The sequence below is a fragment of the Mustela erminea genome, chromosome 17 (assembly GCF_009829155.1).
Source record: "Mustela erminea isolate mMusErm1 chromosome 17, mMusErm1.Pri, whole genome shotgun sequence".
Lineage (NCBI taxonomy): Eukaryota > Metazoa > Chordata > Mammalia > Carnivora > Mustelidae > Mustela > Mustela erminea.
The window spans coordinates 31,580,764-31,833,897 of record NC_045630.1 but is presented as its reverse complement, the minus strand read 5'-3'; the positions used below and the strand labels follow the sequence as shown (position 1 = coordinate 31,833,897).

The 253,134-nt window shown below is 46.0% G+C and overlaps 3 protein-coding genes and 4 pseudogenes across 15 annotated transcripts; 3 read left to right on the top strand and 4 right to left on the bottom strand.

Moving 5' to 3' along the window:
• The first annotated feature begins 28,163 nt into the window (after positions 1 to 28,163).
• Positions 28,164 to 32,650, top strand: LOC116575913 (annotated as a pseudogene).
• Positions 32,651 to 33,349: 699 nt separating this feature from the next.
• Positions 33,350 to 51,172, bottom strand: LOC116575912 (annotated as a pseudogene).
• Positions 51,173 to 51,707: 535 nt separating this feature from the next.
• LOC116575911 (protein O-glucosyltransferase 3-like) lies at positions 51,708 to 55,080 on the bottom strand. Its single transcript, XM_032317545.1, is given in 5 exon segments — positions 51,708 to 51,899; positions 51,902 to 52,205; positions 52,620 to 52,868; positions 52,871 to 53,233; positions 55,063 to 55,080. Coding segments are annotated over 5 exon segments (1,053 nt in total). The 3' UTR covers positions 51,708 to 51,780.
• Positions 55,081 to 56,226: 1,146 nt separating this feature from the next.
• Positions 56,227 to 57,843, bottom strand: LOC116576523 (receptor-interacting serine/threonine-protein kinase 2-like). Its single transcript, XM_032318864.1, has one exon. It carries the CDS (start codon positions 57,841 to 57,843, stop codon positions 56,227 to 56,229), a length of 1,617 nt encoding a protein of 538 aa, XP_032174755.1.
• Positions 57,844 to 71,057: 13,214 nt separating this feature from the next.
• On the top strand, positions 71,058 to 241,581 carry DISP1 (dispatched RND transporter family member 1). 13 transcript variants are annotated; one of them, XM_032318850.1, is made up of 13 exons: positions 71,058 to 71,195; positions 86,746 to 86,892; positions 94,347 to 94,472; positions 94,632 to 94,757; positions 143,415 to 143,477; positions 189,137 to 189,315; positions 198,646 to 199,174; positions 222,156 to 222,185; positions 227,500 to 227,623; positions 228,382 to 228,509; positions 229,238 to 229,335; positions 231,295 to 231,392; positions 238,010 to 241,581. In XM_032318850.1, the coding sequence occupies exons 7-13, from the start codon at positions 198,663 to 198,665 to the stop codon at positions 241,556 to 241,558; spliced, it is 4,539 nt and encodes a 1,512-aa protein (XP_032174741.1). In that variant the 5' UTR covers positions 71,058 to 71,195; positions 86,746 to 86,892; positions 94,347 to 94,472; positions 94,632 to 94,757; positions 143,415 to 143,477; positions 189,137 to 189,315; positions 198,646 to 198,662; the 3' UTR covers positions 241,559 to 241,581. The 13 variants fall into 13 exon arrangements, with proteins under 13 accessions (XP_032174741.1, XP_032174740.1, XP_032174736.1 ...); XM_032318849.1 differs by lacking the exon at positions 86,746 to 86,892; XM_032318845.1 differs by lacking the exons at positions 86,746 to 86,892; positions 94,347 to 94,472; positions 94,632 to 94,757 and adding an exon at positions 172,045 to 172,106.
• On the top strand, positions 114,130 to 117,702 carry LOC116576524 (annotated as a pseudogene).
• LOC116576818 lies at positions 133,302 to 133,398 on the bottom strand (annotated as a pseudogene).
• Positions 241,582 to 253,134: the final 11,553 nt, after the last annotated feature.

Below are 253,134 nucleotides of genomic sequence, written 5' to 3'. Positions count from 1 at the left end.
TTGTAGCCAGCCCTCAGGAGTTGGAAGTCCAGTAAACAGGTGACCCTGGCCTCCTGCCCACACCCTGTGTCCGCAGGGGAGGTGGTCTCTCCAATCCTCTCTGCCAGGACGTCTGCCGGCACCTTCCTGGCACCACTCGCCGGCTTACCTGGTGGCTGCATGCTACGTTTGGCCGGCGGCTTGAACCTCTGTCCCCACTCCCACGTGGTCCTCTCTGTGTCAGCCTTTCTCATCCGTCCTGTGTGGACATGGACCCTCATGTGAGGATGGAGGTGTTCTCAGAGGAAATCCTCCATGTGAGGGATGGGGAGGTCCTGGCCCTTGGAAGCTCTGCTTCTGACACTGGGGCCCCTGGTGTCCTAGCGCAGGTGTGACCTTTACAGCCCAGCAGTGACGGTTCTATCTGCTGCCCCAAAAATAACAGTTCCAAAAATAACATCTGTTAGACTCTCACGGACTCTGTCTCTAACTTCTGTCCCCACAGCTCCTTCACGCTCACATTGACAGCATCTCCGTTCCCCAGGGTGGTTGGAAAAATGAGTCAGAGTCCACCACGTCTCCTTCTCAGGGCTGGTAAGTGCTGCAAAGCAGACATCCTGTTTTCCTTTTTGTTGTTGAAGAATGTGTGCCAAATTTCCACAACAGGGGATTCTTGTTATTAGTGAGGAGCTTTTATTAGGAGGGCTTTTTCCTCACTAGCAGAGTGGGAACCAGTAAGAGTGTTTCTGGGGTTGGGCGAAGGCTGGTCAGACGGAGGTCAGGAGGTCTAGTGGACACTTGTCGTTGGAGGTTGTTGCTGGCCGAGCAGCACGAGGGGTTTGCCTTCAGAGCCATGCTGAGGGGCACAGGCATCTTGGAGCCAAGAACACTGAGCCTCGGACCCGTGGCCGGCTTGGTCACCCTCCCTACACCGCGTCCTCTGCTTCGGGACGTCCAGGTGGGAGGGTGACATCTTCTGGCCTGTCGTAGATCCTTCCTCACACGCTTCCCGCCAGCCCTTCCCAGCCTCCGGCTAACAGCCCCAGCCAGGTGGCCCTTTCCTGAACCCCCCGAGGGCATCTTTCCCCCGGGAGGCCCCGTAGAGCAGCACTGGTGGATGTTTTTAGGGGTCATGTTCTTACGTCACGCCCGAGTTAAATCTGTGCTGATTCAGTTAGAACTCCCAAGCTGAGGGACTTCTTCACGTTCCATGACTGGGTCCTGGGTGAGCGGCTTCTCTCTGGACACAGGTGTCCTCACTGCCGGGCTGCGAGCGAACGGCCGGGCCCTCCCTGCTCAGCCTGTGTGCCGAGCGGTCTTGCGGCAGGATGGCAGAACTGGAAGCCCATGGCCCTGCACACACGGGAAACTGAGGGCCGTGTGGCGGGGGTGGCTCACTGCTCAGAGCCACACAGATAGGCTTCTGTCTGGGGTGTCGGGGGGGCGGGGATCAGCCCAAGGCCCGAGGGGCTTTAGAAGCTGCACCTGAGAAGCTGGCCGGGGCTTGGGCCAGATGGGGTCCCGGCCTCCAGAAGATGCCACGTCCTGCTGCTTCCAAGCTGGGAATGTGTGACGTCCCCTTGCAGGAGGGGCTTCGCCGATGTGACTGATTCAAGGTTCTCACTGGGGGTGGGGTGATCCTGGATGGTTGGGCCACACACCAGCTCCGTGCGAGGAGCCTCCTACGTGGGGGCAGGTGGGTCTGCATCAGATGAGGTGAGACAAGGGAAGCAGAGACATGTGTGTGCACTCGTGTATTTGTTGCTGTGTGTGGGCTTGTGCGTGGAAGAGACAGACCGGGAGCGAGGGAAGCAGGTGGAGGATCTCCGCTGCTGCTGGAGGTGGGGGAGGGCCCTGGGGGCAAGGGCACAGTTGTGTCTGGAATCCTGGGAGACAAGGGAACACACTTGCCTGGGGAGCACGGCCCCGAATTTAGACCTCGTGACTCCAGAGCTGCAAGAGAGAGTGTGGTGACTTTTCCCGGTGGCCGCGGGAAACCCGTTAGAGGCATGACAGCCTGCCTCTAGTTCAAGAGGGAGACGGGCTGTGAGCAGTGCGTCTCGGTGCTGACCGTGACCTCAGGTTGACGGGGATGGCAGTGGCCTGGAAGCCACCATCCACCCTGAGTGTTCAGAAATACCTTTCCACCGTGCGGTCCCAGTTTCAGTCTCCTGGAATGAAGAACAGACAACAGACTTAAATTGATGCCTGCCTTCCTTCGCTGGCGGACCATCACGGGCTGGCCTCACGGGGTTCTCCACCGCGTAGACAGTTTCCATGAGCCCGGGGGAATGGTACTTGGGGGTTGCCCACTCCTGGACCTCCTTAGAGCCCTTCTGGCCTGGTCACCCACTGGCCTCCAGCGCTGGAGGCTCGCCCCAGCCCGTACATGTCCTGCACTCCAGGGTGCCTGGTGGAGGTGGGGGTGCATCAGCTGTGCTCAGGGAGGGGTTGCTCCATGGTTTGACCAGGGGATGTGACTGGCCACCAAGGACCTACTTCCCTGAGAAAGAAGGGTCCTCCATTGGGGCAAAGACTGTCGGTGATCTTCTCTGCTCATCCAGGTGCTGAGGTCCTGCATCTCAGAGAGCAGCATGGAAGGATCTAGGGCGGGTGGCGCACCCACCGCGTGAGCTCCTGCGGGGGCCTAATGGCACGTGTTTCTGCAATTCAGGACTCGGGACGGTGCACCTGCTACAGGCCATGCCTGGGGCTTGACAAAGCCACCGGCCTCAGGGAACTCCTTGTTTTGAGAAAAAAGCTGATCTTTGCACGCTTGGGGCTGCACGCCCAGCTCAGACGGGTGTGGAGGATCCCAGGCAAGGGAGCGTCGCCATGGATGCGGGAAGGGAGCATCGCCTTGGATGCGGTGGTCTCTCAGAGGTGCTGTGTCTCCCACTCGTACAGGAGAACCAGGGAGGGGCTGGACACTGACATCCAGTGGCTTTGGGGCCATGAGCTGGGGCGCTCCTTTGGGCCTTTCTTGCTGTGTGGACTGAGAATCCCTGGGGACGAGAACTCTGTCTTTTGCTCTTTCTTGCCCCTTGGTCCTGAGGGGATGACCAGCAGGCCGGCAGGACCAGCACCAAGAACGTAGTCTTCCTCTCCGTCCTGCTTCCCCAGGGCTGGGCCCAGGTCCTCATGTCCAGGGAAGGAGCTTGCCCTGGCCTGGGGCTCCCCGGTCGGTCCTGGGGATGGCGTGCATGGTGCTAGGGGAGAGGCCTGGCAGCATCTGATTCCTTCCTCCCTCCCTCCGTGCTCGAGGGCTGCATCCCGACCACAAGCCTGGGAAGCTGTTCAGATGGTTTGGATGTGGAGACCGAGGCTTCCTTGGAAGGAAGGGCCGCATGCTCGACCCAGTGAGGCCATGTTCTCTCTGACCTCTGCACCATCTCGCCCGGACCTGAGCATGGTCCCAGGATCCAGGAGGTGTCCATGGCCCCGTCACTCTATCTGTTCCTTGATGAGCTCCTGCTTTGAGGGCTGCAGAAGGATCCGGCCAAGAAGAGGACATCCCCGTCAGAAGGACTGCTGCCCCCGGTCTCCCGCCTCCTGGGCCTTCCTGGTTGTCTGTCCTTTCTGCTGCCGGAGGAGCTCAGAGCCAGCAAGTCATCAGCTGCTGGGGCGCTGGCTCAGGTCCCAAGAAGGTGGTGTCTCTATGAAGCGCGGGACTGTCCTGGCCCCTGTCGCATGCAGGGCAAATTCTAGGTCCCTTGTCCTGGCGCTGAAGATGCCTTTCTTCCAGGGCTGGGCTCTTCTGGATATCCCTCATCCCTGCGTCCTGGGTGCCGCATGGAGGGCTGGTCAGGCGCTCTAGTGCTGTGCAGTTTGGAACCAACCTCGTGTGCGCTGCTTGGAACAGCCTACCTGTTCTCAGCCAGAGCCAACCCCTTCTCCTCCAGGTAGGGCCAGCCCGTCTCAGCACCGTGTCGCACAGCGCTTTGCTCGACCCAAGTAGGAACACGTCGCGTTCCAGTGGTTTGCCTTGCAGCCCATTCCTCACTGGTCAGACCCTTCTCTGAGGATGGGGAGCGTGTCACGTCAGATTCTCGCATGCTCCGTCCTGGCACAGGAACGCTCACGGTATCCCTGGGAAGAATGGCTAGCACTCGGCGCATGTTGGAGGGTTTGAGAGCACGTCTGTGAGGACCTGCCCTGTCCCAGATAAGCTCAGGACCAGAAGGGGGGCCAGAGGTGCGGGGGATGGGGAGCCTCGGACATTGCTGGCGGTGGCCTGGTGAGGAGCTCCCGACTTAGCAGAGTCACAAGGACTTGTGAGTCCCTGGCTCTGGTCCACACCAGACCTTGAGACCACCCCACCCAAGAGGAAAGCTTTTCTCAGTTGGTCAAGTCCCTGCTGACAGAGTCCACAGCGTGGAGAGGATCAAAGTCTGGTGGAGAAGGTGAGCACCAAGAGTGGTACACGTCATGACAGAGGGGAGTGCAGGCCTCTGTGGGCACAGGCAACGGAGCTGAGGACTGTCATTTGACATAGAGAGGGTGAGAATCTTCAGGGCGACTCCTGAGTAATCAGGGAGGGCTTCCTGGTGGAGGTGACCCTAGCACAGTCTCAAGGACTTCATCATCAGTGGCAGTCGTGCAAAGGGAAGAGTGGGTCGTGCACAGTACTGACAGAGGCCGCTGGCATGAAGTCCCCGTCCCGTGTGGTGCAGCATGGTGTGTGGAGAACTCGCACATTGTGCTGCAGCTGGAGCCCGACATGCTTGCTGGAGGGCGGAACCGAGGGGTTGCTGAAGCACCAGAGGAGCATGTTGAGCAGGGAACATTTAGGGAAACATCCACCTTCAGGAATCTCGGGGCCTGGTGAGAGCTGACGCCCCTCCCGTGCTCCTCACTGAGCAAGCAGGTGGGACCCACCCGGACCCTGAAGGACAGGCCTCATGTGAGGCTCCCTTCTGTCTTCGGGCCGTCCTGAGATCCTGGGGCGCAGAAGGGCAGGTTGGAAAAGGCAGGAAACAGGTCAGGCCAGGGAGGCTAGCCCTGTGACGCCTGGGTCCAGCCAGCAAGGTTGCCTTGGGATGTCTACCCTCCAGACTGCTAGAGAGCAGCGTTTGTGGTCCTGGTCCTTGGGCAGGGTCCTGCTTGGTGCCCCATGTCCACCTGCTGTTCCCTTGGGCTCCCAGTCTCATGGACACCAGCGTGCACCTGCTCCATCCCCCAGCCAGGCAGCCAGAGCCGACTCAGGGTCTGCTCCGCAGCAGGTGTCAGGCCAAGAAGGAGCGTGAGCTCCTGTGCTCCTGCATGGGGATCTGGGCATGGGCGTCTGGGTGGGTCATGAAGGAAATCGTTCTCGGACATGCCCAGTGGGGCGCTGGGAGCCCTGTGCCCACTTCATGCTGTCTTGGACGTCAGCATTCATGGGCAGTGTAACTGTCGCCCTAGGTGGAGCTCCTTTGTGCAGTACACAACCGGAACAACCACACAGGGTGGCCCTGATGAGGTGCTTGGCCTTGGCAAACTGTCTGACCTCTCGAAGCCTCTCTCTCTTTTGTAAGATGGGAGTGGTGAGAACACGCCCTCAGAGTGCTATCGTGACTACTATGGGCTCTGGAATAGGCCACTAGTAAGCAAGCGTGGTATCATCGTGGCCGTCCTTGTCCTGTTCAGAAAGGTGGTCCAGGCTTGCCTGGCCTGAAGTCACACAGCAGCAAAGGGCAGAGTCACATGGGCTCAGACCTCCAGAGTCTGAGGGACTTCATGCTTCTTCCCTCAGTTTCTAGGCAGAGGACAGGTGAGGGGGAAAGGGCCACCCTGGAGCTCCGCAAGGAGGGGCTGGCACCGCCGTGGATTGGACCGCCGTCACAGGAAAGGAAAATGAGGTGACAGTCCCCAAGCGTGGTCTCTCTTCTTCCGATTCAGCTTTGTCTGTCAACAGCCATCATCGTCATCACAGGCCGGGGGGCTTGGATCTTTAGGAACCTCTATCACCACGACAGAAATCTCAGCCCTGGCAGAGACACTCCTCCAAATCACACTGCACACTCCCACCCCCATCTTGGGCGTGTGCCTATTATTTGAAGAGTTGATTGGGAGGCTTTGCAGCCCCGTGAAGAGATGTTTTGTCCCACATCCAATTAAGGTTTCACTCAGCTGGCTGGAACAGCAGGAACAGCCACGGGGCAGCCCGTGACGGGCAGATGGCTCACGTCACATCGCGGCTTCACGAAGCACCTGCAGTCACCGTGCAGCTGGTGCCACTGTCCAGGGCGATCCGGGGCCCTGTCTGTGTACCGCCTGCATGGCCTGCCCACCCCTGGGCCTTTGCTAACCATCTGCCGGCTCCAGTGCTCCACCCAGCACTCCTGCCTGCATCCCAAGCCCGCTGCAAGCGGGAGCCCCAGGTTCTGAAGTCCTGGCCCCTCCACCTAGTAGGCTGTTCTCCACCAGGGCAGCGGTGTCTCCCAACCTGAGCCAGAGTGAGCCAGGGTCGTTCTGCATGACAGGGAGCCAAGCCAGGGCGAATGCAGTAGAAGGACACCACTCAAATCCTACAGAGCCCAGGACAGCCTCTCAGCAGGGAGTGTCAGCAGTGTGGTGGCTGGGAAACACGTGCTGTGTGGCGGGGTGGACACAGAGTGCATGAGGGGCAGACCCCGCAGACCAGAGTGAGTGAGCTGGGGAGACCCTGCCGACTAGAGCTTATGAGCTGGGGAGACCCCATAGACCAGAGTGCAGAGCTGGGGAGACCCTCCCAGACTAGAGCGCAAGAGCTGGGGAGACCCCACAGACGAGAGCGCGTTAGCAGGAGACCCCCACAGACCAGGGTTTGTGAGCAGGGGACCCCACAGTCCAGAGCGCCCAAGCCAGGGAGGTGCCGCAGACCAGGGTGCGTGAGGGCAAGACCCTACAGACCAGAGCGCATGAGCCATGGAAACTCCGCAGACCAGAGTGCAGAGTCGGGGAGACCTTGCGGATCAGAGCTTACGAGCAGGAGACCCCACAGACTAGAGCACGTGAGCGGTGGACCCCCGCAGACCAGGGCACATGAGCAGAGCACTCTGCAGATCAGTACGGGTGAGCCAGGGACCCTACAGACCAGAGACCGGGAGCCCAGGATACCCCGCACACCGGAGTGCATGAGCAGGAGACCTCACAGACAAGAGCACGAGAGCGGGTGACCCTGCAGACCACAGTGCATGAGAAGGGGAATCCCTCAGACCAGAGCGTGTGAGCCCGGAGACCCCGGAGACCAGAGCGCGTGAGCTGGGGACCCCGCAGACGGGCTGTTACAGCAGGTGCCTTCCAAGCACGCGCTGTGTCCCACGTGGGCCCTCCCTGCTGTCCATGGGTCCAATCTTCTACACCCTTAAGTCCACAGCAAACCAGGGGGCAAAGGGTTGTTTTTACCAACTACCCCCCCCCATTTCACGGGGAGGCTGGGACTCCGCCCCTCAGCACCCACGAGACTCTAACAAGCTGCCCGCTGCCCCTTAAGTGTCCCTGGGGCATCTGGAATCAGTGTCCCGGGGGGGCCGGACGTCCATGCGCGAGGCGAGGCCACAGCAGCCACTCAGGCCAGGCTCTGAGGCAGGGTCTGTCTGGCCCTGCACAGCCGCTGTGGCCCCAGTGTCTGTGGTTATGGCTGCGTCCCTCCATCTGTCTCTGTGTCCATGTGTCCTGTCCTCTGTGTGTGTGTCTGGTAGGGACGCTTGTGTCTGGGTTGGGGGATGATCCAGGACCGTCTCATGTTGAGATCCATCCTTTATTTACATCAGGCAAGACCCGTTAAAGGTATCCGCCAGAGGTTGCAGAGTCGCAAACGCAGACGTGCCTCTCTAGCGGCCACTGTTCAGCCCCCTCTGGACCGCGATGTCTGACGCAGTGAGCGCGGTCCTAAGAGTAAAAGCGCCACCACTCACGGCGGGCGAGAGATCTTAGAGGAGGCACTTGTACGTGTGAGAGGGGCTGGGTGACCCATGGGAGACACTGCGGGCTTGGCTGGCCGCGGCCCGTGGGACTGCCCTGCACTCCAGGCACTGGGGGCTATAGGCTGTCTGTGGCTGGAGGCTAAGTGTGCAAGGTTACAGGCCCGGCACGAGGTGTGCTTACCTTCCCACCCCTTCGGCAGGGCGCAGCCTTGGGACTGGCTCAGCGGGCGGGTAGAGGGCACCTGACGTTCAGTTAGGGCCGGGGTGAGTCTGGCAAGAGCACGTTCACATACAGTGCTGGTCACCACAGCACATGGCAGAGAGAGAGGAGGAGGACCTGGCTGCCCGAGGCAGGGTCCTGAAGGCACATGCCCCGCAGAAGGGGCCTACAGGCTGAGGGACATGGAGGCTTTGGGGAGCTATATGTTCAGGGGGAGGGACCGCCTGGGAGGAGGCAGGGTGGTGGCAGGGAAGGGCTCAGAAAGGGGAGGAGGAGGAGCAGGTAGGAGGAAGTGGTACCTGGGGCGCTGGGAGCAGAAAGCATGGCAAGAGTGAGCTGAGCGCATGGCCGGGGCTGGGTACGCAGGTGGGGGCGCGAGGTCTGGTCAGCGGGCAGGTTGGTGGGTTTGCGGATAGTCTCCGGCTGTGCTCGCCATCGGGCGTGGCCCAGGGAAGGGACCTTCATGGATGGAACGTGATTTAGGGGGTGTCTGCTCCCTTGGGGAGTGGCAGGGTCCAGGATACCCTGGGCTCTCCACTCTCCAGTAGGTGCAGGCATGAACATAGAGCAGAGGGAACTGGGCAGCCAGAGGGATGGTGTGCGCAGCGCCCTACGGGAACAGAAAAGAGGAGCCTGACTCGCAAGGGGCAGAGCTGGGCATCGAACCCAGGGAGACCTGAACCCAAAGCGCACGTCTGCACCCCACACTGCGCCGCCTCCTGGTCATGGAAGGCTGCAGGTGGGAGAGTGGGTCGGCGGGGCCGGCCACCTGTGCGGATGCGCAGTTCCACTGGACGTAGGGTGTCGGTGCCCTGACGGGCCTGCACCCTTCAGACCCACAGAAGCATAAATGAGCTCGGCTCGCTTTGACGCTGGTCTCGGCTCCCAAAGACCCGTCAGCTCAGGGGAAACTGAGGCAGCGTGACCCTTTGTCCTGCGTCACAAGGCCGGCTTCCCCAGAACATGCTCAGGCTGGCGGGGCAGGCAGCGGTCCCCACCTCCTTGGTTGAGCGCCAGAGACCCAGGGAGGCCAGGGCAAGTCCAACTTAGAGTCCAAAGATGCTCTGAGGGCCCCAGGCAGGGCGTGCCCTCCCCAGCCCCCATCCTGTTACTTCCCCCCAGGGGGTGTTTCCTGGCCCATTATCACATGAGTGCTTGGCTGGGTCTCCCTTTGTCAGGGCAAACATCAGGCATGTGCTAATGGTCCCCTTAACCATGGCCAGTTGGGTCTTAATGTCTGTTCAATGACACCTGCTATGAAGGCTCCCATAACGGAGCCCTTAATGGCAGACGAGGGGGACGCTTAGCCCACAGCCACTGACAGCTCCCGGAGGGCAGCCTGCCCCTCCAGAGCGCCGAGGGGAGGGGCTCGGGGGAGACGCCTAGAGGCCCCCTTGTTCTGCTGGGCCCCTGAGAGTGGGGGACACAGAAGTGGCTCTGGGGGGATGTGGCCAACACCAGAGCCCATCCCGGTTTCCTGTACAGACCACTGACCCGCGCTCAGAATGAACACTAAGCACTCAGTTTCCCGTGTGGGGTTGGAGGTAAGAAACACCAGGGACGGGGAGCCGGAGACGGGTCCCTCAGTGCCGGGTCCCTCCCAGCAGCAAGCAGGTCCCTCCCTGCCCTCCTGCCCCAGCCTCAACCTCCACACTCGGGTGCGGGGCAGAGAAGGCTTGCGAGGGTGCGTGGGGACGTCACCGGCCGGCACATCCGTTCGCAGACACTCTCTTTGTCCTCACGCCTCCCCGCTTGTGGTACCGAGGCGCGTCCAGGCAGCTTGTGCCTGCTTGCTCCTGGGGCACCTGTCCCCCTCGGGAGGAGGGCTCTCTAGGTGTGGGGATCATTGGTCACACACGAGTAACTGGAAGCCTTCCACGATGAACAGAATGTCCCCTGTGCTTGACAGGTGTGTGGCGGGACCAGAGGCCAAAGCGGTTAGCACAGCCAGCCTGCTGGGCACTCTCAGACGGGAGCACACCCGGGAGTTTGCCAGTGGCCAGGGAGGTAAGACGCTCCATGAGGACGGGACGGTGTGTGGAACAAGGGGTCACAGGAGGGCACCCACATCCCATGGACGACAGGACAGGGAGCTCCTGAACGTCCTCTGAGGGGGCGCTCAGAACTGCGGCTGAACACCCAGCATCTTCCTCGAATACAATTAATTCTTCCCATCATCAGGGAAGTTAAAACATTTTTATATTGAAGTTAAAAAGAATATATCACAGTAAAAAAGCAAACATTGCATGGTTCTTTTTTTTTTTTAGGATTGAATTTTTGAAAGTGAGGTATGTTTTGTGTCTCCCCAGGCCTTGCTGAAATGTCCGTGGCAGTGTCGGCACTCGGGCCCGAAGGACGGGAGCGTCAAGGGGCTACTGATGGTGAGGGGTCACTCCGGGAGGGTCTCATCTGGGAGTGAGCTGGGAGCAGACCCCCACTGGAAATAAGCGAGGCGGACGGTTCGCGCAGGACTGAAGCCAGGGCTCCGGCTTGGATCCTCCTGGAACGGCCAATGTAGAGGCCCCGTGGAGGGCAGGACAGCTGGGAGTAACAGAGGGGTCCGCCTGGAAAGACCTCTGAGGCTCAGAGCCCGTGGCACTGGCTGGGACTGCAGGCCCCGTGAAGCATCTGGCGTCCGCACCCGCTCACCACGCCACCGTGCTGGGTGCTCACGACATCAGTAACCACACAGTGCGGCCCCACGGAGTACTTCCCGCACACCTGGCAGTCTGTGGGCTCACACTGTCCAGAGCACGTTCGCCCGTGAGACAGCTGCTGAACCAAGAGCTGTCTGGAACTAAGTAGAACACGGCTGACAGGTGCCCAGGAGCACGTCCGGAGCCCAAGGCCCCTCCAGCCCATCACTGTCCCCTTGGTCCCACGTGGTCAGAGGTTCCATTCAGGTGTTTCTGGAGAGAAGGCAAATGAGCAGCGTCTCTCGCGAAACTCTGTTCTTTTACTCAGAAAGGAATGCGCTCACCAAAATTTCTATCTGTGCTCACGGACAGGAACCGGGGCGCGTGGCCCACGTGGCCACAGGGAGCCTGGGAAGGTGAGCCGTCATCAGGAAGCATGGCCGCCCCAACAAGCTCAGGGTCCTCTCAGGGAACAAGGGGGTATGGTGGACATGTGTTGGCTGACGTGGCTGTCCCCACCGTCCTGGGATGTGATTACCATTTTCATTTTCATAATTTGACGGAGGAGGAGATTAAGGGACAGGCAAGCCAAGTTATTTCTTTCCTGAAGACTACCTAATAGATGGGGAACCGTATCTCTGTGAGACCATAGGCAACCTGAGAGCAGGACTGTGTGTTTGTCCTTTGCCCTGTGTAGCTGTGACCCCATCACCAGATAGAATGTCACTTGGATCGATGCCTGATCGAATGCCTCGTTGATGGCCCAGTAAAGTCCCGTGCATGTCTCAGGCTTCCCCGTCCTCCCTCTCAGAGGAAAGAGTTCCAGAAGCCTCCCCGTGCCGGCATGCAGTTCCTCTGGGCCCAGGCAGCGTGGGTGTGCCGGGAGGGCCAGTTTCGGCCGACTGCCATCCCAGCCACGTTCAGCTGAGCTCACCAGGACCGAACAAGGCCTGAAGTGTCTCAAGGAGTGTTTTTAACAAGTTGTAAATAATATCTCACCAAGTCCCATCGCTGCCTAGAATTGATGCAGCTGGTGAGAAGTAGTCATGATCCCGTGAATCATTTGTCCATTTACAAGAACATTTCATTCACCTCCTTCCAGAAGGATGCACAGAACACGCTTTAAAAGAAGGCGTAACTGGTACTGACATATGGGAAGGCTGTGTTGCATTCCAGTTCCTCACTGGCTCATGCGGTGTGTGCAGAAGAAGGGATACTCGTAATTACTGGGGATTTTTAAAAAAATAGAGATAATTTGTCTTAAGAAGAAACATGGGCATCTGCAGAATGATGACTTTGTCTCCCCGTGGTCTGCTCTTGGGTCAGAAACGTGGCCGGTACCCTGCCACGTGATTGCTGGCTTCTGGCCCTGCTCTCTCACTCTCGAAGAAAGGGCGTATGTCTCAGCCTCCTGCAGAACCACCCCGCTCTTGCCTCTTATCGCCCCGAAGGCTAAGCATGGATCTCCGTATGTTGGCACGTGAACTAAGGAATAAGCCTCTGGAAGAAAGTTAGAATCTCTCTAATGGGGAAGTCTTTCCTGCTACAGCGACCATCCCTATGACAGTTGGGCTTAAGGAGGAAGCGGGGGGAGCTTGGATGACCAGGGTTGCATCAGCCCACAAACCGAGCAGCCACGCCACGTAACAAAGCATCCGACCTGCAGTGACTTGAGACAAAGGCTATTTCTTCTCATGACCAGGGCTCTGTGGGTTCACCTCGCTACAGCTGATCTGGGCTACCCTCATTCTGGGGCAGGCGAGCGGGGCATGGCTTTAGGCTCCTGAATAGACTTGGGTCTTTTCCTCAGGTTTCTGCAGAGGCCATATCTGAAGTGGCGCCTCTGCCTGGTGCATAACCTTCTCGAGGGATCCCAGGAATGAAAGCTTGCCCAACTCCAGGGCACAAGGACGTGGGAAGCCTCTGGAGGCATTGCATCAAAAATATCTCATTAGCCCAGACAGGTCACATGGTCCACCCATGTGGACCACCATGGTGCACCTCCCTCCCAAGGGCAGGGAGGGAGCAGGGCCTGGCCTTGGGGCTCTGGGGATGGGGGAGGGGCTGTGGTGCCTGGGAAAGGGCTGTGGGGTGGGGTGGAGGGGCTGTGGTGCCTGGGCAAGGGCTGGGGGGAGGGGCTGAGGGACTGGGAAGGGCATGGGGCCTGGGTGGGGCTGTGGTGCCTGGGCAAGGGCTCTGGGGATGGGGGAGGGGCTGTGGTGCCTGGGCAAGGGCTGGGGGGAGGGGCATTGGGGTGGGGGAAGGGGCTGAGGACCTGGGAGGGGCATGGGGCCAGGGGTGGGGCTGTGGTGCCTGGGCAAGGGCTCTGGGGATGGGGGAGGGGCTGTGGTGCCTGGGCAAGGGCTGTGGGGTGGGGGGAGGGGCTGTAAGGCCTGGGAGGGCCATGGGGCCCAGGCTGGTGCTGTGCTGCCTGGGGAAGGGCTGTGGGGCAAGGGGAGGGGCTGTGGGGCCTTGGGAGGGGCATGGGGCTGGGGGAAGGCTGAGAAGTAAGATCTAGAATGAGGCAGTGAATCCTCCAAACTGGAGATTCAGTCTGTCCCAGAGGAAACCATGGGGTAGTTGGGTGGGGTAGGGGGAGCAGAGAAACACAGGAGAAGCAGAGGGGATACACGGAGTGGGCAACAGGTGGAATGTGCATGGGGAGGGAAAGGGCAAATGTCTCCCAGATCCCCCAAGTCCGGGTTTCTGCCCCAGAAAGGTGAGAGCCACAGGTGTAGGTGGGGCGTTCCTGAGGGACACATTCCACATGTTGCCAAGATCCTCCGGGACGGAAAGGTCCCAGCAGCACCTGCCTTCCCCTGCAGAGAAGCTGTGACCCCTAGTTTCCCCACAGTCAGTCGGTCTGTTAGCAAATACCCCGTGGAGGTCTGGATGGCCGGCGGGCGAGCAGACCTGCACCAGCGTGGGTCTCCTTCCCACCACCCTTGGCTGCCACCCGGCCTCTGTTCCCCGGGCCCCGCTTTTCTGACAGTCTCTTGCCCAGTCACCAAATCGACTTCCCTGTTAATGAGAGCCACAAAGCAGAATCCCAGGGAAGGGGAGGTCTCCTGAAGGAGTGGCAACCGGGGTGGCTCGCTAACATTTCCCTCCTGTCCCCCTGAACATTTCTCTTCAGTGTCTCTTTCTGGCGCATTCGAACATTCAAGGAGGGGAATGTCGGCAGCAAAGGCGGAGAGAAGCACTGAGCAGTAAATGGTCCAAAATCTTTTGCCTTGGAAGCGCCGGGAGCCTCCTGCTGTGGGGTTGCCTATGAGGCCTGTGCCCCATGTGAGCAGTGACCCCAGTGACAGCCCCCCCCGCCCCCCCCCGCCTCCTCTCATTAGCAGCATTGGAGGAGTCCTTTGCACTGCCCTTCTGGGCTCCTGGGGGCAGGCCTGCAGCCAAGGGAGCAGGACCACCCAGGGCCTGGTAGGGGGCGGGTTGCTCTCCTGACCACACCGCAGGAGGGGAAGGGGGCTCAGGTTTCACCTACAAATTTCAACACCTGCTTCTTCCACAATCAGGGACCTTCCACCTGCCTTTCCCCATGCTCCCGCACTACCCCCTGCACTCCGCTAAAACTGCCCCCGTGCTAGTCTGAGCTCCTGCCCACCCTCTTCCTGCCTCTCCATCACATGTAAATGCCACCTCCTCCATAAAGCCCTCCCTGATTCCCTGGCAGGAGTCACCCACACTGCCTCTCTTCTGGGGGCATTCATAATACTGTAACGTATCTCCTTCCCCACCTGACTGTGCTTCCTGGCCATGGGGAATTTGCCTCAAACTTTGCTTTCCTCCAGTACCTAACTAATGATTCCAGTGGAGTAGGTCCTCAATAAATAGGTGAGAATTCATCAAATTGGGGTGGGAGTGGCAATCGGGGAAGCGACCTGATATGTACTTAAGAGCTCCCGTCCCCAGCTTGTTGCTTTGGAAAAGAGAGTGAAATCGGTTTTTTATTGAATCTGCTCTTTGCAGAGTGATTTTGTGCTCTTTGTTGGGCCAATTACAGTTATGAAAATGAATTATGACAGGCGGGCACCTGAGTGCCTGCATTACCGTGTGCTGGCTGTGTCATTAGTGGCCGGCATCTAGGAGGGGAGTTTGTTGATGTTTCCATCAGAAAAAAAAAAAAAAGAAAGAAAGAAACATTAGGATCCATAAAAAACAACGAGCAATGATATTTTCCTTTTTATTGGTTATTTTAAAACATTCGCTGATATTTTCCCCCATGCTTAATAGGCACATGCTTGTGTCTTTAGGTAAATCCAAAATTTGCAGAAACGCATTCTTATGATTGTTCAGCTTCCTCCCATCGTGAAGCCCAAATGAACAACTTCCCAAGGCAGCAGGCGTGGGGTTCCTGGAGGGCATTGACCCGGCCATACGGGTCACCCGGGGCAGAAGGACTCACCTGAGAGCGAGCACTGACTGTCCAGCTGTCCTCCAGCCAAGGGGGTTTAAACCTGAGAGCATTTATCCTGTTTTGAATTTGAATTAAACCAGGATGAGCCCATCTAACAGGTTCCAGTCCTTTCTGCAGTTAATTAAGAGCAGGATTGAGGTCCTGGTTCTGGGGACTGAAAGCAGCACAGATGGGAACAAAGTCTGGGCTCTGGAGGGAGGGGCCTCCGCAGCCTTCAGGATGCCCACAAGACCCACCCTCCTGTCTGTATTGTGGAGCTGGACAGACCTCTGAGTAGGTGCCGGTGTGTGTGACTTTGATCATGTGTGTGTGAGCGTGAACATGCACATACCCTTGTGTTTGTGTCTGTGTGTTAGTGCATGGGGACATGTGTGTACATGTGCACGTGTATCTCCAAGTGAGCATGTGGGTCGTGTGTGTACGTATGTGATCATGTGTGTCTGCCTGTGAGTGTGATCGTCTCTGCATGTGAATGAGCGTATATGTGTCCATAGCTCATGCAACCATCCCCAAAACCACTGTAGCCAGAGAGATGGAAGGAGCCACTGGACTGCGCCCAGCTGGGGCCCCACCCCAGAGATGACAATGACCTTAAATAGCCCCACCCCGGGCACCAGGGCTGCTGGGGAGGGAGACGGGCGGGAACAGGGGGCATGACCCTGCCTGGCTCAAGCTCTGCTTTCCACTCCATTTCGACCTCATTCAGGCCTACTGGTCCTGGTGGGAACAGTGAGCACTAGGGGCCCAGACCCATCAGTTTCCCACTAGACCCCCACAAACCACACTGCAACAGCCCTGGTGAGCTTCCAGGTGCAGGAGACACACCTCTACCCCAAGCATTCTTGTAGCCATGTAGACCCCCCTCAGCACTCCCATCTCCCCGCTGAGGGCCCCCCAGGAACCAGGGAGCTCCTCTCATGTTTCGAGGGGAAAGTGAATTCTGGCGTGCAAACATTATCACACATTCATGCACGCGGGTTCTAATTTTAGCTGCAAGAGGCTTCGTTACAAGATGCTCACATAATTAAGCAGCTTTGTTCCTGGGGTCTGGAAGCCTGTCTATCCTTCTGTTTCATTTAGGGGAGCAGCAGCCACTTGATGGAGAAGCTGAGAGCTCCAGGAGGCCTCACTTGCACAACGGACAGCCAGAGCCCTTTCCGTGCCTCCAGGCTCTCCCACAAGAAGAACCAGCCACAGGGCCTTTGCATGTCATTGCTCACCAGATCCCCGGGAGCACCAGCCCCCTGTAGGGCGCCCAACCATGTGAACTGACTCAGCGTGACCTGGGTGTACACTGAACCGATCTTTCTACTCATCTGCAGGTCTGGTTGAGGTCCCCTGTAAGCCACAAGGCTATCACAGCAGCTGGCTCTTCCCCAGGGAAGGAAGGGAGGTCTCTGCGGACCTGCTGCAGGAAATGGACCATCTACCAGGGGGTCCGGCTGATGCTGTCCTGATTCCAGGTTGGGCAGGAGGGTGGGAGGCCCAAGGGTCAGTGGGCCTGGCCCTCCAGCCATTCCAGTGCCCTTCCCAGCCTCCCCAGTGTCTGGGTCTTCTCCCCAAAGTCACACGGGGGGTGGGGGCCGGGAAGAGTGAGGGCCAGTGTTGGGAGCTAGGCTCAGGAGGCAGCCAGGATCTGGCTGTCCATCCCGTCGAGACTCTAGGCTTGCTTCGGGGGGTGCGGGGACCCTTGGGTGCACGGCAGGTACGGCCTCCTGGCAGGCCTCACGTCTTCCTACGACTCCAGAGAAACAGTTTCATCAGGGGCCTTTCCAGACTGATTCTCGGAGCCATGGCCGTGGCAATAAGCGTTGCCAGCGTTAAGCAGAGAGCGGCTGTGGGACGGCCCAGGACAGGCTCAGCACCACGGTGAGTTTGGCGGGGACATGTGTGGAGGCCTCCCTCCGAGGAAGGGCAGCCTGCCGGGCCCTCCACCCCACCTGCTTTCACCACAGTGGCTCTCGGCTTCCCCGGGGCCGGGGGGAGTGCAGGGTCAGGACGTTCCAATGCTGGTTTCCCCAGATCTCTCACCACGTTTTCTTCCCCTGGCACAGTTTGGCTCAGCCTGCAGGAGGGCAGACCAAGGCGCCCTGCCGCCATCACTCCAAGCCTGGAGAAGCTGTCGAGGGGCCCACACACCATCATCCACCTGGCCGGGGTCCAAACCCCCAACACACTGGAGACCTGGTAGCGCGGCCTCATTCTGAACCCGAGGTACCCCTGAAGGGAGCTCTGTCCCTCCAGGCTGAGCAGAAGGTGGCTGAGGACGGTCCCTCTCTGTGTCCCCACCTCTGTCACCTCTGTCCTCACCCACCCACTCCGCCCCCAGCTGCAGAAACTCAGACACACGCGCCCCACAGCCCATCCCCCTGTTCTCCAAGCCCCTGAGCCTTTGCACACAGTTTTCTCTGCCTCAAGGTCCTTCTCTCCTCTCTCCTGGGGTAATTCCTGAGATTCTTAATGTGTCTTAAAATCCACTATTAAAAAATATCCATCCTTTGATCAAACCTCCAAAGCCCCATTTCTAGATTTTTCCTATGAAGGATCTGCACGAAACACTTGGCAGACCCCAGGACACTCCCTGGAGTGTCACTTACTAGAAACTACATGAAGTCCCCACAACCAAAGACTGGCAGGTGCAGCAGGAAGACAAATGAGCTTTGATGATGATTTCAGTGAAGGGTAATTTCTCGTTTCCACGGACACTCCACAAACACAGCTGTCAGAAGCACATGTGTAAATCAGATGCTAATTAAATTAAATCCCCACCAGAATTAAGGCAGCAGAGTATCTTGTTTTCCTGCATGCTGGGCTCTCGATGGTGACAGCTGGAATACCGTCATCTCAGGTACATGGGGCAACAGCTGCAGGGACTCCAGGCAACTGCTTCCACAGTTCAATGGTTGTCAGCAACAGAAAAGTAGATGGCATTTTTGGCAACATTGGTAATATTAAAAATGTGAATAATCTAGCAGAAACAGCTAGACTGGGAGAGAAGAGAACCGAGTTTTGAGGTAAGTTTTGGCAAGAATCACTTTTTACTCTTGCTTTGGTGCCCTGCCTTCCCTCCAACCTCCCCACCGCCGACCTCACCCCTCTTCTTCCTCCTATTCATCTCCTGAGTAGGTACCATGTACCAGCTACTGCCGGCCAATGCCCTGGGGCCCTGGACACTCAAAACTCCTCTCGATCCTGCTGGTCTCCTTGGAGGACCAGGAGGTGGGACTGTCCAATCTCAGCACCTTCCAGAACTTCACCTTCTGATGTCCCAATGTGAACTGTTGTCCAGATCTGTCCATCTGTCTGTCAGTCCTCTGTCTGACCTCCGGCTGAAGGGCACCCAATACATATCCCTGTACCTTCCCTCAGTTTTAAGTCTGGTTAAAAACAAAGGCACTTGGGGTTCTTGGGTGGCTCAGTCAGTTAAGCATCTGCCTTGGGCTCAGGTAATGATCTCAGGGTCATGGGATCAAGTCCCGCATCTGGCTTCCTGTTCAGTGGGCAATCTGCTTCTCCCTCTCCTCTGTGCTCCTCTCCTGCTCTCTCTCTCAAATAAATTAATAAAATCTTTTTTAAAAAAGGAGGGGGAAGAAAGGAATCCAGACTGGAGATAAGGCTGGAACATGGTTCCAGACCTAAGCAAGGGGAACCCAGGGTGTGAGAAACCTATGGATGATGTATTGAGTGTCCTTCATCTGTCACGCGTATGTCATGTATTGGTGTCTTTCACTCAGCAGGTGGAATGGGCATTGCTGTTAGAACCCAGTCAGGATGCTGTGGAGTACTCAAGTCCAATCCCAACCCAAGCTGGATATCCTGTAACTAAACATTAGATTCTAAAGTTTATCTTCCAAAAATTAATATGCAACAAAATTATCCACAACTGAATAGAAAGAATTTTTGAGGAACTAAAAATAATGAAAACAACACAAGGGGAACAAGCGACCACCCCAATTGCATGGAGCACAGAGGGGAAAGTTTGGAGTTATTCACACTTAGGAATTCCTCAGAACATTAACACTAGAATAACTATATGATACAGCAATTCAACTTCTGGGTACACACCAAGAATTGAAAGCAGCATCTCAAAAATACTTGTATTTCTGTGTTCTCAACAGCACTACACACAGTAGCCGAAAGATAGAAGCACCCCAGTGGTTCATGGATGGTGAGCAGATAAACAAAATGTGGCCCATACACACAATGGGATAATTTTCAGCCTTAAAAGGAAAGGGAACTCCGACACCTGTTTCATCATGCATTTATCTTCAGGATATCATGCTAAAGGAAATAAGTTAGTTACAAAAGGACAATTACTGTACAATGCCACTTACGTAAATACCTACAGTGGTCAAAATCATGGATACACAGTGAAATGGTGACAGCCCAGGCCTGGGAGGACAGAGAAATAGGGAGTTGCTGTTCAATGGGAATAAAGCTTCCATTCTGTAAGATGAGAAGAGTTCTGGAATTTGGTTGCACCCACCACGCGAATGCTCTTAACAATTTGGAACTGTACGCTTAAAGTGATTACAGTGGTAAACTCCATATTGTGTGTATTTTACTGTTAATGAAAAAAACTGAAGTTTGGACCAGGCACCCTGAAGAGTTGAAACTCAGAGCCTGGGTGCTGGCATCCTGAGCCCCAGGGTGGCCCTGGGGGCTGGGAGATGGGCTCCCAGTTCCGCTGGAGCTGTCATCTCTGAAGGGGCAGGAACAAGGCTAGGTCTATGTGCACCAGGAACACAGCAGACTGGAATCCAGGGCTGGAACTGGGGCTGAAGGCACCCAGTCTAGGCTTCTAGTTTAGGCAATGTGGACAAGACACAGAGGGGAGGGGGAGATCCCATCTTCCTTCTGGGAGTTTTGGGGGGGGACAGTCCTTTCAGCGTCGTCCTTGCTCCCTCCCTCTCCCAGGTGACTTGTTTCTTCCTCAGTCTTCTCCTGAGTGCCATCAGGAAGGGGCCCCCAAATGCCTGGCAGAGGGAAGAGATGCACGGAGGGAGGCCTGGTGCTTGTATGAAGTGGGATGTCACTCAGCGCTCAGGGAGCTGTCATACCCTCAAGGCAAAGCTGTCCTCCTTTGCCCTGAGCCACAATCTTGGATGCCAGACCCATACTCTAGGCCAGGAGTGTCTTTACATCACCCTAGGGCTGTGAAGCAAGAAGATTCCGTGGGGTCCCCAGTGGGAGAGGAGCAGCGCTTCCAATAGGCAAGGGTGAGTCTCCCCAGTTTGCCCTCCCCGGGCCAGTGTTCTCCCAGGCCCATCCCCAAAACGGAAAACCTACTCTCTTCAAGGGTCTGTCCTTCCAGCCCTACCCACTCCACTGGGCCACGGGAACCTGGAAACGGTGGTGTCTGGCTTCCCATGCCAGCATCCATTCGGCCCCCAACTTTTGCCCACATGACCCACAGAAGAGACTCAGGAGAGCTATGCGGAGAAACTGGAACAGGCTTTAATTAATGAAATGAACACTACCTAAAGGTTCTGAGAGGAACGTGGGGAGAGGGGAGGGGAAATCTGTGGGTAGCGGCAGGAGTCCCAGGAGCTATGGGACTGGAGGCCAAAGGGACACGATCTCCGTGTACTGTCCCAAGGCCGATGGCCCCTGGGATCACAGACGAGGCCTCAGGCCCCCACCTTCCTTAAAAATGGTAGGTCAGGGATTGGGAAGTTTTCCCAATGTTGGATGGCAGGCTGGGAGTCCGGTATTGCTCCAGTACCAGGCATGATTTGTGTCTCCTGTTCCACACTAGTCTTGCACCGGTGTCACATGGAAGTACACCACTAGATACTTCTCCAGGTAGTTATTGGCTCAGCCGAGCCTCTGCCTCTTGGGCCTTTAGGAAGTGGGCTGTGATGGGGGAGAAGATGGTTTCTTGCACAGTGCAGCTCTTTTACGTCCTCTTAGGTGCTGGGCACGGGATGACGGTTTCTTGGTGGCAAGGCTGGTGTGGGCTGTGCTGAGCACAAAGCCGGTGCTGCTAGGAGGAGAGGCCAGGACGCCCCCGTCCCCGCGGGCAGCCTTGCTGGAAGTGCCGCCGTCCGATCTGGACCTCTCCTTGGTCTGGTGCCTGGGGATGTGACTAGAGGGAGGAGCACTCGGGGCTCCCGACATAGGCTGGTTCGTTGTGCTGGATCCCGTGGTCCCTGACAGGGTGCTCTGGCGTGGGCGGCCCCCTGTGTTCAGGCCCAGGCTTGCCCTGGAGCCCTGCGGGCCACGTGGGGCCCTGCTCGTTGCTGCTGTGATGCAGAGTGCCCCAAATCTGGAGCACAGATCGGCAACATCATCTCCTCTCCCCAAAACTGGGGGTGCTGCCGAAAGCCCCATACTGATGGGGCCTGGCATTGTGGTGTCAGTTGGGGGACTGGGGTGCTTGCTGTTGGGCCCTGCATGGGACACAGCGCCAGACAGCTGGGGGGCCGCTGTCAAGGCAGGGGCAGCGGCAGTGGGCTGGGATGTGCAGGAAGATGGCTTGTTGCCCGTTGAAGCTCTTTTGCACCTAATCAGTCTCTGAGCAGGGGATGAAGGGGTCTTGGTGGCAAGGCTGGTGTGGGCCGTGCTGACCACAAAGGCGGTGGTGCTAGGAGGAGAGGCCAGGACGCCCCTGTCCCCGCGGGCAGCCTTGCTGGAAGTGCCGCCGTCCGATCTGGACCTCTGCTTGGTCTGGTGCCAGGGGATGTGACTAGAGGGAGGAGCACTCGGGGCTCCCGACACAGACTGGTTCGTTATGCTCGCTCCCGTGGTCCCGGACAGGGTGCTCTGGCGTGGGCGGCCCCCTGTGTTCGGGCCCAGGCTTGCCCTGGAGCCCTGAGGGCCACTTAGGGCCCTGCTCGTTGCTGCTGTGATGCAGAGTGCCCCAAATCTGGAGCACAGATCGGCAACATCATCTCCTCTCCCCAAAACTGGGGGTGCTGCTGAAAGCCCCATGCTGATGGGGCCCGGCATTGTGGTGCCAGTTGGGGGGCCGGGGTGCTGGCTGTTGGGCCCAGCATGGGACACGGCGCCAAGTACCTGGGCGGCAACTGCCAAGCCAGGGGCAGCTGCAGTGGGCTGTGGTATGGCGGGAGATGCCTTATTACACGTTGCAGCTCTTTTGCACTTAATCAGTCGCAGGGCAGGGGATGAGGGGGTCTTGGTGGCAAGGCTGCTCTGGGCCTTGCTGACCAGGGACGTGGTGCCACTAAGAGGAAAGGCCAGGATGCTCCCGTCCCTGCAAGCGGCCTTGCTGGAAGTGCTGTAGCTGTCTGATCTGGACCTCTTCCGGCTCAGGTTCCTGGGGATGTGACTGAAGGGAGGGAAACTCGGGGCTCCCGACACAGGCTGGTTTGTCGTGCTGGCTCCAGCAGTCCCCGACAAGGTGCTCTGGCGTGGGCGGCCGCCTGTGTTCGGGCCCAGGCTTGCCCTGGAGCCCTGCGAGCCATTTGGGGCCCTGCTTGTTGCTGCTGTGATGCAGAGAGCCCCTAATCTGGAACACAGACCTGCAACAGTATCTCCTCTCCCCAAAACTGTGGGTGCTGCCGAAAGCCCCATGCTGATGGGGGCCGGCATTGTGGTGCCAGTTGGGGGACCGGGGTGCTGGCTGTTGGGCCCAGCATGGGACACAGCGCTGGGCAACTGGGGGGCCCCTGTCAAGCCAGGGGCAGCAGCTGCGCCAGGGGCGAGGACAGCAGAGGAGGTAACCGAGCCTGGCTGGGCACTGGCACGGGTCCCCCGGGAGGCAGATGCGGGTAAGGGAACCACATAACCTACCTGGGTGCCACTGCCCAAGGACAGCTGGACTACTGCCGTGCTCAGGTTCTGGAGTGGGTCTGGAGCCTGAGCTGCCGGCTGTCCATGCGCGGGAGAGATTTGAAGGGTGCTGGCTCCGGGCCACTGCCCACCAACAGCCCCGAGTGGGGCCTGGGCAGTGGATCCCGGGTTGCCCCTACCTCCAGGCAGTGCAGGCAGCCCTGGGGGGACTGTGACTGAGGCTGTGATGTCCCGGGACGGCATCGAGAGGGCCTGGGTAGATGCAACGTTGCTCCCACTGCAGCCAGGGTGAGACCCCAAGGGGAGAGGCTGGGAAGAACTGGAGCAGTCCCTGGAGGTGACCTGGGAGTCAGAGGCTGGCAGGGGAGCAGCCACTGCAGCAGGCAGGGCCAAGGCACTGGATGGGCTAGCTGGGCCACAGCTGCAGGTGGCCTCTGTGTCCCCTCGAAGAGCATCTTGGATGCGCTGGAGAGCAGCTCTTTTTTCCCGGTCCAGGTCCTCCACAGTCACTCGAAACCCCGGCTCAGGGGGTGATGGCAGCCTCAGAGGCTCCCCTCGCCTGTGTGGCAGCAGAGGAAACTTGCGTTTTCGGGGCCTGGAACAGTCAGCTGGGGATGAATAGTTCCTCTGCGCTGCCTTCTGCCCCGTGGTGGTATCGGCAGCCTTTTCCGGGGGGTTCTTTTGGCAAAGTGCAGGCACTCCGGCAGGACACAAGGGGCTCTCTTGGCTGACTTTTTTGGGGGACCTCGGGGGCTGCGAGGCCTGACTTGTGTCCAGACGCCTCTTCTTCTGGACCGGGTGGCAGCCCCTGGTGGAACTGTAAGAACTGGTGATGGCATTTCGAGTGGGGCAGGAGCTCCTATGGGAGCTGGGGGACTTCTTATTGTATGGGTCTTCTGAGCTCTCTTTCCGGGGTACGGCTCTCAGCAGAGGCCCAGGCCTGGGCACAAAGGAAGAGAGGCCTCCGTGGACCCCCAGGCGCCTAAATGCCCCCTGTGGGGCCTCAGTGCCTTTAGGGTCCTTTCTGTGAGTCTCTATCTGGGCTGTCCCTTTGCCTCTCTGTCTGGGATTTCTGCACACCTGCTCCGCTGTGGAGTCACCACGGTCATTTCTGGGTGTTGAGGGCCGCAGCCCAGTGATGATCCGCTTCTGCAGCAGACAGGGGGTGACCGTGTCCACGATGGACTCAGAGCGGCAACGGCAGGGCATCTGTGATCTGGCATCTGACAGTACTGATTTCAGCCGGCAGCCCCACCTACAGGAGGAGGTAAGAAGCCCCAGAAGAAAGTGTGGGGTCACCAGGGTCCCGGAGTACCTTCTCCAAGCTGCTAGGACGGAGCGCGGATGCCAACTTGTGGGGTACTTGGAGGACCGCCTGTGAGTGGACCCCGGGGCGTGGACCGCCGGGCGAGCCCTGGCCTCCAAGAGTTGTCTGCGGCCACAGTGAGCCCGGTGGGGGTGGACCAGCCCTCCTGGCAGGTGCGGACCCCGCAGAGCCCGGGGTTGGGGGGAGGGGCATGGCCTGCTCAAGGAGGTGCCCATAGAGCAGTCCGGTAAGGTCAGATGCTGAGGATAGCGAACTAGGCTCGCAGCGCTCTCCTTCAGCTGCCAAGTCACGGCTGAAGGCCTAGAGCACAATGCGGGGCCTGTTGCCAGGACACAGCTTTAGAACCTGGAACCTGAGGAGTGAGCGCGCGTGCAGGAACCCCTGTGCACGCGCACAGCTTCTGTTGTGTCACCGCCCCGTGCAAGAATCAGGCCTGCAGAGGCGCCATGGGGGGGTCAACTCCCTCGTTCCCAACCCTTGGGGGATTCACAGATCTCTTTTGGGCTTGAAGGCTGAACTGAGGAAGGGGAACGGGAGTGCAGTGGGTGCCAGCCATCTCCCCTGGCTGGGCCTGAAGCACTAAGGGACAAGAGTTGGTCCCATAGCCGCGCCCCTGCAGACCCATCAGCCGGGCATGGCAGGGCTACATGCATTTTCTCTTCCCTGGACAAGTGCCTGCATTGCCTCCTTCTCTGGGTGTCAGGCCCTTTGGTTCTGGGTGACATCTTGGACGGTGGGCTCACATGTTGTGCGACTCTGGCCTCTAGGAGACGCTCTGAAGACCTTTAGGGTTCTTTACCCATTTTGATTAATCCAGCAACAGGGTGAAGGTCCAAGTGGGCATTCCTGGTGCCCTCTGGGCTTTTCTCTCTCGCTGCTGCTGCCACTCAGAACCGAATTCTCACCACTGACTGCGGCAACTGCCGTGCCAAGTTCTTCATGTCTGTCCATTCCTATCCAGTCCTCAGAGGCACTTTAAGAAGGAGGGAGTCTTCTCCCCCCTGTTCCGTAGTTGGGGACGCTGAGACACGCAGATGATTCACCGCCTGTCCCAGGTCACCCAGCTGGCAGGCTGATGCCACCCTGAGTCCATGCTGAGAGCTGGGTCCTACAGGCTTGCAGGCCTGGCTAGAGCTCAGGCCCTGACCTTCCCTCATCCGTATAGGTCTTAGAGCTTGTTGGACACAGGTGGGAAGGGGGAGAAGGTGTGAGCAGCCCCCACACTGGGACTGGGCTTGAGTGGGGCCTGTTCCCTGTAGCCTGGCCCTGACCCCAACAGCTACATTTGCGGTGTGGCCCATAGGCGGGATGGACCCCTGTCCCCCACAGGGCCCTTTGCCACTCTCCCAGGAAGTACAGCTTGGGCTTTAAGGCTGCTGGCCTGAGCATGCAAGAAAGGTGGCCTGGGGGCTGAGAGATGACGCTGACTGCCGTGGACACGGTGGCAGGTAGTTGGGAGAGATGGGGCAGCAAGCAGACAGAGAAGCAGAGAAGGGACAGCACTGCAGAAGGAGGTGGTAGGGGAGAGGAACAGAGGGGACTGACAACACACACACACACAAGCACATGCACACGCACACACAGAGAAACAGGGCAGATAGGAAAGAGGGGAGGAGCAGCGGCCCAGGGATACAGTGAGGCCATCTAGATCCTGCTCTTCCTCCTGGCTGCTCATCAGGTCCCCAGTGGGCAGGTCACCCCCACTGTGTCCTAGTCAGTCTCTTCCTCATCTGCATAGCAGTTTGGTGGGACCCTGTACCTGCTTGCACCGTTCCCTGTGTCCAGGGCTGGCCTAGTACCAGAGCTTTCATCTGCTCATGGCCCAACCCACACCAGGGGCACACAGAGACTTCAAGCAATGAGAGCTCCTGAGGCCACAGACATGCTTCCAGGGGCTCAGGAGGCTGAAAACTTGGCCTGGGAAGAGACTTTCTTTCCCTGGCAGTTAGCAGCTGAAAACAGTTCCCCCCAGGCCAGGAGCCAGCTGTGTTCTTGGATAGTCTGTGACCATGGAGTTGAACATGCTTTCCAATTGTTCAGTAACGGGAGTCCCAACATAACCTGACTCACATATTTTTATATGTGGATATAGATTTTTATCTATCCGTAGAAAAAATGACAAAATTCTTTGTTTTTAGAGGTTATTTCTCATACCTGAATTCATCTCTACACCGTGGGGGCGGGGGGGCGGACTCAAACTCACAACCCTGAGACCAAGCATCACACACTCCACCGAATGAGCCACCCGGGCAGCTCGTCTTTTTAGAAATTATTTCTAAAATTCTGCCTTAAAATTTTTTAAAGATTTTATTTACGTATTTGTCAGAGAGAGATGGAGAGCACAGGGGGAGGGGTTGCAGCAGAGGGGGAAGCAGACTCCCCTTTGAGCAGGGAAACCAATGCAGGCCTCCATTCCAGGACCCCAGCACCATGACCTGAGGAAAGGCAGATGCTTAACACACATAGACAGGGGTCCCAAAAATTCTGCCTTGAATTATCAATTTATTTATTTCTTATTATTTGCATTAATTATTAATTATTAATTTTTATTTTATTTTTCCTTTATTAATTTTATTTTAAAATTAATTTATTTTATTATTTTATTTATTGTTATCATTATTATTTAGTATTTATTTCATTTTATTATTTATTTATTATTTAAGGACACGCTTAGGGAGCCTGTGACACTCACCCAGGCTCCCTGTGAGCCTGCTGTCTGGGACTATAAATAGGAACATTTGCTGATAGAACTGTAGGCCAAGGCAAAAATGGCCCTCTGGACATGTATCTAGGGACCTAAAGAATCAGAAATAAAGATTGGTCACTGACTAACTAAACCTACATTCCCAGAGCTAAAAGCAGATCCCTCTGAAAATAGAGAATTCCAACAATAAAGTGAAAACGAACAGCAAGAAAGTCAAATGACTCAAACATCAATATCAAAAAGCAAAGGCATGTCATGATTGAAACAAAGCAGAAGGCCCTTGAAAGTAGTCACTCTAAGATGGAAAAACTGATGTGACCAAAATAATTCAGAGAGGAAATAGGGTTTAAATACCAAATAAAAATAGGTCTCAATGATTCTAAAGACCCACGTCCATTTTAAAAACTGCAGGGCTCCCTTTCCAGCTGTCCAACCAGAACCTGGGAAGCACACACAGGTGCTGCAGTGATGGGGGAGGCACAGAGTCAGATGGAGGAGGCCCCCTTGCTTGGGTGTCTGGGACCCAGGAAGCCCCATAGATTCTAGAAGGGGACCTTGGCCCTGACATCCCCAGGGCACAGAGCCACAGGGCACCAGGGCCCTTGCTGGTCTGAGCTCACTGTGTTTTCTGTAGCTGAGAGTGTCTACAAATGTCCCCCAGGAGAGACTTCACCTAGGCATTTGGTAGGGCAGACTTCAAGGGACTGGTCCCCTGGGCAGTGATGTGATGTGCAGGAAAGGGGAGACTCTAGGCTTCGGGATGAACAGGCTCAGTCCCACCCCTGAGCCCCGTGAGCAGCAGTGGCCCTGATGACACAGGGTGGGAACGGTCACCCTGCCCCTGCCTCCCTCCCCCGCCACACACGAAGACTCATCATGAGACCAACACAGCCAAAATGCGCAGTTCACGGAGCTTCCCCTTCCTTATGGGAATCCTCTCCTTTCTGATACCTGAGCCAAACCTGAAGGTGCTTAAAATAAAAGGGAGTATGCTATGGTAATGAAAACGTGTCATTTCTCTCTAGTGTATTCCAACATGAAAGCTTGCCAAAACACGAGCTTTTTTTTTTTTTTTTTGAAGGATTTATTTATTTATCTATTTATCTATTTATTTATTTGGAGAGAGAGCCTTTGTGTAAGAGAGGAAGGGCGGGGAAGAGGGAGAGATGCAGACTTCCTGGTGAGCAGAGAGCCCAAACTGGGCTCCATCCCAGGACCTTGAGATCATGACAGGAGGTCAAGGCAGATGCTAGTGGGCCTTGCACGGGAAGAATGGCCACCGTCCATGTTGACAGGAGCCGGGAGGCCTGGCCCCGGTGGGCACCCCACATGCTTCTCCCCCCTTGCTCCCCGGCAGAAGTTTCCCCTGGCCATCCTGTGGGGCTGGGAGTGCTACTGTGCTTACCCCACGCCTCAGTTCAGCCTCTGGGATGCCGTGGATAGTGCGCTATGTGGCCAGGAACCCAAGGCACAGAGGCTGGCTGGATACTGCGAGGTCTACCAGAAGCCCGTGCAGGGTGAGTTCGGCCGCTGGGCATGAGGTGTGAGGGGCCTTCCCTGCCATGTCTGCCGTGTGTGCTCTCTGGGCATTTGGAGAGACCAGTGCGTCTGCAGGCATCCTGGGGTAGAGAGGGGAGGCCACCACTGTCCCTGGAAGCTGGACACGGGACACACCTGACCTTTCCCTGGGTCTTGGGATGGAGGTACTTTGAGGAACAGCAGGAGAGCCATGAAGCAGGGCCCCACCACCCTCCAGCAGAATCTGGAATGTTCTGTGCTGTGCGGGGAGCCAGGGCTCCCTGCCTGGGCTGTGGGAGGCCTCATCTTCCCCGGAGCTCTCTCTGGGCACAAGTCTGGGTGGCCGCCCCTCCCCCCCGGAACTACCTCGGTTTCCCCATCGATGAAGCAGGAGACAGGGGGCGGTGGGTCCGGGTGGGGCGGTCGGTGGTCAGCCTCTGGCCTTTCAGACACTCGCTGTACAGACCGGCGGTTTCTGCCCACCAAGGCCAAGGTGTTTGTGGCTCTGCCGAGCTTCCCGGGCGCCAGGAACACGTGGGCGCGGCACCTCATTGAGCACGTCACCTGCTTCTACACGGGGAGTTACAGCTTCGATGGGACCCTGTACAACAAGGGTGAGTGAGAGCCACAGGGCCTGGAGTCCTGGGGGCCGGGGAACCAGCACTGCAAACACATTCCCAGCCCTGCGGCTGGCCTGGGACTCGGGACATCCATCCTGGCGGCTTACGCTCCCAGGCTATGACCACTTTCCGAATTTCCCTTTGTTGGCAGAACCCGCAGTAATTCTGTGAGACGTCACCGGCTCGTTTTTCTGATTTTCTGGGAGGCCAGAAGGAGCTCCTCAAAGCGCTGTTTTTTTAAGATGGGTGCAAAGGACCCTGGAGTTGTGTGGCCCCTAGTCTCTCCCTGCGGAAGTGAGACGCCTCCCTGTGCTGAGTAGGACCGAGAACCCCAGCCAAGTGAAGGGCTGTCAGTCCACTGTCATGTGTCACCCCCGTTGCATCCAGATTCCTGACCAGACCATGGTTTAGGAAGAGAAGCCCAGGTCCATAGCATCCTGAGCTTGGCGGGGGGCTCTGGTCTGGTGGGAGAAGCCAAGAAAGCTGGTCACTCATCCTTATGCTCTGAGTGTTACCAGCACCCCCAGGGGTGCGACCAGATGACCTGTTCCAGGGTCCTGCCTGCTGTGGCCTGGCGCCCGTGGAGTCCCATGGCACGGGCTGCTGGCCACCGGCTCGTCTAGAGGACCGTAGCCATCTGCACAGCTGGTGGTCTTGCTCTGCAAGTGGCTGGCGTGGCCACGTGTGATGGCCCTGGGGGTTCCCCCTGTGAGGCTTATGGGACTGGTGCGGGGTGGCCGCTGGCCTCTGCACTGACCCCCCAGTGACATGCATGGGCACCCGGTCTGTCCTGGGTGATTGTGGCCCATGGGACACACAGAGCAGCTGCTGTGGGGACAGGCCGCCGCACACAGAAAACACTGCAGGTCTTGGGGTGCTGGGGACCCGATCCCAATCCTGATCCCGTATTTACAGCCCGTGGTCTGGCTCCTCTTTCCCTCCTCCCCGGGGCTGGGCAGTAGGAGCCCCGGCGAAGGCTGACAGTTGTTAGGCCTGGGGCAGAGATCTGTTTGAACTAGGTTGGGTTCCAGGAGGCAAACCGGACTCAGAGGCCTTGTTTCCCAGCATCAAAGAACCTGGCCCTGCCTGCTGCACCTTTGCATGCCCCCCTCCCCCACTCACGAAGCAGATGGTGTTGGGGCTCGTTGCTGTCCCCAAGAGCCCAGGAGACATGCATGTTCGTTTATGGAGCATGGGTCCCCGGCTGGCGGACCCTGGGTCTGTCAGGATATGGCTGGAGTCTAGGTTCTAGTGCACCCCTCTGGGGGTCCTTCTGTGACATCTGGCTGCACCCCCTGATCAGTCCCCTACTCCTAGTTCCTGGGAGGTGCCCCTCCATCCCCAGCATAAAGGCCACTGCTGAACGAGCCCACAGCGTCTTGCTGACCCACGTGTGACTCTGTTACGGGTGGGGAGGGCTGGGACCCCACCACAGGACCCCAGGGCCCACTGCTTGGGCGGGGGCTGGAAGCCTGGCCTCACAGGGACAGCTGCACCAAGGGCCCAGAACCCCGTGCTGCCCTGCGATCCTGGCAGGTGTCCTGCCCACTCTGGCCATGCCTGAGGCCATGACTGCCTCTCAGGTTGTTGGCGATGCTTGCAGGAAATCGCCTTGCAGACGCCCAGAGGCATGCGCCTGCAGGGTCTAGACTTGTGGGGTCTCCTGGAGGTACGCTCAGCTCTGCCTGCTGCCACGGCAGGGTCCATCACCATCCTCAGCGGCCTCATGTCTCCCCCGCAGGGTTAAAAGGCAAGAAGGACCACTGGCAGCCGGCGCACCATCTGCGAGAAGACCCACGAGAGTGGCCATAGGGAGATTGAGATGTTCAACTCGGCCATCCTGCTGATCCAGAATCCATACAGCTCCCTGGTGGCCGAGTTCAACCACAAGTGTACCAGGCACCTGGGCTACGCGGCCGACCGAAACTGGAAGAGCAAAGGTGGGCAGAAGGGAGATCGGGGAGGCCAGGCAGTTCTTCTCCTGTGCAAAGACAGCCGTTCCCGGCCCTGCCCGGGCTTGGCCGCTGCCCCCCTGCAGTGTGGCTGGAACACGGGTCCGGGTGGCAAGTGTTGGGACACTGAGCAGTCAGAGGGCAGCAGGTGTGGGGCCGTCAGGTGGGCAGGACCGTTGCCACAGACCCTGTCCGGGCAGATGCCCCTATCACCTCCAGCCCACCTTGCCCCTTGCTGGCACCCCAGGCGCAGGAGGCTGAGCTCTGGTCCCTCCTCGGCTCCCAGGGGCCTCAGTTTACCCAATCGAGACACCAAGGCTGTCCCTGTCTGAGCGTGGTCGTGAAGACCAGGGAAAGCGAAGGGTCCCCACACCATCTGAGGTGGCAGGATGGTCACAGCTGTATTTGTTGATATTGACACCGTCCCAGCAAGACAAAAGCCCCAGCACATCTATATTTGCTGGGATAAGCTCTCATGGATAGATCCTCCCTAAACGTTGCGGGCTGCCCATCAGCGTCATGGGGTGGACTGGCCACCCCCACGGGACATGGTGGTCATCAGGCAGGGACCTCACTTACTTAGCTTCACAGGAAGACCCCGGCAGGTGCTCAGGCCCGCACCCTTTCTCCCGGTGCCCCTGCTTGTCCCCATCACCCAGGGCAAGGTGAGCGTGGATCAGGATCACCCCATCTCCCACTCGAGAAGAACACCGCTGTGCCGTGTGGGCCACGTGGCTCTCCCTGCCCTGGCGTGGGCCCCGCAGGCAGTGCGCTCACCATCCATGAGAGAGGGGACCAGTTCTCTCTACACATGCTACATCTGTCCTTGTGTGGGGCTGCACGGCCACCGAGGCAGACATGGCCCAGTGACCCAGGCTGGCCCCGAGGTGCTGCTCTTACTGCCCGCCGGTCGTCAGGAGGGCCTGGTCCCAGAGGCCACCTGCCCTGGTAGCCCGCCTCCCCGGCTCCCCGCCTGAGCGCCCAGGAGGCGGGGCTGACCTGTGCGTCTCTCCCCGCAGAGTGGCCAGACTTCGTGTGCATCTACCACATGCTGGACTGGCTGCGGGTCAGCAAGCAGCTGCTGGTGGTGCACTAGGAGGAGCTGCTCACGCTGCGGGAGATGGTGGCCTTCCTCAACGTGTCCCCGTGTGAGGAGTGTCTGTGGTGTGTGGAGAACAACAAAGAGGGCAGCTTCTGACGGTCTGGCCGGCGTCCGCACAACCGTGAGCTCTTCACCCCTGAGATAAGGGCTCTAATCCACGGCTACATCTGGACGGTAGACAAGGTGCTGCATGACCACAGCGGGGCCAGGCCGCCCGCGCCGCCCGGACACTACTCCAGGGGGCTGGCTGCCAGAGCCGCCACAGGAACCCTGCGCTCACAGACCCACTGCACGCACCACTGCTCGTTTGTGGGGACCCGCTTGGACTTGGCGATGCCGGCCCAGGCATGTGCGCTGGGCTCTCCTGCTTCCCACTGCAGGCTTGCTGGCTGGGGTCCTTGCCCCCTGGTGTGGGGCTGGGCAGACGTCAGTGCTGTGGACAGCGAGTACCGCAGCGTGGATGTGAGCTCATGGAGGCTGCTGAACCCTGTGACCCTAAACGGCACATATGACGCCCTGTGAACATCTGTGGTATAGCCACCAGGCTCCCAGGCCCACAGCCCTGCATCTCCCTTCTCCATAGACCGGATGGCAGTGCAGAGTGGAGCCTCACCCAACCCCATGCACACTGACCTCAGGACCTGCCACAGCTCTGTGCACCCCCCCGACAACTATCCCATCCAACGTCAGCACCTGTGGAGGGGCCACCTGCCTGGCTTTTTCCTATGTCCTAGAGGCAGGGTGTGGGGCAAGGGGGCATGGGGCAGGGAAGGGCTGGCCTCCAGGTGGAAGCTTGGGGTGCACATGGGGAGACCCAGGAGGGATGGGTCTTGGAGTCACTTGGACCGGTGGCAAACCCTCTGAGTTCTCATACACCCACCCCCCCAACACCCACCCCCTGCTGCAGGATCCCTGGGCCTCGTCACCACACCCTGTGTCTCTGTGGGAGCCTGCTGTCTTTCCCACTCATTCACCGCGGAGGAAGGGTCCTCACGAGCGCAGCGGGCTGCTCTGTGCTAGCTGGCTGGTGGCTGAGGGGAGAGGTAAAAAGCCGCCCACCCCAGCACACAGTCACAGGGGGCAGAGGAGGGGTAGTCACAGAGGTGAAGAAACCCAGTAGCAGAGGACTGTACTTGCCATGCAGGCTCAGGGTCACCATATAGGCTGGTCTGGAATTAGCCCAGCAGAGAGGAGAGAAGGACCTTGAGGCAGAGAAAACTGTGTGCAAAGGCTCAGGGGCTTGGAGAACAGGGGGATGGGCTGTGGGGCACGTGTGTCTGAGTTTCTGCAGCTGGGGGCGGAGTGGGTGGGTGAGGACAGAGGTGGGGACACAGAGAGGGACCGTCCTCAGCCACCTTCTGCTCAGCCTGGAGGGACAGAGCTCCCTTCAGGGGTACCTCGGGTTCAGAATGAGGCCGCGCTACCAGGTCTCCAGTGTGTTGGGGGTTTGGACCCCGGCCAGGTGGATGATGGTGTGTGGGCCCCTCGACAGCTTCTCCAGGCTTGGAGTGATGGCGGCAGGGCGCCTTGGTCTGCCCTCCTGCAGGCTGAGCCAAACTGTGCCAGGGGAAGAAAACGTGGTGAGAGATCTGGGGAAACCAGCATTGGAACGTCCTGACCCTGCACTCCCCCCGGCCCCGGGGAAGCCGAGAGCCACTGTGGTGAAAGCAGGTGGGGTGGAGGGCCCGGCAGGCTGCCCTTCCTCGGAGGGAGGCCTCCACACATGTCCCCGCCAAACTCACCGTGGTGCTGAGCCTGTCCTGGGCCGTCCCACAGCCGCTCTCTGCTTAACGCTGGCAACGCTTATTGCCACGGCCATGGCTCCGAGAATCAGTCTGGAAAGGCCCCTGATGAAACTGTTTCTCTGGAGTCGTAGGAAGACGTGAGGCCTGCCAGGAGGCCGTACCTGCCGTGCACCCAAGGGTCCCCGCACCCCCCGAAGCAAGCCTAGAGTCTCGACGGGATGGACAGCCAGATCCTGGCTGCCTCCTGAGCCTAGCTCCCAACACTGGCCCTCACTCTTCCCGGCCCCCACCCCCCGTGTGACTTTGGGGAGAAGACCCAGACACTGGGGAGGCTGGGAAGGGCACTGGAATGGCTGGAGGGCCAGGCCCACTGACCCTTGGGCCTCCCACCCTCCTGCCCAACCTGGAATCAGGACAGCATCAGCCGGACCCCCTGGTAGATGGTCCATTTCCTGCAGCAGGTCCGCAGAGACCTCCCTTCCTTCCCTGGGGAAGAGCCAGCTGCTGTGATAGCCTTGTGGCTTACAGGGGACCTCAACCAGACCTGCAGATGAGTAGAAAGATCGGTTCAGTGTACACCCAGGTCACGCTGAGTCAGTTCACATGGTTGGGCGCCCTACAGGGGGCTGGTGCTCCCGGGGATCTGGTGAGCAATGACATGCAAAGGCCCTGTGGCTGGTTCTTCTTGCGGGAGAGCCTGGAGGCACGGAAAGGGCTCTGGCTGTCCGTTGTGCAAGTGAGGCCTCCTGGAGCTCTCAGCTTCTCCATCAAGTGGCTGCTGCTCCCCTAAATGAAACAGAAGGATAGACAGGCTTCCAGACCCCAGGAACAAAGCTGCTTAATTATGTGAGCATCTTGTAACGAAGCCTCTTGCAGCTAAAATTAGAACCCGCGTGCATGAATGTGTGATAATGTTTGCACGCCAGAATTCACTTTCCCCTCGAAACATGAGAGGAGCTCCCTGGTTCCTGGGGGGCCCTCAGCGGGGAGATGGGAGTGCTGAGGGGGGTCTACATGGCTACAAGAATGCTTGGGGTAGAGGTGTGTCTCCTGCACCTGGAAGCTCACCAGGGCTGTTGCAGTGTGGTTTGTGGGGGTCTAGTGGGAAACTGATGGGTCTGGGCCCCTAGTGCTCACTGTTCCCACCAGGACCAGTAGGCCTGAATGAGGTCGAAATGGAGTGGAAAGCAGAGCTTGAGCCAGGCAGGGTCATGCCCCCTGTTCCCGCCCGTCTCCCTCCCCAGCAGCCCTGGTGCCCGGGGTGGGGCTATTTAAGGTCATTGTCATCTCTGGGGTGGGGCCCCAGCTGGGCGCAGTCCAGTGGCTCCTTCCATCTCTCTGGCTACAGTGGTTTTGGGGATGGTTGCATGAGCTATGGACACATATACGCTCATTCACATGCAGAGACGATCACACTCACAGGCAGACACACATGATCACATACGTACACACACGACCCACATGCTCACTTGGAGATACACGTGCACATGTACACACATGTCCCCATGCACTAACACACAGACACAAACACAAGGGTATGTGCATGTTCACGCTCACACACACATGATCAAAGTCACACACACCGGCACCTACTCAGAGGTCTGTCCAGCTCCACAATACAGACAGGAGGGTGGGTCTTGTGGGCATCCTGAAGGCTGCGGAGGCCCCTCCCTCCAGAGCCCAGACTTTGTTCCCCACAGCTGGACAGTCAGTGCTCACTCTCAGGTGAGTCCTTCAGCCCAGGGTGACCCGTATGGCCAGGTCAATGCCCTCCAGGAACCCCACGCCTGCTGCCTTGGGAAGTTGTTCATTTGGGCTTCACGATGGGAGGAAGCTGAACAATCATAAGAATGCGTTTCTGCAAATTTTGGATTTACCTAAAGACACAAGCATGTGCCTATTAAGCATGGGGGAAATTATCAGTGAATGTTTTAAAATGACCAATAAAAAGGAAAATATCATTGCTCCTTGTTTTTTATGGATCCTAATGTTTCTTTCTTTTTTTTTCTGATGGAAACATCAACAAACTCCCCTCCTAGATGCCGGCCACTAATGACACAGCCAGCACACGGTAATGCAGGCACTCAGGTGCCCGCCTGTCATAATTCATCTTCAAAACTGTAATTGACCCAACAAAGAGCACAAAATCACTGCAAAGAGCAGATTCAATAAAAAACCGATTTCACTCTCTTTTCCAAAGCAACAAGCTGGGGACGGGAGCTCTTAAGTACATATCAGGTCGCTTCTCCGATTGCCACTCCCACCCCAATTTGATGAATTCTCACCTATTTATTGAGGACCTACTCCACTGGAATCATTAGTTAGGTACTGGAGGAAAGCAAAGTTTGAGGCAAATTCCCCATGGCCAGGAAGCACAGTCAGGTGGGGAAGGAGATACGTTACAGTGTTATGAACGCCCCCAGAAGAGAGGCAGTGTGGGTGACTCCTGCCAGGGAATCAGGGAGGGCTTTATGGAGGAGGTGGCATTTACATGTGATGGAGAGGCAGGAAGAGGGTGGGCAGGAGCTCAGACTAGCACGGGGGCAGTTTTAGCGGAGTGCAGGGGGTAGTGCGGGAGCATGGGGAAAGGCAGGTGGAAGGTCCCTGATTGTGGAAGAAGCAGGTGTTGAAATTTGTAGGTGAAACCTGAGCCCCCTTCCCCTCCTGCGGTGTGGTCAGGAGAGCAACCCGCCCCCTACCAGGCCCTGGGTGGTCCAGCTCCCTTGGCTGCAGGCCTGCCCCCAGGAGCCCAGAAGGGCAGTGCAAAGGACTCCTCCAATGCTGCTAATGAGAGGAGGCGGGGGGGGGGGGGGGGGGGGCTGTCACTGGGGTCACTGCTCACATGGGGCACAGGCCTCACAGGCAACCCCACAGCAGGAGGCTCCCGGCGCTTCCAAGGCAAAAGATTTTGGACCATTTACTGCTCAGTGCTTCTCTCCGCCTCTGCACCGACTGACTGTGGGGAAACTAGGGGTCACAGCTTCTCTGCAGGGGAAGGCAGGTGCTGCTGGGACCTTTCCGTCCCGGAGGATCTTGGCAACATGTGGAATGTGTCCCTCAGGAACGCCCCACCTACACCTGTGGCTCTCACCTTTCTGGGGCAGAAACCCGGACTTGGGGGATCTGGGAGACATTTGCCCTTTCCCTCCCCATGCACATTCCACCTGTTGCCCACTCCGTGTATCCCCTCTGCTTCTCCTGTGTTTCTCTGCTCCCCCTACCCCACCCAACTACCCCATGGTTTCCTCTGGGACAGACTGAATCTCCAGTTTGGAGGATTCACTGCCTCATTCTAGATCTTACTTCTCAGCCTTCCCCCAGCCCCATGCCCCTCCCAAGGCCCCACAGCCCCTCCCCCGACCCACAGTTCCTCCCCCTGCCCCACAGCCCTTCCCCAGGCAGCACAGCCCCAGCCCCGGCCCCATGGCCCTCCCAGGCCCTACAGCCCCTCCCCCACCCCAGAGCCCTTGCCCAGGCACCACAGCCCCTCCCCCATCCCCAGAGCCCTTGCCCAGGCACCACAGCCCCTCCCCCATCCCCAGAGCCCCAAGGCCAGGCCCTGCTCCATCCCTGCCCTTGGGAGGGTGGTACACCATGGTGGTCCACATGGGTAGACCATGTGACCTGTCTGGGCTAATGAGATATTCTTGATGCAATGCCTCCAGAGGCTTGCCACGTCCTTGTGCCCTGGAGTTGGGCACGCTTTCATTCCTGGGATCCCCCGAGAAGGTTATGCACCAGGCAGAGGCGCCACTTCAGATATGGCCTCTGCAGAAACCTGAGGAAAAGACCCAAGTCTATTCAGGAGCCTAAAGCCATGCCCCGCTCGCCCGCCCCAGAATGAGGGTAGCCCACATCAGCTGTAGCAAGGTGAATCCGCAGAGCCCTGGTCATGAGAAGAAATAGTCTTTGTCTCAAGTCACTGAGGGTTGGATGCTTTGTTACATGGCGTGGCTGCTTGGTTTGCGGGCTGATGCAACCCTGGTCATCCAAGCTCTCCCCCCTTCCTCCTTAAGCCCAACTGTCATAGGGATGGTCGCTGTAGCAGGAAAGACTTCCCTATTAGAGATATTCTGACTTTCTTCCAGAGGCTTATTCCTTAGTTCACGTGCCAACATACGGAGATCCATGCTCAGCCTTAGCAGGGGCGACAAGAGGCAAGAGCGGGGTGGTTCTGCAGGAGGCTGAGACATACGCCCTTTCTTCGAGAGTGAGAGAACAGGGCCAGAAGCCAGCAATCACGTGGCAGGGTACCGGCCACGTTTCTGACCCAAGAGCAGACCACGGGGAGACAAAGTCATCATTCTGCAGATGCGCATGTTTCTTCTTAAGACAAATTATCTCTATTTTTTTAAAAATCCCCAGTAATTACGAGTATCCCTTCTGCACACACCGCATGAGCCAGTGAGGAACTGGAATGCAACACAGCCTTCCCATATGTCAGTACCAGTTACGCCTTCTTTTAAAGCGTGTTCTGTGCATCCTTCTGGAAGGAGGTGAATGAAATGTTCTTGTAAATGGACAAATGATTCACGGGATCATGACTACTTCTCACCAGCTGCATCAATTCTAGGCAGCGATGGGACTTGGTGAGATATTATTTACAACTTGTTAAAAACACTCCTTGAGACACTTCAGGCCTTGTTCGGTCCTGGTGAGCTCAGCTGAACGTGGCTGGGATGGCAGTCGGCCGAAACTGGTCCTCCCGGCACACCCACGCTGCCTGGGCCCAGAGGAACTGCATGCCGGCACGGGGAGGCTTCTGGAACTCTTTCCTCTGAGAGGGAGGACGGGGAAGCCTGAGACATGCACGGGACTTTACTGGGCCATCAACGAGGCATTCGATCAGGCATCGATCCAAGTGACATTCTATCTGGTGATGGGGTCACAGCTACACAGGGCAAAGGACAAACACACAGTCCTGCTCTCAGGTTGCCTATGGTCTCACAGAGATACGGTTCCCCGTCTATTAGGTAGTCTTCAGGAAAGAAATGACCTGGCTTGCCTGTCCCTTAATCTCCTCCTCTGTCAAATTATGAAAATGAAAATGGTAATCACCTCCCAGGACGGTGGGGACAGCCACGTCAGCCAACACATGTCCACCATACCCCCTTGTTCCCTGAGAGGACCCTGAGCTTGTTGGGGCGGCCATGCTTCCTGATGACCGCTCACCTTCCCAGGCTCCCTGTGGCCACGTGGGCCACGCGCCCCGGTTCCTGTCCGTGAGCACAGATAGAAATTTTGGTGAGCGCATTCCTTTCTGAGTAAAAGGACAAAGTTTCGCGAGAGACGCTGCTCATTTGCCTTCTCTCCAGAAACACCTGAATGGAACCTCTGACCACGTGGGACCAAGGGGACAGTGATGGGCTGGAGGGGCCTTGGGCTCTGGACGTGCTCCTGGGCACCTGTCAGCCGTGTTCTACTTAGTTCCAGACAGCTCTTGGTTCAGCAGCTGTCTCACGGGCGAACGTGCTCTGGACAGTGTGAGCCCACAGACTGCCAGGTGTGCGGGAAGTACTCCGTGGGGCCGCACTGTGTGGTTACTGATGCCGTGAGCACCCAGCACGGCGGCGTGGTGAGTGGGTGCGGACGCCAGATGCTTCACGGGGCCTGCAGTCCCAGCCAGTGCCACGGGCTCTGAGCCTCAGAGGTCTTTCCAGGCAGACCCCTCTGCTCCTCCCAGCTGTCCTGCCCTCCACGGGGCCTCTACATTGGCCGTTCCAGGAGGATCCAAGCCGGAGCCCTGGCTTCAGTCCTGCGCGAACCGTCCGCCTCGCTTATTTCCAGTGGGGGTCTGCTCCCAGCTCACTCCCAGATGAGACCCTCCCGGAGTGACCCCTCACCATCAGTAGCCCCTTGACGCTCCCGTCCTTCGGGCCCGAGTGCCGACACTGCCACGGACATTTCAGCAAGGCCGGGGGAGACACAAAACATACCTCACTTTCAAAAATTCAATCCTAAAAAAAAAAAGAACCATGCAATGTTTGCTTTTCTACTGTGATATATTCTTGTTAACTTCAATATAAAAATGCTTTAACTTCCCTGCTGATGGGAAGAATTAATTGTATTCGAGGAAGATGCTGGGTGTTCAGCCGCAGTTCTGAGCGCCCCCTCAGAGGGCGTTCGGGAGCTCCCTGTCCTGTCGTCCATGGGACGTGGGTGCCCTCCTGTGACCCCTTGTTCCACACACCGTCCCGTCCTCACTGAGCGTCTTACCTCCCTGGCCACTGGCAAACTCCCGGGTGTGCTCCCGTCTGAGAGTGCCCAGCAGGCCGGCTGTGCTAACCGCTTCGGCCTCTGGTCCCACCACACACCTGTCAAGCACAGGGGACATTCTGTTCATCGTGGAAGGCTTCCAGTTACTCGTGTGTGACCAACGATCCCCACACCTAGAGACCCCTCCTCCTGAGGGGGACAGGTGCCCCAGTAGCAAGCAGGCACCAGCTGCCTGGACGCGCCTCGGTACCACAAGCGGGGAGGCGTGAGGACAAAGAGAGCGTCTGAGAACGGATGTGCCGGCCGGTGACGTCCCCACGCACCCTCGCAAGCCTTCTCTGCCCCGCACCCGAGTGTGGAGGTTGAGGCTGGGGCAGGAGGGCAGGGAGGGACCTGCTTGCTGCTGGGAGGGACCCGGCACGGAGGGACCTGTCTCCGGCTCCTGGTATTTCTTACCTCCAACCCCACACGGGAAACTGAGTGCTTAGTGTTCATTCTGAGCGCGGGTCAGTGGTCTGTACAGGAAACCAGGATGGGCTCTGGTGTTGGCCACATCCCCCCAGAGCCACTTCTGTGTCCCCCACTCTCAGGGGCCCAGCAGAACAAGGAGGGCTCTAGGCGTCTCCCCCTAGCCCCTTCCCTCGGCCCTCTGGAGGGGCAGGCTGCCCTCCGGGAGCTGTCCGTGGCTGTGGGCTACTTGTCCGATGTCTAACAGCCCCTCGTCTGCCATGAAGAGCTCCATTATCGGAGCCTTCATAGCAGGTGTCATTGAACAGACATTAAGACCCAACTGGCCATGGTTAAGGGGACCATTAGCACATGCCTGATGTTTGCCGTGATAAACGGAGACCCAGCCAAGCACTCATGTGATAATGGACTGGGAAACACCCCCTGAAGGGAAGTAACAGGATGGGAGGCAGGGAGGGCACGCCCTGCCTGGGGCCCTCAGAGCCTCTGCAGACTCTAAGTCAGCCTTGCCCTGGCCTCCCTGGGTCTCTGGCGCTTGACCAAGGAGGTGGGGACGCTGCCTGCCCCGCCAGCCTGAGCATGCTCCGGGGAAGCCTGCCTCGTGACGGCAGGACAAAGGGTCACGCTGCCTCAGTTTCCCCTGAGCTGACAGGTCTTTGGGAGCCCAGACCAGCGTCAAAGCGAGCCGATGGGGGCTGTCCACCTCCCTGGGTGTCCCCATCCCGGTCCCCACGGGCCCTGCAGGGGGTGAGGCTCAACCCTGCCGGCTGCATGCAGACTCCGGGCTGGCCCCTGCAGGACAGCAGGTGGTGTAGAAGGAGCCTGGGTCCTGGGTCCTGGGCTTGGCTCAGCCAACACACACTGTGTGACCTCACGGAGGTCACACAGCCTCTCCCGGCCTTGACGCTCTTCCCAGTACAGTGAAAGCTTATCCTATCCTCCACGATTTACGGTTTCTCCAACTCTTCTATTTTCCATTTTAGGGGAAAGAAATTGTCATTTCCAGTTTCTTCTCAGGACTCAGAGCTGCCAATGTGCTTAAACATCCCCAGGAGACACAGCACAGATTCTATGGGGGCCTGCGTCAAATCTACATCCGTGGAAGCTCACCACCCAGCCCATGGGAGCCCCCACATGCAGGCCATGTGTGCAGGGAGCCCCAGGGCCCACCAGAAAGATGGGTCCCCGGGCACAGAGCCGCTCGCAGGTGTGGGGGTGAGAGGCTCCTTCACACCCTCTTTCAGGCCTACAAACAACAGGCAGTGAGATCTGCCAGGCTCTTGGCGGAGATGGGGAAGCAGAAGCTCACGGGACCCTGCCTGGCTGCTGAGTGGCCTCTCACCACTGAGCCTTTGTTTCCTCACCTATAGGACAGGAGAATCTGGGGGCTGTTCTGACATCATGTGAGTGGGCAGCCAGGGCCAGCCAGGACCCAAGAAGCTAGAGAGAGGAACTCCCTCAGGGACTGCTTACACGCTGACAGAGAGCAGCAGGCCCCCCCGCAGTGCAGACACATGTGGTGGTCCTGCTGCTGGGTCCCTAGCAGAGGCTGGAACTGGCCTGCAAAAGCCAGGGCCCAGGGAGACTCAGACACCACCCGGGATGTCCCAGGGCACAGGGGTTGGGACCCCAGGGCCAACCTCCCCACTGGCCCAGCCTGTAGTCTCTGAGCGGGGGCCTGGGAGAGGCAGCCTGCAGGGCAGTACAGGTCGCGGTTGGGGCCTGAGGTTGCAGGAGCAAGCAGGCAGGGTCAGGAATACTGCCCCGACTTGGAGGCAGAGGAGTGAACGCCGCCTTCCCAGAGCTGCCCAGGGGAACATCCACATCTGCAGTGAGACCAGCCTAACTGGGACCTCCACCTGCGTCCACCCTCCACAGCCCAGAACCCCTACAGCACTGTGCCTAGGGGGGGCCCTTTCCATGGCCAGGGACACATGGGCCCATGGGATTCTTTCCTAGCAGGCACTCCAAGCAAGTTCCAGAGCCACTAGGATTGGAAACTACCAGAATGTTCCCTAGGCCCAGGAAGCCATGGTCACGGTAGGACTTCCTGGCCTTGGTCTCAAGGACAAAAGTCTACCCCATCACTGCATCAACCGAAACGGATCCCAGCATTGCTTGGGTTCGAGATAAAATTTACTTGATGTTAGCTTTTTCTGCCAAACTCAAGGTCTCCAAGCCTTCCAACCGCAGGAGACTTCATCACGTGGTATCTCTGTGATGTTTTTTGGAGGCACCGTCCCCCCATGGGCAATTCGGAGCCTGCAAAGGGACATGTGGTGGGCTCCCCGCACACACCCAAAACACGCCCAGCCCCCAGCCAGTACAAATGAACAGGTCAGGCCTCAGGATCTGGAAGCCCGAGGGGGAGACACGGCCATCACAGTGGGTCCCCTGCTGTGGGAGATCACAAGCTGTGTGATAGCGCAGGACAGACCCTCATGCAGAGAAGTGGACATGCACAGACCCTGTGCACAGATGGACCCTACACAGAGAAGTGCAGCCCCCAAATGACTGGTCCCTTAGAGCGTATGACAGCCACCAGCACAAGCTTGCTTTTCCTTCTTCCTCTCCTACAAGAGGATACCACGGCGCCGTGTGAGGGATCAAAGCCCTCAGCAGAGTGGCCGGCCGGTTCATAAGCAAACACCCCACATCCCATGTGTTGCCAGATTTCATATTCTAACTGGTGGGAAGGACAGATTCATGAAGGCCGATAGGAAAAGCACAGTTAGCAACGCGGCTGTAACCTGCAGCCCACCACATCAGGGATGGCTCGAGTCATAAAGCATATCGGGGACTGAACTCCTCAAACACACCTCCCCCTTCAGCCTCCCATCTGGCTTCTCCAGCCCACACCCAGCACCCAGCCCACCTCTGGCTCACTGCAGGCCCTTGTGCTGGGAACCCCCATCCCCTGCAGACAAGCTGAACCATCCCCGTCCTCTTGCACCGGCTGAGATGCTGCCTCCTCCAGGAAGCCTTCCCTGATCCGTGCCAACACAGGCAAACACAGGCCCTTGTGCCCCTCCTTCACGCCTGTGTGGTTTGAGTGTCTGTCCCCCCCACCCGACCATAAGCTCCTTGAGGGCAGAATCTCAGACCCTTGATATTCCACAGGCCTAGCAAAATGCGGGGTACTCAGTTCCTCTTTCTGAATACTGTCACTGGAGAAGAACAAGGGACCCTGGGTGGCTGCGGTCCCCTCCCCCCTTTGCCTCTCTGCTCCCTGGTCCCTGGCTGCTGGGCATGCTTGATTTGTGTGGTGCCTTTTGGCACTCCCCACGCCCACGGGCCCTGCAGCAGCCTCACTCTCCCAGCCCGGCAGGTGCTTCCTCCCAGAATCCAGGTTCTCCCCATTGGCCCAACCCAGGACCCAAGCAAACTGCCAGGCACCGCCCCTTCACCCTACAAGGGTTCTAGCTGGGTGTGGATAGCAGGCGCAGGGGTCCCTGGGCCCAGACCCCCTGCTGAGAGCCACCATGTGTGGACAGTGTCTTTCTTGGTTCCTGTGTACTCACTGTACATTTGGCCCCCAGCTCCTCAGGAATGAGACCCAAATGTACTCCTGTCTGCCCAGCTCTGCCAGAACCCCAGCTGGAGCCTTCGTGCAGGGGGCCGCTGGCTGTCTTGGCTTAGCTATCCCCAGATTTCTCGCCCCCTGCCCATGGCCCCGACCACTGCAGCTCAGAGCCCTCTCTGCTGAGAAGAAATCCCCCACCCTTCCACTCCAAAGGGTGTCCAACGGACTGAGGACCACAAAGGAAGGATGGGTTTTTGTCCATGGGTATTTCAGAATCATACTCGTGAGACCGGCAGCGCTCACACTGGCTGAGAAAAGCCCAGGCAGGGTGCCTCTGGTGAAATTTTCAACTCCACTCTAGAGCCCAGACCTGGCCCAGCTTGGGCCTGGAGGTGCCTGGGAGAGCCCATCCTTCACCTGACAGATATCCTGGCCCAGAGTCCAGTGGACAAATTTTCCCAGGCTCTGTCTATGGCTGGGGTTGTATCTTTATGGCTTGTGCAGGCTGGCGAGCTCATCAAGACACATGAGCAGTTAATGGATGAAGATACAGATGATTCTGGCTTTGTTATCTTGTGAAATCCATGTCAGCTTGCATTTAGCTGGTATAAACTATACTTCTTTGGCTGGTTTTAAAATTTTGTATCTATTACCTGAAAATTGTTTTTCTTTTTTTCATACACTTAAGACTTTTAGGAAAATATACCCATGTTACGTTGTATCTTGATTTTATACAGTAGTCTTCCATTCAAAATATTCAAAAATGATAGAATAGTAATTAGTGATGCCTGCACTGTGCCTACATTTCATCTAATTCCTCTCAACAACTAAAACAATGTCATTGCTCTTAAGAGTGGAATGAGGCTTTAGATGTCATCAAAGAAACATACATGGTGTTTTTAAGTTTTTTAGGTTAATTTCACTATGGCAGGTTACTCCTTTCTGTTAAAGAGATTAACTGAAGTTTTTGGTACTTGTTTTTTTCCCCAATATATAAGGCCAGTATACAACAAACAAACAAACAAACAAACACCACCCCACACACAATAAAATAAAATCCCAAGATCTCGGAACTGATAGAGATCTTAGGGAAAGTACCAGTGACACCACACTCTGCCCACAGACCCAGGCTGAGTTCTTCATAAGGGATTGATTTCCCTGAGCCATGAATTCCATCCACTTTCACTCGGAATACAGAGGAAACAGAACAGAGGAGGAGGCAGGCTTTGAGGATAAACAGAGAATCCAGGGGTAAACAGAGAACCCATTCTCTCTCAGTTGTGTGTGCGTGATGTGAATGCCAATGATCATTCTTCTGATTTACAGAATGTTCACTTGACTAGAAAGGAGAGTCTGAGATAACTAGAGGAATATTGGAGCTATTATGAACTCGATGCCAAAATAAAATTGCAATGAGAAAAGAACACGATAGGTTCAAGGCCTTTGGGAAACCATTGTGTTCATCAGATGCCATCTTCTCACAGCCCGACACCTGTCTTTTCCTTCTAACGAATTCATCACCTGAGAGAAGCTGTCTTGCAGGACATGCGAGTCATCCAGCAAGTAAGGATGAAGATTTAGCATTTTCCACATGCAAGTGGTTCAGATTCAAAGTAGCTTTTGGTCTCTTGTACTGAGTGAGCAGATGGCTTGTCTTGATGACGTGCAAATAGTAAAAGGGATACAGCACTTAACCGTGGGTGCTGAAGAGCTGAGTTGCAGTCCTTTTCTAGCATTTCCAGTTCCCTTGAGATCCTTCGTAGTGTTTCCAGATATTATCAGCCTCTTCAAGTTCCTTTACATTCAAGATGGCATTTTTTTAAAGTAATCTCTATGCGCAGTGTGGAGCTTGAACTCATGACCCCAAGATCAAGAGGCACATGCTATACCCACTGAGCCAGCTATACCCACTGATCCTACTACGAAGGATCTCAAGGGATCTGGAAATGCTAAATAAGGACTGCAACTCAGCTCTTCAGCACCCACGGTTAAGTGCTGTATCCCTTTTACTATTTGCACGTACCCCTCAAGATGGCATTCTAAAATACCAGTGCTTTTAAATACTAAAATCTATTGTCAAACCAACATTGTCCCTCATGCCTCTGTGCACGTATTTTTTATTTTTTTTTTAAGATTTTTTTTATTTATTTGACAGAGAGAGATCACAAGTAGGCAGAGAGGCAGGCATAGAGAGAGAGAGAGAGGAGGAAGCAGGCTCCCTGCCGAGCAGAGAGCCCGATGCGGGACTCGATCCCAGGACCCCGAGATCATGACCTGAGCCGAAGGCAGCGGCTTAACCCACTGAGCCACCCAGGCGCCCCTGTGCATGTATTTTTCATCACACAATTTTTCAAGTTGAGATCAAATTCTCAGGGCCTTCACTGAAGACCTTTGACAACAGAAGGGTCTTGCCAGAGTTCGTGGGGCCCACACAAGGCAGATCATAGTCTGGTCATGAAGGCGGTGGTCCCTTGCAAAAAGTGCTCTAAAACACTGATAATCCATGTACAGAAACTCTCAGTTATCTGGAGATCAGAACCTGGCAGCCTAAAGCATTGCGACCACTCACAATAAGGAAAAGGAGCATCTCTGGCTCCCAGTGAGCCAATTATTTTTATCATAAAAGTTTTATTATTTAATACTTCGTTAATGTATTACTTTATTATGTTTTAATTTAGTTGATCACTTATGTTATCATAAATATTATAAATATCTATAATTACATACATGCTATAAGCGTGATATATAGACTATATAATTTCATACATATTAATATTTATACATTGAATGATATGTAGATGATTATAATTATTATTGATCATTATTGTAATTATTATGTACAGTACTGATCATAGTTGTTATAAAATACAGTTTCTCTATCCATAGAAGGTGTTCAGTTGTCTGAAGAGAGCTTAGGAGAGGGGTTCCAGTCTACGGAACTTTCTGAATCTGACAAGGAACCAGGCAGGACTGGACCCACAAGCTCTGCAGAGGCCCTCCTGGAAAGCCAAGCCACATCCTCGCAGTGATCGGCCCCAGGTAGCTTTTCTTGTTCTTGCTCCCTACTTCGCACACACACCCCCGAACTTGAGACCAAGAGGGGAAATAGATATGCTCTTCGGATATGGTCTACGACATAGAAGAGCCCTCTTCTGTCAGCTCCTGTCCTGCTCCCCCACCCCAACAACCTGTCATCGGACCTTCCCCTTTCACCGCCCGAAAGCTTTCCCGCTCCTCTGCCTGCCTTTGACTTGAGTCTCTGCCAAATGCAGGGGGTGGAGATGACCCCCTGACTCACTTGCCTGTTGTCAGTAAGTAGTTCCTGCTCTGTCGTGATTGTTCATTATCTCAGGATTCTCTCTCCCTCTCCCTCTCCCTCCCCCTCTGCACCTTCCTCTGTTCACACAAGAGCTCGCACATGCATTCTCTCTCAAATAAATAAAGCCAGGACCCCTGGGTGGCTCAGTCAGTTAAGCATGTGCCTTCGCCTCAGGTCATGATCCTGGGGTCCTGGGGTCAGATAGAGTCCCACATCGGGTTCCCTGCTCAGCAGAAGAGTCTGCTTCTTCCTCTCCCTCTGCCTGCTGCTCCCGCTGCATATGCTCTCTCTCTTAAATAAATACATAAATAAAATCTTTAAGAAAAATAAAAATTCACATGAAAATTCCTAATTGTATTGTGGTTCTAAATCAGGACCCTAGGTCAGAAAGTAGCCGACTGAAAATAGTTATTGGCACTTATTTTGACTTAGGAGAGAACAGTTCTCCCTATGGAGGCCAACCCAGAGCCATGCATGCCTCCTGGAGTCCCTGCTTCAAACAGCCATGAAAACAGAATATTGGGCCCTGCAAGCAGCCGGTCAGAGAATTAACCAAGTGCCCTCGGGAAGATGCAGCTCAGGTATAGACATGACACAACAAGTGGACAACTATTTGCAAAACAGCAAGATTTTGTCAAAGCTGCATTAGAATTGTATTATCTCAAAGTACTGTCCAGAAACCAACGTTATCCAATAATACATCCTATAAGTGTGCAAATGCGGAGACCGTGAATGTGGCTAAGAATCCAGAGCCTGTCATTGGTCCCGGATAAAGAAAGACTTGTGGATTCAGAAACCTCTGCCCTCCAGCAAAAACAAGGGGAAAGATTGATTTGTCATGGCGTTATGAGGAGGCGGTTTCTGAGAGATCATAACAACAACAACAACAAAAATGCAAGGGTTTGGTAAATGTGGGATGGAGCGCTGTCTTTCCACGAAGGAGAGAGGAAGCAAGGGCGAGAAAAGGTACATGGGTCTCGTCCAGGCATCATGGCAAAGCTGTCTCTTGAGATGCCATCCACTTCAGTGCTGGGAAATCTGTACTTTTAGGTCACCGCATGGTGTGCAGTTCCCACAGAATCTGGGGATTTCCTCCAATGTGCCACGTGAATCCAAGAGCCTGTTCCCTGGAGTTTGGCAGCACAGGGTTGGTTAGCAAGACCTGATATGGGCCTTTCCAAAGGACTTGAAGAGGTTTTTTTTCTGGAATTCTTTTGCAGTAGACAAGATCTCCAGGTTGCAAGATGGGATGCTTAAGGTCATCTCCTTAAATGCACTGGGAAACCACTCCTCTCCCAAAGCATGGTTATTTTTAACATGAACAATTAAGCCCTTACATATTAATTTCCATTCATTTTATTTATAAATTCCCTTTATTAATTTTCATGGCCTGAAATTCACTGGATGGAAAAATCGAAGTCAAAATCTGAGCTTACTACATCTACTCGCATTGGAGGTACCTAGAGGAATACGTATAAAATTTACTCTATAGGAATGTGCTTTAAAGCCAGGCATTAATATAATCCTATTTAAAAACTTTTGAGGAAATAATCAGAACCCACACAACAGTGAAGAATGCGAACCAAAGAAGAAGGTGGAGGAGGAGGAGGAGGAGGAGGGGACAGGGACAGGGAGGGGAGGGGAGGGGAGGGGAGGGGCAGGAGAAGGAGAAGAAAAGCTTGCAAAGACCACATACTGCCAATGACAGACTCTGTATATTTTCAAAAGAAAGTATTGACATCAAGATGAAAGATTACCAGAAATGTCCAGACATTTGAAAGGAACCCAGGCGAAACTTCTAGAATTGACAAATGAAATAACTAAAATTATAAACTCAGCTAGAGGGCTAAGCAGATACAGAGGAATTAATTAACTAGAAGCCAGATTTGAAGGTGCTCTCAAGGATGCCACAAGGATTAGAACATGGAAAATGTGGATAAAACTCTCCATGAAATTTTAAAGCACTTAAAAGGTCTTCAAATGTACTTGCACAGCCTCCTACATGGGAATCTCTCTTTTCTTCCTCCGTGACCTCATTTGGTATCATTTCCCCATGACCCAGAAGCTTCATTCACTCTTGTGGAATATGCTGCGATGGTTCATTTTTTGTGTTGGCTTCGCTGGACCACAAGGTGTCCAATCAGGTGAAACTTTGCTCCGGGCCTATGAGATTGTTTCTGGACGAGACTAACATTTGAATCCGTTACTAAGTAAAACAGATTGCCACCCCAATGCTGCCAGGCCTCATCCAACTGGCTGAGCCAGAACAAAAAGGCTGAGTAAGGGAGAAGCCCCTCTTTCTAACCCTCTGTCTTTGAGCTGGGACATTGGTCTTCTCCTGCCTGGGTCATAACCGTGTGAGCCAGTTTCTAATAAATCCCTCTCTAGAGAGAGATGACATGGAGATGTAGGTGTAAACAGTCAGTTGTTTCTCTGGAGAATGCCGACTAATACACATTCAATTCCTCCTCCTGACTTAGTTCCATTGATTTAACTCCTTCCTTTCTTTGGGAAATGAGGATCCCAGTTAGATGCCCTTTCTGACCTAAACACTTTAGACCACACAGATCCGCAGTTCCCGCCCCAGTGAATGGAAACACCACTCTGTGGTCCAGATCGGGGATCTACATTGTCACAGCTCTGTCCTAGGGAGGCTTTGGGTAGTTTGCCATGTTCCCCCAGGGCCACGAGAAGCCCTTATTATTTCCCAAGTGGACTGATAAGAGGCCACATCCTATGTCAGCTACAGGAGAAACAGAGCAGAACAACAAGTGGATGAACCCAAAGAGCAGACCGCTTGCAAATGAAAAATGAAGTGAAATGAAAAATTGAATGAAAAATGAAATGAAAAAATGCTTGTTCAACCAATTCTCATTTAAATTAGGAAATCTGGGTTGCAATTCAGATAAAAATCAGCAACTTAATAAGGCAGATGGGTATTTAAAACTTTTTCTTATGAAGACAAAAAACCTGCACCGGGGAGAGTTAAAATCCCTTTCAACTGACGATTAAACAAAAAATTCAAATGATTTATTTGACCAAGAAACAGTGGATCTCAATCTAAAGACATCTCAAGGGGAAAAAAATAGGACTGATAGAATGAGAGTGCAGATTTAGACATTAACTAAATTGAGAAGAGAATATATGAAAATGATGGATATAGAAATATCATGGAAACCCACAGACTTGCCACATTCCTTATATCTAAATGTCACAGTCAAGTACTTCTACTTATGCTCAAGTCCCAGGCCATGCTGTGCTATGTGATACATCCCAGACCCATATTAGTAGTCATGATGGTGGTAATTTAACTGTGGATATTAAACACCTTCAAGATACTATTAAGGGCATTCCCTGTGATCCTTACAATCAGTTGCAAGTGTGAGTTTCACTCAAAGGATTAATGATATTTTATCTGATGTAAACCCCTTTGCTTGGATCAAAACACTGGTGCTGGCATTATAGGTGGAATGACGACACTTTTTATTGCTATAATCACTTTATGCTTCGTCCTCAGATGCTCATGGAAATCTTTCTGACGACTGATGGTTCAAGAACTTGCAAAACGGATTTTGCTGCTTCTGCATTAACAAAAAGGGGGAAATGTAACCGTCCCTCAGAATGATAGGCTGCTTGAAATATCACTGATGAGAAATTGTACTGGTCATGCAAGCATGCTTGACGATGACCTTGAAAAAACCCGAACTAGCAGCAGGCCTCCGGTGGAGAGGAGGATACGCGTCCTTGAAGCCCAGCAGCTCAGGGAGGAACATCGCCTGTTTCCCTTTACCATTGTCTCCCCTGCCTCCTGAAAGCCTGCTGTTAAAATAATCCCTTTATGTGCGCTTGCTCAGCCAAACATTCCATGCTGCTGGGCCAGAAAAATGTGGCCTCCACAGTCTCCCAGTTACCTTCAACAAGGGAGCCATGCTCTTCTTCCTTAATTATCCTTATCAGACCTTCCAAGAGGAGGTTTGCTATTACGGAATGTCCAAAGCAGCTTGTAGGAGGAGAAATTATTCAATAAGAGGGGAGGAACCTGCACCAACATTTTTTCTTCATAGTTGGAAGAGGGAGAGGGAAAGTGAACAAACTAGGAAATATGGTGGAAATCATTTCACAGGGAATGATTTCTATTCTGGCAAAGCCTCTCTGTCCACAGTGACCTGCAAGTTTTCTGTTTCGAGAAACTGTGATGTTGATGATGGAGGTTTTTACACAACAGAAAATTATATTCAAAGAGACCTGTAACACTTGCTCTCATCTTGCTCTGCCTGTCCACATGAGTCTCCTCGACTGCGTTCACCACCGCCCGGCCTCTGTCTGAAGGCTTGCCTTCAACCTGTCGCTGGCACTTGCAGGACTGTCGATGGGAGCTGACTTAAAGCTCTTCTCTGGAAGGTCTTTCCCGGAGGCCCTGGCACGGGGACGCATTATCATCTGACTGAGGAACGAGCTGCATCCCTTCACGTATTTTGGGTTTGCTGGACTGGCGCTCGCGTATTTCTGGAGTACTCCGTAATAGTAGCAGAAGAGCCGGTGTGGCTGCAGCAGCTCCCTCGCGGCCAGCTGCCCTTCTTTTGCAATCTTCCTGGCTTCTCCATCATTTTCCTTGGCCCACTTAACTTTCTCTAGTAAATCACTAAGATTTCTTTTAATTGGAACATAATGTTTCCAAGGCGTTAGTGCCATATAGAAATGTTCGTAATACGTCGAGTCCTGCTTCAAAACCAAGCTGTCACCCAACATGAGGTATGGATATCTGTAAGCCGCCACGGTCCCATCCACATTCACTTGATACTTGTACTTAAAGAAATCAAAGAAACCTGTCAATTTAGCTTTTCCAAGCTCCTTTTCTTTCTCTTGGAAAAAGAAATATCCTGTAATTCCTACATCTAGGAGCTCTGGATTTTCCTTGGAGAGCTGTACCAACTGGAGCCTGTCTTCTCGGCTATCTCTACCTCTGAAGAAAGCTTTCTTGGTTTTGTTGATCCAGGAAGGCCCTGTATTTCCCTGAATAGAGAGGAGATCATTGGTGACACCCCTCATTGCTTCGAGCGTGGAGTGGGTGATGTCATACGTTGGAAGGATAATGTCCCGTGAATCCAGAGAGCCGCACCGTGAAATAATAGGCAAAGGGCCTGGGATTTCATTGACTTGCCGATGCTCCAGAGAACAATCTCCAAGATTAATATAAAATTTTAAATCGGGGAGAAGGACCTTTCTTGCCAGTGACAGCAAAATCTCATCGGAGAACATTTTGAAGTCTGTGTACTTTCCTAAAGATCTCCGGTAGATGCGGTTATTGAGAATCATGTAGTGAACAATGGCACCCCTCTCGTCCGCAAACTTTTTTGGAACTTCATTTAGCATCTGCTGGAGATTGATGCCGGGGAAGGAAGCAAAATCCTTTGCAATCTGTGGTTCCTTGGTTGGACAAGAAAGAGTTTTCTGCCAGGCCAGAGGACCCCTTCTGGACATTCACAGTACTCGTGGTACACTGGTCCTTTCAAAATATAAGGAGACTGAGCCATGTGCTCATCACCGTAAAGGACCTCTATCTTCAGCCCTTCGCTGGCAGTTTCATACATCTTATATCGCATCAAAAATGTCCCATCGTTCCTGTCCAAAGGTTTGGGGACGTGAATCCAGACTAACTCTTTAGGTGAAAGAGATCTGATTACTACTTTGAATAGTGTTTGACCTGGGGGCGAGCGAGTGAGGTTCTGGACCTGCGAGTTCACAGCCTGCAGGTAGAAGTAGCAGACGGGCAGCACGACGCCCACCCGCAGCCCAGGCCCCCACACGAGGCTCCACGGCGCGCTCACCGGCGCCTGGGGGGGCGGGGGCTCGTGGCCACAAACAGGGCGAGTGGCAGCGGCAGCAGCGCGGCCGGCGGGTGGCGGTGCATGGTCGCGGGGTCCGGCGTCCGGCTCTCTGCATGCACTCTTATGCTCATTTTAACTGCCAAATAAATAAATAAATCTTTAAAAAAATAATAAGAAAATAAAGTTGCTGGCAATTTCTTTTTGTCCTTCCTGATAGAGAGAGAGGAGGAACACCTTTGAATATTTGTGTCCTGGAGTTTGGGGTTAAAAAAAAAACAACAACAAAAAGAACAAACCAGGGAACTTCCCTGTCTCTGCTTCTTCTTTTTTTTTTTTAAGTTTTTTTTGTTTATTTTCAGCATAACAGTATTCATTATTTTTGCACCACACCCAGTGCTCCATGCAATCCGTGCCCTCTCTAATACCCACCACCTTGTACCCCGACCTCCCACCTCCTGCCCCTTCAAAACCCTCAGATTGTTTTCAGAATCCATAGTCTCTCATGGTTCACCTCCCCTTCCAATTTCCCCCAACTCCCTTCTCCTAACTCCCCATGTCCTCCATGCTATTTGTTATGCTCCACAATAAGTGAAACCATATGATAATTGACTCTCTCTGCTTGACTTATCTCATTCAGCATAATCTCTTCCAGTCCCATCCACGTTGCTACAAAAGTTGGGTATTTGTCCTTTCTGATGGAGGCATAATACTCCATAGTGTATATGGACCACATCTTCCTTATCCATTCATCCATTGGAGGGCATCTTGGTTCTTTCCACAGTTTGGCGACCGTGGCCATTGCTGCTATAAACATTGCGGTACAGATGGCCCTTCTTTTCACTCCATCTGTATCTTTGGGGTAAATACCCAGTAGTGCAATTGCAGGGTCATAGGGAAGTTCTATTTTTAATTTCTTGAGGAATCTCCACACTGTTCTCCAAAGAGGCTGCACCAACTTGCAATCCCACCAACAGTGTAAGAGGGTTCCCCTTTCTCCACATCCTCTCCAACACGTTGTTTCCTGTCTTGCTAATTTTGGCCAGTCTAACTGGTGTAAGGTGGTATCTCAATGTGGTTTTAATTTGAATCTCCCTGATGGCTAGTGATGAACATTTTTTCATGTATCTGATAGCCATTTGTATGTCTTCACTGGAGAAGTGTCTGTTCATATCTTCTGCCCACTTTTTTTTATATGATTGTCTGTTTTGTGTGTGTTGAGTTTGAGGTGTTCTTTATAGATCCTGGATATCAACCTTTAGTCTGTACTGTCATTTACAAATATCTTCTCCCATTCCGTGAGTTGCCTCTTTGTTTTGTTGACTATTTCATTTGCTGTGAAGAAGCTTTTGATTTTGATGAAGTCCCAAAAGTTTATTTCCTATGTACATTCCCCAAGTGCTGGGGCTGCAGGTACAAGAAAGACCCTCACTTGAGGAAGCCAGAGTCCAAGACAGGGGACAGAAATTGTCCATCAGTCATTGAAATGTGGGCATTTTAAAGGCTGGAGACATAAGACCATTGAGACCAGCTGTAGCCCTTTGAGACCATTGGGACCAGTGTGTTGGGAACATCCTGTGAACACAAATCCTGACACAGTCATGTGGCAGATGCCGGGCTCTGGGGTCTGGGGCTCTCAGGGGAGAGGGGTTGGAAAGGTCACTCATGGGCCCCCCAGTGCAGACAGAGACATCATTCCCCCTGAGGAGACACTGTGCAGGTCCTGCGGTGGCTGCCCAGCCCTCCATGCATCTCTGTCATCTGGCACTGCTGAGGGGCTGCGTCCTCCTGCCCACCCCTTCCCATCTGTGACAGAGAGCAGAGGGACCCCAGCTCACCAGGAGCCCAGACCCCATCGGACTTGATTACAGTCTGTGGCATCCGGCTAAGATACCGGGTGAAATAAGGCAGAGACAAGGGCTTAGTAAAGTGCCAAGCCCCCCGCAAACCTTAGCAGTCTCTCACCTGCTGCACCTGTCAGCTCTCCACCCTCCTTTCTCACGGGGCTGAATGCTGCTTGCAGACTGGTCACGAGATGTCGCTGTGGGTCAACATAGCTTTTCCTCATGTCCTCAGAATGCCCTTTTTCTGAAGAATTAGAGATTGTTTTTCTCTGTGTAATTTGGAAAGTTACCTATTGTGTTTCCCCTAATTTACAGAAAGAGGGAGACTTCTGCTTGTCCTCCTTTCGTTCCCTTGACTCTGACCATCACCTACCTCGCTGTGATCTGTTCATTCCCATCCCTGTTCCATCCATCCAGCGACTATTTCCTGGGTGTTACAGATGCCCCGGGACTGCGCGGGGCCTGTAGGCTGCAGATACCAGAGTGAATAAGACAAAGCTGCATCCGTCACGCGATTTGCTCTGACAACTTGTCCTCTGACCACGGACCCTCATGTCCAGCTGTCTGCTGGGGAAGGAAACTGTTCATTTTTGCCTGAAATTTTAATGAGAATATAATTGTTCTTTTCTGTAAAATAAAGACAGAAACAACCAGGTTCTTCTCTATTGTCTTGGCATCCTGAAAGATCCAGCCACCTTGTTGGTTCTGTAGGTTCATTGGAGTCCAGTCTCCTCTCCTGATACCAGGGAGCAAAGTATTTGGTAAAGGTCTTCACCGCCACAACTTGGCTGTCAAAGCCGTGAGATTTTAAATTTAAAGCAACAAGACTTTCGATTTAAAAGGGATAATCTGGAGAAGATGTCCAACTTCCTAAGTCTTCAAACGTCCATGTATGTGGCTATCGCTGCGGTTTGGATGATTGGGTACATTTGGAGCCTGCGGGCTACTCAGTAAGCGAACCCCTGGGATCCGGGAATGGTCAGTACTTGGAACTTGGAAGTGTAACTTACAGACAATGAGAACTATTACCTAAGAAGTTTAATTTTTCATCTTTTCCACCTTCTTAAAGTATGGCATCTGCTTCCAACGATGACATTTCTGTTCCTTTACCTGAACTTTGCTAAGATCTGGCTCTACTTTCTTTTTTTTTTTTTTCACTTATGAGCTTTTATTTTGAAATAAATATAAAGATTGTGATCGAGAAACCACAAGTATTTCCGGGTAAGGTTGAAGACCCATTTGCTTGTTATCTTTCAACTTTTGTACTATAACTTTGGCAAATTCTTCTCCTTGGATGTCAGTGGTGTCCAGTAACTGTCTGACTTTTGAAGTCCTTGTAGGTTTGGTACTAATGAGTTCATAGTCCTCCTTCATGATTAAGTCCCTGGACAGAAGAGCGTCTAGTGACTGGTTAAGGTAGGCTTCTGTCATTTGGCTCACAATGTCTTTCCTTTTACTCTGGATCCACTGTTGGGCTATGCCAGGCTGTAATCGCTCTGAATTTCCCTCAGCTGAGAGTGGAGTTATCACTGCTAAAGAGCCTGGGGTGGTCTTGTGATCACAAAATTTCCTCTTCTGAACTGCAGAAATGTTACTATTGCAACTGTGATTTACTGGATAGTGACACAGTGTAGAAAAGTCTTGAGTTTTTCTAGATAAAAAATCATTTTCTTGAGGAGCTGTCAGGGACTTTGAGGCTATAGTAGAATCACTACTTTCATGGAGCTTAGAGGATCCACATGATTCCTCCTGTGGTCCATGAGTTATAGGTGTGTTCAGAGATGAGTCCATTTTCTTCTTGTCACATAAGTGAATAGTGCTCAAAGTACTCTGTAACTTTGTTTTCTTTAGTTGAATAACAGCTTCAAGAAAAGTTATCTCTTCAAATGTCCTCAGAACTGGTTCAAGTTCTATTAAACATTTTAAGAAAGATGGTCTTTCATCTGGATTTTGTGCCCATCCACTTTCTATTAGAGAGATCATAAGTGTTCGATGAGGTATATCAAGGGGCAAAATTTCTTCATTAGTGTTAGGTCGATGTCCTTGTGATACACTATACATGATCTGCAAAGGACTGGTGACTTCTTCAAAAGGCTGTTTTCTGGATAAGACTTCCCACATGATCACTGCAAAGCTATAGATATCATGCTTGACGCTGGCTCTTGATTTTTGTCCAGGTTCATAGTTCTCAGGTGGCATATAGATAATTGTCCCTCCTTCTGGTGAAGATTTACTAGTCCGTGATTGTGAGAGGGACATCATACGCCATTTTGATAAACCAAAATCTGCAATCTTAACATGAAATTCATTATCCAATAAGATATTTCGAATCTTTAAGTCATGATGAAATAGAGGAGGATTCATATTGTGCAAGTAGTTTACACCCAGTGCAATTTCATGCAGGATGCGAAATCTCAGTGCCCAAGCAACATCAGGATATTCCGTTTTCCTATGGAGGAATTCATTTAATGATCCATTTGGCATATATTCCATAACTATTCCCAAAAATTCAGGCTCATTGCAAATTCCCCAAATTGGAAGAATGTAACTAAATCTAGCTTTGTGTAAAATTTCAGCTTCTCTTAAAACATCATTTCTTTCACTGTCGAGCAGCGGGGTGTGGATGTGCAGCTGCTTCACGGCAACCTGAACGTGCCAGTCTGCGTGGCGGGCAGAGGACACGGTGCCTGACGCGCCGCGGCTCAGGTAGCGCAGGTCGGGGAGCTTGTGGCAGGGAATGGTAGGCAGGGCGCTGCAGATACCCTCCTGGTTCATGGTCGCGAACCGCGCGGGCGCTCAGGCCGCTGGCCCGCTCTGGGTGTGCCCGGTGCTTCGGTGGTTTCCGGGGCTCTTCGGCTGCGCTTGGGCGCCTGCACCTGCCCCCCTGTGCGGGAGCTAGAGCTGCCAGGCACTTCTCGCAGAGGGACACTAGGTCAGGAGGCAGCCCATCTGGCTCTACCTTCTTAAACTCAAGCCTAGAGCCCAGAGACCAGCTTCAGAATTCTCCTGCTTACTTCAATCACAAGCAAGGAATTTCACTGGTAAAATTTCTCCTTTTCTTTCCTTTTGGCAAGAGCTTTATTTTAAAACTGTAATTAAAATATCTGCGGAGAACTTTGGGAACTCAAGCACGAGTAATCCTGGCATTAGATGGGAATGGAGGCGTATTGCTCTGATGTCCTCGTGTAAACTGACATGGGCAGCTCTTGTTCTCGTGGAAGCGTTAGAATTCTAGACACAATGAAGATGAGTGAGCTACTGTACTCCCAACACTGCTGAGGAATCTCACAGACAAAATGTGGAGTACAAGAAGCTACAATGTACCTATTGCACAATTTCATTATTACAAAGTTCAGGGATAGGCCAAGGGAATCTCTAGTTATAGTGAGGATTGGATGCATAGATTCATGTAAAGTCCTTGGAAAAGCAGAAGAATAAATGTGAGCCACGTTTGTTATAATGAGAGACAGTCACTAAAACCTGTCTGCTATAAACTGTACTCATTAAATGGTCTTAATGAACACCCTTAAGGGTGTCCAGATGAGAGAATGACCCATGAGCTTCCACTAAAGTGACTCTGCTCAGAGGAGTGGGCGCGGGGATTTGCACACAGAGGGGCTGGGGGCAGAGACGGCTCAGGTGAGGAGTGGGAAGCAGGGTAGCTAGCAGGTTATTTCTGAGAGGAAAAAAGGGTAGAGAAGGAGCAAGATAGCATGTTAACAGAAGCTCCAGAGGAGGACTTAGGGGACACCTTGCACCAGAGGTCCATTGGCCTTTTTCAGGTTACCCCAAATCCACAGCAAACACTTGTCATAGTTTAGGCAGGCTTGCTTTGGAAACAGCTCCAGGGAAATTCCCCTACCCTCTTCCAACCAGATCGCTGCCAGAGCCTCCCTCCCTGGCTCAGTCTGGAGCAGCCCCTGGGTCCTTAATTCCTCATATCCAGACAGCCGCTCACTTCTGCCTTAGACATTCTGACAAGGCAGGTGTGTTAGGCTGGGCTGCAGCCTCCATTTGCTTCCTGACTGGTGTCCCAGAGCTGTGCTCCTGTGTCCTTCTTCTGGCCATACTCTGTGCCTGCAAACATGCCTCTGTGCTCGGCCCCTCTTCATGTTCTCCTCAAGAATGCGTGCATACGCAGAAATGGCAAATAACAAAAATACGGTTTCGTTTTAAGATGTTGGAGCATCTCCTTCTACTTACTGTTCTTCCTTTCTACCTACTTGGCTTTTACTCAGGAATCTTCTGATTCAAAGCCCCTGAAAGAGGTTTGGTAGTTTGAAATAGATGGTATCAAAAAGGCTTTGAAATGGCTTCTTAAAGTACTACAGTCCTTGGATTTATCTTTTCGTATATAAATGAAAAATATCTCTATAGTGTCCAACTGCAATTAAACTCTCATTGTCAAATTAATGGACAATCATAATCCTCATTAGTTCTAATGGCACCGCTAAATTCTCCAGTCTCAAGATTTGTTCCACGTGAGAATGATTATTTTGACAACACAAGTCATTGCATATTTGTACTCAGAAACTCAGGACCCATGACACCACAGGTATTTCACAAATACAGTTTGACTTTCTTACCTTGGTCATGTTTCCATCTTCCTCACCTCTAGATAAAGAAGTATGATTCAGGGAAGGTGGGAGCAGGGAGGAGGGAGTACAAATTAGTCAAGACATTTTTCCAAAGAAAGGCTAATTCAAAGGATGTTCTGGTAATAGAGAAGTACGACCTCAGGCAAGACGTGTAGTCTGGTCAGCATTCCTGAATCTTTTACTCTGCAGACCGTGAAACCAGCCCAAGGCGAGGAGATGGGCTGCGCTGGCTCCAATGGTGTGTGTTTCTGAAACCCAGGCTCGAAAAACTTGCCCCGGGAAGGGACTGAGCTGTGTGGAACCATTCATTGCAAAGACTTTACAAACATAGGCTATATTTGTTTCTAATATATTGGGTCGACATTATCTATATAGTTAAGGTTTTCTAAGACAAGACCCAAACCAAAAGATTGTCCGTGAGCATATGGAAATCATACACAAAACTGAGGGTGCACAAGTGTGCGCATGGGCATGCTTTGTCATGGAGGAATAGATGCAAACCCTTCACCTTGTTCTCGAAAGGGGTCATGAATGAAATAAGGTTAAGAATCGCTGACATCTGGGTGATGTCCAGAAAAAACAAAACAAAACAAAACAAAGTAAAACCAACCCCAAGGTCCTCAGAGCAAAGACAGCTGAAGATGGGTGGAGGGAATAGCACAATGAAGGTCCAGAAGCCCTAAATTCCTGAAGGTCTGTCCCTGAGGGGAGAGAGCTGTTGGCCCCACCCCACCCCCCAGGCAGGGTTTGCATATTGTAAATGCTCAGAGCGGTTTGGCTGAATTTCGAGCTTTGACCTTCACGAAGTATGGGAGAAAGTTCTCCTCTTTTTTTTTTTTTTTTAAAGATTTTATTTATTTATTTGTCAGAGAAAGATCACAGGTAGGCAGAGAGGCAGGCAGAGAGAGAGAGAGGAGGAGGAAGCAGGCTCCCTGCCGAGCAGAGAGCCTGATGCAGGCCTCAATCCCAGGACCGAGATCACGACCTGAGCCGAATGCAGAGGCTTAACCCACTGAGCCACCCAGGTGCCCAAGGTTCTCCTCTTGTTCCCAGTGATCACTTCAGGCGTTTCCCATTTGTTGAAGGAAGAGGGGGCACAAGCAGAGACCATGAGGTAGAAAAATGACCATAGTTTTTAAATAAAGTTTCCTGAAGGGATCCAACAAGTCTGCGTTCTTACACAAGTAATCGGATTGGATATCTGAAATCCTAGAGAACTTCAGCCGAGGGTGCTGCCTCCCATTTCGTCTGTGGGGTGACACTCTTCCCAACCTACACTTGGATCTGCTGGCTGGACGCCACATCCACGGTGAAACAGGATTCTTCCCCCAGCCCTGAGAACTGTACAAAATGACTGTTTTCAAACTTGGGGTAATATTATACTTTTATCTGGTCACTTCTGTTTAAAATTTTCCTTTTTTAAAATTAATTAATTAATTTATTTGACAGAGACACAGTGAGAGAAGGAACACAAGCATGGGGAGTGAGAGAGAAAGCCGGCTTCTCGGCGAGCAGGGAGAAGCAGGACTCAATCCCAGGACCCAAGCGTCCTAAAGATTTCCATTCAAAAAAACACAAAAAACCTTCTATTTTATTTATTTCCAAAAATGTTAAATTTTGAGGAACAGTTGTGGGTCCAAGGACACTCACAGGAACCCAGGTCTGGCTGCTCTCACTGGGTGCTAGAGGTAAGGGCTGCACCCTGCCTCCGGAAGCTGAGCTTTCTATGCAGAAAAAGAATGTTCTCTGCCTCTGTAAACAGATCTCCTTGGGAGCCTGAGAAGAAAAAGCAGGAAAGTTTCTCTTTCTCTTTCATCTGTGAATGAACAGGAAGATAAAGGTAAAATGGTCCAAAGCATTTCTTCATTTTTATTAATTAAAAAAAAACTACATTTCATATCATGACTAAGGGTTTTATGTTTGTTTGTTTTAAAGATTTTATTTATTTGACAGAAAGAGAGCACACACAAGCAGGGGGAGCAGTAGGCACCCTGCTCTTGTTTGTTTTGAGATTTAGATTCCACATATGAGTGAAATCGTATGGTATTTGTCTTTCTCTGATAGACTTATGTCACTTAATATAGCACCCTCTAGCTCCATCCACATCATTTCAAATGGCAAGATCTCATTCCTAATTCGATGGCTATGCAATATTCCATTATCAGTCTATACCACATCACTATCCGTTCCTCTTACTACTGTAAAAAATGCTGCAATAAATATAGGGCGCACACAGCTTTCCGAATTGTTTCTGTTTTCTTTGGGTAAATACCCAGTAGTAGAATTACTGAATTATATGGTATTTCTGTTTTTACCTTTGTGAAGACCCTCCATGTTATTTCCCACAGCGCTGTCCTGATCCCATTCCCAGAAAAACATGAGGGTTCCTGTACCCCCACATCTTCCTTGGTATTTCTTCAGCCTTAATGATTTTAATATTTTAAACATACGCTTGTTTTTAAAAAAAAAATAAGTAGGAAGGGGGACGCCTGGGTGGCTCAGCAGCATCTGCCTGCAGCTCAGGTCATCATCTGAGAGTCCTGGGATTGAGTCCCGCATTGGGCTCCCTGCTCAGTGGGGAGCCTGCTTCTCCTTCTGCCTGCCGCTCCCCCTGTTCCTACTCTTTCTCTCTCTCTCTCTGTCTGTGTCAAATAAATAAATAAAATAAATAAATAAAATCTTTAAAAAATATATGTAGGACTGATTTTCCTTGCAGGCTCATTGTTTCACCTCTACTTTCCCATATGATCCGTGTCAGACTTCCCTGTGACATAGTCAAGTCTGAAAAGGAGAAACTTCACAGAGGACAAGAGATATCTTCCAGGCTGCGTCCTCTGTGTGTCCATCGAGGAAAAGCTGCTAGCGTTTCCACTGCTGGACCTTTTTCATTTTGCATGTCAGTGACATAAACACACTGACTGGGGATTTGGAGCAGCTTGGACAGCTAGCTCCCTGCTCACCTCACTGTCGACCGTCCTCTTGGCAAGCAGCTCCTTTGTTCTGCCCCTGCAGCACCCGCCTTTCTTCACCCACCACTTCATCATTCTCTGCATTTGACTTTTCTTAGCAAGAGGCATAGATTCAATGTGCATTTTTCAGATCTTCCAGTTGGAAGGACGACCCCTTGTATGAAACATGAGTGCACCTGAGCTCTCCTGTCTGTGAACTCTCACGAAACTCATTACCTTGAGAACCAACATTTAGTCCATCCTATGTATTTACACATCTTTTTAGTATAAAAATTGAAAAAAGTAGTACAATGAAATGACAACACTGGAGTCCAGTTCAGGTTTACCATTTGCATCCAACCAACTATGTTAACACATGGCACGGAACTTTCCTAGCTTCTTTTAGAGTCATGGAGCCAGAAGTCACCCTGGCCCAAAGTCTCAGCTCCTCTCACCTAGCGACGGTGGTGCAGGAGGCCTCAAGTGATGGGCCAGTCCCCTTGCCCTTTTCCAAATTGCTCTTCTGTGATCAGTTCATTTACTTGCACATTTCTCAAACACATGCCAGGCACTGAAGTCATCGGTATTGGTATGTTTCCTGCCTTCTAGGGAGTATGAGTTCATATGAGGAGAGACAAGAAACAATGGCCTGAGGAGGCGTACACGGTGGTTATTGGCCCTTCAGAGACATGAAGGCTTCCGTTGGCCTGGAGGACCAGAGCTGCTTCCCCTGTTTGAAGGATGCTGGGGGATTGCACAGAGAGAGTCATAGCTGGGAGGGCCTGGAAGGTGGATGGCATGTGTCATGGAAGAAGAGGCAGAAGAATGTTCCACGTATAGAGAAAAGCACATGAAAAGACACTCAATAAGAAAAGACAGGGGAGGGTGCCTGGGTGGCTCAGTGGGTTAAGCCATTGTCTTTGGCTCAGGTCATGATCTCAGGGTCCTGGGATCAAGTCCCGCATCAGGCTCTCTGCTCAGCAGGGAGACTGCTTCCCTCTCTCTCTCTTTCTCTGCCTGCCTCTCTGTCTACTTGTGATCTCTCTCTATCAAATAAATAAATAAAATCCTTTAAAAAAAAAAGAAAAGAAAAGACAGGGGAGACAGCAGTGTTCAAGTTCCCACTCACAGAACTTTCTTGAAAGAACATAGGTTTTGTCAGAGGGGTGAGGAGATGCATAATCATGGGAAGAAGTGGAAAAGGAAAAGGTGGAGGATGAATCTAGAAAGACAGCTGGAGGTTCTGAGTAGGAAAACCCGTACCTGCTAAAGGAGTGCATTTTATCCCCAAAGCGGCAAGAAGCCAACCAGTGTTTGCATGTGTGACAAGAATGACCACCACTTACATCTCGGTGTCAGTGTGCAGGCGTAGTCCTCAGTACTCCACCCGCTTTGACTTAACTTCAACCTGGTACCAGTTTTATCTGGTAGGTACTGTTATCGTCCCCACTTTAGATGATGAAGCCAATGCACAAAGAGGGTGACCAAGTTAACGAAGGCCACACAGTCAGTAAGGGATAAAGCTCGTATTTGAACCAAATAAAGGAGATTTGGAAAAACACCCGACAACAACCTGTAGTATGGCACGAGCAAGTGGCCAGAAGTCCAGTCTGGAGGCCATGACAGCAATCCAAAAAAAGGAGTTTATGTGGAGGCAGTAGTCCGGTTGGAAAAGTGCATCAGAGTCAAACAGACTCTCATCCGCTTGTTACAGGATCCAAAGCAGTCTAAGTTCTGCAGGATGATTTCGTCATCGACTGGAGCTCTAATAAAGAATGTGGGTGGGAGAGCATCATGTCTGTTCCATGCTCACTGCACGCGGGGCCGAGCAGCCCTGCTCCATGGTCAGGGTACCACGGGCTTCATTTCTATTACAACCCAATTTCCTTTCGGGAATACAGTCCAGCATTTAAAACAGGGGTGGCATTTCCTTAGTGCATGAGTATTCCCAGAGGGATGTTCTTTTCTATTTTCAGATCAAATGAAACTAAGCTGCTCAGCGTCTGGCTGGGGCTCCCTGTTGGTAAGTGGCCCGTGTTTTGGCAGACTTTCGGTGGGCACTGGGCCAAATGCTAATGATTTCAGTAAATAATTTTAACCTAAACACTCTCTCCTTGCTTCAAAGCCTCCATGGACTAATGACCATGTGCATGAGGACTGACTCTTCCCGACTGTGTTTGCCATGTGTGTCCTCCCTGTTCTGCACAAATTCCCTCTGCAAGGCGGGGGGGGGGGGGGGGGCGGGCTTGGGCACAGGTTGCCCTACTCTGACAAGGCAAACCAAGGCAGTTCTCTGAATCTGTAATGACAAAGTTTGGGCTGGCTGTCATGCCTCCAGTCCCTGGTCTCAGTTTACTTAGCTGCTGAGTAGAGAGGATATTTGTGCCTAATTCGTTCAGCAAACCTTGATCAAGAACAGTCACTGGCTGGGTTCTCTGCTGGGTACTTGGAATCGGAGCCCAATAAAACACAGCCTGTGACTTCAGGGATGTCGATTCTAGCTTCCTCATCTGTCAAGCTCCATGCAGGAATAAGTCACCTGAAAGAAGACAATCTGTGTAGGGAATTGGTTACCCGGGTGATGGACATCACCTGGGGAGGGAGGCAGGGAGCATCCTGTCTACAGGGCTAGGAGACTGGGGAACACTGCAGACTCCCACTCTCCAGGGACCTGATGAGGCTGGGGGCTGGTCCCCACAGTCATTCCCAAGGCAAAGGATCAGCCCAGCTAATGCCAATAGAAAGCAGAAATAATGTCCCACTCCTGACCCCATGGTAACCTCCCAGGGGCAGTGGGTAAAGGGAAGAGTCCACAGGGTTAGGAGCAGGGGGCAGACAGAAATGCAGGCAAATCAGTCATTCTGGAAGGGAGTCTAGTCTGAGCCTGAGCTGGATCCGAAACACGTGTGAGCACACTGCAAGCTTCAGAGCTGGACATCAGAATTCAATTTTCCTACTCCTGCCTCAGGGCCTTTGCCCTGGCTGTTCTGGCTTGGAACTTTTCCCCAAATGTGCCCTCTATTCACTTTTTTCAAGTCTCTGTTCCAGTACCACTTCTTGATGATTGTAATTGACTCCCTCCCCACCACTGCCCCTGTCTTTCACAGTGCCCTACTTTTTCCTAAAATATTTATCATGGTGTAAGATAAACATGTTAAGTTATAACAAATGAACATCTATCATCATGTGAATAAATAACTGTTAAATTGTAACATATTTAACATATTTATTGCTACACCGTTTATTTTTGCCCCCCACCCCCCAGCCACAAGCCTTTAGAATGAAACTGCTCATGGTAGGGATTGTTTTGTCTTGTTTCCTGATGAGCTGAGCAGGGCTGATGCTATCTGGATACCTGCTGAATGAACAGAAGACTGAGAGCATGCTTAGTTGATAAGAAGGTTGTTGGCAAAAGTCTAATATTTAAAAAGGACGGATAGGAAAGCCCTGTGTCCGTCTAGATACTATTGGTCATACTCCACATAGAGAGAAGCCACAGGTGTTTACAGACAATGCTTGCAAGATGTCTCAGGTGACAAAGTGAGACAAGGGCCAGGAAGAGGACAGGGGCCTCCGCATGGAGGCCCAAGGGCTGGGGGCTTGGGCGACTGACACAGGTCTCCAGCTCAGGGAGGGCACAGGCAGATCTCCAGGCCATGAGTGGGCACATGCACGTTCCTGGCCTGGGAAGGGTGTCTGCTCTCCCAGTCTTTGTTGGAGTGAATAGTAAAGACAGTACAGAGAGTAAAGAGGGTGCAGAGAGCGAGGTTGGCACTGCAAATGTCTCAGTGTTCCCTCTTCCAGAAATTCCTCCAACATTTTCTAGGCTGTACTTCTCTAATATGAAAATTCTACTTGACTGCCATGAGGCAAAAAAAAAAAAAAAAAAAAGAAAGAAAGAATGAATAAAAGATATAGAACATGACTTAAGGAGAAAAAAAAAAAAAGAACGCTACAGAAAAATACTTCAAAAGTCAGTACCATGAAGCAACCAGTCCAGCTTAAAACCATTTGCCCACCGAGTTCTCGGGTAAAATCCTAGACTCTAGAACTCTGCCTCCACCTTAAGTTACTGCTTTATAACCATGTGGAAATCAGATCTCTCTCTCTTGAATTCAGGCTTCCACAGATTCCATTGAGTTCTCAACAGTACCCTTCACATATCTGTTGACTTGCTTCTGTCTTTTATTATGAAATGTTAAGGGAAGTGTACAAGGGTGGATTGTTGTGAGACCGTCTAATGCCCTATATATATTTTGGAAGAGGAAGAGTGCAATGCTATACTTAAGGAATCTTGCTTATGTACAACAGGGTTGCCAGAGCTCACAAATAAAATTAGAGGATGCTCAGATTCGAAATTCACATAAAGAATAAGTAAATACTTTCTTATGATAAGTTTGTCCCATGCAATCTTTGGGACATGCTTATATGCAGGCAGTCCAGGTGTGATGACCCAGAAGGGGCCCCACAGAATTAGCCAGGAGGGTCCTTGGCTTCACACGGCCTAGAAAGTTTGGAAGTAAGTTTGTATCATTGAGACTCAGAGCTGAAAAATCATTCTATTATTTAGCTAGTGGTAAAATTTCCAAGTCGGGAGTAGAACTGCGTGTCTACTTCTGTTACCAAACTGTGTAGTGCAACCTTTATTCATGACGAAAGGCTTGTTCTACCAGCCCCGCTGGGGTGAAGCAGGTAAAGCTTTGTCTGGTAGGAGCATTGCTGCTTAGTTGTGAAGCCGCTGGGAGGAAAACATAATGAGGCTTGAGCTCTGATCAGATGTGTAGGGTGTTTGTTGCTTTTGCAGAAAGACAAGCATGGATTGGCATTTACAGTTATCAGCTTGTATAAAAGTCCTTCAGAACACAACCACCCTAAATTTCCAGTTAATGAGAACCATGCCAAGTTTCTCTATGGTGTTTTACAGGCGGTGTTTCCACGAGTATAGGTCTTAAAGAGGTTTGAAGTAGAAATACCTGATTATTATACAAGGTGTCCCTGTGGAAATCACAGGTTTCATTTGAATTCCATAGGAGACAAGAGGTGAGTAAGGCCCTATTTTATTTCTATTTATAAATGTTTACTTGCAGAGGCTATAGATCTGTGTTGAACATATTTCTATGGGATATAAAACCTATAAACCTAGACCAAAATCAGATTTAGGGGAGCTAGGGAATAGAGAGTTACTGTTTCATGGGTCTGAAGTTTCAGTTTGGGAAGATGAAAAAGTTCTAGGGATGGATGGGGACAGCTGCCACACATTATGATGTACAATGTGTATGCATTTGAGCGTGGCCAAAATGTAAATTTTGTGTTTTATATCTTTCACCACAATAAAACAAATTAGACCAAAATATCTAAGGTTGTGTTTTTAAATGTGCCAATCAATTGGGGGACATTTCTGGGGCAGTTCCCCAGACTCCTCTTTTAGGAAGAAAACGCCACCTTAAATGTAATGAATAAACTTTCACTTAAAGCGGTATTATTGAATCACAACAGATTGAGAGCCTCATAAAAAAATACCTTGCTTTTAGGACCCTGCAGCCCAGTTGGGAATTATCAACAGGAGAACATTGGCTGACCTTATCAGTCCATACATAATTTTAATTAATATGATTTTTACAGTAAGCAGTTAGTATTCCCAGGAACATGCTGTTCTGATCGCCTCCAACTACAGGAGTTTATTTTGCAACAAATTACCGGTAACTGTGTGCAAAGGGACGAAGGCTCAGCTGTGGACTGAAGTGCTGCTGAGGATGGTGATGTTGGTTGATCTTTATGAATACAAATAAGAAAAACACCCATGTGTGCATGAGATGGAGTACAGAAAAGTGTAAATACATACTTTAAACTAACCTTACTAGCTCTATTAATGAACCCATTCCTCTATCTGAGCCAGTTGGTGAGTCCCGAGATTTCTTCTTAAAACATTCTCTCCAGGTTCTGAGTAAGCTCTGTTTGCCACCATCACTGACAATGAAATGGAAGTCATGATTTTGCAGTCTGGCTGATGCTGGAGGCCAGGATGTTCAGCTGCACACTTGGGGACTTTGCAGTGGGATCCGGCGGGGGGGGGAGGGGGTATTGCACTCCCTACTCCCTACCAGAAAATCAGGTCACAGACTAGGAGGGAGGAGATTTGAACCAGTCCTGTCTCTGGGACGGTTGAACTATTTGACCTTGGGAAAACCGCTCCGTCCAAGTGGACTTTCCTTCTCCGCTCTGCATAATGACTTTGGAATACATGGTTTCCCTGTCTCCCTCCCATGCACCCTGTGATACTGAGGCAGTTTTCCTGAAGGGACCAGACAGCAGTGGAGGTGTGCAAATCTTCCTCCTGTCCTTGGCCTGGGAGGACAAGCTGGCTTCAGAGCTCTGGTGAGAAGAGTGGGTTGCTGTAGGGTGAGCAGGCAATCTGTGCCTTGTGAATTGCTGTCCTGTTTCAGTGTTGGGTATAGAAATCTACTAAAACCAACGCAAGAAAAATGCGGACTTTATTGGAAAGACACAGAATTTGTTTTAGTTTTTAAAAAAATTTTTAAAATTTATTTTGGAGGGGAAGAAGCGGAGGGAGAATCTCTAGCAGACTCCCCACTGAGTGCAGAGCCTGACACGGGGCTCCATCTTGGGGCCCTGAGATCATGACCTGAGCCGAAATCACACTGAGCCCCCCAGGTATCCCAGAAGGACACAGAATTTTAATACAGTTTGAGGACAGGAAGTGTAGCAGGACACCACAGGGAGTAGAAATCAAAACCTGGCAGGTGGGGACTAAGATGAACACCTCTCAGGTAATGCTGTCTTCTCTCTTCCCTCCAGTTTCCCCTCTTTCGCCCCACCGACCTCGGACATCTTGCTCATGCCTAAGCCAATTCTAGGTTCACATGACCTTTTAAGCTCAACAAGAGAGACCAATTACAGCTCCGATTATGACCCAGATCTGCGCATGAAATTCTCAAGCTATTTGGTGTTGTGGTGGATCTGTCGCAGTTTGCTGTGGCAATGACTATGGACCCATTCAGCAGAGGCTCTGAGAGCGGACAGTCTTCAACAAGGGTGTCTGCAAGCGGCAGAAGCCTTCTCTGGCTAGTCAAGCAACAAAATGTCTGGAAGTACACAGGGGTATCTCCTGCCTCGCAAAGGGTGATCTTTGATCTTTTCTTTAGGGCACTGTCCTTTATGTGCCTGCTCTAAGGGCTATCTTCTGTGTTTTCCTATGCCATGTTTTAAATTCCTGGGGGTGGGGGAAACATCTAAGTGGCCTGATTTAAGATGTGTCCATCTCTGGATTAATCTGTTTTACAGGGGATAATAGTAGGACCAACTTGTCCCACTTTTCCTAACACTAACCCAGTTTAAGCACCACAATTCCAGTGTCCTGGGATCCCCCTCAATCCTGGGCAAACCAAGACGTTTGGTTGCCCTAGAAGAGGGTCACCTGTATATGCATATATGGCTCTTTAAGGGATTGCCCTGTGTGTTAGGGCATTCTAACAACTAAGCAACCAACAGCTGTGGTGACCTATAGCAAAACATTTCATGGAGTGCCTGTTACATTTTACTTCTTGGTAGCCTAGCCCCTGTGCACTTGGACCGGCGCACGCTCGCGCACACACTCACACACCATCTTCTCATTCCTTCAGTTACAACTCTACCACTTGATTGGGTTATTTCATACGCCACCACAAATGGACTGCTCGCCTCCCCAAGGTGGGGAAACCCAAGCTGTACCCTTCTACTCCATCCAGAGCGGATGTTGTGACCTTGAGGTACAGACTCCGTAGGACCTCCATTCTCCCGTTCCTCTGTAACAATCCTGTTATTTCACAACATACCTTGCTACTACCAAAAGGAAAAGAAAAATTGTTGTCATGCTTTTTCTTTCTAAAACGGAAAAGCGGGGCCTGGTGTACAAGAAGGTACTTATTAAACACTAGTAGCAAGCCAGAAAATAACTACATGGAGCCAACGATCCTCATTAATGTAGCGGGTAGTCAAGTTTCATCTTTCTCAGCCCACTCTGTGCTTCCCTGCGGCTTCAGCTGCCATCTCGCTCGGTGGGGGTGACATGCCCACAGCCTTCCCCAATGCGCCCCGCGGCCCGACCCCCGCCATGCAGACCCCGGGCTCCCCGACGCAGTCCGCCGCGCCCCACCCTCGGCTCCCCCACGCAGCCGAGCTGTGTCCGGCGCCCCTCTCCCCGGCATGCACTCCCGCCTCCGCCGGCCTTCAGCTCGTAGCCCGCTCCAGTCACCCCACTCCCGGTCAGCCCGCGGACGTGTGGTGGCCTCCCGCCAGGCTCAGGCGCTCCGCGGGCCACGACGCACGCCTTCTGACTTGACCGCGGCGCACCGAGCTAGTGCCGGGGGATGGGCGGCCGCCAAAGCGCCCCTGCCTCTCCTACCCCGCGCCTCCAGGCCGGGGCGGGACTTCCGGTCCCGCCCGTGACGCCTTCCGGTGGGAGGCGGAAGCCGGCTCCTGGTCGGCATCCGAGCTGGCGCGTTCCGGCGCTCGTCTCTTCAGTGGAGGTGTCTCGGACCCGTCGCCGCCGCTGCTACCCCGCGCTGCGGGACGTGGAGACCGGGTAGGGACGCGGCGGCCGGACACCGGCCGGAGGGCGCGCCGGGGTCCGGGGCTTGAGGGAGGCGAGCATGGTCGGGGGCCGCGGGCGCGGGTGACCCCGAGGACAGGCGTGAGGGGGAGCCTGGGGCGGGGGTCGCGGGCGACGCTGGGCAGGGGATGCGTCCCGGAAGGCGGGAGCCCGGAGGACGCGGACCGCGGGTCCAGACGGGAAGGGTGCGGACTCCGAGCGTAGGGCAGGTGGCCGGCCGCCCGCTGCTGGACGCCGAGCTCGTGGGACCCGCGTGCCAGGTGGTGCCGGCTAACGGGGCGTGTGTGTGCTCACCCAGTGCGGGTCTCCGGAGGAGAGCTCGCATTCCCGGGAAAACGTGGATTCTCCACTGGCCGCGGTCACTCGTGCCGCTGTCTTTGTCAGAGCCGTCAGGTCATGCACTACCTGTAGTCGTCTGCCCCGCGGTGGGGCTGGGACCTCCATCCCCTGACGGCGCCAGCCAGGCGTCCCCGAGACCCGTGGTCCTGCTGGGCGGTCTTCCCTGAGTGGGCAGCGCTCTGGGTTAGGTACTGAATGTGCCTTCACAACGGCAGTGGGACTCACTCCCCTTCTGCTTCACCGACGCGCTTCCACCGAGTTACCTATTGCTTCCTGCTCGTTTTAACCAGAAAGGTCAACTTTACAGAGCCCTGCAGCCGATTTCCACTAGTTCCTGAGAATTTACTTACCTTACATTTCTACTACGTTGCAGTTGACAGCGTGTTAACAAATACTAATGACCCCAGATCTGTCCTCATGTACACATTAAACACATTCAGTTTTCCTTAGTGTTCAGTGAAGTGTATGGGCTTGTTGTAACCTTGACGGAGGTAATCATTATTAATTTCAGCTATTGTCTGTGTTATATATAAGCTTTATTGCCTGCAATGAATTTGTGCATCCCACTCTATATCATGTAGTGTCTCCCGTAAGTGTAATTATGGAGACAGCTGGCTGTGAGCCTCGGGTGTACAAACTGGGCAGGGTAGCAAGGGACAGCCATTCCACTGTGGTTGGTGGAGGGTGAGATCTGATGAACCCTTGCCTGTTGCAGGTGTTTGCTATTTCAAGTGTTAAACTTTTTTATTTTGCAAATTACTGAATTGGTACAGGGAATTTTGGGATCTGATTTGGTGGTCTGACTTGCACTAATTAAATAAACCAGAATATTTTATATTTATTGGTGCCTTACTGTCTTGCTAGCTTATAAATTCCTCCACAACCCCAGTTTTATGGAGGTATAAAATATTTATTGATAAATAGTCATCAGTCAAACTGATGACATATTTAATAAATAATAAAATATTTATTAATAAATAGTCATCAGTCAAACTGATGACAGATTATCACCACACATACTTAATCATCTTTTTTGGGGGGGGGTGGGGAAAACAGTTAAGATCTACTCTGTTCCAGATTTCAGATTACAATATTAGTAACATGCATAAACTCTTGATGGACTTGAAAGTCTGTGCTTGAGTGACATAGTTATGGTTTCCTTATATTTAGGGACATGATTGGAAAGCAATGCTTAGGAATAAACAATGCTTTAACATGTAATTGAGCATATTGAATAATTTCTCAAATTAGAAAATGAAAAGACACTGATCTTTATAGTTATGGAATTAACTATTGTGTACATTTACATACATACATATTAATTCAATCTCATTTCTTTAAATTAGATAATGTTCTTTTTCTGACAAGGCTTGTCCTCAATTTTTTATAAAATCTTGGTTTAAAAAATGTGTTCTCCTTTTCCGTTAACTTTTGGGAGGTAAAACACTTGAAAAAGTGTGCAGATCTTAAGACTTTAGTTTGGGTAGAGGAAAGGCTTGTTTTTGAAACACAAGAGCTTGCCTTCTATGGCAAGTTTCTAGTTATATGTCTGAATGATATATTTGAAATTTGATTGGTCTATGTTCTGGATAATCTTTGGAATTTTTGTTCTTTGTCCTAATTGAGTAAATTATTAAGATTTTATGGATAAATCTATGTGTTATTCTGTAGGACTTAGACACATTTTACAGTTTAACCAATAGTGGAAATTTTTTATGAGGATACAGCAAGTTACTAGTTATTCTTATGGATTTATTATTTCTTTTTGTTTCTGCTATGGTAAAATACATATCTGTGCTTTGGGAGAACTACTAAAACACTGATAGCCCAAAGTCAAGTCTGTTTTTGTATACATGTATTTACACTCTATTGTTTTCCATCATCACCTGTTTGTAATATATGAAGTAGTTTGCTATGTTGTTTTTTGGCTCTGTGTTCTCTGATTGTCAATTTTATAATTACATAGTCCATTCTCAGTTATCTGTACCCCCTAGTTAGAAAGGCCTTTTCTGCCACTTGATGGAATCAGGAGTATTTGTTACTGCTGAGGAATACTGCTTCTGGACAAGGAGGGTCCAAGGAGAGTGTTGATTTTCTGCTAACTTACCAGCCAGCTGCCTTGTCTGTAATGTAAGCATGGCCCTCAGCAAGATTGGCCGAGGCATAGTCAACCCCTTCTTTTAGAAGGACTTCTGTCTTTTTCTTCTGCCAAGTTAGACCTTTTCTCTCAGTGACTAAGGTAACCTGGCCCCAGTGTGACATGGGGGATCAGAGTGGCCAAAAGGGCTGAAGTCCTGTTGGTACAGTCTTGTTCATTCTCCTGAGTCTGATCCCATAAATCTTGGCAAATTTTCAACTCTCCAGACACTTAGTTATGTCTATGAGCCATTTTTTACTTTATTATTGTTTAAAAAATAGTTTTAATGCTAAATCATAATAGGTTGGCTTATATAAATGGACTCAGTTTTGCTTAGAGTTGAGGCATCACAATAAATTATACATGAACTTTCCTATTAAAGTGATACAGTCGGAGATATTCTAGAACATACTCTGATTGCCATTAGTCTTTGCTCTTTTACTACTTTTCTTTGTTGGTTTGCTTTAATTTGAGATCCTAATGAAAAGAAAAACTCAAAAGATGTGGGGGAAGCCACCATTACCGTTGATGTGTTAAGAGGTGATGGTGGGAGCGGTCTCTGGTGGTTGGGAGTATCTTAGTCCTGACATTGTTAGAATTGCTGGTGCTTGGTGATAATAAAAGCAGAAAGACTTAGGTGGCTTTATCATCGTTTTAAAGTACCCTACAATGAGTCCTTTATTGCCTGCAGGGGGCAGAAAGAGGGATGCCTCCTACTTCTCTCACCTTCTTGAGAATGACCTGGCAGAGGCTCTTGAAGTCAAAAGTTTACGTGGTAATTAGGAATCATGGAAAAGCTTGAAGGAGGGTTGAAATGTGAATGAAAAAAATAAATACTGAGGTTTATTTTAGCGTTGGTGTTTATTTTCAATATCTAGAAGAAGAAAGCGAGGAGATTGATGAGAACGCCAGGCAGTATATTTGAATAGATTTGTCTTAATTAAAGTGGAGGAGGTAGGGCAGATTCTAGGAAGTGATGCATTATCAAGTTCTAGACTTTATCATAAGAGCTAACTACTATGCAGATAAGGACTATCAGAGTCAAGACCCAATATTTCAAACTTAAGTGGTGACTCTTTCACAGTGATTGAATAGTGTTGCAAAAATAAAAATAGTACAAGGAACCACTTGTATACGTTTTATTTGGATTTACCTATTAACATTTTACCCCATTTACCCCATTTGCTTTATCACTTGAGAAAAAGAACACTTTTTTTTTTTTTAAGTAAACTCTACCCCCAACATGAGCTTAAACTCATGACCCCGAAATCAGGAGTCACGTGCTTTTCTGACCAAGCCAACCAGGTCCCCCCAGTAGAAGGCTCATGTAAAATATACTTCTGAATAGAACTGCTAACTTTATGTTTCTTTCCTAACAAATAGTTAATTGATTGGCTCTAATTCACCCAATGCTAGTGCTAGAAAGTATGTTGGTAGACACTCTGATGTGCCTCATTGAAGGGTGGTGAATGTTGGCTAGTCCACGACCAGTGCGCTTTGATTTCTAGACCTCTGTAGCCTCTTCCAAGGTCTTATCATCCTGAACTGGGGTTATAATTCCTATGTCTGTTTGTTGCTTTGTGGCTTATACATTTTCATTTGATCTCAAAACAAGCACGTAAATGTTTTTCTTAGACATACCTGATCTTGCTTACATTTATTCAAGTCTGCCTCTTTTTTTTTTTTTTTTAAAGATTTATTTTATTTAATTGAGAGAGAGAGAGCATGCATGGGGGAAGGAGCAGAGGGAGAGAATCTTCAAGCAGACTCTCTGCTGAGCAAGGAGCTGCTGCCCACTTGATCTCAGGACCCTGAGATCATGACTTGAGGCAAAACCAAGAGGATTTTGGCTCAGTCAAACCAAGACACTCAACTGACTGAGACACCTGGGTGCCCCAAATCTGCCTCCTCTTAATCTCTAGTCCTTGGTTATTGAAAACAGCTGAACAGTATCCTTCTTAAGGACATTTGGCCTATTTTGTAATAAATACCTTGTTAATCCCTCAAGTAAGACTATTTTTATACCTTTAGGATTTGTACCTAAAAATATTCTTTCTATGTCTTTAGTCTGTTCACAGGACCTTATGTGGGTTGGTTTCAAGATCCCAGGTTTTTCATATCCTTTTTAAAGTGCAATGAGCAGAGCTTGGAAGACTCTAAGTAGAAAAATGAATGACTGATCATTTATGTGTAAATTATTTATAGAGTGCTTCTCTTATCTAGTCATTTGGTCCTTAGGACAGGTAGTATCCCATGTCAGAGACGGAAACCATGAGCTGTAGAAAGATTCAGTCACTTACCCAATATCCTCTGGAATGAGGCTGTGTTCTATCTAGGATGCAACCCTTGGTCTTCTGACCTCAAATCCACATACCCTTTATCCTGAGTCACCTGTTCTACTGCATCTCGCATTTAGGTCCTTCTATATCACATATTTTTGGATGTATTTTAAAATCCCTTTGGCTTTCTTGTTCTCCCTTTTCACCAACTGAACTTGGTGTTAAGAGAAGAAAGCACTGACTCTACTTAATCTTTCCTTCTGCACTTAAAATAATATCATTTCAGGATTAGAGTAGATGGTAGTAGTCATTTAATCCAGTCTTCTACCTAATTTGGATACTTTCATGACCCTTCCCTTCCTGGGATTTATGGGAAGGGATTTTTTTATGGCCCTTGCAGGAAAACTTAGAGTAACAAGGTGTTCACATTTTTCTAATCAGCCTTGGTTCATTGTTGGGAGGCTCCAGTAATAAGATTATTTTTTTACTTATAACAGATCCAAATTACCTATTGTGGTTCTTATCTATTTGTTTTAGTTATATCATCCAGAGCAACATAGGTCTATTTTCTCTTTGCAATGTAAAATTTTGTCACGTATTTAAGGATAAATGTGTCTTCTCAGGTTATTATCTCTACCTAGATCTCTTACCGTCCTGATCATACTATTCTAGCTGCACTAGGTTGGCTGTATCTTAAAAATATGGCTTCCATAATTGTCTGCACTATTTTAGATATCAGATTAAGGCAGCAAATGGTGGGACCATTACTTACTGTAAGGTTCTATTACTGCATGTTCAATATTATTGAAGTCCAAAATGACATTAACATTTAAGAAGACACATCCTGCTCTTATATTAAGCATTTAGTAAGTCAAAGCCCCCCAAATTTTCATGGGAAATCTGTTAGTCTGGCCCCCGTACCTGTGCAACTATTTTTTTTAACTGAACCACAGGATTTTACGTTTGTTCCTGTTAAATTTGATCCTGCCTGGGTCTCAGAGGTTCAGCATTTGAGCCTGTAGTGATCTATTTTGGTCTCCGTTTTCTTACATGCTTATCCTTTAAGCTTTGTCTTTTACATTTATAATAGTTAGCTCTTCAAGCTTTTGTGGAGTCAGGGCTGGCTTTGGATTGGTGATAGCTACATAGCTCATGCTCCTCATCGGGAGCATGGTTTTCTGTCCACATATGTTTCTGCTGGGATATTTGCCACTCAGACAGGACGCAGGATGACCTCATGGTGCGGAACTGAGCTGTGCCCAGGGCTGCTGCGTGTCTTGCACTCCTAACCTCGGTCCACCTTCAGTGGCCCTTGGTGTCTTCAGTGCCCCTCAGCCATTCTCAAAATCAAACTTTAACAAAGCCCCATAGGCTTTAAAATTAAACCGTATTATGTTTCAGCCTTATAAAATCAGAGGAAGCCAGTTTGTCTTCAGAGTGTGTATGCAGAACTCTTTTTAGATTAGGGACAACACATATGTGCTAACATCATGATTCTGATTCATTCTTGAACACTGTTAAAAATGTGAGACAGAGTCCACACTTGGTATTAAAGAATACTGGGATTTATTCTATCTGTTGTAGGTTGAAGGAGGAATGGCTGCAAAGGACGCCTACCACATACTCCCATTGTTGATACAATTCAGTGCATCTTGACCCACTGGGTGCCAACACCTCCACCCTAGGGGATTTGGAAATCTGTGGGAAAGTATTTGTTTGTCACAGTGAGGGATGTATGTGTGTGTAGTTAGCATTTAGTGTTTAGGAATCAGTGCTTTGGGCAGTCCGACACAACAAGAAAATATCCCATCCTAAAATCTTGGTGTCCCTCGTGGAGAAACACTGTCTAGCTTGGAGAAGAGTCTAATTATGGGAACTACCTTGAGCAGGACAGTCACTGGGACTTAAACAGAGACCAGATACCTGTTTGTCAGGGATGTAACTATAGGCATTTTGGCATCAAGTGGGATATTGTACGATCTCCAGGGACTTTAACAGCTGGGTGATTTTCCGAGTATATGGCAGGGGTCAGCAAAGTACACCCCCCCGCCCCCCCCCACCCTGCTAACAATGGCCTATGTTAGTAGGTAAAGTTGTGTTGGAACACAGATATGCTTATCCATTTCTGGATTGTCATTGACTGCTTTGGGGCGACACCAGCAGAAGTGTGAGTGGTGGCCATAGAGACTTTATGGCCTGCAAGGCCTAAACACTACTGGCCTCTTTACAGAACAAGTTTCTAGTTATCATATATCATAATGTTTTTTGAATGGCACCAGTGTGTGAACTGCTGTCTCTAAGTGTGTGACTCTTAGATCCTTAGTAGTTTTGTGTGTAGTGATTCAGAAATCTTTTTCTCTGTCACTGTTGAAGATTCACCAGTTGAGGGATCAACAATAAAAATTAGAGCTGGAGAATACTCAGCTTGATTTTGCAAATGTCACCAAGTGGGACAAAGTCTACCTCTATTTGGTATGGTTCCTCAGTGTTTGAGATTGGGCTGATGGTTGACTTTCCCCACAGTGATGTTACACTAACAGGTAGTGAGGAAATACTTTCAAAGCCATGACAATGAGAAAAAAAAAATAGAATCTCACAGTCTTCGTAAATCAGTTTTGGAGCTTAAAAATTCCATGTAGGAAATATCACTGTTCTTTTCCCTCCTATGTATTTTAGTAAAGAAAAGCACAGTGATAGCGGTATTGCTAGTTTGTTGGCGTTGTGCAGGAAGTACTAACTTAAAAATAACCTTCTGAGCACTTATTTAAAATACTTTAAAATATAAAAGCATTTTTTAAATGTTAAAGAAGAGGTTGCAAGAAACAGACATCTGTTAACCCTTATTAAAAAAAAAAAAAAGAAAGGGCACCTGGGTGGCTCAGTCATTAAGTGTCTGCGTTCTGCTCTGGTCATGATCCCAGGGTCCTGGTATCGAGCTTCATATTGGGCTCTATGCTCAGCGGGGAGCCTGCTTCTCCCTTTTCCACTCCCCCTGCTTGTTTTCCCTCTCTTCCTGTGTCTCTCTCTGTTAAATAAATAAAATCTTTAAAAAACAAACAAAAAGGAAAAAAAATACCAGTCTTAGTCTGAGTATGTTGGTGTCTTGGGCTCCCCAGAGATACAGAGCCAGTATATATATGTGTGTTTGTTTCAAAAGAAATTTATTTGGGGGCGCCTGGGTGGCTCAGTGGGTTAGGCCTCTGCCTTCGGCTCGGGTCATGATCTCGGGGTTCTGGGATCGAGCCCCACATTGGGCTCACTGCTCAGTGGGGGGCCTGCTTCCTCCTTTCCCTTTCTCTGCCTGCCTCTCCGCCTCCTTATGATCTCTGTCTGTCAAATAAAAAAATAATATCTTAAAAAAATAAAATGTTTAAAAAAAGAGAGATTTATTTGAAGGAATTGGCTCATGAAGTTTTAGGGATTAGTAAGTCCAGAATTTGTAGGGCAGGCTGACAGGCTGGAACGTCAGGCAAGCATTGATGCTGTCAGACTTGAGGCAGATATTCCTTCTCTGGGAAACCTCAGTTTTTGTTCTTAAGCCTACAGCTAAGTAGATGAGTCCTACCCACACAATTGTGGGTAATCTCCTTTATATAAAGTCAGCTTCTTGAAGAAATATTAACCACATCTACAAAATACCGTCCAACCAGGTTGACCATAAGACCAACTTTCACAGTTCTTGAAACATATTTGGTATGTTAAAATACTGGGTAGTAGGGGCGCCTGGGTGGTTCAGTGGGTTAAAGCCTCTGCCTTCGGCTCAGGTCATGATATCGGGGTCCTGGGATCGAGCCCCGCATCAGGCTCTCTGCTCTCCAGGGAGCCTGCTTCCCCATCTCTCTCTCTGCCTGCCTCTCTGCCTACTTGTGATCTCTGTCTGTCAAATAAGTGAATTAAAAATATATAAAAAAAATACTGGGTAGTGAGTACTGATGAGGATAATGTCTATATTCATAGACCAGTAGCTTCCAAGGGATTACCTGGGTCTTCATTCATGTGTCAAATAAAGAATAGAAAATGGACAATTAAATCAACCTTGTCACCCTTTGAAATGTAAAAGTTCTGTTTTTCATAGTTTTTATATATTGTGTATTAATTTTTAAAATTTGGAGTACCCTGAATAATTTAAGAATTTTATAACTCTTTTTTTATAAGTTGTTACTAGCCTTTTTGCATAAAAAAAATTCTTAAGCGGTGGGAATTAGTTTTGAGCTTATTTCATCAAATTCTCCTCATTTGTGGTTGAGAAACCAGTCCCAGGAAGGTGGATGATTTTGTCCAGGTAACACAGTGAGTCAAAGAACCATCATTAGAAGCCGAATCTGATTTTCAATCCAGTATGGTTCTGCGATGAGAGTGATTCCAGAGAAGTAAAGGGCTTTTCTGAAGAGAGGGTGATTTTGAGTCATTACTTAAGGGATTGAGTATGAATTGATAGTCCAGAGAATGGAGATGATATTTAGGCCACTTGGTGACACTGGGGGGAGGATGGGCAGAGAGAAGTGGGTGTGTCCCATGGTGTGCACAGGTGGACAGCATATCTGCTTAGGGCCACAGTAACATGGGATACCCCTGGGACCTAGAGAGATTTCACAGGGAAGTACAAGCTAGCCATGGGATGATTCCCAGGGGATATTCCAGAGGCTCTCAAGTCGGGGAGAATGTGTGGTTCGGAAGAAGTTGCTTGGGAGAGCTTTCTTTCCTGAGGAGGTTAGTAGAGAAATAGGAGCTGTTGGAACTCAAGTGTTGTCTGAGAAAGCACAGGGTGGAGTTTGGAAGTCCTTCCAAGAGGGAATTTTAAGGGTTCTGTGGGGCATTGTGAAAACATTGTAGGAAGTAAATGGGTCCTTTAGAAGGTTGCGTGGGTTTAGGCATCGTCCACGTTTACTTCCTTACCTGCAAAATAAGCATATTAATACCCACTGCACATAGCCAGTAGAGGGAGTAAAGGAGATGATGTACACCATGCACTCATTTGCATAATGCCTGGCGCTCGTAGTACTAAAAATGGTAGCGTTTATATACTGTATCCTGGCTGCTGGCTGAGAGTCTTAATCAGAAGCTGTCACTAGAGATTCTTCTTTCTCCCCTTCGCTTATGCTCACTCCAGCTACTTCGTGCCAGCCCACAGCTGTTCAATGTGGTTTCTTACTTCAGCTTTAATATCTCAGGCAGGGGCACATCTCTGACCATAGATAGTGCTACTTCATCTCTGTGGTCAACAGGCTTGGTCCTTCTGAATAAGCTCTGCCCCTTTTTGGGGGGTTGTATTTCAATTGCAGATTTCATTTCATCAAATTGAAACAGTATACTTAACTATGGCATTATTTCCAATTTTATTACTTTTTTTTTTTTTTTTTTTTTTTTTTTTGCCTTTTGGACTATAACTAGGAAGATACAGTTGGAAAGGGGAGTGAAGGTGCAGGATTTTGAAGCAGCTTCTCCCTTTCCTCTTCAAAGGGTTATTTCCTTCAGGTTTTGAGTAGAAAACAAAATGTAGTATTTCAGTGGATACCTTCTCCAAAGAGGACTGCCTTAAAAAGACATTTTCTCCAATAATTGCATCTTAAGATATAAAACCATTTCTGGATATAGACTCGGCAGTAGTCTAACAGATTTTTTTAGTGTATGGGATAAAATTTGAGATGACTAGACATGAGGCTCCAACTGTACAATGTGATTATTTCTGAACCAGACCCGGGAGCCGTTTCCCTCGTGTTCAGAACAGAGTAACCTGGAGTGTTTAGTTTCATTCTAAGGAGCCTTGCTGGTACTTGGACATCTGTTGAGTATAGGTCTCTCTGGAACCCTTAAGGCTCTTTCGTTCCCTGCTCTGCTGTATCACCCGTTTCTCTCTCCCTCTAGTACCTTAACCTCTCCTCCCAGTGAAATTTTCCTTAATTATTTGATTATGTTAATTCAGAGGAAGGTGTGGGTGATCAATAGACCTGCTCCTAAGGTACACTATTTAAATTGTATATGTATTTTAAAGTGAAATTTGAAGAACCAAACAAAAACCTATCAGTCTTGAGCATTAGTACATGGTTTAATATGTAGAGATTGCTTGTTTACCTGGTCTCTTCAGACTTCCTTATTTTGGACTTCCAGTTTCTGAAGAACATGTTTCTTCCCTAGAGGAGTCAGGAAGAGGAAAAATGATAATGGGGAGAGGTAGGGCTTTCTCAACTTGACATATCAGTATAGCTGCTTCATGACTTTCTTCCTTCTTCAGGTCCTTCCTCCGTAATCTCATTACATTTTTTTGTTGTTGTTGTTTAAATACTCTTTTTATGAAATGTACCTAACTCACTTCTTAATTGTAGGTTCCTGTCTTCCACCTTGCCATAAGTTAAGTGCTCCTAATTTATGGTATTGAGTTACAGGTCCTCCTGTGAAGCTTATGATTTCACTTGTTCTTTTTAGAACAGTAATAATAAGTTCTGTTGATATAATGAATTTTTTCCACCCCAAAGTGTAAGTCACCACTACATGTGTTCCTTTTGTTGAAATTGTCTCTAATAACACTGGCTTCTATTTATTGATCATATGCTACATACTGGGCACTGCACAGGGCATTTAGGAGACATTGTATTCAGCCCTCGCAATAACCTTATTTAAGGTAGATATTTATATTTCCCTTTTATGGTGAGGAAACCGAAGTTTGGAGAGGTCAAGTAATTTGTCTAAATTTATAACACAGACAGTGGAACTAAAATTCTAAAGCTTATCTGCTTTTGATTGTACACCGTTTTCCGCTGTGTTTCAGAAGAGCCTTAAATTTGGCGTCTACCCTCAGGTACTTCCTAGAGAGTATAAGCAGCATGTTGCTTCTAGAATTGTTCTTAATATCCACGCACTCACAGTAGTGTTCCACTTTAAACTTGCATGAAATGCAATCAGGGTATTATGGATAACTGTTTCTTTCAAGGATGGTGCCATAATGTAGCTTCTAGCTTAAAGTAGTTTAGTAAATGCTTACAAAATATTTGCTGCACGTGGATAAAAACAATGACACAAAGAAAGGAGGCAGTTAAAGTAGAGGGCTGATCACAGAAGAATGAATTTCTTTTGGAATGTGAAGCAGGAACTTTCTCATATTACAGCCGGCTACAGGGCAGGGCTGGAATCTGAGCTTTGACAACACCGCCCAGACTCTTTCTTGTTTTTCTGCTTTATAACCACATGTTATTGCCAGCTGAAAAGGATAATGGGGAGTAATGATGAATGCATTTCCATTTGCTGCAAAGAGAATTTTAGACATTCTCGATCTTTTTAAACTGAGACAAAAAGCCTGCTTTGAAATGAAGAGTGAATTAGGGGCTACGGGTAAGCGGTTCTTAGATTCCTGCTCTAGGAGCTGGTGCAGGTGATACTGATGGTGGTAGCTGCCAGTTCACAGTTGGGTCTCAAATAGTTTCGGCCCCAGGGGTGGTGTAAGAATTCAGTTTTTCTTCAGTCTTTTCTTTTCATCCCCGAGTTGTAGGTTTTGGGCATAGGTGTTACTTTCCCTGAGACTGCTAAGGTTTTCTTAGGCTGTCAGTGTCAAACACAAACCAGACTTCTAGAATTATCTGCTATGGGTACTTGTTCCCATGGAACACGAGAGAACTCAGCTGTTGTGAAGAGCCTCCCGTAGCACCTGCTGGCCCCCAGCTGCCCAGGCTGTGAGGCTGGCATATCAGAGTGCTGTGGTCATAGCATACTTTGTATGGTTCTTGATTCTTTTTGACTTTATTGGGGTTTTTTATGGTTGCCCCCTCAAGGTCACTGCAGCAGCGTATTGTAGAAAATTTTCATTAGTTCCTCAATACTGTGACTTGATTATTAGTGATCAGTTCTTTGGGCTTGAGTGAGCAGATGAGTCTCCACTGTGATGTCTTAATAACTTTTAATGATTTAATATGTGGCTGCTTGGCATTGGATCTAGTTACTGTGTTTGCAGGATGCTATATGGTGGGCATTTGCATTGTTTCCTATCAGGGAGTGACAAAATTGTAATTTATTTAGCCACTGCTTGAGGTGCTTTTTGACATTTCTGGTAGTGTGGCATTGTAAAATAATATTAGAAACAGGATAATAATTCCATAGCTAGCTCACAGTTATGGAATATTTACCGTGTGATTTTTATGCTGAGGGCTTTTACATCTGTCATATCTAATTTAATCCTTACTGCAGTCCTGTTAAGGGCTGTTGTGCCTGCCTCCCAGATGGAGACTGGACTACATGGACGCTAAATAGCTTACCTTACCTGTGTTAAACCGTCATCAGGGCTGGGATCCAAATCTGGGCATCCTAACCTCAGGGCCACAGCCCTTAACTACTCTGCCGGACAGCAAGCTCTGATGCCTTCAGGTGTAGACATCATCCAGTTCCGTTGAAGCTTCCTACTCCCGGAAGTCCATGTGCCCTATCAGAGTCTGTGTGTACATGCGGGATTTTACATTTCTAGTCAAATAGAACTTTCTTCTTTAGTTTTAGTGGTTGCCAGTTGGTGTCTTGCAAAAACAGTTCAGCTTTTATTTCGGGTGAGAGGACTATGTCACCTTGTTGACTCTGTGACATACTGCTTTCAAGTTGGTAGCCAAACCTTTGTACTGGGAGAAACAAAAAGTTAAAGCATTCATACTGTATTTTGGGTTATATTGGAGTTTAGGGGCAGATCCGTCATTTGAAGTTTATCTTAGGCATGGAAATAAATTTCTGTTCCCTAAAATGTACAGATGGTGAAGTTCTGGAAGTGTCCTGTGTAGAAGAGAAAAAAGTCTACTCAGAATTTAAAATTGGCCATGGACAATTTAAAGTGGGGATGGGATGAGCACATGGATAATCCATATGTGGGTTGTCAAACAAAGAGTTTTTCACTTTCTTTTGTCCTTGGAGTCAACCTTTATAACACTATCATTGGGAAACACTTGACTTACTAAGCTTTACTGAACATTCTGATTTTTGGATCAGTTTTTAAATTCACAAAATAATCTTTATACAACAGATATTATTTCATTGTATTTTGGGATTATATGCTCAATTCTGAATTTTGACAAATTTTAATTAACTGAAATAAGTTACGTATTGATGAGATAACATAATTTTTTTCAAAGACTTTGTTTATTTTAGAGAGAGCATGAGCGGGGGCTGGGGGCGGGGAGCGGAAAGAAAATCAGATTCCCCACTGAGCAGGGAGCCCAATGCAGGACTCAATCCCAGGACCTGGCTGGGATCATGACTTGAGCCGAAGGCAGACACTTAACTGACTGAGCCATCCAAGATCAGTCTTTTTCTGATACAAACTGTTTTTATTGGTATTGTGTGTTCTGGGACTTGATTTTTTTTTTTTAACATTTTATTTATTTGTGAGAGAGAGAGAGAGAGAGCATATGAAAGTCACAAGCAGGGGGAGCAGCAGAGGGAGCACTAAATGTCCCGCTGAGCAAGGAGCCCAATGTGGGACTTGTGCAGGACTTGATCCCAGGACCCTGGTATCATGACCCGAGCCAAAGGCAGATGCTTAACTGACTGAGCCACCCAGGCATCCCGGGACTTGATCTTTTAACCCCCGAAATAATAAAGTATTTAGATTTACCCATATGCATTTATCTTTTTTTTCTTCTTTTGTTCAATTTTTTGTACCTATTGACAGGAAGATGAATTATTTTTAATTTATACCCCCTTGGGGCGCCTGGGTGGCTCAGTGGGTTGGGCCACTGCCTTTGGCTCAGTTCATGATCCCAGGGTCCTGGGATCAAGCCCCACATCGGGCTCTCTGCTTGGCAGGGAGCTTGCTTCCCTTCCTCTCTCTCTGCCTTCCTCTCTGCCTGCTTGTGATCTCTGTCAAATAAATAAATAAAATCTTAAAAAAAAATAATGTATCCCCCCTTTAGGGCTTTCTGTGGGAGAGGCTGTGCTCTGACTCTACACTTTGCTTAGGCTCCCAGTTGCACCTCCTGTTATCCTGTTTCCTATAGCTTCTCCTCTCCCCACTTCAAGTGCTAGCCACCAGGACTGTGCACATGTGCCTAGGACATGCTGGTTTCAGAACTAACTCACCTCTAGATTTGTGCTTTCTTACCATTTCTGCCTTAGAACATTTCTCTGTCTTTATAGCTGGCTCTGCCATACATTTAAAAAATAGTTTAAAAATATATAATACAGCATTTTTAGGGAATCTCCAGCCATTGGGTTTGCACTGTCAAAGAAGTCCACATTGTTGTGTGCTTGATTGAAGTGTTTTGCATTGAATCTGGGGTTGGGGAGGACTTATATACCCATTCTTACTAACAGGCAAAACTCTTCCATTGAGAGTCATAAGAAATAACTTGTTTCAGCCAGCCAGGTACCCCAGAAACAACTTGTTTGAAAGAGAATGATGGGGTTCAGGCCATGCTACCCCAAAATATGGCACTTTGGCATGTTGAATATTTTAAGCTGAAGGAATTTGAGAAATGGCAGGTATAGGAAGGATTTTCTGACCTTCCCCCGAAACAGGTCATAAGACCCACATATGAGAGGTGCCCTCACTAAACCCAGAGGAAAGGAACATCCTTATCTCTGATGGAATAATGCCAAGGGGAATTTAAAGAATAGTCCTTGCTAAGTGTCCCCATTTTACTACTTCTTTATCTCATCACATTTTTCCTTGACTCTATTCCTTGTCATATCTAGTATAAAAACATTTCTTTGGTCTTAATTTCCTTCTGAAGGTCCTTCTGTCACATATTTATGTTATATAAATTGGTATGCTTTTCTCTTATTACTCTGTCTTCTGTTACAGAGAGCCAGTCAACTTTTAGAAGGGAGAGAGAAAAGATATTTTCCTCCCCTATAGTTTCTGGTGACCATGAGGGCATGGCTGGGGCACCCCACTCAATCCATAGTCTGCAGATGGAATCTTGGGAAAACTGACAAAAGCCCAGGAAAGGTAAGACTTCTTGCCACAGTTACCTCTCCCACATCTCTGTCTGTAGTGCCCAGTCTACACTAAAGAGAGGAAGGAAATAGTTTTCTTTTTCCCTTCCTTTTCAAGTTTAGATTATCAAGAGAAAAATAGTTGTTAAAATCAGATCTTTGAATTGTGACTCTCATGAATTTGGTTTTGGGTAACCAGGTGAGTACGGATCTTCTCCCTCCCAGGGACAGCTGTCCTCCTCCATCTCCTGTCTGTCTCCTTGTGTCCTGAAAGCCTGGCTTGCCTTTCTCCCTGCTGGGGCATATGAGTTATTGGACTTGTGTGTACAGTTGGCCAGATGCAGGTTGGGGTTCCCAGGGATGTGGCACCTCATTTGTGGCTAATGTCCTCCCCACTATTGCTACTTCTCAGGGGTGTTGTCTTACTCTTTCTTTTGGCTGTCTTTGGGGGTGACTCTAGATCTTGAGAGGACTATATCTTCTGCAGCCTCTTTGGGGAAGCCTGGTTGTGTCCATGTTTGAGCCATAAAAGGCTCATTGGTTTTAAGTCATAAAAGGCTCATCAGTTTGGAGTCACTTGAAATAGGTATACCTTTGGTTTAGAAAAAAAAAACAAAAACAAAAAAAAGTGGGCGTTGGGGGAATTTTAGGGTGTTGCCAGGAATTTTCATTCTTTGTTCTGTCTGAAACCTGATGGGATATTTTAAAAGTGTCTTTATTTTATTTTATTTTATTTTTTATTTTATTTTATTTTATTTAATGAGAGAGAGAGCGCAGGTGAGGAGAGGGAGAGAGAATCACAGGCAGGCTCCACAGTCAGTGCAGAGCTTGATCTCATGACCCTGAGATCATGAACTGAGCCAAAATCGAGTCGGTTGCTTAACTAACTGTGTCACCTAGGTGGTCCTGGGAAAAGTTTTCAAATATTTGCAAGACAACAACTTATCCCCATTGTCCACTTCATATAGCATAGTAGTGGTTGTCAGGATTGGAAAATTAAAATCAGTCGTATTACCAAAGGTGGACTGGAGATGATAACTCCAGGATAGAGAGAGTATGACATGATTGGTGTATCTTCTAGTCTAGATGACTCCAATTTAGTTTGAGAAGATTATTATCTATGTCCAGGATACAAATATAACCCAAATAAAGAATAATGACCTTTTCAAAATCTGAAGTTATCTTTTGGTCAGTGAAGCTGCTCTGACAACTGATACATGTCTTTTGAGTTACTGCCTACTATTTAACAGAACGTCGTGTCCTTCACTCTCTGAAATCTATAAAAGCAAAATACAAATTTAGCCTAAAAACAAATCCTGAAACCCAGTTCATATGTCCCAAGTTTTCTCTAATCTCATTGTCCGTGATGATCTCTTCTGAATCACTACAGCACTTATACCTATCAAGTACAGGATGTGGGTCATTGAAGACAGGAATGAGAATGTATAGCTGTTTCTAAATTCTAGCCAGCATCAGACATTGATCTTTACACGTCATGGACATTTGGCATGCATGTATTTGTTAAATAGATTTGAGAATAACTTTTTTATCCAAAAATAAACTCACTGCTCTCAAAATACTAGCCATGTATTTCACACGTCACTGCCTCATTCGTAATTTCACATGTGTATGTATGTATAATGGAGAGGTAGCACTCATCAAATAATAATGCTGACATTCAATGTTAAAACAACCCAGTTTTTAAGAAAATCATCTGAGAAGCATTTCACATTACCACAGTCTAAGGCCAGCATATTAAAGGTCCTGTACAACAAGTGTGTACACATGTCCTGCAGAAGAAAAAAAGACCCACAGACAGTTTTTAGAGGAAACCTACGTTGAGAACATTGCAGGTGTAGAAATCCAGAAGATCCATCAATTCCATGTGCTACCATAACAATCTCTGCAGGTTCTTCACAGACTTCACCATTCTTTAGAGCTCATCTTTTTTCTTCCCCATCACCCCTAAAATAAAGAAGAAAGAGCAGAAGTTACAATCTCACAGGCATTGACTTTTTGTCATCTATCTATAAAAGACAGCTACAAAATGCCATATACACTGTTTAATTTTTAAAAACATAATGGCCTGTTCGCCTTAGCACAAAGCTAACTCTTTGCTGGCAGGGACTGTTTGGAGAAGAGAACTAAAAAGTAGTGTAGAAATCTGTGCCTTGAGAGTCACTGTAAAGAACGTGAAGGCAAGGGGAGAAAAGTTCCCAGTATATACACATAGACTGTACCGGCTTCACTGCAATAACCTGATACCACCCCCTCCCAGAATAAAAAAATAAAATCTGCTTGCAAAGAGACCTTTGAAACAACTGATTGATTTCATGGTCACGTTACATGGTTTGTAAGACTTGAAGGTATTCAAGTCAAAGATAAACACCAGATCACATGATCCACTTGAGGAAAAGGCATGGAAAAATCTTTCTGGAGGTTATACTGACTGTGCAAATGAATGCACTTAGTCATTACTCAACATCACACTTAAAAGCAAGCAATTGTTTCCCTTCAAATGCTCATCTTTTTTCTTAGCACAAACTGAAAGCTACTGCCAGCATCATTGAATTAACACTGCCTGCTACAGAAATAATAACTTGATAAAATGTTAACCTTTAAGTAAAAAATATGGATTAATCATCTTTCCTGTTAAAATGGTATTTAACAATGTTTAGTGAACAAAGGGAAACACATATCTTATGTAGGTACTCACATTATAAGATTATATGAAGGAAAGAAGAATCTAGGAAACACTGCTCTAAAATTATTTTCTACTTCTACATGCCCTCCTAATATTTATTGCTAAATAAGGAGATTAGATGAAAAATAGAACAGACACCATTTTTGATAATGCATGATTTCTTCACTTAAAAACATGAGTTAAAACAGATACAAGGAAAATTTCTCTTAGCTAATTTCTATTAATTAAAAAAACTGTTCTTGAGCCTAAAATCTGAAGAGAACTGATGAGTTCTCAGTTATCATCTCTTTGAAGATTACGGAGGCCCTTGAAGAAGGTAAATCCTCAGAACTTCGCAAAATTCCAATACAAGTAAGTTTTTTGTTTTGTTTTGATTTGTTTTTTGTTTGTTTTTTTTTTTTTTGACAGAAAGAGATCACAAGTAGGCAGAGAGGCAGGCAGAGAGAGAGGGGGAAGCAGGCTCCCTGCTGAGCAGAGAGCCCAGTGCGGGGCTCAATCCCAGGACCTGGGATCATGACCTGAGCCAAAGGCCAAAGCTTTAACCCACTGAGCCACCCAGGTGCCCCAATATTATAAATATTCTTAAGAGTATTTGCTCCTACCTGAGCTTACACATGGTAGTCGATGCTCAGATTAAGTAATTCTTGGCTCCTGTTTATCTCAGAATAAGATTCAAGGTAAAACAATACTTAATGCCCCACTAAAAGATCTGTTTTCAGACTTTTCTCTTTCTTCCTCAAGAGGACAGTCAATATAAGCCTCCAGAAGGGGGAGTATTCAGAAGTGTTTTTGTTTTGTTTTGTTTTGTTTTGTTTTGTTTTTGTTTTTGTTTTTGGGAAGTCATCTGGTGCTTTATTGTAGAGGAGAAAATACCAATTTCCTTTCTAAGTTCTCTATAACAGAAGACTTTTGAAAGAAAGCATACAAATTTATTTAATACAAATTTTATGTACAGAGGCTTCAGAAGGAAATGAAGATTAAAAAAATGCTTAAAACCAATTTTTATCCTGGGTTTCATCAAAAGTAGAGGGAAAATGAAAAATATGATAGGAAAAAAAAGGAGTATGAGTTAAGAGTAGCAAACAGAGGAAAACAAAGAGTCTTTTTGGTGTCCCTCCATCTTTAGAGAGAAGTATCCTCCTTCCCTCCCTCCCTCAGGGAGGACACCTCATTTGAGGGCCTTATGACCTACTTCAGGGGAAGTTTAGGTAGTCCTTCCTGCATGTGCTATTTCTCAAATTCCTTCAGTTTATAATATTCAGTATGCCAAGGTGCTGTATTCTGGGGTAGCACGTCCTGAACCTTGTCATTCCACCATGTGAAACTTTTCCAAGAAATTTCATAGTCCAAACCCTGAGTTGGTAGACTGTCCCACAACCCACGGAACCAGTTTCTGTCCTGGGAAGTGGTCAGTCCTGTCAAACAGTTGTGTCTCATTTCAGGAGATGGTAGTATATAGGTGGGAGTAGATACCCTAACCTACAGTAGACCTCTCTGTGGTATGAGCAGTCAGGCATTGAAGAAGACATTTTTCTAGAGATAAAAGAAAAACAAAGATTAATGTTTAGAACAAACTCTAAACTCCGATTTTGAGTCCAGAAAGCAGGCAGTTAAGATGTCTAGATGTTGGGTTCAAAGCATCTTGGAGATGGTAGAGTGAGGACAGGCAGAGACAAACTGACAGATTTTCCTGGTTTGCAATTTGAATGTCTCTGGGGTCACCACATGTTTCAGTGAACTTTCCGAGTGGCCCACATGGCTGCAGGCAGGAAGGTTGTTCACATGTGATCTGTTGGGGCGATTTCTCAGATGTTTAAATCAAATCAACTATCCTCAGCTTGCAGAGCTTCAAGAAAAGGACAGTTTGGGTTCTCACTGCTTCCAAGGCAGGAAGGTGGGAGAAAAATTGGAAATGTTAATTTGCTCAAAACATCATGAACATAAAGAGTACTGAAAATTTCTGTGAACTTCATACAGTTCTGAAATACTTATATTAATGGCATGTATCCATACAAATAAAACCGAAAGAAAGTTATCATTTATTTGACAACGCTTCCCATGGAGTTTATTTGAGTAAACTTCATTAGTTTAATATTTCTCACAAAGTGAGAAACAAATCCTTTGAGATTTTCCAGGGACCCTCTTTAAAATAACAAAGCTAGTTTAGTTCAAAAAGACTTTATTTTGAATTTGATTTTGGAAAGCTTGTCAAAATGTCAAAAGATTTGAATGTTTGATTAAATAGTACTATGGATCATTATAATACGTGATTATCTATTTAACCAAAGTGACCAAAAATAGTTCTTAAAACCCTTAGTTCTTTTAATATTGAGAAGGTTTGGTTTTCTTAAGTAATCAAGGACCCGATAAAGACAACATGAAGCCTAGGAAATCATTCTGATAACACACAAAACTTTGGTTCCCAGGAAGATTACTTAAAAGATAACAATCTTTTTTTGATTTCTTAATGAAAGCAGACCAATAATCCAAGAAAATCTGTCATTCTACTTTTACATCAATATACTTCTGATATTAAGGTTCATCTTTTTTTTTTTTAAGATTTATTTATTTGAGAGAGAGAGAGAGAGCACTCATATAGAGGGGCAGAGGAAGAGGGAGAAAGAGAATCTCAAGCAGGCTCCCTGCTGAGTGTGGAGACTGATGCATGGCTCATTCTCACAACCCTGAGATGACCTGAGCCAAAATCAGGAGTCCTACGCCTAACTGACTGAGCCACCCAGGTACCCCCATCTTTTTTTTTTTTTTTTTTTTTTTTTTTTTTTGACTAACAAATTAGTCTATTGAATCTTAGCAACTTGAATACACAATAAATAAACACAAAATAAATAAAGTATCTACTCCGTTTTTGTCCTATTTTCCTTTTTCTCTTTCTAGAACAGCCAGTTGTATCCTGTATTAGGACAAATTACTCTCTCTCAACAAAATCATAATCCTTTATACCTTGTATACTTTTTCTTACCATAAACACATTTATTTTCCTTGCATACTTTGTATATTTTTCTTCTTTGTCGTCTATATTCTTTTTAGTAGTTTCATTTACATAGTCGATAAGAATTTTTAATCTTTAGTAACCTTAATTTTCAGTGAAAACTAAGGAATAGACAACTATGAACTGTCTGCCACATATTAACCATCTTTAGTATACTAGTAAATTTATGAATACACTACTTCCAATTTCTAGAGACATATGCCTCCTTTAAGTACAACTTTCCATCATTTAACTTAACTTAGTATAGCTAAGTTTTTTCCAAAAAAAATTCTGGAAACTTCTTAAGTAGACATGTTATAAAACATAATGATTGTTTTAAATAGCTCATTTATAAACTTTAATCCCACTTACATTAATTCACTTGTTCTTAACAATAATGCCTGAATTGCTCATGAAAATTTTGTGAGACACTAAACAAGATTAGCCGTCGTTTAAAATTATTTTTCATGTGGACAAATCAAGCAAGTATGAAAAATACTGTTGTCCTTGACATACACCACGTAGTTTATTTTTATTGCCATTCCACTGTTGTATCAAGCTAGCTCCTTCAGGTCTTTTCCTCTGAGATAAGTTCCTTGATCAAAAGCAATGCAAACTACCATGATGGTGGATAAGGTATTTTATAATCCACGGATGGTAGTTTTGGCAGAACCCTTGTGTTTAAGGAAGGGAAATCAATATCCAAGGGTGTTCATTCCAGTAAGGATACAATGCTGACTCTCCCATAATGGAAGTGGCCTAGTGTCCTGGGGAATTGTGCCATATTAGGGGCTCAGTTTTGTTCCCTACAGCTGGCAGATTGGACATTCAGTGATGGCTGTAGCCATGTCAGCCTTGGTGAGTGGAAGTGTGTGTTGCTGAGCCCATGCATATCCTCTAGCATTGCCACCACGAATACCTTCATGAGCTTGCCAGTTAACCTGGGGGTTGCTGGTGAAAGAGGCTAACTGATAGCCACAGAACAGATCGTCTTAGGCACTTGATTGTTAAAATCCTCCTCTGCTAAAGTTACCCTTGGTGAGTATTCACATGGAACCCAGAGATCTTCATACATTTTGCCCATTTAAAGAGGTCTGGCTACATTCGTCTTTGCCAGGTTTCTTTGTTCCCAGTTTTCTGATTCTCTTTCTCCCATGTCCCTGACCATCCAGCCAAACCACTGGCTACAGCCCACGAATTGTTAGAGTCGAGTGTCTGGTCATTTCTTCTTCCAAGCATAGTGCACAGCCAGATGCGCTGCTCTGAGTCTGTCCACTGAGAGGCTTTCCCTTCACTGTTGTCCTTGAGCCATGCCCCAGAGGAGGAGGGCTAGTGCCATTTCTGGCAGTGCCTGCTTGTCAGGCAACCTGTCTGTAGACAGGCTTGAGTCTCCATCTGCTAGGAAGTCATAAGGAACTCCCCATGAAGCTGTAGGTGCAGGCGGGGAGAGAAAAGGCAGAGCAGCAGGAGTGAGGGCTATGGGCGTTTGGGCCACTTCATCTGTCTGTCTTATGCTTTCGGGGCCTGCTTGGGCCTGACCATGTATGCATCACGTACATTTGATGATGGAGTGTGGCTGTGCAGGCCAAGCTGTGCGTTTGGTGGGATGGGCTGCTCAGGTCTTATGGTAATTTGGGGCCCATAGCCAAGCATTTAATATTTATGAAGGCCCTCTAGCAGGCTAAGAGCATGTCTTAAAAGGAGAGTAATTGTCTGAGGGTGATGGCCAGGCCTTACTCCAAAATCCTGAAGGCCTGTGGTGACTCACTTTCAGGGGACTGCAAGATGCTCCAAACACATTCTCATCTGCCACTGAAACTTCAGATGCCATGGGATCCGCTGCATCACGTGACCCAAGGGGCACAGCCCCAGTCAAACCAGCAGCTTTTCCAGTCACTGGGTAAGTGGGCTGGAGTCATACACCCAAATGAGGAGTATGTTTCTTGGGTTGTAGGAGGGACCAGATACAATTTTCCCCTCATCTCGGAGAGGATGGGTGGTCAGCATGCTTCGATGTGTCTTACCAGCCAGGCTAGAGTAGTTCCTACTTTTCCTTCAGTAGGGCCTGGTCACCACAATGCCATCAATGTAATGGACCAGTGGAAGATCTGTGCAAAGGAAAGGAGATCCAGGTCTCTGGGAACTGAGTTATGCCTTACAGCTGGAGAGTTGATATGCTCCTGAGGTAAGACAGTAAGGATGTATCACAGACCTTGGCAGCTGAAAGCAAACTGCTTTTGGTGGGCCTTCTGGACAGGTCTTCAGAAAAGGGTATTTGCTAGATCAGTAGGTGCCTGCCAGCTCCCAGCGGGATGCATTCACCCATGCAGTGAGAGAACATCTAGTGCAGTAGCTATAATTGGAGTTCTCATTTGGTTAACTTTAGATGGTCCATTGTTCTTCAGGATCCTTCTGTCTTCTCTCCAGTAGGATTTCATGGAGATGTGGTAGGCATCCCTCTCCCCACAGCTCTCAGCTCCTTGATGGTAGGAGTAAACTCGGCAATTCCTGTAGGGATGTGGTATTGCTTCTAATCAGAATTATTTTCCTTGGTTAGTTCTCCCGGCTTCCACTTGGCCTTTCCATGTAACCCCTCATTGCACAGTTCAGGGAACCCATGTGCGGATTCTGCCAGCTGCTAAGTATGCGTATTCTAGTTATGCATTCTGGCACTGGGGAAATAACTGCATGATAGATTTGGGGACCCCGGGCCCATGTGAGACAGGTCTGAGCCAAAACTCCATTGATCACGTGACCTCTGTATAAGCCCATACTGGAGGGCCACATGATGTTTTGGGTTTCCTGTAGTCTGTGTCATTTCAGACCCAGTATCCATTAGTCTTGAAAGGTGTAATTATTTCCATTTCTCCAGTGCACAGTTTATGAAAGGCCTCTGTAGGCATCTTTGGAGGGATGCTGGGAGAACCATTAACTGTATTCATTTTCAGTGGTGTGCCAGGGTCCTTCCTCAAGGGGACTGGGCCTCCCCTTTGTTTCTGGACTGGGGGCAGCTGGGGGCCTTGGTCGGTTCAGCATCTGATTCTTGATCTCAGCTCAGGTCTTGACCTCAGGGTCTTGAGTTCAAGCCCCATGTTGGGTTGGGGACTCTAGATCTGTAAACTGATTTAAGTCTGGGAATTGACTGGAGGACCATGGCTCTATTTGTGTTTTGAGTTAGACTTTTGTTCACTTGACCTAAATCTTTTTCTGCTTCTGCAGATCAGGTGGGAATTTAGTAGACTTCGTATCTACATCACTTCTGGCAGCACCATGGGTAACCAACCAGTGCCACAGGCCTGGAAGAGTCCTGCTGTTCTGATGGTGGTTTTGGCTGCTGTCCATTACAATAACTATACTCGCCTTGCGTTTGGCTGTTGAGTGCTGTCACTTGGCTGCTGCCCTTCTGGGATCCAATTACTCCCATTGCTTTCAGGTTTTCCAGTTGAGTTGGCTACAGTTCCCAGTGTAAGGTCTGGCCTATAGGGGAGAGCAATTAATGGAGCTCTTCAAGAAGGCTGGGACCTCTCCTCATAAATTTATTTCTCTATGTATGGGTGAAAATTATATCTTCTGGATCCTCCCCCACCGGGTGAGCTGATCTTAAATGACAGTCCACTCTAATAGTCTGGTCTCCCTGAGCCTTTGAATCCCTTCCTCTGCATTAAATCAAGGAAGCTTGGGCATTTCCAGGCTGCTCACAGGCACAGCATATTTTGATCTGCCTTTCAGCCAACCAACCAATGAACTGGCTGGATTAAAAAAAAAATCCCCAAAAGCTACACTGAGAATTTGAGTTATATGCCAGCCTTCACAAAGGCCTGAAGTTCAAATTTATACTACCTGCCTGCATGATCCAAGAAATTCAAGTCTCAGAAATTTATAAAAAGAGTGATTTCAGGCCAATACTAGCCATGGTATACCTAGCAGAAACAAATGTATAACTACTCTGGGCCCACAGAATTCCAATAATTAAAAGCCTCACTAAAGATGAGCTCACAGCCCAAAGCTGCAAAGCACAAGAAGAAATAATCTACCACGAGGGAAAGAACAGAAAGAAAAACAATTAGACAACAAAACACTTCAAATAACAGTACAGATAGGAACTATAAAGTATGCTTAGAATTATTAAAAACAGAAGTCTTTATAAAACTTTGAGGAGGAAAAAAAAGGGACAGCACCAGAGAGGCCACGTTACTTTGGAGGAAAAAAGAAAGAACTTTATAAGCATTGAAATGAAAAAAAAAAAAAAAAGTGCACAGTGGGTTCAAGAGCAGATTAGAAACACAAATTTTAAGGAAAGCTTCTAGGATAAAGACAATAATAGTTTGTTAACGGGTAAAAACCAACAGAATTTGAAGAATTAGAGAAGAACAATTTATAAAAAGCATAAAGACTTAAAAGATGATGATGATTATGGTACTCAGTGATCAAAGCAGAAATATTAAAAATAAGCACAGGTAATGGATACTGTGGTTGCCTTCCCAACGTCCATGCCCCGTCATTGTTTTTTTTTTGTTGTTGTTTGTTTGTTTAGTTTTGTTTTTGAGTAATAGTCCTGCTTCATATAACCTATATGTTTTGGGGGCCTAGAGCCACCCTCATTCTAGAAACAGGGCATGAAACTCAGAGGCAAGGTTAAACAGTATAATCACTGCCCCCCAACTCTACCCTGAGGTTTGGAGAGGTTATCCGGTAACTTCTGGGAAAGAACCTCTTTCAACTTGGAGCTGCTCAGCCATTTTGGAACCATGAGGGAAGCCAGCCTAAATACAGTCAACATGTAGATCAGAGCAGAGCTGAGAGAACTGCAGACAAAAAGAACAAGAGTTTTGATCAAATAGCATGTAAGACTGACCTATCTATAGCCTTTGCTAACTCCCTGAGCTGAAACATTAAATGCAGAATTTCTTCTTTGTGAGCTCGTACCAATCAATTCAGCTTGATCCAACTTGATGTTTCTTCCACTGTTATTCCACGGCCTTAAATCTCCATTCCTGTACATGTTCCTTAGATTTCTCCTTGTAATCCACTTAGAACTCAGGCCAAGGTATAGCTAAGCTTCCTTGATGGCGAAATTGGTTTTATGAGGGTGTTTTATTCCAGTTCCCTGTCTCTCAGGGTTAAGTCCTCATTTCCAGCTACTTGATAGGTGTGTTAAAATTTGAGCTCCTTGGTTATTGAAACTGGTAAATCTCCCCCCAGCAACTACAGTCAGTTCATGCTGACTGCTCTGGTCTCCTTCTCCTGCCTGATTTTGGCCTCTCAGCACTTAATTTCTTACTGTGTGTTTAAGGAATGTTTGTTTTATTTCATGCAGCATTTTGGAATGTTTAAGTTTGTCTTAGGTCTGGTTCTCCAGGCAATAGAGATTTGAGGCAGAGATTTGCATGCAGGAGGTTTTTTAGACAATTCTCTTGGCAGCAACACCTGTAGGAAAGTGAGGGCTTGTGAAGTGAGTTTGGGCAGAGGAAGGAGCTAACCAGAGTGCAGTTTCCACTGCTCCTGGAGTCAGCCCCTTGGGCAGCTCTGAACCTTGGGATTATCACACATCCAGGCACTGGGACCAGGTCTTTGTGCCTCAGGGAACCCAGCTCTCTAGCAGTGTTTCTAGTGGCCAGCCTGGCCTTATGAGGATAGCCATCACTGAGCTTCTCAGCAGTATGGGTAGCCTTCTTGCAGGGGCAATCCTCGTTGATTTGGGAGATACAGTAGCCCAGAAGATATATATGAGTAAATCCTAGCTGAGAACTTCACTAATCTGGGGAATGATATAAGGATTTGTGTCCTAGAGGCAGAGAGGACCCTTCCCAAGATCAAGGAGAATAGACCAGTGCTCTGGGAGGTAATAGTAAAATTCGCAAATCTTAGAACCAAGGAAACCATCTTAAAGGCAGTTAGGGGCAAGAGATTCCTTATGTACAGAGGGAGGAACATCAGAATAACATAAGACTTGTCCATTGAGACCTGGCAAGCCAGAAAGGACTGGCAAGACATATTCATGAGAGGAACATGCAGCCAAGAATACTTCATGCATTCTGAATGACAGCCTTGCTGGATGAAGAGATAAGGAGCTTCCAAGACAGGCAAAAACTGAAAGAACATGTGACCACTAAGCTGGCCCTGCAAGAAATATTAAGTGGGGTTCTATAAAATGAGAAAGACCACCAGAGTGATATAGAATAGAAATTTACAGAGACAATCTGTAAAAATAAGGACTTTTCAGGCAATATAATGACAGTAAAATAATATCTTTCAGTAATCGCTCTCAATGTGAACAGTCTAAATGCCCCCATAAAAGAGCACAGGGTTGCAGATTGGATAAAAAGATAGGACCCGTCCATATGCTGTCTACAAGAGACTCATTTTGAACCTAAAGATACATATAGACTGAAAGTGAAGGGATGGAGAAGCATTTTTCATGCCAACAGACTGCAAAATAAAGCTGGGGTAGCAATTCTTATATTAGACAAATTAGATTTTAAGCTAAAGACTGTAGTTAGAGGTACAGAAGGACACTATATCATTCTGGAAGGGTCTATCCAACAAGAAGATCTAACAATTGTAAATATGTATGCCCCCAATATGGGAGCCACCAACTACATAAGCCAACTGTTAACCAAAATAGACATATTAATAATAATATATAAATGTAGGAGACCTCAACACTCCCCTCTCAGTAATAGATCATTTAAGCAGAAAATTAACAAAGAAACAAGAGCTTTGAAAGACACACTGGGCCAGATGGACCTCATAGATATATACAGAACATTCCACCCTAAAACAACAGAATACTCATTCTTCTTGAGTGAACATGAAACTTTCTCCAGAAAAGACCATATACTGGGTCCCAAATCAGGTCTCCACTGATACCAAAAGATTGATATGATTCCCTGCATATTCGCAGACCACAAATGCTTTGGAACTCAACCACAAGAAAAAGTTTGGAAGAAATTCAAAAACTTGGAAGGTAAAAGACCATCCTGCTTAAGAATGTTTGGGTCAACCAGGAAATCAAAGAAGAACTTAAACAATTCATGGAAACCAATGAGAATGAAAACACATCGGTCTAAAACCTATGGGATACAGCAAAGGCGGACCTAAGGGGGAAATACATGGCTATCCAATCCTCACTCAAAAAAATAGAAAAAACCTAAATACACAAACTGTCTTTACACCTTAAAGAACTGGAGAATCCATAACGAATTAAGCCTAACCCATGCACAAGAAGGAAAATAATTAAGATTAGAGCAGAGATCGATGAATTAGAACCCAGAAATATGGTAGAAACATCAACAAAACTAGAAGGTGGTTCTTTGAAAAAATAAGATCAATAAACCACTGACCAGACTTCCGCAAAAGAAAAGAGGAAGGACCCAAGTTAATAGAATTGTGAATGAAAGGAGAGAGATCGCAACTAACCCCAAGGAACTAGAAACAATCATCGGAAATTATCAACTACTATATGCCAATAAGTTAAGCAACCTAGAAAAAAATGGATGCATTTCTGGAAACCTATAAACTACTGAGTCTGAAACAGGAAGAAATTGACAACCTGAATAGACCAATAACCAGTAATTCCTGAGATTGAAGCAGTGATCAAAAGCCTCCCAAGAAACAAGAGTCCAGGACCTGATGGATTCCCATGGGAATTCTACCAAATAATTCAAAGAAATAATACCTATACTCCTGAAGCTGTTTCAAAAAATAGAAACAGAAGGAAAACTTCCAGACTCTTCATGAGGCCAGCATTGCCCTAAACCAGGCAATGGCCCCGTCAAAAATGAGAATTTCAGACCAATATCCCTGATGAATATGGATGCCAAAATTCTCAAGAAGATCCTAGCAAATGGGATCCAACAGTACATTGAAAAGATTATCCATCATGACCAGATGGGATTTATCCCTGGGATGCAAGGGTGGTTCAACATTTGCAAATCAATCAGTGTGATAGAACATATCAATAAGAGAAGAGACAAGAACCACATGATCCTCTCAACTGATGCAGAAAAAGCATTTGAGAAGGTACAGCAGGCTTTCCTGATTAAAACTCTTCAGCTATAGGGATAGAGGGAACATTCCTCAATTTCATAAAATCCATCTATGACAAACCTATAGTGAATATCATTCTTAATGTGGGAAAAGCTGAGAGCCTTTCTTTGAAGATCAGAACATGACAAGGATGCCCACTCTTGCCACTGTTGTTCAACATAGTACTAGAAGTCCTAGCAACAGTAATCAGACACCAGAAGCAAAGAAAAGGTGTTCAAAATGGCAAAGAAGTCTAACTCTCTCTCTTCACTGATGACAAGATGCTTTGGATGTGGAAAACCCAAAAGACTCCACTCCCAAAGTACTAGAACTCATACAGCAATTTAGTAATGTGGCAGGATACAAAATCACTGTACAGAAATTAGTTTCTTTCTTATACACTAACAATGAAAATATAGAAAGGGAAATTAGAGAATCGATTCCATTTACTATAGCACCCAAAACCATAAGGTACCTGGGAATAAACCTAACTAAAGAGGGAAAGGATCTATATGAATTACAGAACACCCACGAAAGAAATCGAAGAAGACACAGAAAGATGGAAAAACATTCCATGCTCATGGGTCGGAAGAGTAAACATTGTTAAAATGTCTGTGCTGCCCAGAGCAATCTCTATTTTCAGTGCCATCCCAATCAAAATACCAACATCATTTTTCAAAGTGCCAGAACAAACAATCCTAAAATTTGTATGGAACTAGAAAAGACCCTGAATTGCCACAGAAACGATGATAAAGAGAAACAAAGCTGGGGGCATTACATGGCCTGACTTTAAGCTATACTATATAATATATATGGAACACAGAGGTTGAGTAACATGAGTGAATTACTAAGTGGTATTCAGATTCCCATCTGGGGAATCAGTATTCATGCAGCTCTAGATGGTTGTTTCCTGATTATTGTACATTCTGTGCTGACCCCTACATTGGGAACAAAGCTTCTTCACTGGTCACTTCCTGAAGGCCAGTGGAACCATAGGTGTGTGCCCTACAACTCAGCAGCGGTATTCCTACTCAGTAATGTGACTGAAGATTCAAGGGTTCACATCTGTGGCCACATAGTGGTCATGCCTGTCTTGTTTATAAGATGATATTTACTCCTCTTCAGTTAACTTTGTCTTCCCTTCCATTCTTGGGCTGTTTCTGCTTAGATCATATAGGATCAATATCGTTTCTGCTTAGTATGATCTCTATCTTGCCACTGGTCTTGTCTTTTCAATTTTGACAGAATGGTGAGTTGATACAAGTCATTTACAATAGTTGAGGTATTGTATTTTAGTGAGAAAATTTGAAAGATATCAAATATTTGGGGCAGGTGCCTGGGTGGCTAAGTCAGTTAAGCGTCGAACTGTATTTCTGCTGAGGTCATGATCTCAGCTAGATCTCTGGGCACCCTCTATGTGCTCTCTCTGTAAAAAACAAAACAAAACAAAACATTTTTTTGTTATCAATTTAAAGATAATCACATGCAACTAATTTTGTCCAGTGGAGTAGTCTAAGTCTAGAAGTTAGACTTTTCCTAAGAATGTAGAATCTGATATCCTAAATATTTAGAAATACACTGCTGATTTCAGCTGCTGAGACAGTACGAAGGGAGAGAGGTATTTAGGTAATTGCTATCTGCTCTTAAAGGGAATATAGACTTAAATCTTTCAAAATTTTCTATATAAAAGCTTTCTTTTAAATACTGTGATCATTTATTTGTGTTGATTGAAGTTTTGTGTGCATGGTGTATACTTGGAAAATCTGGAGATTACTAGGTAAGGTTGATACAAGTGGCCAAGTTAGAAGGATGATCAGGCTATGTATCACAACCCACAGCAGAAACATGAGGGTCTAAGAGCAACTGGAAACCTGCCTGAGACAAAAGAGGCACATTGCAGGCTTCAAATTGTCCCTGTTCATTTCTCTCAGAGCAATCAAATTATTTGGTAAAGAAAACAGTACTAGTTTCTTTTAAGTTCAGCTCCCAGAGCCAGGCTATCCTTTCCAGCAGGTTCTAATCAGCTAGTGAGTGTGGAGCAGAAGGGAAAATGTGATTACATGTGCTTATCCACCTGAGTCACCAGTTTGACCTTTCACTGGCGGTATGTCTAGAGGGTTCTTAAAAACCGTGACAATAAAACCACATTTGTGTGCAGTTACACCATTTAATTACGTACGATATACATATAGTTTATTAACTTTAAGTTTTTAATAAACGCTAAAGTGAGCAGAGTACCCCTGTGATCTTGGGTCAAAGATTTTATCTTGTTTATCCTTGTGACTGTGCACCTAGCACAGTGCTGGGTGTGCACAAAGCCATGAGCATGTTTTTGCGTGAAGGAGTCCATGAGTTAGGGGATAAGAACCAATTTTTAAGTTGGTACACATATCACTGTCATCCATAAATCCTTCTGTTATGAATATGTTTCATTTGCTTTCCTTAGGTATTTGAGTCCTTCCTTTTAAAAACTTACTAAACTTTGGGATGCCTGGGTGGCTCAGTCCATTAAGCATCTTGTCTTCAGCTCAGGTCATCATCACAGGGTCCTGGGATCAAGTCCCTCTGAGCAGGGAGCCTGCTTCTCTCCCTCTCTACCTGCTGTTCCCCCAGCTTATTCTATCTCTCTCTCTAATAAGTAAGTAAAATCTTTAAAAACAACAACAACAAAAAAGCTTAACAAAACTTCAAGTATTTTTCCCTTATAATTAGGATTCTGTAACAAATAATGGCGTATATAACAAATATTGATGTAGTGCTTTTTATGAGTCTGGTCCTCTTCTCCATAAGTCATGCTCTTCTCATGAAAACCTTTGGAGGTGGCTGTTGATATTATGTGACAAACGTGGGGAAACTGAGGCACTGACAAGTTAGGTAACTTGCTCAGAGTTACTGGCTAGTATGAGTCTCAGTGGGATTTGCAGCTGTGTCTGGGTTCCAGAGTCTGTGCTTCAAGACCACAGTAGGTATACTCCTGTCTTTAAAAATACCAACTCGGAATCTATTTCCATCTCTCCAGAAGACTGTCCATACGAGTGGGGTTTATCTTATTGTTTATAGTAAAATTTTGCTAAAATAGAAATTTTCTGAAAGTAACTTTCACTATACTTACCTTTTATCATCAAGCTATATAATGAATATATAGGGTTATTTAAAAAGTTACATTTTTTGTAAGTATATTTTAAGTGTGCCTTTAATAGTTACATTGATAAACTATTGATAGTGGCAAGTGGGCATTATTTCCAATGTAATGGTGGGTTGCTTTACCTTTCTGCTGGTAAAGTGCTCTTTCTGTCTGAAGCATCTTTGAGGTGCCAGAAGAAATGAGAGTTGTTGGATCAGAAGGGTTGGATTTTTAGACATCTAGCTGTTATTTTTGACACCTGTGCTAGACACCTAGTGAAATCTGAACCTAGGACTGCCCTTGGTCTGCTCTAATAGCCCTGGGACCTGAGGAATTGGAATGTCTTTCTCCTTACCCAATTCTGTGATCTAGGAGAACACTATGAAGGTTCACGCTCCACTCTAGTTTGAGTTTGGTATCACACAAATCAAGGCACTCAATTTACATTTTGTTTTTGGCTATATGCAGCCCTTTAAAAGCCTTTGGATATTAGTATTTTAGTTGTTTTAAAGTCCCCATTAGCCTGAATTTTGAAAAAATGAAATGTCTAAATTCTGTGCCATCTCTTAAGCAAAGCCTGTCATTGAAAAAAAAAAAAAAAAAAAAGGAATTATCTGTTGAATTCATGTACAGCTACAGCAGAAAGGTTAAATGTGAACAGAGCGTTGTTTATCTTTTTGGTGTCACTGTTCTTAGGAGAAGAATATTAACTTTATCTCTTTTTTTAACCTTTATGCCTTTCCTCTTTCCCCAGTAACCAGTACCTTTACAAATACAGCATCTTGCAGAAATTGCTTTATGTTAAAGATTAAAAACAACGAATAGTGACTATTCTCTGTAAATCTTAGTATTTGCCAAAATATATTCTGTGAGACTTTACTTTTGGGGGATGCTCCGCTGCAGTTTTGTAATCATAAGCTGAGGAACAGTTGCATCAATACCACCCCTCCCAACACACACACAGATGGTTGGGTCAGCACATGTGCTTTGAGGAGCTACAGTATATATGAATATGTTAATGGTACAGAGAAATCTTGTAGTGATAAAACCTGGCTTCGCTTCCTTACCTCCACATTTTCCACATTTGTTGGAACTTAGAACCCTTTTCCCCATAATATCTGTTGGCCCTTTATGATCCACAGACTGAGAAATAATGGTGCGCAGTATAGCAGTGTAACAACGTAGTGTTTTGCTGAGGTTTCAGAATAACGATCCATCAAAAATCTACCATCATTTCATTTCTAGTTAATAAATAGATTTTAGGACTAGCACTTAGAAATTGTTAGAAATTGAAGTTACAATGAATCTTCTTTGAATTTATATGCTATGGTTCCTTATATTTGTAGGCATAATATTTACAAATGACTTAATTATTCTCTACTTGGTACATAGGGTCACAATGATAAGCCTTATTAATTCCAACTCTTGGGGAAGTCATGCAAATCCAAGATAATATAAAAAATACAGACTGTTTTTTAAAGAAATGAGTTTTATCACTGTAAATATTTCATCACCAATTATACTAACAAAATATTCCCAAGCAAGAGATTCTGGGTGGAAATTCTTTAAAGAATAAATATCAGTTACTTACAGTTAGTTCAGGTGCAGATATGTAGATACTTCTGAAATACTTGAGATTATTTTTAGCATTTCTTTCAAAGGCTTTAGCTTTTATGACATGAATCTTATTTATAGTATTTGCTTGCTAAGTCATTTCCTTATAAATGAATCTGCTACGGATTCTTAATATGGCGTGTCTCATGAAACCTTAGTTATTTAGTGAGCTGCATCCTCATTGAGAGTAGAATGAAACATGGAAATAAGGCAAAAGAGAGATCTTACCTAATGATGAAGAAGGAAAAAAAAACTTGAGCAGTGATAAAAATTGACAAGAACCCAAGGCTTGACCATTAAAGCCAAAAGGAAGGATTAATAATTGTTAAACCAAAAGGAAAGGCACCTGTTTGTTGAGTTCTGTAAAATTCCAGCTTGAATATCAAGAAATATTAAGTTACCTAGAATGAAAAAAATAAGAAAAAAGTGATAGGATGCTGAGGAAAGTGAAAAGATGCTGGAAAAGAAAGATGAAATTAGTTATGGTGGTTATAGCAGTCATGATGCTTAGATGTGGAGGTGATCTGAAGGCAGAGGCCAGTCTGCAGACAAGCCACCTCGGAAGGAGCAGGAGCAGCTGCAAAGCCAGAGATGCCTGTGTGACTGTCGTGGTGGCCGCTGTGGGTGTCAGTGTGCTTCACCCTGCCAAGTGCACTTGGGTCCAGGGAAGACACCCGCGGGATGGCAGCAGTCCTTACCCTGCTGCTTGTTTGCATGCCAAGTGTTAATCTCCAGAATATATCTAAATGCTCCATTCTTTCCTTTTGTTGTATTTTTAAAATAGCATTTACACTTTTGTTTGTAAAATCTTGTCATATCAGCGCTTCTTACCAGGCTTTAATAAACCTGATATGTTGAGATTTCCTTTAATGGCTTTTTGCTTCCTCGGTACTTTAATTCCTTTGTACTACGAAAAAGTATAGTAAAGCATGGTAGTGTCACCCCTTTGACAGGAATGGGGACATCACGGTGAGGGTTGATTGGCTAATGCAAAGCATGAAAGGGAAGGAGGCTTCCATGAGCAGAAATTTGGTATCTTCACAGGGAAAAACTATGATGGCTGACAGAGCAGGCTTTCTGAATTTAACTTTTAGATCCTTGATTATGCACTCTAAGTATTAAATCTTCAAGCATTATCTGTATCAACACTGACTAATCTGCCTTTCGTTATATAATGGATAGCTGATCTAGCTTTCCCTTTTAAGAAAATCCTTGATGTATTAGGTTGTTAAAACAAATTCTAACATTTGGTGCTCATTAGTGTTGTAACCGAAACAAAAACATTTTAATGGTTGATCCCAGAGTATTTTGAAGTTATTGTAACTTTGCTGGAAAGGTATTTAAGCTGTAGTATCAATTACGAACAGGCCACCAGCCAAGTTTCAAAGCTGTTTCTAAGTAAGACGTTGAGTTTTTCAGAATGCAAAAAAGACATTATATGGCTGTGTGCCATGTGTCAAGGAAGCAGAATGGAACAATTACCGCAGAATTTGTATTGATAATAGTGTTTCTAAGTGAGTAATTTAAGATATTGTGAAGTGGAGTTTGGAATAACTCCCCAGGGTGTCCAATAATTGCTTTATTTTAGTTGTAGACTGTGAAAGAGGTGTTTTGAATATAAAGGATGGGAATTGCTGATTAACAGTAAAAACTTCAGACTCCGCATTTAGGGTTTATAGCTCGTTGACCTGACTAAAAATGGGATACTTAGTTTTCTTGAAAGGTACAGTCAGAAAGCTTGTCAATCATTTATCTATAAAGGTTAAAAGAATAGTTTTTTATAATCTAGTGATTAAAAAGGTAAAATCGGGGCGCCTGGGTGGCTCAGTGGGTTAAGCCTCTGCCTTTGGCTCAGGTCATGATCCCAGAGTCCTGTGATAGAGCCCTAGATCGGGCTCTCTGCTCAGTGGGAAAGCCTGCTTCCTCCTCTCTCTCTGACTGCCTCTCTGCCTGCTTGTGATCTCTGTATGTCAAATAAATAAATAAAATCTTTTTTTAAAAAAAGGTAAAATCATAATTCAGATACCTTACTGTTTGTTTTTGGCTGAGCAAAAGAGTTTGCAAAGTGGCTATTTCTTTGAATACTCAAACCTAACTCACTTGGCTTGTGGTAACTGTTGAAGAAAGGCAGAAGTGTCACTAATGTTCTGTGTGCATTCAAGATTGATTCTGCACTCCATTTGTCATCCTAAAGCAAAAACAGAAATGGAGACAGAATGATTAGATTCATAGTAAATACCATCTAGTGGTTTATGTGTGTGTTTTGACTTTTAACTATGCACACTCTTCTTTAAAGGGCTCTTTAAAAAAAAAACCCAGAGTATTTTTTATTTAAATTTGTTTGAATTTGTGTAATTTCTCAATGTAAGATAAAAGACTTAAAATTACATAGCTATTAGATGTGTTTTCAACTAGTGTTTTTGAAACATTATGTAGATCTGCAATGTGACATTAGCACGGGAAACAGTTCTTAACAGGGTTCTTGATGAGCTTCTTGTTATTTGAACAATATGTTTAGGTTGTTTTGAATGATTTTTATTATGACTGTGAGTTAATTTGTTTTTGCGTGCATGTTTGTGTATTTTGGCTTTATCTGGACCTCAGCCAGATAGTTTAATGATCATGCTATTGAGAGACAATTTTGAAGCCTTACTCTTTACTTTTTCCCCCTCTGTAAGATGCAAGATTTTTGGGTGGAAGTATGTTTTGAGATACAGTATTTAGATACTATATGGGTATAGTATTTATAGTATTTATTTATAGTATTTATATTTCTATTTAAATAGTATTTAGAAATGTATGAATCACTTTACATGTTTCTAATATTCAGAATGATTTACAGTGAAACTGAATTCTTAGCAACTAGTCAATGTCCTTTATTGAATATCTGCTATTTTTACCTGAGTAAAATGTAAATTTATCAGGTTTAACTTCTAGGATACTTTGAAAATATATTTTATTTTATTTTTTTCCCTTTTAAAAAAATTTTTATTAATTTTTTAAATTTCTTTTCAGTGTTCCAGAATTCATTGTTTATGCACCACACCCAGTGCTCCATGCAATACGTGCCGTCCATAATACCCACCACCAGGCTCACCTAACTTCCCATCCCTCTCTCGTCCAAAACCCTCAGTTCCTCAGAGTCCACAGTCTCTCATGGTTTGTCTCCCCCTCCAATTTCCCCCAACTCCCTTCTCCTCTCCATCTCCCCCTGTCCTCCATGTTATTCCTTATGCTCCACAAATAAGCGAAACCATATGATAATTGACTCTCTCTGCTTGACTTATTTCACTCAGCATAATCTCTTCCAATCCATGTTGATACAAAAGTTGCGTATTCATCCTTTCTGATGGGGGCATAATACTCCACAGTATATATGGACCACATTTTCTTTATCCATTCATCTGTTGAAGGGCATCTTGTTTCTTTCCATAGTTTGGCGACTGTGGCCATTGCTGCTATGAACATTGGGGTACAGATGCCCCTTCTTTTCACTCCATCTGTATCTTTGGGGTAAATACCCAGTAGTGCAATTGCAGGATCATAGGGAAGCTCTATTTTTAATTTCTTAATATTTTAAATGTTGGTTTCCTACCAGTTTAATTTTTAATTTTGAAAAAATTTAATTCTGTTAAAAGTGAAATTTAAATGTTCAGTTTAATAACTTGTTTTTTATTTGTTTTGGTTTATATTATTTTGGTCCAGAGCCACAATGTAGAATATTGCTCATATAGAATAAAATGTCATTAACTCCAAACAGATTGGAGTAATTTTTGTAATTGTCCTAGGGAGATTTCTGTAATTATTTCTTGAGCCTATTGTTTTGGGCAAGTATTGCCTTCTGCTTTTTTTTTTTTTTTTTAAACCTGTGTTCTATGGCATGATTTACATGGAGAATAACAGCCGTGGGTATTCATTAGGAGGAAGAAAGATGGAAAGTAGTAGATTTGTTTGGGATCCATTTTCAATGTTGTAAACAAACAGAATCAAAATATCTTTATAATGATGAGTAAGAGCAGTTAACAAGTACATACAATGGCAGGAGAGTGTAAGTACTGTGTTGGTTGGGGATATTGTTTCCATTCAGAAGTGTGGGAAGGCTCTGTAAAGCTGTAAAACGACATGCTTTCTAAGTTCATTTTCTAATATTACTTAATATTTCTAATATTGAATATTACTGTGTTTGAGGGGTAAAAGCTTCTATCTCAGATTACTTTTTAAGATAGATACTGTATGCGTGTGGTAAAAAATTCAAAAGGGGTAAAGTTATTAGTCCCTCTAACCTTCCCCCGTCCTTAGAAGCGACAGCTGACGCCAGTTCCTTCAGTCTCCTTCCTGAGATTGTATGCAGATACAAACATGTATGTGATATGTGCATATTTTTTATTTATACCACAAGCAGCATCTGTGCCCTCTCCCCTATTTCACAACACATCTTAGAGATCATTTATTCGGCCAACATGTGTATTAATAAGTGCCTGGCTGGCACACATCCTGGGAATAAAGCAGTGAACAAAATATGCAAGATCTCTGGGGCGCCTGGGTGGCTCAGTGGGTTAAAGCCTCTGCCTTCAGCTCAGGTCATGACCCCAGTGTCCTGGGATGGAGCCCTGCATTGGGCTCTCTCCTGGGTGGGGAGCCTGCTTCCTCCTCTCTCTCTGCCTGCCTCTCTGCCTACTTGTGATCTGTCAAATAAATAAATAAAATCTTTAAAAAAAATATGCAAGATCTCTATTCTCATGGAGCTCACATTCAGGTAGGGGAGATAAACACACACATGGAGAGAAAGGATGAGTATTAAAATAGGGTTATTTTATGGTGCTTAGGGATGGTCTTAGAAGCAATGGAGACCTGTCTGACAAGAAGTGCCTAGCCAAGGGAAGATGAGCAGAAGGAGGCTCCGGGAAGGTAAAGAAATCAATACTGATGGGGGCATGGAAGGTAAAGGAGTCAGGCAGGCGCTAGGCCAGGTAGGGCCAAGGCAAATGGTTTGGGTTTCATTTTAAGAGTAATGAGAGGCCCTAAGAAGGCTTGGTTATGTGCCTGATTAGTTGAGCGTGATGTCTGCTTTAGGTTTTTGAATGGATAATGCTGGCTCCTGTGAGACTCCAGTCTGTAGACAGTAGGTATCTATGCATACAGAGCTGCTTACTAGTCCCTTGGAGGGATGATGGGGCATGTGCTTAGTCCTCTTTGGCTGACCTTTACGCTATTTCCATTCTTGGATTTTGTGAACAAGGCTGTAATGGCACTATCTCTATGTATGGATAAATCTCGTTTAAACTTTTTTTGTTTGTTTGTTTGTTTTTGTTTTTTAGGTTGGGGGAGCAGAGAGAGAGGGAGAGAGAAAAGCCTTAAACAGGCTCCATGCCCAGTGCAGAGCCCAACTCGGGGACTGATCTCATGATGTGAGATCATAACCTGAGTCAAAATCAAGAGTCAGATGCTTAGCTGAGTCACCCAGGCGCCCCTTGTTTAAACATTTTAAAAGTATTTTTAAAAATGTGGACGCAGAATGATTTTCATGAAGGAGAACCAATGATACATACCTGAGCTTTGTATTACTAAAATATGTTTTGCAGATGACCAAATACTTCTAATCTGAATACCTTGAGCCGGCTGGGGAGAAGTCAGAAACGTGTAATCTTGGTAACACTTAACACTTGGTAAGTGTTAAACGAACATTTTTTTTTAGTCTCTCAGTCTAGTTTTTTTAATAAAATTAACTTTATTGGGGGGTACCTGAATGGCTCAGTTGTGTCTGCCTTCAGCTCAGGTCATGATCCCAGGGTCCTGGGACTGAGCCTTGGGTGAGGCTCCCTGCTCAGTGGGGAGCCCGCTTCTCTTTCTCCCTCTGCCTCTCCCTGAGACCATGCTCTCTCTCTCAAATAAATAAATTAAATCTTTAAAAAAATTAAAAAATTAACTTTATTGAGATATAATTTGTGTATAATAAAATGTACCCATTTTAAGTGTATGGTTTTCAGTGTTTGGCACATCTCTACAGCCCCTTCTAAAGAGGTGTTCTGGGCTCATCTTGTTCTTTCCCTGCTCAAGCTCTGTACCCAGTCATTTCTCCCAAGAGCTCCAGTTCTTCCTTGTGGAGAACAGTGTTTGAAACAAAGATCTAGACACTTGGTGTGCTCACTACTGTCAAGCCCTCATTGCTTTTAGGTCCTGTCATATATGAATGTGCATGTGTGTGTGTACACACCCAGGTGTCTACACAGGGAATACATATCTGTGTTTCTGTATTTGTTCATCTGTATAAATACCCTCTGTTGTAGTCTGGTGTCATAGGGCTTTCTTCTTTTCATGCAGCCTGCCTCCCACTAACCTCAGGATTTTGCTTACTTGTTCAATCCCTTATATGTACAACTCTTCTGGCTATAATTAGCTAGATTTTTGCTATAGGACTTGTTGGCTCCCCTTTCCCAGCAGCCATGCCCTGCCTAGGTGACGGGAAAAGGTGAGGGAAGGGAGAGGGAAGAAGGGAAGAGAGTGAATCTTGTCCCAGTTACTCTATTGGGTGGAAAGAACTGAGGAAGGAAGTGGCCAGTTAGAATTTTAAACCTGACAATAGACAATTTCATCAGTTTCTCTTTCTCTCTTTTTGTTTCTGACTTTCATGTCACCAGCTAAGTTCATAAAAGTATTTGTAGTACTCTTTATGCCTTTTGTTTTATTTTTGACATTTGAATCTTTAACACCTGACATTTACTTGGGGGTGTTTTAGGATCTAATTCTATTTGATGTGTCCAAATGGAGTTGTCGAAATGGAATCCAGTTATGGCAACATTGATGTTCACTGGTCTGTCTTTCCCCGTCCGAGCTGAGATGCCATCTCTACCCAATTCTGCTTTACATTGTTGTTTTCCTGCATTCGTATGTATGTCCCTTTTATCTGTTTGTTCCGCTGTTTGCCCGATAGTGGGATAACACCTCACAGGGTGATTGTGAGCATTGCATGAGAAATGGATGTCCAATGATTAATAATGAGTAGAGAAGGTGTGATTATGTACACATTGGAGTATTACTCAACCATGAAAAACAATGAGATCTTGCCATTTGCAACAACAAGCATGGATCTTGGGGGCATCATGCCAAATGAAATAAGTCACAGAAAGACAAATACTGTGTGATCTCACTTATTTGTGGAATCTAGAAAATAAAAACCAAGCACCTGAATACAGAGAACAGATTGATGGTTGCCAGAGGCAGGGGCTGTGGGATGGGGGAAATGGATAAAGGGGAATAAAGGGAACAAACCTCCAGTTATAAAGTAAACTAGTGACAGGGTTGTGATGTGCAGTATGGTTAATAACACTGTAGTGCAGGGGCGCCTGGGTGGCTACATTGGTTAAGGGGCTGCTTTGGCTCAGGTCATGATCTCAAGATACTGAGATGGAGCCCCATATCGGGCCCTCTGCTCAGTGAGGAGCCTGCTTCTCCTACGCCTGCTGCTCCCCCTGCTTGTACTCTCTCTCTCTCTGTCAAATAAATAAAATAAAATCTTTATAAAAAATAACACTGTAGTTGCATAGTTGAACGTTGCTTACTTTGGTGATCATTTAACAATCAGTACAAATATAAAAATATATTCTGCACCTGAAACTAATGTAATGTATGTCAGTTACACCTCAGTAAGAAAATGACTAGAGCTAGCTGTCTACTGCAGTCAACACATACTACCCATTGTTATTAGCATCTCAGTAGAGAAGGATTCCACTACTGAAACAGTAAGAGTGAAAATTGAAAAAGAGACGTAAAAAGCATAGCAAGAAGTACTGGTATCTCTTTTTTTTCCGTAAAAACTCAGAATGTCTCATTTTTGTACTCTACACATGTGTGTGGGGTGGGGGAGGGGCAGAGGAAAAGAGAGAATCTCAAGCAGACTCTGTTTTAAGTGTGGAGCCTGACGCAGGGCTTGATCCAATGACGCTGAGGTTATGACCTGAACTGAAAACGAGAGTCAGAAGCTCAAATGACTGAGCCACCCAGGCGCCCCTTAAATACTGTTTTAATGCTAGCTTCCCATGAACTACATCTCAGAGTAGTATATATCCACCCCCTCCTTCACCCCCAAATCCTTGTAAAATGCCAGTCTCGAAAGCAAAAAGCCACATTTTGGGAATGCTTCCTTTGTGTATTTTCTATTAAATACATTCACTCTATATAGTCCATGTTTAATCCTGAATAGTGAATGTGTATATACTATATATTAACAAAATGGTGGTAATTTCTGTATGTTATTAATGTTTTCTCTGAATGCTTCTAATTCTGTGACTAAAGTCATGTAAGTAGTTTGTGTGGTTTTTTGAAAAGATCAAATTAATGCATTTTAAAATTCCAAGTGTCTGTTCTATGTATGTTCCACACCTATGACAAGATGATTTTAGCCATTCACTTGTAGAAAAGAAACACACTGTCGGGGCATGCCAGCTTTGAGGCATATGTTCTATTTTTGCGGGGTAACTGTGTGAAAAATACCAATTACTGAAACTCTGGGAAGAATGAAGTTACTTGTAAACTGAGTATGTGTGCAAAAAGGGCCATCTAAATCAGAACCATGCTAGATGCAATAGACCAGATCTGTATAACATAAACCTTTCCAGATCAGTGAGGCTAGAAAAAGAATTCCATGATTTGGGAAGGCAGCATTCACAAAATAGTATTGTTGACAATAATGTCAGGGAAGTAGTTGGTGGCCGGTCTGACAAACATGTACCTTAGAAAGACTGTGGAACTTGAAGTACCTTCATGAGTGACTGTGACAGGTTTTGTTTCTAGTACATTTTTTAAAATAATATTTTAATGCATGTGATGCATTTTGACAAGTGGAATTATGAAATTTCTAAAAATCAAAAGCCTTAAAATAAAAGTACCAGTTCAGTTGGAACGAACATCATGACCCAGTGTGATACATCGATTATATCACAGCACAGCCAGAAAAAGAGAAAAGAACACCCTGACCATTTTGGCTCCTGACAAGCATGTCACTGAGATTCTGAAAGGGTGCCCCCTGAGAAAGAGAATGCATTCTGATGCCCCAGACATATTAGAACATCCTCTGAAAGAGGGATGTGGAGAAAAGCACAGGGCATGGGCGGGGTGGGGCAGCAGGCCTCTGTTGAAGTCACTTCCTGGTCGGCGGCAAGGCTGCCTCCCCATTCTGTGCCTCCAGCTCCCGAGCTGGGACATGTGCAAGGTGGATGTCCTGCAGTGCTTGCAGGATTGACAGGGGCGCTGCCGTGAGAGATGCCAGCAGACCTCCTCCCTCCCTCCTTCACTCCGGCCTATCGCTTTTCCCCTCCTCCTCGGTGTTCTCATCTTCCCATGTGTTCTCAGTTCCACCAACTCCCTTGTCCTTCCCTTTTTCTCTCTTCTCACTCTGTTTTTCCCACTTTACCCCAAGGGTTATTATACTTTTAGATTTCCCAATTCCTGTCCCTTTGCCTGACAGCCCAGTGGCCGTGATTCCTTCTTCCTTGTGATGCTCCTGTCTTTGCGTGCCTTCAGCAGGGCTGCTGAATCACTGGAATTGTACGCAAGATTCTATGAAGATGCATTATTTAAGGGAAATTCCCTTAGTTCTTCCCCAGTTTTAGAGGATTTCACGAGTTCTCTGAGTTGAAGATGTCCTCCTTCCCAAATGATTTGTGGGGCCCCTTTCCATTTGCTTCTTGGGTATCAGGGAACCTCTTTGTACACAGGAAGGTGCTCCGCACTTTATTCTCTGCATTCAGGGAGGACAGGAGATCTGCACCAGACAAGTATAAAGGGACTTAATTATTCCCCAATAATTCATTAACTGTTGCATTCCTCGATGTGCTTTAATATTTGAGTGTAACAGCTCTGCTTTTAAATATTTTAATGGTGGATGGTTGTCTATTAACTTGTTCAAAAAAGTATCAGGAGTTGTCAAGGCAGAGAAGAGAGTGTTTGCAAAAGGGGGAAAGTAGTTTGCTGCCTCTTTAAGACTAGGACTGAGAGAAAGAAGAGGAGAGAGAAAGAACGGGAGAGAAGTTTGAGCCCCAGGCTTAAGCCTTTCCAAAAAATAATAATAACAATCATCGGCATGGCAGGATCGGCCAGAAGAGGGGGGAAGCACTTTTTTTGATCCTGATTCCAGTTTGCTTCTCTCTCTCTTTTCATCCCCCAAATTATTCTTCGCCTGGTTTTTCTCATGGAGCCCTGCGCTCCCGACACCCCCGCCCGCCTCCCCTCCTCCTCTCCCCCCGCCCGCGGGCCCCCCAATGTCCCGGCGGGGCCGAGGGTCGGTGGCCGCCGGCGGGCCGGGCCCGCGCACAGCGCCCGCATGTACAACATGATGGAGATGGAGCTGAAGCCGCTGGGCCCGCAGCAAACTTCGGGGGGGCGGCGGCGGCAACTCCACCGCGGCGGCGGCAGGTGGCAACCAGAAGAACAGCCGGGACCGTGCCAAGCGGCCCATGAACGCCTTCATGGTGTGGTCCCGCGGGCAGCGGCGCAAGATGGCCCAGGAGAACCCCCAAGATGCACAACTCGGAGATCTGCAAGCACCTGGGCGCCAAGTGGAAACTTTTGTCGGAGACGGAGAAGCGGCCGTTCATCGACGAGGCCAAGCGGCTGCAAGCGCTACACATGAAGGAGCACCCGGATTATAAATACCGGCCCCGGCGGAAAACCAAGACGCTCATGAAGAAGGATGAGTACACGCTGCCCGGCGGGCTGCTGGCCCCTGGCGGCAACAGCCTGGCGAGCGGGGTCGGGGTGGGCGCCGCCCTCGGCGCGGGCGTGAACCAGCGCATGGACAGCTAAGTGCACATGAACGGCTGGAGCAACGGCAGCTACAGCATGATGCAGGACCAACTGGGCTACCCGCAGCACCCGGGCCTCAATTCACACGGCGCCGCGCAGATGCTGCCCATGCACCGCTACGACGTAAGCGCACTGCAGTACAACTCCATGAGCAGTTCGCAGACCTACATGAACGGCTCGCCCACATACAGCATGTCCTACTGGCAGCAGGGCACCCCAGGCATGGCGCTTGGCTCCATGGGCTCGGTGGTCAAGTCCGAGGCCAGCTCCAGCCTCCCTGTGGTTACCTCTTCCTCCCACTCCAGGGCGCCCTGCCAGGCCGGGACCTCCAGGACATGATCACCATGTACCTCCCCGGCGCCGAGGTGCCGGAGCCCGCCGCCCCCAGCAGACTTCACATGTCCCAGCACTACTGGAGCGGCCCCATGCCCGGCACGGCCACTAACGGCACACTGCCCCTCTCACACATGTGAGGGCCAGACAGTGAACTAGAGGGGGGGAGAAATTTTCAAAGAAAAACGAGAGAAATGGGGAGGAGAGTAAGGAACAGCATGGAGAAAAACCCGGTATGCTTAAAAAAAAAAAAAAAATCATCACCCGCAGCAAATGACAGCTGCAAAAGAGAACACAAATTCCATCCACACTCACGAAAAAACCGCGATGCCAACGAGAAAACTTTTATGAGAGATCCTGGACTTCTTTTTGGGGGACTATTTTTGTATAGAGAAAACCGGGGGGGTGGGGCGGGCGAGGGAATGGACCTTGTATAGATCTGGAGGAAAGAAAACTACGCAAAACTTTTTAAAAGTTCTAGTGATACGGTAGGAGCTTTGCAGAAAGTTTGCAAAAGTCTTTACCAATAATATTTAGAGCTAGTCTCCAAGCGACGAAAAAAAATGTTTTAATATTTGCAAGCAACTTTTGTACAGTATTTATGGAGATAAACATGGCAATCAAAATGTCCATTGTTTATAAGCTGAGAATTTGCCAATATTTTTCAAGGAGAGGCTTCTTGCTGAATTTTGATTCTGCAGCTGAAATTTAGGACAGTTGCAGACGTGGAAAGAAGAAAAATATTCAGATTTGGACATTTTAATTGTTTAAAAATTGTACAAAAGGAAAAATTAGAATAAGTACTGGCAAAACCATCTCCGTGGTCTTCTTTAAAGGGGAAAAAGTTTTAGATTGTACTAAATTTTTTTTTAACTTACTGTTAAAAGCAAAAATGGCCATACAGGTTGACTTCGTTGGTAATTTATAATAGCTTTTGTTTCCCAACTTTCCATTTTGTTCAGATAAAAAAAAAAACATGAAATTACTGTGTTTGAAGTATTTTCTTATGGTTTGTAATATTTCTGTAAATTTATTGTGATATTTTAAGGTTCCCCCCCTCCTTTATTTTCCGTAGTTGTATTTTAAAGATTCGGTTCTGTATTATTTGAATCAGTCTGCCGAGAATCCATGTATATATTTGAACTAATACCATCCTTATAACAACTACATTTTCAACTTAAGTTTTTACTCCATTATGCACAGTTTGAGATAAATAAATTTTTGAAATATGAAAAAAAATATTTTAATGGTGTTAGGGTTATAAAAAGCATTCTGTAGTAATTTTCCATTTCAGATATTCCTAACAAGTGGCCAGCTCTACTGAAAACAAAATAGATGTTTCTCATTTTAATTGTATTTTTTCCAACTTGGAAACAAAAGCATTCTATATTTTTGAAGCTAATTGTCCAGTGGAGGAACGCTTTATTTGGAATCATTTACAAACCCGTTAGGAAAAAAGTTCAGATTGACAGCATTTGGGGTTTCTCATAAGCATTTGAAGGCAGACAGGTCATCTATAACAAAACAATAATGTAGACTTTTCATCTATATTTTTCTAGTCAGCCAAAGTGCAAAGTTGTCTTCTTAATTAAGATCATCATTCATGTGACTCACCATGATAGCCTGACAAAGTCAGACCTCCTCTAGGAGGACGAGATACCCAAGTAACACATCTTATCATGTATCACAGTTGAGAGAAGGAAAATACTCATTTGAAATCAATGTTGCTTTTATTTCTGCACTGCTAATTCTGACCTCAAAAATAAAATGTCCTTTTTCAAGGGTCTTAATTCTACTGGGGAGTAATCAAACCAAATTAACAAACACAAGCATCTTACCCCCCTTTTAAAAAGCTACTGGTGATTAATCCTGGTTTAGTGTGTGGGACTTAGCTAACAGGGTGTCACAAACACATTTAACGAAAGTAACTGAGTGCACTCGCTTGGGTCATGTGCTAGTGAACATGGCAGTGATGGTGCATCGTGGGTACTTGCTCGGGCAGTTTGCTGGTGAAGGTGGCTGTGATGGTGCCTTGCGGCTACACACTTGGGCTGTGTGCTGGTGAATGTGGCGGTGACTATGCCTTGAGGGTGCTCGCTCAGGCAGTGTCCTAGTGAACATGGCAGTGTCTGTGCCTCACGGGTGCGCACTCGGGCAGTGTGCTGGTGAAGGTGGCACTGATGGTGCCTCGCAGGTGCTCACTCTGACCATGTGCCAGTGAACATGGCACTGGCAGTGCCTTGTGGGTACTTAGGCAGTGTGCTAGTGAACTTGGCAGTGACTGTGCCTCACGGGTACTCGCTTGGGCAGTATGCTAGTGAACATTGTTGTGATGGTGCCTCGCAGGTGCTTGCATGGGCCGTGTGCCAGTGCACTTGGCACTGACGGTTCTTGCCTTGGAGACAGACATGCATGTGTGTAAGTGTACGTCCTACATATGTTCATATACAAATAGCCTCAGGTACAGGAAACAGATGAATAGGGCCTGAGGAGAGGGTAGTCTTTGCTTTAAAAAGCCACCTCCCATGAGTTACTTGGCAGAAAAAGTAGAGCCCTTTGCCTAGTCTTGATAATTAATGTTTATTCTGTGTTTTAATAATAAAGTCGGTGCCAGGCCATGATTTTGTGGCAGTTCAGAGACGAAGCTGCAGTCATCCAGTAGTATTTGTGCCTGGAAACAGAAACTTTGCCCTGGAAATGCAGACATGTGGGTACATACAGAAGCAGTGTAGGCAGCTGCCTGTGCAGGAGGGAAGGGGATAGTCCCTGATACCACAGAACCACGGCACGGAAGCTGCTCCTGGAGATGGCTGTGTGCCCTACCTTCCGCCAAACAGTCTGGTCTGGGCCACTTCACTATTGCTGGAATGGTGGCTTCAGGGCTTTCCCTCCTGTTCATCAGAACAGATCCTTTTTTTTTTTTTTTTTTTTTTGCTTATCCAGAAGACTGTGCTTTGAAAGCTGAGTGCTGAAATATATGTGGGGATGTCGAGCTGTTTTCGATGAACAAAATTGGGGGACTAGAATGGGTGCTCCAGAGTACCAACAGTCCCGTCTATGGGGAAGCCAGGGTAGTTCAGTGTAAATCATTTTCACCTTTGTCTCGGGGGCACAGGGGCCCCCCAGACAACCCTGGGGGCTTCCGGGGGAGCAGGTTTGCAGAGATGCCGTGAGTGGGGACTCAGCCCACCCTACTCCCCTTAACTAGGGAGCTGCTACAAAGCCAAACAAAGAACTCGAAAGCAGTGGAAGTTCTTGACTCTGTCTCAGAGCCTGCCTGAGGTAGAGTGTGTGTGCCAGTCCTGGAAGCATCTCTGCCTGTGATGAGGAACCATCACAGGAACCTTCTCACTGGGCCTTCCCTGTTCTGGCCTCCTCTGCCCTTCTCACACAAGGAGAGTAGGGGAAGGAACTGTTTAACAGTTGACTTCCACACTGTGAGAGCCAGGAAAGTAAGAGCTATTAGAAATGATGGATTTAAATGTTAATCAGCGTTTGAAAGCCCTGAAAGATACTCTTCCGTTTTCTTACCTAATGAAAAACTTGCCTTATCTTCGTTAAGAATAGGTACAGAAGTAACCAGCACTCTAAACTATTTAGAAAGCAGCAGATTGTAGCCATAATGAGTCTTAACCTTGGCAGGATCAGCACATGGAGATGGTTCTTAGGTGCCTGGGGACAGATGCACACCCCGGGCTGCCTCACTAAGGCCACGTCTTCATCAAATCAAGGTGTCCTGATTTTTGTAATTAATCTTACTAGGTTACTAAGTGCTTTTCATGCTTAATGAACAAAATTTAAAGAGTTAACTAGCTTAATTTTGCAGTGTAAAATGCTTCCTTTTTTATTTCAAAGCACATTTTTCTCTCCACCTTTTGAAGATATTTTCACTAATTCAGAGTTTGCATATTAAGAATACCATAACTTATAAACTTGCAAGGGTGTGTGATTTGAATGCTTCCTACGTAATGGGACTGGAATTTTTCTCCAATTACGGGAGAGGCAGACCATCATTCTCCAGTTTCAAAAACAGAATGCAGCTGGCTGCAGAAGGAGGGCTGAGCTAACAGAACATTTAATACTTTGAAAAATATGTCCTGGGGGAAAAGATTTTTCTGTTCAAAAAGATACTGAATTATTTAGCTTGGCAGCTCCAGGGTGTGAATATTTTGAGCGCCATGACTGTAATTTATTTTTTATTGAGTTCAAATGGAAAAATTGAAAACTGTATTCCGACGTGTAGTCCTTTATTAGATCTCATATAAACCTCTGGCTGCAACGGCCAGCGCGCTTCTGTGATCTGCATAGGCACATTCCACTTCGAGGGGATCAGTGTTTAATTTTCAGAATTCTCAGCAAAGAGCAGAGCTACAGCCAAAAATTCCTGCACTGAGGCTCCTTCCGGCCCAGATGAAACTAATAATTCCCGGCTGTGCTGCTGTCACTCATTACTAATCCAGGTATGGCTGCTCACTGTTTTTAATTTTCTTTTTCTGAACCCAAAGGCAGTGTTTGCCTTTTCCCATGAGAAGGCGTGATCATGTGCTGGAGATTCCAGCGGCTAGAAGTGGAGGCCTTCTCTACCCTGACATAACTGGGCTTTGTTGTTGGCCTGGTGGGTGTGGGCTTGCTCATAGACACAGCACAGGGGAGGACCAGTGTGGGGCAGAGTCTTCTAGAAAAACAAGACTGTGTTGGGGGTTGGCCCTAAGGTGTTGAAGCTGGTATGAGGGAAAGCAGCTCTTTCCTACCACAGGATATTGACTGATGCCACTGGCCATTTTGGGACAGAATGTTGAGCTGGATGGACAGTATGTTTTAATGTTTATTACAAGTTATAAAAATAATAGTGCTTTGGGAAACATTCAAAATGTTGTCACCATTTAACATTCTGTTAAAATCAGATAAGAATGTATCCATTTCGCATTTTATTCTTATTTATTTATTTATTTATTTTTCATTTTTTCGATTTTTAAATTTTTTTATATTTATTTATTTTTAAGGATTTTTATTTATTTATTTGACAGACAAAGATCACAAGTAGGCAGAGAGGCAGGCAGAGAGAGAGGAAGGGAAGCAGGCTCCCCGCTGAGCAGAGAGCCCGATGCGGGGCTCGATCCCAGGACCCTGGGATCATGACCTGAGGTGAAGGCAGAGGCTTTAACCCTCTGAGCCACCCAGGTGCCCCCCATTTCTCATTTTATTTTATTTATTTTATTTTTTTTAAAGATTTTTATTTATTTATTTGACAGACAGAGATCACGCGGAGAGGCAAGCAGAGAGAGAAGGAAGGGAAGCAGGTTCTCCGTCGAGCAGAGAGCCCGATGTGGGGCTCGATCCCAGGGTCCTGGGATCATGACCTGAGCTTAAGGCAGAGGCTTTAACCCACTGAGCCACCCAGGCGCACCCCCATTTCACGTTTTAAACTGTATTAATGGACACTTAAAAACAGTGTCTATGGAATAAGAATCATGGAACTTGGAATTGGGCAGTTTTGACTTTATCTCAGCAGACTCTGTGACCTCAGGCCAGTGACTTAAGATACTTGGTTTTAGGGTTTTTTGTTTTGTTTCATTTTTGTTTTTAAATAAAATAGCATAACAGATTACAGAGTTAGTGTGCAGGTTAATGATATGGTAGGTATAGGATACCTATGTAAGGCCTGTGGCATGTTTGGTACTCAGTAAATGATCCATTATATATTTATTGTGAATTGTCTGTCTCTGTCCAGTCTGTCCACTTGCTCACCTATCCCCTGCCTACCTATTTGCCTATATATTTATATTTATCTTACAGATGTTTTTTTTCGGCCTTCCCTTCTTTTTTAAATCCAACTGTATTTTGGGGGCACCTGGGCAACTCAGTTAGGTGTCCAGCTCTTGGTTTTGGCTTAGGTCATGATCTCAGTGTTGTGGGATCAAGCTCCATGTGGGGCTGCATGCTCAGTGGGGAGTCTGCTTGAGGGTTCTTTCTCCTTCTGCTCCTTCCCCTACTTGCACCCTCTCTCTCTGTCTCTCTCTCAAAAATAGATATTTTTTAAAAAATCTAATTGTGTTCTGCGGAAATTTAAAAAATGAAAATACTTAGCATAAAGGATAAAAGTATGAAAAATGAAAGGTTCACTGGTTATCTCCCAAGAGGCTTCTAGATTATATTATCTTCGTGTGACGTTCAGTCTGCTGGTATGTCAGCCTCTTAAGCCTCCAGCTCTCTCTCCTGGGGAGACATTATCAAGGTCACAGAGCAAGATAACTGCACTTACTGCCTACTAATAGGACTCTACAGACTATGGCTTCTAGCCGGCACCAGAGCAGAGAGCTGAGGAGCCGTAATCAGCATCAGGTTTCTTGGTGAGCAAGGGAGTATGGAAAGGGGGAGCTAGTTCTGGGATTCAGATAGTTAGCAGCACAGGTAAATGTGGTAAACTGAACATGTGCTCTATTTTCTGGCCCCTATGAACTCTCACTGAACTGACTGTAATGGAATGGAGGGTGACAACCATAGAATGAACTTGACCAGCATTTTGGAGGCTGGACTGTGGATTGTCCAGCACTGTGCTGATGGGTACTGTAGAGCAGAGAGGACAGAACAGGGTAGAAGCAGATAAGTGAGTGACTGAAGATCGTGTCCCTGGAGGCCACAGACCTGGAGGGCATGGGCTATCTCTGAGGGCGAGCATGCTGCAGGAGCTGCAAACAGGAGAATTGTTTGAAAACTGGGTTCCTGGGCTCCTGTCTCTGCTGCATGTGGCCAGCGGACTGCCTTTCCCCGCTGTAACAGAAGACCAGTGCTGTATTTTCAGAATCCTTAAGTTGGGCACAGCTAAGGACGGGGTGAATACCATCACAGGTATTGGGTCTGTATGGGTGATCTCAATGGATCAAAAAGCTTTGTTCTTGTGGGAGGAGATGAACAGTAAATAGTAGATGTAGTAAAGTTATTTGCCTAGGATGTCAGAAGTGATAAATACTTAGAGAAGAAGAACTTGGAATCAGGGAAGTTGTGAGTTCTGGGGGGAAGGGCTGTGGTTTAAAACGAGGTGGCCAAGTGGGAGCCATTTGAGTATTGCACTGGGAGAGTGAAAGAGCTTTGCAGATTGGAGGTGGTAGTGTCCTGGGTGGAGGAACAGGTAGTGCAAAGGTCCTGAGGGAGATGCAAGACTGAAGCCGCAAGGTGGTTAGCTGGTGGAGAAGAGTGAGAGATGAGGTCAGGAGTACTGAAGGTCCATGGGGTGGGCAGTGGAGATCATGTAGTGCCTGGCTGGCTATTGTAAGTCCTTGCTTTTTCTTCGAATGAGTTTGAGTAACACAGTCTGACTTAACATTTTAACAGAATCAAACCAGAGTCTGCATACTGAGTTGCAATGCTCTCTGCCCAATTTTGGCCAACACACAGAGGCTCCCAGGCTTATACCAACCCCCCTTTCTCCACCCTCAACAGACACACACACAGGTGAATGGAGGATCTCTCTCTAGGGGAAAAAAACAGTTCTGCCATTAATATACGGCTACTGCTTATGTCTCTGCTGTCTCTTAACTTGGACAGACATGCTGGAGGAAAGTCTCTCACATGAAAGAAACTAAAACAGACAGGAAGATTAAAAAAAAAGAATGTGAAAGGAGCAGAATCAATAAAGGAGCAAAAGACATTTGAAGGAAACTGTAATTAAAATCCTCAGCGGATTAAAATCCGCTGTGTCTGTGGAACAACAAGGGCTCCAGAAAGGATCATTCACAGAATAAATAGGGTTCTTGGATATTGGAAGATTATTAATTCAGTAGAAGGTCTGGGACATCAAATGGAGACTATCTTCCCCAAAATAGATTTCAACAGGCAGGGAGGCAGACAATAAAGTGGGAATGGAGGTAACAAGATGCAGCTAGAGGGAGCCGGCCTGGTGTTTGCTGGGCAGGTGGAGGTATAGGACCCCAGCAGGAGGAGCTCCGAGATAGACAGGATGGACAGGACAAGAGGAGGTGCAGTATGGACAGGACAGGAGGAGGTACAGGACAGATGGGAGGGACAGGACAGACAGGACAAGAGCAGTGTCATGATGGGCAGGGCTGTCAGGACGGACAGGACAGGAGGAGCTCCAGGAGAGGTTTGGGGGGACCGCTGTTGTCCAGGCTTGTGTACTCTAGACTCTAGATCCCATGAAGTTGGGAGTTGTTTGCTGTCCTGTGTACACATGTCACAGGCCTGGAGGTGTTGTCACTGAATCATCTTGTATTAAGAAGATGAGCAGAAAAGTAGGAGGCTGCAGATTAGAAGGAAACATGTTGTCAAGAGAGGAACTGTGATCATTGTTCTATAGGTGATTCCTTTGGGAATAATATTGAGGTACTATTTAGTTGTAATGTGAAAAGTGCTGATTTAGCAAACAGGTGTGATTTCCAGAGAAGGGGGAGGGATGCTCTGGAGAGCTACATTCCTATCGCCTGTGTGAAGTCCATACGTAATGCCTGAAAGACTTAAAAAGCAGGGGGTGCCTGGCTGGTTCCATCGATGGAGTGTACAACTCTTGATCTTGGGGTTGTGGGTTTGAGCCCCACGTTGGGCGTGGAGCCTACTTGAAAAAATTTGCAAAGCAGTTATGAACATGTGAACTGCAGGTAATGAATGAGGAGAAGGTGTAGGGGAAGCAAGGAGGGGCAGGGGACCACTTTCCCCCCAATATGGGCCCTGTAGAACTACTTTTAAAACTATGTAAATAGGTTGTTTTGATAAAAGTAAAAATTAAATTTCAGATATTTGATGGAACCAAGGACTACCCATTCCTCCACTAAGGTAACAGTTGTCACCAGAGTGTGGCTGTCCCTAGGCCAAGAAGCCCTCCCTCTGGGACAGTCCCATGTCTTATTCTCTCTGTTTCTGTCTTTGCCGTCCTGCCTTCTGAATTACTGTGTACTTAAGAGACCTTAAGACAGTCAGTTCCATCACAGGCCAGTGAGTGGCTGGGAGCATTCTGCCCCTAGTTCTTGGTTTCTTTTGTGGTGACTTTGCGTTTATATACCAAGGCCACCCCTTATGAGCCATTGGTGGTAATTTTATTGTAACCTCGAATTACTGATAGCACATTTCACTCTAGAGAAGCCTGCTAGTGCTTTGTTATTCCATCCATTTACGTATTCTAGACCAGAAATTCTGTGGAATCAGGGATTATGTTGTTTATCATTAAGTGCCTGTCATACTCCGTGCACATGGGAGATCTTCAGACGTTTGACCAGAGTTCTCTTACACCATGAAACACAGGTTCATGTAGCAATTAAGTAATCATGTAGTGATTAAGAGCTTGGCTTCTGAGTCAGATGAGCCTGAATTTGAATCCCATCTCTGTCACATCCTGGCCTGGTCCCCTCCTCTGAATCGGGAGGCAGGGACCCCGCTCAGCACTCAGCATAGGCCAGAGACTGCTCATGGTGCTGTTTCTGCCTTTCTGTGTGGCCATCCCTTGGCTTGGTCTGGTTATGAAGTCAGAACAGCTCAGCACGTGTTCATGACTCTCAGCACAGCTTTTCAGATGTCCTTTGCATGGATGTCTGCACCCACCTCTTGCTAAAGTGCTCTCCCTTGACTTCCAGTCCTTCCCAAACATTCCACCTTCTCACCATATGGTGTTCTTGATCATCATCCTACTGTTCTTCCAAAATTCATTCACCATAGTGAATGATTAACTTGGCATTTAAAAATAATATTTGTTAGTAAAGCCATACTCCCTGAATTCCCTAATAATGTTGTTGTAATATAGATCATGTACAACAGAAATATTTTTAAAGCAAAAATTCTGTTTCTCCGGAGACAGACATTTATTTTTAGGAATGTTTACTATCGAACGTCTAGTACAGCAGGGAAAATGTTCACGTCCTTCACAATATGCTTTCCTCATGAGGTATTTTGGGTGCATTAGAAGAGAAGAGTAATATAATTTTAGGGGTGTCTGGTTCCATCAGTAGAGCATATGGCTCTTGACCTTGGAGGTGTGAGTTCGAGCCCCATGTTGGGTGTCAAGATTACTTTAAAAAATAGAATCTTAAAAAAATGAAGATAATTTAATCATTTGTTTTCCTGAAAGGCTGAGCAATCCTTTCAACACTAAGCTGTCCTCAAGGGTAGGAATCTATGTTCTTTTCATCTTTGTCCACTGTGTGACTTTTATAAAGTCTTAATTGTCAGCCGAAGGACTACTTTCATGAGTGGATTAACTATAGTGTTTTGTTTGTAACTTTTTATTCTGGTATAATTTTGAACTTAAGAGTTAACAAAATTAGTATAAGGAAATCTCATATACTGTTTTTCCAGATTTACCAATTATTTACTAAGTTTTCATTTTTTTAAAAGATATATTTATTTATTTGAGAGATAGATTGAGTGTGCTCGCATGTGGGGGTCTGGGCAGAGGGAGAAGGAGAGAGAGAGTCCCCAAGCAGACTCATTGCTGATCAGGAAGCTCAATGTGGGCCTTGATTCCAGGGTCCTGAGATTGTGTCCTGAGCTGAAGTCAAAAGGCAGAACCTTAACCAACTGAGCCCCCTGGGTGCCCACATTTTTAATTTTTTATATATGCATAGTGTTTTTCTGAACCATTTGAGAGTAAGTTGCCGCCATCATGCCCCTTTACCCCTAAATATTTCACTACGTAATTCCCAAGTAGTCCATTCTCTTTTAAAGTGCCATTGTCTGTATTTAGCCTTGATACACTGCTGTATCCTGTAGTCCACGGTCTCGTGCTGTCTGGTACAGCCACTTCTTTCCGGTCCAGAGTCAGATGGTCCACGTAAGCCTCATGTCCTCCTTTAATTCAATCTGGAGCAGTTCTTTAATCTTTCTTTACTTTCTTGACCTTTGAAGAGTTCAATTATTTTGTAGAGTAGTCCTCAGTTTGGGTTTGTCTAATGTGTCCTCATGATTCAGTTGGAGTTTGCTAGTTTGGGCAGCAAAGCCAGAGAAGGGATGTTGTGCCGCCTTCGTATCTCCTATCGGCAAGTACATGATGTCAAATACAAATACACTGATTTGTCAGTCCGTGAGATTGCGTCCACCAGTGTTTTCCACTGTAAAATGATTGTTCCCCCTTTGTAATTAATATGTAATTTGTGGGGAGATGCTTTGAAACTATAAATACCTGGTTCCTCATCAACCTTTCACTCTACAGTCACTGCGTCCATCCTTCCAGCCTTCCCTATTTGTTAGTTGGTATTATGCTCTAAGAAAGAGTTTCCCCTTCTTCCTTTTTAAAATTTATATTCATTCAAACTTATAAGGTTCTTACTTTATTCAAGGAGTTCTATTCCTTACAGTCATTAATTATTCTGATGCTTGAAATTATTCCTGCTTTGGTCTGTGGGAGCCCCTACCTACTAACTGTTACTCTGACCTTTGGAAATGTCTTCATCATTCTTTGAGAATTTCATACTTCTTGGCGTAACAAAATGTTTTAAGTTCTTCGTGTACTTTCTTTGCCCCAGCCCTGGACTCGGCCTTTTTATAGGTTGTCTTGGTTCCTTTTTGTGAAGAATGGTGTTGTAAAGGCAAGATCTGGGTGCTTGGCATGCACGTGGCTACTAATTTGTTGTTGACGTTAGATCCTGTCAGGTCTCAGATCTCGTACTGAGCCAGGGACTATGTGTACCTGTGTGTGTATAACACACCTCTGTCTGTGTCTGAATTAAAGCTCTGTATCTGAGTGAACACTTGACATCATTGCACTTCAAATCCAGCAGCCCATGATTTGTTCTAGTCATAGCATGTTTGTAACTCCAATAGGGGAAACCTGCCTCCGTGATACTTTTCTGTGTCACTAGTATCTTGTCCAAGTCTTTGGCATTGAGTGGTAAATCCATGGTTTAAGGATTTGGATGAATGAATGAGTAAATACAGTCATTACAGTGTTATCTCTGTATATATTCGCACTGCTGTGACCAATATTTGGCATGAGGTAGATGGTAAATAATTTTGTTGAACAAGTGGTTCTTTCCTCTGTAATATCTTCCTATTTTATTTTAAACCAGGTGAGATAGGACTCCATATAAGTATTCTTGATTTGTTTTATTTGTTTTTGTTTCTTTAATATTTATTTATTTATTTATAGAGCATGAGTGGGAGGGGCAGAGGGAGAGGAAGACAGAATCCCAAGTAGACTCTGAGCTGAGCGTGGACCCCAACATGTGGCTCAATCCCATGACCCCAAGATCATGAACTGAGCTGAAACCAAGATTGGACACATAACTGACTGAGCCACTTAGGCACCCCAAGTACTCTTGTTTTTTGCCATTTAAAGCTTGATGCAGAGAGATTATTCAATTAATAGGAACAATCGTTTTCCAGTAAGAAAAAGTCATAAATAAAAATAAAATTACTCTGTAAGAAAAACAGTTCTTTTATTTGATTAACCTCAGATTTGGGCAGCACCATTGAAAAGGTTCCTGTTTTTCTAATTACAGAAATTGTAGCTTGCAGAGTCTGGCACATTTTTCTCATTTGTCAGCTCTACAATGTGAAATAACTTTTTCATCTGAATTCTATTCCTACACCCCCGCTGTCAGACAAAAAGAATTTCCATGTCACTTGGGCTTGTTATTAAATAAGAAAGAATGCTTGAAGATAACGTATGAATAAGTGATCAGAAATCTCTGATAACCTTCAGACTCATTGCCAGCTATATTAGCTATGAGTAATCTGGGGGTGGGGGGGGCAGTGGAGTTTCATTGACCTATGCCCTCAAAGGTTGTAGATTTACAATTTAGGACAGCCGTTAATGATGTTCCTTCACGAAGTGGATTTTTTTCCTTAAACCTCAGGAAATGCCTATATTTGTCTTGATATAATTAAAACTAACTCCTTGTTCTATAAACTCTTATTTTATTCCTAGAAACTTGTTTAAAAAACTACTTTATTCTTTTTTGTATTTGCTTTTTCTCTTCACCTGAAGGATATTAAGTGTAGCATATGCATTGTAACCTCTAGGATAGAATTCACAATGTAATTTCTAACGAGTCATGCTACCAGATACTTAGGAAGAAACAAGGGGGTTAGTTTTATGTTCAGTAGACTTTTCCTTAGTTGGCTGGGAATTGACCATTTTTTGTTTTAAAGACATTTTCTTCTAATATGGTTTTTTTAAACATTTACAGAAACCGTTTTTTGTCCCCATGCTTAAAAGTGGGGAATGCCAGGAGTCTGCATCTTTTAAAACTAAGAAAAATCAAGACATTTAAACAACTTCAGTCTTGAAATCTCTTCCTATTTAAAGAAAAACTAAATAACAGTTTACATACTCTTTTCTAAGATTAAATGTTTGAAAGTAAAGTTTTTTGGATTTCTTTCTTTTGTTAAATTTTATTTTTTCAGTGTTCCAAGATTCATTGTTATCATCATCATTATTACTATTATTAATTAAAGAGGAAGAGAAAGAGAATGCATGCGTGCGACCAGGGGGTGGGGCAGAGGGAGATAGAATCCCAAGCTGACTCCCCACGGAGCACGGAACCTGACATAGGGCTCTATCTTAAGACCCTGAGATCATGACCTGAGCTGAAACGAATTGATTGTTTACTGGACTGAGCCACCCAGGTGCCCCTGGATTATTACTTTATGGCGTAGGGAGAGGGGGGGTGGGACTTAAAGTGTTTTATCTTGTTTCCCTGCTGCAGAGACTGCTCTTGAGTCAGCCTAATATTACTAATTGACACACGGGCTCATGGTAGTAACTATTAGAGGCAGGTGTAGTTGGCATATTTCCAGAAATATCTTTGCACTTGTAGCACAAAGTTACTTTTTTTCTCTTTGAATTGTCACTTCAGGGTCCCCTGTTGGGTTTATGATAATGCAGTGCCTTCTTCAAGGAGTAGGCCCCCCAGGAACCAGACCAGCATGAGGACTGGTGGGAGTTACCCAGGAAAACTCATGTTTACCTCCGTGGGTCCGTGCTCTGCCAGCCCACCCATTCCTCCCCTTAAGCAGGAGGACGTGGGCGGGGTAGAGGGTCCAGTGGGGGTCTTTTTCCAGGCTGGCCATTTTCCCCTCCCCCTGCACCCCCCCTCCCCGGCACAGCCTCATCTCTTGTCAGTGCTGGCTTTGTCTTCACTGCTTTCTCTCACAGGAGAACATGGCCTCAGAAATGGGATCCATGCAGTGTTTTGCGGTTTGTTTTGTATTTCATTCTGTTTTATATGTTTTTGAGTGCGACAAACATCATGCAAATTAAGATGCAGGTACATTTTCATTTCACTCGTGAACTAAAGGTACTCGTGGGTGTGAAGTAATTCTTGTCACCCTTTCCTATAAATTTACAGTGAGCCAAGCCTCTCTTGCTGGTTGAAGTAAACACTAACTTTCCTTTCTGTGTTTGAGAATGCAGTAGAGAGGCCTCTGGGGGGGGGCTCAGTCATTAATCGTCTGCCTTTGGCTCAGGTCATGATCTCAGGGTCCTGGGATCGAGCCCCATGTCAGGCTCCCTGATGGGTGGGAAACCTGCTTCTCCCTCTCCCACTCCCCTAGCTTGTGTTCCCTCTTTCGCTCTATCAAATAAAATCTTAAATAAATAAAAGAATGCAGCAGAGGGGTGCCTGGGTGGCTCAGTCGGTTGAGGGTGGGATTCCTGATTGTGGCTCGGGTCATGATCCCAGAGTTGTGAGATCAAGCCCCGGATGGGCTCCACATTGGGCATGAAGGCTGCTCAGGATTATCTTTCTCCCTACTTCTCTCTCTGCTCTCGCTTGCTCACACACTCTCTCTCTCAAAAAAGAAAAAAAAATGCAGCAGAATATTTGTAAAAAATGACACATGAGGAGCTGCTGGGTGGCTTAGTCATTGGGCGTCTCAGGTCATGACCTCAAGATCCTGGGCTCGAGCCCCACATCGGGCTCCCTGCTCAGTGGGAAGCCTGCTTCTCCCTCTCCCACTTCCCTGCTTACATTCCCTCTCTCACTCTCTGTCCAAAAAAAAAAAAAAAAAAAATCTTAAAAAAAAAATGACACACAAATCTTTTAACAGAAGTATGTTGAAATTTAATTGAATCAAGTCTAGTGATGGAGGGACCAGTTTGAATTAGAAAACAGTCTGGGGTGCAGAACTGTAGGTGTGTGCCGTCCTAGCGGTAGGGGGCCACACCAGGGAGGCATGGGTCTTTCCCATAGTTGTGGCCCTGGAACAGCACAGTGTCTGCCCAGCACCCTGGACATGCTGGATAAAGATCATGTAATGAGTGAGTGAATCCTAAAGCTTTGGGGGTACTTCTGTGTTTTTTTAAGTGAAGAAACTTAATCTAGAAACTGAATGGCTGAGGTGGAAATACAGGCAAGTTCCCAGTAGCCATTCAACACTAACTACATTTTTTAAAAATTTTTTATTTTCAAGATCTGTAATAATCGGAACTGAGCCAAACATATATAATAACGTGAGATTTTTAGTTACTGCTTCAATAAAATGACCATTGTTTCCACTGTTCATTTGTTAGTAAATCTTTGTGGGAGTTACACAAAGGTTCTTTTTTTTTTTTTTTAAAGATTTTATTTATTTATTTGACAGAGAGAGATCACAAGTAGGCAGATAGGCAGACAAAGAGAGAGGAGGAAGCAGGCTCCTGGCTGAGCAGAGAGCCTGATGCGGGGCTCGATCCCAGGACTCTGGGATCATGACCTGAGCCGAAGGCAGAGGCTTTAACCTACTGAGCCACCCAGGCGCCCTACACAAAGGTTCTTTTAGTAAATACCCTCTTTGGACTGTCATAAAGCCTGCATTCATTGAACAATATAGGATCATTGATTTTAGTGTGAAGGGACTAGAAATTATCTAGTTCACGCAGCTCATTATTTAGGGGAGGAAATGGCCCTTCGAATAGTTATGCAGCTTTTCAGTGTCACATTGGTGGCTCACCTGAAACTGGAAATCGAGTCTGGGGTTCATGGTTCTCTGTCTTGTGTATCTTTCTTATAACTAATAGACTTCTCACTACCATGTAACATATTAGTGTCTTTCCATGCAGATTTATCTAGGCAGTATGTTAAATATATTCAAACGGGGGACAGTGAGGTGTAGCCTTACCCGTAAAATTGGGATTAAGAAGGAGCTTTTCTGTCCTTCCTAGCGCTCCCGGAGTGTTGGATGCAGAAGGGGTTAATGAGAGGGAGGCCCACAGGGAAGGGTTTAGGGTGGCGAGCATTCATTCGGGAAGAATCTGAACATCCGTCAGGAGAAGGGAGTAAAGGTGTGGGCATCACAGAGACTGTGAACGCTCTGTGTTGTGAGAAAAGGTGTAGCAGGATATTAGTGGAAAAGGCAAGTTGCGAAGTAGTATGTATTATCTGATCAAAAATAAAATCCTGCACATGTGTGTTTGTATCATATGTCTCCATATGAGGAATGTAGGGATGTATACATGCACATACAACGTATATACATGTATGTTACATATGAGAGGTTTCTCTATCTGTGAATGTGCGTGGGGTATGCGTTGTCTCCTGGAGTGGGATCTGGAAACCTTGTTGTTTCTTTTTTTGTTTATCATTAGATTGTTTAATTTGTTTCAAGAAGCATCTATTATTTTTGTTATGAAAAAGACCTAAAAATAAAAATTAAAACCAACGTATAGCTTTGTGTATTTGTGATTTTTTAAAAAAAATATGGAATGCCAGGGGCACATGGGTGCCTCAGTTGACCATCCGACTCCTGATTTCAGCTCAGGTCACGATCTCAGGGTCATGAGATTGAGCCCCGAGTTGCACTGGGCAGAGCCTGCTTAAGATTCTCTCTCTCCCTGTGCATCCCACCATCCCAGCTCATGCACACATGGGCTCTGTCTCTCTCGCTCTAAAAAAAAATAAAAAAAAAATTAAAAATACAGGCTGCTTCATAAGTTTCCATGTCTTCTGTGCTCAGGGGCCATGTGATCTTTTCTGTATTGTTCCAATTTTAGTGTATGCGCAAACACTGATGTTTTTAGTAGTGTTGTTTGTGTGTGTGTGTGTTTTTAATAAACTTATAACAGTGAAATCAGTAAGTAAAATTTCCCATAGAAGAAAATCACAGATTATTACCTGGCTACTGATTGGCTCTGTTTGGATGATTTCTAATACACTGAAATTCTTCATTAGTAACATATACAGAAAGAACATCTTGAGGATAATTTTCAGATGTGCTTTCCGTAAGATCACATTTTTCAAATGCTTACATTGTTCATTCACATAATTTTAAGCATTTACATAATTCATAAGCTTTTGTATTTAGCATCAAACTGATTAAATAAGTATATTTACCAATAAAGGATGAATGTTTCCATGGGAAATCAAGGCTAATAAATTCTCATGCCCATGGTTTAGTGAAGACTCAGAACTTTCTTTTCTCAAGAAATGAGTTGCTTAGTGTAATTATAATTTTCATTTAAAAAGAGAACAACATGAACTTTTTGCATTTTGCAAATTTTCTTAAATTCTAAGGCTCTGAGCCTTTAGTAACCGAAACAAGTGCAGATAACCTTGTAATTTTCCAACAGAAGGGATGCCTCACTCCCAAGATGCTGTTTGTTTGTTTTAAATCACAGGTACTAATAAAAGAGAAATATTTTTGAATGTAAATATTTACTGGAAGTGTGTTAGTCATAGGCCTCACGTAGCACTAAGAAAGCCATTATTCACATCGAACTTAAAAACTAGTCAATTTTAAAACTTGAAGAAAAATACCAGTCACAATTTGAGTGTACTTGGGGTGGAGACAACAAAATACTAACACATTTCTTGGCCAAGATCGGTGTGTATAATCAGTTGCTCTTGTGTCAGGCTTTTATGTTTTCATTAAAGTAGCACAAAATTAGTGTCTTTAAAAGACCATGAGAGTGGGGCACCTTTGTGGCTCAATGGGTTAAGCCTTTGCCTTCTGCTCAGGTCATGATCCCAGAGTCCTGGGATCGAGCCCCACCTCAGGCTCTCTGCTTAGCAGGGGGCCTGCTCCCCCCCCCCCCCCCACCGCCTGCCTCTCTGCCTACTTGTGATCTCTCTCTCTGTGTCAAATAAATAAATAAAATCTTAAGAAAAAAAAAAGACCACAAGAGTATAGCCAAGACCTGAGCCAGCAGTGCCTGTGGACTAGGGTTCTTTAGAGCCTACTGGAATGAATGAATGAGTGAATGAATGGAATTCTTAGATCGTGTCTGACACAGAACAAATGTTTAATAAATTTCTTGGTTTGGATACTCATTTTATTTCATAAACCTTACTCACTTGCTTTCTGTATACGGGGAGAGGTTTGGTTGATCAGTGTTTGTGGGACCAGAAAAGACTCAGCTTCCCGAGTATATAATCTGTTGTATCTTTAATCTTTAATCAATTAAAATGAAAGGAGTACCCGCATGTTGGTGAGCAGATTGGCTCTTTCTGTGCATGGATTTCTCTGTGTACATGAACAATTTCACTTCTTAATGAGTAATGGAAGGATTAGGAGCACCAACTTCCCAGGCAATCAAAAGTTTCTATGTAACTTTTGACTCCAAACTTCACTACGAAGAGCCTACTGTTGACTGGGAAGCCTTACTGATACCTTGTCAATGAGCACATATCCTGTCTGTTGTATGTATTGTGTACTGCACTCATACAATACAGGAAGCATTAGGAAAATCACAAGGAAGAGAACATACACAGTCATGTCCTGTAACATATGTGTAGGAGCAGACCTGTGCAGTTCAGACATGCATTGTTCAAGGTCACCGGAGCCTTGGGGAATTGCCCACTTGTACCAGAGGCAGAAAGAGGTTCATTGCAGCACTGTCAGCAGTTGTAAAATACCAGAACCCCTCAGTGTCCATCAAAAGCGAGTTATGTGAGTGAACTTTAACATCTCCACACTGTGGATTAAGCCTTAGCAGTTAGAAGGAGGAAGCAGAGCTGTGTGAGAGCAGGGATTGCAGAAGAAGCAGTGAGTCAACACTTGGGAGCACTGCACGTGATGTGACCGCATTTACAGGAAGTTGAGGACTTGCATGACGGTACTCTGTTGTGTATGGATACATATGGAGCAACAGCCCAAGAAATACTTGCAAGTAAAAACCCCAGATTCAGGATAGCAGTCACATCTTTAGCATGAAGAAAGGGAAGAGGATTGCAGAATGTTCTGCAGGGGAATCTACTTAATATGGTGGGGGGGCAGATAAGACAGAATTTAAAGATGTTTATAAAGCTGGGATATGAGGGCATGGGCACTCATTATATCTTTCTCTTTTCTTTCTTATGTTTGAAATACTTTACGTGCACACAGATTAAAATAAGTACTTGGAGATACCATAAAAGCAGCAAGGAGAGAAAGACAGTGTGACCGCTGGAGTCAGAGTCATGGGTCTGCCCTCTCTGCTTCTTTGGACTCTGGCCCTCAGCTCATGGCTTTACCTCTCTGAGCTTGTGATCTCATCTCTAAAGTAAGGATAATAATACCGCGGGGCTCCTGGGTGGCTTAGTCAGTTAAGCGTCTAACACTTGCTTTCAGCTCAGATCTCAGGGTCAGGAGATTGAGCCCCATGTCAGGCTCTGTATCAAGCATGGAGCCTGCTTAAGATTCTGTCTCTCTCCTTCTGCCCTTCCCCCTTCCCTTGGCTCACACACACACTCCCTTTTTCTGTCAAAAAATAAAATAATTTTAAAAAATAGTGTCTCAATCCCAGTTTGTTAGGAATTAATAGCATCCCTAAAGTGCCTTTTATAGTTGTTGATGCAGAAATGCTAAGAACTGGGAGTAAGGTCTGAGCCCCAACAGACATCATCCTTGCCCTTACATCATAGGGGAGGTAGACCATCAGTTAATCACCCACGCACATATAAATGACACCTGTAATCTGTGTCTTGAAAGACATGTGCAAGTGTAATTCCCTCTAATAGGGGATATTATGGACCACAAATTTGTGTCCCCTCAGATTCATTGTTGAAACTCTAATCCCCGGTGTGATGGCATTTGAAGATGGGGTCCTTAAGAGGTAGGTAGTTCTTGAGGGTGGCGTCCTCATGGTGGGATTAGTGCTCTAGTAAGAAGAGATGGGAGAGATCGTGTTTCGCCAGCTGTTCTACTGAGGAAACCAAGAAGGGGGCTCTCACCACAAGTCCTTTCTGGCATGCTGGTACCTGGATCTGGGACTGCCCAGACTCCAGAATGTGAGAAGTAAGTGTTTGTTGTTTGAGCCCCCCAGTCTATGAGTTTCTGGCTACAGCCATGCAAACTGACTAAGACTGGGGCCGGAAGCTGGTTGGGGAGGTCCTAAAAGTCTTCTCTGACAAATGTCTTAGGGCTAGGCTTTGAAGAAAAAGAGCAGTGAAAAAGAGAGGGTGGTGTGGTCCAGCCCAAAGGCAAAGCCCAGAAGTGCTGCTAGAGGGGGCACAGCCAGAGAGGAACCCCAAGGAGGCCAGCTCCAGGGGGAGGGACTGGAGATGAAGCTAGAAGGCACGAGTCAGATGTGTGGCCCTCTGAAGTCCCAGCTGGGTAAGTGGGGAATGAGAAGAGCAAAGAAAGATGCAGTTGGGTGGACTAGAGTGCCTGAACCAAAAACATTCTTGAAGGATGGTGTGGGAACAACTGTAAACAATGGGGGCATTGTTAGGAAGTCTTACACATTGATCTGCTGGAGGGCCCAGGGTAGTCAGAGTTCACATGGCTTTTTAGAAGATGAGAACTGAGAGGTGGAAACTACATCCACAAGTCCGTGGGTAGTTTTTTGAAACATCTGTGCCATTGGCAAAAAGTCTTGGTCCTCACTCCCTTAGTCCTTTTTGCCAGTAGCTGTTCACCCTAAAGGTCTCCATCTTTAAATAGAATAGAGTGCTTTGTGGTGCACATTCCTAAGTTTACACTGTTACACAAACACAGAGTTAAAGCCTAAAATAAATAGTGAACAAATACCAAGGAACTTAACAGTGTTCTAAATAAATGGTTTGGGTCTAACCACTGTTACCAGAATGACCGTGATATTCCTCTCATTGCCACCCTCAGCTGAAGTGCCTATTAATACGTTTATGTTTGCAGTGTTTTCCAGCTTTCATGAGTTAAACAAACACTTGTTGAGAGTTCACTGTGGCTAAAGCACCATGTAGAGTGGGTGATCGATGGACAAGTGTATTGGTTTGCTCCTCCTCGCTCCCAAGATTGCTTCCCTCTACCCAGCCCTGGCTGTGGAGCTGCTCCCCATGCTTTCTGAGGTCATCCCCATGTCTCTGCCAGCAATAAAAGGCAGCCAGAAAGTGGGGAGAAGGTGTGAGCTGGGCCCCAGACACTGGTTAATTAGAGAACTAGATCTCGGTCCCCATGGATCACATTTAGAGATTGCTAAGGAACCAACTCATTTTGAAAACTGGCAGGTAATGGGAGAAGATCAAGGACTTCAGGTGTAGTTTAAGAAAACGGAGAAGCACAAAGATAAACATTTTTAAATAAACATTTGACAAAAACTTCATGCTGTTGACGGTTTGTCAGAATGAACATTCATGCCTTGCTTGTGGAGTACGGAACACTTCAAGAGAATGGCTTTATCGTATGCATCAAGACTCCACTGCTGGGAGTCTTAAGGAAATGACAGTACACATGAAAAAGTAATGTATGAAGGTAATTCACTGAAGTTTCTTAATTATAAAAATCAGAAGCAATCTAAATGTTATCAGGAATTTTTGAATAAATTATGAGGTATCACCGTGATAGACTATTATGCAACCATTCCAATTTATATTTATGAAGCTTAACTTGAGAACTGGGTTGTCCTATTAAGTGGGGATGAAACAGGAGCACAATCCCAGCTCTGTTGTAAAAAGAGGAACATGGGCACATATATGGGTCTGGAAATACAGGCACTGGGATGTTGAGAGAGCATGCCGGCTTTGGGATTGTGGGTGATTATTTTATCTGTGTTCATGCTTTTCTGTGCCATCCAGTGTTTCTTCAGTATGCATGCACTACGTCCGTCACCAGAAAGAGAGCGGACAGTATTTACTTAAAATAACTTCTGGGACAATATTCCCATGGGAGGGAATGCAGACTGCCTTGGCCTTCCTAGCAGTCTAAGAAGGCTGTTTGTTCCAGAGAAAGCACCTATGTTTTCCAAAGAGAGGGCAACACTTTTCCTATCCAAACTACTGAGGGATTCCTGAGCCCTTCTGGGGGAAGTGCAGCTTTCCTGAGTGCGAAGAGGGGGCCGAGTAGCCTTCTAGAAGAGCAGCAGGAGAGGGTGCTGTACAGGAAAGCTGGTTTGAACTCATGTTACTTTGAGAACATTCACAGGCCTGCTGTGTCCCATGACAGGGAACTGCTCCATACCTTTTAGCACCATTGATGCAGAACCATTCCCATTGTTCACATCCACGGATTTTAAGGAAGGAACGGGAGATTCAGACAAGAGCTTCTGTCTTTTTTCTTTCTGAAGTTCTCCTTACAGTGGTGAGGGAGGAGCTGCATTTGCGGCTCCGTTGTGGATTTATTGGCAGAGGCAGCTGACATTGGGGTATAATTTGAGCTTGTAAAATTAGCAACACGGTATTTTCAGTTGTTGTGCTCAAGTATTTTTACAGATCATTGTACCTTTGGTTTTGGTTCAAAGGAAGAATACTACTTTGACACTCTTTAATTCTAGATTTTGGAAGGGACACAAAAGATGTTCCTATTTTGGAAAGAGTAGACAGGAACAGATTTTTGAGTGAGTACCTTCATATATATTTGTGTGGGTTTATGTATCCAACACGTGCACATGAAATAAGACTATTTTACCAAATGAAAACATTTGATTAAAGGAAATTTTGAGGTGGGGACTTCAATAATTAACATTTAGAAAAACAGCTTTTCTTTCTTTTCTGTTGAGTTAGAACCTTGCCCCATCTTGAAAGGAAGTACTACATGAGCAGACAAGGAATTGTCTCATTTCCTTCTGAGCCTGACATGGAGAATTTTTAGCTTCTCTTAATCTTTTCCATCACATGGTTACCGTATGTGTACATGTCATGAGATAATAAAGAATAAAATACTTGTACATTGCAGATCATTTAAGATAAAATGCACATTGCAAATAAGTATAATAATGTTATTTTGCAATGATTTTTCTCATCTTTTTAGATTTAGCTTCTAAATTTAATTCCTCCTTGCAGGTGTATGAATTTCTCTTTACTACTCTAGGGCCATTCCAATCATCTGCACCACAAAGGAACATTTTCTCTAACTAGTGTAGTAATTTGGGAATGGCAGGTATCTGGAGGACTCTAATAGCATGGCAAAAGGAGGAGATTGATGTCTGGTGGGAACTTGTCTTGTCTGCATTACATCTGAAAGCATCTTTGTCCGGTGAGGGAAGAAGAAAAACTGCAAATTTGCAGGTTAATGCAAAGGAACTGAATTTTTCTCTTTATAACTTTGTAAATGGAGAAATTCTCTCTATGTTTCCTTTGCTGTAGTTTTACAACTTCCTATGTGTTCCTCTTTTACGGCATTTCCCATTTGTCTGACTTGGTTTTCCATGGAATTTGACAGAACAAAGAAAACAGTTTATATGGAATTACATAAATTCCTTATTTCTGTGATGGGCCAGTCTCACTGGACATAAATGATAATGGCAACAATTGAAAGTATGTTAAACATCAGCATAGAGGATCTGTACAGATATGCAGAAACTAATATCCAGTGGAGAAATTAAAAATATTGTCAGAGAAGATAAAAGTTTTCCAAGGGACTTTTTCAGAAAGAATGTCAAAGTCTGTTCCATGTAAAAGGCTTTACTGAAATAGGTAAGATTATGCCTGGACCAGCCTTTGGGAAAGATATGTGTCCATACAGCAATTAGATTAGTGGAAGGATACTGTTAACTAAAGAAATGCCAGTTAAAATAAGGCAGGAGAATAATTTCATGTTTTTTAAACTGACATTTTCTTTTCTTTTCTTCTTTTTTTTTTTAAAAGAAGAGGAAGCTCAGTCCTTGTCAGGTTGAAGGATGCAGAGGACAGCTTAAGCACCATAAATATGTTCATAGCCTCTGACCCAGGAATTCCAAGCATAAACATTTATCTTAAGAAAATAATTGAAAAGACTTAGACACAGCTGCAACAGAGACCAAGGGTATGCACGCGGACCAAGTGTTGTATAGAAACCTTATTTTTTCCACTTTGCAGATTGATTGTTTAGAGACAGACTGTGCAGGAGTTGCAAGACATAGTGGCTCAGCCACAAGCACGCACAGAGCTGTTAATTCTGCAGATAGACTCGTGCATGTGCTTGCACAAGGCTCAGTGGAAGTACAGCCATGGCTCTGGAAGTGGGCAGTGTGGAGAATCACGGTGCCAGAATATGGCGAACCTGGACGGTGTGCTAACTGTGCTTCCGGGTAGACACATGCCAGCTGCACCCTCACCGTGGTGGGGGCCGGTGACACACCACGAGGGGAAGGGACTCTGATGATGAAGAGAGCCGGCAGAGTAACAGCTCGGAAGACAAGGACCCATCTTGTCTTCCTCACCCTGGTTCCCCAGTAGAGGACCTGTCCTGTAGCTGGCTGTCAGTCAGGGGTTCGATTTCGTCCATCACTCTTTTCTCTAGACTCTGATTGCTGGTGCAGGCTTCCAAACTCCTGCCGGGTGACTTCACCAGAATCACTTGAGATGTCTGTTTGTTTATTTTTAAAGATTTTATTTATTTATGAGAGAGAGAGATAGTGAGAGAGGGAATACAAGCTTGGGGGAGCTGGAGAGGGAGAAGCAGGCTTCCCTTTGAGCAGGTAGCCTGATGTGGGACTCCATCCCAGGACCCCGGGATCATGATTTGAGCTGAAGACAGATGCTTAATGACTGATCCCCCAGGTGCCCCACTTGAGATGTTTAAAAACATAAATGCCCTGGTCCCTGTTCCCAAGTGTTTATTTTGAAATAAATTTAAACCTTGAAAAAACAGGGACACCTGGGTGGCTCAGTCCATGGAGTGCCTGACTTTTGATTTTAGCTCAGGTCGCGATCTCAGGGTCCAGGGATGGAGCCCGGGGTCAGGCTGTGTGCTCACTCTGTGGGGAGTTTTCCTGAGATTCTCCCTTTCCCTCTGCCCTCTACCCTGTCCCCATTCACCGCCCCCCATAAAATAAATAAATAAAATCTTAAAAAACAAACTTAGAGAGGTCCCCTTGACTCTTCACTTAGCTTCTCTTCATGTTACCCTATGTAACTATAGCACAATTATTTAAAAAAACAAGGAAATGAACATTGTCATAATGCTACTAACTGATCTATAAGCCTTATTTGAATTCTGCCAGTTTTCCCATTTATATCCTTTTTGTGGCCCAGAATCTGATCTAGGAACCCACATTGTGCTCAATTGTCTTGTTTGCCCAGTCTCTTTCAGGGTGTGATGTAGCTCCTCAGTCTTTATCTTCCATGATGTTGGCAATTTTGAAGAGCCTTTTTTTTTTCTTTTTGGTAAATGTCTCTCAATTGGGGTATATCTGATGTTTTCTTGTATTAGACTGAGGTTATACATTGGGGCAGAAATACCACAGGAGTTGTATACCTGTTAGTAGATCCTATAAGGGGTAGATGATGTCAAGTCTTATTACTGGTGATGGTAACTTTGATTTCTTATGGTGTCCACCCAGGTTTGTTTCCCCCTGTAAAGTTACTATTTGTTCCTTTGTAATTAAGTATCTTGTGAGGAGGTACTTTGCAAATATCCTATTTCTCAACAAAGCTTCATTAAGCAGATACCAGGATACCATAGTAGTGATTCTTATAGTCAACAGCATCTGTGGCTTGATGACTTTGTAAATATCCTGATTCTCATCAAAACGCTGTGACTCTTGCCTACAACAAGTATCACTATGGTACTTGCTTGATTGTTTATTTTTACCCTTCCTTCCACATTAATAATTGGAAAGCGACTGTAAGGAAAAACTGTCTCTTTTCCCTCATTTACTTATTTATGTCAGTGTGGCCTCAGGAGTGTTTATAGGACCCTGTGGGCTTTCATCCAGTACCATCATTAATTTGTTATTCTGCTCAGATGGTTGCAACCGTGGCCATGTGAACTCCTTTGAATTAGCTTTTGACTTCTTTCCACATTTTTTTTTAGCACATTTATACTTTGACGCATCACAAAATATTCCAAGCTCGTCTTCTATTTTTTTTCTGCAATGGCTCTAGAACTCCAATGGTTTCCTGTACTGGAGAGTGGCATGTAATGCAAAATCAGGATCAGGATGCTGGATGTGCCGCCTGCTGTTTGGGCATTTTTGCTCGTAGGTCTGTCTGGCTGGATGGAGCTAGTTAACACACATATGCATGTGGACTCAGCTGCACACATTGATTTCAGTATCTACATACCTCTGACTCAAATACCATAGGACAGGGTTGTTTCTAAAATCGCCCATCCTACTGGTCACTTATTTCTCCAGCAGTGAGAGACTTGTCTCCTGTTATCTATAATACATTTACTTATTTCTTCAAATCTTGTAGACACAAAAAGCAATGACTCTAACTGGAGGTCGGTTTGTCCCCAAAGGCCATTTGGCACTGTCTGGAGACATAGTCCATTGTCGCAACTCAGGTGGGGGAGTGCTAATGGCAGACCAGAGATGTGCCCAGGATGGCCCCCACACTAGAATTAAATGGTCCAAAATGCCAGTAGTGCCCACACTGAGAAACCTGGGGCATTGAGCAATTTCAGAATGGCCAACCTATACCCCTATGAAAAACACATAATCTTTATGTAGTTCCTTTTTCTTTAGTCTCACAGTATTCAGTCAAAACAGTGTAATTGAGTTTATTAGGACCATTTCCTTCCTCTGCCTATGGTTGTGACTCACTTGTAACCCAGTTAGGGTCCTTTGTTAGTGTCTGTACTCAGTGTGGGGTGTGGTCGATTGAACGTAGGTTCTAAAAGTCAGAACAGGACAGAAAGATGTGCTCCAAAAGTACGGAACAGTTTTTACAAGTTCCTCAGATGATTCTGATTTTCACCTTTTTTCAGAACCAGTGGTGTAGCCCCTGGGCTGTGAAATCAGACCTGAATTTACATCCAATCTCTAATCAGGTGTGTAATGTTGGGTAAGTTACTTTCCCTCCCTGAGTCTGTACTTTCAAGGGTTGTCATGAGGGTGTGAAAGTGTACACGTGGTGTTTATCAAAACATCCACACAAAAAGGGAGTTGAGATGAGAGCTGTGTTCATTCTTTCATGTATCCATGTAACAAATATATTGCATCACTACTATGTGCTGGGGTGTTATACTTGTTCCCTAGTGAGACAGAATAACTGAGACCTGGCTCGTGCCTTTGAGGGGTTCATATTTTAGGGGGGCTCTTGGAGGTTTTAGAATAGCTATTTCTTACATCGATGTGCAATATAAGAGACTACAGTGAAAGTAAATCATGATTTTGTGGAAGCTTTTCCCTAGAAGGCCCAACAAATGCAGACTATCTGTACTTCTCTGGTCAGCTATCGTGGTAAAAAAACAGCCATCTAGAGAAACAGATCATTTTAGGTCTCTGACTCTTTCAAATAGAAGTTATTTCAGGCTTGTAAGAATATCTAGATATCGAACTATATGAAGTTGAACTCTCTAGGGAGCATCTGTAGTCAGATGTTCTTGGATACTAAGCTTTCAGGCAATTTTTAAAAATATGTATGTGTTCTAGAGTAGTGCTTCTCAATTTTAGTAGGTACACAGATCATCTGAGGATTTAGTTCAAAAGAATCAGAGTCAGTACATCTGGCTTGGGGCCTGGGACTCTGTATTTGTAATAAGCTCCTAGCAGATGTAGCTGGTTGTGTGTCACACTTCGAGCAACAAGGGTTATGGCCTGACTTTGAATCATATTTTTTGGCTTTGAACCCTAGTTCTTCAGCTTATTAGATATGTGCCTCTTATTAGTGATTGATTTCACACTGAGCATATCGTACCTTGAGATTATTAGCAATTAAAGTCACCACTTGGAGCTTATTGACACTTTAAATTCGCAGTACATGAAGACTCATTGGTCTTCTCATTGGTAGAGAGAAAAGCAAGTGTTGTGATTTGGTAGTGCAGCTAAAGATGTACTTCTTCTGTTTGGATCCACATATTATCTTTGAGATTTTTCTTCCCCATGGCAACAACCACCGGTACCTAAATAAACTGAAATTAGGACCAGGGTTGTGTTTTGTTTTGTTTTGTTTTTTAAGTAGGCTCTATGTGGCCAACTTGGGGCTCAAACTCACAACCCCGAGATTAAGACCTGAGCTGAGATCAGTGGGTGGACACTTAACTGACTGAGCTCCCTAGACACCCCTGGTTTTTTGTTTGTTGGTTTGTTTGTTTTTTTAAGTAAGCTCTACACCCAGCATGGGCCTTGAACTCACGACCTGACAGCAAGGGCTGGATGCTTTACTGACTGAGCCAGCCAGGAGGTGCCCCAATACCAGAGGTTTTTAAAAAAATGCATATATATACACACACATACATATATTTAACACTGTCCTTACTATGTCAATATATAAATAATAAATAAAAATGTTATAGTGAAGCAGTTTTTGAAATAATAACTAAATAACTAAATAAATAACTAAAACAATACTTTATTATTTACATTGTCCTGTTAACAAATTTCTAATTTGTGTGTTTTTGAATTTAATGAATTTTTTGGTACAAAAGTATATTTCTGTAATTTATATTCTAAATTGGAGGTATGTGCTCAGGAGCACAAAGGGTGGAAGAAAAAAGTTTTCATTTTATTGCTTTGTAACAAAGAAAAAAATGACTTTCTCTTAAAAACAATATTGAGGGCAGATGTGAATGGTTTGCCACATGGACAAACTGAAGATCCCCTTAGGGTGTTTTCAGGATATCTGACACTGCAAAACTCTCTATGACCACTCCAGGTAGTTTAGCTGGAATTGGGGATGCTTCACTCAGGACTAAATGTCTGGCAACACAATATTCCTCCCTTCCCCAAAAGAGAGGGTAAAGGATCCCAGAATTTAAGTGACTGGTTGGTGTGTTACATTGATTAAATGGGATTGACCTAGTCCCGATTAATGAGAGTTCCAGGATCTTCAAAACAAAATAATTATTAGAACATAAGGCAGTAAGTATAAATGGATTAGCCCACCCTGGCATTGTAGCGAGGTGAGCTGCTTGGGGTCTCCCTTGTTCTCAGTCTTTGCCTAGACATTTCCGGCCAGCTGAGCTGCAGTGCCCAGACTCTTTGATCTGTAGAACCTTTTATACTCTTTACATTGGTTGAGGACCTCAAGGAGCTTTTGTTTATGTGAGTTACAGCTATCAATCTTTACCATGGTAGGAATTAAAACAGAATTTTAGGGGGCTCCTGGGTGGCTCAGTTGGTTAGGCATCCACCCTCAGCTCAGGTCATGATCTTGGGGTCCTGGGATTGAGCCCCACATCAGGCTCCCTGCTCATCAGAGAGTCTGCTTCTCCCTCTCCAGCTCCCCACTGCTTGTGTTCTGTCTGTGTCTGTCTGTCTGTCTGTCTCAAATGAATAAATTAAAAAATCCTTAAAAAAAATAATTTTAGGGGCACCTGAGTGGCTCAGTGGGTTAAGCCTCTCAGCTCAGTTCATAATCCCAGGGTCCTGGGATCGAGCTCTGCATCTGGCTCTCTGCTCAGCAGGGAGCCTGCTTCCCCCTCTCTCTCTGCCTGCCTCTCTACCTACTTGTGATCTCTGTCTGTCGAATAAATAAAATATTTTAAAAAATTTAAAAATAAAAAAAATTTAAATAGTCATTAATTCATTAAAAAAATAAACCTATTACATGTTAAGATAAATAACATATTTTGTGAAAAAAATAACTATTTTTCCAAATAAGAAGAAGAGAACAATGGCAGGGTTTTACACTGTTTACAGATTTCTTTACTGTCTGGCTCACTAGAAAGAGCTGGATTTTTCTGTTTGCTTAGTCTGCTACAACGTTGCTCATCATGTAGCCTCCAGAAAACTGCACTGGACACTTATGAGGGAGTAAGAGTGAAAAGGGGACTGACCTAGCAGGTGCCCTGGAAGGGGATGTGGGACCTGGGGTCTCCCTTCTTCCTGAGTTAAGGGGGTTGCTATGGCTCTCCAAGGCCTGTGTGGGGCTGGATCCGCTTCTTGGGAGAGGATTGGCAGGGGCAGAGTTAGGGGCTGCGTGTGGAGCCATCTTCCCTGTTTCAGCCTCCTTGACTGTGTCATGGTTTCATTCTTAAATCAGCTTCTGTGGTGCTCTGATGTCCCACAGGCTGCCTGGGTGTGTCTCTGCTGTGTCCAATAAACGTGGTCTCTTCCAAGTTTCCTGAAAAATAGATTAACTGGATAGGGTTTGCCCAGTTTTGAGTTTTTCTTTTATAAATTATTCATATATTTTTTTAAGATTTTATTTATTTATTTGACAGAGAGAGATCACAAGTAGGCAGAGAGGCAGGCAGAGAGAGAGAGGAGGAAGCAGGCTCCCTGCTGAGCGGAGAGCCCGATGTGGGGCTCCATCCCAGGACCCTGGGATCATGACCTGAGCTGAAGGCAGAGGCTTTACACTGAGCAACCCAGGCGCCCCAAATTATTCATATCTTTTCTTACCTTTTGTTAGTAAACATTACATGGAAAGACAAATTGAACAGTTAAATTATGTTATTGTTAATGCCAGACTTTTAAATGATCATATAAAATTCATAAACTTGTTTTTTGTGTGTGATATAGGCCCTTGGTTGAGTTTTTAAAGGGAAGCATTTCAAGAATTGCTTTTATTTTTGTTCTTTTTTTAAAAAAAGATTTTTTATTTTTTTATTAGAGAGAGCACAAGGAGGGAGAGGGAGAAACAGACTCCCCACTGAGCAGGGAGCCTCATGCTGGGCTTGATCCCAGGACTCCGAGATCATGACCTCAGCCAAAGCGGACACTTCACTGACTGAGCCACCCAGGTGCCCCGAAGAAATAAATTTCTTGGGGGGGGGCGGGAAATATATATATATAGATAGATGATAGATAGATAGATAGATAGTAACACTTTCTGCAGTGAAGTGATTCCTAATTTGTCTTATAGAATTAAATAGATCCTGTTTTATGCCATCTCATGCAAACTCAGTGTGATACTTCAAAAAAAAGCACCATGATGTTCTAGTGTGTTCTGCCCCATGAGAAAATGTGAAAACCCTGCAAAGGTCAGCTCGGTAGGCGATGTTTAGGCTTCATCTGCTGTGTGTGCTGTCACCCGTGGAGTCCCTGCCTCTCAGCTGTGGGGAGACCTCTCAAGCTCCAACACTGGAGCTGATGCTCATGCTCCTTTAGTGTTTCTTATCCACGTTTTCCTGACGCTGATGGCACAGAGCGAGGGGCTGGGTTCTCTAGTGTGAGTGTTGGGAGAACATCAGAGGCAGAAGGGGAACAACATACCCATGGAGCAGCTGCCCGATTCAGGTATTCTTGCAGTAAGGAAATGTTTGATGAGCACCTACTATGTCCTTTAGAACTACACTGAAAAGGTCTGAAAACACTAAGACTTACCCACGCAGGTGACAGGAAGGCCGAGTGTGGATCTCTCCTGTAAAGAATGCCTGCATTTCTTCCTCCACGAGGATTGACTAGGATAGGAGGCAGCTGAGCACAAATGCGGCTGGCTGGGGGCCAGCTGTTTGAGCTTGTGTAGACACGGCCTGTGGATCCCAGTGGTAGAGGAAGCTGCATGGACTTTGATGTTGGAACTGTTGTGAGACCGTCTTAGGTTGCACTTCCTTTGAAGCAGAGTGACTCAAGGCAATCTTGGCATACCCGGGGCCAGTCAGGTGACCTAGAAAAGCCTAGAAAGAAAATTCCTCTGCCAGAAGGGAGTTGAAAATAGCTGCGGGTTATTTGAAACACCATGTTTACTTAAAGTTTTGAGAGAGATTATTTGGAGTTAATCTAGCTTCCCTATAGGTAGAGGATTAGTTGTTGAAGAGGATTCCTCAATGGGAAGTTGGGCGGGGTGTGGTAGGCCCTTCAAGTCCTCTGGCCGGTGGCCTATGTCCTTGCAGACATTTCTGGGAAGGGCCAGGTGATGAATGAGTGCACAACTCTGCACATACACCAAGTGTGCGGTTGAGATGTTTTCAGTGAAGGGTTTCAAGTGGGGAAAAAAATCACCACAGATACTGACGATTCAGTTCAGAGATGTGGAGTTATCGAGTTTCTCTTCCCTGAGGTCAGGTTAATGGGAAATCGGAAACCAAAAGCTGGTTTGTGTTACCCTCTCACACCTTAAAACCTTGCTTGTTGAGACAGGCACATTTTTAAAAATACTTGTTTGAATACCTGAATTACAAACCTTATTTTCGTGTGGTTTGTCATCCTTCTGAGTGGCTGTCCTGATCGTAGCCAGAGCATCTGGACATTTCTCTACCAGTTGAGAGTAAAGTAAACCCATCAGACTATTTTTTTCTCCCATTATTCTGACACTCCTAGGTCAAAATACTGAATAGTGTCAGGCATAAGAGTTTCCTGAACTAAGTAATTACTTATAAATACTACATTGGTCTTTTTAGTTCAATCTTGTTTTTTAAAAATTCAATTCCTTTAAACTAAAAACAACAACTACTTTTCTCCCACTCTCTACCTCCCCCACCTCTGGCAACTACCTGTCTATTCTCTGTACCTGTGAGTTTGGGGTGTTTTTTTTTTGTTTGTTTGTTTTCGATTCCACAAATAAGGGTGATCCTCTGGCACTCATGTTTCTCTCCTCGCTGACTTACTTCAGTTATCCTCACACTCTCAGGGTCCATCTGTGTTGTTGGAAATGGCAAGGCTTCATCCTTTTTTATGGTTGAATAGGGATATGGTACATGCACACTCACACACACACACACACACTCACATCTTCTTCATTCATTCAGCCATCGGCAGACACCTGGGCTACTTCCACATCCTGACTGTTGTCAGTAATGCTGCAGTAACCATGGGGCTGGAGACATCTTTTCAAGTTAGTGTTTTCCTTTTCTTCCAATAAATATCCAGAAGTAGCATTGCTGGATCATAGGGTAGCTCTCCTTTTCATTTGTTGGGGACCCTCTACCCCGTTGTCCACACCGGTTGCACCAGTCTGCATTCCCAGCAACAGTGCTGGAGGGTTACCCTTTCTCCACATCCTCACCAACACCTGTTGTTTTTTATGTTGCTGATTTTAACCATTCTGACAGTCATGAGGTGAGATCTCACTGCGGTTTTTATTTGCGTTTACCTGATGATCAATGATGTTGAGCCTCTTTTCATGTGTATGTTGGCCGTCTATATGTCTCCTTCGGAAAAATGGCTCTTCAGGTTGTCTGCCCATTTTAAAAATCAGGATTTTTTTCGATTGAGTTATGTGTGTTCATTATATATTTTGAATATTAGCCCTTTATCAGATGTATGATTTGCAAATATCTTCTCCCATTTAGCCAGCTGCCTTTTCAGTTTGTCAATGGCATGATTTGCTTTATTATTTATAAATATCATCTTGCTTTTGTTTTGAACATCTTCCTGTTCAAAATAATGATGTCCTTGAGAATGGAAAGAGCTGGGGCACCTAGGTGGCTCTGTCATTAAATCTCTGCCTTCAGCTCAGGTCATGATGCCAGGGTTCTGAGATCGAGCCCTGCATTGGGCTCCCTGCTCAGTGGGGAGCCCATTTCCCCCTCCCCCATTTTCCCTGCTTGTGTTTCCTCTCTTGCTGTCTCTCTCTCTGTCAAATAAATACATAAAATCTTTTTTTTTTAAGATTTTGTGTATTTATTTGACAGAGACAGAGATCACAAGTAGGCAGAGAGGCAGGCAGAGAGAGGAAGGAAAGCAGGCTCCCTGCTGAGCAGAGAGCTCAATGTGGGGCTCGATCCCAGGACCCTGAGATCATGACCTGAGCTGAAGGCAGAGGCTTTAACCTACTGAGCCACCCAGGCGCCCCAAATAAATAAAATCTTAAAAAAAAGAAAAGAAAAGAAACAGCTTTTGTCCTAATGTATTAGGTGGGAGTGGGGTTCAGAGGTTACAATAGCAGAGAAGTGGTGCTGCGGACCCTTTATCATCTGATTGTTCCAGTCAATGATCCTGGGTTCTAATAGAGACTCTCCTGGGTCCTTGGCTGCTTGGACTTTGAATATTGATTAAGGAACTTTAAGGAGTTCACGGTTTGGGTGGATTTGCAAAGTTGGTCTCTCTGAATGTGAGGATCAAGTTGGCATTTCCTACCAGTTGTTTCATTGAAGACCATTCCTACTTTGTGGTTTAGCTCTGTAGACTTACCCCAAACAGTCACAGCATTCTCTCTTTGAGCTTCCCCCCTCGCCACTGAGTGATGTATGTGCGGCACAGAGAAGGGCCTGTGGTACAGTTTGATATCAGCTGGAGAGGAAATCCCAGTGACCCCCCCCACCCCCACCCTGGGTGACACAGGCTGGCCACAGCACAAGCATGAATGGTACCAGGTACCTACACACGTGTGTGGTGTTTACACACACAGATGGAACAAACCATCTTCTAAACAGTAAAATTTCAAGCTATTACATGTGTTACATAAGCCAATCTTAAGAGTTTAAGTGAAATTTTTCATGGTAGCATATTGAATGAAAAGAGATAAAACTTCTACTTTTGTTAAGTTTTTTTTCTGAAGCAAGGGCGTGCCCAGTGGGGTGCTATTAGCACGTCCACAAGAGTGAAAAGATCTCTGAAACGTTCAGTGTACGCTGTTTTTATCGTTGCTGTCCACTGAAGGTAACAGAAGATGTTCCAATGATCCTTATTTTCTCCCACAAACTTCCACAACATCCCCAGTGCTTTTACGAGAACTACAAACATTTTAGAGTTTCTTTTTATGTTACTTCAGTTACAGCCTTATCCTGAGTCACTGCTTGTGTTCTGTGTTTTGGTGGGTTTTTGTTGTTGTTGGAAAGACTTCTAAGAGATTTCTTAGTTTATTTAGTTGTTTACTTGTTTTTAGCCTTGAAACCTTTTAGATAAGTAGTATGTTTATTTTCCTGAGATTCTAACTCTTGTTAAAAACACATTTTATACTTCAAGTCATGTTTTTCTGATTATGGTGTATTTTGGAAAACAGTGTCAGGACCCTTTCTGAGGTCAAGAATTTTTACTTTAAGAATGAGGGAAGAAGAAATGTCAAAATCCAAGTAAGCGAGTATTAAATAAATTGACATCTAATCCCTTGAAAGCCAGGGTTCTGTTTGGTGTTCAGTTACCTTGTCTGCTCAGATAATTAATGATAGGATGTCTTTTTTCCCTCCAATAAGTGCTTTTCTGCAATTCCTAAAGATTCCTGTGTAAAAGGAACTCTTTAGAGAGATTTTCTGATTGAAGATGACATACAAACAATAGCACTTGGGACAATATCTCTTGTTTTGTGTGATACTGATTTTCTTCCAAATATAGTTTTGAATTGGCTTATCATTTTTCTCATAGTCATGGCCATATATTATTACAACTACATGAAATGTATGTGCTTTGGGCAAAGACCATAGGAAACACATAAAAAAGCAAAGTCCCTATTCTGTTAGAAACTTAGGATAATGGGTAAAAATAATTTTTTTAAAGATTTTATTGATTTATTTGACAGAGAGCAATCACAAGTAGGCAGAGAGGCAGGCAAAGAGAGGGGGAAGCAGGCTCCCCTCTGAGCAGAGAGCCCAATGCAGGACTTGATCCCAGGACCCTGAGATCATGACCTGAGCCAAAGGCAGAGGCTTAACCCCTGAGCCACCCAGATGCCCCGGTAAAAATAATTTTTTAAAATTTCTCAGTGTTGCGGGGTACTTGGTTGGCTCAGTTGGTTAAGCATCCAATTCTTGATTTCAGCTCAGGTCATGATCTCATATTGAGCCCCATGTTGGGCTCCACACTTCTCTGTCCCTCTGCCTGTTTGCTCTCTAAATAAATAAATAAATAAATCTTTAAAATTTTTTCTTAATGTTGCTAGCATTACATCGGCCATATCTAGGAAAAAACATTTAGCCCTTCTCCATTTTGCTATTTCAGAGCAGAAAACTTAATGAAGAAAGTTTTGAAAAGTTTCTTGTGTTTTGTTTTTTTTAAATTAACATATAATGTATTATTTGCCCCAGGAGTACAGGTCTGTGAATTATCAGTCTTACACATTTCACAGCACTTACCATAGCACATACCCTCCCCAATGTCCATAACCCAACCACCCTAGCCCTACCCCCTCACCCCCCAGCAACCCTCAGTTTATTTCGTGAGATTAAGAGTCTCTTATGATTTGTCTTCCTCCCGATCCCATCTTGTTTCATTTTTTCCTTCCCTACCCCCCACAACTCCCCACGGTGCCTCTCAAATTCCTCATATCAGAGAGATCATATGATAATTATCTTTCTCTGATTGACTTATTTCGCTCAGCATAATACCCTCTAGTTCCATCCATGTCATTGCAAATGCCAAGATTTCATTTCTTTTGATGGCTGCATAGAATTCCATTGTATTCTGATGTATACATGACATCTTCTTTATCCATTCATCTGTTGATGGACATCTAGGTTCTTTTCATAGTTTGGCTATTGTGGACATTGCTGCTATAAACATTCAGGTGCATGTGCCCTTTTGGATCACTACATTTGTATCTTTAGGGTAAATACCCGGTAGTGCAATTGCTGGGTCATAGGGTACCTCTATTTTCAACTTTTTGAGGAAACCCCGTACTGTTTTCCAGAGTGGCTGCACCAGCTTGCATTCCCACCAACAGTGTAGGAGGGTTCTCCTTTTTCCATGTTCTCGCCAACATCTGTCGTTTCCTGACTTGTTAATTTTAGCCATACTGACTGGTGTGAGGTGGTATCTCATTATGGTTTTGATTTGTATTTCCCCGATGCTGAGTGATGTTGAGCACTTTTTCATGTGTCTGTTTGTCAGTTGGATGTCTTCTTTGCAGAAATGTCTGTTTATGTCTTCTGCCCATTTCTTGATTAGGTTATTTGTTCTTTGGGTGTTGAGTTTGATAAGTTCTTAATAGACTTTGGATACTAGCCCTTTATCTGATATGTCATTTTAGAATATCTTCTCCCATTCTGTCAGTTGTCTTTTGGTTTTGTTGAAAGTTTTGAAATCTTCAGGCCACGAGTTTAAATCATTTTGAGATCAGTCATAGCTAAGAGCTGTGCCTTTTGAGTTCTTTTGTTGGCAAATATTCTTAAATATTAAATATCAGCTGGAAAGCAGAAATGAGTTGATGAAGAATGTATTAGTGCTTAACGAGATTTTCTTTAATAAAGAGAAGGTTATAGTCCTCAAACTTTCATTGTTTTTAAGTGATTACAGCATCCTTACAATGCCCGCCATACTACATAGGCTCCTTCAGTCATTTTTTCAGCCTTCTGTGTGACTGTACCCTGGGGACACAGTCAGCAGTGGGCAGAGCAGGCCTGGGTTCTGGGGTTAGTTGTCTATGGAAGGGCAGGCTTACTGCACATCGGCCACACACCTGGCGCCATCCTACAGGTGAGGGTCATGCTCGGTGGAGGAAGAAGCAAATAGTAAGTAAGTACATACATAGATGATTGTGCTAACTTCAGATTGGGGCCAGGACCTCAAGGCCAGAAAGAAATAGCCATGGACCTGGACATAGTCTGTTTTATAGACTAGAAGAGATCAATGCCAGTGTAATGAATCACACAGATAAATAAGATAAAGGCCACAAAGGAAGAGTAGAGTGAGACCATGTAAGTGAGGGAGGTGGGGACTAGTTCATTTTGAGGGAGACGGGGAGGCCTTCCGGGAGTAGGTGACATTTGAGCTAAGATTGAATGACGACTAGGTATGTCAGTTTCCAAGGGTCTGCCATATGAAGTGTCACAGACTGGTGGCTTAAACGGCAGAAATTTATTGTCTCATAGTCTGGAAACTAGAAGTCTGAGATCGAGGTGTTCCTTCTGAGGCTTCTGAGGAGAATCTCTTCCATCCTCTCTCCTAGCTTCTAGTGATTGTGGGCAGTCTTTCACATTTCTGGGTTGTAGACACATCACCCCCATCTTTGCCTTCATGCTGACACAGGCATTCTCCCTGTGTGTGTGTCCAAGCTTCCCCTTTATATCAGAACACCAGGCATAGGAGCTCAGCTGAAGAAATTCCTCGGTTTTGACCCTACTTCCTAATGAGGTCATTCTGCGGTGTTGGGGTTAGGACTTCAGTGTGTGAATCTGGAAGGACATGGCAACTCACAACACCTGTTGGCCAAGTGAAGAAGAGGGGAGGGGAAGACTTTTTTCTTAGGAAGTGAGGACAGCATGTGAAGGTCTCATGTTGGAAGGAAGCCTGGCTAACTGAATGACAGAGTTGGGAGCCAGTGCAGTGAGGTGGCCCTAGGACATGCTAACGATAGGACAGATGCAGAGGCTGCATGTGCCCTGAACATGGCCTAAAAGAAAGCAGGATTGCCATCTCCAGGTGCTGAAATCCAGCAGACAGAAGTTTGTATCTGTCGGTCAGGAGGGAGGCTGCAGCTGCAGGGAAGGACCTGGGGGTCAGGGCGTCCTGGGTCAGAGTGTGCTGAAATCACTTAGGAATAGTGTCTCAGATGGAAGTCCTGGGCTCCTTAGAACCTGGGGGGAACCTTCACTGGAGGAAGAGGTCAGACCAAGCAGCCTACAGAAAGGCAGTAGGAGGTACCTGGATGGAGCCCTGCTCAGAAAACCAAGTTAGAGGACTGATTAGTGGCAGCAGGTGCTACATGGAGGTGGAGGAGGAGGAGAACTGAGAAGAGAGCAGAGGTCAAAAACCAGGCTCTGTGGGAGGTGAGAGTGGAAACCTGACTGTTGTGTGTTGAGGAGGAGCAGGAGTAAATCATTAGTAAGGATCTTTACATAGTATACATTTATACTACAACATAAGAATACTTAGTAAATGTACTGAGCAGTGGCAGGGGAGAGGGGAAGGAAGGCAGCGCTCAGAATGGTTTGATTGGAAGCCAAGAGCAGGAAATCAGTGGGAATGGGAAGGGCAGGTGATGAAAATACCTTGCACAATTTATGTCCTTTCCCCACCCCTAAATGGTGGGGAAATCAGGAAAATATTGTAACTCTCCTGTAAAAATTAAGGATCAGCAATCAAGGCACAGATTGATTCAAAGGGTCCTGCTGACATCAAATCTTTAGCGAGAGCAGGAAACCTGGGTGCAGGTGTCAGGGGCCAGGGCACACATTCCTGGGAACCTGGACAGGAGCATGCAGGAAGGAAAAATTCACACTCTCCTGTTACATTTGGCTGTTACATGTATTCATGGTATTCTTAGTCATGTCTGCTGCTAACAGTGAGTCGTTTTTGCAAACAAAGTATTTATTTTAAAGATTTTATTTATTTATCTGAGAGAGAGAGCGCACAAGCAGGGGGAAAAGCAAAGGGAGAGAGAGAAGCAGACTCCCTGCTGAGCAGGGAGCCTGACACGGGGCTCAATCCCAGGACCTTAGGATAATTACCTTACCTAAAGCAGACAGTTAACGGACTGAGCCCCCCAAAACCCCACAAAATAAGTATTAACAAGACCATTATATATTTCATCACTTTGTATGATTCCAAGGAGTGGTGTTCCAAGAACTAGCCAGGATTCATGCAAAGTGGAGGTCTGGACCTGTGGGTCTATGCTATGCCATTTCCCTCTCTAGAAGATTCAAATGACATTATTGGAATGCTACCTCATTATGTTTGCTGACAGTTTCCAGGACTTGATACTTGCTACAGGCTGCAATTATTGTTAGTACTTGAGTAGAACAAAGCTGTGAGTGTGACTGTGGGATTGAAACTGATTTGTAATCTGAATTCATGACCCAATACTGGCCTCATTAGCAAAACCAAAATCAGGGTAAGCAGGCAAAATGATCTCACCATTAAAAAAGGAAATTGGGGGCGGGGGATGGGTATGGAATTTAAGAAACAGAACAAGTGAACAAAGGAAAAAAAAAAAAGACAAACCAAGAAACAGACTCTTAACTCTAGAGAACATGCTGATGTTCACCCAGGAGGAGGTTGGAGGGGGATGGGGGGTACAGGTGATGGGGATGAAGGAGTTTACCCATCATGATGAGCACCAGGTGACATATGGAACTGTGAAATCACTATATTGTACACCTGAAACTAGTATTATACTGTATGTCAACTATATTGAATTTTAAGAAAACAAAAAACGGAAATGAGTTTAAATGAAGCAAAATATACCCAAATGCCTAGGCCACCCATTTGTCACAACTGACAGCCCTTTGTGGAGCTAGACCCCTTGGTGCTTTTTTGCATCCGTGCAGAATGAAAGAAACTTTTCTGTGTCTGGATCATTTGTCATGAAACAGAGATTAAGACTTGTCACTGTTTTGTGTGTTTTAAAAATTTTGTTAAAAAATGATGACTTTTGGGGCGCCTGGGTGGCTCAGCGGGTTAAAGCCTCTGCCTTCGGCTCAGGTCATGATCCCGGAGTTCTGGGATCGAGCCCCGCATCGGGCTCTCTGCTCAGCGGGGAGCCTGCTTCCTGCTCTCTCTCTCTCTCTGCCTGCCTCTCCATCTGCTTGTGATTTTTGTCAAATAAATAAATAAAATCTTTCTAAAAAATAAAAAATAAAAAAATAATAAAAAATGATGACTTTTGTTAAAAAAAAATGGTGGCTTAGTCAGTTAAGCATCTGAGTCTTGTTTCAGCTCAGGTCATAATCTCAGGGTTGTGAGATCGAGCCCCAGTCAGGCTCTAAGGTGGGCATAGAGTCCACGTGAGAGTTTCTTTCCCTCTCCCTCTGCCGCACTCGTGCTCTCTCTCAAAAAAAAAAAAAAAAAAAAAAAAAAATGACTTTTGGGGCACTTAGATGGCTCAGTCAGTTAAGCTTCTGGCTCTTAGTCTCAGCTCAGGTCTCGGTCTCATGTCATGAGTTCAGGGGAGCCTACTTAAAAAAACTAAAAAATAAAATATGATGACTTTTATATATCTTTTAATTTTTAAATGACTTTTGTTGGACATTTACATTATGTTCATTTCATTTACTATTTTCTGTTATTAGATGTCTGTGAAGTATAGATTGTTTTTACATGTTACTGGAATATGTAATCTTATTATAATATGTCGGTGGTTAATAATAATAATAATAATCCATGCCTTTGTTACTAAATATCTTGTGTTACAGGAAATGTCTGAAGCTTTTAATATAATTCTATCTTGGAAAAATTATTCACCGTGTATAATTTCTGTCGCTTGTTATTTAAAACATAAATGTATGAAAAATACAGACTAAAGTGTGGTACTGAGAATCTCAGGGATCCCAGTTTCTGATTTCAGAAATGTCACAGATTCACCACGTGAGACACTGAGGCTAAGATGAAGGACATGGGTAGAGAGTACAGCAAAGAAGGAGGGACACTTCTTTCCTTTTTCCTTCCTGGGAAGGAACTAAGGATGCATGGAAATATGGATGAATTTCAAAATCTAAAAGATGATTTCTGTTTTCTCTCTAAAGAAAGTGTGAACTCATACCTCTTGGTTATCATGGCCAAGCAGGCTGGGATGAGTCTGAGGGAGCACTCTCCAGCTGAAGATCAGGGAACTCATTTGGGGGAAATTCTGAAAGGCTTACTGACAACCCTTTATGGAGCTAGCCCCTTTGGTGCTTTTTTGCCTCTATATTCATTCCAAATAGTTAACTGAATAACAGTCAACTTAGAAAACTAGTTTAACACATTTTAGCATTACTAATTTAACACATTAAACACATAACACATTTGGCTTATATTTATTGTTTTAAAAATAAGTGACCATTTTTAAACAAGATTTATTATTTATTTGAGAGAGAGAGAGCGTGCATGTGCATATGTTTTCACAGGTGTGTGCATGTGGGGGAGGGGCAGAGGGAGAGAAAATCTCAAGCAGGCTCCCCACTGAGCACAGAACCCTGCATGGGGGCTCGATCCTATGACCCTGAGATCATGACCTGAACTGAAATCAAGAGTCAGACCCTCAACTAGTCGACTAAACCACCTAGGCACCCCTAGAAGTGATCCTTTTTAAAGAATACCAAAATAAAAACTTTTGCCATTTTTCTCAATCTGTTACTACTCCTTGTTGAAGGGATGTGTCAGCATCAGCAGCTGCTCTGCTTCTGACTCCTGATACCAAGACAGAAGAAATAAAGTCCACTTCTCCTCATTAAGAGAGCATGATTGATAGACAAACAGATAAACACAACAGAATGAAGAGTCCAGAAATAGACCCACACGTATATAGCCAATTGGCTTTTTGGCAGAGGTGCCAGACATTAGACTTTCAACCTGTGATGCTGGGTTAACTGGATCTCGTGGGGATCAGGTGAGATAACCTTGATCTCTGTCTCACGGCAAATACCAAGGTCTGTAAAAAAATCTATCATAGACCTAAATGTTGTAAAACCTAAACCTGAATCTTATAGAACAAATCATGGAAAGCCTTTGTATACTTAGGTTAGGCAGAGATTTCTTGGTCCACTCAAGTCCCTGTAACAAAGTAGCACAGGCAGGGGTGACTTACAGAAAACAGACTTTATTTCTCAGAGGTCTGAAGGCTGGAAGTCCAAGATCAGGGTGCTAACGTGGTCAGGTGAGGGCCATCCTCCTGAACGTGAAATTCTCCTTGGGGTTCTCTCTGGGCTCTCTTCTCTAAGGGTACTAATCCCATTCATGAGGGCCTCATCCACATGGCCTGATCACCTCCTACAGGCCCACTTCCTAATCCATCACATTAGGATGTAACTATCAATTGGGGGGGAGGGTGGGCATAAACATTTAGACCATAACAACTTCTTAGGAGAAAATCACTATTCATACGATTAAAAAAATGTTTTGATAAATTGGACTTCAAGACTGTACATGTTTCTGGCCTTCAAAAGTTACTATCTAAAAAATGAAAAAGCAAGACCATAAAGTCGGACAAAATATTTGTGAAACAATGTGTGACAAAGAGCTTGTATCTGGAAGATCTAGTGAACTTTTATAATACAGTAATAAGATGATTTTTAAAAAATGGGCAGACCTGAAAAGACACTTCAGTTATTCAAAATTCATAGCAAGGGGGCTCGTGATTCTTGATCTCAGGGCTGTAGTTTTGAGTCCTATATTGGGTGTAGAGATTGCTTAAAAATAAGATCTAAAAGATAAAATAAAATACAGTTCACAGCAAGATACCACTTACAACCACCAGAATGGCTAAAATAAGAAAGACTGAGAAGAACAAGTGTTGGACAGAAAGCAGCATGAGTGGAACATTTTCAGTTGGTGGGAACGTGGCATTACCACATGCCCAACAGCCAGTCTCTGAGTAAACACATATGCAATTCCATCGCTTCATAGTTAGTGAAAACAAAGACTTGTGCATGAGTGTTCACATCAGCTCTATCTATAATCGACAAAAGCTGGAAATAACCTTGGCGTGTATCCACAGCAGAACGTGTAAATGCATTGTGGTGCAGTCTTTGAGTCAGTGTTCTAGTGGGGAAGAGGCATCTATGAACACAGGAGTTAATCGGTGCTGGCTGGAGTGGCATGGAGTCGGGAGGCTGGCTGGAAAGGGGGCAAGAAGTGGCATACTCTGTAGCTCAAATGTGGTAGTGGTCACATGGCCGAGCCCACCCATTTGTCAAAAACTCACTGAAATCTGTTCATGTTGTTGTGTGGAAATGATACATCAACAAAGCTGTTTAAAAGTAAGAAAGTGAAATTACATTTTCAATGATTAAAATACTGTTAGCATCTAGTTTTGTGTATTTGTGAGAAAGTATATGATCACTTAAATTTGCAAGGAGCCGTTCTGTCTTTCCAGGGGGTTGTACTAACCCTTTGAGGAGGCCGTTCCGTGAGCCGGTTATGAATGGTTTAATGCTGCACCTAACAGATGTGGTGTGATCGAGAAATAACGAGGTCTGCCCTGCTGTCTCCGGGAAAAGCTTCTGAACATCCATAGCTCTCACTTTCAGTGAATGGCTTATATACGTAATGTGCGTACCAGTATTATTATATATATATTTGACTGTACCTTCAGAGGCTCAAGTACTTGGTGTCTTGGTTAAACTACACGTGCCTTAAAAACACGATTGTATTCCTTTCGGATTTCCTTTGGAGAAAATTTTCCCTGTGTCACCTGAGTACTGAGAGCACTCGTTCCCCCATCTCTGTCTCCAGCTGCTGGTCAGCAGCACCTGCATGCGCTGTCCTGCTTTCCTGCCTTGTGTCTGCGTGTCTTACAGATGGTTTATTGGTATCTGATTCTCACTAGCTGAGTTCTTGGAGCAAAAACATAAACTTGCTTATGAAATGGCCTTATTTGTAAAGTTCTGGTTGCTTTCTCCAGGGTTGGTTATAGCTTATAGCACATGGAAGAAATTTAGCTTCAGGGATATAAACATCTTTTTGAGTGGAGAAAATCTGTACCAGTTGATGTATTATAAAAGTTTAAACCAGATCAGAATGTCTTTTTCAGAGGTGGGAAGGGGAATTATTTTTTAAAAGACCCGAGTTCATACAGCGGTTGGGGGAGGGACACAATGATTGAAGTATCAGCTTGATTTTTATGTGGCATAGAATGTTCTTTGAGGAGGAAAAGTGCTTCTCTTGAAAAACAAATGAAAATTTTTAGGTCATTTATAGGTCTTGAAACCCTTCCTGTTGAATTTTTGGTTTAATAATAACAAGAAAAATTTTTTTTTCAATTAAAAAAGTGCCTAACACTTAAACCATGTTGTTGTTGTTTTTTAAGATTATTTATTTACGGGGCGCCTGGGTGGCTCAGTGGGTTAAAGCCTCTGCCTTCAGCTCGGGTCGTGATCCCAGGGTTCTGGGATCGAGACCCGCATCGGGCTCTCTGCTCCGCAGGGAGCCTGCTTCCTCCTCTCTCTCTGCCTGCCTCTCTGCCTACTTGTGATCTCTCTCTGTCAAATAAATGAATAAAATCTTTAAAAAAAAGATTATTTATTTACTTAAGAGAGAAAGGGTGAGAGAGAGTGTGAGTGGGCGGAGCAGAGGGAACGAGAATCTCCAGCAGACAGACTCCCCACTGAGCACAGAGCCGGATGGTGGGCTCCATCTCGGGGCACATGAGATCATGACCTGAGCTGAAATCAAGAGTCAGACACTCAACAGACTGAGCCACCCAGGCATCACCCCCCAACCCCCGCCGCCAGTCTTTTTCAAATGCGGCATCTCTCGTGATCTCCGCAACAGCCCACTGGGGTTGGCAGGGAAGGCACAGTTTCCATTTTTAATAGACACTATGTGAAGTTGCCTCCAGGGTTAGCTTATATAATACACATTACATTACTTTCATTCCCTTACATCTCCTGATATCTGAGCTTGATTTTCAGACCAGTTTAAATTAAACAAGCTAGTTGGTGTACTTGGGCCCTGATCTGGTTTATCAAAGTAACTAACACTAACACTAGTTACTAACACTGAGCTACTTCAATTAACTAACACTGAGCTACTTTAACTTTTGTGACATTTAATCTTTGATGCTTCTGAGAAAAGATTTATATATCTTTTTAGAAAATAAGTTGCAAATACACTTTTGAGCAGCTTCTTTTTGAAATAACGCTTGGTGTGAATACAGACCTTTACTTTTCAGTTGATTCGTACAATAAGGCCACAAGAAAACCGAAGTGCACAAAAATTATGTTTCATACAGTCTTTCCACTGCCTTGTGCTGTCTCCTGAAATTTCCACTTGTTGATCATAGGGGGAAAATCAAGAAAATAGAGTCTTAGGTTCTAACAGTAAGAGGATATCTACAACAGTTTTAAAAGTAACTTGCTTTCCTTCAGTCTCAGTCTTCATCTGACATCTGCCTGAGAAAATTAGATACGGAAGGCAAAGATAGATGTCTTCTCAGTTGATGAATTGTCATCTACGATTTCTAAGTTGTGGGCATTCAAACACAATTTTTATGTTAACCAAGTTTTCAATAATAAAATCTCCATTTTAATGATATCCTCATTGCAAAGGGTGAAGGCCTTATTTTATATTGTTTGGCTTAAAGGAATGAGATTGTTTAACTAGAGCAAGAAGAGATTTAATGTCAATTTCTATGTAGAGCTGTCTGTTGCCTTAATCCAATTTTTCCAAAAGTAATAGCTTTTACACGCCCAAAACTTTTCTAACTTCAAGAGTTCAATTAATTTTACAATAAAGTTTAATAAAAAGTACAGTATATGTTCTGTCATTAGGTAAATTAGTAAGATTAATTAAAACAAGTAAAATTCTAGTAGTTTAGTTCCTTAAACCCTGACAGGGCTTATGTGTTTGAGAGCACATGTTACCTTACAAGCCTGAGTCCTTAGGAGTGACCTGTGCAGTGAGTAAGAGTCTAGGCTCTGGTCTCAGATGCCAGGCTTTATTGTTAGTTCTGCAGTGTTGTTAAACCTTCATTTTCTCATTGATGAAATGGAGATAATCATGGTACTTGATTCTCCTGGGAAGAATGAGAATTAAACAAGGTGAAACAAGGTGAATTAAACAGGTCATCCATATATGGTCACACAATGCAGGGAATTTGGATTATCTATCTCAATAGATGAGACAGGAAACAGAAAATCTAGTTGGTGAATGGCTTTTCAGTTCATCATACCCTTCATTTGTTGTTGTTCTTGGCTTCTGTTTTCTTTTTTTCTGTTGGGGACCCTACCAAACAAGGAATTAATTGAAATACGGAGAAGTCCCATCCTTCAACAAATTTGCAAACTGGATGGTATATCAGTCTGAAAGACTGAAACTTGACTTTAGTTAGATTTTCAATGAAAACAGCAATAACCAAAGTAACCCAGAACTTACTTTAAAAAAGAAGTAGTATTTGTTCTAGAGCAGTTTTAGTTTCATAGCAAGATGGAGAGGGAGGTAGAGAGAGCTCCTCTGTGTTCCCCAATCCCACGCATGCATAGTCTTCCCCACTGTCAACATCCTCACCAGACGGGACACTTGTTAGGGTAGGTGGACCTACATGGACGCATTGTAATCATCCAGAGGCCATAGTTGTATTCATTAGAGCTCATTCTTGGTGGTATGCGTTCTGTGGATTTGGACAGATGTGTAATGATGTGTGTCTGTTGTTATCGTTATCACAGTGTTTTCACTGCCCTCATAAACCTCTTCATCTTTCCCTTCCCCCTTGACCCCTGGCAACCACCGATCTTTATATTGTCTCCACAGTTTTTCCTTTTCCAAAATGTGCTGTAGTTGGACTCGTACAACATGTAGCCTTTTCAGATCAGCTTCTTTCATGCAGTAATAAGCATTTAAGATTCCTCCATGTCTGTTCATGACTTGAAATGTCATTTCTTTTTAGCTCTGAGTAATGTTCCATTGTGTGCATGTGTTCATTTATCCATTCATCTACTAAAAGATATCATGGTTCCTCCCTGGACATACTTCTAAGGCAGGATAGTAACTCACCTGAAAAATTAAAGATAGATAAATATGGCAGTAGTGAACCACGATCTCAAGTGATCCCAGTGTGATCCCAACAAACTTGACTATGATCTTACCTGTGATCAAAGCCAATATTATAAGAACAGAGTGATATGTGGTTGCTTAAGGTAGGGGTAGGGGCTCTGTCTGGAAATCTGGGTGTGAGCTGAGGGGAGGTTTTATATTTGTCTTATTTTTAAAACAGAAAAACTAAGAGCTTATTTATGAACTGATGGGGTGAGCCAGTAGAGAGGGAAGATTTTGTGAGAAGTGTTGGGCAGAGTTCTGTAGCATATGAGAGAATGCATCTAGGGCACAAGTGTAGGGTTAGCCTCACGCGTGAGAGTCCTTTATCTGTAGGAGAAGGCAGCTGTCAGAGAGCTGGCCTGCATGCAGTTGCTGCTGGGCCCCTGGCAGTGAGTGTGGACACTGATTGTTCATGTATCCCCGGGAAACTAGAAACCCAGGTCATTAGCCCAGCACGAGGATGGAGGCAGATTTGTCAGAGGCTGGAAGAGCCAGGACCAGGTTTGAAATAGTCGTCGAAAAGAAAATGCTAGCAATGACTGCAGACAAAGGTAGGTTTCCTTCCTAAGACTGATAGCCGACTTCCTAGCAGGTGTCAGAAGGCTGTGGGCTAACACCTTCAAAGTTCTAGGGGCAATAATTTAAGAGTAACAGTGAAGAGAAGACATTTCGGGATCTGCAGAGACTGAGGATGTGTCCTATCAGTAGATTTTTGCCAAAAAGAGCTGCAGAACTATATCCTTCAACTAGAAGGAAAATTGAACCCAGATGCAAGCGTGAGAGGCAAAAATCACTATGATCAAAGAAGTGGGTCAGTATTTTGATAGATCTAAAGAAGCATTAATTGTAACAGTAAATATTAAGTTGTAGCATTATATATATATATTTAAATGTATCTTATGATATTAATAGTGGGAAGAATTTGGAGCACATGCTTGACTATAGCAGATTGCTTTGTTACAAAAATTACTACGCTTCTGCTCTGGGATGAGTGAGGACACAGAAAAGCCCCGCAAGCTCCTATTCCTTGGTCTGCCTTGTGATCACTGTGCAGAGATGGTAGGTGAAGTGGAACCTGAACTGCACTGTGTAAGGTGCCAGAGACAGTTGACATCACCTTCAAGGTATACTAAACATTAATATTCTAAATCCTGGAATTATCAGATGCCAGGGACCTTCCCAGTCTCCAGGGGTGTTTGCGCAGAGACTGGGGAAGAGCACTGCTCCTGTGTATTGGAAGCTGTGTGTTTGGGCGCTCGCTCAGCATGAGACAGCAGCACAAATCAGCATCAAGTTTGTGCTTAAAAACAGCTTGTATTGTCCTCGTCTCCTCCATTGTTCATGTTCAGATCTAATAGAACTCAGCGTGTGTGCTGGGTTCCCCACAATTCAGATCCCTTTTATGGAAAATAAAAGTTTGTGTATTCCTTCCTTCAGGAAGGGTGAAGCTAATAGGCACTGGGCACCAGCTGAAAAATAGTCTTATGTCCTTTATGTAAAGGGTACAATATCTTTAGAAATCCCTGTAGGCATCTGGGGGGGGGGGCTGTTTTGAGCATCTAACTCTTGGTTTTGGCTCAAGTCCTGATCTCAGGCTCCTGAGATCAAGCCCTGCATCAGCCCTGTGCTCTGTGCAGAGTCTGCTTGAGATTTTCTCCCCCTCTCCCTCTGCCCCTCCTGCTCACACTCTCTTTCCATCTGTCTCTAAAATAAATAAGTAAATCTTTAAAAAAGAAGAAAAAAAAAAGAAATCACTTGAGACATGGAAGGTGTTTGATTACTTGCCAGTGTGAGGTTTTTAATCAGTTTTATTTTTCCAAAACTAAAAAGTAGTCGCCAAGAGTGAAGCTTCAGAATTGTTAGATTTTGTGGGAGTTTCCTAAACCTCTGCTTGTAAGTGATCATTGTAAGTTGTTACTAAGCCATTGGTTCAGAACGGTATCAAATATGCTCTTTGTGTGCTAAAATATTTGTAGACTTTTATCACCTAACACATTACCATTCTTGATGTTCATAAAGGTTAAAAGTTCATTCCTGAAACCTTTCCTCTTAATGTGATACTTTATATTAAATTTAGAGAGAGTAATTTATCTTTAGCTTTTTCAGGGACTTGCTGAATGATTCCTAGTTATTTGATTATATTATGGAATATTTTACCTTTTTTAAAATATTTTATTGTGTTACTAGAAAAACACAAAATATACTCAGGTTGCAAGTAATGTCTGCTGGTCATGCAAATCAGATTATTTATTTTGAGGCTGATTTCATTGAACTTTTAGATGAAGATTTTATTGTTAATATATCTAAAAGAAAAAAGGAATTACATGGCTACCATAAACCCTTTCAGGGATAAGTCGGAGCAGAAAAATAAAAAAACAAGATGTATTTATGACATATGTTCTGTGAGATTAACATTTTATTCTACAAATAGTTAAATAATTTAAGAAATATTTTTTCCCTTCAGTGTTACTACTAAGCCAGGCTAGTCTGAGATACATATTACTAATGCTCAGAATGGAAAATATACACCTGCGGTAGAAGAAAAATGTCATGGTAAATATGTTTATACAGCTGCGTGGTAATGTCAGTTATTACGAGTACATTTACAGAATCATGTAATGAGCCTCATTTTCAAACAGCCGTTAACTTTGGCTTAGAAATGCTAATTAAAGAATAACTTCATTTTTCAAATGCAAACTGTACAAGCAGTATATAGCATCAGTTTAGCTATCCACAGCTCTGAGTGCATAAATTTGATCATGGGTAGATGTTGCCTAATTTCTGAGGAAATAGAGACTTTTTGTAAGACTGTTTCTTATTTATAAGTTATGCTTTCATTGCCTATGATGCCCACTCTTAGGACCAGACTGAGTTTCCATTAAACTTTATTGCACTTACATGGGCTCTTCTGTCATGCTTTAATAAAATTATAAAATTGACTTAATTGGGTCTGTGTGAAAGCTTCCTTTATCATTACTAATTCCATTTATTCCATGGGCTTATTAGTTTTGGATAACTTGAATGACTTCATTAAGATCTGCACTGGAAAATGAATAAATACTATTTAAAAATTAAGCACGAGTAAGAAGAGTAAAAATGTACTCATAGGACTTTGAGGATTAGGAAAATGTTTGGTTCAAAAGGCTGAGTAATATATGACCACTGAATATATATTGCCATGGTGTTGTCTGTAAAAATATTTCATCTGAAAAATATAGCAGGCAGGGAGTGGTTTCATCCTTTTGTCTAGATCTTGAGCTGTCCTATGCCATTAAGCTCCAGGAATACCAAGATGGCAGGCTTATCTCAGGCCCTCAAATACTTCAGTTTCCTTCTATGTAGAGAGAATACCCAGCATGAGTTTGTAATTACCAGCAATTAGTTTTCTTAAGCCTACAGCATGAGGTTGCAAATCAATTTAGCATATACATAGTGGAATCTTTGTTACACTCTTAACTCTTTAGAACTCTTTAAAATGGATACTAAGGGGCACCTAGGTGGCTCAGTGGGTTAAGCCTCTGCTTTTAGCTCAGGTCATGATCTCAGGGTTCTGGGATTGAGCCTCACATCAGGCTCTCTGCTCAGCAGGGAGCCTGCTTCCTCATCTCTCTCTGCCTGCCTCTCTGCCTACTTGGGATCTCTCTCTGTCAAACAAATAAATAAAATCTTTAAAAAATAAAATAGATACTAAGTTATGAGAGGGCCAGGAAAGAGACTACACTAGATATACCACATATCCATTTCCACTCCTGGAAAAACCATTTCAGAATGCTTTGGGGGAACTTATTTTTTGCTTGTTTAAACAATTTAATTTCTAAGACAGATATGGAGTCATGGGGTATTTGTTGATTTGAGGCTAATTATAGCTGGTTTTGACCTCAGTATTTTTCACAGCACTAAGTATGGTGACTCATAAATAGTTATTGTACTGAGTGAATGAATAAGAAATGATAAAAGAGTGACCATTTATTGGCAGATAAGGAGAGCCTTCTAGCCGAGTGAGATCACAGGTAGTCAGAGCTGTGAAAGGGTTTGGTTGGTTGGACAAGAGATGCTGTGGGGATGGACGAGGAATCTGATTAACAGAGGGGCTAAGGGAGGAAAGGAAGTTGTTTTAGCTTTCATGTGACAGCTCTGCTTGTTACATTGATGTCTGGCCCGAGGAGGACTGGTTTAACTCTATTGGATGTCGTGAAAGGGGAAAGAAAGAAGCTAGAGCAATGGTTCTCAAAGTGAGGTTCTCCAACCAGCAGCTTCCACATCCTCTGGGAGCTTGTTAGAAATGCACATCCCTAAATTGGAATCTGCTGGTGAGTTTTAAATGGGACTTCAGGGACGCTGGTATCAGCCGGCTCATCAGGGAACAGCCGAGGATCAGGAATTCTATAGGAAAGACGACCACTAGGGTCATTTCCAACAGAAGACAGGGTGGTTTAAAGATTTGATGATTTAGCACAGCTGTCAAGAGATTATGAGTCTGGAATGTACAGAGTTTTAAAAGAAAGTGATGCTTGTACTTCGATGGAGTGACCACAGGCTTTCAGCTTTGCAGGTTATCAATTTACTCAGAAGTAACCAAAGACTTCTTTGTAAAATACATGGTCAATATATTATGTGATAGCGGGAATGAAACTAACTCGAACCAGTATGACACACTTGCATGCAGTGTGTTTTTTCTCCTGGAAGGTAAAACTATCAGTCAGAGCAGCTGTGTGATGCCCAGAGAATTAAGTCAGTGGCAGCTGGATATTCTTAAGCATTATTTATTTTGAAATCAACAACCTAATAAATTTAATTTCTCTGTACCAAAAATATTTCCATGTTTAAAAAAAATCAAAGATCATTTTCTCCTGGTCAGTGCTGAAGCCATCTGAAAAATTTTTATTCTTTGACCTTTTCTTTCTTTTTCTTCATTTTTTTTCTTTTTTGAGAATTCCTGGGGATTATTACTCTTCTTCCTGTGGTATTTATATGCTATGCTTTGCAAATGTATTTTATCCTGATGGTTTCAGGATTGGTTGGGAGACACTGTTTTTCCTTACATTACACACTTCCTGTAGAAAAGCTTCTTGGAATGGCTTACTACTTTCTTTCTTTTTTAAAGATTTTATTTATTTATTTATTTTAGAGAAAGAGAGAGCGCACATGAGGTGAGGGGCAGAGGAAGAGAGGGAATCCCAAGCAGACTCAACACCAAGTACAAAGCCCAATGCAGGGCTCAATTCCAGAATCACAAGATCACAACCCTGAGATCAGGACACCAACTTCAAGACCTCAGCCAAAAGCAAGTGTCAAACATTTAACTGCTTGCGCCACCCAGGTGTTCCGGGATTGAGAATGATGTTGGCTAAATGGATTTGAGCCGATTCATGTAAATTTCAGTTTCAGATCCGAAAAACATTTTTCTTAGGATCATGTCATCAATAATACATTAAATGTAGAGAATACCCATTAGCTCGCTGGTGTTCTTAGAATTAGAACTATTTCAAGCTTGTTATGAGTAATATAGGAAATTGTCACATTCGTGTGGCTGGCGTGGACATGGCTATTTTTTTAAGATTTTATTTATTTATTTGAGAGAGAATGAGAGTGAGAGAGAGAGCATGGGAGAGGAGAGAGTCAGAGGAAGAAGCAGACTCCCCACTGAGCAGGCAGCCCGAAGCGGGACTTGATCCCAGAATTCTAGGATCATGACCTGAGCCGAAGGCAGTGGCTTAACCAACTGAGCCACCCGGGTGCCCCAGACATGGCTATTTTTAATCAAAGCAAATAAAACATATATGCCACAATGACTATTGATGCTGTGCTATGCTGACTCAAGACTCCATCAACATTGGGTTGTGTGCACTTACCTGTTGTGTATTAGGCACCACGCTGGGTGCCAGGAGAATCCTGGTCAGTGAGGCTCCCGCTCCGTAGGCCTGATGTTCCACACCATCCTCCACATGCTGATGACAGAACAGAAGAGAGAAAATGGAAGTGACACAGCCAACCCAAAGATCAAGATGAACACCTCAAAGACCAGAATGTGCTCAGAGATAAGAAGTTGTGATCGGACTGGAACTTGGAACGGTGAGCCAACCAGTCTCCTGGCCAGAGTGGGAAGGTGCATGAGGGCTCCTTGGCTATTGGGACAGGGGCAGTGGAGCCAGGCTCCTTGCTTGTAGGAAGGAGTGGAAGCGAGAACCCTTCTTCCCCCACCTGATTTCCATCACCATTGTGACTAGATGCAAAAAGTCACTAGCTCTGCCATGTGTTGGGGCCGTAGTGTTGTTAGAAGCTGTGAAGCAAGGAAAGAAACTGGGATAAAAACATGGTTTGTCCAGAAACCAAGGCAGATTGTCTGCTGGTTCTGTTCTATTCCTGATATCACCATAGAACTGAAGCTCTGAAATGCTAATATCCACACTGTCTTAGTTCTTCTCCCAGCCTGTGTTCACGTACATGCTCTAAGTGCAGGCAGCTATGAAGACAGTTGTCAGGAGAACAAGGTTGAAACAAAACAAAAATGACCTCTCTTTCAAAAATGATCCTGCAAACCTCAGTGACAAAGCATCTGTTAAGGAAGACAGAGCAAAACCTGGGGCATTGAATCCACTCTTGGAACTTTCTCACAAAGATTATAGATGAGTGTGTCTGGGATGCTCAGGAAGAAGGAAGAAGACCCCAAGTCTTCCAGAATCGGTGAAGGTCAAGAAGCAGCAGATCAGAAGGATGCCAGGGACCAAACAGCAAATAAAGGCAATTCACATGAACTATCTTAAGACATAGAATTGTACAACGAAGAGAGGAAAGGTTTCCCTTAATAGACTTGTCCTTGGCAGCTGAGATGCCAGAAGACAGGGAAGTAATAATCCAGCAGGGCTAAGAAAAAAGAACAGTGTGTGTAGAATCTTGTATCTTCCTAAACTGTTGTTCCAGGAGAAGAACAAAATTAAGAAAATTTAAAATATATAAAATAAGAGTATTTACCATTCACATAACCTCCCAGAGGAAATACCAAAAAAATAGAATCAACAGGAAGAGAATTATCCCAGAGGGAGCACGTGGGTGAGATTGGGTAGTAGTACAGGAGGGGGAGACTATGTCAGAGGAGTGGGAGTCAGGTGTGAACCTGATGTGCTAATAAACAGCTTTAATTCACTTACTCCAACTACAAAAATAGAAGCCCTTATGACCCCGCAAATATCCAGTACAGGCACAGAAACTAGCTGTTTGATTGTTAGGCAAAGGAAAGAAGGATTTTTCTGAGTCCGTAGTCGAAAAGGAGAAAAGGAGGTTTTAGCTGTAACCTTGAGGAAACAGCATTCAGCTTTGCAGCTCTCACAGGAGACAGCATCATGAGCACAGTGCACATAGGTAATGAGGTTCAGAACTCAACGCTGAGGGCAGTTTGTCCCAACGTGAGGATTTATGTAAGAAAGTAGTGGATTTTTTTGGAGCCCTTCTCAGGGGCATGGGAGTGTCTCTGTATCAAGAGAAACGGGTTCATCTCCTTGTATTACTTTAACTTATGGTTAAAACCCATTTTTCCTTTGTCCCTCCAGTGATCCTCAGACTGAATAAAGGCTGCTCAGGGATTGGTATAAATTAAGGGTGTCCCAGCAGCCACGAGTATCTGCTCCCAATGGAAGCCTGTCGCTATTTCTCCCTGAATTGTCCAGAAGATAACATATCTGCCACAAAGGAACTGATAGCTCACATTTACTTTGCTCTATGGTAACACTGGGGAGACCGTCTGGTGGCTCTCTCCTGCAGGGGGAGGAGACAGATCCTGAGGGACTGAGGTGGCCATTCCAGATGCAGGAAGTATTGGGGGCAGGTGCCGTGGTGTTCTGAGGACCCTGCTGCGTCTCTCCACTCGGGACCCCTGCAATTCCCTGTGTTTCACAGGCTCTTAGTCACACGCCTTAACCACGGCCCTGGGATCCAGGGTTATAATGGCTGTTAGGGGTCATAAGAAGAGAATGAAGCTGAAATCTCAGGGAGAACCATAGTGCACGGGAACTCTAATTCCCAGCCCTATGGTGACTCTCAGGGGACACGGTTTGCTCCAGTTGTGTTCCTGCTGCCAGTAAATTGGTGTAGGAACCAAGAGGACCTCTCTGTCTTTGATGACAGCATAAAACCCCTAAATTCCCCGCTGCCTTCCTAGATTCAGTGATATATTTCGTCCTCTCCCTTCAGCTCCCTGTGTTCTCCTCACATGGCCCGAGTTCTGCCTTGCTGCCCTTCTTCCCTGTTATTTGGTGAGTATGTCTTAAACTCACCACCTCAACTCTGTGGTCATTGTCCACTTCCCATATACCTGCACTATTTTGGTGGGGGGGAATTTGACCCCTATATTAACCAAGCTGTTCTTTCTACCCTTTTTCTCTGGGCTCATTAGACAGCAGCAGAAGAAAAACCATGAGCACTATATTCATAAGCTCCGGTAAACTTTTGTTGAACTTGTTTGGTTATTTGAGGCTTCACTAAAGAATGTGAATTAGAAAAATGGCCAAGTGATAGGGAAGCACTTTCATGTCTGAGTATTGGTGCCTATGCGGGAATGGGGGCAAGAGGAAGGCCCAGCTGCCAGAGGCAGCCACGTGATCTCAGACCACAAGACATTTGCAGGACTCTCAACCTGTAGGAGTATATGTTAATAGCAGGAATGCTGAAAATAAAACAACAAACAAACCTATACTTAAAAAAAAAAATTGAGCCATACTTTAAAGTGGTAGAATAAAGTAGAAAGTGGTGATTGGAACTTAGCATGGTAAAGATTTATTTCGAAGTTGTAAAGTATTGCCCCACCGTCTCCTAAAGGCTTATCTCAAACATGGTCAGAAATGAAATATAAAATTAAAATAGTCATTTAATAAAATATCAAAGAATTAAGCCAAGAAATTAATGACTTAAGTTTATTTTCATGAATAAAATAATTAGCTTTCATTTATCAAACTATTAGCTTGTAGGTATCAATTTAGAGTACAGGTGTTAATCATTAAGACCCACATTATCCAGTCTGAGTTCCAAGTTCAAGGGCTTATTTGAAAAGAAAGTTGATTCACAAAATATTAAAATAACTTGAACTATATTTTTTTCTTTACTCAGAAATGCTTTATTCCCCACTTTTCCTCTGCTTTTATTATTTAACCTTTCATATTAAAGAAGAAGTCTCAAGATATTAACATTAAACATTCAGTGAAAGAGCAGATGAAACATGAAATCACAATGTTATTAGCATCTGTCTTTTGGATAACTTATAAAATTTGAGATTCATACCTCCTGTTCCTGTATAATTGGTCTCCTCCAGAGCCAAGTGGGGATAACTTGTTTTATTCCCATATTCGTACTTGAGAGTAGGAGTACTTGATTTTTTAAGAAATGCTCTGCACAGAGCCTGGGTGAGGTCTGCTGTGTAAGTGATGCTCTTGGTTCTTCCAACCCAGGCGGGTATATACTTACTATGATGCCCGAGATCCAGTGAAAATCTTCAGGCTATCAAGAAACCACTTGTCCCTCTATTTGAAGTCAGTCTTGATCAAAGACGCCAGGATTTAGGTTTTCAGAAGGAACTTTTTAGAAATAAAATCTCTTTTAGGGAGACTGTGCAAATGCATAGTTGAGCTTTTCAGACAGAGCAACAGAATCCAGAAGTGAAAGTGTATTACTATACACAAACTTAGTTGCCTTTTGAAAGGTATTATACCAATGGAATATTAGTTTTATGCTTTGAAGTTGGGGTCAGAAAATTTTTTTTTCTTGTGACCCCGTGTGTTTTGTGCTTTTTTATTAATTAAGATTCAGGTTTCTTTGGACCAGCTTGAGGGGCTTTGCTGTAGAACCGAGATGTGAGCACCAGGACTTTCTCCTTCAGTTTTCTCACCCCCTGCTTCTTCCTTGCTCCCTTGAGAAGGATACACAGTTACTTGTTGCTGTGAGAATAAGCTCTGTAAATACTACCCCCTTCATAAGAGATAATGCTGAGAGATCTTGTAAAATTTAGTCTGACAAAAATGTAAGGAACTTAATGTCATAGGAGCAAAGACTGAGCATCTGATTTTTTTTAATTTTATTTTTAAGTAATCTGTACATCCAACATTGGGCTCGAACTTATGACTCCTGGATCTAGGGTCACACGCTCCAGTGACTGAATCAGCCAGATGCCCCAAGACTGAGCATCTTTCATGTCCTCCTGGCTTCAGAGAATCTGAGCTCAGCCGCAGTTGTCCTGGGCAGTCTTTGTAGCCATTGTTCCAAATATAATCAGAGATTAGGAAAAGCAGTCATTCCTAAGAGTTAGGCTTCTTTGATCTAAGTAAGAAATACATTTTAGCTTTAGAGATCATTTTAGAGATTTGTGACAGTTCCACTTGTTTCTATATAGGGGTTCTAAGCTTGATCCTTGGCGCTGGATTTGATTCCTTGCAAATCCAGCAGGGTGTGGATGCCTGTTACTAAGGCATTCCACTGGCAGAAGAAGGAATAAGTGCCAAGTTGCTTAATATCCCACAGGGATGGCGCGGGGGAATGTACAGTGTTTCCTTTCTGTGGCTCAGGGTGATGTTGTACTGCTGTGTGAGGGAATTAATAGGTTATTAAGTTGAGGTTATTAAATAAGGGTCATACTTAGGCCTTCCTGGAGATATCCAGGGAGGCCAAGACTGTTCCGTGACCAGACACAGTAGATGCCTTAACTCAGGAATGAAGCAAATGACTCACTGGTTCCATTTCTCCAGGTTCCACCCTCCCACCCCATTTTTGTTTGTTTGTTTGTTTGTTTTTCTTTTCATCTTTCATTATCCTGTGACAGGTCTTTGCAAATCTAAGTACTGGATATTACTAATGATATTGAGATGACTACCTCTTGTCTGTTTCTGTTGAAGGCAGAGGTCATGGTGGTGGTAAGCTATTGTTAGCATAACTCAAAACCCTGATACAATGACCTGCTTTATAAGTAAAGTATGTCCCTTATGAAGTGAGCCCCTGCCCAGCTCCTCTGGTGGCTCTGAGCAGATGCATGGGCTTGAGGATGTGGCCAGTGGCTGCTGTTAGTTTAGCCTCCCCCTCCCCCAGACATAGCATCCTGGGTCTTCCGTGGATGCCAGCATGTAGCAGCACATGTCATGTGGCACATGTGTGGTAGCCTGGGATGGGCATCAGGACACCTGGCTTGCTGTGACCACATGTCCCAGCCGCCAAGCTGGAGCTCTTACTGGTCAGTACCTATGAGGTCCATCCTGGCTAACAACCCGGAAGTCCCCCTGCCAAGGACAGTCATGGGCAGCTAGAGAGGCTTAAGCGCCTTCACCTTTGGGGTTTGTAGTGAATGTGCCAAAGATGGTTTGTTCTCGATGAGCCTTATTGTGGACTCATTGTGGAGCATGCCAGCTATGATGGGTTCTGTCCCCAGGCTTTGAGGTGGTATTTGCTGAGCTCAGTGACACGCTGCATTTAACATGTCAAGAAGCCCTTGTACCTTCCATGACCTAATCTTAGTTTCTGATGTACCCTGTTTCTAAATGTGTTCTTCCAACTAGGCCTCTGCTTTGAGTCTAGCAACACTGCCACACTCTGATACATCAAAAGATTTCAAGGAAGCCAAAGTAGTCTAGAGTGTATCTTACTGTCTTGGGTTCTGATATGAGTACATACCCTTCTCCTTTCTTTGTTATCACCTCCTTTCTTATCTCGTTAGGGGCATCTCACAGAGCTTTCTTCCATATAAACTTTCTCTGAATCAGCCAGACGTGGCACCAGTTTCATAATTTTGGACTATTTTGAACTTCTGAATCACTTATGAGTGTGTTTTCCACATAGGAAATGACTCCCACTGCATTTGTGAATTAGACTCCTAAATGCTGTTTTCTGCCTCAGAGTTTGAGTAGTTTAAGGTTCTTTGCCTGCCAAAAATAATATTACCACACATTACAGAAAGGATAAATAAATGGGACCAGGAATCTCATTTACTTTCTCCTGTATGATTTCCTCTTATGTCCAAGAATGCAGCGTGTCATAGTGTCACTTAACGGGAGCCCTCGGCAGCGGCGACAGGTGTCTGTATGTGAGTGACACAGCTATTTTCCTACCAAGTCTGACTTTTGGAAAATGAACTTGCCTGTATTTTTATTTCATGACATACAAAAAGTAAGTGTAACTTTCTCCATAAATATTAGAAGTCTGGCTTATAATCAAGTATTTCAATTTATTGGTCATAATCCTGCTCTTAATCTACACATACCACATTCATTTAGAATTATTTAGATTTATTTGGTAGCAGTGCAGCTGAAATCCTTAAAATATATTCCAATTAGATTCAGAGTTAAGATAGTGGTCTTCATTTGAGGAGTATATGTCATACCAGGAGCATCAACTGTGAAAATAAAGTATCTTCCTTTGAAATCTTATATTGCAAACCAAAAATATTTTGGAAGCTCTCCAGAGCCCATGGGTGCATTATGCTTTGCCTTTAAATCATCATGCATGACAAGATTATATTCTTAGCTGATCTACAGTCTAGTTATTTTGTTATGACTGATATGTTCCAGCTTGTTTTTGATGTGAAACTATCAACTCTGGGCTTCCTCCCTTCCTCTAAAACATAACGCATTCCGTATGCCTTCAGTGGGATGAGGTGTTCCTGCTGCTAAGTCTGCTGCTCACGCAAAGTCAGAATGTTTACCAGAATTCTTGAAACCCAAACCAAACTAACTGACTGAGTTGGTTTTCACATTTAAAAAGGTTTCTTTACTCTTGATTAGGCCAAGGAGGGCTCAAATTTTCGTCTATTTTAGTATTGCGTGTTCAGATTTTTTTCTCCATAGGAAAATAGAAAACTACCTTTTCTCTGAAAAGTCACTAAGAACCTTATTGCGTTGTGCTTTAAAATATGTGTGCCCAATTCTGATCTTCAGGAAAATTTCTAGAAGTTTATAGATTAATGAGTAAATTTCATTTGTGATGACTAAAATGCTTTCTGGATTATTGATAAAATGTGCAGAGTTTCCTGGTGTTGAATCAAATCAAACAAAGGATGTAATGAATAAAAACGAAGACTTCCCAGATCTCCTTGTTTCCAGGACACTTATCATTCATGCCAGCAAAGACCAACTGGCAGTTAGAAAGAAAGTTAAATTATGGCTCACTGTGAAAGAAAGCTTTTATTTGTGTTCATTGTTTAAGAATATTTATGCCAGTGCCAAGGAAAACCCTACCTTAGAAACAAAATAAAAATAAGCTTTAAAACTTCCCAAGAATAAGCTTGCATATTTGCTGCTGGAGTGACCTCCACTAGTTTGGATAAAAGCATGAAAAGCCAATCATGATATTTCTTATGATTCAACAGCAATTTACTCCAAATTTATAAGCCAACAATAGTTAAACATATTGTAGTCATACTTAAAATATATTGAATCTTGGCTGTTTCTTTCCCATAATCACAGTGGAAGTGGTCCTTGGCGCTCATAGAAATCAGCTGGAAAAAAAAGATTTTGTATACTGAGTTTTATTTTGCATTTCAAAACCACATTTATTCTGTTTAACAAAGTATTGTAATAACATACCGAAGTTAAGAGTACAATGGTAGCAAATTGTAAAACATCTTTCTATCCAATAAATAATTGTCAGGTACTTGTCACATGATAGATCTTCCTGAGGGGTATAAAAATGATGGTGTTAGATTTTGTGGGGTTAAGTGTAGATGAAGGGGGTGAAAGAGGTATAAAAATGAGCAAGATACAGGCTCATGGGTGGTTCAGTTGGTTAAGTGTCCGACCCCTGGTTTCAGCTCAGGTCAGGATGTCAGGGTTGTGGGGTCGAGCCCACGTGGGGCTTTGCATTTGGTGTGGGGTCTGCTTGTCCCTCTCCCTCTGCTCCTCCTCTCTTTCTCTATGGAATAAATACAATCCTTTTTTAAAATGACCATGATAAAGAACTAAGGTGTACATGCCATAAAAGAGATTCAGAGAGAAGGACTGGAGGACTCCTGGCTGGGTGGTCTGGGAAGTCTTTGTGGCAGGATGTTACCCGTCCTGTGTTGTGAAGAATGGATAAGATTTGGCCGCAGGAAGGGTGAGCAGAGACCACCGTTGGTGAGGGAGAGTGATTAGCGCAGCAACGCCGTGTGTATGCGTGTGTGTGTGTAGCCCATTCTGTTTGGCAAGAGCACTGCATGAGAAGGGCCATAACCAAAGGGTCTCATGTGCTGGCCAGGGACTTGAAACTTGACCTTGCGCTCCTGGAGCAGCGGCTTGTGTTTCCTGGACTGGGCATAGTGTACCCAAATCTGCCTGTTCCAATGGAGACTCTGGAACCTCTTGGTTGCCTGAATGAGGGAGAGTACGGCTGCAGCTGCAGCAGCGGTTTGAGGGCAGACTGGGCAGTCTGGGAAGCCGAGGAGGGGCGTGCCCGCCAGCGGCTCCAGCAGGGAGGACAGTAGAGTGCAGCGCCCGCAGGCAGCCGGGAGGGGGTCAGGATGCCACACAGGCAGGCGTTCAGTAAATATGTATTTCAGTTAGAGTTCGGGCTTCAGTGAGTGAGAGGATAAATAAACACAGGAACATCAAGACGCTGTCTGAGGATGACGTGGTAATTATACAGTAGTCCGTCTGTCCATACCCTGTCTCCGCCCCCCGCCTCAGCTTTTCTGGGTTTGGCTTTCCATGGGTTCAGTTCCCCGCGGTCAGCCACAGTCTGGAGGCAGATGACCCTCCTGCTGATGTGTGACCTGAGGCTCAGGGGCAGCCAGTGCCGTGTTGCATGCCTGTGCCCTTCATCCCATATGTCATCTCCATCACAGGAAGACGATGTTCAGAGGGAGAAGCCACGTTCACGCGCTGTTATTACTGTGTTGTGTTGTGACGGCTATGTTTTATCCTGAGTTACTGTCATTCATCCCACCTGCACCTCGTTTATACAGGAAGCTCCATCCTGAGCGTGTCTGTGTGGGAACGGTCACACAGGGGCCCAGCCTGTCTGCCATTTCACATGCCCATGGGGGTCTTGCACATGTCCCCATGGATTGGGGGGATGACTGTATTTTTCGATTACTGAGTTTGAGCTGCTTCCACGACACATATCTTGAAATGTCCTGAGATAGCCAGAGCTGCAGAAATGGAACTTAGAAAAGAAGTTCAGGGACTTCTGGGGGGCTCAGTTGGGTAAGCATCTGTCTGCCTTCAGCTCAGGTCATGATCTTAGGGGTCCAAGGATCGAGTCCCCACATCAGGCTTCCTGCTCAGCAGGGAGCCTCCTTCTCCCTCTGCCTGCAGCTCTGCCCCGCACATGCTCTCTCCCTCAAATAAATAAAATCTTTATTTAAAAAAGAAAAGGCAGGGGAAGAAGTTGAATGTGACAACACAGGCAGGAGACAGCTGACAAGAGTCTGGGGTGTCACTAAGATTTAGAATAAGAGAATTACAAGCATCCTCCAGGAAAAGGGAATTGAGGTCCTGCATGCAGAGGACGTGAGAATAGCAGAGACTGAGCAAGGAGAAGAGAGTCTTGCCAGGGGCATTACGAGATGAAGAAATTTAATAAAAAGAAAGTGAGTATTGAGAAAGGACTGTCGCTTTTCATTTCTGAAGGAAGGGTTTGGTCAGATGGTGGGTAGGACTAAGAAGGGGTGAGAGGGACTGTCTGACAAGAAGAGAACGCTGGACCTGCTAAAATTCCAGTTTCGTGGCATTTTAATTTAAGTGTAAATTGTCACATGTGGCTTGTGGCTCCCTTACTGGATGGCAGAGGTATAGGGGGGTAAGTAGTTAATTTCAGAAAGTGGACCAGACGTGGAGAAGGACTGCCTGAAAAAGTTTAAGGGAGAGATGATAACATTTGAAGGAACCCATGGCCAAATAGTCTCATTCTTTTCCATGAAAGACATAGCACTGTTTGTGGAGAGGGCGAAGGGAGGAAGCATGGGAAAGATTTTTAGCTGGCCCTGTGGGATTTCAGAGAAGAAGGGTGGGTGGTGAGTCTCAGCGGCATAGGCAGCCTGCTGAGAGGTGAGAGCCTGCTCCAGGGAAGGTCTCTGCTTCCCCGTCTGGTGGCTTTTCAGTAGTGTTGACAAACCTGGGAGAAAACCAGAGGAGCAGGAGATGCAGTGGAGGGGATGCCGCCAAAAGGCCTGTGTGAGGTGGGTAGTGAAGTGAGTGGGTGCCAACCCCAGACTGCAGGGAGGAGCTGGGAGGAGGGTGCGGCAAGGGCCAGTGGCTGGAGCATGTGGCCAGGATGAGGAGCAGATCTTGGGTTGTCAGACTGGAAGGTGCATGGTCACAAAGCGTGCGTCTGTCAGAGTTGATTTCGGTTGCAGGCTATTCAACACGAAATGGGATTTTAAAGGAAGATGTTAACATGAAGGAATCCAAGTGTCTAGTGAGAGGAGTCTACAAGGTGGATGTCTTGGTTTTGCTCCAAACTCACTACCTCGGCTTCGAATGTGTAGATGTGAAGAGTAAACTTGGGACTCCTTTTATGCGTCTGCAGTAATGCCCAGAATCATAAAAACTCAGAGCTGGGAGGGATCCAGAGGCCATCTTGTGCAATGTGTGGCTTCTGTAGACTGGGGGGTGTGATATTAGAAGGTCACTGGGCTGGCTGGGGGCACTGACCCCCAGTTGTGGCCAGGACAGGGCAGCCGCATGCTCTGAACTCTAGTCCTCAGTGTCCCCAACAATGTGCAGAGACATTAAAGTATGATGTGGAGTATTACCTTCAGAACGTTCCTATGATCCCCTTCTCTGGATGTGTCCTTTAGGAGGACCATGCTGACCCAGTGCTTCACTGCATCATACGTGCTGTGTGGCATACAAGGACATTATCGGATGGGAGTGTTAGTAAATACAGCAAAACCTGGAGCGACGTTTTGGACTGTGTTCCAGTGTGAAAGAGTTTGTCAGTCAGCAGACCCGTCTACCCTTCTCCGAGGGCCCCATGCTTTCCCCCGCTGCCGGCTCCTGTCTCTGTCCTATCTCCCACCCAACATCTGTCTAGTCCTGGAGGGAGAAAGATCCCTTGATAATGGGACCTCAGAGAAAACAATATTGTTTTCAGAGAACAGGAGAACTTTTTAAATTTACTAGCACTTCACTTTTTACTCTAAATAGTATATTGAGAAACATACAGAAGCCCTTGGAAGTAATCCTGATGGTTATTTGTGAAATAGTAATGTAGTGCATGTGACCATGCCAGAGGGGTACTTTAAATGGTCTGCTTCAACATGGACCCAGCATCTTTAAGTAAAGTAATTAAAATACACCAATCAGTGACTTGGTTAATAATATAAATAAGACTTTGCAGGTTTATGAGTTGAAGAGTTTGGGTCTTTGGTTTCTGTAGCACCGTAACTAATTTAAGGGGTTTCTTGAGGTAATGTATGGATCAACAACTCTAGAACCTTTGTTTGCATCTCTTGCAACAACAAGCACGATGCTATGGGATTAGCTGCTTTAATAAACTGAGCCAAAGTCCTCTTCAGACCATCAAAGAATGCTAAAATACCTTCACGTTCATTGTAGTTCTTCCCCCTTTTTTTGGAGATTTTTTGGTCTTAAACAACATTTGGCATCCATATGACATGGAATTCAAACACCCGTGGTTTCAGAGACTGAATGTTTTAATGTATTTACTTGAGTAAATGCTTCTCTTCTTCCATCTTTGTCTTTTTCCCCAGGATTGTTTCTTCTATGTATAAATTCAGAGGATATAGGAGAAAGGTTACCTTCCTACCCTGGAGGAGCTCATACAATGTCTTTATTTTTTCGATGTTTGCAATTATGTTATTTTTAGTTGAAGTGTAATTGACATGCAGTATTGTATTACTTTGGGGCGTAAAACAGGGACGTTCATATGCTGGTTCTCAGATTGTGGACTCAGATCAGCAGGGTCTGCATTACCTAATCAGACAGAATGTGGGCTCAGATCAGCAGGGTCTGCATTACCTGATCAGAGCCCTGGGAGGTTGGGATGCAGCAGTCTACCTTCTCCTAGCCTTCCTGGACGTTCGGACACACACTCAAGTTGGAGGGCCTCTGAGCTAAAGGCTGGAACTTTATACTTATTTTTGTTGTTGTTGAGATAAAATCGTATTCCAGAAATTCACAGGGTCATGCACCATCACCTCTGTTGAATTCCAGAACATTTTTATCACCCAAAAAGAACTTGCCTCCCCCATAGCAGTTACTCCCTGAGTCCCAACCCACCCCCACCCCAGCCCCTGGCAACCACTCACCTGCTTTCTGTCTCTATGGATTTGAATTTTCTAGATGTTTCCTATAAATGCAACCATGCAGTGTATGACCTTTCATGTCTGGGCTTTCACTTAACGTCCTGTTTCCCAGGTTTGTCAATGTTGTCACGTGTGCCCTTCATCCTTCTGGCTGAATAATGTCCCATCGTGTGTGTGTATAGCTTTTGTTTGTCCATGTGTCATTGACACAAATTTGAGTTGCTTTCTTGCTGTTATGATTACAGTGCTGTTGTGAACACCCAGGTGCAAGTGTTCGTATGAACCAGGGTTTTCACTCCTATTGTTGCTTGCGGTGTTTCTATTCCTTACGGTCGCCGCTGACACCAAATCAGGGAAATGCATGATTAGGTGCCTTTGAGCCTTGCTTCTATTTTGGATGATCAGTCAGTACATGACCTTGTTTTGTGTGTGTTTCTGTGGAGAGACACATTATCTAACATATTGTTGGTTTGGGGACATCAGGTTCATGGCCAGCAGTGGTATAACTCATGCTTGAAGAAATCATACCTAACATACACATCACACCTTCACGAGCTTATGAACAACAGACAGGCTGCTCACTGCTCTTTGAGGCCAGTTTAAACAGTGAAATTGCCAATGAAAAGCACAGAAATGTGAAAAAAACAGGGCAGTAAAGAACGGTTGTTTATTGCCTGTGAGCTAAAACAAGACAGAGTGTCACTGTGTTCACTGTCACATGGGAGCATGTGTGTTGGAGGACTTGAATTTTTTCACTATGTGTGTGCGCATGTCAGAAGTAATGTGAAACCCCTGCCAGGATGATTTGGGGTTAGGAGCAAACTGGAGCTAGTATGCAAACTTGCAAATAGGGAATCCACAAACACTATGCTAGGCGTGGTGCTTTTGTCCTACCCTGACAGTAACTGTTTCATTTGTTTAGGGAACTCCAGACCTGCTTCCTTCCCTCCCTTCCTCCCTCCGTCCCTCCTTCTTCCCTCTTCCCTCCTTTCCCCTTCCTCCCTCCCTATCTCCTTCCTTCCTCCTCTCTCCTTACCCCCTCCTTCCTTCTTCTCCCCTCCTTTTCTTCCCTCCTTCCTCCCTCCCTCCTCCCTCCCTTCTTTCCTGTTATGGCCATCTTAGTGGTTGCCGCTGGTATGGATATGCTTTTATTTTGCATTTCCTTAATTATTAGTGATGTTGAACAACTTTTCATGTGCATATTAGCGTTCATACTTTTTTTTTTTTAAATGTCTATTCTAAAACTTTGACCATTAGATTGTATTACTTGTCTTTTTATTGTTGTGTTTTCTATAATGTGGATACTAGCCTCTAAGATACATGATTTGCAGATATCTCCTCTTCTGTGAGTTGTCTTCACTTTCTTGATAATGTTTGATGTATAAAATTTCTTTATTTTAACAAAATTCAGTGTTACCTATTTTTTCTTTGATTACATGTGCTTTTGATGTTAATTTCTTTAATTTTAAAAGTGCTGTCTTTATATAATTAATCAATATAGCCTGTTACTTTTTTTATTAGAGAGATCATGAAGAATTAGATTTCATGGTTTCAGTAAATGATTACTTATTTGCCAGTGGCTGTAAATGGAAAGTATTTATTTGCTGATATCAGATATTTACAAGATTTTTACATTGTGAATTTAAAATAATGACATCATCAGGGTCACACGTCTATAAAAAGTAGTGTCAAAGTCACTTAACAAACTGCTGTTTTGCTTAGGAAAATTGAAAGGAAACACTTATCACTGCTTTAAATAATACTTTCCTCTTTAATAAAGAAGACTCTGCCTCTTAAAAACTCTGAACTTTCTGCCCTTAAAGTAGAGTGTCAAGAGCCATTCATGAAAAAAAACATAAGAATCCCGGAACTTGGAAATAAACACAGTTGGTGTTTATTTGTGTTAGTTTAAATGTAGTAGCCCTATGTGTCAGAAAACTGAATCCATAACACTTAAGTTAGCCTAAGCAAGCAAATAATATCAGCTAACATGGCTTTAATCTACTAAGTAACTTTAAATCGAAAAGATCAAAGCAAGTTATAAGTAAAAACAGTCCTTGTTGCTATTTCCTTGGTCGAAGCAGGAAAAGGCTAGAAATTATATGTCACCTTCATATCCTGGCTGGCTGACCTTGTGCTCAGATCCAGCCTCTGTGTGCCAGCTGTTCCCTGTTGCCCAGACCCTGCCCCTGGGGCAGGGGGGGTGGGGGGCGGGGTGAGAGAAGGCGCTCCTGTCCTATAGGAGCTCAGACACTGAGAGTCCCAACCCCTCACACTCGAAATTCAAAGCCCTCTGCCTGTGCTCACCCTCAGTCCGCCCGCCTCTCCTGAAGCTCTTGCTGTTGGGGTCCCTTGGTCCCTCGAAGAGTAGCCCCAGCCAGGCTCTGTTCTTTACACGCGAAGGTAATACATTTACTCATGCTTCTGTATGTGTGCATTTGTTGTTTTGAGAATCTATTTAAAAATGGAACTTTGTCCTCTTCTTCAAGGATCAAATTTTAATTTCAACTCATAGGTTTTTTTCTTGGTATGAACTTTGAATGGCATCTTAATAACGCGCTAAAAATCTTATGAAGGTTATTTGAATTTTGACCTGCCACAGTAAGGTAAGGTCAGCCATTTTTGGGGTTTATTAAAATGTGCAGATTTAAAGTAGTTTCTGTTCTTTCATGCTTTAGGGTCGTCTTTAGCCTCTTCTAAATGAGAGGATCTTGAAAATATGCTCTTCTCTCGTTGCTAGCTGGTAGAAAATTAGGTTTAGAACCCTAGGAATTACTTTACTCACTCGTGTGAATTAAATATGGTAAAAAGATGAGAAAATATTAGAATCTTCCAAGCTATATGGATAGAAGTCTGGCACAGATTTCTATCTCAGAGCTAAGCATCCACAGCAAGCGTAAGCCGTGGCGACGCTTGTCTTAAATACACAGGCTGTGTGCAACCTCAGGCTGTGTTTGAGTTGATGACATGTTTCATGCATTATAATTGGATTTACCACTCAGAGTGGAAGTCGGAATACATGGGCCAAGTTCATATGTTTTCTTTCTTATTGAGTACATTTGACATTTACCATTGTGTAAATTGTAGGCATGGGTGTATTGATTTAGTACATTTATGTATTATACCAATAAACCCTGTGGTAATGATATTTAGCACCGCTCTCCTGTTACATGGTTACCCTTTCTGTCCAGTGTTGGGGGTAGTGAAGTTTTAGTGTCTTAGCAGGTTTGATGGTGGTAGTTCAGTGTTGCTGTGTGGATTCTTTACCCTGCATGAGTTTTCTGACTGGTTTACTGCCCGTTGCAAGTCTATACCTTAAAGGGCATCCTTCTTATCCCTGCTGTGTTCACTTCTGCTTAAAATAGAATGGACAATTTCTATGCCATTGGCAGGAAAATTCAGACTAGTATAATTTGTGCAATATTTGTCCGAGAGTCAAATGTGAATTTTTAAAGAAATTAAGCAGATTAAAAGCGTTGTCAAAACTGAGGTATTTCATGCCAATCATTGATCGTAAATGAGTTTCTTCGGTGATAATGCAAGAAATTGAGAGCACAGTTAACAATTTGGTAAAATTTTGTCTAACAGGTATTCCTGTTCAAAGAAAAAGAATGAATATATCCTTTTTACCCACACGAAGGTTGTTTTCAATCATAGTATTTATAATTAAGAAAACTCTAGTTCCCTTTGAAGCCTCAGGAGTCACTAAGATATGTAAATAAATGCCAAACTAATACGTATTTTACTTGTGGGCAGTGGATTTACTGCCCCGTGTGGTTTTAATGTCTGCTGACACATTTCTACTCTTAAAATGCTAAAATAAATAGTCTTTTTGCATTATGTCATTTATTTTTACACTTTTGTTTCTAATTAATCTACCTGCTTTCATTGCCAAACTTGAACATTGGAATACTCTATTAGATTACATCTCATTTGTAACTTCTTGTTTCAGTGTACACAAGTAAGACAGAGTTTTTTCATATATCTTCCATACTTCATCTAGTTTCCATCTTAGATGTGAACTGGAAGATTGTGAGCAGGAGCTGCTTGCACTGATTATGAAAAATGTGGAAGTGTCTGAAATGGGTGACCTATGAAACAGCTTAGAAAACACATGTAAACCTCACCTCATCTAGAAAATACTGTGTATCCTCAGACCGATTCATCCCACCTTTTTAACTTGAACCCATTGTCTGTAGTTTATACTGAACCAGTCAGCCCTGGTTGGCATCTGTGGGGGAGCCACTTGCCAGTGGGTCACACATGCTGGTCCTGTGCCTTTTGCAGGCTTGGTGGGAGCAGGGTGCATACCTCGCCCATAACCGAGAGCGCAGCCGGCAGCCTTGCCACACTGCCTCTGTGAACACACCTAGTCTTTAAAATGGCAAGTTCTGATCACACCCTAACACAGGAAGTACACGTGGGTGTTTAGGACAAGACGGGCAAGGTGCCTAGCCTGTCCTTCTTGGGAAAAATACAAAACAAAGTAAATTGAGTAAAACTCAGGAAGCAGGTTCATACCCTGCAGGTGCACATCACAGATTCCAAGAGAATCATTCTCAGTGAACACGGTAGCTGCTCAGTAAATGCTTGCTAAAGAAGGACCTTCGCCTATTTCACTGGAAAACGTGAGTTGGTTCCCTTTGTAGGCAAATGAGGATCCCGCATAGCCAGTCACTGTGATTTCAGTCCATCTGCTGCCTCCAGGAGAACAGGTCAAGCTCACAACCGTTCATGGTAATAATGTCAATAAAGACAAACAGCTTTATGAATGTCACACCCAGGTTCTCACACACAGGGAAGTTACTGATCCAATGCAAGGAAGAATAAAAGTCTTTATGAATTTGATGTTTCCCTAAGCTGCAGGTAAATTTCAGAGTTCTTTAAGTAAAAGGGCATGTTTAACTATGTCTCATACTAGTACCTGGAGGGACTGCTCAATTGCTCAGTGGAATGAAGGAGGTCCTTGCGACGCTGTTTGCTGGACTCTGGAGAAAGAACCCCTTTGGGGCGCTGCTCTAGGAAATCGGATTTGCTACTGCTCAGACTTCACAGAACAGCAGGGCGTGGGAGCCTGCCATCAGACCCGTTAGCATTTGTGGGGAAAGCTTAGATGATTCCAAGAGCGGTGTTAAAAAACAACAGTTACCATCTAAACCAAACAGCCCGGAGTCCTTCATGGTGATTGATCTCAGTTTCTGTGTCGGGGAGGACATCTGAAAAATTCTCTCACATTCTTTTGCCTCACAATATGTAGGAGTAGAATGTTCTTGATTTGATTTATCTCAGTGACGTGTTTTTCCTTTGAGCTCGCTGCTCAGTTTTGAGTTTCTGAGATGTGTGAAGTATTAACATTCCTGGTGTCTTCGAGCTTACTTGTGGTCTGTTCACCATGTCAGTTAAGCTCCGTAATAGGATCCTGTTTCTGCTGGGGAAGAGCTGCAGTTTCCCAGAGAGCTCGCCAGATTGCGAGGTTGCCTGTTGTGTGTTTTCCCTTGAGGCAGTATTTTCAGATGCAATCTTATGGCCTACACATTGGCCTGACCTATTGCAGAGGGGGGTTGCTGCTTACGGACGGAGCATCTTTTAATTCTTACTTGTCAGGATGTGAGGTGAGATGCAGGCCTGGTGTCTGAGGCTCTCTGGTCTAAGCATTGGAACATTTAAGATACTTAAAAAACACGTATTTTTCTTTCTTTTCCTTTTTTTTTTTGGCACAAAATTTCAGAGAACATGCTCTTTTAATATGAGGGCTTGGGGGGGCGTCTGGGGGGCTCAGTCGTTAAGCATCTGCCTTCAGCTCAGGTCATGGTCCCAGGATGCTGGGATGGAGTCCTGCATCGGGCTCCCTGCTCACCGGGAAGCCTGCTTCTCCCTCTCCTACTCCCCCTCCCTGTGTTCTCTCTCTCCCAGTGTCTCTCTATGTCAAATAAATAAATAAAATCTTAAAAAAAAAAATACAAGGGCTTAGGACTTCATTTTGAAGACTAACAAGGGGTTGGGGACATACTTTTTCTTGAGGGTTAAAAAAACTCGTTAGTCAAATAGGCTGTATCCTAAACTTCAATCTCAAATAACCTGTGGGTCTGAGGCCTCACGACGCCATGTTTTTACCTTTTCACAACATTGATGCGTGTGAATTCCTCACTGTTGTCTCTCAGACTGTGTGACAAAGGCTTTCTCCTTAGCGTGCCCTCGTCCCCACTTTCAGAACTTCAGAAGGACTCTTTACTGTTACAGAAGAGAAGTTAAGATCATCTAAATGCTCCAAAGCACGTCTGACATGGAGTACCAGTTCCAAATTTCTTTGAGTAGAGAGCAGCATTCTGCATTTGAAGCAGTATTTTTTGCATGTTGAATATTTTGAGTGTCAGTTGCTTGCTCTATGACTTGGTCAACATTAATTAATAAGATGCATAAATCAGTGATTCTCAACCCTAGCCACACATGGGAATCATCTGAGGAGCTTTTAAAAAATACTAATGACCACAGTCCATTCCAGTATGAATTCAGTTAGAACCTCTGGGGTCAAGGCCCTGGGTCTGCAATTTTTTTTTTAATATTACTAAAGTGATTTTAAAGTGCAGAAAGGGTTGAGAGTATTCTAAGAGACTCATACCTTTGTAAACATTTGTTGTATGTGTTACGTTCCCTTCAAGACTTGTGGCCGAGTCTAGACGCTGGTCGTGGCTGGCTCTAGGAAGGCTTTCCAGAACTTCTGTGAAAGACCTTTGATTGATACTAATAACGAGAGAAAACACCTCTGGTTTTATTTTATATAGTCTTAGTTTTACCCATGAGCTCATGTGAAACTGAAACTCAGAGACACAAGAAGCCTTTCTTTTTGAAGGCCATAGATGTATGGAGACGTTGTGCCTGCTGTGCATACTGATAATTTCTGTGGATGAACTTGGAAAAGGGAACTCTGAAAACTGTCCTCATCACCGCAGTGCAGCGATGGTCCTCCTGAAATAGGAATTTCAGGAGACATGTGTTCATCAAGAAGATATTCTTGGCTGTCATTATCCCATGTAAAATAGAAGCTTTATTTTACATTTCTCTTCCTAGGAAGACCTGTTGTCAAAGGCACCTTGGACATAAAACACACAAGAAAACAGAGATTGGCATTTCCGCAGCTGAGAAAGACCCGGCATCTTCCTGCATGGGTCTCTGCTCAGACGACTGGATTCTCAACTGGTGACAGGACTGCTTCCCAGACTCTGGGTTTTCAGATTTGCAGTGACACTGTAAGTAAGATCTGCCTAAGGTTATTTAACTTTTATAATTTTTAGTTGTAAATCTGGGAGGGAAAATTTGTCAGACTATTTTTTTCCCATATCATGAAGCTGTTTGTAAATACCGTGAACAGTTGTTGTAATGATGAAACATTTTTTACGGTTTATGATGTCTTTATTGGTATCAACTGTTATATTAAAAGAGGTTATATAAAAATAATAGATTTCATTTTCAAAGGTGGTGCTTATTGTCGTAAATGGAAACTACCTTCTTGATAATGTACATTGAATAGAACATAGTTATGTTTTCATTCTAAGAGTGATCTGTGACTCAGATTTCTGGGATCAGTCGGTTTGCTTCTTCATGGTGTGAGGAGAGCATTGGAGCACGCACAGGGCTCTCAGGGGGCATGTGCTCAAGAGGATAGGTGCTCCAGTGTGCACCACTGTCTCTTAGGGAAGACAGCTTCTGCTTTAGTGCCATTTCTGAGGAAGGGGAATGACAGCAGCACTCATTAACTCTCAGTACCACTCAGATAATAACAACATTTATGTATAGTTCTTTGTAACATATAAAATTCTCATCGGTGAAGACAACTGATCAGTGTTCTTGTGGAAGGAGAGCTTTGTGGTAGGAAGTTCCTGAACTCAAACAAAAATAAGAAAAGGCAACTTGTCTCAGAAGGGGAGAAGATTCTGTTTCCTCGTGTGTGACCGGTCTTGTCAGTTCCTTCACAAGCCTGAGTGTCTGAGTAAAGATACAGATTTGGTTCTCAGGTCACAGTTATGTTTTGAAATTGTGCATGACAACAAAGTTCAGCCCCCCTGCCTTGCCTTTCAGGTTTGCATAACGTGATTCATAATTCAGTGAAATCTGTCTCTGATGCTCTTGGATGCTGAATTGTACCTTCTGAAACTGTCAGGAAATACTGAATTCAGAGGCTGTTTTTCCATGTGGTGCTTCAGACTGAGTTTTCTATCTGTTGCCTCCAGGGGTCCCATTAAAGCTCCAGGAACCGGGCCCTTTCCTGGGAGCATCTTGAGGTGGCAGGAGAGTCTTGGCAGGGTGGTCTGAGAAGGAATCCCAATAGTGTCATTTAGATTAGTTCCACTTCAATACTTTGAACCTTCAGGTTCTCTGTAGTGGGTTTAGTAGTATCTACAAAGAGGTATTATAAGGAAAGCACTTGACGCACTGAGATGATTTAAAAAAAAAAACAAAACAGTTTTAGTAGCCTTTTAAGGGTAAAAAAAAAAAGTCCCTGGAGACATGGCTTCTGGTCCCTTCTATAGACCAGCTTAGCAGCACTGCACAAGAGCCCACAGGACATCCTCGCTGCACCTGGAGAAGCTACTTAACCTTCTGGCCACAGCACCAGTATTAACAGGCCAACCTGCTGGCAGTGATCAGAAATGAAGCCTTCATTCAGGACGTGCGTCCAGCCATTTTAGAGGAACAATTTCATGTTCAAATATATTTGATAAATAATGGATACAGGTGGCCGAATGCCTTTATACCTGGTATGTTTTTATACATCCATACCCTGATATCTGGTACCACCTGAGGAAAGAAGATTGTCTCACCCGTGAACTGGGCGCGGTGTTTTGATCCCTATTGGTGAGTTGCACCAGAATGATTGAAATCTGTGCCTGTAGCACTTGAGTCAACTGTCCTTAAACTTAGTTACCAGCTAGAACCTCTTAAAATGTGTTACTTCTTCGGAACAGCAGGCCTTTGTTTCTGGCACTCCTGTCCTTTCCTTGCCTGACCTGTGCTGCTGGAATTGTGCCTCTTTTGCCATAACTGAGGCCTGCTGCAGGTCTGTGGTTTGCCTTGCTGCACAAGATGTGCTCCAAGGACTTGCAGTGTGGGCATCTTGCTGGAGCCCTGCTGACCCGCTCAGGTGGACTGGAGCCAGATCTGCACTGTAGCCCCAGCCCCAGGTGATCCTTGAGTTTGAGAAACGGTGGGATGGTGTTCTGTGTTTTACTCGGTGAAGCTGTGCTGTGGGGAGCATCACGCTTCTGGGAAGGTAACGGGCTGGAGCTTGGAACCATGCTAGGGAACCCGTCTTGCTGCCAGCTGTTGGGTTTGGTGATATGGATCTGCTAAAGGTGAGGGTTGTACTAGAATCTGTGATTGAACTTACAGAGAGTCCTTTAGCAGAAGGCCCTGAAATCCTGGGCCTCAGGATTCCTGGTCAACCACTAGAGACTCTGCTTCTCCAGTTCTCTTAAGCAAAATGGACTGGTGACGGCTGCTTGTCTGGGGGTCAAGTCAAGTGGGGTCCTGCTAGTGGAATGCTGGAGCCATCGATGGGAGTGGGGAGGGCGCTCCGCCAGCTGGTGAGCCCCTCCTTGTTATAGGTCATGCTGGCTGTGCTGGAGGTCACCATGGTGATTGGAGCAGGTCTGTGTATTCTTTTCATCATGGCATTTAGATTTCAACTTGGTAGTCTCCTGACTGTGCTCGTAGTCCTGACTTCCAATTTCAGGTAGCTATGATGAGGTTTTCATCTCAATGCATTAGAGGTCTCTGTGCCCTGCCAGCCACTGAAATAGCTCGATTGCCTTTGTGACCCTGTGTCCTGTAACTTATTTTTTAGAGAATATGTTGATGAATACAATATGTTGATGGATAAAATTTTCATAAACAGGTCTTACTGTGGTTATACAATAATATATTCAAAGAGACACTTTTTATTTTTATTCATTTAAAATATATACATATATATATACTACAAAGACTTTATTTATTTACTTGTCAGAGACAGAAAGCAGAGACAGAGAGAAAGCAGGGGAGGAAGGGGCAGAAGGAGAAGCAGACTCCCTGCTCAGCAGGGAGCCCAACGCAGGACTCGATCCTAGGACCCTGGGATCATGACCTGAGCTGAAGGCAGATGCTTAACCAACTGAGCCACTCAGGCATCCCTACTTTCTGTCTTTTAAATGTAATTTCCTTATATTATAAAAGTATGTATTATTATCTTATTATATTTAATTATACTAATTATGTATATTACATGTAATTGTATATTCTATAGCTAAATTGTAAGTTTTCTGGGTCCCAAACCGGAGTAGGACGTGATCATGTGATCCCTGTAATCACGAGAACTCCAGTGACGTTTCTCTCTACATTGAAACACGAGTGAAGGGGTCTCTGCAGGGTCTGCGGTATCTGCCAGCCACCTATGGCACTGGTCATGGTTCTCTTTCTTGGTTCGTAGATACCTTTGGTCCAGTGGATGATCATGTGTGTTTCCAGAAACCTGACATGGGAACCTGTCCTGAATACATTGTATCATCCATTCTTGCCCCTCAACTTCCTGTTCATTTCCTGCTTCATCCAGTTATTCAGTATATTGTATGGGTGTTACTGTAACACAGCAGATACATTTTGGAAGATAAACAATGTAAAACACCCACTGATAAACAATGTAAAGGGCGCCCACTGAATAGATGTTTAGTCATCCTGTAAGGTAAAAGACAAATTGTTTGTTTTTACATTTTAATGATAATTACCTTTTATGAAATGCTGGTCTCAGTGCTAGTGACATTCTATGTTTTATTAATATTTTATTACTATAAAGAAGATACAGTTATAGCCAAAGTTATAGGTACTACAGAAAATGAAATGTGAAAGTCTTCTCTACCCTTCCAAAAATTCCCAGTCCAGCTCTGCAGCAGGAAACAGTGCTAGCATTTTGTATGTCCTTCTGGAAACTATCTGTGTATCCTAACCATAAATAAGTATCTCTCTCCTTTTTCAGTGGACTGGATTCATACCCTGCAGGCTGTTCTGTAGCTAGGTTTTATTTACACATAAAGATGTACTTTGGACTTCTTTCCAAGTAATATAGCCTGATCTAATGCATTCTTTTCTCTCTCTCTCTCTCTCTCTTTTTTTTTTTTTTTTTTTGGTGCAGAGTACCCAGTGTACAGATATGACAGAATTTAAGTCTGCCATTGCTGATATTTTAGATCATTTCCAGTTTTCACTGGTACAGAGAGTGGTGCAGTCTGTAACATCCTTATCTGTACATTTATCTTTACACATTGTTCAAGTATATCCAAAATATAAATTACTAGTAGTACTGTGGTCAAAAGAGGAGGATATTTAAAATACCTATTTTGGAGTGCCATGTTGCTCTCTTAGATGGTTATGCTAATTTGCATTTGAAATTTAACTCTCAGAAGAGCCAAGAGTAGAGACTGTAAGAGTGTAAATCATTTGACCCATGTTCTCAAAGGTGGAAAGTAGTAAAGTCAGCTTTCGGACTCAGATCCACCCACACTGTTTCTTCTAAGCAACAGATGTCTCAACTGCTGGGTTTGGGTTTTTTTTTTTTAAGATTTTATTTATTTATTAGAAAGAGAGGACACAAGGCAGGGAAAGGGGTGAGTAGAGGAGAAGCAGGCTTACTGCTATGTAGGGAGCTTAATGTGGGGCTTGATCCTGGGACTCTGGGATGATGACCTGAGCTGAAGGCAGACACCTAACTGACTGAGCCACCCAGGTACCCCATATTTTGTTTTAAAGATTTTATTTATTTATTTGACAGAGCACAAGTAAGCAGAGCAGCTGGCTTCCCATGGAACAGGAAGCTGGACATGGGGCTTGATTCCAGGACCCTGGGATCATGACCTGAGCCGAAGTCAGATGCTTCATCAACTGCAGCACTCCGGCCCCCCTCAGCTGCTGTTTTAAGCATAATTTTGGCTTTAAAGCTAGGAGGCATTATTCTTTATCTCTTTATATTCTTAACACTCAATCAGGCAATTATGATAATTCTTCCATCATCAATGCATAGCCTTTATGATTTTGTATATTGATTTCATATCCTGCAACTTCACTGAATTCACTTAGTCTCACAGTTTTGTGGTGGAGTCTTCAGGGGATTCTATGCATAATATCATAGCGTCTGCAAGGAGTGACAGTTTCACTTCTCTTCTGACTTGGAGACCTTTTAGTTCTTTCTCTTGCCTAATTGCTCTGGCTAGGACTTCCAATGCTGTGTTAAATAAAGGTGTCAAGAGTAGACATCCTTCTTTCGTTCCTGATGGTAAAGGAGAAGCTTTCAGATTTTCACCATTACGGATGATGTTAGCTGAGGGTTTATCATATATGCTCTTTACTACATTGAGGTCTGTTCATCTTGTACCCACTTTGTTGAACTTTGTATGTTGAACTTTAACAGAATGACAGAGAAGAATCATACAGTCATCTCAATAGTTGTAGAAAAAGCTTCTGACAATGTGATGTGTCACATTAACACATGAATGATGTATGAATGTGGAACCATCCTTGTATCCCAGGAATGAATCCTGTTTGATCACGATGTATAATCCTTTTAATGTATTCTTGAACCCAGTTTGCTAATATTTCCTTGGGGTTTTTGCCTCTCTGTTCATCAGGGATATTGGCCTGTAGTTCTCTTCCTTGCCGTGTTCTTGTGTGGTTTTACTATCAGGGTAAGGCTGGCCTTGTAAATGAGCCTGGAAGCTTTCCTTCCTCTTCTAAGCCCTTAATGGTGGTCCTATGAGATGGACGTTGATTATTATTCTGATTAGTACATGGGAAGAACCGAGGCTCCAAGAAAAAAGGAATTAAATTTTAAAATGTAATCAGTAGAGGGTACTTGACCAAAGGCCTTATGGCCCCCAAACTGCCAAAGCCCTCGTTAAAGAACGCTGGTAGAAGAGGTGAGATAAGGGGTGTGGGATTAGTGGCTTTGAGTGTATTGATACTGGTGCATTGTGTTCACTAACAACAGGGAAATACACTGATATTTCTGGCCGTGGGGCCCTGTCACACCTCAAGCCAGTAGCAACTCAGAACAGCTTTCTTTTGGCCTCCTCCATGTGTGATGGCCCCAGGGAAAATGGGTGATTTGCAGTTGAGGGTATTTGATCCAGAACTTTCTTTAAACCTCACTGCAGACATAATCATGTGGCATTACATCTGTCTGGATAGTTCCTTTTTATTAAGTGGACTCTTCCTCTGTCTCATCTGCTTTCCTCTCGGCTCTCTCTGTCTTAGGCTCAGACCAGATCTTTTTCTCAAGAAAGAAGATCTTTATCTGTAAGGCCGTGGGATCCCTTCTTGACTTTGGATCGAAACTTTGCTATTTTCCAGGCCAAATACACCCACTGAACTTAATCCACAGACATTTCTTAGAAAAATTTTTTTTCTGTTTTCGCTTTTAATTATTTTTTCCTTCTAATTCACAACTTATTTATAAAGTCAGTTTGATTGTTCCTATTTTAAGATTGAAGAACCCGAATCATAGGAAGCTCGTGTGACTTATTTCAAATACAAGCCAGTCAGAGTTCAAGTGGTTGTTTACTCTCTACTATTGCCTACTCCATCGAAAGAAGTCTCCAACTTAAGAAGCAGGTTATGTTCCAAAAATCCATTTGTAAGTCATGATTTGGCACTTGGAGTGAATTTTACCAGTAGTGGGGGAAATGTTAGAACTGGTGATTAGGCCCCTTGGCCAGCCTGCACAAGTCTGTGTAGCTCTTATATAATCACCTAATGATGCGTTTGCGTAAAACTAAGAATGATCTTGGGATTCTGGTTACCAAAAATTCTCTTTTCTGGGAGAAGCGTCCAGTTGGAAGATGGGGACGCAGAGGGAACTAGAGAGTCTGCAGGGACATCGGGGACACTGGGAAGGCTGCTAGAGGCCGGGACACTGTTTAACGCCCACTTTTTTGTTAAAACTTTGAGGATTTGGGTGGTTGGGTGATGCTTGGTGCCAGCATAACTTCCGCAACAGCTGTGGTTAGCATTGACAGGACTGATGGACAAAATCATTTATCTGAGGGGATATTAATGATCCTGACGGTAAAGACAGACCAGCAAATCAGAGAAAACGTTCCCCCTCAGTCCTCCGTGTGGTGAGGTCAGCAGAGTTGGTTCCCCATTGGCCCAGGGACCCCACAAGCTGGGGCAGCCGGGCTGAGTTCTGGAGAGAAAATGTGGGTCCCTGGTGCGGGAAGAGGAGCCCATGATGCCTGTGTGTAAAGTGGTTCTGGGATGTGATCACATTTATGTCCTGTGTTTATACGTTCTGGGCTGCCTTGCACTTCAGAGTACAAAGCATCTTGTATTTCCCTTAGCTTTGGAAAGTCTAGTGCCTCTTTAGAGGCCCCATGATTCCTGTCTTATTGTTCTCAGACATTTGTATGCAGCTTTTTTTGTTGTTAGCAAAAGGGAGGATACATTCTTTGGGGAGAGGAAGCTGAGTGACAGATCCCTCCTGAGTGGCCTCAGGGTGAGTTCTTGCCTTGCCAGCACACTGAAAAGGTGAGGGGAGGCCCGCCTGCAGCCCCTCCCTGGGCCGGTGACACGCAGACCTACCAGAGCCCTATGCTTAGCCCAGAGAGGGAAACTGCCTTTACTACGACCCCTACCCCTGGTCCCTGCAAAGGAGGGTGGGACCTGTGACCTGTGACCACTTTCAGAAGTGTTAACAAGGGAGGAGGGAAGTCAGCAAACACGGTTTTACATATATTCTGAGGTTTATAGAGTCTTTGTTTAAAATAATTTACAAAGAAATTTTTTGACATCCATATAATTCTTCCATTTCTTATGATGCTGAATTTGTGCGTGTGTTTGAGGAGGCTTTTTCTGTCCAGAAGGGAAATACGGTAATGATGCTGGAGTTGTGGCTAACATTTTCTGGGCACCAGTATCAGATTGGACATGCATTGCTGTGGCGTGCTCTGCTCAGGAAATCTCCTGCTGTGGGGGCATGGAGTGCGTGACAGTGCACACTGGGACCTTCCTGGGGCAGGGGGTAGGCAGGTTTGCCAGGTCCGATGGCCGCGTGCTCAGACTGAGCCCTGGTGATTTCTTCTGGTGCCTTTGTGTCCGCAGGAGGTGGGGAGAGACCAGGGAGGGACTATTCTGGAGGCTGTTCTACCTGCTTCAAGGAGTGCCCTGCCCAAAGGTTTAGAGAGCCACACGGCGTTTCTCTTGTTGGCTTGAATTCACGTGTGGGATAAATAGACCGCAGGCAGTGGGGGCACGGCGTTTCTCTTGTTGGCTTGAATTCACGTGTGGGATAAATAGACCGCAGGCAGTGGGGGCACCCATTGTTCTTACTGCAGATTCCATCTTGTGCACGGGGTCAGAGGGGATGTGGGTGAGAGGGGAGGGCGGAGGTTGTGTGTTTTTGCTTTTGTTTGTTGATGGACAGAAACCTGCTACTGGTAATTTGACTATTAATTTTCCTTTCCATTGAAGCCCTGGACCTTCTAGTAAGAGGGAAAAAAAAGTTAAGAACAAAAACCTCATTTCAAGCAAATCCCACTCGACTATTCTTTTTCTCATGTGCAAACAATGCTACATAACATAGAGGACAAAGTAATACGTTCTTGGCAGCTTACATGGCATGCTTATTCATTTTTTAAGCATTCTAGTCATCAGTTGAGAGAAAACTCTGGTGTCTGATATCTTGGCTTAGCTGATTGCTTTTTATTTTCTTTTGTTTCTTCTTATTCTAGGACCTGAGAGACTTAGGGGAAAGATCATATTTTCTTGAGATTTTTCTAATGTCTTAAGACATTCTTAAGATTATTCTTAAGGCACCTGGGTGGCTCAGTGGGTTAAAGCCTCTGCCTTCGCCTCAGGTCATGATCCCAGGGTCCTGGGATCGAGCCCTGCATCGGACTCTGCTCAGCGGGGAGCCTGCTTCCCCCTCTCTCTCTGCCTGCCTCTCTGCCTGCTTGTGATCTCTGCCTGTGAAATAAATAAATAAAATCTTTTTAAAAAGATTATTCAAAATAGGGGTGCCTGGGTGGCTCAATTAGTTAAGCATCTGCCTTCAGTTCAGGTCCTAGGATGGAGCCGTGCTTCTCCCTCTCCAAACTCCCCCTGCTTGTGTTCCCTCTCTCGCTGTGTCTCTCTCTGTCAAATAAATAAATAAAGATCTTTAGGGGAAAAAAATATCCAAATTATTTTAAACTACACAACTCACTGTCCTCGTGGTGGCCCTTCATTTTTCCATTACTCCTGTGTCCTAACGGCTCACGCCTGGGTGAAGAGTTGAAGGGTGATGTTGGTGCTCTGTCTTTCCCTGTCCTCCCCTAAAATGCGATAAGTCTTACCCCGTCCTTCACACTGAGGACAAGGACAGGGAGAGAAGGGCCAAAAGCAGAGGTGGGGAGGCGTGGGCGGGACGGTGGCTCTTCAGGTGCACGGGGCCGCTGGGCCCCTTGCAGAGGCTGCTGCTTTCCCTGCGCTCTCGACTCCTTCCAGTATCTTTCCTGTCTTGTCTGCATCTTTGCCTGTCTGCCTGTCACTGGCTGATTTTATATCATTTTCTCTCTTAGAGCCAAGAAGTCAGAACATGGCGGTGAGCGATGGAAACAGTGATTTTGTGGGTCTGGGCAATGGCAGCGTGACAACCAGTGCTCCCACCCTCGGCGCCATCCCACCCTGTGACGGGGACCTCGCCACCCAGCAGCTTGCAGCCAGAGAGGCCCTGAGGACTAAAGTGAGTCCGAACGGATGCCTGCAGGTCAATGGCACCGTGAAGTCCTCCTTTCTGCCCATGGACAGCCACCAAAGAGCGCCCGCCATGCTGTCCCCATGCTGCCACCCGTGCCCATTCCATCGGCCCCTGGCCAGCCAGAGCAGTCACCCAGAGGGCCGGCCCGAGGCTGGCCCCGCCACGCCTTCTGCTCTGGCCTCATGCTGCTTGCAGCCACACTCCGAGTATTCTGCGCCTCTGTGCCCCAGCCGTACGCCCGTCTACCAGGCTGCGTGCTGCCTGCAGCCCTCTCCGCCCTTCTGCCTGCACCACGCATGGCCTGGCCGTTTCCCACACCAGCCCGGGCAGCCGCACGTGGCCGGCTTCAGGTAAGTGTACACAGGTTCTGCTCACCTTTGTGCCCCACCAAGTCTGCACAAATGCTCCTGCTTGTGTCAATTTCCCCAAAGGGAGGAGCCCGCAGGTGTCAGTGGGAGGAAACCAGAATGCATGTGAAATAATATGTCCCTGTCTCATCCGTTGATCGACCCTCGTGTGCTGCCTGCCTGTCTGTCAGTTCGCTGTCCTGGTGACCTTGACTTACAACGTTCCATGAAGCTTTTACTGTCAGCAGCTGTTGCTACTACTCGTGGGGGTTACATCTGTGACAAGGCTGCCTGAACAGGAGTCTTGGTGGTCAGCAACCTTTATGACAATGAAGCAGGCGCTTCCGCGTGCTTCCAAGCAGCGTGTCCACCAGCTCTGTTCATGTGCTTTGGTTGACCATGTTGAGATCAGACCATCTCTCAAGGGGGGACCCTGTCGATCTGCAGCGTAGGTCTCTGAAAACTACATTTTATTAAGTGTTTTGGGGCCTGGTAGACGGAAAAGTGCTGGGTACACCTGTGTCGTGTCTGGCACCCGCTCTAGCCCAATGCGTGCTTTCTGCTCTGTGTCTCTTCCACACGAACTGCAGGTGAGCGATGCTGGTATTTTCTGAAACACTGAGTGCTTTGTAAGACCAAGTATTAGTTCATATTTGTGGGTTATGAGCTTTCAGTGAGCTGGGAAAGCACTCTCCTTTGCCAGTGAGGGGAGAGTTCACACCCAGGGAGATGCGCCAGTCTGACACGCACAACTCCATCGGCATTGACCCTTGTGGTCCACACCTCCGCCCACTTGGAGCATTTCTTTCTGGGGTGACAGAGAACGTCTCCTCCGGCCACCTCCTCCTCATTCCTGCTGTCTTCCCACACGATCACCACTTTGAGCTCTGCTACCGCGTGCTGGTTTTGCCTGGAAAGCTCGTGCAAATGCGGTCATACAGTGTGTACACGTCAGTGTCCCACGGTTTCCTCTTAGCATAGTGTTGGAAACACGACTCACTGCCGCATAGTTTGCCTTTCTGTTGCTGAGTCACAATGCACTGTGTACCTGGGACAGGCTCACTGTCACCTACAGCGTCAGTCAGACCTCCAGTTGGGAAGTATGTCCTGGGGAAGTCACGTACATATGGTGTGCGGACTGTAGCTAAGAACACAGGGCTATGTGCTTAGAAGTGGTTAATAAAGGAGATCTTAAAAGCTCTCATGGCAAGAAAAAGCTTTTGTAACTATGAGTGGTGACAGATTTATTGTGGTGCTAATTTCATAACGTATACAAACATCAAATCATGTTGAAACTAATATAACCCTGTATGTTAATTATAGCTCCATAAAAAAAGGATCAGATCCAGAAAGGGGTTGTTGAGGAATGGATCCTTTTTACCTTTATCAGGTTTGGGTTGCTGTTGACATTATCTGGTTTCACCGTTTTAAAAAAAACACAGAGGGAGATGGGGAATGACAGTGGGTCTCGGAGGACTGTCCTCTGCAGTGTGTTCTTGCAGTTTCTAAATACATTTTCCAAGTCAGGGGCGAGAGTGTTTTAGTCACAGAACTACGCGAAGGATGGGCCAAAGCTATTTCTCTGAAGGCTTGTCCTGATAGCGTTGTGCTACCTGACCAGTTCTAGGCTCCTTCTACTTTGAATTAAACTGTGGAAGTGTTTGACTTTAAAATTATCTGGCCACTGATATTGACACTTTAGAATCATCAGTTATATGGTTGCAGGATGTGAGGGGAGACAGATACCTCTATATTTTGAGGCTGATCCCACTTTTTAAAAACTTCAGAAAATATTAAACCTATAGGCAGGTAACGCATTGTTTTAATACACAGGCAGGACTTTACCATAGCGTCTCTGCACGTATTCTTAAAGGGATGAGAGTCCTGTGTTCATACAGCTTTAAATAGGATGGCATGGGGTTGGCTCAGTCAGTTCAGTGGGTGACTCTTGGTTTCAGCTCAGGTCATGAGCTTGTGAGAGGTCATGAAATCGAGCCCCATGTCAGGCTCCATGCTGGGTATGGAGTGTTTAAGATGCTCTCTCTCTCTCCCCCTCTGCTCGCCTGTTCTCCCTCTCTCAAATAATAGATTAATAAAATCTTTAATAAAAAATAAATAAATAGAATAGCATTAAAAAACAGATAAAAATGTCATATTTGTCTATCAAGAAAAGTTGGAGGAAAAAGTGGAATATTCCTTGAGAAATGTTTCCTATCCAGAATGTTTCTCAAGAATTTGAGCCTTTTGATCAACTCCGTGTAACAGATGGAATCTTCTACAGACGTCTGTACAGGAGTGTCTCTTCACAGTTTTGTCTATCACATACTTCACTTAGGACATGTCTTTATAAGCTATAATTGACATACAGGACTATATTAGTTTCAACATTTACTTATTTATACAACCAACAGTATTTTCTGAGTGCGTGCCGGGCATCGCAAATGTAATTATGAACAGGATGAGACTATGAATGAAATAGCAGATTCCCAGTGCAAGCTCTGAGCTGTTTCCAATTGAGGCAGAGGATGCCATGAATGATGCTTGGCAAGTCCCAAACTCGTGATCATGGCAGGGATGATGTGAGTTCTGGGTGCCCAGCAAGCACACTTCTACTTCCCTGAAGGCAGTCTCGCAGGCAGATGGTCACTCTGAGTGTGCCCCACTGCCAGAGGCTCAAGAGCTGTGCTGCTGAGTAGGCTTGGCATGGAGGAGCCCATGAAAGGGGCTGACAACGGGGCACAACCTTGTCCCCGCCCCAAACATTGTGCCCTATGCCATTTGTAGTGTGTCACCTTCTCCTATTGTCCTTCTGGATTCTTCCAGCGTCTGGCTCACTTGCTCAGAGGTGTTCTGTTTGCTCTCCCCTAGGACACTACTTGCTTTCAGCTCTTCTTAAAGAAAAGTAGGAAGGGATAATTCTTGTTTTATGTTAGGAGAGAATCTACTTCCTGAAATCTGGTTTCTTGGTGTACAGTATATCATAACACCCTAGGCCAAATGACAGCTCTGAGCATTGTTTCTCAAACTGTCTTCCTGTGATGCTCGTGCTCTGCAATGATCCACCCTTTTCCCCTTTCCTGAGCCCTGATGATTGAGTTATTTCTCTTTAGCTGGGACATTTGAAAGAGAAATCCCAGTGAACACTTCACTAGCATTGTGGCATGAACCTGGCATTGATGCTGATCCCAGTGTCTGTGATTTGCCCTAATCACTAGACTCAAACCAGATGGCTTTTCTAAGATGCTGTGTGATGAGTGGAAAAATTGCAGGTTAGTGCTTCACTTGCTCAGCAAGTAGTCAATGAGTACTTACGTACCTGGTGTCAGTTGCTGAAAGCAGAGGTATAGACCGCGTGGTCCTCGCCTTCAGAGGGGCGGGGGTGGTGTGGACGTGGTGAGAGCTGGGTCTGGGCCTGTGTGGACTCTAGGTAGGTGCCCGAGGTCCAGAAGTGAAACTGCGGCGCTCTTCCATATATTAATTCAGAAGGAGAACCAGATCATAGACGCATAAATTCTTCCCTCCTGTTTTCCTCTCTTACTAAGAGGAACATAATCATGAGCCTTTACTTACAGATGGTGGGACTGCTGGGCAGGCGTGTTGGAGGATGGGGTGGTCCCACTGCATGCTTTAGATGCGCGCTGCTCACAGGGCCCAGTGAACCTCAGAATTCAGTTCTAAGTCTCCTGGGCACCATTCACCTGTGCCAGGGGCTTCCATACTGGACATGTGCGTTCTGCTAGGGTGTTTCCGTGGGCAAGGCTCTCTTTTCTCTTGGAGCAACTGAGGTTCCTTCTGACCTCTGTGGTAACAAATGGAGCTCCAGCGAGGTAGAGTGACGGCCGTATTTGACAGTGAATGATACCCTTTTTTTTGTCCACATGATTCTGGTTAATTGGGGTTTGACTGCTTATGTTTTGCTTACTGTATCATAGGGTAATGTCCAAAGATAAAATCCCTTTTCTTCAAAAATCTAAAGGACTAAAGCCTCCCAACTATAAAACATTGTAGTGGATTGGTACCCTCTAGCGGCCCCAGTTACACCCACAAAAGCCGTTGCCATGTTATTTAGATGAACGTGAAAGCAAAGCTATCTGCATATTTCATTTGTCGATGGTAGGTCTACAATACAGTGTCAGACAGAGCTTTTCTGGGAGACACAGCCATCCTGGGAGGCACCACGGCCACTACTTTATGACTCGCCTTTCACTCTTCCAGCTCTTTCTCCCCTGCTCCCCGTGCCAGGTGAGGGGTGTGCACGCGGCTTCGCACACACACGCCCACATGAGTCCTGGCCAGGCCACTTGCTGTCTTCATGTCTCGGGCAGGCATTCGTTTCTCCTGGCCTTCCCTTCTGTCTCTGCAAAGATGGGAGTCACCATTCTCTTCTGGTGTGTTCCTGTTTCTTCTCTTTCTCCTAGCTGCTGCTCTTCACTCCATTAGTCTTGTTTCAGAAATCAAGCTATGGTTGACTCCTGGCTGAAATAAACGCATGATGTATTGCTTTTCACTCTTGTCCCCACTGACCCTAGCCCCCAGAAGAACAAGTGTAGCAGACGGTCCCTGACTCGCCGTCTGGATAAGGAGAGGATTATAGAGAATAAGCGGGCCTCCCTGCCCAGGGGACCCAGAGCCACTGTGCTAATGTTAATATGTCATCTGATTATGGGGTTAATTTTAGAAATCTGGTAAGATTGAATCTTGAGTTCATTGAAACTGAGGTTTATTTTTAAATTCCTTAAAGTAGTCAAAATTAACTTTTAAAATAGGATAATATTTGTAAAATCTAAAATGTTCCAAGCTTGCTTGCCCAAGTCAGTCCGTCTGGCAGGTGGATGGGGTGAAGGCCTGTTTTATGGTAAGACTTCTCTGAGAGAATAATGTGGATAAAGGAACGGATTTCAGAGGGGGCTGTGAAATGCTCATTTCAGAATTTGGACCTTGGTCATCTTCTGCTTTCATAGTACATGTCAGCAAACAATGCCCTCTTTCTTTCATAAAACTGATTAATTTTTTGGAATGAGGCAAACATGTTCTTTCTTCACCTCTTTCCGTGTCAGTGAGAGTTGTTTTAGTAGATACTAGAGATTGAAGGGGAAAAAAAAAAGAAATGGTTTAAATTTTCTCTTTTTCTTTTGGCTAAAAAGTAGTTTAAAGAAACTTAAGAAATTTGACCAACAGTAAACCCAAGTGAAAGGATCAGGTACATCTCTTCAGGAAGAGCCAATCGTTTGTACCCTTTACCTCTTCAGGAAGAGCCAATCGTTTGTACCCTATTTCCAAAGAGAGCACCCAATTTCCAAATGTAAGTGGATGGCTAGCTGTCACTTAAAAGAATTTATATAACTTAATGTTTATTAAGAGAATTTTGATTGCTATGCTATTTTATGTTCTTTTCAACAAATTAACTCCATAAAATTACATCTCTCTCTCTCTCTTTTTTTTTTTTTTTTTTTTTAAAGCACAAACAAGGTATCTAGCCAGTTGGTTGGTATTTTGGATATAAACTGTGCCTGCAGCATAGCTGGAACTCAGTGAATATTTGTGGGGTTTTGTTTTTTTGTTTGTTTGTTTTTAAAGATTTTATTTATTTATTTGAGAGACAGTGAGAGCATGAGCGAGGAGAAGGTCAGAGGGAGAAGCAGACTCCCCATGGAGCTGGGAGCCCGATGTAGGACTTGATCCCAGGACTCCGGGATCATGACCTGAGCCCAAGGCAGCCGTCCAACCAACTGAGCCACCCAGGCGTCCCTCAGTGAATATTTGTTGAGTGAATGATCACAAAACAGTAATTCTTAGAACATCTTATGTAATGAAAAATTCACAGAGTTTAAACTTTTTAAGGAAAGCTCATGAAGTTAGACTGGTCACTGGCATCAGGGGCCATGATGGTCTCGGAGGGTAGACATAGAGCAAACGCAGCTGCTGTCTGAGCACAGGCACAATTTAGAGAGTCATGTGAGTCCCAGAGAGGGATTCAGGGCCTTTCCTAAACCTGGCCCACAGGAGCAGGAGCCCTGGAAGGGATGGGCATGGGGAGACAGCAGGAGCAGAAGGTCTGGAGGGGGGACTGGGGGCAACAGGAGCAGGTCTGGAGGGGGCAGCAGGAGCAGGAGGTCTGGAGAGGGTGGGAGTGAGGGCGTGGGGTGCAGCAGGAGCTGGAGGACTAAAGGGGATGGGAGTGGGAGTATGGAGTGGGGGCATGGAGGGCGGTGGCATGTGGCCTCGTTCTGGAAAAGAACCCAGAGGAGGGGTGACAGCATGTTGTGCTGGGTATGTAACATGGGATCCTTAAAGCACAGCATGCTGAGATGGTCCAAGGAGCCTGCTCCCCGAGCTGCATGTGCCCCGTGTTATGTAAGCATCATGAAGAACTTAGTAAGGACCCCCACACAGCAGCTATAGCTGTAGCTATACCTTTGATTCATGACCTTTCCCTGGGCCCTCAGAACCAGGTTTTGGTACTACTGTGTGTTTCCAGGACCCAGCATGGGGCCTGGCATTTAGTAAACACTCAATAAATTGTTCAACAGGCTAATAAATAATTGAGCATCCATCAAGTCCTTCTTGTGCAGAGCTTATTTTAAGGATGTGATAATTTGATAATGAAAATCAGGAACCAGTGGTCTAATGAGGTAGGATATTTGCCCAAATGTTGTGGAAGTCTCCACAGGTTCTGTTTCCCTAAAAACACTCTTTTATTACTGTTCTTTGAGTCTATTTGGGGGATATATCTCCTTCTGTTCTTTTTAAATCTCCCTGCAAATGCACTAACTTCTGACTTTAAACAAAGAAAAATTGAGGATGCCTGGGTGGCTCAGTTGGTTGAGTGTCCAGCTCTTAGTTTCAGCTCAGGTCATGATCTCAGGGTCCCGAGATCCAGCCCTGCACTGGGGGCGTGGGGGGTGGCAGGAGCTGGAGGCCTAAAGGGGATGGGAGTGGGAGTATGGAGTGGGGGCATGGAGGGCGGTGGCATGTGGCCTCGTTCTGGAATCTCAGCTCAATGCGGAGCTGGCTTGAGATTCTCTCTCTCCCTCTGCCCCACCCTCTACTCTCTCTCCCTTTCTCTCTCTCTCAAATGAATAAATAAAATCTTAAAAAAAAAATCACAGACTCGTTTATAAGGAGGAAAAGGAAGACATGTAGAGACGAGGCCCTCACACAGCTCCCAAGCTGCCATCTTACCCGGCTCTGGAGCCCCTTTGAGAAAGTCAGGTGGGACCTGGAATCTTTACTCCAGAAGTTGGCCAGGAATAACCTTTCTGTTTGCTCGGCCCCAGCCCCCTCCAGGATATTTTCAGGTCCCGCAAGAGTGACTTTATAAAACTGGTGGATGAACCATAAATTCCCAAAATCTTTGTTCATATGTATTTTATGAATTTAGAAAGCAAACTCAAAGGAGAAGCTGTAGGACGAGATGTGATACCATGTTCTACATGGATTTGCAAATTAAGTGGTTTGAATCGTTACCTAGTAGTTTGAGATTCAAGCATGTTGCTTTCTACTGGAATGTGAGCAGTTTACTGCTTCTAAGCACTGCTCTGGGTATCTAGTAAGAAGCACATTCATTCCTTCAGACCCTATTTCTGTGTCTGTGGTCACCTGGGCCTGCCCACCTCCCCTTCCTGAGACACTGCTTTCATTATGCCTCTTGGCCCTGGCTCAGGGATCCTGCGTGGTTTCCCCCAACTCCTTGACCTGGCATTGGAGTCAGGGAGGGAGTGTGTTTGCTAGAGGAAGGAAGGGCGGTAGTTCAGGGACAAGTCCGTAACCCTGAACAGGAACAGGGTAACAGATCTCAGTGAGTGAGATGACTGTAACAGATTTTCTTCCTGCCATTCATCAGTTTAAATGGAAATCTGATTAATGGTAGACTGAGTCTTTGTTTCCATTTACACATAATTAAGACTTAGGTTACTTTGGGGCCCCAGCCAACACTAAATATTCTGGGTCTTCATTTTTTAGGGATTAGCCTAGGAGTTTTTAATTGTCAGCCTTTGGCCACCTTATTGACCACCAGAAAATAAAATTATTTCATTGTAAAGCAATCCCTAGGAGGCATGCATTTAAATGTATTATCCAATTATTAAAATGCCCCCCCCCACACACACAGAATTAAACCCAACATTGAGCTCCACACTACTGATTTTTTTTCTGACTTTACTTTCTTACCTCACCTTCTTCTCCCAAAACACATTCTACTCGAGCAGCGTTTGTGTCTGGTGAGTATTTTGGCTTGAGGATTTTAGACTTCGTTCCAGCATTCCTTGCTCTTAAGTCAGTTAAGTTTAATAAGATTTTGCTGGCTTTCTTTGAGCTTTTCTTGGATCTCTTGTTAGTGATTATTATTCACATCTTACTAAGAAAGTATATGCTGTCCTCTTATTTAGTATGATTGGGGTAGGGCTCACAGCAGTCGTCTGGTGTGCAAAGGCTCACATTTAAGGGCAAGTGCTTTATAATTTAGTATAACATTAACTGTACCGCATGAGGCTGTTTGCTTTATGGGCTCCAACTAAACCATGCAGATGTAACTTCATGGGCTGAGGAAGAATGCTTTCTCTTAACCAAAGCCACTTTTCAGCCATTTAAAACTATTCTAAATGAACTGATTGTGCCTTTTTTTCAGTGTTCTAATGTCTTTGAACAGTTTCCTTGTGAAAACATAAGGCATTCTTGGATTCCTCTTTTAGGATGTGCATTGCATGGGACCAGAGCCATGTGGTATTTCAACCTTTGGTTACTGCCTCTCCTCTTTCTCCTAAGTGGCAGAGACAAAATGTGTTTGAAAATGAATTTCCCACGCCCCTCTTCCTTCACCTTTCAGGGAGCAGCCAGCCAGAGAGCTGCCTTTTAACTAGCGCTCCCTAAAGAGGAGGTAATTCACTAAGAATAGTAGAGGAAGTGACATCCTTACCCATCTTCCCCCAGTTTTGGATAACACAATTCCTTTCTTGTTTATTGAAATCACTGGGGACAAAATAGCATCATTTCTTGCTTGCTTCTTAGGACCAGACTCTACTAATAAGAACTTTCTTTTTAACTTAAATTAGAACTCAAGCTGTTTCATGCAAGTAGGATTTGTCCCAGCTGAGAGACTTTGAGTCTGAGCGGGACAGACAGAGAATCACGTATAGTATGCACAAACATGCTTTTGGAACATCGCATAGAAATGCCTCCATGGGTCACCAGGCCCACTTACTAATGGAGGCCACTATTCTTACTCTTCCCTCCGTATCCCCACTGGAGAGACGTCTTTAAGTGTCAGGCATTCCTCTTCTGCCAGTTTTGATTAAGTTGCCTTAGGGATTTTTAAATATGTTCAAAATGCACGTTTCTATCATTGTGTCTGCTGAATCTTTTATTACATCTCTGCAAAATTTTTATTGTCTCCAGGAGGGAAACTGCAAATTATTTAATAGAGGTAGGATTTTCTCAGCTGACCAGTAGCCACTAAACGTTTACCTGGGCTTTCAAGTGCATAGAAGTGAAAGACAGCAAAGGGGACTCGGCAGAAGGATTGCCCATAACCAGACATTGTAGCAGTTTGGTCACTTTGAAAAACATGCCTTATTTTCTCCCATAGACTGGCATTTCCCGTCAGTCATAAAGAAAATATAAAACTTGTGTGTTATAAGTGTAGACATTCATTACTGAAGGTAGAAATGGTCATAATCAGGAGTCTAGATGTATCTTAGATGTAAATTCAACATGGTTTGAAATAGGATTTTAGTGTCACATAGTTTAGAAGTTGAATATTTTATTTTTCATTGGTTAAAATAGCCAACCTAAGACATTCTGCCTAAAAATCATGATTTAAAAGAAAAGCAGTTCTTTATCAGTGTGAATCAAGTCTGTGAAACACAGAGCACACTCACATGGATTTTAGGTGTGCCACCAAGGTGTGAAGATGGGGAGGGATGAAGGTAATCATCAAGAGTCGTCTCCCCTTCTCTCAACTGTGTATAGAGGCTTTGTGTGGAAATACAATCAACTCCTAATGGGGTCTGTGTTCATGACCTCCTTGAATATGTCTGGTCATGTGCACGATTAAGACTAGTTTTCCATCAACATTGCATTTAAGATTATGTAACATTCGAATTATTTTTATTCTGCCATCCCATGACTATGTCCTTTCCATAATGTCATCACAAAATTACCTTTCTAAGAATTTTAATAGTAAGGCTTATCACTACCAAAAGTATTCTAAAGTATTCTGGTATAATGAATAGCAGTCTTAAGTAAACACATAAATGAGTAAAATTCTTTCAAAATTATGAGATGGGACTTGATCGTGCATTGTACCTGTGTCTTTGGCAAAGAAAATGGATTTCGGTGGCAGAAAGTCTCAAATTTTTAACAATATTAGTGGTTTCATCGAACCCTTCCCATATACCAGACCTTGTACTATGTTCTACACATGCTCTCTGATTTAATCCTGCAAACAGCCCAAGGAGTTCAGAGCTGTTGCTTCTGTCCAGTGCTAAATGAGACCATGAAGTGCCATTTCAGAGAGACTGTGGGGCTTGGGGTGAGCCCTGGTCTCTAACTGCGAGGTGTCTTAGTGTCCACAGAAGTTCACGAGTCAGGACTGCCATGGTATAAGCACTGCACGGGCTCACCTCCAAGATCACTGATCACATCCAGATGATGGGCCTCTGGCTGCAGGAGTCCCAGGCCAGGACACAGTGGCAGCTCCTCACATGCCTCTCACACAGACCGAAGGGAGAGTCTACCTCATTTCCCCGCTGTCTGTGTCCTATCCACGCTGCACTCAAACACAGTGGTGGTGGAAATGCCAGCGGTAATGAGTCTATCTTACAATTTTGAAGGGTAACATGCCCTTTATGGAGGAGCTGTCTGGATAGGACCAGCTGCTTCAGATGTCAGCTTGCCCCCGACGCCCCTGAGGGTTTGTAATATGTAATTAGACTTCATGCCTGTCCTCTGTATGACCTGCAGGCTGACTGTCCCCCTCCCCCTTTCCCGGTGATACCCAGACCGGTGACACCCATCTCCTTTCTTCTCCTGAGTTCTGTGGTTCGCAGCCCCCACTGATGACCCGTCCGTACACAGTTTTCTCTCAGTAGCCCCAGAGTGCTTCTGCTCTTCCTGAGTGCTATGACCATCCTGCCTCTGTGCTGCTCACTGAGCCGCGTTTTCCTCTCCCCGTACCTTTTCATTGTGGTTTTCCTACCCGCTCTTGTCTGTTAAAGATTTCAGATCCCCGGAGTGCCGGAGTGGTTCAATTGATGAAGTGTCTCTCCTCAGCTTAGGTCATGACCCAGGGTCCCAGGATCAAGTCCCACATCAGTCTCCCTGCTCAGTGGGGACTCTGATTCTCCTTCTGCCTCTGTGCCCCCACCCCTGACAGCTTGTGCTCTGTTTCTGTCTGACAAATAAATAAATAAAATCTTTAAAAAAATTTTTTTTCAAATCCCCACTTCCTGCCCATATCCATCATGTGATGGATGTCTCTGTATTCACAGTAGCGTGTAGGACGTCTTCCTTCAAATATTCTGCCGAAGTATCAGAGGAGAGCACTTTGAAACCCTTAAATGGAAGACTGGGTACCTTTGTTAATTAGACACAAGTAAGCATAGCTTATTGTAACTAGATACCATTGACTTGGGCAAGATCGTGAATTTTGGAAGAAACTAAAATGTGAAGAAACAGAACAATATGGATTTTTTTTTTAAATAACCTACTCAGAAGTAGCATAAATGGCAGAAAATTGAACCAAGAGTACCCTCGATGGACGAGGTTGTGTTGCTCATCAGAAACAAAGGGCCAGTGGATGCTCATCTGTGAGCCATCCACTGAAATGTTACTAGGGCTTCACCTTTACATATTTTCCTAAGTTTGAGCGAAGCTAAATTTTATTCCAAGTTTGACCTGAAACTTTCCTCTTCAGCTGTCTTTAAAAAAGGCAGCCCTTGAGGCAAAACTCAGAGTGTGGTGAGGGAAGCCTGAACGTTGCTTACCTGTGGGGGCAGAGTATGGCAATTGGTCGGAGGGAGCACCGGCGAGCTTCCTGGCCTGCTGGGGGGTCTTGTATCCCAACCTGAGTGGGAGACACACGGACATGCACATGCATGAAAATCCATCAGGTCCAACACTTAGACTTTGTGCTTCTTACCGACAAGCCGGGTGAAATAGGAATGATGTAAGGCCTTTGAAAAACTAAAATGTCCTTTCCTCATTTTGGAAGACAGGGAGGGTATTCCATTCATTCTTCTCTTCCTGGTTATGCAGCAGGAGGGGCTAAGAGGCAGGAGGAAGGCATGGGGTGCTTTACTCCAAGACTTTGTCATCCTCCCAGCTCCACCCGCGCTGCCCCCCACACCGCCCCCCCGCACTCATCCCCTTGCTGTTTGTGTGGATAAATGTTTTCCAGGATTTGAAGAGAGCACACCACGTGCTCCACAGCTGCATTTTTATTCAGAAGCGGAAGGGTAGAGCGTTTTGTGACACGATCACATTCTTGCCCAGTTTTCTTTCCTGCTAGCATCTCTTGTCGGCTACCCATCTTCCCGTCGTGGTGCTTGAGAGTAGAAACTATTTTCTGCCTTTTCCTCCTCAACAAGTGCCTAGTGAATTGGAGCTTCTAGGGTGGAGAAGAGATGGCAAAAGGAATGATTCAGTAATATGGAGACATAAAGAGCCATCCATGTGGAGACAGTAACACATCTTTTCCATCCATCTGTTGAAGGTCTTACAATAGAACTAAGCCAAGGTTATAAAAAGATTGCAATTTTCCATATGGAAGAGCCAGATTTAGGGCCAGGAGGAAGGAACAGAGAGGGTGTTTCTAACATTTCTGACATGAGAGAGTCTACATGTATAAGCCTTTTCTTCCAAAATACCTCATCCTATGACAGAAGTCAGGTTCGGGGAAACGTACTGCTCTCAGTTGACTTAGAACGGAAAGTACGTTTACTTTGTGAGAAATTGCTTCATATTAGGAAAGCATCTGGGAGTCTGCTATAATTCTCCCTCTGGGGCTCATGCCGTTATCCTGTTAGGAAGTGGTTCTGAGTGAGCTGAGGGCTTCTGAAATCTCCTTCAGGACCTTAGTTCTGGGCTGTAACGTAGGATGCACACATCCCTGGAGAACTGCAGTCCTCTCGTTAGCCCTGCTGTTCTCTCCCTCCCTGGAGTCACTGTGAAGTCACGGATACAGCAGTAACACTGTAAACCCATTAGTTCTCTAAAGGGAGTAGGATTTCCTAAGTTCGCTCTGTCCTAGCTCTTGCCTGTCCTGAAGCCAAAATAACAAAAACAGTGTGATTCTGTGAAAACCATGGAATCTGTGGACCCACCAGGATAGATGAGACAGACCTCGGTATACATAAAACCTCACTAAAGTAAAACCTCTTGATGACTCTGTGGGCTTCTGACTTCTACCCAGCTCTCAGTCTCAAATGGAGCCTAACATTTGCTGCTGCTTCTGACAAAAGCCTGGAGGAGATGGGAGGTGTTTTCCTGGCCCAATATCCCCAGATCTTGCTAAGGTGAGTGCCCACTTACCGAGAGATTCTTGCACCACTAGCATAGGCTACGAAGGCCATCGTCAGTCAGGAGCCACAGCTATCACCACTGATGGTGAACCCATGTGAACAGCTGCACAGATGTGCCCAGTGGGTCTGGGGGCCTCAGCAGCTGCTCCGTGATCAGCTTGCTGTCATCACATGTGTTTTATGAAAATGAACATTTAGACCCTCATTTCCCCTGAAAGCAGAGCTTTGCAGAAGATGACGGCCAAAGCATCATGAAGTAATAGGGCTGGCCTCAGTTACTGAGGGGAAATTGGGAAGAACACAGACATCTGGGTCAAAGGTCACTCTTCAATGGTAAAAGTAGTTCCCGAAATTACAAAGGAAAGTTGCAACTATGGAAATTTTAAGATGCATGTCCAAAAATCATGTTAAAAACAGACCAGACAGCAAGTAGGAAAAATAGTTGCCATAACTGTGATGTTTCCCAGCTGTCACCAGGTTCCCATACGTGAGTGGGAGAGATGCGTGTGCGTACATGTGAACACACAATCACGTGGACATGCCAAAGAGAGGAGTGTGTGATTACCGCTGTGTGTATATGTTAAATAAATCATCATACCTGCAATAGTACACTATATGGCTACAGAATGTTTTGTTTTCAGGAAGTTTTAATTCCTTAGGAAAAGCTCATAATCTGAGGTGATGACATGTTACATATCCAATTGTGCCCTAACTGTGCGTGTTCGACATGTAGATTTAGGCACAAAGGAGAACATATTGAAAGGAACTAGATCGAAAAGAAGATAGAGATTAGATCTTTGTAGTGAGAGTGTCGATGATTGCTTTTCCTGCATGATTTTCTGCATTTTCAGGCTTTAAAAACATGAGTATGTTCATTTTACAATTGGAAAACAAAACCAACATTAAAACAGAAAACATATCTCCCCTCAAAGCTTTGCCCTTCCTTTGAAGGTTGAAGTTCTAGGGTGCCTGGGTGGCTCAGTCAGTTAAATGTCTGCCTTTGGCTGGGGTCATGATCTCAGGGTTCTAGGGATTGAGTCCAGCTGAGCAGGGAGCCTGCTTCTCCCTCTGCCTCTACCTCTCCCCTGTTTGTGTATGCTCGCTCATTCTCTCAAATAAATAAAATAAAATCTTTTAAAAAAATAGTTAAAGTTCCTATTTTAGAATGGACAAAACTTACTAAGTGAAAAAGCCCATCAAACTAATTTGTTTAAATTTTTTTTTTAAAGATTTTATTTATTTATTTGACAGAGAGAGATGACAAGTAGGCAGAGAGAGAGAGAGGAGGAAGCAGGCTTCCTGCTGAGCAGAGAGCCCGATGCGGAACTCGATCCCAGGACCCTGAGATCATGACCTGAGCCGAAGGCAGCGGCTTAACCCACTGAGCCACCCAGGTGCCCCATGTTTAAATTTTTTTTAATGAATATTTTATGCTGCCTTTCTGTAATAGTAGGTGGGAGACTCAAGTGAGGGACTTATGGAAAGCCTGAGCGCTCTTACATGTCAGCTGCGCTGGGGACACCACTACCCTTGAGTGTCTGGGGTCCCTGCAGTCTCCCTGTGACACTCGCACACTCAGGCATGTGCTGCTGACCTCATGGTTTGCACCTGCATACTCATCTGAAGCCAAAATGTGGGGAGTCCTCCTACCAAGCCCCTTTTTTTTAGCACCTTTTTCATTCAACCATCGATTTAGTGGTTTACAATACATCTCTCTCACTTGCTGTTCACATGTATAGTCAGCATTATTTTTCAAAACATTTTAAGACACGAGTTCTTCCCTCTCTTGTGGAAGATCATTTCCATTGATTATTCACATGAAGATTTCAGCCTCGAACTCTGATTGGGGGCGCCTGGCTTTCCAACTCTTGTCGGATGGCTTGGTGTTCAGATACCCAGGTAGTGATCTGAAGGATCTAAAGCTCCACAGAATACAGCAGAATTTCAAAGCAGGAGAATTTCAAAGTCGGAGAGCTTGGGGCCCTCACTTAGCCCCCTGTTAATCACAGGCTTCCTGACCTGTCATCATGATCTTCTTGTTACGTTGTTCTCAGGATACATGTCCAGACTCTGTCCAGACTCTGTTCTGTGGTGTTTGGGTGTCATTGGCATAGAGTCTGCACCACTCGGAGCCAAACACAGTGGCCCAGAAGTTTCTGCCTCGCTGCCGTGGTGCTTCTCACTGTGGCCTGAGAACAGGTGGGCCCTGCCACGCTGGGCTCTTCCTCATGTTCCCTCAGAAAATTCCCATTTGTTCTCATCAGATTCCTTTCAGCTTAGTTGATTTTTTTAACCTTGGTCTTCCAGCTGAGAAGGAATCTCTTTTCTATCCATATTATTTTTACAAAAGCTGACCTTGTTTGGGTTTTGCTTTGATCTTTATTGGATCTTTTGGCAGTGGAGTTATGTAAATTTAGTTTCTAAGCTACAGATAAATGTGAGCAAATGTGGTTAAGAAAATTTTGTTTCTCTATATACTGGTGTTCTTAAAAGCATAACGAAAGAATTTCTGTGGATGGTGAGCACTGGCCTGTCCTCCTGGCCTGCACAATGAAGATGTCACAACAGCTGCAAGGTATTGCTTACACTGTCGGAATTCATTTTGATACAGTAGATTTTTATCATTTTTGTAACTCCCCCTCAAAGGTTTTTTTGTTTTGTTTTGTTTTTTAAGTAGCAGGTATGACTTTCAACCTTCAATACTCAAACTTGTATGATAAAGAGTAATTTTGTAGAGGCAATGTAATCCCAAATATGTGGGAAATGAATTTTAAGAAAGGTGAATGATGTGTCTTGTAATCTTGAGCTCAAATAATTGTTTTCACGGTGAACCAAATATGGACAAGTCAAACCCAAAACTGGGGACCAGGAGAACTTGGAGGATGAGGTGACCAACAGGTTAGTGAAGGATGTTTGTTTTTCTGCTATGGTCTCTGTCTCACCAAGGAGGGCCCTGTCCTCATGGAAAACTGGCGACTTCGACTTAAATTCAGATGTCCTTTCACTGAGGTCGTGATTAACATACATGCTATTATTTAATATAATTTGAATAGTTTGTAGTGAAAATGCAGAAATGGTTTTCCTTTTTTATAGATAAGATCCATAGAATTTTGAAAGTGAGAAGTGTTTCTGTGTCTTAATGAGAGCGATTAAATGTATTTGTTGAACCAGGTTTAATGTCAGTCTCAAACACGTGCTTACAAAACTGTGCCCTCAACCTCCAGACCAGACTTTCGGACAATCTCTCCATCCAGATCGTCACTAACTTCTCTTCCATGGGCCCTACTTCTATTTTTAGTTCATTCTATAAAGATGCTTAATGTCATTTTAGGCATTTCTGATTGTAGGTCATCATAGAGGAATATTAACACCACTGAGTATAAAAGTGTGTTCTAAGGCGCTTAGGATGGATCAACCTGCTTTATTCAGCATTTCACCAGAATGTTTTCTGGTCATACCATATATATTTATGAAAATACATATTAAGAATTTTTATCCCCGTATTCATTAGATTCTTCACTAAAGGAAGCTAGAAGTTATTCTTTTTCTTTCTCCCATTGCTGTGCTCCTGGAACACTCACTAGCTCCGAGCCAGGGCTCCTGAGTCTTCAGTGCTTCTCCTTGAGGTTCACCCTGTACTCCAGCCCTAGATCATTCATCCTAAAATAGAGTTTTCGGCCCCACAGCAGCTCTTGCCTCATTAGGCTGCCCCCGAACTGTCGCTGTGACTCAACTCCTTCTGCTTGGGAAGGTCCTGCACAATGTGTGAAGTTTGCTTTCTGTCCACCTCCTGTCACCTCTCTGAGCCCAGCCTTCCCCCCAAGACCTCACTCATATTCTGCTTCTCGGATCCAGTTCAGCGCTATTCTCAGGATTACTCTGTCCTCACCTTATCTCCCTGTTCCCTGTCCACTCTATGTTTGCCCCATACCTTTAAGTTCTGCTTCTTTTCTTGCATTATTCTCCAGCTATTTTTGTCTGGATGTCATATCTTCCTGGCAACTCTCCAAGGCAGTCGCCCTGGCTGGGACTGTGTAGGTCCTGCCCCAAGGCTACTGAAGCCCATCCCTGGTGAGGAGCCTGGGACCCTGGTCTCATTAAGCCTCCAAGGGATTCATTCCGTTGACGATCAGATTACTTGTCACTTAAACCATGCAGTAAATGTTTGAACTGAGCAGAACTACCAACTTCATATTAAATGGATTTTAAGTTCTTTGAAAATTATGATCTGTGTGTAGTGTTACCTCTTTTCATCTAGTTTGTAGTTGGTCAGGATTCTGTATCAGTGAGAGAAATTTTCAAATAAAATATTTCAGTCACACATACCTAAATGAACAGGTTCCCAATTTCTCTTTATAAAAATTCTTTCTCTTCTGTTTAATTATACAACCAATTCACGAATACATTCTCATGAATTCAAAAATGCAAAGTAGGGCTCATCCTTGATTCTTTCCCCCGGGGTAAAGAGGGCTATTGATTTGCTGAGTTCCCCTCCAAATTTTTTTAATACATTTACATATTTAGGGGACCGAGGCTGTGTGGCTCAGTTGGTTGAGCATCAGACTCTTGGTCGTGATTAAGGTCATGATCTCAGGCTTGCGAGATCAAGTCCTGTGTCAAGCTCTGCGTTCAGCACGGAGTCTGCTCGAGATTCTCCCTCCCTTTGCCCCTCCCCACTCTCTCTCTGAAAGAAAGAAAATCTTTTTTAAAAAAGACAATTTCCTCATACTCAAGCATTTAATATGTACTGAATGTCTTTGTTAATATTTATAAAGCGCTCGGTGTTTGTGAGATGGTCTTTAAACGGCGGTCCTCCACTGCTAGCCCTTTAATCTGCCCACATGGTTCATTTTGTGCTTCGTGTGGTAGCTGGAGCTCCTTGGTGGTAACAACTCCAGATGCAAAATGACCCACATGGAGTGGATGTCTGCAAGCATTCAGGAAGTGCATCACCCTAGCACACCCAGCTCTGGTATGTGAACATCCAGGGTGCTTGTTTCATCTTCTCGAAGCACCCAAGGGTCCCTGAGATGATCTGTGCAAACACTGGAGGACAAAGAATGCTTTTGCTTTTGTTGGAAATCTTTCAAGAACACTCATCAGAATGTGGATTCTTTACTTTAAGGTACTTGCTTCCTCACATACCAGCGCTGGACTGAAAAGTTACTATTTGCAAACTGCCCTCTTTTACAAACAGGCAATATGGTACAATCCAGGGGGACAATTGAGAAAAGAACATGCTACTTTAGGCACTTTCTTACTTAAATTTGACTACAGCCACGAAGCAGAAAGTATATTTCCTTCAAAGCATTTTCACTCTTCAGAAATATGCAAAGCTATGTCAGTGTTAACCAGACTTAGGATCATTGTGCAGTGAATCCAAATATTGATCATAAGCTTGTACTCCTGAAACTAATATTATATGTTAGTTATACCTCAGTTTTTTCAAAAAGAGGGAATGGAACAGAGTGGAGAACCCAAAAGTAAGCCCAGGCTTAAACGGTTAATTAGCCTTTGACAACAGAAACAAGAAAATCTGATGCGGAAAAGACAGTCTCTTCAACAAATGGTGTTGGGAAAACTGGACAGCTGCATGAGGAAGAATGAAACTAGGCCACTTTCTGACACCATACACAAAGATAAACTCAAAATGGATTACAGACCTAAATGTGAGACCTGAAACCATAAAAATCCTAAAAGAAATCATTAGCAGGAAACTCTTTGACATCAGCATTAGCAACATTTTTCTAGATATGTCTCCCGAGGCAAGAGAAACAAAAGCAAAAGTAAACTATTAGCATTACACCAAAGTAAAAAGCTTTTGCCTTTTTAGCTTTGCCTTTTAGCTTTGCCAGCAAAGGAAATCATCAACAAAATGACAAGGCCATCTACTAAACAGAAGAAGATATTCACAAATGGTACATCTAATACCATTAGGGCTTAATATCCATTTTAATTATTAATAATAATTAATGGATATTAATATCCATTAATATCATTAAGCTTAATAAGGGCTTAATATCCATAATGTATGGAGAGCTTACACAACACAATACCAAGAAAATCCCAAATAATTTAGCCAAAAATTGGGGCAGAGGACCTGAATAGACCTTTTTCCAAAGAAGACATCCAAATGGCCAACATGAGAAGATGCTCAACATCACTGGTCATCAAGGCAATACCAATCAAAACCACAGTGAGCGATCACCTCACACCTGTCAGGCTTGCTAAAATCAACAACACAAGGAACACCAGTTGCTGGCCAGGATGTGGAGAAAGGGGAGCCGTCATGCACTGTTGGTGGGAATGCAAACTGGTGCAGCCGCTGTGGGAAACAGTATGGAAGTTCCTCAGAAAGTTCAAAATAGAGCTCCCCTACAATCCAGTAATGGCACTGCTGGGCATTTATCCAAAGCAAATGAAAACACTGATTTGGAAGGAAACATGCATACCATGTTTATCTCAGCATTATCTACAGCAGCCAGCATACAGAAGAGCTCAAGTGTCCATCACGTAATGAATGGATAAAGAAGATGTGGTAGTGGGGCTCCTGGCTGGTTCCGTCGGTAGGACATATGACTCTAAAGACTCTTGACCTCAGGGTTCTCAGTTCAAGCCCTACATTGGGTGTGGAGATTACTCAAAAAAATAAATAAAATACTGCAATTTTAAAAAATAATTAAAAAAAGAAAATGTCAGTATGCACGCGCGTGTGCACACACACACACACACACACACACACACACACACCCTGGAATATTACTTAGCTATAAAAAAAGGGTGAAATCTTGCCATTTGTAACAACATGGATAGACCAAAGGGTATTATGCTGAATGACACAGTCAGCTAGAGAAAGGCAGTTATCATATGATTTCATTCATATGTGGAGTCTAAAACACAAAACAAACAAGAGCAGAAACAGAGCCGGTTGCAGAGGGAAGGAAGGTGAGGGATGGACGATGGGGAGAGGGAAGTCCGGTTTCCAGGAATGGGATGAATAAGTCCCAGGAGGGACGGCACAGCACGGGAACACAGTCAGTGCTGTTGTCACAGTGAAGAGCAGTGACAGATGGTAGCCACACTCATGTGACTGCAGCGTAACGCACACACTTGTCACGTCAGCGTGTCACGTGCCTGACACTAACGTCACAGCCTGTGTCAGCTACACTTTAACTTAAAAAATAAATAAGAAAAAATATAAATAAATAATGCAGTTTTCCCCAATGGCTTTGATGTTCCCAATCGCTAAAAAGAATGACTTAGAATTTGTGAAGCCTGACACTGTCTCTTTCTAAGTTGTGACATTAATTCTGGAACTTTGTCAACAGGAGCAATCTAGATGGATGGGTGGCAGGTTTATGGTTTCCTAACCTCCTTTCCCTCACCCTGCAATCTCCTACTCTATCCCCAGACATTGTTACAAGAGAGAAAACACAAGGGAAACAAAAACACCATTTATAGCTTTTACACATTTTTCCTTTCTTGTTAACTTTCCTCTCATACTTCTTTTTTTCTGTTGCCTTTTTAAAGACTTCCCTTGCCTCTCTATCTGCCTCAACCCCATCATGGAGATACCCCCACTCCATACCTCCGTGCCCCCTTCCTGAGGACTTTGCAGGCTCCTTAGTTGTGCCCTTGACTGAGAGATGTGCACACAGCACAGTTCACTGCCATCGGGATCCTGGAGCCACAGTCCCCAACTGTTCTTGTTCTCAGGTGTGAGGTGCTCAGCAGCTTACTCCTAATTGCCAGGGCCCAACTGACATAGTTACAAAGTGCTTTCTTATACAGATTGGAGCTTTGCCTATAATGATGTTTTTGTCACCCACTTGTACAGAAATGCATTCTGGAACTGGTCCTCTGGGAATGGCACACAACCCAATCTCATCCCTGGGACTCTGTCACCGAGCAAATGCCATCTGCTTTGGGTTTTTTTTATCCCATTGAAAGAGGCTAAAACCTAACCAAAGAATAGGCAGGTGTTCCCATCTGAGATTATTTCTGTTTGTTTGGTTTTGGCTGTGAGTTTACGTGGTATTAAAGGTGAATGAATTCTTAAAAAGACTATTTTGCTCTGTAATAAAGGTTAGATTTGCTTGTTTTTAGAATTGTTATTTATCAACGCAATACTGAGATTAGATGAAACTCATCCTGCAGGTTGTATTAGGTAGAGATTAAAAGCAAATTGAAAGGATTTTACAGATGGAAGAAGAGAGCTTCTAGTGGATGGAAGTGCAGGGAATGCCTTGCGGGCCTCCTCTGCAGGTGCCCTGTAGTGAGAGGCAGCCAAAGAACCATCACCAATGGCGAAATCAGATGGGTCTCGTGTCTGCCTGTTGTCATATCATTTCACACATCCACTTGTTGTGTCAAAGATTTCATGTGTTCCCACGAGGTATCTTGGTGGTGACCCGTTTTCCTTATACAATGGATCTGACCATCTCTACTTCCCTAAATATCACACAAAATGAAGTCTTTATTCAAGCAGAAAGAATGTGAGGAGTCTGTGGGTGTTTCTGCCTCTAGGAAGTAAACTAGTCATAGATCCATGAATTTATCTGTTAAAAAAAGAAGCTAGTGGGGGTGAGTAGGAGGAGAGAAAAAATTTACATTTGTTACGACCCAAAACCTATAGAATAAACTATCATTTCTCTGTCCCAGAGTCATGGCTCTGAGGGTCACTCTAGACCTAGAGACAACAAAGTCTGTTGGGTTCAGGAGGCCATTTAAGGATGTATGATTTGAACACTGTGAGTAAAATACTAAGGGTTCAGATACAAGTGATTTGCTTCTTTGTTCAGTGCCTTACTCTCCCGCTCTGTAAAAGTGGTTTTCTCTTCAGGCTCAAGAGAAGCTTCATCACTGGTGTTCAGGTAGCATGTTCTTTAAAAACCAGGGTGTGGAGGCACTAAAAGCCACCAGCCACCAGTACACTTTCAATGGACTAATTGAATGGTTTATGAATTATATCTCAATAAAGCTTTAAAAACGAATATTTAATTATAATGAAAATATGGTGTTTTGCTTTTTGGGTAGATTTACCCTCCAGATTAAATATTCCTCATAACTTCTTGAGTAGTGGCTGTTTTGAATGAAAGCCCCTTTTGAGCCCTTCACTGACGCCATGGTGTCGCTCCTTCCCACTGTGCCCTCAGGTCCGTGGCATCCACACACCTCTGCCCCTAGCATCTGACGAGTGTGCTTATCCAACCTGTGCATGTCAGCTGTGCCTTTTCATGTAATTGTGTCATTTAATTCAGTTGTCAAGTCATCCATTTATATGTCCACGTCCTGGGCAGCTGCTCTGACACCCTCCCCCTTCCCTACCCGTCCCCTCCCTCCGCCCAGTGTGTGGGGACTCCACCTGCATCTCCACCTTGTGCCTTCACACAATGCCAAGTGCACATAAAAAGCCTTCATGTTATGATGTCTTGTTTCTGATTGCTTTTCCTCTGCTTTTTTTTCAGACCGTGCAGACCTTTCAAATTACCAAGAAGGTAAAGTAAGCTGTATCATCTCCTTAAATGATGAAGTTAGTTGCATACTTTTCTCTTCAATCCTTTGTTCACATTTTGCTGCTGTTTCTGCCTTTCTCATTCATATTTTTATGAAGGAAAAGTACATTTCCTCTGACTTGGCTGATTGAGAAATCCTCATTCCCAAAGGAAGTTTGACCTGAAGTTAGAAGTTTAGTCTTTAGATTCTGTTTGTGTTTAACAATCTATATTGGCTCCTTCCATGGGTCCCTTCCTTCTTTTCTTACTTGCCAAGGACAGAATCGCTGTTCTCCCATCTGCCAGCAGTTGAGTTTGTAGCCCTTTGTTCCAGATAGGTTGTCTGTGTTTCTTCCCCAAAATGTGGTTACCATATTAAAATGGAGGTATTCTTTCATGTGGAAATTTTGAAGTTTTATCTTTTAAGTCAAAAAGCAGAATGTTAAATGGGTGTTTCTTTTAAAAAGCCTGGTGATGTGCTTGTAGGTGGTGGTTCCAGATGTAGGTGACTATGAAATCTTTGAAACTGACCTGCTAGGGAAGCACTGATGACCAAAGCTTTATCCTCTCTTTTGAGTAGAATTACTACATAAATTTTCATTTGTAAATTCCCTTTCCATTTAAAAATTACTTATTTTTAAAAATTGTGCTAAAATAGAGTATAAAATCTGCCGTTTTAACTGTGTGCAAGTTCACAGCTCTGTGGCTCCCAAGTTCAAGTCACTGTGGGGCATGGCAATGGTCACCTCCAGAACTGCCTTTGCCCTGCAGAGCAGAGACTCTGCCCCCATTAAATAGCACTGTCCATTCCTCCCACCCCCAGCCACCGGTGCCACTGTCTACTTTCCACCTCTATGAAATGGACCCCACTGATGCCTCCCATGAGTGCAGCCCCATGGTTTCTATCCTGTTGGGACTGGCCCATGTCACTCAGCAGGATGCCCTCCATGCTCATCTGTGCAGTGGCAGAATGTCCTTCCTTCCAAAGGCTGAATAACCATCCATTGTCTGGATAGACTGTGTTTATCCAAGGAAGAGGTTATAGAACTAAATATGTATGGCATGTTGGGAAACGAATTTCCATTTTTCTACAAATAATAGAGCCCTCTGTAGTGACTAAGAGTTTTGCATTTTGAGGACATTCATTTGTGTTTTTTCTTTTATTAGATTGGTATTTTTACAGGTCCTTATGTCTTCTTTTCAGTACCTATACATACAAATAGAACTTCTTCAAAAAAGCCTTTTCTGATTCCCTTGCACTAGCTGAAAGTAATCTCTGTTGAATTCACAAAATATTTATCTGTATCCCTCTAAGAACACATACTTCTTTACTTGGTTTTGTAAGTACTTGTAAAGTCTGATTTTCTGTATCAGGTTCTGCGTCCCTTAATGGTGAGGTTTGCATCTCCCATGTTTTTACTCCTTGACACCTGTGCCCTTGTTCTGTGACGCTAACAGCATTGACTTTGTTACTTCCAAACAAAGAGAGAATTCTGTATCCTATGTTCTTCTGGGAAATTCCACAAGTTTCGGTCAGTCCTCCCACTAAACTGATAGCTGATGTCACTAGGAAAACTATGATTAATAACATTTTGAAATGCTTGCCCTTAAGGGACAAGAGAAATAAGGAATGATTAAGAGAAATAGAAGGGAAAAGAAAAACAAGGAAAAAGAAATTTTCAGGAAGAAAGTGTTAAATACCGCGAAAGTGTTAAATAACTGAAGTGTCAAATACCGCTCAGTTGAGGGCGAATGGAAACCAAAAAGAGGACTAGTCCGTTGGCTTTGGCAGGTTTGAGAGAGCGCAACCAGGCTGCAAGGGGTTATGGGTTGGGTATTCAGTCGGGAAGGGGGGCCTGGGTCCAGGACACTCACACTGTGTGAAGCCCTGATTTCTGCTCATAGGGAAGGAAGAAAGGAGAGCCTGTTTCTAGAGAAGCCAGGAAGGGCAGAGGAAAACAGCTTTGTGAGCTAAGAGAGGAAAATACCCTGTGGAGGCACATTGTGGTACAAATGGCCCATTTAGAACTGGCCCCTACACCATGGCCCCAAGCAAAGGTTAACCCTGAAAGACACTTCATGAATTTGTTGGGACAGTTACTTCAGGATCTCTGAGCGTGCAGCAGGATACTCGTGCAAACTGCCATGTGGGTGACAGCCTGAGCCAGGAAGCCAGCTGCACACCTGCATGGATCCCCAGCTCAGCTGCAACATGTGTCCCTGTCCTGTAGAAGGGACAAGTGCCTCCAATCTGTGTCTTCTCTGGGACTTAGCATCCTGCAGGGCCTCCCAGAGAGCTCCTCCCCATCACCAGCTGGGAAACGCTGATGTACAGAGGCCGAAGGCATCTGTAGTTACGCTGTGGTAGCATCTGGAAGTTTCCAGAACGAGAGTGGGCACAAGCAGGACAGGACTACATGACAGCAGGAGGAGGTATCACAGTCAAAGCAGTGGGCCTTTTGACACATCTTTCCCACACATGTGGTTCATTTCTCAGAAACATAATGCACAAATACTTTATTCTTTTTACTTAGGTACCATACAGGCCTTGAACCCAGGCTCATCAGGAGTGGGATTAGTGAAAAATGTAACGGTGACATTTATAGGCCATATTTAATTTCCTTGCTTCTCTGGTTTTCCTGCTTTATTAGATTTTTATCTTAGTATTACAACATTGTCTGGGTTTCATATTGTACATGTGACTTGTGTTTCTCACGTGGTCCCCATGGCTAAGCAATATCCAGTGCAGGCAACAGTCACGAGGTATCGAGGAGAGACCCTTGTGGATGTACCCCCACGCAGTGCTCAGCGGGGTGACTCCAAAAAGTGTGAACAGTATCTCAGGAGAGCTTCGCCTGTGAGACACGTGCTGCAGGAGGAGGGAGTTGGAGCCTCTAAGCCTCTCTCAGGTTTGGAAGAAGCGTACAGCCATCACTAATGCCATGAAGTTTCCATGTGCAATCCATGCACACACATGGATTTCCTCCTAGGACAGGAAAATCAAACCCCAGTGTGCTCAAGGGAAGAAAAGCAACAATTGAAAGGGGTGTTCAGGTTGTGTGTGTGTGCAGACTTTTCAAGAACACAAAACAAGAAGTCATCTGGGGAAATTGACCCACGGAGAGAAAACGAAGCACTTCCGGGCCCAGTGCCCTCTGCTGTTAATGCGTTTGTAGGTAAGAACGCAGAATTTACGGTCCATTTGCAAGGAGATTGGTCCATTCAAAGTATAGGGAGTAATTGTCTAAGCCTGGGGCCATTTTCATTTCACAGAGCTGATATTTTAAAGATCTAAAATGTAAAGGACTCTTTCTTGTTAAGGCTGAAGCCAAGAACAGAAAGTCTCAAGGGTGCTATTGACAAAGGACTAGATTGCTTCCACACTCGTTGCTTTCATCCTGAGTTTGCATTTGGCGGAGGAGGAAACAGAGTCCGGGGAGACTATCAGCACTGGGCGTGTTCTGGAAACAGTGTGTACCTTTGAACAAGCCAAATCAGCCTCCATGATTTATATGTTTTCATTACATTCAGAATTGTGTTCCAAGGATCGTCCATCTTATCTGGCATAATTTTTCCAGAGTGAGTTGTTAAATTCAGAATTTGCAGGCTTGTGAGTAATGCTCAGACTTGGGGGCCTATGGATCTCGGTGGTTTTGCATCATGAAATGAACTGTTAGTGTGGATTAGATATTCAGTGTAAAATGTGAATTTGGGGGTGCACACTCTTGTGGCAAGTGGACTTAGTTCTGATGTGTTTTGTTTCTCTCGTGTTTGGAGCAAGAGACAATATCATGGTGATTGGGAGGCCCCTCTCTAGAGGCTGGGGCTCCTATTTGTGACTTTGTTATTGAGCTGCAACTGACATAGAGCATTATGTTAGCTTCAGGCACCCTACATGGCAACTCAGTATTTGTATGTATTGTGAAACGTTCACCACAGCAAGTCTGCATTGTATCTGCCATCACACAGAGGTAGAGAATTTTGTTTTCTTGAGATGAGGCCTGTTACAATCTTCTCTCTCAGGCCCTTTCACATGTGTAGTCCGGTGTTGCCAACAGTAGTCAGCATGCTGGCCCAGCTCCGTGACTCAGAGCACAGATCTGCAGCGCATCTCAAAAAGCTGTGAGAATTAAGTGAGGTGATACCTGTGACACGTAGGAGCCACTGGTAAGTGCAACCGATCATTCTTCCTGCTCCTGAGATGACCTTGAGAAGAACAACACTAAAAAATCCCTGTGCGAGTGTTCCCTTAAAGCAGAATTATGCTGTATTTTAATTTCCGTGTTAAAATTTCATTTGAAGTCAATACCCACAGAAAGCCAGATCCGTGGTGTTGCGTGATCAGAATGGAAACACAAGAAAACTTGTCTTGGAGACAAACAGCAGCTTTTCTGAGTGAGGTTTAGAGCCTCCAGTCTTATTAAACCCGTGGTCTGACTTTAAAGAAATAACCCAGACACATAGAAGTAAGAAGCCAGAAACAGCCATCATAGCAGTCAAGTGAGCTAACATTGTCAAGGATTTGAAAGTAATTGTCCACAAGTGAAATTCTTCTTTTTTCTCTAATAAAAATTCAAGAAACCTGAAGTTGACAAGATACATTTTTGAATTTTTTGAAGAATTCTGTTCCATCAACTTCTGTTCAGCACAGAGCCCATTTCAAGATCTTCATGTGTCACTACAGTAAAACCCAGGATCTTACAGAAGGGAGGGACGCCTGGAAGAAATGACTCCGACCTGGGGCAGGGTTGGTGACAGGGAAGGGAAACCGAGACCCCCCTGCTGAGGTTGGTTGGAGAGTGAAGGAAGGGGCAGGTACTCACAGGGCGCCTTCCAGAAGGTGCTGGTCCAGGTGCCAATACAACACTAAATGAATTCAGAAAACAGGTATCTCTCTCTCCTGGAACTGAGGCTGACATGTTCGTTATAGTTCCAGCTGGAAGGAAAGTGGCATATTTGTGGGAAGTTTTGGGTTTGGTTTGGTTATTCTGAAGATGGATACATGAGCCTCTTTGTGGGCTGAGTTCTCCGAGAACTGCCAGAGTACAAGGATGGTGAAACAAGTTCCAGAAGAGGCTGCAGGAGGATGGGTCCTGGGTTCCAGTATGTTCTCTCCCCACGTGAGGGTGTAGATTGGAGATCTCTCCAGGAACAGACATAGATGTGAAATGCTGTCTGTCTTATCATCTCACTGCATCTTTGATTGATAAACTCTAGGACTAGGTCTGAACAAGGAGGATTTAACACATTGCTCTCTCAGGCAGCAAGCCTCTATTGCTTCTAAGTGGCCTCGTGTGTGCTCCTCTCTGCTCTGCAGCTACGCGTCCCTGATAGCTGACTGGCCCGTGGTGGTGCTGGGTATGTGCACTGTGTTCATCGTCGTCTGTGCCTTGGTTGGGGTGTTAGTGCCCGAGCTTCCTGACTTCTCTGATCCACTGCTGGTAAGGACAATTTAGCCCATCGGATTGCTGTAGCCCACAGTTATCTCAAGAAATTCAGTATTTTAAAATGTAACATTATGTAATTTAGTATCCTGTTTCTTTAAAAACCTTCTCAAGCCATCAGGAGGAGTATGCAGCTCTCTTTCTGAAAAGTAAACCCTTGTCGTCCTATTTTCAGGTTCTTAAAAAGTCAAGGAACTTGCTCGCCATTACAGACCTGGAAATTTTGCTTCTTGGCTCCCATGTTTAAGCTAAAAAGCAATAAAATGGAGAATCTGCATTCCATGAAAGTATTTTCATAAAGTCGTTAAGACTGAATGTCTCTTTTTCTTCCCTCCCCTCCGAGAAGTGAAAGAAATTTCAGTTTTACTAAGAGATAGCAGGGTCTGTTTTTAAGTAAGTGTTCCCATAAAACACTCTTAACGTGCATGTCATAATTCGATTACACCGTAATTATTTTATAACATCAAAGTGAGTATTTGCTAATTGCTTAGGTATGATTTTGGAAGAGAAGCTCCCAGATATGGTTATTTCTCTTTGCTGAGACAGGTCACACACCAGAGAACCAAACTGCCTTGTCATGGTGAACAGCAGCTGCCGTCTTGCTCAGTACTGTCCATTCCTGGGGCAGCTGCGAGGAGCGTCTGTGTTTCTGTTGAAAACCACGTGTTGCCCCAGCATTGCTTTCCCAAACTGCTGTAACCATTCATAGCCTGAAAAGAAATGCACTAATGGGAATTTGTAATATTTTGTCTCAGGGTTTTGAGCCAAGAGGGACTGCGATAGGCCAGAGATTGGTCACGTGGAATAACATGGTGAAAAATACAGGATACAAAGCAACATTAGCAAATTATCCTTTTAAATATGCAGATGAACAAGCCAAAAGGTAATCGTTTATTAATTTTTACCCAAAACATTACTTGATAAATTCCGCTGTTAAGGATTGCCTAAGCAAGATGATTAAATGCCAGTGTGTGGCTCAAAACCCTTTGCCACTGAATTGGTTTACATTTTTGTTGTCTTTTAAGATTTTGTTGTATTAAGGTAAAAAAAAAAAAGAGAGAGAGGGCTTGGCTTTTTTTTCTTTTACAGAAGTGAGAAAATGTTGGTTGCTTATATTAATCCTTTTAATTTCTTTTTTTAAAGATTTTATTTATTTATTTGACACACAGAGAGAGAGACAGTAAGAGAGGGATTACAAGAAGGGGGAGTGGGAGAGGGAGAAGCAGGCTTCCCACTGAGTGGGGAGCCCCATGCGAGACTCTATCACAGGACCCTAGGATCACAACCTGAGCCAAAGGCAGACACCTAATGACTGAGCCACCCAGGCATCCCAGTCCTTTTGATTTCAATTAGGTCATGGCTGTGGTATACCATTACTGGTATCCTTATTGGCCTTAAAAAACTAGTACTTTATTTTTATATTTTTATGATTGCATTGTGGTGGACACACATAGTTTAGCTTCGAATATATAAGAGCAACTCAACAAGTCTGCGCCCTACACCGTGCTCGCCTCCGTCTGCCACCATGCAATGCTATTACGACATTGTTGACTACATTCCCTGTGCTGTCACAAGTGCTTTATTGAAGATCACATTGTTGTTCCATTTCAGCCATCGGGATGATAGATGGTCAGATGATCACTATGAAAGAGAGAAAAGAGAAGTTGACTGGAACTTCCACAAAGACAGCTTTTTCTGCGATGTTCCGAGTGAGTGGCATCCTAGGTGAACAGCCCCTTGGGGCTCCTTGTACTCGAGATGGAGCATGAGTAACTCAAGACTGGTGGGTGGAGATGCTGGGCACTGACACAGATATTAGCTGTTAGTTTTTCTTCTCAAGGTCAGTCAACCACTCCTCTGAATTTATTTACCTATAATTAATGAGAGTATTGAGTTAGATTCAGTTTTAAGGAAGATAAAAAATATCCAAAAAAACTTGACCTTGCACCAAACTTCTTATCATTTAAATTTATTAAATTTTTAAAAAAATATTCTCAGTGAGATAACAAGTACATATTTTTGGATCAAACTCTAAAATAATCTACTATATTATCAGAAATATACTTGAGTTTTGTTTTCATTCAGAAAGCATATATAAAAGCCTTCTCTGTGCCTTAGGCATTAGAGATAGAAAGATGAACAGAATATGGTCCAGAGGCCCACAGTTGGAATGCCTCAGGGGCCAGCCTGTCACGTGAATGCATCAGACAGTGGGATATGACATCTTGTTATGGAGCGCAAATTGCTGCCACCTAGCTCCACTGAATGTGGCCTTGCAGGAATGAGGGCCCGGATATATAAGAACTTCCCTGACGTCAGGAATCCAGATTTTAATGTAGCATCGCTACGTTTCCAGGCACTGGCAACAGATTGACTAACCAGCATCTGCTGTGGCATAGAGTACATCCTCAGGGACACCGGTGCATGGGGAGCGGGCTGCTTAGCCACGGAGAGCAGGCGTGAGGAACTGCAGCCTCTCTGTCAGTGAATCTTCCTACCAGTGCTTTTTTTAATGCAGCTTTTTAAAATTGTTGTTGAAAATCCCCCTAAAGTGTGTATTTTTCTGTCTCGTTAGAGGACCTCACTGGAACTCCTGATGTTTCTAGAGCTAGCTGAGGGTCTGTTTCACTGTATAGTAACTGAGAGATGAAAGTAGGAAATTAGGGAGAATTCTGTCCTTTGTTTGCATGGGTTTGTTTCACTCTTCGAAATCAGTCAACATAGATAATGGCCATTTAGTGAAGAAAATGGTTTATAAAAGAAAACTTCATAATCATGAATAAAAGCTCACGTAATAAAGCTTTATTCATAAATTTGCAGATTGGTTTTCTTTGTCATCACTATTAGGCATTTTAGATAACAGAAAGTTGAGTTCACTCTGTTTTAGCATATGAAGTCCTTCTAATGGCAGAAGGAGCAGAAACAGCACTAACTGACCCGCTGTTTTTCCTTTAGTTCTCACACCTGTTTGAGAGAGATGTGCTTTCAAACAAGAGACGAGGGTTCAGAGGAGCCACTCATCTCCAGAGCTGGGGCAAGGCAGGACCTGGTTCCACCGCTTCTGACCTCAGGGCTGGGTTTGCCCGTCCCACCGCCGGCCTGTGTTAGTGTGATTATCACAGTATTTATTCTAGACTCTGGTGGCCCAGAGAGACCATGGACCCAGCCAGAACGTGGAATATGTCTGCAAACCTGGCCATCGTTTGATATCCGGTTGACTGTTTTTAGTGCTTTTAAAACGATTACCAGCTTTTTCCTCCCTGGTTAGCTGCCCAAGGGAACATCCACTCTTGATATCCCCTAATGGATCCTTCTTGGGTTTTATACCCCATTCTGGTGACATGTTTCAAAATTAAGAGGGAGACATTCAGTTAATTTTGTGCTGAGAGTTCTTACAGATTACTGTTCCTAATCACAGTCTGATCAGAAATGGATCTGTTATATAATGCCTACGAGTTTTCAGATGTTGTGAGTAGACAAAGGCTGTGAGCAGAAACAATATTATAGCATTGCTTTATTTTTTTTCCTCCTGGAATTTATCAAGGAAAGACTCCCTGCTGTTAATGACTTGTCCCACTGCTTCCCCACTCTGAGTTGCTCCTGAATGCTGAATCTGATGAAAAAATGGACAATTATAAACCTTTTTCTTTTCTTTTTCATGTCACCAGGTGACCGATATTCCAGAGTAGTATTTACTTCAGCTGGAGGGGAGACACTATGGAATTTACCTGCCATTAAATCAATGTGCAATGTAGATAATTCAAGGGTATGTAAAGAAAAACTGAAATGTGTTGAGAAAAAATAAGGTTATATTTTTGCCAGTCTGTTCCTTGCTGACCCCAGTGACTTGTGGAATGACAGTACTTACTTAGGCCTTACTCCTGGGGACCACATGCCCGAGGCCAGCTCGCATGCTTGTAGACCCCAGGATCTGAGCGCCTCCACCTGGCCCCATCTTTGATGCCTGCCGCCGTCTTCAGCAAAGAGCACTTTCCTTGCCACTGCCCCATCTCGCAGCTCAGACTTGGTCTTTTCTTCTCTTGGGTGCTGTCTCTCCAAAGCTAGTTGCTGTGTCTCCTCCTGAGGCCACTGTCAGCATCTCCACTCCACAGTGAGCAACCAGTGGCAACAGTGGGTATCTGGGGCAGATTTAGGGCCCAGGCTGGGAAAAAGGACATCCAGGGGTGTAGGTGACTCTGTAAATGATGAGGAATCCAGCCCAGATTGTCCTCTGGGCTGAATATCTTGAAGACAGAGGATTCAAAACAAAAAGCCGTCTGTCCTCAGTCTCTGGAGCCAGAAGACATCAGCCCCAGAAACTGTGACATCAGCCTCCAGACCTGGATAAGGTGTCAGTTCCGTGTCCGTGTGCTCAGAGGTGGATTCTCCCAGGAGAGCTTGCTGTCTGCTGTCACTGCTGCACCTACCCAAGCTCAGGAACCAGGCAAAAGAGGAGCTGGTTGTATGCCTAGTGTAACTCTAATGCGGACACTCACTATTAGCAGGAAGTGTCATCACATGCCCACCTGAGAGCTAGACTGACCCCTGGTGCAGGGCCCTGGGCTGGCCACAGGGCTTCTCGAGGAAATAGGCTGGGCTCCCCCCTTGGGTCCCAGACCTCCCGACTTTATTCCTCATTCTGAAAGACTCCGTGTTGTCTGCTGGCCCAGCTATTAGGATTTTCCGTGAGCACCATATTTTCTCTGTCCAGTTCAAACAGGCCAAAGTCACCAACCTCTCCACACAAACCGAGGTTCTTAACCACTGGTCAGTTTTCATCTGCAGGACTTTCTGCTCGGCATTCTCACCCCTCCCCGTCGTCAGCCTCTGACCTTGGCACTTGTGATGCGACTTCACAGACGGTGACATGCTGACCACACTCAACAGAATGATTCAGGAACTCCATACCTTCTAGGCCTTGATTCCCTACCTTTGCTGTTGACCTTTAGACCTTCTCTCCCCCAAAGGCTCTCAGGCCACCGGATCCACACAGCTGATCAGTAGCTGCTGGGTGTTGGGTATTGTTGAATTTGAATTTGTCAGGGTGTGTCTCAAACACTTGACGGGGTTATTTCATGTAGTCCTCGGGATGTTGCTATGAATTGAGGATCCTCTGAGTGGAAAATAGCATACAGGATACAACAAGACAAGGGAAAAGGGGTGGTTGTCTTCTGCACGTGATGCATGGCAGGAAAGAGACTCAAGGCTGGGTTCAAATCCCCATCCACCTCTTAACCTCAGCATACACTTCTCCATTCAGAACACAAGCAAATAAAAGGATTTAAAGAGTCCTCGTGGCCTCGAATGAGCAACAGCCTGATTGTGAGTGCTGCTGGGCTCTGCATGGACCCAGCAACTCTCAAGCCCATGAGCACTGTGGACACTTTGGACACTTTCATGAATGGAAGCAGGACATTATTTCGTACACATGTGAATATGTATCAGATGCTATCAGATGATAAAAATCAGCATGAGTAGGTGGCTTATAGGAAGGACTACAGAGAAGGCAAAATGGCTAAATTGAAGAAAAAACCATGGGAGGAAAAGGTAAAGCCACACATGTGACTTCTATGCAGCGATATGTGCCCACAGTCCCCCACGCTCACTCGTGGTGGCTGCTCACCTGTCCCGTCCCTCCCTGGCCACCAGAGCAAAGTGGAATTCGCAGTTGGTGAAAAAAGTCACAAAGAGGGCAACAACCTGCAGTTTTAGAAGAAGACTGGTTTTCCCTGTCCTAACGAGGGGGAGGGGGCATGATCTCCATGTCCCCCCGCAGAAGAAATGTGACGTCATGCACAAAGTTCTTAGTTAACAGCATGTTCAAGAGATGTGCAGTCATGAAGCTGAGCTGATTTCTGAGCCACGTCTCAGGCTGGTCACAGGAGAACTTATGGCAAAAGGTATTTCTGTAAGAAATTGAAACAATGAAGTCTAAGTGTGTGGCTTCCCAATGGTCTGACTTGATTGCATTTGCAAAATGTATGGACTGGAGGGAGCAGTGTGCCCCTTGTCTGAGCATTTCCCTCTGTGGACTCAGAGTCAGCACTGAAGGCCCTGAGTTTGAGTGTGTGATTCCTGGCGGGAACACGACGGGCACCCAGTCCTCTTCTGAAAAGTTGAGGAACAGACCCAAAATGTGTCTGCCCGAATGGTCAAGCCAGTTACAGACCCACAACAAATGAATAAACAGAGGGTTAGGGCCCCATAATTCTGCCTCACAGAGCAGGTTATCATTTTACTCGTTAAATACTGTTTTACCAATTGCATACACCTTTCTATTCAAGTCTTCGCCTCTGCAGCAAGTGCCCAGCGATAACCTTCTGACAAAGGAGTTAATGTGTCCCGTGACACCCTAAGTGACAACTGATGCATAGCAGTTCAGCCTGCAGATTATTACTGGACCCATTCCAGGTCTCCCAGCTCGAGAGCCTTTACAGAGTGCTGTCTAGCTTGGTGGTGACACAAGCAAGCTGTGTCCCCAGGCTACTGGTCAACCTGGGCCATCCCTTCCCCTCCCCGATGTCATAGCCATCAGCCACCATCAGTGGATGGGACACACAGCAAGTGATACCAAGCAGAGGAGCTTACCTGCAGCTGGCGATTGGCACGGCGTCTCAGGCCAGATGTGGCCATTTTCACCTGCTTGTGTTTACGGCACGTGGAACTCCCAACCTGAGTCTATTTCAGTTAATGGTTCCAGTGGGCTTTGGTTTCCAGAGTGCCTCCTCAGAGAATGCTTGTGTCCTCAGGAGGCTCAGCCGACTGCCCAGATCTCCCTCCCCAGGGATGTGCTGGCAGACCTCCATCAGTAGCCAGAGTGCGGTTCTCAGATCTTGACTCTGCTAGAAACCCTTCTCCCTATTCCTCAGTCTTTGTGCTTCATAGAAGTTAGAACTCGAGGAGCAGCTTTGAAGAGGAGATTCAAAAGTTAGTGCCTGCCACCCTGTTCACTGCATAGGCTTTATGGACACAGGAGACCCCCTGAAGCTTAGTGGACCCCAGAAAATGGGCCTCCTGATGCTTGTTTTAAAGAGGGCTGGGGAAGGTGCCTCGTTAGTGCAGTAGGTAGCACATCAGGCTCATCAAGAGGGTTGGGGGGCCCCTGGGTCCCTTGAACTTTAGTACAAGAGGGTTTTGCCACATGAGAGGAGAGTGGATGGGACCCATGGTAGGGCACATACTTTATTCTCACTCTGTTCTCGGCCTTTTACAACTTTCGCCAACTTTGCCAGTAGTTTTAAAAGTTAAGGTGTCATTTAAAACTGCTGGTTTCTTCTTTTTCTCTCTTTTCTTGCTTCCCCCTGCTTCTAAATCAACTTCACCCCTGCTGTGGTCAGGCAACAGATGTGTACACAGATGTTATAACCACAGCAACAAGACAGTTCCCAAAAACAGCCAATCTGTGACTGACTAGAATGGCAGCGGCTACTTTCTCATGAGCTACAAGAAATTACTCCCGCTAGCTGTTCTTAGTTTGATAACTTAAAAGATGTTGAAATCACTCCAGTGATATCTCTTTTGCAACAATGTAGCAGAAAGTACACCTTTTGTGTGAGGATGTGCCCGCTGGCAGCCTCTTCCAGCCCCGTGATGTAACAAATGCCGGAGTGTCTCACCACCCCAGGCGCGTACCCCAGGCTGGTGTTGCCATCCCATCACCCAAAGACTTGGGCACCCCCCTGCAGGTTCGCACAGACCCTGACACACAGTATGCTCCTTTCCACGCTGAATCCTGATTTCTCTCTGTCACTGTGAGCAGCTCCGGGGCAAGAACCTCTGTACCCTCCTGCCCTTCTTTGTGTGTAGGTGCCCAGTAAATTCTGTTTTCTCTTTAGGATAGATGAATGGATGAATGGATGTGAGGATGGAAGGATGGAGGGATGAATGCTGGATGGATGGATAGTGGATGGATGGATGGATGGTTGGATGGTGGGTGGGGAGATGGATGGATGGTGGATAGATGGATGGTTGGTGGGTGAATGGTTGGATGGTAGATGGTGGATGGATGGGTGGATAGGTGAATGGATGGATGGTGGATTGGTGGATGGGTGGATGGTGGATGGGTGGATGGATGGATGGGGGTGGATGGTGGATGGATGGGTGGATGGATGGTGGATGGTGGATGGATGGATGGATGATGGGTGGGTGGATGGATGGATGACAATACAGGGTTTTCCTCCATGGGAGCCTACACAGTCTCTGGGGCTCTCTTCCGTTAGATTCAGGGTGTTGTCACCCAGCTCAGGGTAAAAAGTATCAGTCACAGCATCTTTTCTCTGTCCTTGTTTCTCTTGTCCTTGTCCTTGTCTCTTTATCCTTGTCCTTATTCCACTCTGGCAGAGTCCTCGAGGACTGTGTGGAAGGTTGTCCATCAACCAACTATACCTGTGAACTGGAGGACTGGTGCTCAGTGGCTCACTAGATTCTAGTTTTGATATGCCTTTGGTCTGCATTTATCTTGTCTAACTTTTTAATCTTTGGTCATGCTCATATGCAAACCCTGCCACTATTTGAAAAGGTTATTCGAAGTCATTTCTTTCCAGGCTTTGGCTGGCAACCCTGTTCCCTTTACCATTAACATTTGGTTCTTCAAGCAACTACAGGTGTGAAGCTGGTGGCAGGCTTTGTAACAGATGCGATCATTTTCCTCCTTCTGAGACTGTCCAGTGCTGAGGCTGTATCCCCTTTCTTCTCACTCACCAGGCTGACTCTAGGGACTTATGTGATACTTATTTGTGGGATGGGAACTGCTTATCTGCCACAAAACCCAGAACGGTGCTATCCCAGGGTTTTCTGTTACTTATTATTAGGTGGTTCCGTTTCCCCCGACTTAGCATGTGTGAATATTTTTATTAATTTTATTTTAAAATTAAATAAATTATTTTAAATAATATATAATACATTTATTTTAAATTTAATTAAATATTAATCATCCTGTGTTATAGAATGTCGAATAATTATTGCTCTTTAGAAATGAGCTGAAAATCAAGCCTTTGTTAAAGTAAACATTTTAGTATACTTGAATAATAACCCTTTTGGCTCATCTGTCTTTACCTTTGAAAGCGTGCCCTTTTAAAATGCTTTATTATGGAAATTTTTAAATGTATGCAGAGGTAGACTAGTATAATGACTCCCCCTGGGGGGTCACCCAGCTCCAACACTTGGGGTACATGGGCAGTGTTTTGTCCTCTGTACCCGCCCCCAGGACTGGTACCACCGAAGCGGCTTGTCAGCCCGGCCTTCGAGGAGTACTGGGAACAGGGTTCTGGGATCATTCTAAGTTCCCAAGACTATTTGTGCCAATGATCCCTATGATTGATAGAGTTAGCTTTAATAAAGGTAGAGAGTAGTTTAATCACGGCAGAGGAAACACACTCATGCCCTTTCTGAACTTTGGAGTCTCCTCCCTGGAGCAGCCTTCGGTAAATAGAAATGAGTGATTGCTTTCTACAGAAAAGCTCTGGATGTAGTTCCTAAACTCAACCTCAGGAAAGGGGCCGCTCTCACAGTTACAGATTTGTACCAAATTGTGAAGGCTCCACCATATTCCAGCAACCCCACCCTTGGCATTGGAGTCGTTTTTCAGTTTGCTGTAACAAGAGCAGCCAGAGAAGAAAGGCCTCCAGGAACAGCTGTAAGAAAGGCACTGTCCACACCAGACCCAGAGCCATCCTACAGCGACCACGCAGCAGATCCCACATCACCAAAACCCAGAGAGTTTCAGCCAGCTCCAATAAGTTTTGAAGGAAGTGGAAGAAATCAACTCCTGCCTAAGTATTTTGTTAATCAGATATGCAAACTGTTGTAATTTAGGACCCTTGCCCTGTTCTGCTCATTTCTCAGGAAACCATTTCACCCCTGGTCTCTCGTGCACCCCTGACATCAGTTCTCACCATGTCACCTGGGGGCTCACTGATAGCTTTCTGGGGGAATATCATCTTTGCCTCCATCTAAGTTGGTTGAGATACATTACCTTTGTCACCAAAAATTTCATGCCGATAACCAGAAGTTTTAGACAAAGCCACCAATCTGTTTCCTCCATCAGTTGGACAACGGTTCTCTTAAATTAATCCTGTAGTTTCCATACGTGAGCCCACGGCCTGTCCTTTTCATTGCCTTTTAAAGTAACTTGGAAAAGGCCTATTTCCTAAAGAGCTACTACTGCTGTGCTCTCCTTAAAACCAAGCCAGCATTGGGCCCCTGCACGCTGAGCAGTTTGCTGTCTGGAGGGAAGCCTCCAGCGGGTCTGGGGGACGGCTGCCTGTTCCCAACTGACACCTAACTAGGAGGATAGCTATTTAACCTGCTCCTCAAGGCCGCTTTAATTCAGGCCTCTGGGTGAAGCGTTTGTAAACTCCGGTCTCCGCATGTCTCCCTCTGCAGATTAGATCCCACCCGCAGTTCGGTGACCTGTGCCAGAGGACCACGGCCGCATCCTGCTGCCCCAGCTGGACACTGGGGAACTACATCGCCATCCTCAACAACAGGTCGTCCTGCCAGAAGATCGTGGAGCGAGACGTGTCTCACACCCTGAAGCTGGTGCGCGCATGTGCCAAGCATTACCACAACGGCACCCTGGAGCCCGACTGCTGGGACGCGGGCGCCAGGAGAAAGGGGCAGCTCAAGTGCACGGGTGTGCCTCGCAAATGCACCAAGTACAACGCAGTCTACCAGATCCTGCACTACCTGGTGGACAAGGACTTCCTAACCGCGCAGGCAGCCAGCCCCGCCGTGCCGGCTCTTAAGTACAGCATGCTCTTTTCTCCCACAGAGAAGGGGGAGAGCATGATGGACATCTACCTGGACAACTTCGAGCACTGGAATGGCTCGGACGGTGTTACCACTGTGGCAGGCATTGAGTTCGGCATCAAACACAGCCTGTTCCAGGACTACCTGCTGACGGACACCACCTACCCGGCCATTGCGGTCCTGCTGGTCCTCCTGGTCATGTGCGCCTACACCAGGTCCCTGTTCATCACACTGATGACCATGTTTGCCGTCATCAGCTCCCTCATCGTCTCCTATTTCCTCTACCGTGTGGTGTTCAACTTCGAGTTCTTCCCTTTCATGAACCTCACCGCGCTTGTTATTCTGGTTGGAATTGGTGCAGACGATGCATTTGTCCTATGTGACGTGTGGAGCTACACCAAGTTCGACCGGCCGCACGCAGCGACTACGGAAACAGTGGGCATCACTCTGCAGCACGCGGCACTGTCCATGTTTGTCACCAGCTTCACCACAGCCGCCGCCTTCTACGCCAACTATGTAAGCAACATCACTGCCATCCGCTGCTTTGGTGTGTACGCGGGGACTGCCATCCTGGTGAACTATGTGCTGATGGTCACGTGGCTCCCAGCCGTCGTCGTCCTGCACGAGCGCTACCTCCTCAACATGTTCGGCTGCTTCAAGAAGCCACCTCAGCAGGTCTTTGAGGGCAAGAGCTGCTGGACAGTGGCCCGCCGGACATGCCACAGGGTGCTGTTAGCTATTTCAGAAGCCTCACGCATTTTTTTTGAGAAGGTGTTGCCATGCATCGTCATTAAGTTCCGCTACCTTTGGCTGCTGTGGTTCCTGGCCCTGACCGTGGGCGGGGCCTATGTTGTGTGTGTGAACCCCAAGATGAAGCTGCCATCCCTGGAGCTGTCTGAGTTTCAGCTCTTCAGGCCCTCCCATCCCTTTGAGCGCTACGATGCCGAGTACAAGAAGCTCTTCATGTTTGAGCGTGTCCACCGTGGGGAGGAGCTGCACATGCCCATCACTGTGGTCTGGGGCGTGTCCCCAGAAGACAACGGAGACCCTCTGAACCCCAAGAGTAAGGGGAAGCTGGTGCTGGATGGCAGCTTTAACATCGCAAGCCCAGCTTCCCAGGTCTGGATCCTGCACTTCTGTCAGAAGCTGAGAAACCAGACTTTCTTCTACCAGACGGAGGAGCAGGACTTCACCAGCTGCTTCATTGAGACATTCAAGCAGTGGATGGAGAACCAGGACTGTGATGAGCCTGCCCTGTACCTGTGCTGCCGGCGCTGGAGCTTCCCCTACAAACAGGAGATCTTCGAGCTGTGCATCAAGAGGGCCATAATGGAGCTGGAGAGAAGTACCGGCTACCATCTGGACAGCAAGACCCCGGGGCCACGGTTCGATGTCAACGATACCATCCGGGCGGTCGTGCTGGAGTTCCAGAGCACCTACCTCTTCACACTGGCCTATGAGAAGATGCACCAGTTCTACAAGGAGGTGGACGCGTGGATCTCCCGGGAGCTCAGCTCGGCCCCCGAGGGCCTCAGCAATGGCTGGTTCGTCAGCAACCTGGAGTTCTATGACCTCCAGGACAGCCTCTCCGATGGCACTCTCATTGCCATGGGGCTCTCCGTGGCTGTGGCCTTCAGCGTCATGCTGCTCACCACCTGGAATGTCATCATTAGCCTGTATGCCATCATCTCCATTGCCGGGACCATATTCGTCACTGTTGGCTCTCTTGTCCTGCTGGGCTGGGAGCTGAACGTCCTGGAGTCTGTCATCATCTCGGTGGCTGTTGGCCTATCCGTTGATTTTGCTGTCCACTACGGGGTCGCTTACCGCCTGGCCCCAGATGCCGACCGGGAGGGGAAGGTGATCTTCTCGCTGAGCCGCATGGGCTCTGCCATTGCTATGGCTGCGCTGACCACCTTTGTGGCGGGGGCCATGATGATGCCATCCACAGTTCTGGCATACACCCAGCTGGGCACCTTTATGATGCTCATCATGTGCATCAGCTGGGCCTTTGCCACCTTCTTTTTCCAGTGCATGTGCCGCTGCCTCGGGCCACAGGGCACCTGTGGGCAGATTCCGCTGCCCAGGAAGCTGCAGTGCAGTGCATTCTCTCATGCCCTGTCCGCGACCCCTGCTGACAAGGGACAGAGTAAAGCACGTGCCATGAGTGATTATCAGTTTGACCCCAGAGCCCAGAAATCTGACATGGAGCAGGAGTTTTATGAGTTAGAGCCCCTGGCATCCCACAGCTGCTCCACGTCTGATAAGGCAGCTTATGAGGAGACCCACATCTGCTCCGAGTATTTCAGCAGCCAGGCCAAGAGTTTGGGGCTGCCTGTGCAAGCCGCTTACAGTCCGAGCTCCAAACAGGAAACCAGCCCCGTCTCCTTCCCGCCCGCTCTCGAGCAGCACACCCTGTGTCACTTCTTCTCTCTGAATCAGCGGTGTCGTTGCCCAAGCGCCTACAGACACTTGAGCCCCAGCCCACATGCTTGCGCACAGGCGGGCGATGGCCTGTGCCCCCGATGCACTGCCGCTAGCAGCTTTGTGCACGTGCAGAAAGCCCCCGAAGGCTTTGTATGCGCTGTCCCACACATCCGCCACTGCCCCTGCCTGCAGGGCAGAGCCCGACAGCTGGGAGTGCAGACCCCCCTGCCCACAGGCCTCTTTATCCACCCGGCGCAGCATGTGCAGGTCCAGGAGAAAGTCGGCAAGACCAATGTCCATGGTGTCCAGGGCACAGAGGAGCCCAGTCCACAGACCGCAGAGCCTCCATCCTTTGTCCACAGAAGCCCCGGGTCTTTACAAAAACCCAGCTGTGATCCCGAGAACAGCCAAAGGGGACTCTCCAGAGACAGAGACCTCAGGAACATGGAGGGCAGCAGAGGGGCCAGGAACAAGGGCTTGGGTCCGGGGAGTCCGGCAGATGAGGCAGAAAGGAAAGCTGAGCCATGCCTGTCACAGGACTCCGAATATTTAAATCAGAATGAACCAAAACCCATGTTTAACCACTGCACAGGGGACGCCCGGTGCTGCCCTAATGACCCCCAGAGCTGTGGCCGAGGGGTCCGGGTGACGTGCGGGTGTGCAGGCCATCAGATGCTGGAGTGTGAAGCCAGTGTGCCCCCTGCACTGACACACTCAGAACTTTCTAGTGAAAGTTTGTTAATAAAAACACTCTAATAAATACAGTGTTGAATTCTAAATTGGTGCCTCTCAATTGTTCCTTTGAAATGGAAGTGAAATCCAGAAGTTTGGAAAGGAAAAGGGCTTCACTTCATTAAAAATCATGGGGTGTTTTCATATCCTGTATGAACAGTCAACAAACATATCCCATCAGTGTTGGCTGATGATTGGATTTTATATTTTCAAAAAGTACAACGATCGAACAGGTGGTTTTTTTGTGTTTGTTTGTTTGTTTTTTTAACCTTGATGCCCAGATTGCTGAGTGCTGGCCGGTGTCTTTGCTGTGCAGTTGCAGTGAACCCCAGGTGCAGAGTCAGAAGCTTCCAGAAGCATGGGGTCTCTCTGGCCGCCCTGCTCACCTGATACCCTGACTGGGGTGCAGTCATTCCGACTTCCAATGGCCCAAGATAAACACTGATTGTGATAGAGACACTTTGGTGGGATTCAGGAACTACACACTAAAATTTATATTAATTGCTATGCATATTAATGGTGCTTTCTTCCTGTTTGCATGAGTAGAACTTTCGTGAAGCCAGTGACTCACTTTGACCCAAAAGCACAGCATTCAGGTCTTCTGTCTGGTCACTCAGAAGGTGAGTGCACCATCCTCGCCTCACGTATGTTATGCCCAGAGAGGAGCAGCGCTGCACTTGGTGGGGTCGGGCACACGTGGACAGGCACGGGGGAGACAGCCCGTGGACCCTGGAAGCTTCCAGGGTAAGGGTGCCCCATGAAGCTCCACCACCTCTGCCGTCCCATCGATCTGGGGCCCGAGATACAGGGCAGGTGGCCTCCTTGTGCCACTGCACCCATGCTCCTGCCTCTATTTTGGTCCTCCCAAGAGAGTGGGTGGAAATGTGTTAAGATTTTTATTTATTTATTTGACAGAGAAAAAGAGAAAGAGCACAAGCAGGGGAATGTCAGGTAGGGGAGAAACTGGCTCCCTCAGGGAGCCAGACACAGGACTTGATCTCAAGACCCTGAGATCATGACCTGAGCCAAAAGCAGATGCTTTACCAATTGAGGCACCCAAGCACCCCTGGAAATGTTTTTAATAACAACATTCTTTCCAAAAGCCATATTGCTTATTTTCTGAGAATTGTTTTCCAAATTGGATCCGATTATTCTAGGGCCTAAAGGAAGCTGTTAGGCGTTGGAAAGGACCTTATGGTTCCCTGGCGCCAACCCACATTTCTAATAAGTAGCTTTCTGGCTTCTCCATTATTCCGTGACAAGGGATTCCCTACCTGACTCCCTGGCTCACTGCAGTCTGTTGTCCTGTGGCTTTTCTACCCATTGGTCCTTCCATTGTCTGCAGCGAAAACACACACCTCCAATCTTGCCACGCGGTATCCCTGGAGATGTCCTGCCACGGCATCCCTGCTCCCTCCACTGCTCTTCCCCCACAGGCTTGTAAGCTGTTCAGACGCTGACTGAGAGCCTCCGGACAACCCCTGCCTGTCTGAAGGCCCCGAGGGGAGAACTGAGCGGTGCTCCTGTCTGTTCTCTTGGGGACAGAAGTAACGCGTGGCTCAGACGTCACTGCCGAGCCTCATGCAGTGTGGAGGGAACCCACCTGTCAGGCCTGGTGTGGACGCTGAGCTGCCTCTGGGAGTGGCTTAGCCCTCCCACCCTGAGTGTGGGACTCTGTGTCCATCCTCAGTGCACTCGGCTCTGTTAGAGGAAGAGGGTAAGTGAGAGAATGTTTGAAAAGAGGACTCCTTATTTTTCTTGTGAAAACCTGTAACTGTGAAGTATGCTGACCCAAAGCAGCCTTATGGCAGCACGGACACAGACTGAGTTTAAGGATGATCTGAGACATGCTTCTGAACAGTCTCCCTGAAAGGCTGTCAGGGAAGCCAAGGAGGGAGGGGTCCTCTGTCCCCCAGTCCCTTGGCCAGCCCCACAGTCAGCCTGCCGCACCTGCTCTGGCTCCAGGAACCGTGGGCCCGTCTCTCCTCTGCTCTGCCTCATTACCCTGAACCTTGAGTGTGGCTGTAAACCCAAGTGGGTTACATCTGCCCATTTGAGGCTTTGAACTGCCTATATTTTTCATGCAGGAATTTCTTAAAGAGTTTGGTAGCTGGCACTAGAAATCTTTTTATTTTTTTTTAATTCCTCATTACTGGGCAGCAAAGGGACCCTATTTTCATTTTGTCTCACAGAGAAATTCCATCCATGGTCCCCTTGTGGATAATTGTAAAGCAGGTAAGCGGTTAAGTTACACATGAGGAAAGAACGCTTTCCCTGTGAAGTACTTGTTGCTCGACAGTATTTGTGACAAAACGTACTTTCAGGTTCGAGCCCGTGTTCCCAGATTCATCCGTCACTTCTTCCCTACAGAGTCACCTCTTCCATCTCTAGTCACTGGAAAAGCGGGACAGGCCAGGAGCGCACAGCGTGTCAGTGAAGAGTCGCAGGCCGTATCCGCACGCATTCGTTCCCCGCTTTGAACTGCTGTTGTCTGAGGCAGCGCTCCGCTCTTGTTCTGTGCAGTTTCTTTATCACCCTCTGCTGCAGCCTTCATCGTTCTGGCTTTGAAACTATTGCAGCTGGTGGTTTGAAGATGGGGTCTTACAGAAGATCGGGTGATAGTCCTGATTCACCTGGTCTCCCATGGAAACCATCTTTCCTCCGGTGGTTAGGACAGTTCTGAATGAAATACGAGGAAATCATGATTGAAAATAGCTGTGTCTTTTCCCTTTAATGAGCAGAGTCATTTTATTTATTTTTTTTAAGATTTTATTTATTTATTTGACAGAGATTACAAGTAGGCAGAGAGGCAGTCAGAGGAGGAAGCAGGCTCCCCACTGAGCAGAGAGCCCAATGTGGAGCTTGATGCCAGGACCCTGGGATCATGACCTGAGCTGAAGGCAGAGGCTTTAACCCACCGATCCACCCAGGTGCCCCAGCAGAGTCATTTTAGAAGGAAAAGATTACATCCATGTAAAAAACATCCAAAAGACTTAACTAGATTTTTTTCATAAAATTGAGACACAGCTGTGAACTTAGAAATTTGTTGAAATCAGGAGGGGATTTTTTTTTTAATGCAGAATATACTATCATGTTCAAATACCTATTATACCATTACGCATCTTTCCAGAATGTTTGCCAACATTCAGTTTGTTATGTCCAATTGTCATATTAATCTGCAGTGTTTTTTGTAAAATAGCCACTTTCCTCCATGTTTCATTTCCTATAAATATATGTCACATTTCCTATAAATATACAGGGAAAAGATCAATAATGACTATCTATGGCTGGTCGGTAGAATTTTGTATCTTTTGTTCTTAATGCTTTAACTGCCCAAATTTAGGATTTTTCATGGGGGGATAAAAAACAACAAGAGTATAACTACTGCTCTCATAAGCTTTAGAAAGCAGTGTGCCACAGGGTCTGTGCCATGCCCTCCACTCTCCTGAGCACTCAGTACGCATGAGCGCAGCAAGGGCGGCGTGCTGTTGGGGACTGACGGGTGTCTGCGGCATGTCAGCAAAGCCCCTCTGAGATCTGGGGCGGCTCACGGATTTAGGGACAGCAGGGCACAAAGCGATGTTCTACACTCAGGAGAGCTCTGCCTGGCCAGGACATTCAGTAACCTTGAGAACCATGTACTTTTAATTTGAGTAAGAAGGTCAGTCAGTGGCCCACGTGGTTATGAGGAGCTGTATTTGGGGATTTAAGCCAATGTTGGCTTACCAGTCAATGCCCCCACTGTTCCCACCAGACGTCAGAAATGGGACATGCATGCTGACTGGTGCCTGTTGTGGGTCAGGGTGGGAGCCCTGCCTGGAACTGTCCGAGACTCAGGGACGACACTTCCTGTGCTCAAATCAACCAGAATAGCTAAACTTTGATGTCTGCCCTTCTATTCACATTTTTTCCACGTAACTTTGTATAATGTGATCTACATCATCTAAAACATGAAGGGGCAGACTGTTTTTAGCAAGAGATGTTTTTCTTTGGAGCCCAGCAAGATTCCTACAAGATCTGGTTTTAATCTATGGCCAAGTCACAACTAAGCCTTTACCCACTAGTTGGACATTTTTGATCTGTGAACTTAACTTTAGCTTTCTGCACTTAAAGGGGAAAGGATTTGCTAAGTAAGTCCATCTGAGAGAGGTTATAAGACCTGTTTAACCTGTGTGAGGAAGCCAAGCTCCAGTTTGAGACCCCGCTGTGAGCTCTCACCTTGCTGCCACCTCACTGACGCAGAGCAGTCCAGGTGGAGTATCTCAAGGCAAAACCTTATCCAATGATTTTTTTTTAATTTTTTTTAAAGTTTTTATTTATTTATTGGACACAGAGAGAGAGAGACCGCAAGTAGGCAGAGAGGCAGGCAGAGGGGGGGGGGGAAGCAGGCTCCCCGCTGAGCAGAGAGCCTGATGCGGGGCTCGATCCCAGGACCCTGAGATCATGACCTGAGCCAAAGGCAGAGGCTTAACCCCCTGAGCCACCCAGGTGCCCCAAACGTTATCCAGTGTTTAAACACTGGTTGAGAAGAGTGAAACAGCATCTATTTTTAAAGGGTCCTAAGCATGAACTTTGTGGGCTGCTTCCCATCCAAAGCCATGACCCCCCTTGGGCGGCTCTGGGGTCCACTGGGGTCCTCTGGTTCCCTGCGTCCCAGCAGCGGTCATGAGCTGCACACAGTGGTGCCTTCAAGGGTGGGAGGATGCAAAGCCACAGCTTCTCTTTCCTTCAGCAAAGCTGCTCGTGCAGATATCTGGAGAAGGCTTTGGAAGCATGAAATCTCTGGGATGCCCTCACTCAGGCTGATGCACAGGTGCCTGTTCCTTCCTGTAGTTGGGCCTCGACCTTCAGTTTCTGGAACTGTGCATGCCAGATGGGGAGAGAGATGGACTGGATGATCTTCAGTGGTTGGATATTTCTATCACAGAGCCCAGGCTTCGAATGCCAGACAGGGAGTCTTCCTTTCTGTGGATGATTCCCCACCAACCATGACAAATCACAAGGCACTTGACCATCCAAGAGAGAGCAGAGGTTAGAAAAGCAAACTTTGGGACAAAATTCAGTCCCTCCTCTAAATAACCATGACTCAGAAAACAATTTAGGGACAGATCATGCCCTGGAGACAAAAACTGATTTTTCTCATCTGTGGATTGATTATTGCAAACCACTCTGGGTGGGAAAACTCCTCTGGATTCTTGGGCCCATTCAGGGCAGGAGGGAGGTTTTTCAGTCCTTTGTGTTTTGGAGTCATTCTTGGGTCTTTGGCAAATCAGGTGGGTGGGTCCTTTATGCAGTGTGGGGTCCTGGGGGTCACACGGAACCAACCTGGGGTCCCTATAGCACTGGCTTACAGTTAGCATCCGCTGCCTGGTGTTGCAATCACCTGATTACCTATGTCCCTCATTACACACAGAACTCCTTGAGAGACAGAACTGTGGCGCTCTAGCAGGGCACCCTGTCGTGCCAAAGCCACACAGACTCACTGAGTGCTATGACGTGCAGGGCGTGAGAGAACACCTCTGACAATATACAGCCTCTGCCTTCTGGAAGCTTTTGCCCTTAAGCAGATCTTACACCCTCCAAGAAAAAAAAAAGGGGGGGGGATTTGCAAAACAGGTAACTGCATAAGAAGACTTCTGTTCAAATGGGAGATATGAAGGTATCGGGACAATGGTTCAGTGTCTTGAGCATTCTAGAGTCTCCTGGTATGAACAAAAGATGGAGGGATTTGGAAGACCTAGGATGAAGAGCAGGACCTCAGCTTCCGCATCCATAAACCAAAGTTGGTGATGCTGTCCTCACAGAACAGCAAAGACTCAGTGGACAAGATGCATGAGATGCTTTTACGCAGAGCACAGCCCCAAAGGGTTTTTCGCCAGCTCTACATCACACTGACGCTGTCTGTAGCCACTGCAACAGCTGGTGTGCGTAGTGTAGAGAATGTGGATGTGCACGTGTCGGGTCTCCCATATGGGTGTTTGTGCAGATGCCACAAGATAATAAAGGCTTCATCCTGCTCTAGTCCGTCTCCCTGGGACATCACTGTGTTTTAAATAAGTGGCATTTACTTATGTTCTAGAAGTCACATCACTGTTTTCACTCAATATAACTATGGAATTCTTTGTGTTGCCCTTAAAAATATGACATGGGTATTTATAAGCTGACCTGGAAAGATACCCAAGGTTTATTAAGTGGAAAAAACAGAGTTTCAAATAAAATGTTCACATTGATAGAAAACATGTAGCAGAGGCTCCCTTTGGGGCATAGAATCCAGTGAGGGACTAATTACTAACAAAAGAGTAATTTCATGTTACATGTATACTTATTGTATATATTTTCTCAATGTGCCTGGAATATAGGTCGTTTTTACTTAATTTGTTGTAGGGTTTTTTTTTTTAAAGATTTTATTTATCCACTTGACAGACAGCGATCACAAGTAGGCAGAGAGGCAGGCAGAGAGAGAGAGAGGAGAAAGCAGGTTCCCTGCTGAGCAGAGAGCCCGACACGGGCCTCGATCCCAGGACCCTGGGATCATGACCCGAGCCGAAGGCAGAGGCTTTAACCCACTGAGCCACCCAGGTGCTCCTGTTGTAGGTATTTTTTAAATAAGAAAATCATTGATGCTTGAGGGGCAGAAATGCTGACTTGAGGTGGAAGAAAGGAAGGGGAAGGGGCGGGGAATCCTGGAAAGTGTCCCTTTTCACCCACCATCCGTCCAACCTTTAATGACCTGTTGAAGTCAGCACACAATCCTACTTTATGGATGTGCAAACTGAGGGCAAGAGATCGGGAAATGTAGCTGCAGAGCTGGGCTTTCAGCAAGGGGTGTCCTTGGACTCCCAGACGCAGCCCACCTGGCTGTTGCCAGCACTGGGGGTGGCAATGCACACACTTGGAAGGTTAAGTGGCCATTGCTAACAGCTGAGGACCATTGTGATGGTTGCTCACACATGATCTCGGAAGGCTGTGATCCAAATCCTTTCCTCGGTAGACTTCCTTGGATGCTCTAAATGTAAACACTGAACGGGCTTCTGCTGTGGGGGCTCGAGCCTAGACTCACCTCACCCAAGGATTTGCAGAAAGGGGAATCCTGCGTGTGTGTCAGGCTTTGTCCACCATTGGGCACCCCCAAAGTTTAACAGCCTGTGCCTACTTGGAAAGCTTCACCACTGCTGGGAACCTGCTTTCTGTCCAGAAGATATGCCCAGCCCTCCTGCCCCAGGGCTGCAGGCATGGGCTTGGCCAGTCCCGTCAGAATCACACCAGCAGGGACAGGCACCTCCGCAAATGCAGGTGATCCTGGGTTTTGCGGATGGTGGTTGGTAGCTCCCGGACCACAGCCGTTCTTCAGGGAGGCACCCACCTTGTTCCTGGAAGGTTGGTGCCCTCGACTCCAGCCCTTGCAAGATTTCAGTGAGTTTCCTGATGTCCCTTAAGAAGTGCGGTGCTTTGAAAACCAGCCAGGATAGGTTCTGTCTGGTGCAGCTCAGGGCCCTACTCAACACCATGTGGGGGGCCCAGGGAGGGGGCTTCCTGGTGGGCTCAGTCTCGGCCCCATTGAGGGGATGGAGAAAGGAGCGAAATGCAGGCAGGTACATTAGACATCCCTGCTAACGCCTTGTCTTCACTTCCACAAGATACTGACTTCTGCCAGGTTTAGGATTTCACTTAGGGTTTGAAGTTCTACCCAGAATCCTTAAGCTAACTACTGTCCTAAATTTCCTAGCAGCAATGTCAGGACCTCATAGCCTCTGAAACTTCCACTTCCCCAGCAAATGCCAATGGCATAGACAGCTCCACCAAAGGGCACCCCTGCTGGGGTGGAGGCAGGGACTCTGCCTGACCCCCCAGCAGTTTCCCCATGAGGCTGGCCCACCCGACCAAGAAGAGGACCACGGACAAGGGGGGAGCACACGGACAAGAAGATGTGTTTAGATTCCTTTGTTTCCCTACAAAGGAAGACGACCCGTTAGTGCAAGGACTGGGACTAGCATCAGCAGGGCCTCACCGGCTCTTTGTCCACACGGATAATGGGGCAGATCCAGAGGTCTGATGTAGGGAGAACATTCTGGGTGTCGCGGTTGCTGTGCATGAGGAGAGACAGGCTCCCATCCACCCACGATGAGCCGGGAGCACCCGACCGGCCTGCTGGGAGGTCAGGGCTGGGCCCCGAGGAATCAAGGGCATGGTGAGAGCCAGCAGTGCTCTAGGTCTGTGCCCTCATTGGAGTTAGAGGCAGAATCATTTTCTTCCCGTGATGAGTGACATTTTTTTTGTTAAATTAAAGATAAAGACAGAAAAAGCAGCAAGTGAATGTTGAATGGGAAGTCTCATTGTCCAAGGGGGGACTGACCCATTGGTCTGGACTCTGGAGGTGAAAGTCAGAGGAGGAGAAACGGGGTAGGTCCCTGCCTCATCTGGAAAACAAGGGCTGGGAGTGGAGACTGTCTGCCAACATAGGCTGACCATTTGTTGGGGACGCTGTGCCCGCTGGGTTCTTGGTTGTCCCCTGCTACTTCCTCCCTCTGGCAAGGACTGCTCACTGTGCACTGACTGGGTGGCCAGTGCTCTCGGTCAGTTTCCTGTCGGGATTCGCGTCCGATTCAGGGGCAAGGTATGCAGAGAGACCTGTCTTCTGCAGGCCTTGGAGATGCTTAGGCAGGGGGGCTGCCTGCCTTAGGCGGGCCTGGGCCCCTTTTCACCACCGTGCTGCCCACTGGCGTCAAGGACCCCCTGCCCACTTTCTCACAGGCACTTCCCTGGTGGCATCTGCCCCGCCCTAGGAAACAGTTGTTTGGGGTCGAGCAGGAAGCAGAGAGAATGGACCGCTCTTCCTTCTCTGTGGCTAGAGCAGGTTGGGAGGAGTAAACAGAAGGCCACCCAGGCACGGAAGTTTCTTGAATGAGCTGTTTCTTTCCAACTGGAAGAAAGGGACATCCTGACTAGTGACAGGATGGTCCCTGCTCTGCATCTTCTCAGGACTTCTCCCAGCGGGAAGGCTGGGAGTGTCCCCCAGTCCCCTCCAGGTGAGGCCTGCAGGGGGAGCACAGAGGGAAGCCAGGGTCCTGGGGGCCAAGGGGCTTCTATTCCAGCCTCAGCCTACACCAGTAAGACCTGGGGTGGTTTCTTTGCCTGTCTGGTCTGGGCTGCAGGAGGGAAGAGTCCCTCTTGCTGCCTCAGGCATCTGTGACCCTGTCTGCACACCATGGGCCGTGAATGGGGTCTGTGTGTCCCAGGACACACGGTCTTCCCACACTGGCCCCTCTTCTGCAGAGACCCTGGGGGACAGGCCCATGGGGACCCCATGACCACAAGAACCTGTGCCTCCTGGGAGTGACCAGGACCCATGGGTCTGGGTGGCAGCCTGGGCCGAGGGGGCCAGCAGGACCAGCAGGGAAGCAGGGGACCACGTGACATGGACCCACAAGAGCACTGGCCTTCCCCACAACCAGGCACAAGAAGAGCTGGACAGGAAGGTCTGAAGGCCCCCCACCAGAAGGAGTCCCCCAAGTGACTTGCATGACCAAGGAACTGACTTTTCACATTAATTTGTTTCCACTGAAACGGTCCCTCACAGCTTCCATGGCTCTTGAGTTCCCATAAACATGGGCTCCCGTAGGAAGCCTGGGGACAGGAGGTGAGGGGGCTCTCAGGATCTGCTCAGGGCAGGTGAGACAGGAGTCCCCGGTGGCCACACTAATCTGGGGGCTGCCGGCCCTGCCTCCCTCCCACCCACTGCTGAGCTTTCTCTTCGACGTCAGAACTCATGGGATGGGGCGAGGGGCGGGGAGATGTGTGCTCAGGACCTGTTTTGAGCCGGATGGCAGAGGGTCGTTCGCTCCATGAGCCTCCATGATCCTCGGTGTCTCCATCAGAGGAGGAGGGTGGCGGCACTCATGGTCGAGAAGCCTGGGAGGTGGAGTCCAGTTGTGGTGGGCTCCTCCCCGTGTGCCTCTGCTTCCCCCGCATCCCGTCGGGATCTCAGACCTGCTGCCCAGCACCTGCTTTGCCTAGCTGTAAACACCACTTCCCCTTGTTCTCAGCAGCTTTGAAATCTGAACCTTTGGAGTTTTCATGAGAAAGTGCTTAGCAGGTAAACTGAGGTTAGGGAGCAGGGCTCTCGGGGGATTGGGGACAGGGATCATTGGTGGATGGAGGGATCTGGGGAGGCTCAGTCAGCTTGTGCATTTGCCAAGGGTGTGCAGGTGAAGCCAGGAGTGGAGGGTCCCCTGAACCCCTGCAGCCCAGAATTAGTTCCTGGACAGGATATAAGGGACGGCAGCACTGGGTCCCTGTGCCGGGTGCTCCAACACTGCTCTCCTGAGACAGCGCCACCCAAGTCCCAGCACCACCCCTGCCCGGGGCCATGCTCACTCCAATAATGTGCAGGCTTCCCCACATTCTCAGACAGGGATCTAACCACTGTTTGGGTTCAAGTGATGCATCCGCCTTTCCTGGGACCTGGACATAGACGTTCCAGGGCCAAGTGCAATTGTCTGTCATCGGGCCGCAGGCAGCAGGCTCCTGAGGGAGAGGGCAGCCTGCAGACTCCACGGGATGCACCTCGGGTCAGAACCAAAGCTGTGTCCCTGGCCCCAGGACCCTATGGAGAGAGGACAGGCATCCCTGGTTTCTCCTGCAGCCCTGGCCCACACAACGCAAGCATGATGGGAAGTGGGATGCCGCATGGAACCCCAGGGCAGGCCCCCCGCGGGGCTGGCAGGGCAACAAGGTGGCTGCACCCCCTGTGCCTCTGTCACATGGTGCCTGCAGAGCAGCCTGGCCCCCATCTCCCAGGGAGGCAGCTGCTCCCGTCCATCCATCCAGACGCCCCACAAGACTCTCAAGTGCAGGGATGCTTAGTGAACGGGGAGTCTCCAGGGCAGGGGCTGTGGTGGGAGCCTGGAGTGAACCTCCCCCAGTCCTGCAAGGACGGAGTGGGGGCTGCAACAGGGACTTGATGTGAAAAACAGCTGGACCTACTTCTCTGGTCTCACACTGTTAGGCTTTCGGATTATCAGGAAGGGAGCTGTCCGAACTCGCCGCCACAGAGGGTTTTCTCCCTCCCCGTCCCCGGCAGCCCCAGCCCTGGCCTTCCCCTGCTCCCAGACCCAGGCTGCCCCCGCCACATACACCCTGGTGCAGGACAAGCTCGGAGCTTGCATGGCCCTGGGGTCGGAGCCGTGTGGGGCATCGGAAGGACCGAGCACTTGGGCGCTTCGAAATGCACTCTGTTCTCTCCAATCACTGACGCACACACTTGAACTCAGCTTTGTGCATCACAGGGGACTTGGCTGTCGTGAGCAGCTGTCTCGAAATGTGCTCAAGGCAGTTCCAGAAAGCTTGGAATGTCATTGAGCGCCTTGTAATTCGAGGTGAGGTGTGTGGATGGGCGGCAGCGCGACTTCGAGCTTATTGGAAATCCAGGATCCCCACGGGAGGAGACCCCACCCATGGGCAGGGCCCCACGTGAAGTGTGTGCACCTGGTGTGTGGCTCAGCTTCTCCATGTGCCCCGGTGAAAACGCACTTATGCCCGAGTCCTTCTTGCACAGATTCTGATTTTGCTGGTCAGGATGTGGTCTGGGCACCCGTGTCTTC

Bases quoted from the DNA above. Each gene is read 5' to 3' on its own strand.
- LOC116576523 (XM_032318864.1), bottom strand. From the start codon at position 57,843: ATGAACCAGGAGGGTATCTGCAGCGCCCTGCCTACCATTCCCTGCCAC.
- DISP1 (XM_032318853.1), top strand. From the start codon at position 198,663: ATGGCGGTGAGCGATGGAAACAGTGATTTTGTGGGTCTGGGCAATGGC. The intron at 222,186-227,499 runs GTAAAGTAAGCT...TCTGCTCTGCAG, and splicing joins CCTTTCAAATTACCAAGAAG to CTACGCGTCCCTGATAGCTG. The intron at 229,336-231,294 runs GTGAGTGGCATC...TCATGTCACCAG, and splicing joins CTTTTTCTGCGATGTTCCGA to GTGACCGATATTCCAGAGTA.